This window comes from Saccoglossus kowalevskii, chromosome 5 (assembly GCF_978046115.1).
Source record: "Saccoglossus kowalevskii chromosome 5, keSacKowa6.1, whole genome shotgun sequence".
NCBI classification, from domain to species: domain Eukaryota; kingdom Metazoa; phylum Hemichordata; class Enteropneusta; family Harrimaniidae; genus Saccoglossus; species Saccoglossus kowalevskii.
In genome coordinates, this window is record NC_140645.1 from 40,136,824 (window position 1) to 40,425,181 (window position 288,358).

A 288,358-nucleotide genomic window follows, 5' to 3' on the forward strand; every position below is an offset into this window, starting at 1 on the left:
TAGTATACAACATTATATCTATAGTATACAACATTATATCTATAGTATACAACATTATATCTATAGTATACAACATTATATCTATAGTATACAACTTACCCTTTGAATAAGTAAGCAATATTTTGTTTCTCCTGTTCTGCGACTTGTACAAGAACCGCGATGCCGGAAGTAGCGTTCACAAGTTGTTGACAAGAGAAGGATTTCGGTTTATCACATATAAAAACAGTGCCGCCTAGTGAATTTTCATTTCCGTAAGTACATTTATCTGCCCACACTCCTTCACGAAGTAATGAACATGCAGTAGTCTCAGTTTTGACACCATCGCCATAATGACCCGTCCAGGGTACACGCTGTTCTTTTAGTCGTTCACTGTTGAAGTAAAGTATCAACTCTCTTGTGAACAATAAGTACACGGATATTTTTGCATCTCCAGACCATGCAGCATAGAAATAGATAGAATATGTACCATTTCCATAGTCATATACTCTCCCTGCTGTGCTTTTCTGTAGCTGTGTATTTGACATGACAGCTTGGAACATATCTCCACCTTTGTTTCGTCTGTTGTCATATTTATCATATGTTTCTACGACTACGTGTATATGATCGCCCTTCTTGAAGTGTTTTTGGTTTTCATAAAAGTATGCCCTGCAAAACAATGAATAAACAAATAACAACGACATAGTACAAAGATATATCTCGTTATCAATAAACATTGTCCAACTTCAAAATAGAACTGTAGTAATTATTCACACTTTGTTGATGTGTTTTATAGTCAAGTGCGATGTAGTATATAGTACATTATCCGTATATGTATTTTGTCTTATGTGTGGATACTGGCGAGGACACGACGTGCACAAATAATGTGTTTAATTTATCATATTATTTTCTGTTTCATAAATACTTGCTAGTGTTTCAACATTCGCTCTCATAATACTCACAATGATTCACATAGAAGTTGGATTTATTAAAATGTTTCTGTATGATAAATGTTACACTCAGTTTTCATCAATCTATAAAAAAAACTGTATAATACGACAACTCACCTACTTTTTTCCGTTGATGACATCCAAAAGTTCTCCTTACCAAGAATGAATGGCACACTGCTTTTTTTTTCTTCTGTTTTTAAATTACTATACACGTATTCGTATTCCTCCAAAATGCCCTTCCATTCAAGACCAAACCTTGTATATTTATCGTATGGGAACATCAACTCGTTGTTTTGAGAAATAGTATTTTTGTTCCCATTTTTCTCAGGTGACGGGACAGGACGGAAAGTTCTGTTGGTGGGGTTCACTGACTTTGCATCTTTCATGGTCTGCTTCTCATCATCTGAACTGATTGGGTTCTTAGTTTGCACAACATTTTCCTCATTCCTCATAACTGTTTCTATACTGTTTGGAACATTATCTGTGGCCACTTTTCTGATTCCCGGATGTTCTGGTGCACTATGGGACACGTTGACTCGTCTCATCACAAAGCTCGTCTCTGGCATATGACCAATCTATCGATCAATGGACAGAGTGATTAGTTCATTCTTTATTTCTGTCTGTCACTCATTCACTCACTTAATCACTCACTTAATCATTCGTTCGTTCATTCATTCATTCATTCACTCATTCACACTGCCGAACGATCCAACAAGCGGTTTACGTTTATTATACAGTAAGTCTTTTATAGCACTGTTTAAGAATACAACTTACGTGTGCTTGTAAAGGTGTAAATCTAAGTGTAAAGCATTTATAAAAGACAATACAATTTAATCACGTTACCAACTCTGTGAATAATCTGTCAGTACCAAATCCGATGATAAAACCTATGAAAAGTCGCACTGATATATACTTTGTGATGAACATCCTGTTAGGTGAGCTATGGAAAAAAGGAGAGATGTAATGTGAGTGTTGAGGGGGTCATCTGAGCAATAGACTCAGATAGGGTATTGTTTTAGGTACATTACGTGTGAGATGTAGCACAACTACCGAAGCGATAGCCATAATATGGACGGACGCCGAAGGTAGTCGTGCTATATCTAACATACAAACCGAGCAATGTGTTGCAGGGAAACACCCCTTATTGTATAATGAAATAACCCCAAATCAATTGTATTCTCATTTAAGGTCGATGTTAGAACAAATGGTTTCACCCTATTGTTCGCAATTTCCATAGAATCGATATATACATCTGGGACAAATAATTCTGATTTAAACCAATCAGATTGAAATATAACCCAGGTAATTCTAAAAGTGATGTGATTTGCCAAACACGCTATGGAGGGGTATAAATAGGGAGCCCAGGAAACATGTTCTCTCTTTTTGGCATTGTTGGGACAATGAGTTACCCTGTATTTTCAGACGTCAGTGAGGGCGCGTTGATCGAGCCTACCCGGGCTGCCGAGTATCTGAATGAATTCGGCTTGGAGAACGTTGATTTGCAAGAGTTGCATGTTACTAAGGTGTTATCGCGCTCATTGATTATAATCAATAATAACGAACTGAATGACATGTTATTTATTTATATTGTTTCAGGGACATCCACGTACACGTTTTGCTGACCCTGTGACCGATTTGACAGTACGAGCAGTTGCTAAAGATGCACTTCCTATGAATAGACAACGACGCAACATGTGGGCACTTCGTGCATTCAACGAATGGGCCATGGTCCGCAATAACACGCGTATGGAACTCAATTCTGACGAACACGTGAAAATCCTGCAAAGTCTAAATGCAATGGATATAAAAGATGTGGCTTATTGGTTGACTAAATTTATTTTAGAGGTTAGGGAAGTAAACGGAACGCAACGTATTAATTTCCTAACTGTCGAATGTCGAATTTGACGGTTTCCGGCAAGTGTTAAATTCCGAAAAAAGACTAATATCACGTACAGGACTGGGAACTAACATTAACAAGCGGAAACAATTTCGAGAGGGCAAATAGATGCCCTATGGAAAATTCGACTCGTGTACTACTACTAACTTTGTTTTGAGAAGTGGTATGGAACATCTTTCATTGCGTTTCAACAATCCTCAAATAACAAAGCGTATTTAAAGTATGTAGAAGATGTTTCTAAAACTTACCAAGGTGGGTTCAAACATTGCAGAGTTCGTCGTAAGGAAGTGAAGCATTACGCAAACGTTATTTATCTGGTGCACTGCCACATTAGGATTTATAAGAAGTACGTGTCGCTGTGCCCGGAAGAGGAAAATTAAGAGGGATTTTATTTGCAGTCCCTCCGAAAAGACAAAGTGTCCACAATCTGGTTCAGCAAACAACCACTAGGCCACAACTCGTTGATTGAAACTGGTTGTGCTGGAGTTATTTGAAGCAGTGGGTGTAGATGGGAAGTTTACCAACCAGTTCATGAGCTACAGCAGCTACTGGTCTCTATGAAAGTGGTATTGATGAACAGCTCATTATGGAACGTGCAGGACATCGTTCAGTTGAAGGTAAATACACTTGTATTACAAACAATATCATATTCTGCAAGACTTTCACGCACCGCCAGTTACATTCGTATTTAGAAAATGAAATGGTCAAATGTCTCGGCAACGATTCTATTTTGACGAGGTTTTGATGCTGACATGGATAGAATAAAAAAACAATTGAATTGTTGTGTAGTGAGGGGGCAGCATCTCAGTCTTGCACAAGAACTAACTTTGTCCTTTTTTTCTCAATAAGAGTTCTTAGCTATAAACAATCGTCCCAGAACTTGGAGTAGAAGGTCAGCAATATTTTAAATGGTGCCAGCTCGTCTTGTTCAGATCAAGACGTGTCAGTTTCCAAGAAGATGAAAACGGACACAAATGAAGTATCGAATATTTACATTTCTTTTTTCAATATTACTATAAAAATCAATTGATTTCATTATTAGTTTCAAATCTATGTAGTAATTGTGATCAACCATGATGTAATAAATAGTCATAACTTTCTTTTTTGCATGTTTTTCGGAGGTAGGTCGCGATATCATGCAAAAAATGTATAAATGCTATTTTCTAGTCGCATCGTCTCTATGAATAGCGCAACCATTTCATATAGAAGTTTTAAAAATATCTACATCTGTCTACCAGTAATAATACACTTCTCATCCACACTTGCGAAATAGTTGTATGAATGCAAAATGTAGAACAGAAACGTTCTGTATTTGTGGTTCAGTCATGCTTAGAACATAAATGTTAGTTATTATTTTTGCACCAGGCGACAGTTTTAGACGCTGACCGTGACTGTTCTTGAATTTTTCCTATTTGCAAATTTCTGGCATTAGAAATACATGTAGTACAATTTGCTGCTGTAAAACAATTTATAACTAAGTGTCATTTTAGCAAGTCTTACTCACATTAATAATTAGCGGAATCCTAATGTCATTGTGAGAGTATGCACTCTTTTAAATTTGGCAACATCTTAAATTAGTAAAATTAGCTAAAATAACATGCTAGTAGATAGTGTAATTATTACGCATCTGTCGCCGTAACGCCATAATTTACAGCGTGCCGTGATTTTTGCGGTATTTTACAGGGTATTTTCATCCTACCATATTAGGAAATGCGAATTCCAAGTATGGGATGCTTATGCACGTAAGCGACCTCTAATAAAAAAAATCAAACATGGCTGCCACCAGGGCTTGACCGGACTCCACACAAAGAAGTTCGCTGATTCTGATCAAAACTTTTTGGATGTCTGCATTCCCGTGATGTATCACTGGGTGATAAAGATGTACAAGATTATTACGAAGATACCGCAAAGTATGCACTCGGATGGTCAGACTGTCTTCGTGCATACTTTTCGGTATCTCAGAGTATCAGAGGTTTTAAGATTACATATATATGCTATCACTACGTCATCTAGGCGTAAAAACAGACTCGCATTTGGACCTTAATCAAGGTTCCCCCCAAGTCGCATTCACTCATAGATTGATGAAGCTCGGTCAGGGGCCTCCGACTGTTTGAAACCACAAAAATTGATTTCGTAAGAAAAGTCGAATAAAACGCACCTAAACTGAATACGGGCCCCTCAGTGTAAAAAAATATGATATCTATTGTGAAAATCATGGTGTCACGGAGAAGTCGCAGGTACAATGCGATATGTGCACCATGTGTTGGTTGAAGTCACAGTACGTGTTTAATCTGAGTATTCGTGAATTTGTATACGATTCAATTGTTGCAGTCCTTTCACGTTCTGTCATACATGCCACATGACATAGATCGTCATTTCCATACGAGGGTGGTCAGGCTAAAATTGGTGTGCATATGTGTTTTCAGATGATTTTTAAGGTACAAGATATTCTTGGTTTGGGTTTGATTTTTTCTATTCCGTTTAGCTCCCTTACATGTTTTAGAAACCAATGAGCATTAATGAGCATTATTATACATCTGTCACCCCAAAGCCACAAGATATGAATAGCATTATTATACATCTGTCACCCTAACGCCACAAGTTATGAATAGAACAATATGGAATGATTACGCTTGTAAGCGTCCTCTAATAATAAACACAAACATGGCTGCCATTGGGGTTTGGATGGAAATGTAACAAATCCTCTACATTTTTATTAAAAAGTAATTCACGCAGGTATACGCAGTTATATGTTAAATAAGATTTATATTGCAGCATTATCAATATTAGTTAATTTTATGACATCGTTGATGTATTCATTATTGAGAATCAAGGCTCCCGTACCATGGATATGAACACAATGTTATCGAAAACGAATAAAAGAGATGCTATTTAAAAAGAAGAAAAACTATGATGTAAAAATTATTTAATACTAAAGTCAGCATTATACAAATGGTCTATTGTCAGTAGCAACGGTTTCGAAATCGGACATTCTTTGAGGACATTGTCGTTTACTCGGTACGTTAAAGCGCGTTCGTTGCTAGATGCCTCTGTCGTGATGGATCGTGTCAGTATCTAAGCAAATGTGAACAAATTAAGTAGTAGTATGTCTACATAGCGCGACTGAAAAGTTTGTCGTGCGTTTTGTAGTGAGTAGCACGACATTATTTTTGAAACAAGGTCGACGAAACGCCTATGTAACTTGTATTTCTTTTTCGGCTACTTAACATGAAACTTCCTTTGTTTCTCGGGTGTTTTTTTTTTATTTACACGGTCCATTAAAATTGTTTGTTTTTTTTCTCCTACGTCTAACATTCAAGGCTTTACAGCCACTGATGTTCAATCGCACGCTGTGCCTCTCGTTTGTCTTCAAATTAATCGTACAATCACCGACATATCAGCCTCATGGAGCACTGAAAAATATTTATTACGATTACTTCAACACTTACCTTAAATGTTGTTGGCTAGAAACAGTAGATATCCTTGTAACTAATGCAATCGTTATGGAAATGAAATTAGGTGATGAAACGTGTACTTTTTCGTAGCCGATCCTAGGACGCGACCATTATGAAAAGGGGAGTTATTTTCACGACTAAAACCACCAAAATATTTGCTATGTTCACACGACAGCATTCTACCGAGCCAAACTACTGCTCCTCCCACCGATTAACAGGAGATTATCTCCAATGCGTTCACATGGTCGGGAGCCGATCGAGAGCCGAGATCTGCTAGAGTTCGATTCAGTTATAAAACAGAACTGAAAACTATATTGGTGTCGTGCTTGTGTTTTTTTACATGGCACGATGCTGTTGAGCTGAGAAAAAAAACGCTCGCGGTGTTATGATTTAGGTACTAGTATCTCGAATAAACAGGAAACATGGCAGCTAAAATGTGTCACAGCCTATTCGCTTAAGTTATGGCATGCAAAATTACCATTTTGTAATTATTCAACTGTGATATCTAAACTACTAGGAAGAGTCTAAACCTACTAGGAACGCGTCACCGTACCGTGATCGCTTCAACGATTTTTTATCTTTGGCGTCTTTAACAAGTTTCTTCAATTTCCATTGGATCTGTTCAGTCGTTCTTTCAAGTTTTTGTTGCATAATTTCGTACGCCATTTTCCCGTTGAGCTATCAATCTATCGCAGTAATTCCTTACTCTGCCAAATAGATATTAGAGCGCGTACCTCTTCGTGAAGCCGGTAAAAATGCTGTCTCCGCCATAATTGAAATAAGAGGTTACTTGGAGAAGACGAGTAAGGGCGTGATTTGGGCCCGATGCGTATACACGGGCGGAGCCATGTCGGGGCTCAACCCTATGGGAGTTCAACCACGATGTTTTATTGGAGCCGAACTTGGCTCGAGCTGAACGCGTATACACAGCCATTTTCTGCTGGCTTAGGGCTCCGGTAAAATGCTGTCGTGTGAACATAGCAATTATGTACCTATTTTGGCACACCCACAGACAGTAGACAACGTGTTGTTTTCTATTGTATGTTATTGTTTTGTGTATCATATAATGAATCAAATCTTTTATTAAAACCGCTATATATATATATATTCACCCTGATGACCCGAATAATCAATTAAATGTATGCTTTGTTGAATATGTTCTGTGTTCGCTGTATAAATACTAGCTATGTTGTAATAATAGTCTTTGTTGAAGTCGTATCCTAAAAATGGACATAGATCTAAGTACAATCAAGCATGGTTGTCATTCCATGTTATACTATACACTAGAAACGTTGAACTGTTCCGGCGATAACCGGATTGATGCGACTCGGGAACTGATCGGTAAGATGATGGCGATTCCTTGCAAAGAGAGACCCAATGAACTTAGACGTACAGATCGAGGAGCCTAAATCTACGGGAGTGACTGTAATTCTCTGGGAGCGGTGGCGTTTCCGACGACATTGTTGTGTCGTCGCTAATTGTACTTGCCTCGTTGATTTGAATGTACTGTTTTGACATATAATGTATATAATGCAGTGTGTATTAATCAATGACAATTGACGATGGCGGTAAAGCTATTTTGTTTTCGTTATTATTATTATGGATGGTGCGAGTCTATTTTTTCCTCGGTAATATGTGTTTTGGAGCGACAATAACCTCTATTGGGGGGGGGGGGTCTACAATTTCATTGCCGAAAACGTTGGTGTGAATTTCAGCACAGCTTTCGATAGTAGTACATTTTGGGTGCTTCCATTTTTTGAGAATAGCAACATAGACTCTACTCTCCTATTTTGCACATTTTCTGTGACGAACTGGTTTCCTCACTGTAGGGCCAGCTGTATGCGTATTAGATTGTTTAAACATGGCGTTGATTTGTTCATTTATGCATAAACACTCTGTTTTGTGCAGTTCGAAGCATATTGATGCGTTTCTAGAGATACACATTTCACAAAATCATCCAATCAATCTACACCTGCTCATTAAGCTGTATAAAATTAAAAAAAATGGCTTAACAGAAGTATTCCCTGTCCAAAGAGGCATCCGATAAGGTGATGGCCTAAGTCCATTACTATTTAATATATCTGTCAACGACATTAAAGAACATTTAGAAAATTCAAACACTGATTCTCCTTTTTTACTAAATAATAATCTCCCCTGCCTACTTTATGCAGACGATCTACTTCTGTTATCTAAATCAAACACAGGTCTTCAAAATGCTTTGAACTCTTTAAATATATATTGTGAAAAATGGCAACTGGACATCAACATATCATAAACCAAAGTTATTATATTCAATAAAACAGAAAAAAACTCACCAAGCATAAATTTCATGTTAATAATGTTGAACTTGAAAATGTTTCTAATTATTCCTACCTTGAAGTCAAATTTAGTAGTTCAGGCAAGCTCCATAAAGCACAAGATGATCTTATTAAATCAAAACAAAATAACCCAGCAGAAAAAATTCGCATTAAATTTTGCAAATTTCTCTTAAAAGTAAATTGCAAATCATCTAACATAGCATGCTTGATGGAGTTGGGTCACTACCCTCTCATTGTTACTAGTACAATTCAGATGGTAAAATATTGAATAAAAATATCACAGAAGCCAGAATATACTCTTCTAAATGAGGCATATAAGCTAGGTATCGAACTAGACAAAACTGGCACACCAAACTGGGTGTCAAGCATCAAACAAACTTTAAATTTGGCAAACAAGGGTGACATCTGGGAAAAAACACACTCCTGAAACTAATAACAATTATTACCACAGTCAAGGAGAACACAAAACAGGCATTCAGAGTCACTGTGATAAATCTCTATTCGATGACAAAGGGGAGGCAACCATAGAAACAAACTACGCACTTACAGATGCATTAAAGAGAAAATTGAATTCGAAAGTTATCTTGAAATAGTCAAAAATCCATTTCATAGGTCAGCATTGACAAAATTAAGGATAAGTGCACACACTCTACAAATTGAAAAAAGGCAGATACACAAACCACGCCTTACAAGATAGAAAATGTCAAATTTGCCAGAATGGAGAGATTGAGGATAAAAAATATTTCCTTCTAACGTGTTCACACTATGATGCATTAAGACAAGACAGCCTAAACAAATGTTTTGCAACACCGACCAATCAAAACAAAGAAGAAAAACTAGTAAATATACTTAAAACGAAAGACAAAAACATGTTAATTAATTTAGCCAAATTTGTATACCAAGGCTTATTAATGAGAGAAAACTACATTAAATCTAAATTACCTGCTGCCTCATAAAAATAACGTTTTTGCTTTTTGTATATTTTCCTATTTTTAACTTACAACATTTAACTTTATTGTATCACGAACAATATCTCAATTAAGGATACGTTTATAATAAAGATTATTATTATTACACTGTGTTCTTTCACTATTATTATTGTTCTTCTCATGATTGTAAATGTTTAAATCGAGAGACCCTGACCGGGTAATACACTGTATGTGGTAAGTTTAACCATTCCAATTTTGCCTATTTAGATTACTCTAGTACGTGGTGGATTACCAAGTTCAGTGGTGTATTATTCGCAATAGATTAATAATGTCGATGTGAATTACTTAGTTTGAGTTCAGTTTGGTCAAAATACTTACTGAAGGCACAACTATTTGATTGTAATTATTGTCTGTTGTAAACTTTTAACTGAGTGAGTGAAGCATCGGTGTGTGTCTTCTCCCTGTGATGTGGTACTATTCGTTGTATACTGACTAATCAGCACCAACGATTTAAATATAGTGTCAAGTGCGTCCTGGTGTTGAATTGAAGCGGGGAGTCGTCACCTGCGCATGCGTTAGATGGCCATAGCGTGTCATTGTTTACAAACAAGCGTCTACCCATGAACCTTTGCGTTTTTAGCGTGTGTTGGGACACAATTCCCGCGCGTTCGTAGGTGGCGACCCTCCCGCTTTAAAGAGTTTAATGCCAGTTGATAGGGCAGTGACTGGTGAAGACGAGACAGAGCTGTTAATTGTTGTTTTTAGTACAGCAGTGGCGCATTTGACTTTTATTGCTTAAAGTTAGTTTCTTGTTCTGAACAGGTGCAGTTTTTGTGAGTAGTATTGTATTTTATTATTGCATTTTACTGTTAATGATTCTCGTTTGGGTACATTTGTTAGAACAGGTGTGAGTGGCGGTGATCCCAGAGATTCGCCAGCAAGTTTGCGTATAGATGCCACAGGTAAAGGTTGTCGGAGGTAGAAGGTATCCCATAGTCTTCGTTGGCGATGATCAACGCAGATTGAGCGGCTACAGTGAGGTACCAGATGACAACAGAGGGAATACACATTAACAAGGAATATTGAGAGGTTCAATGATCCCCAGCAGCAAGAGAAAACTCCAAGCAGTGCACATGGTTTTACTCCACGGTTTTACTCCATGAGCAATGAATACCCAGCTTGGTGATGTACATAGAAATAATGGAGGCGCAAAAGATTGAGAGTGTGACGAGCATAACTCAAAATCCCACAATAATGGTAATAATGGACTAAATGGAAAATTTGGGATGCAAACAGAGGAGCCAATGATCACAGCAATAATTGACATGATGGGAGTAGATAGTCTTTGGATCGGTGCATATGGGTTTATAATGATGTTAGTGTTCACAGACACTAGCAACTTTCACAGTAAAACTCCAGAGGTATTATGAGGGCATCTAACATAAATATAATTTATTTTTTTCGCATATGCGGCTGCCATTTTGAACAGGATAGCGATGTGTGTCTGCAAATGCGAAAATCAGGATGCTCATTGTATTTATGAGCAATTTTGGCGCATCTCTACTCAACGCTATTGTACTTACCTCGTGGTCGGCAATTTTTCGAAACTTTAGAGGACGTTGTGAACCGGTTGGTGATTTTCGCATGAGATTGTTATAATTTATTACTCATTTGAACGAACAGTTTGAGATATAATTTTATCTATTAATTGTGAGAAATGTTGATAAGTTAGGTGGTTAAGCTATTTTGTCTTCCTTGTAAATTCTACATAATTACTGGTGGATGGTTTTGAAGTGACCCTCTATTCTGGTGGCGGTTTGGCTATAGTTTCAGTGTATAAAACGTCGCAGTTAATAAACACAGCTTATAGGTTAGCGCTACTATTTCTAGAGACTGGTGACGTAGCATAGACTCTACCCTCCTATGTTGCACATTTGCTGTTACGTACAGATGTCCACAATGTAGGGTAGGCAATATACAAATTATATTTCTTGAATTTGAAGAAATTGATGAGTTTTCTTTGATACATATTGTGCTCGGTTAATAGAGCTCATGTACAGTTCTGTGTAGTAGTCTGTATTTTGTATTATTGCAACTATTATTTCTTAGGATTTAAATTTGTCGGGAATTCATTCTTTTATTTACATTGTTTATATTAGAGTTTATATTAATCCTAAGCTCATGTCATCTTTATTCATGGCCACACACCTTAATCCTTGCAGCTGGCCACTCACTAATTAATATTTACCTTGTACCTTCTTTGTTGCGTAACTACTGTAGAATACTTTATTTTCGTTGAAATTCAGCGAATATACCTTTTTTCCTGTATTTTAAATTCAACTTGTCAAAAAACAGTGAAAATAAATTCCACACTAAACACCAAAAGTCTGTTCAGCGAAAATTTATTCCAGCTGAAATAAAGTATTTTACAGTATACCAATACATTATATAAACAAGTTTTAATTGTGAATAAAGTTCTTAATGAGCAGTCAACCGTTTACCTCGTGTCGCCTATGTATTTACCACTTATTCCTATAACCTTCCCGCCACTATACGATCTACCTATACAACCCACACATAATCGAGAGACCTTGACAGTGTATGTACATGTGTAAGACAGTACATGTGGTGAAAAGTAGGTACTTTTCATGTGAAAATATTGTATATTGTTACCATTGCATTTTCGTTTATGTAGATTACCTTAATAGGAGATAGCAATACACCACTGACCCTAAGTTAATAGGGTTGATGTGATTTAAGGATGAGACCCAGGTTCGTGGGCGCTTATATTCAAACTTTTATTTCACATTGAAGATGGCATTTGAACACCTATATGTTATATATTTTTAGTTAGCTGTGTGTGTGTGAATTGTGTGAAAATATATTTTTTTTCAAACTAGTGAAGTGTATGCGTGTTTCTCTCGAAAATAGGTTTTTTATGTTTTCTTTTTTCAATCAAAACAGACGTACGGAAAACTACAGTCCCTCTATCTGGGAAAACATAATGAAGTTACGGACATCCTGTATTGTTATAAACTGATCAGCAAACTGGAAAACGGACTGTGCCCGGACAGTGCAATGCGAGCTTTTGTTTTCTCGAAATGAGTCAAAAGTGAAAACTTTTCAATTTATGAATAAATTACCGTTTGTTTTTATTCTACTCAAGATTTCTGTCGTTTTTTATAAGTTCATCGAATAATGCGATACGTACAGTTATTGAAATACTAGATGAGAATTTTTTGTGAAAAAATGAACTGTTCCATTGATCCTCTGTCTGTCAGGCGTCTATTAAAGTATTGCGCGTAGTGCCAAAATGAAAGGGTCGAAAACGGCAAATCAGCATAAAAGTAATTTTTTGTTTTCCTACTCGACTGGAAACCTATTTGAAACGATAATATTTTTTCATGGTAATTTGCTTGGATAATACTCGTATGTTTGACGTCCCAATCTACGGAAATAATCATACAGCGACGAATATGTGTTGGTAAATGCAACGAAATTTCGGAAACCACTCGGTAAAATGGCGTAACTTGTTTACTGAGTAAACATGGGGGAACAACGATTTAATCTTATCACAAAATTAAACGCAAAGTGTAATGAATACGTGAGATTAAGTCATAAGCCATGTTAGTCTTGTTAGCATGATCACAGTCCCTCTGTGGTGTGATAAAAGAAATCATAGTTCGATCCGGAAGTTCTATCTAGTCTTCAGTTTTGTCGCGTCTGGTTGGTCGCTTCCGTTGAAAGTAAAAACAGTTGTTGTTGTTACCGCAGCACCATCCACGTGAGCTGTCTAAACTACGAATATATTACACAAAATGATTTACACTCAAAAAAACGTTGATTCGTGTAATATTAATTTTCTTGGACGGCATTGCTGCTTCGTCAAAACAAGCCTCTCAACAAAAAGGGATTATGGTCCAAAGCGTCATCGTGTCACTGATCAGCTCGAATCGTAGTCAGAACTCAATAAAGCACTTGGTCGTAATATCTGAACCAGTATCAGATAATTTTAGGTCGAACTGTTCCTCTGCATTCATGCGTTTTTTTTTTTTGTTTTTTTTTGTCGGACCAGGTTTTCTCTTTTTACGAGAAACTTTTAACGATATAAACGTGTTAGCACCGGCGGCAGCCATGTTGTTGATGTTATGACTGAGTGGAGCATGCGCATAACTTTCAACGAGAAGGAGGCAGTGACTTGCATAATCTATTTTATTTAGCCTCCTCGTTAAGTCCGTAGAAATACAATGACACGTGTATCTGTTTATCGTTGTATTTTTATTAATATTTAGCACTTTTCTAAGTACAAAATTAACTATTTTGTTTTACTAGTGTGAGGACAACCTTGCAACATTTGAAAATATGCAAAAAAAATGTCCACGAATCTGGGTCCCAGCCAGCAAGTACAACACATCAGCAAGGTCAAAACACTGTAAGCACAGCTATTAGGTCATAATTATCGATTGTATGTAGTTATTGATACGAAATGAAATACGAAATAAGTAAGGAATTTAATCAAACTGACAGTAATCCATCTGAAGTAAAATAACAGCATAATTGGGCTGGTGGTTTTCAAAAAGACGGCAGAAATTAACACAAATGAAAAAAAAAATCACTAAAATAAAGGAACTAAATAATCGCTATGAAAATCAACAAATCTGTGAAGTAGACCAAAGCACCTACATATAAATTATCAAGGCAACCAGGCAAGCCATTTTTAATAAAATTCAATTTTACTTGCTGTAATACACGCATCATAAAAAAACACATTTTTCGCACAAATAACAATGCATTTGTATGTCGTGATTTTGAGCATATGCAACTGATTATATGGCAATGCTCTTTGCATAAACTCTGTTTTTAAATGTTGAACAAATTACATGCATATGTGTAATGCTGCAGCTGTCCTGTAAGATACTAACTGTAAATCGACGCACGTTTCACATTGTGACGAGTACATATTTATTTTATTTATAGTGTACTCAGCGAATATGAAACATTCGTTGGTATTAATCTTTAAGCTGTATTTGTGTTGAGCCAGTTATTGACGGGTGATGTGTTCTACAAACAAAAATTGCTGTTTCTCCCTATTACGCTATAAAACCGTTATTTGCTTACATGTGTGGCTAAACAAGCAACTGCTCCATATAGTCCTCTGCCAGTAGAGTTTCTCCTAGTGAAGATCGCATATTTACTTTTTACAATTGTAGTTACTTATGGGACATACAAGCAAAGTTAAATATCATAGCCTTGTTTAATAAAACATATGGTCATTGTTACTTGAAATTAAGATGCAAAATGCGTCTCTTTAGGGGCAAACAAACATAGTCGCATTAACACTTAATAATTAGCAATTTACACTAAACGTCAATCTGATCTAAACAAAATTCTGATGTTTGTTTTTAAATATATATCTCCCTTGTTTATTTGTTTTATAACTGTTTTTGTCATTTTATTTGTTGTGTACATTCTTACGAACTCAAATGGCGAGTCTCGTGGAATAATACAATTTCAAGTAACTTACTCTGAAGCGATCGTGAAAATGTGATCTCCTATTTAAATCGGATAATTTCGAGTGGGTAACCGACGAAATTTAAATCAGAAAAGTTCATTTTGTAGTTCCTTATTACTGCTATGATATTATAAAGAAACAATGATGGTAACACTGACACCTACCCAATTTACACGCTTGAGTTTAAATAGTATAGCATTTGTTTTAATAGCTTGACATTCGGGTACACATGTTCAACTTTCATAAATCAAACCCAATCAGATAAAAGCTGTTTCAATGTATACGGCGTGAGATCAGTGTCAACATTATTATTTGCGTGTATTCATCTGTATATCATTAAGGTAGCGATAAGGTTTCGTGACGTTTTTAAATAAAACATTCTCTGTCTGTTGTCTCGTCCAGAACAGTAATTTAGGTTATATATATCAAAAGACTAAGTATAGAGGTGCAAGTTCGCACAAACTGGACAGACATTGTTTACATAATTATCACGTGACATCAAAAATGGCGAACCTTGTAAAAATGACTAAGTACGCGATTGCGAGAGCACACTGCGGAATTTCCTGGTGAAATTTAAGTTATGCATTGTCCGTAATCAAGTCCATTGAAATGCGTCTCCGATAATCAAAAGACCTATTATTCCGATTTCTATGCAGGTTTGTTTTTTTGTCCCCAAATTATTTCATACTTGGCACCTTTAACAGATTATTATTCTGTGACAAAGCATTTTCTTTAAAAACCCAGACATATTTCGCACCATCATTATCTTTTGAACGATAACTGCGAGTTTGAATGTCCTAGTCCGAACGCACTTGATTTGGCGGCGGTCCCAATGAGTCGTTCTCGATCAAAACTTCAACTCGAGAAAAACGCGAAAAACAGTTTTGGTTAATAAAACACTGTAGATTTGCTGCATTATTATAAATATACACTAAAAATGGCCAAACATATTACCCACTGATATCATAGAACTCATAAAGAGTGTCAGATAATGAATAATTTCAAGCTCGAGCGTGAAAAATGAAGAAAACTGCTGGCATTTGAGTCCGTACTCCTGGAACGTTCGGGTTTTCCATTGTTATGCAAACGAACAACGAGGGATAATCCTCTGACAAACATTACTGTCCCACTGTACACGCTGACAGTTTACAGACATGCTAATCCTTCAAGTGTCTCAGATAAGACATCTAATAAAACGGTTTTCATGGTGAAACAAAATGGCCGATGTTTGAAAAAAAAATTGCTGTGTCAGAGTGCGACACTGAGTGGCAGATTTTTCTTTGCCTCGTCTGTCAACGCTTTCTTTCTTTTCTTCGCCATTGCGTTAGAAAAAAAAATGTATTAGTAAAATAGAATATTGACTTGGAAAATAAAACGATTTAAAAGAAAGTTGTGCAAAGTTACAGTACTCCTTTCGCACAACCTCCCGCCCGCTTCCGCTTTCCAATCACCTTTTTCTCTCGCTTTTGCGACCGCTTGTTGAATTCAACCGGACAATTTCCGCTTTTTTTTCGACCGCGCAAACCCCGAAATATCACCGCCCACCTGCTCGCTCGCGCGCATTTAAAATTCGGACTAACAGAATAATTTCCGAGGTTCACATTGTCCTTTAATTGTCTTTCTGGTTTTTATAGATGTTGAGCAGCTGACAAAAGTTCAAATACTTTTTGTTTTAACTGTATATAATTATATGCACGCAATCTGACCCTTTGACCTCGATTTGGCGTGGACTGAATATTTTATTTTAAACAATATTCTGACGTGAAATACAAAATATATTTCAACACAAGTACGACATGGTTGTCTGGGGTTTCTTTCCTGATTGTTGAGTCTTCGCAATGTGTTTTGTATAATTATTGTTGTTTTCCCCCGATGCTGAAGGACCGTAAAGCTAAATGGCAGTTACATGCATGGGCTGAGTGAAAGAAAATATTTCTAAGCCTAAAATGAAACCTAATATTACACCTCTTTGTGTATTTGTTAATTTTACATATGTTTGTCATTACAGTATGTTTGTAAATATCTAGAAAAATCTCGTCTTTCGTTGATAATTTCGATTGTTTGTTTGGAATGTCGATCCCCATTGGTTTCTCCATACTGAGTTTAGGAAGGGCGTCGATCAACACCGTGACAATCAGCCGAGAGAAGACAAACATTGACCGTAATTCATGGAGATCATGTCCGTAATTTGTGGGCTGAAACCCCAAATAATTAATCAAGTATTATTATTTTAATATATATTTTATTTTACATCGCAAAACTAAACCATGCTCAAAACAGAGCTAGAGTTGTTCGCGGTGAAACAACCGCATTGAAGACGATGCAACTTCAACTAGCCATTTCTTACCTTGAAATAAAAAAAATAAAAATTCGAAGAGCATCGGGGAAAATATTAATAATCATCCTTATAAATCGCTTGCTTTATTTTATTCGAATCCATGAAATTCACGATTTTTTTTACATTTGTTGGCAACTTCCGCGCTAAAAACGATTGAAAATGTGGGTGTGGTTATTTTGCAAAGTCCTGTTGATAATACGGACAAATATGGTTCTGTGACCCAGTTCGTGCTCCGATCAGGTGACTCTCAGCCAATCAATGATGATGTAACAAAGCATATTTGACACTAATTGAAGGGTCGTCGTACAATCCAATCACTGGCGTCGATTCACATATATTTTGACAAACATATATTTTGACAAACTGATGGAATTTGACCTTATTTCAAAAAGAAAATACTAGGCTAAGATACATTAGAGCTCACGCGAATCAGTTTTCTCTGCAAGTTGTGAAATAAAGTAAACCAGAGTAGCGTCGATGATTTTCAGCCCTGAAGGACATTGAATTGTTCATCGACTGGCCACCAAATAGTTATGGCTATAACTAAATTTGACACGTTTTTCTTTTAAGCCCAATAAATTATTCATACATGTCAAGCTCTGTTCGATTTTTTCAGGGCATGTGGCCGTTTTTAGTCGAAAATATTTTGTGTGGGAACACTTTTGCGGTACGTATACAGTATAGACCGAGCTCATTCAATGATCGTGACTTAATTTTAAAAATTGAATGTCAAATTTTACCAGACGTGGACCGATGTGGATTCGATATCGTTATTTTTGGAATTAATCACTAACATTTCCTCGTTTCTCTGCTCTGTCAAAAGGAGTTACCTAGGCTTTTTTCACGTAACTGTCTCATTAAAATAAAAATATTACATCTAGAACAAGCACCCAAAACACGTAACAAGAGGTCCCAGTTCAGTTGCTTTCACGATACAAGTGTAATACAGCTATTAGATTTGAAGTGTCGTTCAGAATGTAATAATAGTTAATACTAGTTGTATGTTCACACTTCACTATCAAAACCACCATTTCGAACACCAATGTGCCAGTTTTCAGTGTTTGGGCGAGCGGTCAATGTTTTCAATAAGCGAGCGAGCGAAAAAAAAAACGCGATTAAAATGCGGTCGGTTTCCGGTCGGACAAGACCGCGTGGTCGGAAATTAAGTGACAAGCGGTCGATGTAAAAGCGGAAGGTTGGGCGAAATGAGTACTGTATGACCATGATTCTCCGACGAAGTCTCGACTGACAATAATGCTGACAATGGACGTTAGATAAACACGCATTATTTGCAACTGGAAGCTTATCACCCGTTATATCAGAATCGTCAACAACAGAGTATACAGATAAGATTTTATCATTTAATTCCTTCCAAAGATAAACACTATGCAAATATCCACGAAACGGCAGTTGTAGTCTTTTCTGCTAGTGTTTTAAAACACTAATTTGAGCAACGTTATTTCGCAATTTCGATCTTTTGTAAACCTGGGGTGATGTATCAAGTTCTAAAGTAACCGTTTTATCAATTTTTGAAAAATCAAGAAAAAAGTGAAAATTTCCCTTCTCGCTACCTTAAGGTGACATTTTTATATTGTGTTTGAATTAGGTCGACATTGTTTTGATATTCAATATTGTCTTTGCATTAGGTTGGTATTGTCTTGAATTTGCTATGATGTCTTTGAATTATGTTGGCATCGTCTTACCGTTTTTATATTGTCTTTGCATTAAGTTGGCGTTGTCTTGACATTTTTATATTGTCTCTGTATTAGGTTGGCATTAGTTTGACATTTTATATTGTTTTTGTATTAGGTTGGCATTGTCTTTACATGTTTGTATTGTCTTTGCATTAGGTTGGCGTTGTCTTGACATTTTTATATTGTCTCTGTATTAGGTTGGCATTAGTTTGACATTTTATATTGTATTTGTATTAGGTTGGCATTGTCTTTACATTTTTATATTGTCTTTACATTAGGTTGGCATTGTCTTGACATTTTTATATTGTCTTTGCATTAGGTTGGCATTGTCTTGCCATTTTTATATTGTCTTTACATTAGGTTGGCATTGTCTTGACATTTTTATATTGTCTTTGCATTAGGTTGGCATTGTCTTACAATTTGTATATTGTCTTTGCATTAGGTTGGCATTGTCTTGACATTTTTATATTGTCTTTGTATTAGGTTGGCATCGCCTTGACATTTTTATATTGTCTTTGCATTAGGTTGGCATTGTCTTGCCATTTTTGTTCTTTATTTGCATTAGGTAGGCATTGTCTTAGCATTGGTATATTGTCTTTGCATTAGGTTGGTATTGTCTTACCATTTTTATATTGTCTATGCATTAGGTTGGCATTGGATTGACGTTTTTCCATTTTCTTTGCATCAGGTTGGCATTGTTTTACCATTTTCATATTGTCTTTGCATTAGGTTGGCATTGTCTTACCATTTTTATATTGTCTTTACATTAGGTTGGCATTAGGTTGACATTTTTATATTGTCTTTGCATTAGGTTGGCATTGTCTTGACATTTGTATATTGTCTTTGCATTATGTTGGCATTATCTTATCATTTGTATATTGTCTTTGCATGGGTTGGCATTGTCGTACTATTTTTATATTGTCTTTGCATTAGGTTGGTATTTTTGTATTTTCTTTGCATTAGGTTGGCATTGTCTTACCATTTTTATATTTTCTTTGCATTAGGTTGGCATTGTCTCGACATTTTTATATTGTCTTTGCATTAGGTTGGCATTATCTTATCATTTGTATATTGTCTTTACATTAGGTTGGCATTTTTGTATTTTCTTTGCATTAGATTGGCATTGTCTTGACATTTTTATATTGTCTCTGTATTAGGTTGGCATTAGTTTGACATTTTATATTGTTTTTGTATTAGGTTGGCATTGTCTTTACATGTTTATATTGTCTTTCCATTAGGTTGGCGTTGTCTTGACATTTTTATATTGTCTCTGTATTAGGTTGGCATTAGTTTGACATTTTATATTGTATTTGTATTAGGTTGGCATTGTCTTTACATTTTTATATTGTCTTTACATTAGGTTGGCATTGTCTTGACATTTTTATATTGTCTTTGCATTAGGTTGGCATTGTCTTGCCATTTTTATATTGTCTTTACATTAGGTTGGCATTGTCTTGACATTTTTATATTGTCTTTGCATTAGGTTGGCATTGTCTTACAATTTGTATATTGTCTTTGCATTAGGTTGGCATTGTCTTGACATTTTTATATTGTCTTTGTATTAGGTTGGCATCGCCTTGACATTTTTATATTGTCTTTGCATTAGGTTGGTATTGTCTTGAATTTGCTATGATGTCTTTGAATTATGTTGGCATCGTCTTACCGTTTTTATATTGTCTTTGCATTAAGTTGGCGTTGTCTTGACATTTTTATATTGTCTCTGTATTAGGTTGGCATTAGTTTGACATTTTATATTGTTTTTGTATTAGGTTGGCATTGTCTTTACATGTTTGTATTGTCTTTGCATTAGGTTGGCGTTGTCTTGACATTTTTATATTGTCTCTGTATTAGGTTGGCATTAGTTTGACATTTTATATTGTATTTGTATTAGGTTGGCATTGTCTTTACATTTTTATATTGTCTTTACATTAGGTTGGCATTGTCTTGACATTTTTATATTGTCTTTGCATTAGGTTGGCATTGTCTTGCCATTTTTATATTGTCTTTACATTAGGTTGGCATTGTCTTGACATTTTTATATTGTCTTTGCATTAGGTTGGCATTGTCTTACAATTTGTATATTGTCTTTGCATTAGGTTGGCATTGTCTTGACATTTTTATATTGTCTTTGTATTAGGTTGGCATCGCCTTAACATTTTTATATTGTCTTTGCATTAGGTTGGCATTGTCTTGCCATTTTTGTTCTTTATTTGCATTAGGTAGGCATTGTCTTAGCATTGGTATATTGTCTTTGCATTAGGTTGGTATTGTCTTACCATTTTTATATTGTCTATGCATTAGGTTGGCATTGGATTGACGTTTTTCCATTTTCTTTGCATCAGGTTGGCATTGTTTTACCATTTTCATATTGTCTTTGCATTAGGTTGGCATTGTCTTACCATTTTTATATTGTCTTTACATTAGGTTGGCATTAGGTTGACATTTTTATATTGTCTTTGCATTAGGTTGGCATTGTCTTGACATTTGTATATTGTCTTTGCATTATGTTGGCATTATCTTATCATTTGTATATTGTCTTTGCATGGGTTGGCATTGTCGTACTATTTTTATATTGTCTTTGCATTAGGTTGGTATTTTTGTATTTTCTTTGCATTAGGTTGGCATTGTCTTACCATTTTTATATTTTCTTTGCATTAGGTTGGCATTTTTGTATTTTCTTTGCATTAGATTGGCATTGTCTTGACATTTTTATATTGTCTCTGTATTAGGTTGGCATTAGTTTGACATTTTATATTGTTTTTGTATTAGGTTGGCATTGTCTTTACATGTTTATATTGTCTTTCCATTAGGTTGGCGTTGTCTTGACATTTTTATATTGTCTCTGTATTAGGTTGGCATTAGTTTGACATTTTATATTGTATTTGTATTAGGTTGGCATTGTCTTTACATTTTTATATTGTCTTTACATTAGGTTGGCATTGTCTTGACATTTTTATATTGTCTTTGCATTAGGTTGGTATTTTTGTATTTTCTTTGCATTAGGTTGGCATTATCTTATCATTTGTATATTGTCTTTGCATTAGGTTGGCATTTTTGTATTTTCTTTGCATTAGATTGGCATTGTCTTGACATTTTTATATTGTCTCTGTATTAGGTTGGCATTAGTTTGACATTTTATATTGTTTTTGTATTAGGTTGGCATTGTCTTTACATGTTTATATTGTCTTTCCATTAGGTTGGCGTTGTCTTGACATTTTTATATTGTCTCTGTATTAGGTTGGCATTAGTTTGACATTTTATATTGTATTTGTATTAGGTTGGCATTGTCTTTACATTTTTATATTGTCTTTACATTAGGTTGGCATTGTCTTGACATTTTTATATTGTCTTTGCATTAGGTTGGCATTGTCTTGCCATTTTTATATTGTCTTTACATTAGGTTGGCATTGTCTTGACATTTTTATATTGTCTTTGCATTAGGTTGGCATTGTCTTACAATTTGTATATTGTCTTTGCATTAGGTTGGCATTGTCTTGACATTTTTATATTGTCTTTGTATTAGGTTGGCATCGCCTTGACATTTTTATATTGTCTTTGCATTAGGTTGGCATTGTCTTGTCATTTTTGTTCTTTATTTGCATTAGGTAGGCATTGTCTTACCATTGGTATATTGTCTTTGCATTAGGTTGGTATTGTCTTACCATTTTTATATTTCTATGCATTAGGTTGGCATTGGATTGACGTTTTTCCATTTTCTTTGCATCAGGTTGGCATTGTTTTACCATTTTCATATTGTCTTTGCATTAGGTTGGCATTGTCTTACCATTTTTATATTGTCTTTACATTAGGTTGGCATTAGGTTGACATTTTTATATTGTCTTTGCATTAGGTTGGCATTGTCTTGACATTTGTATATTGTCTTTGCATTATGTTGGCATTATCTTATCATTTGTATATTGTCTTTGCATAGGTTGGCATTGTCTTACTATTTTTATATTGTCTTTGCATTAGGTTGGTATTTTTGTATTTTCTTTGCATTAGGTTGGCATTGTCTTACCATTTTTATATTTTCTTTGCATTAGGTTGGCATTGTCTCGACATTTTTATATTGTCTTTGCATTAGGTTGGCATTATCTTATCATTTGTATATTGTCTTTGCATTAGGTTGGCATTTTTGTATTTTCTTTGCATTAGGTTGGCATTGTCTTACCATTTTTATATTGTCTTTGCATTAGGTTGGTGTTGTCTTGACATTTTTATATTGTCTCTGTATTAGGTTGGCATTAGTTTGACATTTTATATTGTTTTTGTATTAGGTTGGCATTGTCTTTACATGTTTATATTGTCTTTGCATAAGGTTGGCGTTGTTTTGAATTTTTGGCTCATCCGGCCTTAAGGCCTGATGAGCCTGTGCCATGGCGAGGCGTCTGTCGTCAAAAAATTACAAAATCCATGAATAAGGTTAGCTATTTGTGATATATCTGTATGTTTTCAAGAGAATAAAGTTCATTTAGGCAGTCAATGGGTGCATTCTTTCTTTCTTGATACCTTGATTTAAAACCTTCCCTACACTTGTTTTCGCATGGAATTACCCAGAATGCTTAGCGTAATCAACATCGCTCTACTTGTGCAAATGCGCAGTTTATATTTCTCCCACAATGCACTCGTTATCACTAAATTTTAAATGGTGGATCGGTCGAACATGTGGATCTTCTTTGCTATCCCCACAAAATTGGTGCCGAGAAACCAGGATTCTGCGAGTCGATTGATTTATCTAGCAGTCAACTTCCAGGGAAGATCCACGATTCATCCCAACTTTCAAGTTAATCATCGTTATGCCAAGAGCAACGCAACTAATTCAACGGAGGAACAAAGCAAGGGCACAACTACAAGCCGTCCTCACACCGATTGAAGAGCTAATCACGCTGTACCCCGATGCCAATGACAAAAACGCCGCGTACCGGGAAATACTCGCACGGAAATTAGCTGTCAACAACCGGCTATCAGCGCTAGTCAACGCGGACCAACAAGTCATCGATTATTACGATGAAGACCACGCCGAATTTACCGAGACTGAGTCATATGAAGTCGAAATGCTCGCCCGCTTCGCTCGACTTTCGATGTTTGTCGAAGAATTCCAGACTATTCGATTTCAACAACCAGTCATCCAACAAGCACCCCACGATCACAACATGACCGCCCTACAACTGGATCAACAAACTCACTACAAGTCAGTTCGTCACGGCGGTCTACTCACTTGGGCTGAATTCATTGATAATTTCAAAGCCGCTGTTAACAACGACCCTCATATATCCGATATCCAAAAGTTCACGTACCTCCCAACCACCACCGGATTACAATGCAACAAGTTTACGTGAATTTCATGACGCATTAGAAACAACAGTACGAGCTTTGAAATCCCGATGTTGTTGTCAAAACTCCCGCTTAATTTTCAACAACAACTGATACGTTCGAATGGTAACAAGGACTGGACATTAGCCACGCTAAGTAAATGCATGCTTCAAGAAATACGTGTTCTCAACGTCGGACATGAAAACAATATACTCAACCCAGACACGTACCCCTCATCAGTCGCCGCGTTCAACATGGGGACGCAGGCCATTCAAAACAACCGCCATGAAATATCCGCGTTTCACGGTTCGACTCAACACAGCCCTTCAAACCCACCAGCGACGACCGCCAACCATGGATCAAATTCACCACCTCCCACAACTCAACACTTACAGTAAATCTGCAACTCGATCAGCGAAATCACGATTTATTCCGCGACCCTGCAGCTGCTGTAAAAGCCGGCATTCGTCGAACGATTGCCAAACCGTAAGTACACGCGAATCCCGCTTATACATTGTCAGACGTAATAAACTCTGTTTTAATTGTTTAGGCAAGCACGGTGTAAAACAGTGCCGTTCACGCTTCACCTGTAGGAAATGTAAAGGTGATCATCATCCCTACATCCGATTCAATTCAATCTGTCACCTTTGCTGTTGCTCCACCATCTTGTTGTCTCTTGGTGTCCGAAATAAATCTATCGAATGACTAACTGATTCTCTCATTAAAAGGTGGTGTTGTTATCCATCGATATTATTGTCGGTTATATGAAATGCAATTTTAAATTCAGCGTTTACGATTTGTTTGAGATGTTTACGATGTCGAACGCAGAACATCATCATCAATAAAAGGCATGATGCAAACAAAAAAAGATTCCGGAATTTTGAAAATCCGGAGCTGCAGAAGAAAGCTCCCTGAAAAAAACAACTCAGCATGGCAGCATGTGTACTTCCTGTGACTTTTGTCCTCAGTATCCACCATACAGTTTGACAAAATAATTATTTTATTAGCAGTCAGTAGATTCTACTTTTTGAAACATGGTAATACATTGTATTTTTTTCATTTTTAGTTTGTCAACTATCACAGTATTTTAATACATATTTAAAACTCAACTGACTGAAAATACTCGACCTAAATTTTAGAATGTTGAATGTCAGACTAAAATTATAAAAACTCATTTCTCATAAAGATTACTGGTAGGTTGTAATTTACAGTTGATTAAAACAAAAACATTAGATTGAAAGTTTGTTTTTACATCGAAATGTTTTTGGTTTAATTTTTTTATTAAAGATAATTCCAAATATCCTATTGTATGACGTTGGTACAAAAATAAGTTTTTTGTTTGTTTTTCTAAGTAGTGCTATGCTAGTTAATCAGACTATTATTATGCAATGTTACAATAACCATGGAGGTAAAAAGAGAAGGAGTCGCAGCCAAAATAATCCTTCTAAACTTCTTTTGTTTTAGCCAAGTTTAATCCTATAATTCCTTTTGTCTTATCGTCCTTTCACCCCAGGATCGTCGCCGACGCGTCATTTACCATCAAGCGTTGCTGCGTACACTACACACTCCAAGGTCTTGTTTTACGATGTCACAGTAAATCGAAAAGGACATAAAGCATGCGCAGATATTTTATACGTAGAGGAATCGTGTTTGTGAGAACGGGAACGTTGTAAGTTTGAAAATTAGAGAATTTCTTGTTAATGTCATGAATTTGTTTTTGCGTATCTGTTGACCGACTTAATTAGTTGATTATTAGCCGAATTGCTGTGTTATGTCTGTCATCGTTCAGGCCTATTTGAAGTTTTGGACGAAACTTGGCTCAGTGATTTGGAACTAATTACCAGATAATCGCCGCTTTTTAGACTACTCATTCTGACAGTTTACATCCGTAGTTATTAATGTAGTGAACGATTAATCAAAAGATATGACGTATTCAGTACTTAGTGTGATTGGCTTTATGATTGAAGGTTACGCCCTAGAGTCTTTTACTGTTTTGTAATTGGTTAGAGTTTTGAAAATGAATAAAGAGAGTTTGAGTTGGTCTTGGGGAGCACAGCACGATAGACACAGTCGAGAGAGAATGCAGTCCTAGAGAGTCGAGAGTGCAGTCCAGGGGCGAGCCTTGAGGCAGTCCAGTCTTGGGCGAGTCTTGGTTCAGCCTTGTGAAAGTCTTGGGGACTTTTCCCCAGGGCGCTGTGTCTTATAGAGTGCTCGATTGACCGACTAAGACGAGAGCTGAAACGTATTTCTTTGTGTGCGTCTTATTTGACTGTAAAGTATAAGTGACATTCCCGATCCCGTACCTCAAGGGGACGAGATAGAGAGACGAGACGAGATTCCCCCCTGGCAAGTGTGGAGAACCCCGTGGAAAAGATTTTCCCCCTGATATTAAGTTTATGTAATTTTTCGTTTTTCAGAAAATTTTCTGTTGTATTATTGAATCTGCAATATGGTAATGTTTCGAAACCTTGCTAGTACTGTTTTTTAGTCCAAAATAAAGCTCGTTTAATGATCTTTGAAATGAAGCATGACATAGACCGCACCGCGTTGTACCAGGGACTGAATTTTAAGGTTCGAAATGACACTTTTTGAAGTTTATATCCCGTGTATGTCCTACTTCCTATGGCAGTGCATGGAGGTAAAAATTCGCTGCATTTTCTGTTTTCGAGCAATCTTTTTGTTTACAGCATATGCAAAACAATTCTTCGTCTGTAATATGCTCTTCGATTTCGTTTACGTCTTCTGAATTGAAGCATATAGCAGTTTCAGCATCGTAATCATACTCGTGCGCGTTATCGATCGTAGCGGCCATATTTGTTTATAAGAATTTGACTAGAATTGTCACGAAAATCACTGAATGCTGTTGAATGCGTCCGTAGTATGCTAATGCATCGTAATCCTCACTGCGCTAAGCGGAAACTGTCCTCCTTGGTCCGTTCGGCAAATAAACTCCCTGATCTATGTACAAACAGCGGCGACCATCCTGGTACCTTTGACCTAAGCTTGGCTGTGACGCCTTCTCTTTTTACCTCCATGCAATAACATAGTGAATACACTATGCACAGACTAGCTCGAATGCTTCAATATTTAGTATATACTTTGGGTGGACCTCTACTAGATTTGTTCATTTCATGACCATATCTTCAATTCTCTATTTTTGGCGCATATTTCGTCATTTTTGGTCAAAAATGTAATTTTCGATTTCTTCAAAACCGGTAGCCCGAATGCTTCGTAACTTAGATTTTTGTCTGATTTGTTCATTTTATGTTGCGTCATTTATGTTATTTTCGACTTTTTTTTGAAACACAATCACTTTGTTTGTATACCTTGCATAGATTTTGTTAGATTTGTTTATTTAGCTCTATTTACATGTATCCACTGTAAGAGTCATTCAATAACTTTTTCAATAATCATGATAGCATCACCAAGCTCTATGGAGACAGCAAAGCTATTGTGACCGTCAGGTCGCTTGTTTTAATAAGGGTTCATTTGATTTGACAACCTTTATTTCACCTACTTTCCCCCTAAATGGTCAAAGTTTCTGGGCACAACCTATATTCACACTTTACCTTAGAAGGTCTTCTTACTACACTTTAACTCGTACAGATGCTTACTACACATAATGATGACTCCATCTACGCAGCACCATTGGTTTTTCCTATGACAATATGTCAATTCAAGACTAACAGGAAAATAAAAAAACAAAAGCAGCTAAAAGTTTCTACTCTCATATCCAAATCCCGGATGAGCATCTACGTCATTGACGTTCTGGTTTATAGTGTCTTTGCATTAGGTTGTCATTGGCTTGGCATTTTTATATTGTCTTTGCATTAGGTTGGCATTGTCTTGACATTTTTATATTGTCTTTGCATTAGGTTGGCATTGGGTTGACATTTTTCCATTTTCTTTGCATCAGGTTGGCATTGTTTTATCATTTTCATATTGTCTTTGCATTAGGTTAGCATTGTCTTACCATTTTTATATTGTCTTTACATTAGGTTGGCATTGGGTTGATATTTTTATATTGTCTTTGCATTAGGTTGGCATTATCTTATCATTTGTATATTGTCTTTGCATAGGTTGGCATTGTCGTGACATTTTTATATTGCCTTTGAATTAGGTTGGCATTGTCTTGACATTTTTATATTGCCTTTGAGTTAGGTTGGCATTGTCGTGACATTTTTATATTGTCATGGTAATGTGTTGACATTTTTATATTGTCTTTGCATTAGCTTGGCATTGTCTTAACATTTTTATATTGTCTTTACATTAGGTTGGCATTGTCTTGACATTTTTATATTGTCTTTGAGTTAGGTTGGCATTGTCTTGACATTTTTATATTGTCATGGCATTAGGTTGGCACTATCTTGATATTTTTATATTGTCTTTACGTTGGGTTGGCATTGTTTTGACATTTTTATATTGCCTTTGAATTATGTTGGCATTAGTTTGACATTTTATATTGTTTTTGTATTAGGTTGACATTGTATTGGCACTTGTGTATTGTCTTTCCATTAGGTTGGTTTGTCATAACATTTCTATATTGTCTTTGCATTAGGTTGGCATTGTCTTTACATTTGTATATTGTCTCTGTATTAGGTTGGCATTAGTTTGACATTTTATATTGTCTTTGTATTAGGTTGGCATTGTCTTTACATTTTTATATTATCCTTGCATTAGGTTGGCATTGTCTTACCTCTTATATATCGTCTTTGTATTTGGTTGGCATTGTCTTTAATTTTTTATATTGTCTTTGCATTAGGTTGACATCAATAGGAACTAATAGGGCTGCTAAGAATGATATTTAAGGTCAAGCAAATCACTACCCCAAGCAAATCCATGAGTAGCCTGTAGCCATCGATATTCTCTGTCATAGTTCAAAATACGGTACCAGTCTTAATAGAGTGCTAATCTAATAAATTTAAAGGTGTAAGCAATAAATCCTTGTCACATAACTCGTACATTACATGTTTGTATACAAACACAGTGTATTTATAATTGTTTACTAATATCTCGCACATTACACATTAAATAATGTTCATTTACTTATAGCTTGTAATGTTTACATGTGGCTTTTTTACCGCTCACCGCACCGAAAAGTTTTTTCCCCGTCTGGAAATATGATTGTTTTCATCCACCAGTCGTAGTTCCATCACAACTGAATATGCATAGGCAATGATTGTCCTCTGATCTTTTACCTCGACATACACTATTCGAAATCTGATGGAAAGTAATCATGTATTACAATACAAACTATATGCATATAAACCTATATAAAAATACAACCTGTCTTTCGAAAACATTTTTGCAAATAGAACATTAATGATATCGTCCATCAAAATATTAATAAAATCGCCATAAAATGAATAGAAAATCACATTCATCTGGTGAGCTTCGAAGGTAGTTGATCAACTGACGATTCCGTGAGGTGACTGGCACTTACCCTTACTTACTTACTTACAGATCTGTAAGTTGTGTTTGCCTGTTTATCATTGTAAACATGAACATGTAAACAATTCACTGTCATAGTTACTCAATTCAATAATATTTAATGAATAGTGAAACGTATTATCAGTATATTCATAACACATAGGTGGATTTCTGACATGATCGATGGGATGTGGAAAACGAGGTTTAAAGAATGAGCATTAACATGGAACAATTCTACTGTTCATTCGACCCGTGTACCTTTCTAATAACATTGCTAACGCCACGAATTCATACACATACGTTTCTTTTTTTCTACCAACAAATGATAACTATTATGAAATATGATTATACAAATATCAAATAGAACAAAATGCCCGACCATCTTTCATTTTTTCAATGTTCATGTTCCATGATCATATTTATATACAATTTCTATTACATGTACTTTAATCACAGATAAACACTTAATTAATTAGATATTTCATTTCAGCTCAACCCAACGAAACAACCAATATAAAATACCAACTAAAACACCCATTTTTGTCTCGGCCAATCAAAATGCTCCATTGCAGAACTAAATATACACCAAATGACCTGTTTGTTCATTCAAGTTTAATATCTATGCTCTCAGAAATTATTAAGAACTTATATATATTAACCTAAAAAGAAGCCGAGTTCGAACTCTGACCCCACACACGGACGATGTAACAGGCAGACAGCCCATTGAGCTACTAAGAACACTATGGCGGTCATTGACCCAATGGGGCAATAGGTTCCGTGGTAAATTATGATTAAATAATCATGAACAAGATTTTGCGATGGAAATCATCTCCAAAATTGCAGTATGAACGAACAAATACAAATTCAGATTCACATATCTACACCATACTGAATGGCTCACACACAAAATTATGTGTTATTGAAATATGAAAACTCATTGATCACATAAAATTGCTGTTAAAATTGAATAAAAAATTAACAAATCAAATTTTATATTTTCTCCTATAATTTAATTCAAAAACCATAAACAATTACCAACAATAACCAATTATTATTATTATAGTTATTTTTATATATTAAATTAGTAATATAATTATTTATGCAAAACCAGAAATAAATATGTGAATTATTTACATCTAATTCAATGGCATATTTGACTTACTGCATAATAGCTGCCTAATTCGTAACACCCATTATGACGATGAACCACTGGTGAAGCCAGCAACTAATTTATATTTATCTCGTGTGCCCCTCTACGTGATTGTACCTTTGTGGACAAGCTAAACGATATGGACGAGTTGTTGGACTTTACGTATAAATACCCGTGGATGCATAAATCCACGACTGGGACATGTTAATTCTTTTTGTAGGCAGGTATACATGCGAGATGCATGAGGTCGGTTGGAACCACATTGTATTAGTGGCATCTCGCTTATCATACAGCTTAGTGTGTAAACCATTAGGTCGATATGTACGTGCTGTTAATAAAAGCCTTTAGGAAGCAACTTTTCTTCGACCTAACAAGATATTGTATAAGAATACGTTTGCCAGACGTGTTGCACAATTCGTGCTCACTGGAATGCCAAGCTTCTTACGAGAAAAATAAAATAATTTTGGATCAGTTACATGGTTTGCATTGCCACCATCTTTTTGTCGCCCAATAATGGTAAATATTTGGGGCATTTATTCCACAAGGGTGCTTCAACAAATCAACTGGATAGTTGGCGTGTAGCATGTATTTGCTAAATATTATTATGAGAAAATAAAGTAGTTTTCATCAGTCGTATGGTTTGCCCGCTATATTGGGTTTCGGGCAAAAATAACCACAATTTAGGGCATTTGTTTCTCATAAGTTTGACCGATCAAAATGACATTTTGCCTGTAGCAAGTATGGCAAGAGGGTTGGCAAGGAGTATTTTTAAACAATTGTTTTTATTTTTGTAATAATGTAATTTAAATAAATAAATAAATAAATAAAAAAACGTAAATCTGTAGACATGAGCAAGGTGTAAAATGTAATCAGCTATTTTATTCGTCCGTAATTTGTACAAAGATATTATTCTTTGTAAGCTTATAAAGCATTTTCCACATTAAATGTCGTAATTTATACGCAATTTACAATTTTGATTCTTAAACTCAAATTATCAACAATATTATAATTTGCTTTATCTGTAAAGTGTGAAAAAAAAAATTTTTACTGTAAAACTATTTTTTTACTCTAAAAACGTAAAACGCAGTTTTTATTTCCTGTAACCTGTACCAGCTATCTCCCTATTACAAACCACGTAATGTGTTCAAATACACATGTATGAACAATAAGCTTAATAAATATTTTACTTGGTAAAAAATACTGTATTTTTGCATAAAAACGAAAGAATTTCACAATGTCGAAAATGGAAAGTTTTTATCGCAGTGTTGACGTGCACATTTGGTCTCAGGGGATATAAGATAAAGAGTTCACTAGAGCAAGTTTATCTAACAAATACATATTGTAGCGGGAAATGTCAAATGTTACGTAAGTCAACATGGTTGAATAGAAAACAAAAAAATAAATGCACGTGTACTTAATAATCACATGTTTCATGGTTTCAAATTAATACTCAAGTTGTCCTGTTTGTTGTTATCCGTGTTTGCCCTAAACCTGACTGAATTCGACAAATGCATGGTATAGAAATATTTATTATTATCTACAGAATTGGAATATGATTTGAAACAAACCAAGTAGCGTCGATTTAAATAGAAGCAAATCAGTGTTTAGATACTACATTGAAAGGTGATAAGTTGAATTGCACCAACGTGGTGTGAGCTTAGCTGGCAGATATCATGGTAATTGTTGATGTTGCGCGCAGAGGTCGCAGTTAGATCTATTAGTGGAACAGTATGTCTCCAATTTACCAGCAGATTAGCCTTGATAAATACCCAATTTGACTGCCAGATGCTATACTTGTAATGCCCATATTATGCACATGCACAGGGATAGAATAAGTATTAATGTCGCTCATTTTCAAACTTTACAATGTCATAATGGCATTACACTATACACATGCGCTTACCTATTTTTAGATTAGCTAAAGTTTGCAAACAAAAGCGACATTTTACTGATTCCAATTGCGAATTAGATTACGCTGTAGTTGCTGAACCATACACTAAGATGTGACAAAACCAAACTCTGAACTGTTCTCATCACCCTCATATTTAGTACAATTACCCATTCCCAACAACACTTTGTATATTGATGGTGATTATTTCAAAGATTTACCTTCTATATCTAAAAGTACACAGACACAGTCCACCGTTTACTGGTCGCTAACAATTCCCATGATGAATAGCGCCCCCACACTACATTGACTTCAAATTCCATACTATGGTTTTGATATTTCGGCTAATTTAAATATTGACAGAGTTGACGTCATTCCACGTACCAGAAACATTGTACAATCACATTTTTTAACTGTGCTCTCATTGGTGAATATTTATATTTTTCCTTATCATTTGCATTCACTGCAACTTAACTACGTACCCTTCCCCATTAACAAATTGACGCATGACAGAAAAATACATGTAATCCACTACTGCATTTGACTACGGCAAAGAAGAGAATTTTACATATATTTATGCATCATATTAAAAAATATCAAATGATGTAAAGTGTTTTTGTTTGGGTGACTGCAGATGTTATTGTTTTGTCTTAATTGTTATATTGAATAATTCAGACATGTGTTATTTCCATTTTGTAATAACGACGGAAATAAAGCTACTTTATTGTGGACGGATGGCTTACGATTTCGTTCATGACGCAGCGTGCGTCATTTTGTGTGATTACCCTGAACACGTGACTTTCAAAGTTGCACAAAAACAATGAATTAAATAGTTAGGCTAGGAACGTAGATGATTGCAAATAGTGTGTTCATCTCTGGCGTATGCTGTCTACACGATCACTGAAAGTGCCTCACTGAATTCTCAGCTCAACCACGTACAGTGAATTGCACCATAGGAACACAAATGTCCAGCTCAAGCGACCTTCATCCAATCATCTACAACGCAATAATTGACGTTTTTTTAGTGACAATAATTACTTCTTTTTTTTATTGAATAATGTTTTTGTGCTCGGTGACAGTTCTGGTCACTGTTGTCTCTCCTGACTTCTTGTTGCATGTGTAAGTTGCAAGGACTCGTGCTGACACATGGTGCATTTTTGGCACAGAAGTCATATTCATGTTTGGTACTACATGAGAGGGTTGTGCGGCCATCTCTCTATCAAATGGCAATTTTAATGCGCTATCATGGCGTCAACCAGGCTCGGTCGAACACAAGCACCTGTGGACCTTAACCAAGGTCGCATTCATTAGTGAATGAATCTCGGCCAGTGGGATTGGCCTTCCCAGGGTAGAGACCGACCCCTTTTGGTGTTCGGCCTGAACTTGGGTCTACCGATCACGAGTCTGATGCAACAACCACTATGCTACCAGTGAATTATTCGATTACGTTATTAATTATAATTACTACAACCTATGTTAACGTTATTAGAAACACAATCGCAAGTGACGCTTCTATTAAGGATCCCAAGCAAAGTAAAAATACATACTTTTTATTCCAGCGTGCGCTGTGTGACGATGGTGTCGCACTAGTGTGAATATAAAATAAATATCAACAGCAACTAAGTCTTGTCAATAAAAAATACTTACTAGTAAACAAAAATATATTGTGTCGAAAGAGGGCGGCCTTCAAGGTCAGCTCTTGTGAAATTAAACTGGTTACCTGGATGTCCATCCCCAATGGTGCATTTTCGTCTCTTGCTGACAAATTGCCTGTCTGTTCCCTCTGAGGCTGGTAGGACATAAAACAACCTCGTTCCGGTAATTTGTAAATTAAACATTACCCCGCCGCTTTTTCGCTAAAATTCTGACTTTTGGGGCATTATTTTAGAGAAACATCAGAAAGTTACGCTGCCCTTTCGTTATATTTATGCGTCTCTGTATTTGTCATACTTCGCTAAGGTGGAACTTCCAAAACAACAAGGTCTCTCGCAAGTAAAAAAAAACGCTGAAAACCGCTGAGAAATAATGCTATACTCCAACGCCGTAAACCATACATATGTATATTGCCGTAAAATTTGATTTTCAGAAATAACTGAAAATGTTATTAGAATATGTTTGAATGGGTTAAAAAAATAATGCTGCGAACGTCAGTTGAAAATCGTTGATATAATATACGAGTAATGTAATATTGATTTGGCTAGTGGTGTGGACGGAAAGTGTAATCAGTGAAGATTTTTCAGGTTTTTCACAAGTGGCGTGAGCGCCGATCTTCCCGATTTAACTATAGACATACACTATATGGCATAACTATAGACATTAGACTATATGGTATAACTATAGACATTACACTATATGGTGTAACTATAGACAATACACTATATGGTGTGTAACTATAGACAATACACTATATGGTGAGTAACTATAGACAATACACTATATGGTGTGTAACTATAGACAATACACTATATGGTGTGTAACTATAGACAATACACTATATGGTGTGTAACTATAGACAATACACTATATGGTGTGTAACTATAGACAATACACTATATGGTGTGTAACTATAGACAATACACTATATGGTGTGTAACTATAGACAATACACTATATGGTGTGTAACTATAGACAATACACTATATGGTGTGTAACTATAGACAATACACTATATGGTGTGTAACTATAGACAATACACTATATGGTGTGTAACTATAGACAATACACTATATGGTGTAACTATAGACAATACACTATATGGCGTAACTATAGACAATACACTATATGGCGTAACTATAGACAATACACTATATGGTGTAACTATAGACAATACACTATATGGTGTAACTATAGACAATACACTATATGGTGTAACTATAGACAATACACTATATGGTGTAACTATAGACAATACACTATATGGTGTAACTATAGACAATACACTATATGGTGTAACTATAGACAATACACTATACGGTGTAACTATAGACAATACACTATACGGTGTAACTATAGACAATACACTATACGGTGTAACTATAGACAATACACTATACGGTGTAACTATAGACAATACACTATACGGTATAACTATAGACAATACACTATACGGTATAACTATAGACAATACACTATACGGTATAACTATAGACAATACACTATACGGTATAACTATAGACAATACACTATACGGTATAACTATAGACAATACACTATATGGTATAACTATAGACAATACACTATACGGTATAACTATAGACAATACACTATATGGTATAACTGTGTTATGGTTTGAAGTATGTAAATTTGTCATTGATATAGAAGCGTATGTTTTTCATTTACAGTCAACAATTGTCAACTATTGTACATGGTGGTTTCATTAAAATGTGTATAAATATGTTGTGTTATTTAATCGTTCCCTTTACGCTGCTGTTTTGGGACATGTTAACAAATCATCAGCAAGATACATCTACAAGTATATGAAAGTATTTCCATTAGTTAGATTGCTGCCATATTGTATTTTACTAAGTCGATGCGGGCGCACTCCATTTCGCATGATTACGCAATAGAGCGTAGTGATTTTGCGGTAACACAATATATCCCACAATGCAACTATAAGATGGGTTGATGAGACAGTTGACCGCCAGATTAACGACGGGGAGTTGGGTAAAAGACTAGGTGGGGGACAGGTCGAGTCAGTAAAACCACTAAGTGTTGATAGCAACGGCTCACCAATCTCTGTTGACGTACATACTGGGCCCTGGAACGTGCAACTCTGGGTCCAATATAAATGATGAAAATGACATGAAATACAACGACTTGTGTTATTATTATTGAGCAGCTAGAATATCACCTATGCTATTCGAAGAATGTGTTCTCAAAGCCAAGCAACATACCCCAAAGACAGTGACACTCATTCCCCTGACAACGATCAATCCACCAAACCCGCGACAGTATGAACAAACAGTTCTGAACCTATGACATTAGCGTGCAACAAGTTCGATTGGCCGATGTTACACTAATTCCAACCATTGCATTACTATATTTACTTTATTGCCTGGGTGAACGGGGTTCTCGTGATAACATATTGGGATTAGGTGCACGCAGTGTTCTTTCAAAGTCACTACTACAGTGTGTCTACTCGTCAATTCGCAACACGGTATGTCTACTATAGATACGTTCTGCATCAACTGAAAACGCGATGCCCATGAGATTAGAATGTGCCAGTGTCCGTTGTCCACAGCTTGCAGGCACTGGCAGTAGTCGGCAAACTATTATTGCGGTGCGGATTGCGATAAAGGCTTACCAATTTCACGGCTAGCTAACTGGAAAATGGACTGATTGAAAAGTTATTAGAATGTGCAAAAATAAAGTATCACTTAACTATTTAAGAAAGCAGAAATGGCAGTTTTGCCGACGGCCTATAATATCAGAACGTCATTGCCACCGCGTGTGTTAAGTTATTACAAGTGTAATTACGTGGTCTATGTTTGAAATACATTACATTCCTTTTTGATGAACTTCAAATAACCTTTACACAAACCCATGGAATGAAGCATTGTCTTCTGTTAATGCACATCGACCAACTTTTTTTGTTGTAATATTAATGTTTTGTTTGGCATTTCTGTTTTTCGTCAAATGCTGTGCAGTACGTCTTGATTTGTTGAAGGAAGACAGGTAGTTTCGGATCAAGTTTTAGTCGTTTAATATCATACGTATTTAAAATGACATCTACACATTCGTGTATGTACGATGTTGTGTTTTGCCCTCTTTCCTTTTTCTAGTGGTACATCACTCGATCCATTATCTCCCAAATGTAAATCTAGCATAAAAGTAAACGCACATATCCTACATTGTCTGTTGGCGCTTGCTAATGGCGACCCCTCAATCCAGTGTTAACATGATGAATGTTGTCGGCAAAACAGACGTAACTCGTTTATTTAAGAAAAAATCTTCTCAATGATCTACAGTGAATACTAATACTTTAGATATTTCTGTGAAGATCGTCGGCTACGTTAATAAATAAATGCTCGTTAAATAAATGCATGCCGGTAACATGAAGTAAAACAGTTTTTGCAGCAGAAAAACACAATGCGAAGTTAATAACATTACCCGTCTCTAAGCTTTGGCGAATACACCCGCTATGATATCGAATCCAAATCATCTACATTGACGTGTCAAAATCAACGGAAACAAGTTTGGTCGTTAACTAGTGTATGCCCATCATGTGACGTGTCAGTGGGCTGCAATCGGTGAAACGTGCCAAGGTTGAAATTGTATCTGACCACACCGTGGCTAGAACCCTTTGACACTGAGAATGTGATGATTCATTAAAAAGGATGTCCCCCTTAGTGTTAGTGTTTAGTAGTAATGCACCAATAAAATTTTAACTTTATTAATAAGGGCGCTAAACACTTTCTCAATTATCAATAATATTCCTAACCATAAACATTGTATCAATCTGCGGGGTGTACTCAACTTTGAGGCAATTCTTCAAGAATTCTTTGCTGAGAGTTATTTGTTTTAGTATTGACACCAGTGTGACCTTGATCCCAAAACATCTGTGCTGCGATTTTGTTATACGCAAACAATGATCCATACATGTACAGGTTACGTTTGAACCAGAACAGACCAGAACTGAATTTCGATATAAAACGGTATTTTGTGTTGGTTTCTTTGGTGAATTTAATTTGTAGTAGTGGTGTCGTTAAATAATTCATCAATTGCCAAACATAGGAACGAAACCAGGCGAGAAGTTTGTGGTTTGGAGTTCATTGCGTGCTGACACCTGCGGTGGATTCATAAATACGCACGTTCTCAAACAGCAAACATTCCGTCTCTCCTGGAAGCAAACACGTCTGCCTCAATTTATAGTATCAATCCGAGGACAGTAATTTTGACAACACTTTGTGACAGTGGAGTGAATACCTGAACGCCAGTTGTTTGTGTAAAAGAGGCAAAACTGGATAGGCAAACTAATTAACAACGTTGTTTTCCTATTAAACAGTGTATCATCAGGCCACCAAAGCCGCGCTCGATTGTGTCGGTCTGGAAATGATTGTTCATATATATGTGACGTCATGCATATCTCAATCTGATTAAAATAAGATCCTAGTTGGCTTAATTTTTTTTACGAAACCATTCTTGCTTAAATAATAATAATTATATATAAAAAAATAAGCCAACGAGGATCTTATTTTAATCAGATTGTACATATCTGTTCCCACTGAAGTACCAATTCGTTCTTCCAAGATCTAACCTTGTTACCAGAGACTAAATTCGACATATATCATGTGTAATCTGTCTTTTTCTGTATGTCTGCTTCCAAAACTGAAGTAAGTTTTTCCAAATATGGCCAAAGCGGTGACGGCTGTACTGAGGATTTAAAGATTTGCAAATTGTATTTCTTATAATGTTACAAGACCAAATAATATAGATGAATTTTAAAATGGTTCAAAGCACAATACGGCTATTTGAATAATACAATCGATGTAAACGTTTTTCTTCTAGTTTTGCTCTTTTACACCAACTGATAAATATAGAATATTCTAAATGCACCGTGCATGTATTTCACTGGCGAAATGCGAAAACACATATTCTCTGTACTATTTTCTATCTACGTTGTCATTCTTATTTTTATCACTCAGATCAACAGGTAAGATGACAAGCCTGGGTAAAATTTACTACTTTTTTTCGATGAGGATACATGTTTATTTTACGTTCACTGAGAAGAGAATCAGCACACGATGGCGATTCCTGATATTCCTGAACCTAAGTACCGCTTGTTTGATGATCGAAGCAGAATGTAGTAAATACTGTTGATAGAACAACCTCCACGTTGCGAAGCGAAGACGCTAACCAATGTTCTACGCTCAGGTATATGGCTGTTGGTGTGACCTCACACAAATCTGGTGTTATCCGCGTACCTTGATCCACGGAAGCATAATAATCAAAGATAACACTGCATCTTGCTGGGGGAGCTTGAAACTGAAAATTGTAAACTACCGCATCATATTTGCAATCAGTTGTACCATTACATTGTTCGTTCTACAAGGTATCATAGTTAATTTGCCCATCCAATAAATGGAAAAAAAACTTGCAATGTTCATGCGTTTTTCAGCAAATTTAGCTCAGACCAATCCACATTACCCCCTGGGATTATGAACACGTGTACTGTTTGTTATCGAAAGATTTGCTTATTCAACTATGACGTGTATTCATACAGCCAATCATGATCACACAAGCACACGTTATGCCGAGGTACGACATAGCACAGTCCCTCTGTGGTCAACAGTGGGCATTAAAATTGAACATCCGGTATATTTTGGATCAACTATTACTACAACTTCAGTAAATACACATGATATGTAAGGTTGCAAAGGATGAAATAATTCCGCGCAACTTGTAATTTGCATTTACATTTATTCTAACATTCTTTCCATCGCTAAATTGTACCTCGTCTGACTTTACTTGATTAATGGGCGTTGTGGGATTGTCGTGATTATATGTCGTTCCCTGGTCGTGCGACATGACACATAAGATCAAAGTACCGACAACACCGACAATATACGACAATTTATCTACAAATAGTGCCACGCGTCTTCTGGACAGCAATTCATTTGACTGGCTGTAACATTTCCGATTCGCAACAGACTTAGTACAAATTATTAAATTGTGATCATCCGATGATTACCGCACATGCGTACTTGAATTGACTTGAATTGACCAATGGGCGTTCAAGAATGTCCGTTCTTATTAACCGCAATGTGGTACATGAGATCAAAGAACCAGCAATTCAAAATATGTGCCACATTGTCTAATAATTAAAGCTACGCATATTCACAACAACAATTCGATTGGCCGAAAATTCCCAATTTTCGACAACCGATTGTTATAGCTTCCCAAAGATCACGTGACCATCGCTCAACTAGTGTGTAGTACGGTGGGGGTAAAATTGAACACTATGTGAGGCGTTATAAGAAGGATGATAACAAGTAATAACACTGGGACATTTATAATCTTTATATATTTTATATAAAATAAAACGTAGGCAAATACAAAAATTAAAGTGAAATATAAGTGATGTCATTATCATCATACAATTATAATACGTCACTGGTGCGGTTTCAGTGTATTATCGTACACGTATTTACAAAATGTTTAACTATAATTATATACATCGATTGGCCTTAGAAATTATTATAAAAATAGTTATTTTATAACGGCCATGTTTAATCATTCCTCGTTGTTGAGAGGGGTACTACTCTTGTATGCTAACACAAACTATTAACTTACAAACTAACACAGTGTGATATTATTTCCAATAGCACCAATCACAAAAATAAATTATTAAAAAATATGATTAGTTATCGTACTAAGTATCGTAACTTGTCATTGTCTTGTCAAAACAATTACCATGACGTCATTATTTCATTCATGGCCGGCTCACAGAGAATAGGACAACAGCGACTCACGTGAAGTGATTAATGTTTGTTGTTCTATACCGGTGCTGTTTTTATTTTCTTCGGTCGTCCCTTGGGCTTCGTAGGTGCTTCGTCGCTTCCCCCTTGAAGAACCTGCAAGCAAACAAAATTAAGATAAGTATATATTAAGTTCACTACTAAAACAATAACATAAAACTAAGATTAACAAAATCGTATACCATCCAAATCGCGAATCACTATCGCTGTGTATAACAGACCATCCTACACTGAACCATCAAATACCCCGGATGTTTTCATCTTATTATGTTGTTTATGCGAAGTGGAGATATGTAATTAAAGTGTTTGTATTGTGTTTAATATCGCACGCAATAATTAAGAGGTGAATCAACTCAGAGACGACGATATTGCAGGCGTCCCAGGTAGCCTTGCTTCACAGCTAGAAAAACATATACCATCGTGACAGCTATAAACAACGAGTATGGCTTCATAGGGAGACTGTGGCCTTGAGTGTCTGGGTTCATAAATGTCGTAATGCCGCCACTTTGTCTTCATCTGGGCACGTTTTATCTATTTTTATGGGGGTGGGGGTCAAATGGACACTAACAAATGTGACTGACCTGTTTTTTCCATTTCATTCTTCTATTTTGAAACCATGTCTTCACCTGCAACTGAGTCAACCCTAGCGACTCGGCTAAATCCATTCTGTCTGGCGTTGAGAGGTATTTCTGTTTGTCAAATCTTTTTTCTAAACCGACTAATTGCATTTCTGTGAATACTGTTCTGCTACGTCGGCATTTCTTGTGTTTGGAATTCAATTCTGGTGACGTGGACCCCTTGCCCCTTAGATAAACCGGTACTGGGATGGATAGGGCTGATGGTGAAGATGTGGACGATAGTGTGAGGAAACCTGCGAGTGAACGAATAAATAAATATATATGATGTCATTATAATCAGTGTTTTATTTGTATAATCCTGTATTTCTTGAAAAGCAGTGTGCTGTGAAGTGTGTATTCAGTGTGATTCATGCTTCTTAGTGCTCACACTACGTGACCAGTTTTAGGGCAGATGCAGCGGTCATTATGAAGCGTTTGGCCTTTATAGCATTACGCCCAGTATTAACAAATTAAGTTGCCTCTGCGTCTTTCTTTATCACCTTATCTACATTCTGACGTTAAGTGTATTATCAGTTCAGAACCATATAGAAATGTATATCTTTAATTGATGATTATTTGCCGTGTAGTTTGTGTTGGCCGCAGTAAAACACAATGTAAAGTTACTAACATTGCCAATTTCAACACAATGATCGGATAAACGACACGGAAATAGATGTTTCTAATGTCAATCTTTCAATTTAATAACTTACGATTACTTTAACTAATTAGCAATTGGTGATTCTTAGAACATTTTGAAACCTCGATTCTGACTACCTTGACTTTCACAAACTACACTATTATGGATTCAATAGACAAAATAAATAATATCACAATAAAGACAACCTGAACTTATCAGAGATTTCGAAATACCACTCAGCAAAACGCAGTTAGCGTACGAGACAAAATACAATGATGGACCGGAACAACGTGTAAACTCTGTCTCAGAGGACATGTGATAAAGAGTTTCCTAGACCAAGTTTGTCGAACAAAATTACAAATATATATATTGTAGCGGGAAATGTAAAATGGTACTTGTGTCACTATGGTTGAATAGAAAACAGAAAAAAATGCATGGTTCATGATTTTTCACGTTTTCAAATTCATAGTAAATTTGTTTTGTTTTTTATGTTTTTATCCACATTTGCTAAACCTGACAGAATTCAACACATTGCTTTGCATGGTATAGAAACAATTATTATTATCTTCGGCATTGAAATAAAATTTGAACCAAAAAAGTAGCGTCGATTCAAATATAATGAGCAAACTAAGTGTTCAGATATTCAATAAGGGGTTCTTGGTTGAGGTCCGCAAGGTGCATGTGCTCGACCAGGCCGGGTTGATGCCAGAATCGCGTTGCACAGTAAATGGTTATAATTCATATTCACACAATTATGTCTTGTAGTCTCAAACATGGAATATAATGTATTTTGCAAAATGCACTATATGTGCCGTCAGCATTCGCACATGTAATTTGCAAACAAACAAAGTCAGTATCATTTATTGTCGACAAAAGTTTTAAATAGTTCAGATGTTGGACAACCTTGGAAACACGAAATAATTGTTTTGTCTTTATTTTTGTTTGAGGGTGAAGCTTGGTTGTAAACAGCTCTAACATAATACTGTTAGATTTTTAATTATAGTAGTTGATATTTTACTATCGAAATGGTTTGCGTCTCACGATCTTATCCACGGACTATTAAATACAAATTTCGAAAAAGTTAGAATATCAAGAATCGACGATGTTAGAAATTGTAAGCACGTAATACAATAAATTAGATTGCCACATGTTCTCGAATATAGTAAAATTGTTGTAGTGCTAGCAACCGTCTTAAGAGTGCTGGTGCGCTTTTCTGACAATGAAAAGAACGTAAATTTCACCGGAAATGTTAAGGTTATTACTGGGAACGCTTAATCATAACTTTTCAATATTAGTCGGGCCAATAATGGACAAATGTATGAATATAGGTAGTCATTATGTCAATTGTAAAGAAGCATTTCATTTAAAATATTTGTGAATAATAACTATATTTTTCCCCAAAAAAAAGGATCATTCATGATGTATTATTTACCATATGCAAGTGAATGTTTATAGAAGTGAAGGCAAACGCAGGAAATTTTGCAAGTTACTACGTATAAGCGATTTTATCAAAGTGTTCGCTGAAATTACCAGTAGTACACTGGTTTCCCGCATAGCAGTTTGTTTGATGATTCAGGTTTTATTTATTGGCACTATGAGAAATGTATTCGATATATTTTCACTTCAGTCTATCTGATCTACTTTTCATGAATTGTTTTTATACTTTTTGACGCTACTGTACTAAGGGGAATGCACACAAACTGGCAGCTTTCGAATTTGACATTTTTAGTTGTATACGGATTCGGTATTATTCGCCATGAATTTGTTTGGAGGCTAAATTAAACTGGAATATGCGTTAACCATTTCTGTATAAACTTCACATAAACTACTTAATGTTTAGTGTAAATAAACAGCAGTAATTATGTAGTGATATTTTCAAAGAAATACGACTGTATCCTTAAGTATTGTATCCCATATTTTGATGGGCACAATTGATGAGCAGTCGCTAAATTCTAATTGGCTTCTAAAATCAGTGTCCAATCAAATAGGTTAAAACGTTTACTGTAATTTCATTTCGCGTGGAATAAGATACAGCAATGTGACAGCTCTAACTTGGTATTGAAGTAAAAAAATTATATGTTACAGTCATTTCACTGTTATTTGTTTTCAATAGTTTATGAAAATAACCTCAGCAGCCCATGATGTATCTAGATTGCATTTATGAAGAATGATATTTAAATTGACACATGTAAAATAACACTTAAATACCTCGATGCGGATCACCATAGTGCCCCGACACGTGTCTGAATAAATCGGATACGCCGTATCTCGACTCTACATCGCAAACATTACCGAATGCAGGAAGGCCATCTTCTGATCGTTTGGAGTCTGATTTTAAAATGTCATCAATGAAAAAAGTAGGTTTTCTGGAACGACAAGCCGGTATAAGACGCGGTGCGAAGACTGGCATTGCTGGCATTGGTCCCATAGTGAAGTTTTGTCCGCCGAGCGATGTGAAGATCGTCTGTGGCATTAATGGAACTGGACAATGCATGGTACCGATCACTGGATGCAAATGTGTAGGCGACAGAGTTATATTCTCTCATATGAACATAGAAACAACCGGTAATCAAGCCAATCAGGATGCACAAGTAGTCATCGTGAAGTAAATCTGTCTTCAGAGTAGTTTACAGGTAAACAAGAAGTTTATGAAACGCGGTGGTCTATATGAGTCATACTACTGTCTCTCATGGTGTTTATGTTTTCCCATGTCGGGGCCGTCTATTCTACCACAAAGGGGTGACGCCTACTGTATTTGCACGCGATTTTCTCGCGTAAATTGGCTCCGTGCTCGCCTCTTCATAAAACTTGAAATATGTTAGTGTATTTTTTAGAGGAATGATGAAAGACGAATTTCAGTTATTATTTAAAACCGCGTAATTCAATTAACTGCTAGTTAATCTAAGGATTTAAGAATAGATCATTCCCAATTGTCGTCACGTTCCTTGTTATCATTAACATATTTAAAACTAATTGCTTGTTTTACTCTCACTCCGCATCACGGTGTTTTACAATTCCACGTGATAGTCCTGGGTTGGAAGAGTGTAACTACAATTCTATTGATTCATTTCTTTGCAGCCACGCTCTTCGTGGTGACAGTTCTTTATATCAGATGTACTGTAAAACATGTCATTTTAGCTAGCACATTATTTTAGCTAATTTAGCTAACAGGACAACAGCTGACAGTACGAATTTTTTTTTCAAATCTATTATCAAAAATTAGTAGTGACACTAACTCACCAGCGATAGATTGACAGCATTGTTTATGCCAATTAATTAATTAATTGTGTGATTGACTAAATTTACGAAAATAAATGATGAATTAGTATTAATTTTTCTCGCGCCCTCTAAAACGTGTGGCAGTATGTGCTTTATTTTAAAGTTTGTCACATCTCGTGAAAATGAAATCAAGTTGTTAGCATCAAAGAACTAAAACACAAAAACGCATTCAAAGAATGAACACCAACTTTTTGACAAAGTTGGTGGAATAAGATGGTGTGAACTTGTATATTTCATAGACGCACATGAATCAGTCACGTGACGGACAAGCTGGTGTACATGTATACGGCGTCTGGGAGGTCCAAGTGATTGGCAAGCCAAAGTAATTAGCATCATAATAATTGTTATTAACGCAACATGAAAGTTTGTAGTAGCGTGCAAGTGTGGACATTGCCAATAAATAAACTATGATAGTTTCACATTGAAGGACGTGTAACATGGGAAGCTCGACAAACACCATTATTCCGTAGTACCTCCCTTCCATGCTCCGCCCTAGACTAATAACAAAGTTGTGAGATTGCTTGTACTTCGTGTAGCGGGAACACTACTATTGTGTCAACACATTCCTGTGCAATCGGATTTGATCTATTTCCATAAACCAACAATTTTAAAAACAAAATGAACATTATTTGTTTTGTTAAATTCCTTGATTACTTCCCACTTCTCTGCATATTTTTCTAGTACTAGTAGTTCGTTTATATTATTGTTAAACATAATATTTTCTTCATGTTTATATCTAAATCTTATAGATTACATTTTCCGTTATGTAAATACTAGTAGTAATTTTCCTTTCCTTTACTAGTACTTTGTCATTTTCTACTTCTGCAGTCTGTGCCATGGACCGGACTAGTCCATATAGACTATTTCCATGGTTCATACCAGAATTATTACCTTTGATTTTTTTAAGTTCTGTAAATATGGTCTTTTTAGTGAAATAAATAAATGAATAAAAATAAATAATAAACTATGTGTACGATTACGGTCTTTAGTGAATTTATTCGGGATTTATGTCGCGGATTTATGTAACGGGCACAGGCTATATTCGGCAAACTATGTTTGCTGGTATTCAAAACATCGCTTGTATGGATAACATTTTCACGATCTGCGGTTCGGGGAGGAAATCGTAAATTATATAAAATCAAACACTGTTATCTAAATAAAAAGTTTTTTTTTTTTTTTTTTTTTCAAAATCCGTGGACGTTATTAGAGATTCGTTACAGTCACTGACGGGGTACTTGCGTGTCCCTCGAATAGGCGAGCTTAGCAAGAATAGTGCTAAATTTAACATGAATACATTTTCAAATATTGATCTTATAAAAAAAAACTACAAACAGATTGATTCGATAGGGAAGGCAGGTTATCGTAATACTTTCCCCTTATGAATTTAATGCAGTTTGTAATGTTTACCTACACCACGCAAATTATAGGCTGTTCTATTCCATAATTGTTTAAAAAAATACATTTCACATATTTCACAAAAAATATTTAGCAACTTTTCAAAGGCATCATATGAATGTCAGCAATAACACTGTACGGGTCTAAAATTTAAGTAAGTGTAGAAAACAAATACAGATTCGTGACCGGAAGTACGTTCCTTCCCACGCTTGCTATACGACTCTATCGCGTGCATGGTATGAGTAGCAATCAGAAACTTACTAATATATTGCTAAAATTATTTCCAACAAGGTGAATTATGTAAACAACTACAATCGTTTGATCAAATAACGAGTTTTCGCCTTATATTTACGAATGTAAGCAAGTTCTAAAGGTCAATGTGATGAGTTAGACTGGCAGACCTCCGTGACTTTTTGTTTTACCGGAAGTTGTCACTGCATTATGTTATCCGCACGCGGGATGCCGAACCGAGGCTATAAAGACCGCAAACTTGATCGTGAATAGTTTGTATTTTACTCACATTTCTGAAGGTCAAATCGCTGCCTGTCAATCACCATGACGTGCTATGGTGTGAATTTTCCCTAATCGCAGCAGTAAATTGTTGAATAAGAACTACTGGAACTCTGAATTTGGAAAGAAACTACATAAAATTGCATGTGAAAAATGTTTTTTTAAGTGAATTAATCGTTTCGACCCAAGATGCTAAGGCTTACGAGCACGAGTATATGTTTTCGGAATATCCAATAATACTTTTTTACGTTAAAATGTTTGTGCAACATTCTACATTTTGTATGTGTTTTCTGTCGTTTTTATCCACCTAGACAAACTTTATTGGTCTTGAGAACATTTTGACAAAATTGGCTCTCATTTTCAATGGGTTAACCAGACTAAGATACAAAGAAGAACTAAAACGCCAAGGCATTGATATCAATCAATCAATATTTCGATTTTCTCTATTCAATAACTGCTACCTTCAATACAGAACATTTGAAGATAGGCGGCGATCTTAAAATAGAAAGTTTGCCTTGCACGTCTTGCAACGTGCATTGAGTATAAAATGGTCATTGCCCCTGCCGCCATGTAAGGTACACATTAAAACTAATTACGATTCAAACATTTAATAGCCCCCGACAACGATTACATTCTAACTCACGGGATTCCAAGGGCCAGGGAGATATTTTCCCACCCTTCGTAATTTTAAATGGTTTTTCACAGTGTGTCTTGTCTCGGTGCCAATAATGACGTATACCTTAGCTGTGACTTGTGTCAATCTTCCATTACCAGACGATGGGAACGCAGTTTTAACTCCTTAACTTAGCTGAGAAATGTCGTTCATACAGAGACTATTGTAAAACTAGCATATTCTTATTTGTGTTACTAATATAGTCAATTATTCTAAATGCAATTTATTTAATCAAAATATATTCATGCAGCAATGAGTATATTGGTATTTTAGCTAAAGGTGTAGCGTAATTCACGTGTTGCACGCCAAACTATCGGCCTCCACAAAACTACGTGTTATAAGTATAGTCGTTACCATGCTATACCAGGTACAATAACGATACTAGACGTCTGATACTAACCAGACAGCTAGGGGTGCTTAATATGTGGTAGGTCGTTTAACATCAGCTGGGCGTAACAGCGAAAAGTGAATTCACGTTGTGTTCAGAATGCTACAAATACTAACAATGTATTGAATATTGCGAACTCATTACTCGTTACTTAATACTTTAATTATGTTTCTCAAGCCTGAATAAACTTAACACCTCACAACAGGAGCTCTATACAAAGCTCTGCTTACTTTTGGATATTATAGCAATGTTCCAAAACACACACACACGGGAATCTGACACGTTAGGAATCCGCCGTATACGTCGGATTGTTCATTGGGTTGATTCTCTGCGTTGTTTACATCGGTTGTATCGCTGACGATACTAGGAATGACAATCAGATATTACTATTGACGCTGTCAGCACTTGCGCTGCGCTGGGCAGAAATTGTTATGCATAACATAATTTCAAATCTATGCTTCATTGCAGATATATATCTAATGTTGTTCTTGCAATGATTATATATATATATAGGTTAGACTGACGGGTCACATCAGCTTACTCTCACGTGGAGTGGTGTCAGGGGGCTCAGTCCTGGGTCTCGAAGCGACGCCCTTAGTTTAGTTTGAACCCAGACCTCTGATACAAAATGCCGAGTTCCGGGCTCACACTTCGATCTGCCTAGCTGTTGATATTGATATAAAATGCCGGGTTCCGGGCTCGCACTTCCATTTGCCTAGCTGTTGATGTTGATATTTACCATTGACTAATTCACACTTTATCACAGCGTGTCACGGGCAAAGTCTATTATTGTACAAACCCTGAGTATTCCGTTCACCTATCGTAATTGCGTTATTTGAATGTAAAGTATGAAATTAAAACATTCCCATTACAAATTTACTGTACACACAAAGGACAATATAAATAAGAATTGTTTTTTTCCAGAATGCGCGTTCATGCATGGAATCCAGAGGCAGAGCTCAAGCTGAAGAATACAATTCACGTGCCCTGGTGTAGAACTATAAGGAACTGCATTTTCGGTAGACTTCATGTGGCAGAAGCGCCAGAATTGGGTAACTATTTTGTCGCATGTTGATGTACACAATAGAATATGCTTTGTCGTTAATTGGCGATGTGTTTTTGTAACACAAACAATATTATTCATTTTTTTTGAAATAATGAACAGAAGCAATCAAACCGTGTTTTCATAAAAAAAACAGCTGAGTGCAAACACAAAGAAAAAATATCCGGCGACCACATTTTTTATTATTATTATTCATTTCTGTATCCTAACGTCACTAACCAATAATAATAATAATAATAATAATAATAATAATAATAATAATAATAATAATAATAATAATAATAATAATAATAAAAGTATGAAGTAAATTTGTGACAAAAAAACTGAGTAGGTTTTTACTTTAAAGTGCGCAAGAGTTTCGTCAATGCCTGGTGTGACGTCACGTTGGCACAAAATATCAAGATTGTCATAACGCCATTATGATATGAAGGTAATAAGTAAGTAGTAAAATGCACTGGATACACTGTAACTGACATAATTAAATTGTCACAGTTTGTATTGTTGCACACTTCTGCAATACAACTAATTACCCATATGTTCAGCGAACGAAAGAATTGCTCAAAGTGTGTACTAGGGATGATGGTAATGCTACCGCTAACGCCACAATTGTTATCCAGCACGTAGTAGGACCATTCTCATGCAGAATGTATTAAATTACTGCCCCTTGCTGATTCCGTTTGTTCTCAGTTACATAAGTCTCACCTATTAAATGTTATAAAGGCTAAGTTGTAAATCCCTGGGATTGTATAGAATTTAGAGTCATTATTTTCTGCCTTATTCACTCTTAGACTTGTATTCTATTATGTTCCTAATTTGGAATCGAATGTGTCATATTATGTGTGATAATAGTAAGAGGATTGCGATTGGCTATGTCATCGACCTATGTAATGACACCAGTAGTCATTGGCCAGTTTTAATCACGTGTCAGCTTCGCAGCATCATTATTTGGACCGTATTTCTCATCTCAGATTCCTTTTTTGGGCATTAAAACAAAAGATGACCGAGACCTGTAGCCGATGTAAAAATTATGTCTATTGCTTCAAAATTAACGAAAAATATAAAAATATATATTAATATATAATATGTTTAAAATGTTGGCAGGGACAATTTTCGGATCACATACGATATTAAGCAGTCAACAAAATCAATTTTTGAAGTAGATTGCTGGCATTCGACCTAATAAATAAAGGCAACAAATTTTCAAAAATATTGTTTCAAAAGAGTCCCATTATTATTAATTACTACAAAAGTCTCAATGTTTCGGGTTTTCATCACAATATGAACTATTTGAAAAACTAGTTTTGAAAAACAATCCAGTGGAAGCCATGTTCAAGAATTATTTCATAACAGAGTTTCCTGATAATTTGTGACAACGAAGTATTTATCTTGTAACTACTTACGGTTTGTTTTCACTATGTGTTGTAACCAAATACAATTTTGAGATATAGTGAGAACTGTTTACCATAGTAACAAACGGCAAATGGTTCAATAATCACCATTTAAAAAAAGTTTGATCTGGTTTTGTGTGAAGTAGTTTGGTGACTATATATTTTAATCTGGGTTTTGTGAACAACAATATAGAATAAATTTAAATGATAGCCAAGCATCTTAAGAAAGGTTCGAGCTAATAAAGTCAGTGTAAATGTATTGACCGGGAACATGGGATTGAGTGCATACAAAATGCCTGAGGTTATGCGCACAGAAGGAGATATACAGTGTGAATATTTATAAACATTTATACGCTCCATATACATAAAGTATCATGGTAAATCAAGTAACCCCATGGGCTGTATTTGTATTTTTCAAATTCAATTTCAGTCTCGATATGGCCCTGAATATGACACCATGATTAATGAAATGGAATACACGGTGAACATGTGCGAAACACGAGGAAAGGTTAATACATGTATCCACGACTTGCAAAAGAGATATTCAAGTTAATATACAATATAGCCCAATCTGGTGGAAATGTAGGCACAAAGGCTCCAATCAATTCTAATTAAGTAAAATGACCAGCCCGTGGAACTGGTTAGTATCAGTAAGATGTTACAAGATAATACAAACTTGCTTCGTTTTATTACAAAGTAATTCTGGTATAACGTCACTCTTATTCTACCTATCTAATACAAATAAAGGTCTCTGAGTGGTTCATTTATAGTTTTTGATTAAATTAAATTGTATTTTGTAAAATAAAATGACTGCTTCGTTTTATTAAAAAAAACGTGAAACAAGGATGGTTTGGTTTGTTCTCAGGGATGCGAGTAAACCATTTGACCTTTTTACCTCTCGTTGACTTCGTTGTAACGTTCTACTTATCGTAATGGCGTGGTAAGCGAGATGTTCAATGAGCTGCTCAGCATGTGTTTGTTTGTTTGTTGTTTCAAGCCAGAGGCTCTTCCCAGAAATGACCTCATGACGGAGACAGTATTTGTAGATGGCGGTGTTTAATATGGCGGTGTTTTGTTTTAAAGACTCACATGCATTTTTGAATAGCTAAGCATAGGGTCTGATAATATTAATGATTTAAGTGGATTCGTGAAGTCCTGTCATTTTACTTCTCCCCATTTTGTACTGTATTTTTTCAATTTCCGAGCAGCTCCGAATATCCTCGATTGTCCCCGAATGTCTCATCACGTGTTAAGTAAAGTATTTTACTCATCAGTTCTACGTCCGAGGTAGGTTCTCCACAGAAAGTTAAAAATTGGACCCTGAATAATCGTCTCGAAAATAGCATCACTTTATAAATACTTTATTTTTGTTTGGAATTTATTTTCGAGATTCAGTGAAATTAAAATCAAGCGAATATACCTTCTTACCCATATTTTACACTCAACTTGTCAAAAATCAATGAAAATACATTTCATACAAAACACCTAAAAGTCTTTTCAGCGAAAATTAATTCCAGCTAAAATAAAGTATTTTACAGTATTCAGTACCCATATACACTCGTACATAGATTGCCTGCCATGAGCAGATAACTTTATCTGCAATATTCGGGAGATTGATTGTCATTCATTTCAATTGCATTCTGGGAAAAGGAATCTCGAATGTGACTACGCTAAAACTATCAGCAAAATATGTACATTCCAAAAATAACGGTGTCGTCTGTGAAATTCATTGTTACTAACTTTAAATTAGTTATAAGTACCTTGGACCAGTGGTTACATTTGCAAAAAAACACTAAATAAACGGCAAGGTAAATATTACGTCAAATTATAGTAAACACGTACTGCGTGCGTGACTCGAACCGACGCTCGCGTACGTCACCAAATCGCCTAGCTTCACGTCACAACACGTCTTTGCCTCGGCCACGGCTGTGTGCTGGGCCAGCCTGAATGGGATGTTACCATTAATGCGCCCATGTCGTTGTAAACAGCAATGCTTTTAGGAAAGTAAAACTAAAAACACGGTGTCTGTACTATTTAAATTATAGACCAGTTGAATTCCACAAGTTTTTTCATTTTTTTTTTTTAGATTACCAGACTTAAATTGAATCGAAATAAATTAATTTCCGCTACATATTCTTTATCCCATCTATGCAACTGTAGAGGCGTATGATGTGTTTCGTCCCTCTAGGTGTGCCTCACAACTTCCCTGACATTAGTTAACGACACTGTGATCACACCATAACGGACGTTCTGCCGGATTCTAGGATGGGATATTGGCTATGTGCGGAAATGATATTAGCTAGTGTGCGGAGATGTACGTAGATAATCAAACGAACGAATGGATAGTGAGTGACATAGACTTGCATATAGAGCCTTGTTTATTTTTTGGTGTTTTTTTCCAATAAAATAAGATGTTATGGGAGTGTATTTATGGCAAAAGCCAAGTTACCGCGAAAATCGGGTATCGCGAAAAAAATACCTTGTTTTCCCGGCTATTGAAAAAAAATAAATAAATAAACAAGAGACTGTACGCAAGTCATAAATCGCAATGATTTTTAAATTAGTGGTTTTAACTTGAAACGTTACATCCTTTATTTTGGGGATGAATTACGGGTGTCTTGTCATATTATGACGACATGATTCTTCCGATTACTGCGAGATCTCGCAAAATGCGTGAAAATGATTTGATTTTGAACTTTAGTCTCCTTTTTTATAGTTGCATGTCGAAATAGCGAGTTTTCAGAGGGTATTGAGATAACCATATTTCAGCAAAAATGACTATCATCAAATGTGTATAGCACATTATTGAGCGCGGAAATTACCAAAAAAATACTTCCACATTTGTCGATTTCCACGCGATGGGGTTGAGGTCACTACGACGCTGATGACCTTTGTTTTTTTCTGTCTTTTATGTTCGATTTCACGCATAACGCGAGATCTCGCAGTGAACGAAAAAAATTCTATTTGTTGATATCGATCTCGCATATTCGTCACCACTTTATGTGGAAAATGTATATAATTTATTACAAAAAAATCAATACAGTAGTTTTGCTTATGGGCCTTAATTCATGCACTGAGTAACACAAAAGTTTTAAGTTCAACAATTTCACTAATTAAGATCTCTGTCTCTTCACTTGAATGCTTGATGCAAATTTCATCTAACTAGTAATTTTCAGCAGTCATCTCAGTCAATCGCGTTACGTATTTATAGCGATAGAGGGTGCTGTTCATATGAGTATGAACATTGTGTGATAAGACGGACGGATACTCACTGTCACGTCCCAAATCCTACCAGTACAAGACAATGCCTTACATTCACAGCTATGTGACGGAAAATTAATAATAAGTACCAAATTGGCCGAATAATTAACAATAAATTAATAGAAAGTGTGTCGGTTTACCTATCGGTATATCATATCTTCCGTAATACGTGTTTGCCGCTATGTAAATACATACCGGAAGTTGTACCAGTATGGTGCTTAAAGGGCGGCAGTCGTCGTGCCGCGTCCTCTTCGATATGGGACTCATAGCGACGTATACAACGCGTGTAAAATACATTGTTTATTTACATGAAATTCGAACACGTGCTGCGCGACGACCACCGCGCTTTAAGGCATTGTTACGCAAACGGCCCCAAAACTGAATATCGCAATGCAGAACACTGATTTCCTAGTCAATTACATTGCTTATCAGCTAATTATCTTGTAATGCAGTTGCCTGGGAATACCTGGTAATTCGTTGTAAACAACGGTCGTTTTGTTATTCAAATCACGTTTATTTTGGACCATGTCAGACCAGAAGGATTTGCTCCATCGGATGAAAATTTCGGCTTCTGAAATAAAATAAAATAAAATAAAGTTACACACATTTATACATTGGGTTGTCATGTAAACAGCTTGAATATATACATTATTAATTTGTAGTTTAAAATTATAAATTTTGCTTCAGTTGATATTCGAAATAAAATAAATTGTCGATAATTGCACGGAATGCACAAATACAATATCGAATACTTTCATTAAACACAAAACAGTATGACGTAGTATTAATGACGTACTTTCGGCTATTTCCTGTTCTACCAGTGATATGACGTAATTGTCATCCTTGTATTTGTGAAGGTCACTAGACAGCGCCATCACATCATTCACAGTGTAGAGATGCGGTACCATGTCTTTCAGTGACTTGATGATTTCCTGTAAAAATAAATCAATTATTTTGATGGAGTTACAAGATATAAACCTCGTAACGCGTTTGTTTTGAACATCGTTAAGAGAACTAGTAACTTCAAGTCATAATTACAGCAAATTATTTAACATAGATTTCCAGACTTGTGGTTAGATTGAATTTTAATTATATTATGCATTATGATGCTGAACTGGTGTGTTGCACAGAAATAAATAAATAAAACTTTTCCCCAGATTCGATCAATTTTTCGACTGCAAATTATTTCGTTGTTCAAATTACTAGAAAATGGATAAAAACTATCCATATTTACTGGTAAATCACGGAAGTTTTAGACGGAACATGATGAACGCACAGCCCGCTGACGCACGCGAGATAATAAAATCAATGCGATCTTTACTATATGGGGGCCGTTGTAAGGCTGTCGCTGATTGGCTGTGGTTTCAAATACCCCAGGAAAGTGTTCTATGTTCTTCGCGTAATTAGGTGTTCGTATTTAAGGGATTTTCCACACAAAAACGACGAATTCGGCCGAATTTTGTTATCGGTTGGCATAATATAACCCCAACGGACCGTAATTCTGTGACAGATTGGCAATTTAGTCCTGATTTGTAGGAATCTGAAAAACGCGTTTCACAACTTGTATCTTATTTAGTTTTATGTCGCATTCAAGATGGCGGCCCCCATATAGTAAATATCGTATTTATTTTATTATCACGCGTGCGCCAGCTGACTGTGGATGAACGTGCCCCAGAGAGCAAAATACTCCTAGTCAGAGAAAATTAGACAGCTTGTAATCAAGTCTGACCGATTCTGGAGTTTAGACACTAATAAATATATTATTTCAACCAACGTTAGTAGTATATTGTTAGTAGTTATAAACAAACAAACAAACAAATAAATAAATAATAAATAAATAAATAAATAAATAAATAAATAAATAAATAAATAAATAAATAAATAAATAAATAAATAAATAAATAAATAAATAAATAAATAAATAAATAAATAAATAAATAAATAAATAAATAAATAAATAAATAAAAATGTGTCTAAATTAAATGTCTATGATGTTTAGAAACTTACCTGTTCAAATCTTGGATGTGCAACGTATAAACACTTAATATTGTGTGAAGAAATAAAGTCACTAATCGCCATGGCAACTGTAGACATAATTCTTTTGTTTGTAAACAACTGATAATATGCCTGTTTCTCTGGTGTACATAGTGATTGTTTAGAATATGCGGAGTCATTGAGACAACTGAAAAATAAAGCAAAGTTAACATAATATTAGTTGGTCGTGTAATGTAGATGCTTCCTGTAACTGTGATCGCCACATTGTTAGGATGATATAAAGGGCTGACACGATACTATAATGAGTATATCAACATGTTATCAACTTGAACACGTGTCATAATGTGAGCAAAACTCGTAAATATGTACCGAGCATTAGCAGAAACTGAACTGCACTGAATTACGTAAACATCATTGAAATATCGCTTGTCGATAGTTTGGGCCAACCTCTAAATGTATTTCGGTTCTGAATGAATGTAACGATGTTTGGGCCAATTTTTAGATTTATTTTGGTTTTGATAGGATGAATGTCGCGATGTTTCTAATTTTAGTTTTTCAATCTACATTGTAGTAAGTTATTTGTTTGTTCCACAATTGATAATTTTGATGCAAAACCGATGACTACATATTATGCTTCTATTCATACGAATTAACTGTGCGAATTTAAAAAGTTCATAGCTAAAGTGGATAGCAAATTCTCTCAAAAATATAATCGGCTGTAGATCAAAACGATATTGTCACTAGAGGGCGTAATTTATAGAAAAGGTGTACAGGTTAAACGTCTCATTTTAAACAAACAAAATATTATTTAAACAGTATGTAATGCTAGATTTATTTGCCTACATTTCGCTGCTTCGGTTTCTCCAGTGCAACAAGACGTATTGTTGACCGTCACACAGATTATCTACAATTTCTTCAGCCATATCCCGTATATATGGCGCCCTCAGGAGGTGAGAATCAATGTTTCTGTCGCTGTCATCCGGGGCATTGAGACTTTTCAAATCCCATGGGTGGAACATGACAAGACACCTTGCACAGATCGCCTGGCGGTTGTGCGTCAGCGCTAGTTCGGCTGTTTTCGGTACTACGGTAAATGGTGGTAATATGATCGGCATCCTCGCATTCTGGATGTCCCTCGATCGCCGCTTGTTATAATTCCCTCTATAGTACGAATAAAAAAATCCTTTTAGAAAGGGATCTATTAGTAACTCAGTTTCATTGACGACTGAACCACAGTCTTTCACAAAATCTTCTTGCGTTGCTAGGGGCAACATCTTTCGCAGTATTTGGTAATCAAATGTTTCATTGAAGGACTTTTCTTCGAAGCTCTCTGTGTCCAGTTTATGCGTCATAAAAGTTGGCAGCACCAGTGTTCTTTTATGATGTACCGCAAATCGTGCAGTAACGAGGAAATTTTCGTAAAACCAGTTTGGCCCGCCACATTGAATGTAAGGAAATATGTACTTTGTTCCCTGTATGGGTGGACAGTCTTCGGCTAACAGATTCGTATTCTGGTACTGATGGACTGGTTCTGGCGAGGAAATACCTTCAGTCATAGAGCGATCACTGATGACGTCGCTTGTATTTTTCTGTTAAAAAATATTAATATTTAATTTTAGGTGTTGAACATTATTGCTGGGTATCTGAACGTGATTTTTTGCCAAATAAATTAAAGATGAAATATTGCGTTCGCTACCGGTAAGGAAGAAGTGGCGCTATGTTGATGGATTTTACACTGTGTTCCAATCACGGTGACGTGCTTATTATAATACTGAATATGGTAAAACATGTCAGTGTCGCGAAATCATACGAGCGAGCACGAAATACTGGTGTCAACAACAAAATCTCTGCGGTTGAGCTGCCATTGTTAAATGCTGCTAATCCGAAAGTAATTTAGAGCTTTCCCCATGGTAGCTTAAATTGGGATTAAAATAGATCACAATTACGCGTAAATGTGACGTATTTAGTATTGCAGTTAGACGTGTGAGATGACCCCGTGTACCAACACCTGTAAATGTGGACATATACATTAGTAGGCTGAGGTAATCCTCCAATCAGGTGAAAAAAGCGTGGCTATTTTAATTGTAAATACTTCAGGGCCAAAAATCGCATATATTCTAATATAATACTAATCCCCATAGTAGCATAGTGTGTAAACCTGATTTGTAGGTACGCCACGTATAATGATATACGTCGGCGAAAAAGTCATCAACAGTACTTTTGTTTTTAAAATATATACGAAATGTTGTGTTTTGATTATTTTGTGTTGTGTTTCTCTATACACACATTAACAACGTGGACAGCTGCGACAGCAGCGACCTCTGGGTTAAATCCGACCGACCTCGTATTAAACAAGTGTATGTGAAAGGCGATTACTGAATTTGTGTAGAAACGCCATTTTAGGTTGGAATAAAATCTACAGTGTTCAGAGTTACGAGGATGTAATATTCACATGGCTGCATTGAGTGTTTGTATTGGCAGCCATTATCTCTGCTCACAAAATTCGTATCATTGGGGTGCCATATGGTTACTTTGATTGCTTAATTTCCATATGAGTGATTTGAGCGCACAGTATTAAATGGTTATTATACGCCATGTTTTCTACAATGTATTGGGAAATATTATATTATATTTAAGGTTGAGTTCAATAACCACAACCGACCACGTCCTACTCACCTCGGTCGCTGCGTCAGCTCCGTATATCTGATCAACGCTGATGGCGTCTGTTATTGATTCTGACCTATTCCATGATCGATGTTTTGTTGAAATCACATGTGGGTGTCCCCTAATCACACTCCAGTATATTTGAATAATCAGTGCTGTATAGAAACCGAATAAAACAATCGCTGTCAAATGCGTACGATATTTCATATTTAATGGTGTAGCACGTACCATACCTGACTCATGTGCTCCACTACAAATGAGGTCATCAGTTGAGATGCATCAATCCACTGATATACATTTATTTTGTGGCCTGTCCATATTGACACACTTGACTGTATATGTGTATCCCGCAGCAGCAGGTCGTCTAGTAATGAGTAGGCAGAGTAATGTCGAAAATGAACATCGCCCTCTACAGTCGGGTTTGTAATCTAATTGGTGAACGCGCCGCCACAGTTATTGCTGATTTATACTGGTGATTGGTCATACGTGGAAGTACTGAACCCACTGATCGATTTTACGCAAAACAGGAAAAGATACTTTTGATAAAAAAAAGTTAAATAATGTGTTATTCATAGCGGGAACAATGACACAAATTACACAACGGTTTTAACGGATCAACAGACGCAAGGTTCTTTTAAAATTGAAAACACCATTTCTCGCTGCTATAAGTTTTGTGTGCTACGATTTTTGTTTTTAAAATCAATCTAACTACTTCTTACGCCAGATACAACATGAGATGCAAAAGCAATGTACATGGCAAGACGACAACATTGACTTTGTGAAATTGGGAATTCATAGCAATAATCGAATTGACAGATTCAGGACATTGTTATCTCTAAGTTCGTGCCATGTGATCACACGATTTACGTCTGACATAGTTCGTCATCATATGTTAAAGCAGTGGCGGCGGCACCGGGGGAGGGGTCCCGAAAATATGCGCGACCTTTGGCACGAGGGATTGGGAGTACATCTCTCCCCCATGCCAAATTTCGTGCTACCACCTCAGAGTCTGTAAAAGTGCGAGTATCGGGGTGATTGAAAATCGCTATAGTATAAGCGATTGAGAGAGTTTTTAGAAATATACCTAAGACGATGTTCCCTGAGATCTCATTTTGAGCGTGAGAGACGCGATGGTTTTTTGTTTACTTTCACTCCTTCAATCACCATGGTTACATAGGCCCGAGAAACAGTGAACGCGATGACGGGAGAAAATGGAACACAATTTTTGTTGGGGGGGAGGCAAAATGAAGTCTCGATACGCTCTCGTTTTTAACGAGTTCTCGGCGGCCATTTGCGATTAAGATATGTTCATGTTATTACGAGTATACTCATTATGTTTGAATAATTTCTGCATTGTTACGATTTGTTTGATCTTTCATTAGTTGCGCATTGTTGATTACACGCAATGTGTCTTTGAAACCAAACATCAACAAGATTCATTTCTGCTCACAGATATAAGATAGAGGCCGCTAGATACATTAATCTGAATAGTATGAGTCGTATAACCGTGTTAGAACAGAATTGTTACCTATTTGCACTAAACATTGTACAATAAATGCAGGTTCGAACCATAAGAACCAGCAGCTCGTTTATTTTAGTTTGCCACAAGATTTGTATTCACCTATAATATACAATAAAATATAATTATACATCATAATTGATGTAAATTAAATTAAAAATTAATATATAACAGAAAAGCACATTGAAATAGAGAAACATTTTTAGAAAATAATCAAAAAAGCCCCATTATTTCCAAATCCCAGTTTCTTTCATTTTCAACAACCCCAAAAAATTATCCTCTTTCATAGAAATTATACTAATATTGTTATCTGGGGTTTAATAATATAAATATTGATTATTGTCAAGCATATGGCTTAAAGATATTAACGACTCTGCTACCCGCACATGTATATATGTGTTCGAAGTCATAAACGTAGTTAAATAAAGAACACACTAATATTCAAACATGTGTGTTATCATTTATCGCCCAAAACCAATGGGTCCAATTGGCGAAGCGTGAAACATCCTCAACACGTACCTTTTTATTGTTTTAATGAATGACCCGAATTCTTTTATTACTCCGCTAGACGTCTTGGTGTATCTTACTAGGGAATAAAAATGACAGATGACTCCAACCATCAGTGCATAGTTTTGTGATTCAATTGTTATTAGAAGTGGTTTATGTTAAGTTTGACGCTCCGCGAGCTGAATAAAAGGGACCAGCGCGGCATATAGAAGATTACTGTTGATCAACTAGCCATAGAATGGCATATGCTAGCTTCATGATTTCACTATTTTGATATTTGAGCCTTTTTTTTAATTTCACGAATTTGGTAGAGAAACAATAAGTTCTATTGTTTTTTCACACGTTCACATGGTTTTAATTTAAAAAAAAAATTACTTGTGAAAATAGGGAAATTAAATCCCAGTGAATGATTAATGCCTATATAACGCTTAAAAAACGATATCCGACCGCCGAATAAGAACTAGACACCATGGCTCAGGAGAATCACAGGGAATGTGGGATAATTCACCGATTTCTCTATTTTGGAACCCATAAGTTGTTCCCGAGTAAATCTAATCATCCCGACCAAGTCATTCCTCATCCAATAGTCTGTCTATAGTAACTCTACAGATTTGTAGTGTTTGATTTCAGCGCCTTTGAACAAAACTCAGTTTTGGATACCGGCGCTATATAAGTTTTTTTAGATAGATAGATAGTAGTCTGAGCTTAAACGTACACATACGTACACCCAAAACCGCAATTCTCACTCCACCTCCAACTCCATCATTCTCACCTCATCCTCACCCGACCCCCACCAGCCTCAAGCAATCCTGACAATCCTGTAGTCGCAGAGATAGAGGACCTTATGTAGACTAAGAGCAACGTTTGAACACCCAGCGGAAGCTAAAACTCAATCGCCCCCACAGAAACCTAAAGTATCACTCAAGCCCAAAATAAACTGTAATAATACAGTACAAATTCACAGTCATTCTATCTCTAGAGGGACTGTGACAAAACGTACAATTTTGAATAGCCATATCCATAACCTGACATGTAGACGTGAACGGCATCATGGGTATGAAGCACCGCGGAGGGCGCAACTCACGCGACCTCGTCAAACGACCATAGCCAATGATAAATAAATACTACCTGACTCAGAACATGGAAGGTAGTAACGTTACTACCTTCCATGCTCAGAACAGGATTACCAAAGCTATATATAGCGCCCTCAGGAATTTGATCAGGACGATGCGGTTGCACTTGTAAAAATAATTTCTATTCACAGCTGGATGACATCATATCAACGATTGAAACTGAATGAAAGACGTCATGCCAATACTACACAATACAGTGCTACACATACAAACCTATTTGACACGTACAATATACCATATTATATAATTCATGGAAGATAATGCGAGAGAGTAATCACCCAGTGTACTATGACAAGAATGTTATTTTTTGGTGAACAAAACTATTTTATTGTACGTTAAAGGGTGGCAGTCGTCGCGCCGCGCCCTGTTCGATATGGGACTCATAGCGACGTATACAACGCGTGTAAAATACATTGTTTATTTACATGAAATTCGAACACGCGCTGCGCGACGACCATGAATCATTGTAGTTCTTTTAAGCTGCGTCACTACATTGCATTGTGAAAAAGGTAGCAATAATGCAAGTATGGGTTAAGACCGGGTCGGTCGTTTATTTCGAGGGGGGGTGTAAACCAGACAAAATACGTGTTTTTATATTTAGAACTTGACTTCTACGCCACGTATGTACTTTCCCCCACTGATAAAAATATGATTATATTTCGCCATTGTTCATTGTACTCCGCTACCCCATGAGTAGAGACATTTGCTAGGCTTGCTCAATCGTAATAGCTGCTGAACGAACAACGAGTTTGAATCATGACCTCAGATCACCGTTCGACACTGAGTAGAGAGGCCCTCAACACTGACTGGTCATATTGACGGAGTTGAGTTTGTAAGTCGGATAAAATCTAGTTCACTGCTATTTCACATTAATATCTGAACTCTTATAACGTTGTGAAATAACAGATATTATTATGCAAGTCGTAGATCAGATATACAGTATTTTGCATACTGTACTATCTGTATCTCTTCAATATGTACACCCACAGTCCCTCTGTAGATAGAGGGACTGTGCTACACTCTTACCGCATGGATTCCCGTAAGTACCTCTAGCCTACCAACCTGTGAAACTAATCTACGATTGCTTAGTTCCCTATACTCTGTAGAAACCTCGGCCACATTATTTCGTGAGTGCACAGGCGTCGCGGTTGGAAAACGATGACGTGACACCTGATGATTGAAATAACATACTGTAAAATGACTAATTTTCACTGGGTTTTAATTTCACTGATTCACCATTTCAGACATATTCAGTGGGTTTTAAATTCACAGTTTTATCATTTAGATAATGTGTTCTATGCCGCTAAATTTTACATATTCACTGGGTTTTTAATTAGCTAATTTTCCAGTCAGCGAAATAAGCAAAATTAAAACCCAATGAATAATTAACCTTTTAAATCGTTGAAACATTTCTTGGATTACTACGATATAAGAAAATATAAAATGGATGTAATTCATGTACTGCATCAAATTCAACAAATATAACAGGAGTTGTAAACAATCGACTCCCTTGACGCCTGTGCCATGGCAACGCAATATGCAGTACATATTATGCTCTGGATTATTACATTGTTGTTCTATTGTGTGTTTTGTTTGTTCCATATGTGAGCAGCGGGTCCTAACATATTCAATTGGTTTCTAAACCCGTAATATCTGACTAATGTAAGGCGCAATGCATGATGGTCTTTGGAACGTACGCTGTGTTGCTTTGTAATTGGTGTAATTATCACCACTTGTGTACGTTCTAGCATAACATATGGTTCATGTTGTTTCTCGGTAACGTCAAAGAGTGTGGTCACAGGCTATCATTTGCATAAAAACAGTAAGTGTGTTTTAATATTATTTTTCAGTTGTTTACGTTAGTGGGTGTGTACTACAACATGTGGCCATAATATCAACACCACTATAACTGAGCATGCGCAGTATAACCATACTGTATCAAACTCATTAGCAGATATGTTCCAACCACTCATACCCGTGCTTGTATTAGATAACTTTCCATGTTGGGGAATCATTATTTAACTTCCTTTTAATAATATTGTACTGTAGCATGAAGAAGAACGACTCAGTGGACATAAGGAGATTTGGACACACTGGTGAAGCGGCACCAATAAAGCGGACACTTGCCACGTAAACCACGACGGTGGATTTTCTCCTTAAAAAGGCGTTATGCCAGACATAAGTACTGAATGCGACAGGTTAGTTTACAGAATACTAGTATTTTATAGACATTCAAACAAGTATTGAGCAGACCCACTTTATGCGACACCCGCGGATGAGCCAGGTGTACGAATTGATGCAAACACTGAGTACACGATTAAATGCAAATCGATATTAACACCAAGTTGGATAATCCGTCACGATGTCTTACTAATCGCGACTAATTACAATGTCAAAGTCACATGTCCATGTCCGCCACGTGACACCATGACCCGTGGTAAAATATACAATGAATATTATCGATCATCGCATGGTCTACTAGTATACAACATCCGTGATGACAATATGACTGGTTTGCTGACTACATTGCAACTACTAGCATATGTTTTGTTTTATATGTGTACTGGTTAGTCGCTACGAACCAGTGTAATCATAATCACAATGAAAAACAGTTCGTATTGATATATAATACGTTGGCTGCAAATTGTTTTGAAATAAAACGATGTAACCTTGACCAAATTCAATATTATTATATTAACTGACAATATTGTTTTTTCTGTCTTCTTAAATAGTATACAATAATTTACGAATTGTAATGAGGTGCGTTGTCCTTTATGTTCGTAATGTATAATCCTTGTAATGATAGTCATGTGACACGGTGTAAAAATAATATTCGTGGCACCAGGTCACCTGGGAAATTAATACGCTAATATTTCACAAATAATTTGAAATTATGTTTTTGTTCTAATGAAATTAACACCCAGCTCTCTTGCTGCCGTTTCAAGCCCATGGCCCTCCAAGTGATGATTCCGTTGTTTTGAGGTAGCGAGAAATGATGATACAAATAATGGTGTTTTGATTAGTATACCAGTAGCGTTAAATATAATATAAAGAGTGTATTTGTCATACATGACATGAAAACAACTAAACCATTTCTACCATGGTATTGTAAGTATTATATTACCGTGAGTAATATATCCCAGTGAGTTCAGTTCGAAATGAGAGCACACCAGAGGTCAAAAATATTGGTACAATAAATACACAACAGTCTCTGACGACACAGTTATGTGCAAATAACGCTAAAACGTGGCTGAGTACAATTCATAGCAATGTGGGTGGAATAAAGGTTACTGCGGTGAAGGTGACGATAGCGTACAATCGCATCGTATCGGTATTCACGTATTAACTATTTGTTTATCTTGTTAAAGTCAAGGCCAATCAAGTCACGTTAGAAATACGTTAGCGAGAGCATCCTTCTGCACCTATCTGTCTGGCAAACCCTTGTAGAAACCATCGCTAAACCTCTACACATTAGTTTGCATTACGCTCCTATTACTATAATACTGTATGTCGTACCCTTGACCATGATCTGATGCAGACTACATTAGACTATTGTTGTATTATTGTCTTATTCAGGAATTACATCTTAAACAAATCTTGATAAAAGCTAAGACTAGTAATACAATTGTATTACTAGTCTGAGATAAAAGGTTTATTTTGTGTTTTATATTTTAACTTTCTGTCTGTTCAAACAGAGTCCCTCTATAGACTATATAGGGCTGTGGTTCAACCATGGTTCAACTGTTTTCAAAATTACTAGTTCTGTCAATCAGTATATTCCGTTACACCTCAGCAGACAACTAATAAACGTTTATTAGTTGTCTGAGGTTGACACTGCCATGGTCAAATTAACATTTTTGAATGGTGATGCACCTCCCTTTAACTCCGATTTTGACACCATCAACGTATCGAGGTGAAATTGATGTGACTCCAAAGCCAATCTGAGTTCATGAGAGTTTTAAAGTACGTTAGTCCCTTCCATGGTCTGTGCGATTGCTTATTGGAGGTGTGGTTGTGATCTTTGTTAATCATTTGCACAGTGTTTATTTACAGAACCTCTCGTAATTTATTTACAGGATGGATAACACTAATCCTCAGTACATAGGAGGGAGCAAGGGGGTAGCTGGTACAGTTTTACGGGAAATAAAAAAGGGCTTACTAGTATTACAATTTACAAGGGAAAAAAGACGTTTTTACAGTTTACAGTGAAAATTGAATTTTGCAGTGAATCTTGTGTCATTTAGTCGTTTTACAGTTTCGAAAACGTAATTTCTCTGCATTATTCATTACGACTTTTTTTATTTGGATGTAAATTCTTGTACGTACCGAGAAAAATGACACATTTTTACAGTGTACGAACAATAAATTTGATTGATTAAGTTGTACGTCTAGCCTGTGATTACAGAACTACGAAATTTATTTTGTCAATTTACGTTGTACGAACAAAAAATATTGCAATTACGTTGAACGAAAATAACCCTTGCCCCCCCCCCCTTACATAAGTAGCGTTCACGCACAGCTACTTACACGGGCTAAGAGATCGAACATATGGGATAATAAATCTCAGTAAATCTTAGACCGTACTTCGTGTAGCGTAAACACGTAATATTTGCTTTCTATTGTAAACATGGCTAGAAGTTGGCACACCGAAAAGTCAATTTGAGTCCACCGTCCGCTCCGTGAATTCGCGTCTACGATTGCATAATCCCTATGGCGTGATATCGGATGTAGAAAATAAATGTTTAGCTCAGAAAAAGTTCTTGCAAACATTTCTTGCAGTAACGTATTTTTTCTTTTAAATTAATGTGCCCAAGAGTTACCAAGGTATCCCACTGGGCCCGGGGTGTAGTAGGTCATACGATATGCTAAATGACATATATGTGGACGGAAGTATCTGACCCGTATGACCATGGTATGACGTAGTCGTAGCCTGACAAGGTCACGTGAATTGCACCCTCCGCGGTACCCCAAACCCGACACAGAGGTCTGATGTCGTTCGGCCGGTGAAGGCGTTACTTACGCCTACGTGTCAGGCTGGACGTAGTCGCAACTAATGCTGTATTTATCAACTATATCACATGTAATAACGCCACCACTCGTTGCATCGCTAAATATGTAACTTATTTCACGGTGTGTTGTAATTTCTAATTCATTTATTTAAAATTTCTTCCATAGTGTTATTCGTTTTCAGAGAATATGTCTGAGTTTTCCAAGTTGCTTCCGTGGGAATGAAGTTCGCGTTTGAATATCTCATCCCAGAAAGTATCTCTCAAAAACGACGAAACGCTATTTTGGCGATAATGGTGATACCTGGTCGGCCTTCAATGCAAATATTTTTTTTCGAGATATTGTTATCAATATTTTTTAGAAAGTGTTTTAGGAATCGTGCGTCTATTGATTCTTACGTCGTGGTGCCGAACGGGGCATGGGATGATTGTCAGTGTTATTCTGTTTACAAGACTGCATAGCATAATGTGTGTATACTTTCTTTCAGATGTGAATCCTACACAATGAGGCGTTATAACCCATTTCTACGACGTTGTATCGGGAAGATCCACTGGTCAGCACGTCTACTGTTAACTGTGTTTTCGATATATGTTATTTTACTAATATTTAAATGTGCTTCGCAAGGCGGCTGTCAATGCACTGACACACAAGGTGATAACAGTGAAACACTCCGTCAAAAAAGATTTACCACACTTCCACAGAATAACGAATTATTTGTGAATATTTCAAAAAATGAAGACACTCGGAGGAGGTATCTCGCTCCTATTCATGTTTACTTGGACGGTGGACCAAACCGAGCTTTCTGGACGTTCCGTAGAGAATTACGCCTGGCTTTGCTCCAAAATCGTACGATTGTGTCGACTCCTTTTCGCGTGTATGATAGGTTGGAGACTCAAATGTACAGCTCAGTATCCATGAGACGCGCCTTTGACGAGATTCTAATCAATCAAATCGTTCCCGTAGTTTCCATGAAAGAATTTTACGAAGAATGTAAGGACGAATTAATCCCGAAAATAAAATTGAAACCATTCGATGTGATACAGGATAAGGAAGTCTCAAATAGCCGGAGATATTTCAAAACTAGAGACGCCGTGGGAGAAATTGGTCGTGATTATCCCTTCCATGCAAGGGTCAGCTCTGGATCAACTCCAGAAGAAAACTCTAAATTCCTTGCAGCAACCCAAGGGGTTCGGTGTCTGTCAGTCTATTTTGATGAAGATGTACGGTTCTTCAGATCGCCCGCAGATGAAGAACTTTACCAGGAAGTAGACAATCATCTGTCTTGGTCGCCGTATGTAAGTGGCCTTGTTGACGGCGTATACGATGCTATCTGTGACGGAACGCCGTTCGCTGTCGTACATTGGAGAAATCGTACGGGGGAAAAGTAAGTTGTTTGTGTACAAGTACATTATTCACTATTTTATTTTATCAAAAAATAACGCTGTATTGGCACACAGCTACTATTATGTATGGCTTATTGAACAAGATATGAGACCCTCGGCACACGTGGCTAATTATGATACAGTGAATACATTTAATATCTCTTTAAAGAGATTCGAGTCGAATGAAAGTTTATATATATCACATTTCTCATTCTTTCAGTATTAGGATACCAAAAATTAATAAAGGGGCAATTTCTAAAATTTCACGGAAAAAATAAAATGCTGTATTGTTTTTTACGAAGAAATTATTTCTTCATATCTTCGAATTTTGATTGGTGACATGGATGGCAAAGGAATAAAAAATATTATTCTGATATTATTGAAAACATTTCCAAAAAATATATTCAATTTAGCGAGTTTCCAGTCTGATATTTTTTTATAATATAAACAACGGGATTTTCCTCCATTGCTTATATGAGCAGTAACATGCAAAGTAGTACACATTTGAACTCTGACCGTTAAAGTCTTAATTTGATATCATTCAACTAATAATACATTGGGCTGTGATTTCTCTAATACGCTTGTGTACTAGATATTTTGTTACGTACAATAAAATCACTGCACATGCGTAGTTTCAATTTTTCATTTCATAATACTGACAGTTTAGTTTTTGATAGATTGTTATTCGAATATATAGATACAGTGGACAGCGTATATATTATTTTAATTTCCCAAAAGATGGAGTCGATGATAATGTCTATGGTCTGTCTTAGTTATGAACTTATAACGTGATAAATGCATGTGATATATAAAGATGAAATATGGATAACGCCATATTTTTAACATCTCTTTTATTTATGTCGTATTGATTTTCCTAAAAGTCAGACGAAAAGCAAATAGCACTTTCTGTTGTCACAGCTTTGTACTACAATCTAACAGCCTAACCAGGCGTGAATTTTATTCCCTCGGACAAAATAAATCATACGTACCTCAGTGCACGACAGAACAGGGTTCTCCCGGGACATTGTAGAGTAGTGGTTCCCTCATCGACCAACATTTATCTATTTATATTATTGATTTGAGGGTATATTGTGGTGGAAATTATACCTGTACTCAGTTCACTCAAGAGTGAAGTACACAACGGATAAATTTGAGGTATGATGCACCTGAGAACAGTTTGTGATTAAAATCTTCTGTAAAAGTGAATAGTCATATTTATTCAAGAGATGATGGATCTAGGCTTGTTATCTTAATACTGCATTTTCAACTATTCCATGGCTAAGTATCATATCTGTAAACACATGTTGCCATAAGTGTGAAGTACGATAGGATAGGTACACTCAAAATAAAACTGATGTTAACATGGAACAACAAATCAATAGTCCAACTATAAATTGATTGTTCACGTGTACACTATAAACATTCTAATTGTAATATTTTCATTATAAATGCCCATGAAATGTGTTTGAATAGGTGATTTTCCGAACAATTGCGAGATCTTGCGAGATGCATGAAAGACGCGCGTCGAACGTCTGCCGCAAAAATCGAACGATTTGATTTTGAACTAGAATTTCTTTATTTCGCAGCTTACATTGACCGGCCGATCTTCGACAGAGGAATATTGCTTCCGAATACCCTTACTTAATCGAAATTGCCTATCATCAAATGTGGACAGCACATTATTAAGCATGGAAATGTCCCCGAAATACTTTCGCGTTTGTCGAATCCCACGCGATGTTTGACGCGACTATCATGATTTATATTTCAGTCAGTTTGACAGTGGTCGTCATGACATATACTGATAAAGGTTAATGACAAGACCAGATGGCGAGATGGTATCTTTGTGGAATGTTAGTGCGAGACTATTACCCCATCAATATTAGTTAGTGTTGACAATGTATAGAAATGTTTTCTCTAGACAGCTTGACGAGTAATTAATTGATTATGATGTGTAAAACTTTCATGTGATTGGTTGTTTGTTGGAAGGAAAGGCCTTGGAGTCTCTTATACTGATTGTAATTGGTTAAGGGGTGACAAGAAATAAAGATTGATTTAATGCTGTCTCGGGTGAAAACCAGGGACTTGGCAGAGAATCGTTTTGGGAACATGAACGAAGCTTGTGTGTGTCTTTTGTCAGCCTAGCGTGGAAACGACCGAATCCCGGTTACCTAAGTGAAAGGTTTTTAACCATCAAAAATACCTATCACACGACTACGACGCTATGACCTTTGTTTGTCCTGTTTTTACGTTCGATTTCACGCATAACGCGTGATTCTCGCAGTGTACGGAAAATGGTCTATTAGCATATGACGAAGGTAAACGTGCTTTAACATTGACGTCAATGTAGTGTAATATAAACATACATTAAAATAACTTGTTCATCGTTATATATTGAAATATTATGTCAATATGGAACGACAGCCATTCACAAACAAATGTACTATACACTGTATAAGTTCATTGCTATTCCAACTATGATGAATACATGTCATATTTTTGTTGATTATTTAAGGTACACTTATTAGGGTTGGATTTATCCTAAATCAAACACGTTGTTTTAATTAGAGGCACTTAAAACGGTAATCGTGAATTAAATAATGACTACGCAAGACTGGTGGCGCGTGAGTTTTGAAATATTCATACTACTTTTAATAAGTACATGCGCAAATGCACGCAACATCACGCACTGTAAAACATAGCATGTTATTTTAAGTAATTTACCTAATCCACAATTTCGCTAAATTAAGATGTCGCTAATTAGAATAATAGAGAACTAGTATATTCTCACTGTGAGATTATTTGCACTTTAGCTAAATTAAGATTCAGTTAATTCATGCATTGAGTCAAATTCGCTAAAATGATATGCAGCTATTTCAAAGTGTTTTACAGTACTTCTCTGAAACTAGGTGCGTCATATTTTCTTCACAGATGCCTGAATGGGTCATACTGGGCACCACATGTGTGCAAACCAACCGATTATTTTAAACTCAGCGTCATGTCGAAGACAATCGATGTATTGGTCAATAGTCTTATAGAGTACATCCAATCCAGAGGGCATACATGCGTCTACATTGCACATCCTCCGTATCAACAGGTGGGTGAAACAAATGAGTTAAAGCGGGGGGAGTCGTTACCTGCGCATGCGTCAAATGGCCATAGCGTGTCATTATTTACAAACAAGCGTCTACCCATGAGCATTTGCGTTTTCAGCGTGTGTTGTTATCGTCGTTTAGGACTCAATTCCCGCGCGTGCGCAGGTGACGACCTCCCGCTACAATACTGTCCATATATTGATTTCTTGGTTTTATTTCAAGATTCACATAATTATTCACCAGCTCTCAATGGGTCATTATTTTAAGTGCACGTGGATAAAACTGCAGTATCACATGCGTTTCTACAATAAAACGAAGCAATAAATAGAAAACAAACAAATGAACATGTGTGGGGAATAACTTGGGGTTCAAAGGTCAACCACAATAGTAGAGTAAGGTGCCGCTCGTGCGTAAATAATTTGCCACCAGCTGACGTGTGTTTTTTGTTCGTTTAGTGAGGTTTGATAGCACACCCTGTCCCCATGGATCACTCATTGTCGACGTGTATTATAATATGTATAATGCTCCACACAAATCTGTTAGAATCAAGATATTTGTCCAAAATTCATAATTTGTTTATGAAAGTTATTTCTTGATGACAAAATTAATGTTTATCAAAATATTGGGTCTCCAAAAAAACATTTTCATAATTATTGATGCTATTTCACGCGCGATACGAATTCACGATTTTTTGTTTTTCTTGAGTTTCTCTAAAACCCTTTTCGAGATACGTGTTGGTTCACCAGAGCATCCATGATAAGAGTAAGAAGTCAACACACGTATAATTAAACAGTTTTAAAGCTATACAAGTGACAAGAGGCTTGAATTCTTCGTTTAATTAGTATACTTTCAATTGGAAAATATTTAAATATGGTTAAATATATAATTTGTGTGGTTATTATAATAAATTGAAAGTTTTCAAAAAAGGTTTGAGTGCATAGAGGGCGTCCAGGCTCTTGTGGGCCACGCCTTCCAAAAAATCGCATAAGCAGCATGAGTGTACAGGCAGGGCGCTCAGTGCTATATGTACATAAAAGCCTCGAAGGACATATGTGTTTCTCATGTGATCTATACGATCAGGCTACATTTCCGGGGCAAAGGTCACATCAAGTGTTTCAGCAACACACGTTCCCCATGTGATTCTCAATACGTAATTTATTTTTATAACAACAGATTAAAAGTCAATGTCACATTATATATGTATGTTCGCAATAGAGTTTCAAGAAGAACGTGGCTACCGCAAAAGTGAGCTGCAAATGTTCCATCGAGTGTTGACTAGTTGATAATGAAATCTGGAAATAAATTGGAGACTTAAGTGTTATGTTTCCTAATCGATAACTCAGTTTCATTTTCACTTTGTATTATATGGATAATACCTTAAGCTGAATATTGCGATTGTCACACGCAACGTAATATTACCGTAATTGGTATAGTACAGGTGTGATGGTTCAAATACCAAAATGGCAACAGTAACAGAAAGACTTCCCTGGCGGCGATGATAAAATACGAACACGGAGCCAACAGATGAGGTTTCAACTGGTACTGGTATTATTATACTCTGCAAACATCAAGTACAATAACGCGGTAAAACTCCACTACTCCAATAACTAGATACTTAAACTCCAATACAATTCAACGAGATCTCCGATCTGAAATCAGTGCTGAACAACTCCCCTATATATACCCCCACTGTCTATAAATAGACCACTACATCAGCATACATAATGAGTCTGGAACTTACTACAAATTTCTAGAATGTTCCATTACCTTCTATTGCCTCCTACAGTGTTCTATTACCTATTCAACCACTGGCATTTTCTAAAAAATATAGAATATTCCACCCAGACACAGTACGGTTCTAGAACATTCTCAGTGACACGGAAGTGGTAAATAAGTCGTATGCGACAATGATAACCACACAAAATTGTCAAATATTAATGTTTAAACATATCATAAACCGTGAGAATCATGGACGCCGGCAAAGGGTGTACTGGTATCTCATGACAGCTATGGGTTGGTGTTAATCGGATCAGACGAGCTAACTTTCAAATTAATGTTAAATTTCATCCTACAGGAATTCGTGAATAGAATGAAGAAAGAGTTTCCGGGTGTTGTTTATACGCTGAAAAGACTCGTGCAAAAATCTCACAAGTTAATGAAACTGCAAAACAAAAATGACAACTTTGTTTTGTCATTAGTGGAACAGGAGATTGCAGTTAGTAAGTACCAGTATATATAATACGTGCGCCCCCAACGGTGACAACTTGCTCATAGCGATTGCTACAGATAGTCTGGTGATGTCATAATTTGAATGGTGCAATTTCCCATAGTGTAGGTCACCGAGTTGATGAGATATGGCTGACCGAATATCGCGAGAGGAAAATATGAAAACATTTCAGCTATAGACGACTTTTTAGGGATCCTCATTATATGTTACACCACAAAAAGATACGTAAATATGTTGACATCGCATGAATGATGGAGTTTTCGCGTCTCTCTCGTATAGTTTCCCCCCCCCCCATTTATTTGTGTCTTCAATTGTATGTATCATGACATAGCCTAGGAATAATATAATAACAGTAGTACATTACAGCCTCGACAAATACCATAATTCTGTTCCATCTTTTCAGGAGCCCATCTGTTCATAGGATGGCGTGAATCAAGCTGGACTAAGATGGTATCTGTGATGAGACGTAGTTTAGGCAAAGAAATAGTCCCGCTTCCGGTGGAGAGGATGTCGTCTTTACAGAAAATGATATGGTGCAACACTATGAAGTTCGATAACAGTTTTGACCCAACGGCGTGTGAATTTGAAGGCACTTATCGGGATTACTGAAACTAGGTCATTTTACGAGGTGGAGTTGTTGATTTAAAATGACCGCCGCGGCACTGATGTCTACTAATTTGATGTTAGTCACGAACGCCTGAGCACATTAGCTGACATTCCAGAATTGCACGTTAAAATAATTGTTGGCGTGCCAAGATTATTCCCGTAATTTCTATACTTAACCGGGGAGCACTTCTACGCACCGATTATATTATAAATGTTCTTCAGATTCTAATCTGCCTCATAACTTACATTTTGGTGTAAAACGCATATTCTGTTCCGAAATATTTTGTTTTTCAAAAACTAACTTATCTATATTAAGGATCACGTTTATGATATCATGGTATATCATCACCACTGAGATTATTTTTCGCCATTCCGTTCTACGTCGGTATGTTGTCGGCTAGTCGGTCACTTTTCAGGAATTTGAAATACTAGATTCGAGCGTCATGGGACAATCTGCGCAAACGCTGGACAAGTTACACCTTGCGCAATGCATCCATACGCGACAGCGCCCTCTATAAAAAGTTATGCCGGCTTTCACATCATTGCGAGCAGTATGTAGATGGGCATGATGTTATATACAAGGCAAACAGATATGAAAGATGACATAAACATTGAGTAGTTCACATTAAGAACAAATCTATTTATGAAAAAGTTCTGCCAACTGAAGTTGTGATACTAAACATGTGTTATTCAAGACTTTCTCTGTTATAATGTTATTCTTTGCTGCTAAGACTAGTGCTGTTTAAGAGGCTCAAGTCGCTCGCGTAAATGCACTTAAGAATGCGTGATTCCGCGCCACAACAATTCCAATACACATCGATGTTACTTTAAGTATCACTATTTATAAAGTTCAGATAGTCAAGTAATACTCAGTAACGAAGAATATTCAACTTTTTCGGAAAGCGCAAACAGACCATATGTGATTCCTTAGACTTGTTGAATTATCCATCTGCTCCAGTGTTAGTCAATAATTGCGTTTATTCGCGTGGTATCTTGTTACAAATTATTTAGAAAATATGTAGCTGAGTGGTACGTCCATACGCACCCGAATACATGATACCTTACATGATTCGAATGTTGTGATATCTCGTTAACGCCGGTCATAGAACGCGCTGATTATGATATGTAATGTTCATATTTATTTATTTATTTATTGTTTGCTTTTGTCTAAAATAAAATGATTACAAATATTACAAATATCTCATCGGATTGGATAGTATCTTATTCCATATTAAAATGCGTTAACGTAGAAGCCTAGTCATACCTTTTGACAAAATTGGTCATAAATCGCATGACAATGTTCATTAGTTTATTATGTACAATCATGAAGCTAATGTCCCATGGTACAATGAAATAGCATTATTGTGTGTGTTACAGTTAAGTTTTTTGAGAAATGTGTCCTAATATTTTTTTAAAAATTACTATTTTTAGAACAATTCCATAGAACACAATGTTAAAGACAAATTGCATTTTTTCACACTTTTAAAAACCCAGATTATGTAAATAGTTCAGCACAACAAAAAGTACTCCAGCACTAACAATATATGATTTTTTCAACCTATGTCACCAGGTTAGATTTTTAGATATTGCATAATATCTCTGCCATAGGAACCTGTGGTAAAAGTGTTATAATAGTGTCAAAATGGCGACTTTCCATTCAAATACAACCATCATTTTCTAGAAAAAAAAAAGGCTGGTGACCCCCAATTTTTTTTTGGTCAATATCCTTATATTGCCTTAGAGTACAGTTTATTACATTCCAAAATGAATAAATTCTGGGCATTTTACTTCATGAGTAGTCTTCTACTCTAAACGACTTTTATGAACCAGGTTGCACATTAGAGAGACACCTCTGTATGGCAGTGTCATAAAAGCAGGTCATATTTGTTCCGTGATGACTAACTAGTTAGTACGTGCTTATTATGTTATTATTCTTATATTGAAAAAAGTATTTGTCCTATGATAACGACCACATCAGTATACATACATCTGAAACACAGGTGGTAACAAAATAATAAAAGGTCTCTATCTCTCTAATGGGCGAGGGCAACGCGATTTCTAAAAATCACGTGATATCATGTTTATTTGATGTCATTTCGTAAACCTGTATATCATTGTAAGAAATGCAATTTCTGTATGGAAACAACGGGCTACAATATTATTGTATTCCATAAGGACACATGTGTAGTTTGCTGGCCGCATGGTAGGTTGATCATTTTCATTGTCATTTTATCTGAGAGTATCCGAGGCTTAGTTCCAATTCATTCTCATCATGGAATAATATCTTCCATGTTCTCATCGACATAGAGTCGATTATGTAGTTCTTTTCAAACGATTGCCGTTGAGGGCAGCATACATAAACTGCAAATCTCAGCTGGACAGCCAGCCAAGATGAGACACACGCTTTAAATCCAGTCTTTATATTTTCCAACTGCGACAAATTTAACATGTGTCTAATAAACATGCAGCCCGTTTTTTTTCCTGACTGCGTGGTATACCCATCCCCGGTACGACTGTATGTAGTATAAGTATACACTGCACATAAAATTGTGTTATTATGTGTTCAGTACTATTGTTGTGATAGAATTTATTAATTAATTAATTTATTTATTTCGGATTTAAAGACAACACTATAGAAAAGTATAAAACTCATGATGGCAGTTGACACCGACGTAATTATTCCTATATTTTGTCTTTTTAAAATTTTGTGTTTAAATATGTACTTGGTTATTTTTTGTGGCAGTTACAATAACCCAAAATAAGACGCATGTAATAAAACAAGATTATAACAAAAATATAGTAAAAATGAAATAATATATATAAAATTAAAAACATATATACTTCGTACAATATATCAGAATGCGATTAAATTTACATATATTGATGGGTGTCCAAACACTTAAACCAGCAATTCGCATCACATAAACGCTTCGGTGATTCTAATATATATTGTATATAATTATATTATACCAGTATATTGATGGTGTTAATCCATTGATTTGATTGGTCCAAACACAAAATTTGTATATGCAATCCATGGTATATTGGCTGATAATGCACGGCTAAACCAAGTGGCCCTGGAACATGAATTGACTACAGGTTTAATACGGAAATACATAAAACCGGTATTATTTGATTTTTAAATATAGTGGTTGAATTTTAGAAGAATATTGAAAAAAATACTGAATTAAAAACATCTGAAAAGTTATATAACTATAATATTGCTTTTTGTTAATGTTGGGATCCAAGTTGTGAGCGTCGGTCGTTGGGTGATTGTCGTTCGCCACACAAACCTAAACCACCGTCCCTTAACACCGTGAGGTGCCTACACGAACGCCAGAACGCTATGTTCTCAGTGTTGTTACTTTGAGATGGATTGCGAAATTCCAACAAAGAAAACACGATCTTAAAGTACAAGATATAATTGAGGGATTTAATGACATAAAAATGCAAAAAACTATGAGTCACAGGCAAAAATGTATGCCACCAATAACAACCGGTGTCCGGTAGCGGCAGCTGACAAAATTGCAGTGCACCCGGGTAATTGCCATCTGTTTCAAAAAACACGGGACAATGCAGGATTCGACGACGATATGTGGTATTGTAATTCTTCACTATGGGTAAATAAATTACAGGAGATGATGAAGGTAATTTCGAAAGCTACAGATTTGTGCCGAGTGTACAGATGTTGGAACTGAGGTCGCTGTGCCGGTCGCCGTACGGGTCATTTCAGTTTTTGTCCCCCCCCCCCCCCCCACGGATGGTTTAAATCCGAGGGGTCATATTTTTTACAAAAAGTATGGATGGTTCAATTCCGAGAGGTGTCATTTTTTGACTATTTTTTTCTATATCCACACCCCTACAGATGATTTAATTCCGAGGGGGGGGGGGGTCATATTTTGGATTTTTTTTTCATATTATCCACACTCCCTACAGATGATGTGAATCCATGCGGTCGTAATTTTTAAGCTTCCAAGGGGTAGGTTTGTAAAAAAAAAGTGTCAGCCAAGAGACCTGGGGGAGGGTGTACGCCCTTTTAAATTGCATGCAGTCATACGTGGCTGTACCCCTGCTCGCAAACTGTTTTAATCCAAGAAAATCTATTTATTATTCTACGACTGTGCCGATCAAGCCCACATAAACATATCAGTCGCAACTTAGAATAAAGAATAAACCATTGTGTTGGGGCAAATAATTCATGTGTATACTTGATACATTCATTTAAAAGACTCTGACTTACTTGTACATTTCAGTTGTTCTCAAATTTCATTGGCATCCATGAACTGGAATAGTTCACATTATAAATTAAAATAAACTCGACATGTGGCTATTACATCGGACATTACAACACTTGTATACATTTTATTTATAATATTTGAAATCTCTGTATTTTACTGGCTGGCATAATTAGAAAGCTTCGCCTTCATTTCCATTATTCCAACTCTATTTTATTCACACGCGTAAGTCTGGTTTGCGCGCAGGTTATCATTAGAATGCCATGCACAAGTCTGATTTGGCCGGCGTACGCGCAAGTGGCATATATACAAAACTGCATCTCATCTTTTCCATAGGCAACTGCCCTGTAGAGGCACCCTTACATATACATTTATTGTCAAGATCATGAATGAACACAAATGACTGGGAAAATAAATTTGGCTTAGTCAAAAGCTTGGAAACTAGTCTATAATAGTTGGCCGAAGAACATTTGTTTTATTTGCCTGAGCCTTGGAATGAAAGACGTACATAATATAAAATATGATTTTGTGAATATACATCATGCATGGTCTCAGATAATGTTTAGAAATTTTAATGTTCTACGTATAATCACGCAAAGTATAAATTCAAAGTGTTTTAATACATTGGTGAGAGGTCGCATTTTACGTGAACAAGAACATGCACTAAGAAGGAAAAGCCGAAGTCAAAATTTGGTACAACATACACCGCGACAACTGAGTGATCAGCGACATCATTTTGGGGCGCAATTGAATTCAAGTACTTCTTTGCGAAACTTGCTGCGCTGCGATGCTGACATCAAGTGTATGTTGACCGAAGTTTGGCACGTTACCTTAGCAACCCCTTTCGTTCTTGCCTCGTGTGTCGTTCTAGTAAAATTGTTATGATATCCGACGGTACTGTAATTATGCAACTTGTACACAACTCTGTACTGGCTTTTCTAATTACGCAATTTTGTTTACAATATTGTACCGGCTCTGAATATTTCAACATTGTAATTGCTTTCATAATAATTACGCAAACTCAAGTTATTTTTACAATTGTTAGGGCACTGACCCGGGGTATTGGGTCTGTGAGTATCTCAATATTACCGACTTGATAATGTTGCTTTCGTAATAATTACGCAAACTTACACATGTGCGCATTTAAATCATTGAAAAAGATAGTAGTCAGGTGTCTACCGAATGTCGGGAAAATATTTTAAATACTTCATCAATGTTCCTATTGTGAATTATTTTATTCGAAATGAAGTGAATATGCAATTTAAACCATACAATAACATACCATATCATGGCAATGTTTAAATTTTCTATAATAAAATAAACTCTGGGCATCGCACTTGGATTACATTATTCATGTACATTTCAACTGATAACCACATGTTTGAATTACATGCAACGATGGGCAATGATCTCCAGAGTTCATGCACTGACATTTAAAGAGGGAGAGTTGTCATCTACGCATGCGTCCATAGTGTGTCTACCCACGCCTACCCTTAGCTGAAGTTGACAATACATACATTATGTATTAATTGGTTAACTTGTGTCTTTTGTCATACCAAAATGGTGCAATATTTCAGGGCAAAAGTATTGAGGACTGTTCACAATTATAATTATCAAACTTTTGACATATCATATGAACATTTAGGTTTTAAAGTTGTATTATGTTTTATTTTTTGTTGAAAATTGATCATTTCCTCTTTTCAGAAATATGTTTTACTATACAGCATACATTATAAGGCCTGAAACCAGTTGGTTTGAGTTTTCAACAACTTAGGGAGTCTCAATTCAACATTGTAAATAAACTATTAAATTTTGTACTGCTGGCAGGTTCTACTGTTATCACAATACTTTTTCGCTAAGTTTCGCTTAGTTTACGCTTTTAATGTGCAGCCAGACTCAACAGGCCAATGTTGGTAAGTTACTCACTGTTGCATCATGGGATTTAAGTTGTTTTCCTAACTTAAATAACTTGGCCATTTTTCAGGCAAAACCCATAGATGTTGTCCTGGATTTTGTTTTTGGATTCAGTTAAGGGGTCAAATTAACCTATTTCAAGTTACAAAGGGCTTTCAACTAAATATAAAACATAATATATACAACTTTAAATTAATGTTTTTGTGACATTAAATCCAAAGCAGTAAACCTGTGTATTAAAGTTTTACCAATAGTCAATAGACCTTGCTTGCTTTTATGTATAAAGCAAATTGTGAGCAATAAAAAAATGTTATTATATAACACTACATGTATATATGCATTCTAGATGTATATTTTTGCATTTACACTGAGCGCCATATTGCTTCATACCACAGTCCCTCAACTTTGAGGGACTGTGTTCATACATATGATTTGTGAATCAGTCTGCAAATTACCTGACCATTCAGTGGAACGTACTTCTACATTGCAATCACAAAACTGGTTACGAACCAGTTGAGCAAGGCTAACCGAGTCGTGACCTCGATGTGGTTCGTAACCAGTCTTGGGATTGTTGTTGACAAATGCTGAACAGGCCACGCCTCCAACTGTGCCGTGCGTTCGGGCAAACCGTTAGGAATTTCTAAATGGAGTAAATTTGTGTAGTTTTCTTGATTTATTTTGCAGATATCGGTAAAATGTAGGTAGGGCTTTGGCGAAATTTGAAGAAGCAACTAATATTCTTCAACCTGGTATTTTTTTTAGATTTTATTTTTTATTGTTTTCGTCTGTTTTTTCGAGTTTAAAAAATGTGAGCTGGCTGGAGCCTTCATCCCTTGTCTATTTCTTACACTAGATACCAGCCGATACCCCCCCCCCCCCCCCGCTCATAGAGACTGCGTATTACAGTTGATTGTAGTTCCTGGGCTCCCTGTGGTACTGGTCGATTTATTTGGATTTTCAGACCGTCTGTTGAATCTTCGGACGTCTGCATATACGTTTCCTGATTAATAATAGAATATCAGTTCATCTCAGTTGAAAATGTATTCCCCCGAACTCTACTTTCGTATTTACCTCAGATCTGTAAATTTGTAAACACATCAGCGTCCGATTCCCGGGGATTTCCCTTAGCCTTGTTAATGTTCATATTTGTTATCATGTAAAGTATTGACTATTATCATGCAAATGAGTTCCACGAACTCAGCGTGAGCGAGCAATACTCGTTAACATACGTATTTTTTAAGCTATGCCATGTTTGTCATGCCAAAATAAGCCCACTTTTTTGTTAACATCCGTAGTAACATCTCATAAGAACGAAACTGAAGAGTATAACTACTAACGTGATGTCTGTTTTACCGTGTGACGATCTTGCTACAGACGGAGCTGTCGTCGATTTCATAGACGGGTCCGAGCAGATGAGTGTATTCACCGACGTCAAACCCAAAGGTAAGCGTTTCGAGTCAATTAGCAAGAACTGCACTAACTAACAATATATACATGATATTGGTGAATAAGCTACACTTATTGAATAATGTAATATAATTCATAATTCCAGCCTTTCTCGCCTGGGCGTCAGGTTCACAGTAGTTTTTCAGACACATCCTGGTTGACAATATGCGCCATTTTGAACTTTTTTGCTGTTCAAAGTTCTTATGTTCATATAGAGGGATTTCTTACCTCCATGTTTGTCTACATATTTTTGTGGTTTTCATGTAAGGTTGTTCAGAGGAAAGTTACATTGACATGTGAGTGGAGTTATTTGTTTCATTTGCCTTTGCTGTTTAACTTCAAGTTCATAACGAGTGGTATATGGCAAACCTCCCGGATATATACACTTGTAGTTTCATTGTAGGCACTGCTGTTCAAACTAGGGAACCAAGAAACGTAATAGCAACTATAAGGTGTTGACTTCAGAAGTTTATTTTGTGGCTCTGGGTAGTATGTTTCACACTTTACAACTTCATTGTCATTGATTAGTTTACCAATTAAATTTGAAACTGTGGCTAAAGTTGTTCGTGGCTAAAAATTACAAAAAATATAGTTAAATAATAACCAGTACACAACTAAAGGGACCAGGAATCTATATTTCCTGAAAAACAAAAACAAAACAAACAGGAACAACACTGATTTCCAAGTAACTCGCTAGCAACCCAAGTTTATTATCAAAAATGTGATCAAAACAGCGTAACAAACAACATGCTTTTTGTTAGCCACCAGTTTTTTTTCACCCGCACTCCATGTTTCAGACAAGTAAATCATTTGAACCTGAATATCAATGAACCTGCTTATATCCAAATATTTATATTAACAATAAATAATCACATGAAAACTAGATACCCAGTAACAACTTCTGGGACCCCCCCCATACTTTGTGGCAACATTGTTGTAGCTTACTTGTGTATTCCTGTTACAACTTTTCACAGTACAGTAGTAAGATCAAGATGACAAATGGTATAGATATGTTGTTTTCATAAAATATTTTTTTTTATTAACTATTCTTTAGTTCTGTAAAATGAATAAACTGCACCCACATTTTTTTTCAAAAGATGAAATTACAAATTTACATAAACTTTCCTGCTCATATCATATATATTCTGTTCTCTAATTGCAAATAAAAAATATTTCCTCACATGTGAATTCTTATTGGTGTAATATTGTTTTATCACATCCATTTTAACTCAATACTGATCGATGCAACTACTGGCTTGTTGTATGATAAATATATAATATTTTGAGATCAAGATAATAAATTATATAAATTGGGAAAAAATCCAGTGATTCCCAGAAATGACAATAGTGCAGAGCTATCAAATTATTCCCTCTCCTACCCTCAAATATCAAATGGTCTAATCCATGTTTAGTGATTCCCAGTACTGCATATGGTAGGAGCAATCAAAACTTGCTATCGTATAAAATGTTGTGAATATTTCTTCACTTGTAATTGTTATGTATTTGATTCATGGACAATTGGTCTCACAAGCAGACCATTATAGGAGTCTGTGACTTGGTCAATGCACTGAGAAATAAGTCTGGTAACATTCTGGCAGGTTGCATGCTTGGAAGCGATTATTCTGGCAAGCTATAGATAAAGTAGATGCTACCGAGGTGCTAAGAGAACAGACTTGGTTTGCTTTCTTTTGATAAATACACAATTTGTTCTCATTTTTGTATTTTATTATGCTTTCATTTTGTCTTGCCATTTTGAATGTATCTGAAACTTTATTGTATTTTAAAAATCTAGATTCTAAACAGGGTATGATTTCAATAAAGTTATTATTTGTGATATGAACAGAAAGCAGAAAAATATTTAGGTTATAAATTACTAATTTGTCAGGGTATGAATGTTTTCCCATAAAAACTGTAAGGAGGAAGTATAATTGAGCGAATGTGAATAGATGTAATATATTAGGCATCCATAACATGTGTAGTGAAACAGATGACTGTTCACTTTTGGTCATGAACAATTTTGCTTTCCGTATTTTTCCTCTTCATGCTGTTTATATGGTAGTACTTTTAGCAGAGAAGTGAAATGAAAGTGTGTCTGTTAGTTTTGGATTCGTATGATAAGACAGGATATGTTGTAGTTATCCTGAAAAGTATTCATGTCTGTCAACTTTCCTTTAGATAATAATTTGATGGTTTGCAGGGAATTTCATCGCCAATCTTTGGTATTTTGAAAGCTGATTAGCGTCCCAGGCCACAGAGTATTCAAATGTCTGCATTAATAATCATCATAAGCTGAGAGACAATAAACATGAACTGAAATAAATGAGAAAGTCATAAAAATTCATTTGAGGCTTGAAAACCCAAATAATTATTTACTATAATGTAGATCCAAGGATATGGGAGATACAATCTTACCAATTACTATTTCCTGACAAGTTTTTGCGATGTCTATGTGATGTCAGAATGCTAGAGTATTTGAAAAGCAAACATGTTTTTGTTTTACCCAGGGAATTCTGGGTAATATAACCTTTATATAGCCTTCTGATACAGAGGTCATATCACCCTCTATTGGTCAACAAAATATTACTTTCTTTTTTACAATTTTTACAATCTGACACAGACTGGCACGTCTCGGCGAGTGTATTTTCCTACTCCCAAATGAAATGTAATTAACCATTGAGTGCCAGTGCAATTGTTTTTTTTTATAAGACACTTTTTATTCCCTGTCGTTAACCATTATGTAAACAGTACATTGATGCATTGACTTTATTTGGTGTATAAAACTGTAAAATATTTAATTTTCGCTATTTTCGCAATAATTCAGTGAAAATAAAATCTAGCAAATATACCTTTATGAATTCCATACAAAAGACCCAAAGAGTCTTTTCAGCAAAAATAAATTCCAGCTAAAATAAAGTATTTTACAGTAATCTCAATTTTTGTTCATTGAAACACACATGTCAAACAGAGATGGTCATTCCCATGAATGGTTTGACATAATGGAGATTTCGTAATTATAGCTGATGTTTAAAAATTATAATTCTGTTGAGGAAGTTCATAAAAATTATTTAATTTTCTTCTTAATTTGTTTAAACATTGTTACAATAGTGAAGACAGTTGAGCAAATTGCTGTGAAATTGTTGTGCAATATGTCCAAATCTGTATGGTTGCAGGTCCTGTGAAACAAAATATAGAGTTTGTCAATTAAAAGTCATTGCAGTACTTTGTATTGGAACAAACTGGGAATGGATGGGGAACTCCCCCATAAATCAGAGCCACTGATTGGCCAATCTGAGACTTCCTCTTTAGTGGTAATTTCTATTTATACAAATATAACACGTCAGAGTTTCTCTTTTACAAAATTCCTCCCAAAAAAGCAGCAAGTGTTTCTTGAAATCAACATTGGGCATGGCTTGTCTAAAATTCTGGCCTTTATTTGTTTCCAATCCTGTGTAAAATTTCCAGACTTTCTGTAAAATTTCTTTCTAACATTTATTTTCCATTAGTTTAAAGTGGGAGGGTTGTCACCTGCGCACGCGTGGGAATTGAGTCCCAATCAACAATAACAACACATGCTAAAAATGCAAAGGCTCATGGGTAGATGCTTGTTTGTAAACAATGACATTAGGTTATTATTATTATTAGGTAACATCTTTTTCTTCCAAGATACATCATGGAAATGTCGAAATCCAAAAAGTTAAGAACAGAATCAGTGTACTTCCGGCCAAACCCTAGTGGCAGCCATGTTTGTTTTATTATTAGAGGACACTTACACATGTAATCATTCCATATTTGGAATTCGCATTTCCTAATATGGTAGGATGAAAATACCCTGTAAAATACAGCAAAAATACAGTACGTTGTAACTTATGGCGTTATGATGACAGATGTATAATAATAATAATAATGTTTATTGCATCTTTAGAAATATAGTATTTCAATCAGTACAGTAGCAATAAAAGTATAACAAAGTATAAAAAGAATGTAATATTAAAGAAAGAAAAAATATTATAATGTTAGGCTTCAAAGTAATGTGTTGAATATAAAACGCTATTTTAGCTGCAGTTTCCATAAACCCTAATGAAAACACATTTTCTTGTTAAAACTCGCTAAAAATATTGTCAATTTTTTAATACTTATAGTCATGAAAAAGTAACTTGTAACTTCAAACATCGCCACGTCACAGAAATAAATTAGTCAAGAATATTTAGTTTACACTTCAATGCCTACTTTGCAGATCCCTTCATTTGTTCAATGACCTGACAGCCATTTTGGAATTGTTGAACACTGATGGCGCTACTCACTTCGTGTTTCACAGTGTGAAATTTTCTCAGATATTATTAGACCAATGAAAAAAAAAATGAGTTAGGGTTAGGGTTTTGTTTCGTTTTGTTTCGTGGAACAGAGTAAGCCCTATAGACTCACACTTGTAAATTGATCATACTTTATTATTGTACCCATAGTATCTCATACATTCCTGAGTAAGTCATTTTCAAATGTCTTCACATGTACCAGTACTTATGCACATGCATTGTTTTTACAATCCAATTCAAGATTGGTGAATGGGAGCCATTGTAATATTACATTAAAATCAAACTTTTCTGCCATTCCATAAATACCAGTTCTGTTTTTGCATGTATAGTTGTTTCAACTTGATATACATACATAATAAGACCCTAAATACCTCAAATATTATATCAAGTGGTACATACAGTACATTGATTATATAAAAATATAATGATGTAGATGTCACTAAAAATATTGTCAATTTTTTAATACTTATAGTCATCAAAAGTAACTTGTAAGACACTACATGTATATATCTTTTTTTCAACATGCCATAGGAAACAATGGTAAAATGCTCTAAAATAGACAAAAGATGCTATTGCACTGAACTGAACTGAGTATGGTCACTCCATATTTTATTTTATTTCTTAATCCTTGTAACAAGGTATATCAAGTATGTATCAATAAAGAAAATGATGATATTTTTACTTCTCTGTAGTATTCTACCTAAAGTTTCACTTATATCTTCGAGATGGTTAATTTTTACCACCTTACCTAGTCCCATCTTCACAAAGAAAAATTATTAAGATTCCACAAAGTATGCACTTCAACAGGAAAATGCATGGCAGTTGTCATTCCATGCATGTGTGAGAACATGTGTTGACAAATAGTGATTTTCCCACAATCCATTGCACTCATTCTATGACAAGCATGAATGCAATATTTGATTTGATTGTGATATGCATTAAATAGTAATTTTGACTCCTTAGAGTCCTTTCATTGTTTCCCAATCATTTTAGGATTTGCTTACTTTAATAACTTTCCTCAGAGTCCCTGTCTTTGTTAATATAATACCTACCAGTACATCTCATGTATGCGATGTGACCACCTTCAAAGGCTATGCAAATGAAACACCTAAAATAAAATTAAATCATGTGTTTATTGTTTATGATCTCTTTCTCATTGTTTGTCTTTTACTTTTCCAGTAATTATAATTATTTTATTTTTACCTTGCCTGTATCATTAAATGAAGGAAAAAGTTATTAAGAGGGAAATGCCTTTCCTTCTTCCTTCTTCCTTCTTCTCATTGTTCTTAAGTTTGTTCGAAAGTCTTGTTTCTTGTGGTTGCAATAACTCAATTTAAGTGTGACTCATTTACAATTAGTGTAAAAATTTGGCTAAAATAGCTAAAATAATATTTATACATAAAAATAAGCACAGAAATGAAATCATTTAAACTGCTGATAAAAACCAGATGTAATTACTACCGGTATACTCTCTTCTAGATTTGTTACTTTGAGTCAACATATATGTTTATTTCCTTGTGTAGTGTACTGTCAATCATTTTTCACCAAAATTTTGTTTAGATATACCGTATTACTATACTATTTAAAAACTTTTATCCCATTCATGTAATATTTTATAACGAACCATAAGATTAATGTTATTATTCTTAAAGGGACTTGGGGATTAATACAGAACATGTACTACTGAAGGTATGAATTGTTATTATACAAGTATTAATACACCAGTATTTATTATTTACATCCTCATGGAGTCGGATATTCACTGATGTGATGAACAAATCAGTTAGTCTACATATAGTTTCCATTACATTGTATATAGTAGGTATTGCCAGCACACTTAGACAAGTATTTATCTCCCAAGTGTTTTCCTGCTGCAATTTCCTGTAATATATTTGCTGCACTATTTTTAAGTACTTTCATACGATTCATCTCATATTCTCTAAGGAACCATAAGATTAATACTGTACATTCAATTTTAACAGAGAAACAAGAATATTCATTAATTTCATAAATGATAATGACCTCATTGTTCTTCTATATATGCATAATACATCATGATATATGTATATACATTATAATAATAATAATAATAATAATAATACATTTATTTATTTACTTATTGACTCTTACACAATCACCGGAAAGAAAGGGAATGGTCACAAGGTACAAGAAAAAAAAAAGAGAAAACAATGTTAGATAACAAATACAATCACTAAATTACTAAATAATACAAAATCTCTAAAATACTAAATAATGTAAGATTATTAAAATATGGAAAAAATAGGTAAAGTTTGTCGTAACAGAAAAAAAGAGTAAAAGTTAATATTACTGACAGCAGGCATTAAAATGTCAAGTAAAATCCTGCTTCCTGACTTCAAAGCTGTTACTTATGAACTGTGCTACTGGTATAATAATGTTTTCATTCTGTAGCAATTCCATGAATTTTTTCTCTGCAGGTTTATTTTCAAATGCTGTGATCATATCCTTAGCTTTAATAAAAAAGATTGGTACAAATCTTGAGCAAAGTGATCAATTGTTTCATTAAAATCAAATGTTTTTTTTTGTTTATTTTTTACAGATTTGAATATGAAAGGGGGTTACAGTTTTAATGATTTGAGTAAAGAAAAGACAGTAAAACATCACCACTGCAGTCGTAGTGTTTGTTTATCAACGAAGAATGAAAAAAATGACAAGAAAAAGGGAAGAATAAAGGCCGAGAAAGGATACAAAAGAAATCCATCTGAAGAGATCAATGGGGTTAAGAAACTTGAAGGCTACATGAGAGATGTGAATGGGTATGGAGTGAACAACATCAAAAACAGTCAGTTCTATGAGACTGTGCCTGTTAAAATAACAGTACCTATGGAGAATATAGCAAATAAATTAAATACAACTGAAGCCACCATACAGAATAGAGAACCAGATACAGTTATTAAGGTCAAGGTTAATATGGTTATTATGGATGAGGATGGTCAGGAAGTGAGGAAGACCATTAGTGATGTTAAACGAAATGCAAAAGTAGACAAATATGGTATTGGCATAGTGGATGGTGTTGGCATAGTAACAAAGGTAAAGGAGAAAAGCAGTTCAGATTTTTGGAAAGACATCAAAGCTGCGGATGAAAGTATTGATGCAGTCACTGAGATGATGGAAAGAGCTGAGATAAATGATGAGGGACCAGCAATTAGGGAGCCAGTTGAAGACGATGAAGATGATGCAGCTTACCATGTGTATCAGAGACATGGTGAAGAGGAGTCGATTGTAACAATCACGCCAAAAATTGTCGCAGTTATGGAAACAACTGACAACGAACCCAACAGAGTAGATGATCCCATTGATTGTCTGAGTGAATCAATCAGTCAGGTGAATTTGAGTAAAAAATATGTACCCCTGGAAAAGCACTTAAAAAAAACTAGAAATAAATGTATTAAAGACAGAATTGGAGTTAATTTGAGATATCCTGACAACAAAGAGAATTTAATGCTGGCAATGCGTGGTGACAGTGATACAGTGACAACTTCGCCCAATGATGAAAAAGAGAGCAATGTCACCCCACGAGGTATAAACAATGACAGCGGACAACAGTGGGGCAACAACACTACCCATTTCTCGTTTACTGGAGCGTCACGAGCAACTATGTATCAGCAAAATCACTATGTTGGACCTTTCCCGAACTCAATGATGCCAGCTGATCATCAAACATACAATGTAGACACTCAATATCAATATATTCAAAGCCCAACACATCATGAGCCACTTCAGTCTTCACAAAACATCCAACAACATTTTAGTCCTGAAATGCAGTATAATGGAAACTTTGTCATTGATTCTCAGTATCTAACCCAACCACCACAACCACATCAGCCGCACAAGCGTGCACTGAACATAGACCCCCTAGAAGAAGATCGCTCTAAGCGGCTATTTGTTGAGGAACATTTGCCAGAATTACCGGTAAGTGACATTGATAAAGTCCTTCCAAATTCAGGAAATCTGTATGATGAAAACACATCATTAGAATCAAATACTAAAACAACTACCAGTTATACGGTAAGATCAAATGGCCTAGGTAGAGTCATCGAAGCACAAACTCCAACTACCATCAAACCGATACTAATCGAAAACATCATCGACTCAGATGAGAGTACAAGGTGCAGTGTATTGGGGAGCCCAAGTATGTTTACAACTCATGTAAATAACGGTTATGCTGCTTCCCAGGAAAGCTCTGTAGGAAGTCCTCATTCAGCTGTCTCTTCTCCAGTCAATAGTCCCTTCTCACCAACACCATCGACGAACTCTACACTGAGCATTGATACTCCAATGATGGTGTCACCAGGGTCTAGTATTATATCTTCAACCGGCCCTCCGTCAAACCTTTCATCTCACACTTCATTGGAAACCGGATATGAAACTGATGTGTTTCAACCAGTTGAGGAAGAAGAACCCTATACTCAAAGACATATTTCCCATCCTCAGATAACAGTGCACAATGGAGTTCAGAAAATTTTTTCAGAGGGAAAATGGTTTTGCTTAGTACCAGATCCATCTACGTCGTTCAACATGCCCCGTCAGCCGTCGCTGTCCGTTGTTGAAGACATGGAATATAGAAGGATAGAAGCCACTCATATAAATAAACTTACCGATAGTGATGAAGATGGTGACACGTAAGTACATTTTACCTTGGCTACACCTCTATTTTTAACCCTATTCCAATGAAAATAATGGCCTGTAGACTGGCTTAGGCTTTTCCACGAAACGAAACGTGAAAAAAAACGAAATGAAATTAAACCAAAATATGAAAGACTTCAAGCGTCGCCACATCACAGAAATAAATTAGTCAAGAATAGTTAGTTTACACTTCAATGCCTACTTTGCAGCTCCATTCATTTCTTCAATGACCTGACAGCCATTTTGGAATTGTTGAACACTGATGGCACTATTCACTTCGTGTTTCACAGTGTGAAATTTTCTCAGATATTATTAGACCAATGAATAAAATGCAAGTTAGGGTTAGGGTTAGGGTTTTGTTTCGTTTTGTTTCGTGGAACAGAGTAAGCCCTATAGACTCACACTTGTAAATTGATCATACTTTATTATTGTACCCATAGTATCTCAGACATTCCTGAGCAAGTCATTTTCAAACGTCTTCACATGTACCAGTACTTATGCACATGCATTGTTTTCACAATCCAATTCAAGATTGGTGAATGAGTTACGCTACATATGATGACTATATATAATATAGTTATGATAGTAATAATAAGTAGGGCTACTTATTATTAATTAGAATACATAATTGACATTTGAAACACACATGAGACAGAAATCCATATTTGGTGTTAAAAACTCATTCACACAATAAGTTACAAAAGATACTGAACATGTCCAACCTGTGCTTGTCAGTGGCAGAATTGTGCATTGAACTCAATTATGTTTGAATCATTTTAAATCTGGTAGCAAGAATTAAAATAAACAATTTTTTCAAGGTTTACCCAAATGATTTAAAACATTTTGTCTGCAGTGTGTCGTTACAATATATTATTTCAATTTTGTTTTCCAGAGCATTACACATTGCCACTGCACAGAGAAACACTCCATTATGCAAAGCTATGATATTTAAACTTGAGAGAGAAAGCAAAATTACCCTGGATGCACAAGACAATCTTGGTCAGGTACAACAAAATACAAATATTTTTCATCTTTCACATGACAGCTCATCTGATCATGTGACAGCTCATCTGATCATGTGACAGCTCAACTTATCATGTGACAGCTCATCTGATCATGTGACAGCTCAACTTATCATGTGACAGCTCATCTGATCATGTGACAGCTCAACTTATCGTGTGACAGCTCAACTTATCATGTGACAGCTCAACTTATCATGTGACAGCGCAACTTATCATGTGACAGATCAACTTATCATATGACAGCTCAACTTATGTGATAGCTCAACTTATCATATGACAGCTCAACTTATCATATGACAGCTCAACTTATCATGTGACAGCTCAACTTATCATGTGACAGCTCAACTTATCATATGACAGCTCAACTTATCATGTGACAGCTCAACTTATCATGTGACAGCTCAACTTATCATATGACAGCTCAACTTATCATATGACAGCTCAACTTATCATATGACAGCTCATCTGATCATGTGACAGCTCAACTTATCATATGACAGCTCAACTTATCATGTGATAGCTCAACTTATCATATGACAGCTCATCTGATCATGTGACAGCTCAACTTATCATGTGACAGCTCATCTGATCATGTGACAGCTCAACTTATCATGTGACAGCTCATCTGATCATGTGGCAGCTCAACGTATCATGTGATAGCTCATCTGATCATGTAACAGCTCAACTTATCATATGACAGCTCAACTTATCATATGACAGCTCAACTTATCATGTGACAGCTCAACTTATCATATGACAGCTCATCTGATCATGTGACAGCTCAACTTATCATGTGACAGCTCATCTGATCATGTGACAGCTCAACTTATCATGTGACAGCTCATCTGATCATGTGACAGCTCAACTTATCATGTGACAGCTCAACTTATCATGTGACAGCTCAACTTATCATATGACAGCTCAACTTATCATGTGACAGCTCAACTTATCATATGACAGCTCAACTTATCATGTGATAGCTCAACTTATCATATGACAGCTCATCTGATCATGTGACAGCTCAACTTATCATGTGACAGCTCATCTGATCATGTGACAGCTCAACTTATCATGTGACAGCTCATCTGATCATGTGGCAGCTCAACGTATCATGTGATAGCTCATCTGATCATGTAACAGCTCAACTTATCATGTGACAGCTCAACTTATCATGTGACAGCTCAACTTATCATCCGACAGCTCAACTTATGTGACAGCTCAACTTATCATGTGACAGCTCAACTTATCATATGACAGCTCAACTTATCATGTGACAGCTCAACTTGTCATATGACAGCTCAACTTATCATGTGACAGCTCAACTTATCATATGACAGCTCAACTTATCATGTGACAGCTCAACTTGTCATATGACAGCTCAACTTATCATGTGACAGCTCAACTTATCATGTGACAGCTCAACTTATCATGTGACAGCTCAACTTATCATATGACAGCTCAACTTATCATGTGACAGCTCAACTTGTCATATGACAGCTCAACTTATCATGTGACAGCTCAACTTATCATGTGACAGCTCAACTGATATGACAGCTCAACTTATCATATGACAGCTCAACTTATCATGTGACAGCTCATCTGATCATGTGACAGCTCAACTTATGTGACAGCTCAACTTATTATGTGACAGCTCATCTGATCATGTGACAGCTCAACTTATGTGACAGCTCAACTTATGTGACAGCTCAACTTATGTGACAGCTCAACTTATCATGTGACAGTTTAACTAAGCATGTGACAGTTTAACTGATAACTAATCATGTGACAACTCAACAGATCATGTGGCAACTAAACATTTCATGTGGCAACTCAACAGATCATGTGAAAAGTCAACAGATCATGTGACAGCTCATCTGATCATGTGACAGCTCAACTAAACAAATTCAAAGAACCACCATATCTCAATGAAACATTCATATAGATGATCTGAGATTATTCACAGACACAATTATTTTTTGGTTGAAATCCCTGCATACTAATTTCCTAATTTGCATAAATATGTCTCAACAACACTGCCACAAATTTTAATGAAACTTGGAGATAATTTAGAGACCTGGCTATTTCTTAATTGAATTTTTTGCATATTAAATATCCTATTTGCATAATATTTACTTAATAATATCTCAAGAAACATGACTAGACTTCAATGACACATGATACATATGTGTTCTGGGATACATTCCTCATACCTTTGTTGTAATAATATGAGGTTATAATGAGGATACCTCAAAGTATGCACGAAGACAGTACAGCGAGAGTATTGACCGACACACAGCAGAGGACGATGTGACAGCGTACTGTCTGAGTGCATACTTTGAGGTATCCTCGTTATGACCTTAAACATCTTTTCCTTACAAAGATACATCATGGGAATGCCGGAACTTATGGCGTTATAAGTTTTCTGTTATCATCTTTGAACATATGAATAAGATTGCGTTTTTAAGATTTTTCTTTAATAGTCTTATCCTAATTGTTCAGCATTTCTTTATCATGAATTCAGTCATTAGTCCCCGTTCGGACGTAGTATGTTTTGCCCTGTGTGCGTCCGTCCGTCCGTCCGTCCGTCCGTCCGTGATCACCTGTATCTCGAACATGCATGGACCGATTAAGTTCAAACTTCACTCATACATCACACATATGCACATGCATTTTTTCAAGATCCAATTAACGATAGCCGAATAGCGGCCATTTTCAGGCCGAAAATGCATCAAAATCGCACATTTTCACCATTCCGGACCCGGATCTCAGTTATTCATGGACGGATTTTGTTCAAATTTGGTACATACATTAAACATAATAGGACCTTGATGCACGTCATTTTTTTTTTCGGATCATGTTCGAAATGGCTGACTGGCGGCCATTTTGTTTTAAAGAATTCAGTTCTGGATCCGTATCTGAGACATGCCTGGATTAATCGAGTTCAAACTTCACACACACAAGGTACATCATGTCACAAATATGTATGTGCATTTGTTTCATGATCTCATTAACGATAGCCAAATGGCAGCCGCCTTAGGGCCGAAAATGCATTGAAATCGCACATTTTCACCATTCCGGACCCGGATCTCAGTTATGCATGGACGGATTTTGTTCAAATTTGGTACATACATTAAACATAATAGGACCTTGATGCACGTCATTTTTTGTTTCAGATCATGTTCGAAATGGCCGACTGGCAGCCATTTTGTTTTAAAGAATTCAGTTCTGGATCCGTATCAGAGACATGCATGTCTGGATTGATCAAGTTCAAACTTCACACACACATGGTACATCATGTCACAAATAGATATGTGCATTTGTTTCATGATTCGCTTAACAATAGCTGAATGATGGCCATTTTAAGGTCGAAAATGCATCAAAATCACGTATTTTCACAATTCCGGAACCGGATCTCAGTCATGCATGGATGGATTTTGTTCAGATTTAGTGCATATATTAAACATAATATAAGCTTGATGCATACCAATTTTTCTTCGGATCAAGTTCAAAATGGCCAACTGGCGGCCATTTTGTTTTAAAGAATTTAGTTTTCGATCCATATCTCGGACATGCCTGGACAGATCAAGTTCAAACTTCACATACACATCATACATTATATCATACATATGCCTGTGCATTTGGGCTAGTCCTTTTAAGGTCAAAAATTCACAAAAATTGCACATTTTCACCATACCGGAACTGAATCTATGTCATGCGTGGGCAAATTTAGTTTAAATTTTTTTTTTGGATTGTGTTGAAAATGGCTGACTGGTGGCTATTTTGTTTTACTGAATGCAGTTCAACATCTATATTGTTGCTGCTTTGAATGTATATGTCACTCAAATATGAACGGAACGGGGACGTGTCATTGACAATGTCTTGTTTCACACATGGGATATCTTTCTATGTTTTTTTTTTTTATTTTCTCTTCTATCAACAGACTCCACTCTCTCTGGCTATACTGACTGACTTACGAGAAATCATAGATTGTCTAATCACAGTCGGTGCCAGTATTTCAAAATCTACACATGATGGACAGACGATATTTCATTGTGCTGCAGAACGGGGATTCGTTGATGCTGTCCAGACTGTGTACACTGCAATTGTACGATACAACAATAGTTTACCACAATTTGAGGAAAAGGTTCGCCCTGACATGGATGCTAAGAACAATGAAGGTAATAAAAACAGTGTCCAAACTAGGTTTTGATAATCCATTGATGTTTGGGCAAATTCATTTATATTACATTAATTATATAGGGACATTTAATTAGTCGGTGTCCGAACAGAACTTATGGATTGAGCTCCAAGTGGGGGAGATAGGGTTCTCCCTACCAGAGTGTGGAGTTTTTGATAATTCTAGGTTAAAATGGAGCATTCTATGGCTTCCTTGGGGCCAAAATTACTATCAGACAGGTCACAGCTGAAGACTGTGGCCACATGTGATCCTTGGTCAATCAGAATTTGATGGTTGCCATAGGATCTGCTCCCCGGGGTAATGGGGCGCATGGCCATGGCATGAGGGCGCTGCGCCCCTGTTGCCTTGTTTAAAAAAATCTCTGGATCTCTGTGCATGTGTTCATTTCTCTGTGTGTCCAGACCTATATCATAGATATGCCTAGACCGATTACCTTCAAACTTCATAGATACATCGTACAAAATATTATACATATGCACATCAATTTGTTTCACGAATTGGTTCCAAATGGCGACAATTTTTGTACTGAAAAATCACCAAAATCAAGCATTTCTGGCATTCCTAAACTTTGCAAAATTCATGTAGAATTGTATAGAACCAAGTACTTACGTTGTTTTTCTGTCAAATTACTTTTTCTGAATTGCCTAGTGAATTTTTAGACAAAGTCGACACAGCGAAGCTGTTTATATAACTGATTGTCCGCCATCGCCGTCGTCAACTTTACAACTTCTTCTTCAAAACCGCAAGTCAGAATGTTTTTAAATTTGATATGCAAGTACTTTGGATTGGATGGATTCTTTCTCAGATTTGTTCATTTCATGTCAAAATCTCAAATTCTCTATTTTTGGTGAATATTTTTGTCATTCTTAGTAAAAAATTATATTTTCGACTTCTTGTTGAAAACCGCAAGTCCAATTGCTTTGATATTACATACATAGATGCTACATGTGGACCTTTCTCAGATTTGTTCATTTCGTGATGATATCTTCAATTCTCTAATTTTGGTGAATATTTTTGTCATTTTTGGTACAAAGTGATATTTTCGACTTCTTGTTAAAAACCAAAAATTCAATTGCTTTGATATTACATATATAGGTACTACATGTGGACCTCTCTCAGATTTGTTCATTATGTAATGATATCTTCAATTCTCTAATTTTGATGAATATTTTTGTAATTTTTGGTAAAAAGTGATATTTTCGACTTCTTGTTGAAAACTGTAAGTTCAATTGCTTTGATATTACATATATAGGTACTGCATCTGGACCTCTTTCAGATTTGTTCACTTCATGATGATATCTTCAATTCGCCAATTTTGGTGAATATTTTTGTCATTTTTGGTGAAAAGTGATATTTTTGAATTTTTTTTGAAAACAGCAAGTTCGATTGCGTTGATACTATACTTATTGTTTATTTTCTAATGATATCTTCAGTTCCTTAATTGAAATGTGCATTGCTAACAGCGGAGCTATCTCAGCCGACAGGCTGCTTGTCTAATGATATCTTCAGTTCCTTAATTGAAATGTGCATTGCTAACAGCGGAGCTATCTCAGACGACAGGCTGCTTGTCTTTATTTCTGTTGCATACATTATATTTGATTCACATCTTACAGTAAGTAAGTCGGGTCAGGATCAGCCAGTAATTACAACTTGTATAAAGCTACATGAACACAACTTGCACAGGGGGTTAGGCGGACATGACCATGATGACCAGTCATCTTTACATGAGATTTTATTTATATATTGCTGAATTATTGCTGGTGAATCATATTGCGACTCCTGAGACATCAGATCAGTTTATGTGCTCATTCTACTGTTCCATATTATTGTGTATTACATGTATGTACAAAATACACACTTTATGCAGTTATGAGCATTCAAACAGAATAAACAAAAACATTGCTCATGATAATATGAGGTTATTACGAGGATACTGCAACGTGTTCACGAAGACTGTACAGCGAGAGTATCAAATGACACGCAGTGGAGGTCAATGCGACTCTGTACTGTCTGAGTGCATACTTTGCGGTATCCTCATAATAACCTTATTATTTTACATCTTTTCCTCCCAATGATACATTAGAATGACGAAATCCAAAAAGTTTAGAACAGATTTAGCGAAGTTCTTTGTGTGGGGTCTGGTAAAACCCTGGTGGCAGCCATGTTTGTTATTTATTATTAGAGGACGCTTATGTGCGTAATCGTTCCATATTTGGAATTTGCGTTTCCTAATGTGGTAGGATGAAAATACCCAGTGCAATACTGCAAAATTACGACATGCTGTAACTTATGGCGGTGACTGGTGACAGATGTATAATAATAATAACTCAGATTTCATCATAAAAAAAACTAACTATAGCAAGAACATAATTTGACAATTGTTTGAATTTACAGTTTGTCTGTAAATATTTACAGTCTTTAATATATATAATTGTGTACTTCACTTCCAGGGCTAACAGCATTACATGTGGCTGTTCTTTCACATGGTACCAGAAAAAGAGTGTATGTCAGTGAGCGAGAATCTGATATCATCGTGGACAGTACAAAAATGATTGAATTACTGCTTAGCATGGGATCATCAACATTGTGTCAGGTAAGCTGTGATGTGATGTTTATAAACCAAAAAAAATATCTGTTTGATTTTGACATTATTTAAAACCAGAGAGTTATCACCTACGCACACGTAGCGTATCGTTGTTTACAAACAAGCATCTACCCATGAGCCTTTGCGTTTTAGCGTGTGTTGTTATCGTTGCTTGGGACTCGATTCCCGCACTTGCGCATGTGACGACCCTCCCGCTGGTATTTCGACCCTCCCGCTGGTAAAGTTGTACCTATGTTTCAAAAATCCAATTCTGAGCTTCCAGTAAAACAATCACAAATTTAAATTTTGCTACATATAGGTATTTCAATTAACTCCCTATGACTAACAATTATTTCGAAAAATGATGTATTCTGAAGAAATGAAAAGTATAAATTAATACTATTCACTACCATTATTAGTCCCTGTTCGGACGAAGTCCGAAAACAGGGACTTATAATTCGGTCTCTGTGCGTCCGTGTGTCCGTGCGTCTGTGTGTCCGTCCGGAGTCATATCTCAGACTCCCTTGGACCGATTCCGTTCATTCTTTGCATGTGCCTAGTACTTTATGTGGGACATATGCACATGCAGTGGTTTAGCGATTCGATTCAAAATGGCCGACTGGCAGCCATCTTGTTTTTTCAAAATGTTGTATTTTGGACATGCTTTGTCAGTTTTCATTCAAACTTGGTACATAGATTATACATGTTAGGATTCATGTCCATGATGATTTATTTCAAAATTGGATCAAAGATGGCCGACTGGCAGCCATCTTGTTTTTTGAAAATGTCGTATTTTGGACATGCTTTGTCAGTTTTGATTCAAATTTAGTACATAGATCATACATGTTAGGATACATGTCCCCGACCATCCGTGAGTTCCTGAGTCTGTCCGTCCGACCGTCCGTGTGTCCGTCTGTCTGTGCGTCAGTCTATTCAACGTCATATTTCAGAATCCCTTGGACCGATTCTGTTCATTCTTTGCATGTGCCTAGTACTTTATGTGGGACATATGCACATGCAGTGGTTTAGCGATTCGATTCAAAATGGCCGACTGCCAGCCATCTTGTTTTTTGAAAATGTTGTATTTTGGACATGCTTTGTCAGTTTTCATTCAAACTTGGTACATAGATTATACATGTTAGGATACATGTCCATGATGATTTATTTCACAATTGGATCAAAGATGGCCGACTGGCAGCCATCTTGTTTTTTGAAAATGTCGTATTTTGGACATGCTTTGTCAGTTTTGATTCAAATTTAGTACATAGATCATACATGTTAGGATACATGTCCCCGACCATCCGTGAGTTCCTGAGTCTGTCCGTCCGACCGTCCGTCTGTCCATGCGTCAGTCTATCCAACGTCATATTTCAGAATCCCTTGGACCGATTCTGTTCATTCTTTGCATGTGTCTAGTACTTTATGTGGGACATATGCACATGCAGTAGTTTAGCGATTCGATTCAAAATGGCCGACTGGCAGCCATCTTGTTTTTTGAAAATGTTGTATTTTGGACATGCTTTGTCAGTTTTCATTCAAATTTGGTACATAGATTATAAATGTTGGGATACATGTCCATGATGATTTATTTCACAATTGGATCAAAGATGGCCGACTGGCAGCCATCTTGTTTTTTGAAAATGTCGTATTTTGGACATGCTTTGTCAGTTTTCATTCAAATTTGGCACATGCATGTACTTTATATATGTTAGGATGCATGTCCATGACAATTTGTTTCAAAATCTGGTCAAGGATGGCCGATTGACAGCCATCTGACTTTTTGGCCTTACTACTATATTTCCACAATTTATGTACCATTTTCATTCATATTTGACACATACATCATACATATCAGTGTGTTTCATAATCAGATCAAAGATGGCTGAATAACGGCTGTTTTTATTTTAGCCATATTACTATGACACAAAACACGTGTTTTGATGTAAATAAACAATCTGTTGTATACGCCACTTGGAACTCAAATTTCAAGGACACGCTCGCGACAACCCCTCCGCTTTAATATGACGAGCACAAAGAGAACTTAACGGGGACTGTGTCATTTTCAATGACTTGTTAAAAATGCTACGTTTTCATTGGTTGATTGGTATTTCGTGTAGCACTGTTAATTCAGATGATAACTTGACAGTATTGGAGGTTCATGTACAAACATACAAACAATATAGTGTGTGAATCAGACATATCCAATCTTTCCACACATTTAATTAAAATATCCTCGTTATATTCATCCAAGACAATTACATTTGTAGTTTTAAATTATCGCACAATAATGTAAAGCTCATTCTAATGTAAAGCTCATTAAGTAATTCACTTGAAAAAAGCCCCTTAATTTTTTTAATTAAGATGGTGACGATTTATAACAACAATAATGAATCCCCCAGGATCATATTGGATTTGGAGAAGTGTTATGACGCAATATGTTTGCCTCACACATTATTAAGTCCATTATTGTCCATGGATTTCCATTATTGTGTCATCCTTTATTTTCTAAATATAAAGTACATATATACATTGCAGTAGTGTTTTTCAGTTTGCTACACGAGTTTTGACAAAATGCATGATTTTTTCATTTTCCTCTATTTGCGAAGTGGTCTATGTTGGAAATTACAATGTAGCATTGGTCATTATGGCTAAAACTGTTTTACAGCTAGTGGAATCCTAGCATGCAGATTAAAACACTGGTAATGCTAATTCACATCCACATTACATCTATATCTCTACCACACAGGATGGCAAATCTGGTAAAACAGCTTTACATTTTGCGGCGGAGCGAGGGCTTGGAGAGTTGATGACAATTCTACTCAGCTGGCAAGATGAACAGCGAGAGTTGGTGAACTATCCCATGTACAATGGAAACACTACATTACATTTAGTTGTCGGTAGTAACCGACCAGAGCATGAAATCCTAAAATTAGTAGAAATACTATATCGTCATGGTGCAGATCCAAGCATTGAGAATGCAGAGAAAGAGAAAGCCATCGCGTGCTCTAACAAAAAACACAAAAAGGTATGTTGTTTTAGGCTTGTATCATTGAATGGTGAGTCTTACATATAGTTGCATTAAGTTGTGTAGTGTAGTATAGAGAGTAGAGATTCATGTGTACCGGGTAGTGTAATTATAATGCAGTTATTATGATGTAGTGTTGTACTGTAATGCAGCATAGCATAGCATAGTGTAGTGTAGTGTAGTGTAGTGTAGTGTAGTGTAGTGTAGTGTAGTGTAGTGTAGTGTAGTGGAGTGGAGTGGAGTGGAGTGGAGTGTAGTGGAGTGGAGTGGAGTGGAGTGGAGTGGAGTGTAGTGGAGTGGAGTGGAGTGGAGTGGAGTGGAGTGGAGTGGAGTGGAGTGTAGTGGAGTGGAGTGGAGTGTAGTGGAGTGTAGTGTAGTGTAGTGTAGTGTAGTGGAGTGGAGTGGAGTGGAGTGGAGTGGAGTGTAGTGGAGTGGAGTGGAGTGGAGTGTAGTGTAGTGGAGTGGAGTGGAGTGGAGTGGAGTGTAATGTTGTCGAGAGGAAAGAAGATAGTAGTGTAGTGTAGTATAGTGTGTAGTGTAGTGTAGTGTAGTGTAGTGTAGTGTAGTGTAGTGTAGTGTAGTGTAGTGTAGTGTAGTGTAGTGGAGTGGAGTGGAGTGGAGTGTAGTGGAGTGTAGTGGAGTGGAGTGTAGTGTAGTGTAGTGTAGTGGAGTGGAGTGGAGTGTAGTGTAGTGTAGTGTAGTGTAGTGTAGTGGAGTGGAGTGGAGTGGAGTGTAATGTTGTCGAGAGGAAAGAAGATAGTGTAGTGTAGTATAGTGTGTAGTGTAGTGTAGTGTAGTGTAGTGTAGTGTAGTGTAGTGTAGTGTAGTGTAGTGTAGTGTAGTGTAGTGTAGTGTTGCGTCGCATCGTGTCATGTCGTGTAGTGTAGTAGAGAGTGGACTGGAGTACGTGTCACTAATGCAGGTACAGAAATATCATTATGTTCCTTCCAAATTAAATAAAAGTAAATGTCTGTTTAATATTACAGGTGAATAAGAAGTTGAAAAGTGGCCAGACACATTGAAGCTAATGGCAGATAGATTGTTCATAGTAATAGATGCACTTTGACACACTCATCTTGTTGAAGCTGACAATGCAAATATTTGTTATCTGTGCCTGAGGTGAAAATCCCTCATATCACAGATTTTCAGCATGTAACAAGGTAAACCAGGATTTTTAGACAACCATGCCAGAGTAGAGATGGCAGCAGTGTGCCCTCTATTTTGTAGAAATCCTGAGTCCCCAAAATCAAGTTGAGTCACCTAGTTAACTAAGGTTGGTCTTCAATGAAAAATATAATTTTATGTGTAGAGTGGAATTGCCGGAAACCTCGGAAAATATGGAAACCTGGTAAACATGAAAAGTTGAAATTGGCAGTGACTAAAATTGAAAAAATAAGTTAGGGGTTAGGGTTAGGGTTAACCCTAACTCTTTCCTCCAATGTCGTCCATGATTGCAATGCAATATACTGCCCTCAAACAAATGGTGCAAAACCCAGCCTCTTGGAGGTGCCAAATGGCATAGAAAGTTAAAATGGCCGCTGATTGGCTGATTTTATCACATGACCTTTGCTAAACTCAAGCGAGCATCCCGTATTTTCTCAATTTCGTTTGCGGAAAGGTCTTGAATCTTGTAATGATTTAAATTGATTGAATTTGAATTTGATTCGATAACTTTTTATGTTTCCGAGGTTTCCATACTTTCCGAGGTTTCCATGTTTCTGAGGTTTCTGGCAATTCCACTTTACGAATTTTATGTGACTTGAGGCACAAACAAAAATACTGTGGCCCCCAATTTCAGTCTTTTACTTATTTTGTTTATAAAATGTTAATTTCATTTTACCAAATGACAAATTCCATAACTATAGTAAGATCATTATCAGGATAGAATAGGATAGGATATTTTATTTGGAACGTACACAAAAACAAAGTTTGAGTAAAGTCCAATATAAGAAACATAAAATATCAGTTTATGATTCTCTGTTGTGTCAATGATGACCAGTGAATTAGTGCAACTCGTTGTGTCACAACAAATCCGTATGTATCAGTGGCATGCCATATCGGGTTAGAACTTCGCTGATAGCTCCCAACATGTTATGATGAATGACTTAATGAAATGACAGACTGGGGAATACAGTTTTATACAATATGCAATATACAAAATAATAATAATAACTTTATTACACTACTAAAAAACCTTCAGTCTTCTTGATACAGGTATATAAGTCAATACTCAAGTTGTAAGCCTTCTATTAAACTTTCTTCACACTGTCTACGTACAGTTAGCTCAAAAGATATTTCTCTCAAAAGATATTTCTAGTTTTATAACTGTTATCACAGTGAATTGTTTGTATGTCAAGTGTTTGTTTTTTTCATTTTCTTTGATATTTGTACACTTATTGAGAATATTTCAGCTGGAACTGTATCAGAAATGTTATCATGTTAAATGTACTTTACTGTAGAAAATTGAATACGCAAGTTTTATCTTGTCTTTTTCATTGTTAACAAAATATAAATTGTTTTTGCTTGATATTGGTGAACCTTCATGTGTAAAGTGTGAGAGTACATGTATATCTAGTCAAAAGTTTGTGTTTATTGATATAAAAAGTTAGAATTTTCAGTCAGTCTGTTGTAAACTTACCTGTGCAAAATATAGGTCAAAGTATTGTTTATTTAATATCTAATTTTCCTCTTGTCTCAACACATTGCCTGCTGACTCCTTTGCAGTCCCTGATCGGACATTGACCACATCTGTATCTCCGAAAATGCCCGGCCAATTTTATTCAAACTTCTCACACATATATAAGGACATGCATTTGCGGCTATTTTAGTGTTAAAAATTCATCAAAATCAACCCATTTCTGCATATCTGGAACTGGAGCTTGGTTGTGCATGTATATTAAATTCAAAATTGATATGTTTATTAATCAAATAGGATCCTTGATTCAAAATGGCCGACTGATTCAAAATGGCTGACTGATTCAAGATGGCTGATCGTGCTAGAAATGCAATATGAATGTCATGGGCAAAATAAAAGAAATAAACTGGTTCCACTTTGTACCATGTCTGTCACATGAGTGTAAATAATTATTTGGCACTAATGTTGACAGTCACCAAAAACATGGATTTAGACATGACAATAAATTGTCTCCAATTGATTTTGATATGTCTGCATGCCGAGGCTTTCAGCAGGCAATCTAGTATGTACATATATAAAAGAAATTATCAGTTCAAATTACTGAATGCACTTTAATTATTAGTAGTTGTTGTTAGCATGTGTTGTGTAATCAAATAAATTATGTGTATTTTATTGAAGGTTTACATTTATGTATTTTGCAGTTTACTTATAATCACTGAGGTTATTTTTTTCACCATATTTTCTATATAATTTAGAACACCCCCAAATAGAGCTGGAGACAATACTGCATATAACACCTTAAGATGATATGGTGGGAGTTGAATAGGAGTCAACATAAACTACTCTAAAATACTTTATTTTAGCTGGAATTAATTTTCGCTGAAAAGAATCTTTGGGTATTTTGTATGGAGTCTATTTTCACTGATTTTTGACGAGTTGAACGTAAAATATAACAAAAAAGGTATTTTCGCTACAAACAATGTATTTCACCAGCTTGCAATTTGAGGTATGTCATAATATGTGCCATAGGGACCTATGATAAAAGCATTATACCGGTAATATTGGCCGGTAACTTTTCCACTAAAAAACTTTTAGTCAATATCTTTATATTGCCTGAGCATACAATTTATTGAAAAATGAAAAAAATTCTGTGTATTTGCATTAATGAGTAGTCTTTACTTAGATTATAAGTAATATTACTTGTAGCCTCAGTAGGATCATTTGTGATAGTTTTGTTTTTTGACAAACACAGAATTTTATCCATTTGACAGTCTGTACTGCAAAGCTATTTGAATAATTTTTAAGATGTTTCTCATATTTAAATAAATAAATAGATTGGAAATTCAATTTTGTGTGTTTACTGTTGTATTGTGCATTCATCAATTGTTGCGTAACCAACATCATTTCTAGGGCTGAACCGTCTTGTCCATCAAGTCAATTTTTAGCCTCGCTGTCAGTTGATGTAAATTATTTATTTGGTGTTCTACTTGTCCATATCATCATCATATATGACCTTTTCCTGTGGGATTAAGTACTTTTCATCACTTTTTTTTCACTATTTTTCATTCTAACAAAATAAAAAAAATCATGAAAAAAAGTGGTGTAAGTCACTAATGATTTTATTAGTGAAATTTGTACATATTGTACTTATTTACTTTATTTAATAGGTCCACTGATACAGGTTAAGCCTGTGCTTATTAATTACTCACCTTATGTAGATACTGTGTTTTTACAAAGAAACCAGTGTTGGCCAACCATTATAATCTGTGTTGTGTCCAAAGTGGAAGCAAGGGAAACTCTTTAAATGTTTACATTTTTTTAACCCCAATTCTGTTTTTTTTGGCGGTGTTCAGTGATTTTTTTATGAATCAAAAAGAAGTTTAAAGCAAGGGAGTCAGTACCTGCGCATATGTCAGATGGCCATAGCGTGTCCTTGTTCACAAACAAGCATCCACCTCTTAAGCCTTTGTGCTTTTAGCGTGTGTTGTTATCGTCGCTTGGGACTCAATTCCCGTGCATGCACAGATGACGGCTCTCCCACTTTAATGCCTAACAAAAAGCCCTTGCAATATGATGTGTAAAAAGTCAATCACAATTTTAGTTTTTGTTCACTTTATTTACTGCATTACACAATACTTAGTAATGTAATTCATGTTTTAAGTAGAATGTTGACATAGTGAGACGTTGGTTATTTCTTCAGTAATGGTAAACAGGATATTGTCAATTTTGGAAACTATTCATCATTGGTTGTAATGATAACAATATCTCATATTTCTAAATTATGTCTATGAAAACAATAAAATGTTACGTTGTTTTTAAAACCTATTTCAAATACCAATTAAATGTTCAGTCAATATTCATTTGCATAATTTTTTGTCCAATTATCAAAATCAAATTATAAAATTTAATTACATTTAGCATATATAGCCCACTTTTATATAATTTAAAATTTACCGAGGATAAGATTTGGAAACATAATGTTTGCTTAATTTTCTTTGAAACATACATTTCATGCAACCACATGTGTTGTTTATGGACACTTGGTATTACAAAACTCGTTACTCAGCCATTATGGGCTTGCATTGAATATAGACAAAGTGACAGCAGAAGCCAATATTTAAAAAATAGACTTCAGGCTCCCTTTTGGGAAAGCATAATACACTTCCCCATTATTTTGTTGAGTACACTATGCAAGGTGTGAATGAATTATCCATTTCCAAAAACTTGACATGTATAGTGCATTTCCTGTTAAGTTCATATCATAATTTTAGCAGCCAAATGAGGGAGTGGATGAAATTCGTACATGTATAGGCACATGTGTGAACATTTTGATGTCTATATTAGTGTTTACATCTGAGCATTTACTATTAATTTACCCCTCAATCTTTTGTTAAATCCTCTACTTGCATGTGTCCCTAGAAAATAACAAGGATATACAGCCACATATGATGGTAGAGGGCATACACTACTATGAACGAATATTTAATTTTACGGGACGGTGAATATGTAGATTGTTCACCAGTTACTCTCAATCAAGAGTTTCCAGAAAACATTTTATGCATTTATTTAGCTAGTATTTATTGGGTTACCTTATGCATATTGCCCTATCATCATTTCCTGTCGACAGGCTCAGGACCAATTACATTGTTAAAACCATCTGTCACAATAAGGCAGAGTACAGCATTCGGTTACAGTGGCATGAGATGGAGCATACAACAAATACATCTAATCTGATATTTTTTACATTCCTAAATTGATCAAGAACACTGATCAAATATTACATTGAAGCTCTCAACAAATTTGACACTTGATTCAGGATGTTTCTTTTTTACAATGTTATTGCTATGATTCATTCAGTTATGGAACATGCATATACAAGTAACGGGTTAAGTAGTGTATGCGGTCCATCTAATCCACCAGAGATTGTGAATAGCTGAATTTCTGCTGACTTTCGGAACTAGGAAGTCCAGTTCATAATCAATGAAATTATGTGTTCACTTTTCTTTTCTGTGTACTTGTGTGTACTATGAGCAGCAACCATTAACATTCCATGTAATAAAAGCAACTGCGTGATTGTGTGTATTTGTTTAGGTCCACTGTGAGTGGGTTAAGAATACAAATGACTTGTATACTGAATACTGCTGAACAAAAATGATTGTGGAAATAAGGAATTCTGTAGTTCCGAAAATACTTGGACTATATTTATCTTTATAACAGGACTTGGACACATTGATATCATAGTACTTCTCTAATTTGGTCAACTGTAGTGTATTGTCAGGGGAATCCCCTACAACAGCAAGATACTTTCCCTTACCGTAATTGTAATGGAAAATATCTCCAAAACAAAACAATTCACAAGTTCAAGAGAAACATCCATAAAGAGGCATTTTTTGATAATTCAAAAACTCAATTTGTGAGATTAACATACTTATCAATACGTTTTCTTGTTTTGAGATAATCTTTATTACAAAAAAGTGCTTTACTGGCTGCAGTTTTAAACCATAGACACAGTATTTTTTAAAACAAATGTAATGCTGAAGGATTTATTACTAACTTTTTGGTTTCTATAGATGTTCTATGGATCTATTTAGTCGTTGTGAAGGATCTTTTTTTTTTAGTTAAAAGTTCATATTCATTCACTGCATTCGACCATGTAGTGTCAACTAAACGATTTTGTTTTCAAATAAAATATTCATAAGTTATATTTTAGAATAGACATTTAGATTGCACAAATCTTAACATTTTGAAATTTTATATTAAATCAATTATTGTACAAGTATGATACTTCCGGTATAAAGTGTTTAATTATTTGCTGGGTTTGATTTTTCGGTTATTTCGCGATAGCTAAATTAAAACCTACCGGTAGTGATTATTTCCCTATCTACTTATAGTCGTCTGTTTGTGTGTTTTAACATTGATAATTCAGATTTAACAAACAAACAAACCATGCTTCAAATTCACATGGAGATTCACTATCAATTCGTCTTAATTGGTCGGATAACAACTTTGATCCTTTGGAACAACGTTTTCACATTAATCACTCACTGTGTGAACTTCTCATCACAGTAAAAAAAAAACTTATCATCCTTGGCATGGCACCCACTTTAATTGTGAAGAAAACTAGGTATGAACATATTTACAAAGAATTTGTAAACAAATCGTTTCTAGTACAAATTCAAGAGAACATTCTGACACTAGGTATGAGAATGTCTTAAAGAAATAAAACATTCCTGTTTAGAAGTAATTTCTTCTTTCATATCATCAAGAGAGGGCGCTGTACTTGTCACTAAGTTGTTGACTATTGTTGTTTTGGTAGTTTCACAAATAATTTACAGTTTGGCCTTCATTTGAAATATGTGAACACTATACTATCAGTCATCCTAGAAGCGATTACATGACGTAGCAGTTGTCCTATGAAAATCTTTAAGGCAAACTGTATTGGTAGTCATTTCGTATTTTGGTTGTCTATTTGCAAGGTACTTCCGTTGAATATCTAATACTTTGTAGTACTGGATTACGTCCATACCATCAACACATGTAACAATTCGCGCTCGCAGAATGAAATGGTCATCGGAGTCATCCAGTTCTCCAAAAAACTGATAAAGGGAGGATGGGCGTAAGGAGACTGGCATAACTAACTTAGTGTCAACAGTGAGTTCTACAGTGCTGTCACGTTCCACGCTGGATAAGACAGCCAGACAATTGACATTATCTTGCATCTTCAATCTGTTAAAATAAAACCAAATAAATAAAAGAAATGCGATAAAAAGTAAAGTCAAGGATTTATAAGGATAGGCAACTTTAACGCAAAGTATCACAGCTCTATCAAAACTATACACAATTGGCCAGAAAAGGCATACTCCCTTTGGGAGATAGAGAATTAATACCGGTATGTACAGCAATGTGTGATGTAGATTGAAAACTTGGATTATAAGGTTGTTACAGTTCCTGTCATGAACTAATCAAAGCAGGCATGGAAGCAGTTTAGGTGAGAAGACACTCTATCGCACATGTATTAGTTCAGCGAAATATAAAAACACGAATACCATTTCAAAAAGGTCAGTGCCTCATTATTTTTATTTGTAGAAAATGTTTTTCTCTACCAACCCCCATAATTTCCCAAAAAGAGGCCAATGTTTTTTTTTATGTTTGAGCTTTACGTTTCACTTTATCCTCATCAACATCCCTCAATATCTACTCTGTCTGACTCAACAGCGTCAACAATTCAAATAATCTTCCGATCCTAAGATTTCCAAGCTGTCAAACTTTTATTAATAATTACGTTTGCACTCGATATAATGTCCATCCCAAATCCATTTCTGTCCATTTTGTTCAACGTGTCGAGGGACGATGTCCTCATGGACCATGTGTATTATAAAGTGTGCAATATATACATACGATTTTTTTCAAAAATGAGGTCTAGCACCCATGATTTTTACTGATGATAATAATAGTTACATTTCATGACACGAGCACTTACTAGTATTTCAATGCTTTTTTTTCTTAACTCGGCTTTAGAGAGCAGAGAAAGGTAGAAAGACTGTGCAAATAATTTGTTTCCTTCACTATAAAGGGGCCCTTGGTAATTAAACATGTGCACAGTAAACGTAATGACTTCGTTAAGCATTCCCCCTTCCCTAGTACCCCCGGTAAAATTTAAATTAATTAAACATTAACATATATATGTTAAATCCATCCCTAATGTTGGGTTCATATTAATTGGTCAATCATGCAGATTTACTGTTTACTGAACGTTTACAAATGATTTTTTCTGAAATATTTTTTTTTCCTGTTGGTTTTCTTTTTTTTACTTACTTCACCCCCCCCCCCCCTGTTTAGGACCCAGATCATTGGCTTTCATGCTGTTCAGCACCTCTTACAGAGGCCAAGATGGCCGTGCGTGATTACCTTCCTATAACTCTCACAGCTTTTCCATCGTAGCCTTTTTCTGCAACTTCTTCCAATTTCAAAATTTCAGCGCTCTTTCGAGGTTTCGCCATTTCGAAACATGTTCGTTTGTTCTTTACTCCAACCAATAACAAGGTCAAAAAGTCGTCGTTATTGACGCTGTTCAGTGTTTAGGTCATTAGGTTGTTATAGCGACAAATTATGCATCACGTGACCACATAATGGCGGCCATCTTGGTAAAAAACAGAAAATAAGACTTTTGATGGAAGCAGTGCTATTTAATCGTGATATGCTGTGATTACCGTATATGTGTTTCGGTTTTGGTGATTCTAATACGGGGTGAGTTACCGTAGTTCATATTTTGATAATAAGATGATAGAACACTGTATTTATAGGTACATTCGTAAAAAATATCTACTAGATGTCTGACTCGACGGCGTCAACAATTCAAATAATCTTCCGATCCCAGGATTGCAAATCTGTCAAACTTTTATCAATAATTACGTTTGCACTCGATATAATGTCCATCCCAAATCCATTTCTGTCATTTGTTCATATGCGTTTTTTTGTTTCTCGTAGAAGGAATTATCCGCAGTACTTAATTTGACACAAGTAATTTGTCGTCGACGTGAGTCACTGTGTCGTCTGGGAAGCCGAGTATTTTGTTCTTCAAATTCTCAAGGACAAGACAAGATATACGTTGTTGCTGGCGGGCAGTCGGTTCAAACGCGACTGCCAGTCTGGCATATGGTGTCAGTAATCCATAAACCGACATGAGCAGTTCTGTAGGTCACATGAGAGCATCTCCACCAAACTATGGGAGCCGTCATCCGGTACCAGCCCGGAGATCTTCCTTATCCCCAGCATACAACTCATCTATGATGCACAACAGTCGTAGAAGTTCCCGACTTCCTGCATCCACAGGTAGACCACTTCCAAATGGTCCTGGACCACTGAATTATGACGGCAGCAAACTCACAATCAAAAGAAATGACTCGCGTTCTAAGACTGATACCAACGGGCGAATGCCAATTAGAGCTGTCCATACAGAAAAACATCACCGATATAACCAAACTGATGTCAATGTATATGATTCTCCTTCCTCATCACATCGACATTATGGACTTACGCCTGTAAAAAGGTCTCAAAGTATGACCAACCTGTCACAAGACCTAAATAATGTACATCTAACTGACACTTCTTCTTACCTACACAGTATGAAGCAGAGAGGTAGTGTTTCAAATTTAACAGATGTAGGATCAAACATAAGATATGATATGCTTCAGAAATCAAACACTAATAATGAGAATGACAGGAAAGTTGAAGAGTTGTTTGAGTCATCGTCATCAACATATAACGATAAGTCACATTTGTCATCATACAAACACAGTACATCTCGAACTTCTCATCCATCGTCGTCAAGTTCAAAGGAATTAATAACGCCAACGTATCGTCCATCTCCTGCGAATAATAGATCACGCTTCCAAGAATACAACGAACCTCAAACAAAGGATAGAACGTCACGTTCAAGAATTGAAGACAGTTCATTTAATACTAACTATGTAAGTATTCATCTCAGAATTCTTGTCATGGTCCAATGTGATCCGATATACACTTTTTGTCATACATGATGTAATGGTATACACTATTTACATTTATACATCCAACAGTACTCAGCTAGTTAGTATTAAACAACCATGTTCATATTCATTATATCAATGCTGCCAACATAGTCTCATTAACTTAAATCTGCACAAGCCTGGGTTGGTAGGCAATTAATTTTTTGTTAAAAACTAAAAAACTTTCCTTTTTAATACATATTCTAACTTATTAATTTTGATCCTTGGAAAGTCTTGTGATTTTTCTTGTGATTTGACTAAAGTCTACAGTGATTCGGCTAAAGTCGTCAGTGATTTTGTTAAAGTCATCAGTGATTTGGTTAAAGTCATCAGTGATTTGGTTAAAGTCATCAGTGATTTGGTTAAAGTCATCAGTGATTTGGTTAAAATCATCAGTGATTTGGTTAAAATCATCAGTGATTTGGTTAAAGTCATCAGTGATTTGGTTAAAGTCATCAGTGATTTGGTTAAAGTCATCAGTGATTTGGTTAAAGTCGTCAGTGATTTGGTTAAAGTCGTCAGTGATTTGGTTAAAGTCGTCAGTGATTTGGTTAAAGTCATCAGTGATTTGGTTAAAGTCATCAGTGATTTGGTTAAAGTCATCAGTGATTTGGTTAAAGTCATCAGTGATTTGGTTAAAGTCGTCAGTGATTTGGTTAAAGTCGTCAGTGATTTGGTTAAAGTCGTCAGTGATTTGGTTAAAGTCGTCAGTGATTTGGTTAAAGTCGTCAGTGATTTGGTTAAAGTCATCAGTGATTTGGTTAAAGTCATCAGTGATTTGGTTAAAGTCGTCAGTGATTTGGTTAAAGTCGTCAGTGATTTGGTTAAAGTCGTCAGTGATTTGGTTAAAGTCATCAGTGATTTGGTTAAAGTCATCAGTGATTTGGTTAAAGTCATCAGTGATTTGGTTAAAGTCATCAGTGATTTGGTTAAAGTCATCAGTGATTTGGTTAAAGTCATCAGTGATTTGGTTAAAGTCATCAGTGATTTGGTTAAAGTCGTCAGTGATTTGGTTAAAGTCGTCAGTGATTTGGTTAAAGTCATCAGTGATTTGGTTAAAGTCATCAGTGATTTGGTTAAAGTCATCAGTGATTTGGTTAAAGTCATCAGTGATTTGGTTAAAGTCGTCAATGATTTGGTTAAAGTCGTCAGTGATTTGGTTAAAGTCGTCAATGATTTGGTTAAAGTCGTCAGTGATTTGGTTAAAGTCATCAGTGATTTGGTTAAAGTCATCAGTGATTTGGTTAAAGTCATCAGTGATTTGGTTAAAGTCATCAGTGATTTGGTTAAAGTCATCAGTGATTTGGTTAAAGTCATCAGTGATTTGGTTAAAGTTGTCAGTGATTTAGTTAAAGTTGACAACGAATTGCTTAAAATATTAGCAACTACATTTATCCATGTTGATAAAAATATTAATTTCATATTTTAAGTATGTAAATTTAAAAAAAAATCTGAAAGTCGTGAGAATACAGTACTGCAACTAAAGCAGTGTTTATTTTATACCGAGTGATGTTTCATAATCTTTTACCATAGTTGTAGTAATACCAAAAATTTGTTTTGTTTGCGGTTTTGTGATTGCTGTTTAGAAGTGCATCTCCAATAGAAGCACATATAAACCAAAAATTGCTTTTATAGTATACTGGATTATTAATATAAAATCTATTTTGACATACATTATTTACATGCATCACTAATAGAGCAAATATGGTGTACATGTGAACTAGTACACATGCATAAATATGGAAAATATTGGACATGGCAATATCGGGATACTACCAAACATTCTAAAAGTTTGATGTTGCAGTTTATGTTTTCTGCTGATTAGACATCAAATATACTAAGATCACATTCAGTACTTATGCTATATATAAATATAGTTCTTTAAATGCGTATAGAGGAAGCTACAAAGCAAAACATTCCATTCCTATTGTGTATTTGTTTTTTATTGATTCTATTGTCTGTTGTGCGACGGGGTTATAGCCAGAAAATTGAAAGTTCCTGTCTAAAAACTTTATCAAAGTTCTAGTCTTGTAGCCATATACTTACCGATATATTCTATTTTTCCGTTGATGGTTATTCAATGTACAGGGAATTGAACAGGTTTGTAAAGATTTTGCCTGTCAAATGAAATTTTTTATCTGTCTAAAATTCGGAATGCCTGTCTAAGATGGTAGGCAGGTGGGCGGCTGGCTTCAAGCCTGTTGTGTGGTCAACAGCATTCTGATGTTTGGAGTGCATGTGTACAAAGTTTTCTGGAGATAGGGATGCAAGAGGGGGAGGGGGTACTAATTTTGATAACGATCAAAGATCTACCATATCGTGAAATATCAACTTTTCCTTTGAACTTTTTATTTTGAAATTGGTTTGAATCACCACTTGTCAGAGCTTTTGAAATTCAAAATAGATTGTGGAACATTTTGAGATTTTCATAAAATACAACTATGTTTGATTATTTACTCCAAAAATATCTTTTGGCTTGTTATGCTTAGAATATTAAAATTCACTATTCAACATTTTGAAGGAGTCATACCTTACAATGTTAAGTTTCAAAGTTGGTTAAAAAGTATGCATAAATTGAGAAACCAAGAGTACCTGAGTCAGATACATTTGATAAAGTTCAGATTTGCTAGGTAAACTGAAAGGACATGAAAAAGTTATCCATTATCTATAGCCATTGTCAGTCTGTATTTCTATAGCTTTTTGAGCATCAATAAATATAAGTACGTCACTGACATCTATTGAATTGTAAATTTGAATATGAAAGAAATAGCAAGGCATGTGTACGTACAACCCCATTATTAATAATTATTGTATTAACCAGCTAATCAATATTTACTGGTCTGCTGCAATATTTGTTGTCAAATATTTAGAAGCAAATGCACTTGGTACTAATGGATCAGTCTGACATCATATCAGAACAATATTTATGGCTCACCTGCAATCAAGGGGAGATTTTCTTTAAATTGAGGAAATACTATACATAATGTCATAGACCCCAAACATTGCTAGCATCAGTCACAAACAAATTAAAGATCACATATGATAATGTTTTTTTTCAAACACCTAACTTTTCAACACCATAATTCAAGAAGAAAAGTTTGAGAATACTAATATACCCACTTGGCGCACACGCTCGACTATGTGACGCTCTCCTTACACTATTGGATGATTTATATTTTGTAGTCAAGTTTGATTAAGCTCTTCCGTAATTAAAAAAGATAATTTGAAAAAATAAATTTTCTGTTCAGGATCTAAAACTAAATTTAGTGTGGGAAATAGTGAATTATGATCTAATTTGTATTATAAGCCACATCTCTAATAGAACCTGCACACATTCTTTTTGAACAATTGAGAACCAAAATGCACTATTTCTCATGTTGTTAGATCCTCTCTGTTGCATTGTACCATTTTAATAGAAGCCACAGCTTCTAATACAGACTTATTAGTCAATTGAAGCATGGTGCTACACCCATAATGCATCTGTACTATATATTGATACATTGGTACACAAAATCCTGGTTCAATTCACTGACTTTCTAGGACCCCAGTGAAAGTCACTGTGACTTCCTAGGACCCCAGTGAAAATCACTGTGACTTCCTAGGACCCCAGTGAAAGTCACTGTGACTTCCTAGGACCCCAGTGAAAGTCAGTGTCTCCCTTGGAACCCAGTGAAAATCACTGTGACTTTCTAGAACCCAAGTGAAAATCACTGTGACTTCCTAGGACGCCAGTGAAAATCACTGTGACTTCCTAGGACCCCAGTAAAAGTCACTGTGACTCCCTTGGAACCCAGTGAAAATCACTGTGACTTCCTAGGATCCCAGTGAAAGTCCCTGTGACTTTCTAGAACCCCAGTGAAAATCACTGTGACTTCCTAGGACCCCAGTGAAAATCACTGTGACTTCCTTGGATCCCAGTGAAAGTCTCTGTGACTTCCTAAGACCCCAGTGAAAGTCTGTGTCTCCCTTGGAACCCAGTGAAAATCACTGTGACTTCCTAGAACCCCAGTGAAAATCACTGTGACTTCCTAGGATCCCAGTGAAAGTCTCTGTGACTTATTAGAACCCCAGCAAAGTTCACTGTTACTCCCTAGAACCCCAGTGAAGTCATTGTGACTTCCTAGGACCCCAGTGAAAGTCACTGTGACTTCCTAGGACGCCAGTGAAGGTCACTGTGACTTCCTAGGACCCCATTGAAAATCACTGTGACTTCCTAGGACCCTAGTGAAAGTCACTGTGACTCTCTTGGAACCCAGTGAAAGTCACTGTGACTTCCTTGGATCCCAGTGAAAGTCTCTGTGACTTCCTAAGACCCCAGTGAAAGTCTGTGTCTCCCTTGGAACCCAGTGAAAATCACTGTGACTTCCTAGAACCCCAGTGAAAATCACTGTGACTTCCTAGGATCCCAGTGAAAGTCTCTGTGACTTATTAGAACCCCAGCAAAGTTCACTGTTACTCCCTAGAACCCCAGTGAAGTCATTGTGACTTTCTAGGACCCCAGTGAAAGTCACTGTGTCCTAGGACCCCAGTGAAAATCACTGTGACTTCCTAGGACCCCAGTGAAAGTCACTGTGACTTCCTAGGACCCCAGTGAAAGTCTGTGTCTCCCTTGGAACCCAGTGAAAATCACTGTGACTTTCTAGAACCCAAGTGAAAATCACTGTGACTTCCTAGGACGCCAGTGAAAATCACTGTGACTTCCTAGGACCCCAGTAAAAGTCACTGTGACTCCCTTGGAACCCAGTGAAAATCACTGTGACTTCCTAGGATCCCAGTGAAAGTCCCTGTGACTTCCTAGAACCCCAGTGAAAATCACTGTGACTTCCTAGGACCCCAGTGAAAATCACTGTGACTTCCTTGGATCCCAGTGAAAGTCTCTGTGACTTCCTATGACCCCAGTGAAAGTCTGTGTCTCCCTTGGAACCCAGTGAAAGTCACTGTGACTTCCTAGAACCCCAGTGAAAATCACTGTGACTTCCTAGGATCCCAGTGAAAGTCTCTGTGACTTATTAGAACCCCAGCAAAGTTCACTGTTACTCCCTAGAACCCCAGTGAAGTCATTGTGACTTCCTAGGATCCCAGTGAAAGTCACTGTGACTTCCTAGGACGCCAGTGAAGGTCACTGTGACTTCCTAGGACCCCATTGAAAATCACTGTGACTTCCTAGGACCCCAGTGAAAGTCACTGTGACTCCCTTGGAACCCAGTGAAAGTCACTGTGACTTCCTAGAACCCCAATGAAAATCACTGTGACTTCCTAGGATCCCAGTGAAAGTCTCTGTGACTTATTAGAACCCTAGCAAAGTTCACTGTTACTCCCTAGAACCCCAGTGAAGTCATTGTGACTTTCTAGGACCCAAGTGAAAGTCACTGTGACTTCCTAGGACGCCAATGAAAATCACTGACTTCCTAGGACGCCAGTGAAAATCACTGTGACTTCCTAGGACCCCAGTAAAAGTCACTGTGACTCCCTTGGAACCCAGTGAAAATCACTGTGACTTCCTAGGATCCCAGTGAAAATCACTGTGACTTCCTAGAACCCAAGTGAAAATCACTGTGACTTCCTAGGACGCCAGTGAAAATCACTGTGACTTCCTAGGATCCCAGTAAAAGTCACTGTGACTCCCTTGGAACCCAGTGAAAATCACTGTGACTTCCTAGGATCCCAGTGAAAGTCCCTGTGACTTCCTAGAACCCCAGTGAAAGTCACTGTGACTTCCTAGGACGCCAGTGAAGGTCACTGTGACTTCCTAGGACCCCATTGAAAATCACTGTGACTTCCTAGGACCCCAGTGAAAGTCACTGTGACTCCCTTGGAACCCAGTGAAAGTCACTGTGACTTCCTAGAACCCCAGTGAAAATCACTGTGACTTCTTAGGACCCAAGTGAAAGTCACTGTGACTTCCTAGGATCCCAGTGAAAGTCTCTGTGACTTATTAGAACCCTAGCAAAGTTCACTGTTACTCCCTAGAACCCCAGTGAAATCATTGTGACTTCTTAGGACCCAAGTGAAAGTCACTGTGACTCCCTTGTAACCCAGTGAAAGTCACTGTGACTTCCTAGGATCCCAGTGAAAGTCTCTGTGAATTATTAGAACCCCAGCAAAGTTCACTGTTTCTCCCTAGAACCCCAGTGAAAGTCACTGTGACTTCCTAGGACCCAAGTGAAAGTCACTGTGATTTATTGTTTGAAATTACGACAGTGAAATGTTCTCTGCTACAATGTACAATGATTCACACTATTGTTCTGATTTGAAACATTCATAAAAATGTGCATTCTTTTGAAATTAATCATTTTATACTAGCTTATGTACATGTACTTTGTATACAACATTCTAACAGTGAGCTTTAAAAAAGAAATGCAAGTTCAAAGTTAAATCATTTAATATTTGGGCAGATGTTCAGTTCGCACATTTTACACAATATGCAAAATCTTGCAGTGAATGGAAAATCACCTATTACCGGTAGCTAAATGATAGTTCAGCTAAATTGGCTAAAAAAAACATGCTATTTAAAGAGACTTGTTTTGCAGTATCATCGTTCGCCTGCATAGTGTTGTTCCATTCAGACATTCCTCCCTCTACAGCCTCAGATAGTGGAGTGCCTCGCTGGAACATTCACCTTGAAAATTCAAGATGTGCAGTATAGGCAAGGTGCAACAGTGAACACGGGAGTTCATTTCTTGTTTTAATGCTTATCAACTTGTCCCAGGTAGTAGGATAGGTGAATATAGAAATTAGTCTTCCCCATGGACAGGTGAATAAAAATATCAAGAGTTTTTTAAATGAATGTCTGTTAATGAAATGGACATTAACAACAATTTTATTTCTAATTACATGTATGTGATAATTAATAATAGGATCATCAATTTGGACAGGCACTTTTATTCTCCAACTCCAGCTAACCTGCATCTTTGATTTTTAATGTCACTTTCCAACATAATTGAATTATTTGTCCTGTTTCTCTTTGATGATATTACAAATTGTACTCATTCATGTACAATATACATATACTGAAGCCATCTTTTTAAGTGACATTGCATTGACTTCCTCTATCAGAAAGCACATGCCATGAGATTATTGACAGGTGAATTTCCTGTTCTAAATATTTGCAGGTGAAAAGATTTATGATAGGAAACTATGTAGCCCTTCTAATTATAGCTGGAAAACAAGACATATCATTACAGCATGCAACAAAAATGTTCTACACATTATGAATTTGTTCAACTATTTGATTTCTTTCAGTATGTTGATGTATTTACTATTAGAATTTCTTCCATTTTGTAAATTTCTGTTACTTCTGTTTAATTCTGTAAACTGTTTTGGCTGCCAGAAATATTTGTGATTTTCAAAGGGTTAATCATTTTCGATCATATTTTCATGATATCTGCTCTGTTAGAATTACAGCCTACTCATGAATGAAAATACCTGAAATTTAATATTTTGACTTAAAAACATTTTTGGGCCACTTGCATTGTTTTTGACTCCCATGTGCGAAGCACAAAATGGGAGTCTTTGCAGTTAGTGTGTCTGTATGTGTGTATGTGTGTATGTGTGTCCGACTGTTCCACTGCTATCTCAAGAACCATACATTGGTTTTTGATGAAACTTGGTGCATAGATGCTCTGGGCCAATGCGCAGATTTGATTAGGTTTTGGTAAAAATCCATGCTCGTTAATTACCTAATTTGCATGATAATTAGCTAATTTTTAGCTGTTCTATGACTGTTCCACTGATATCTAAAGAACCACTCATTGGATTTTGATGAAACTTGGTACATAGATGCTCTGAACATATGCGCAGATTTGATTAATTTTTGGTAAAAATCCGTGCATATTAATTACCTAATTTGCATGATAATTAGCTATTTTTTAGTGGTTCCATGACTGTTCCACTGATATCTAAACAACCACTCATTGGATTTTGATGAAACTTGGTACATAGATGCTCTGAACATATGCGCAGATTTGATTAATTTTTGGTAAAAATCCGTGCATATTAATTACCTAATTTGCATGATAATTAGCTATTTTTTAGTGGTTCCATGACTGTTCCACTGATATCTAAACAACCACTCATTGGATTTTGATGAAACTTGGTACATAGATGCTCTGAACTAATGCTAGGTTTTGATTAGTTTTTGGTAATAATCCGTGGATACTAATTACCTAATTTGCATAATGATTAGTCAATTTTCGGTTTTTCCACTGATATCTCAAGTACTAATCATCACATTTCAATGAAACTTGGTACATAGATGTCATACGACACTGCACAGACCTGATAGTTTTTATGGTAATATCAGTACATATTAATTACCTAATTTGCATAATTAATTAATTTTCAGCATTTGATATAAGTAGTTAGCATTACATTTCAATGAAACTTGGTATTTACATACTCAAGGACTATGCAGAGATTGATTGTTTTCGATAAATATTTGTGCATATTAATCACCTAATTTGCATAATTAGTTAATTTTCAGCTTTTCCACGGGTATCTCAAGTACTAATCATCGCATTTCAATGAAACTTGGTACATAGATCCTTTAGGACTATGCAGAGACCTGATTAGTTTTAGGGTAAATAATTGTGCATATTAATTACCTAATTTGCATAATTAATTTTCAGCTTTTCTACTGATATCTAAAGTACTAATCATCATATTTCAATGAATCTAGAATTATGCAGACCCAATAAGTTTCCGGTAAATATTTGTGCATATTAATCACCTAATTTGCATAATTAACCAACTTTCACACTGATATCTCAGGTACTATACATCACATATCAATGAATGTACATGGATGCTGTAGGACAATAGACAGACCTGAATAATTGTGGGTTAAAATCTGTACATATTAATTACCTAATTTGCATAATTAACCAATTTTAATCTTTCACACTGATATCTAAAGTACCGTAAAAACTCCAAAATTTCGACTGGTTTTAAATAATTTGTGTTAGAAATGTGACGTGTTTTTAGAGTCAAAATTAAGGTGCATTTTCGGACGGTCGAATTTTTCAGAATAGAAATCAGCAAAAAAAAATGGGGATGATAGACAGTGTGCTTCATTAGTTTTTAAAAAATGCAATGTCCGTCAATTGACGTAAACTTCCTCATGTTTCACGGTAAAAGCAAAGGTCGTGGCCGAGTTGTAACTCAAAATCTAAACAAAGTCATCAATCAGTGAGTATTATGACAAGCAAAACAAAACATCAAGACGCGGAGAAGAGGTCAGCACAAAACTAATAGGTCAAAAGACAAAGCTGTCTCGCACTACCTAGGAAAACTTGTGAATGTTCGAAGTACAGGTACCCATTGGACAAAAGATACATGGAAGTTTAGCAAACGATCTCCCCGACCCAGTGCAATGTATCCGGTTAGAATCAAAGCTCACGTGTCCCTTATTTGAGCACCGTACCGGTGATTTGAGGGACCAAATTCTGCCGTAAATTCGCCCTTGGATTAAAAAATATAATGGGATTTAAGAAAATAAAATGGGACTTTTAAGGTGTATTTTGGCGTCATTTTTCGGACATTTCAATCAATCCTGCCGGCTAAAATAGAGTCTAAGTTTTACCGTAGTCATTGACGTCTGTCTATTCAAGAGTACACGTGTATGATTTTTATCGTGACTAGCGTGAGCGGGTAAGCTTCCTTTCGAGAATGAGCTGTTATCACTGTGAACAATGTTAAATTATTCTTCAGATGACCAGTTTATTTTTTAAAAACAACTAATTTTTTTATTTAAAAAAAATCATGCCGTTTTCGCATCATCCAGCTTTTTGATTGGTTAATTAGCGATTTGACCTATTTGACCTAAGAGAACATGGCGGATATCCTACAGCATCAAACGTTTATACGAGACCGGAATCATTCGCTTACGATGAAACTAAGTTGACTTTTATTTGTATTTCATAACCATTCAACAAATTTATTTTGTGTACATTATTATAATCACTACTGAGTACAGTAATAATCAACAATTCAGAAACGCAGCATGCCGAGATTTTTGTGTTCGTTTTTATTTGAAGCTTCGTTTATTTAGAATATATTTTCGTTACCAATAAAATAAAAATCTCTCAGTCAATCAGAAACCCGGATTCATGCCTTTGAGGAAGGTCCCGTTTGAACGCTCACATCGGTTTTTTTTTCGTTTGGGGGAAAACTAAAACTGGTCGCAATTTTCGAATAAGAATGAGTCGGCAATTTTTAGTGGAGTCGAAAATTTGGAGGTAAATAAAACACCGAAACCCGGCAAATAAATAGGCGGTCAAATTTTTAGAGGGGTCGAAATTTTGGAGTTTTCGCGGTGTTAATTATTCCATTTCAATGAAACTTAGTACAAAGATGCTCTAGGACAATGTACAAACCTAATTAGTTTGGGGTAAAAATCTGTTCATATTAATTCCCTAATAAGCATAATAATTCATAATTTTTTGGTTCTGTTACATTGCGCAGACCTCATTAGTTTTACACTCAAATCTGGTCATATTAATTTTCTGATTTGCATAATTAGTTTTCAGCTAAGTAATTTCGAATTATATTTAATGTGTCTCCAATACTCTCAGCACATGGGAGTTCTTTCTAAGCTTTCTTTGATTGAGAAAATTATTTAGTTTAGTGGATGGGGGCCAATTTATCAGTATTGGAATGGTGGAAATATTATAATATCTAAATGTAGGCATTTGACATAAGGTGAAAAAATTAAATATCTTGAAATTGTTTGACAGATTATATTTTTGAATAATATTTGGCCAATTTTTTCAATATATGGTACTGTAATGCCCAGCAGAATACTGTTTTCAGGTTACCATGAAACTATATTATTATGATTGTTGGAATTGTGCTATAAGCAATAAACCAATACCAAACTAGAAAACAAGGAGTAATACCCTGTTATATCAGTTCATTTGGCCTTCATACCAAGTATAATATTAACATAGCTGGAATAGAAGAAATACAAACAGCAGAAGCCTAATTTGAAGGTCAGAACTAATGACACTAATTAATCATATATGTAGGAATTGCCATTGATGCCAATGTCAAAGTATGAAGTGATTAAACATGATTAAAAAAAGGGTATCCATGTTCTTGATTCCATAAAAAAATCCATACTAATTTGCATAAAATTTGCCTATCAGTTGTATGATTATTTCAAACAGAAATTGTACTAATTAAAACACTCAAACCACATGCACACGTTATATAGAAATGAAATCTCTGTGGCAGTCAGAATATTGACTGTGGTGGTATCAGACTAGTGTGGTAGTAAAACAAAACACTGTGGTGGTAACACTACACTGTTTGTATCCTGTGGAGAGCACTCAACATTGGTTTTTATGTTATAATTGATCTTGGGATTATTTGATATCTTGCTCTCAGAGTTTGAATGCAAGCCTAAACATTCTTAAGATTCTCAGGGGACGTGATGCCTACCTGACAAAACACTGGTTTAAAATAGCTACCTGTGTATATACACGTATAACCTTATTTCTATCAGTCCAATGCATATTTAGGCATTTGGATGCCCATGCTGACAGCCATTTTGAATAGACAAATTTGTCTAATCAGGGTTGTTTTTTTAATAATCAGGATAAATGAAATTGAATACTACTGATTTCTGATTGTTCACAACAGATTGTTACATGTAGAAATGTTCAAAACATCTGGGAAGCACTCATCCACACTATAACTCTTGATGTCACGCTGTAAAACTGTCTATAACTGAAAATAATCTAGAGTGTTTGGACCCTGGATGACCCACTTACATTCTTATAATTGTTTTCTGGTATTCATCAGACCACACATACATACTACAATGACAGGGAAAATTTTTAGTAAAGCTGGTGTACATGTAGCATTTATAGAATGAGGTTAACATGTAAGTATTTTTAAAATAACATGATATATATATATATATCATTTCTTGAACTCGTGTCATCATGCCGACACAGATCAAAAGCTCTAATATGTAACAATTAAACTTTCTATTTAATTTTAATTAATATGTTAATTTGTGAAGCTTATAATGTATGCTCTTTGGTGCAGTGAATTATTAAACATAAAGCTCCTGATGAGTGAGGTACTTGTACCTTACGAAACAGTGCTGTCGAGTTTCAATATTCATGTATTCACTCGCTCTACATATACTTTGTATTGAGCACTTTTGTTTTTAAATAATCGACTTCCGTATCTACACTATATATATATATACACATGTCTTGAAATAAAAGATACCATATTTGTTCTATTAGTAGTGCATGCGTGAATGACAGAAGTATGCAATACAATATACATATACAATATAACATCTGTTTACATGCTGTCCTGTTTGACACTGTGCTTCTAATGGAGCAAATATTGTAATTATAATGTAAAGAGATGCTATCTTCACAGTCACAGAGAAGGAAGTGAAACAAAATGTTTATTAGCATAATTATACAGCTTTGTAATGGGGCTGCATGTAGTCTTTAGAGCTCAGCACACTGCTAGCTGTGATATTTGCATGTGAATCAGAGTATGGCTTATTGTTATATACATGTATGTAATGTTAAATCATTTCTCATTTCCTATAATTAGGATTCTGAGACAGGGAGTGATTGTAATGATACTGGTAGTCAGAATCAGGGAAAGTTCAGAAAACCAGAATGGATGAGTAATTTGGTAAGCAGTCAGAAGATCAGTGAGTCTGTCAGATGGTCAGATCGGCAAGCAATCAGTCAGGCAAACAGTTTGTCATTAGTTGAGATGCTGAATTGAGTTACGGTCACCGAGTTACAAGCATTTAGTTAAGAAAAAGCCTGCAAATCGAAGTCCTGTTAACTGTTAATTGAACATAGTTACAATTTGGGTGTGGTTTTGTAAAATATGGGCGTGGTGATTTTTGTAACTCAATGTTTTTATAACTTGATGCTCGTAACAATTGAACTTGAACATTTCAGCATTTCTCAGTTAGTTAGTCAGCCAGCCAGTCTGTCAGTTAGTCGCTTCATCAGTTGGTTGGTCAGTCAGTCAAACAGGCAGGCGGGAAGGCAGTCTTTCAGACAAGTTAGTTGGGCAGGCAGGAATGAAGTAATCAGGCATTCATGCAGGCTTTCAGGCTGAGGCATCAACAATAGATCAATTTGTCTTTGATTTGTTTTATTTCTCAATGTTAACATGGTACTAGGTAGGATGTGGATTGTCTACTTAATATGCAGTAATGGAACAAATATTCTTTACACGTTCTTGTCATGAAATGTTTTATTTTTTTTTATTCATTCCTTTCAAAGAATGTTTGGGGGCGATAAAATCTGATAAACTTCACGGTATCCCCAAATATGGTATGTGGTGTATCAGTACCATTCAAATAAACAATAAGTAAAATTTGTTATGCCGGGAGAGAGATGTATGGGTGTACCATTAATCATAATGTTTCTAAGGTCTATGCATGTACATTTTGAGGATAACTTTACATATATCAAATCTTTCTTCTAAAATCACTATATTTTGCAGAGTAATCTACCTTAAATATATTAAGTTACATATTTAGTATTAAAGAATGCAAAAAAATAAGTTTATATTTTGAAGAGAAAGCAAAGCCAACTCAAGAGTTATGCTGGGACTGTACCATTCATTATATTGTATTTGTACTTGACCATATGTACATGCTGCACATATCTGATAAATTGATGAAATGCTTTCTTTAACAGTTTTCTCCCATTGTTGCTTTATGAGCAGTGTTATTTTTAGAATCTTGAATGTGAATATTTTATCTTGGTTAAGGTTTTGTACATTGCATTATGGGTAAAGACAGACAATAAACTTACATTAGCGAAAACACAGAATGGCAGACATGAATCAGCTTTCATTATGACTGTTGATTATCTTCCTTGTATTTTGCATATTATAGAATACCAAATATGTTGACAAAAGTTGTGCTCACGTTACACGAAGTACAGGCTAAGATTTAAGCTGATTTAGGCTTATCTAGCATATTTGCATTTTGGCTAGACCCAATTGCGTCCACGCACAGGGAGGGCCAGTCGTTAGCACAGGCTAAGGGGTGCCATTAGTCGGTGACCTTTGGTAAGCCGCTATTTACGAACGAAAAATGGATGACACGCGCGAGGTTCTATTTCTGCTGCTGGCATGTTTCGTTCTAAATTTGAAGCGACGTGCACAGGAACGCGAGAGAAGACGGACCACTTATTTGGATGCACATAAACAGTATACAACGGGCGTAACAGAATACAGAGTTTTATTAATGCATGTCGTAGACAGCGAACCAAATTTATTTTGTCTACGATTGGAGCTGCTGTATGCTCTACTACTACAGTGGCCCGATTAGTGTGGAAGTGAGCGCGGAGTAATGACTGGTGGAATAGTGTCGTTAAACGAACATGGGACAATTTTCACACCCAAAGGTCGCCGCAGAGGGCGCTTAGCCCTGGGCTAAGCGTTAGCGCATACTTCGTTAGCCCGTGCTAAGTCTAGACCGCGTCTTAAATTCGGATCAGATTTAACCCGTACTTGGCATTCCTTAGCCCGTGCTAAGCGTTCACGCACGTTTTCTTAGCACGGGCTAAGGAATTTGACCTCTTAGCCCGTGCTAAGAAGATGTGCGTGAACGCAACTAAAGTTTGGCAATCTCTGCTGAATTAAACAGACCCGCTTTATTTGGCTTTATAATTCCATGATGAAAATTAATTATTAATCTTGTGCTATTTTTTATTTAAGACAACAAAGCGACGGTCTTCAACCTCCTCATATACAAGTCTTTCAAATGATGGTCTAGTTGGGCTTAGAAACCTTGGAAACACGGTAAGTTCAGTTATTAAATAAATATTACATAAACACATTTTACATAACAAACCTGTTATGCAAAGAAAAAATATTGTTTCTGATAACACTGTACCCATATTTTTGATAAAACTTTTATTTATGCAAATTAGTCTAATTTTAATTTATTTTCATGCTCTAACTATCCATGTTTCAACCACAAAAATGAATTTGCTCATTTTCTTTCTTTATGTAGAAATGACGGATGATGGAAGAAAATCCATTATTTGCCTTGCTGTGTATTTAGTGTTATTTCCTCACTGTTATGACTATATGAGATTAGATGCATGATTGTGATAATAAAACCTGTTAAAAAGGAATCCACCGTGAAAAAGTAAAACGATTTGATTGTACCTGCCTACATAGGATTTTTGGAAACACATTTTTTGTTTTCGCTGGCCTAATAATATGTAAACGTCCATGTTTCGTCGCATTGAAAATTTGCATCTTGTCATTGTAATTAAAAGCTGGTTATAATAATTTTGTATTATGCACATAAATGTAGCATTGACCTCAGTATATGTCGCCCTCTGTGTCAAAGTCATGGCTAGGAATTTCTCCACTTAATCTTTGTCACAGCACCTGCTTCTGATTTCAGTATTCACAATATGTACCTGAGGTAATTTAGTAATCCTCTAGCGATTAAAATTTTATTTTCATGCTCCGCTCACCATAATATACAAGAAGCTTGGGCAGTGTTGCAGTGAGAGTGGTATATAGTACGGTATAGTACAGTATGGTACGGACCGCTACACAGCTGATGGATTTAAAATTCTGTAAAACTGCATTCACACGTACAAGTAATATAACTCTGACACAAGCCAAAATTCTAGAAAGTTTGAACCATTCAGGGGTCACTTTTTTTGTAAGAATCTTTGTGCTATGTGTTAGCCTGCTGGGGTTCTACATTGTGCTATGTTTTGCAATCAATCACAGGGTACCATTATTCATTCAATCAACTGCTTTATTTGTAAACTGCCTAATTACCCTTGCTAAGAATTTTAACGATTTTATGAAAGAAAGAAAAACTTTTGTTAAAATCATACATGACCCTGGGGGAAATTTATACATTAATATCACATGGGACCCAATTTAATTATGGGATGGTGCAAAAAAATTACATGTTAATTGTTCATTACAGGGTTTTTTCTAGAAAAAAAATGCAAGAGGGAGCACTGCAATTCAGCGATGCCACCAAGTGGGGGAGATAGGGTTCTTCCTACCAGGGTGTAGAGTTTTTGATAATTCTAAGTTAAAATAGAGCTTCCTTGGGGACATCAGACAGGTCACAGTTGAAGACTGTGGCCACATGTGATCCCTTGTCAATCAGAATTTTATGGTTGCCAGAGGATCTGCTACCCAGGCTAAGGGGGCGTATGGCCATGGCATGAGGGCGCTGTGCCCCTGTTCCCTTGTCATTACTTTTATGACTTGAAAACTTCCTCTACTGATGTGCTTTCTTTTCCTTTCAGTGTTTTATGAATTCTATTTTACAATGTTTAAGCAATACACGACTTTTAAAGGATTACTGTAGTAAAGAAGACTATATTGATGATTTAAATAAATCTAGTAGTATGAAGGGTCAGCTAATGACAGGTGAGTTTTTTTTCTTTTATTACATGAGCGGTATCTTTATTTTTATGTTTTTTTAATTTTATACAGAGCCAAAATGTGGTACATGTACCAAAAGAGTAGTTTGCCATGTATATATTTTGAACAATAGCATGCCAGTGTGCCCTTAAAGCATGGTGGTCAGTGCGCAGCGCGTGTTCGAATTTTATGTAAATAAACAATGTATTTTACACGCGTTGTATACAAAGCTATGAGTCCCATATCGAACAGGACACAGCACGACGACTGCCGCCCTTTAAGGTGATATGAAATGCAAGTGATGTACAAATATTTGCTGTGATACAACTAGTTGTGCTCATTCATTGGCACATCATCGATACAACAAAAAATCATACATAGATATAGTAATCTTGAAAAATATTTTACTGTAGTAGAAGAATGTGTAATTTGGTAAAATGAAATTCACATTTCATAAACTAAGTAAATGTAAATACAGATGAAATCTGGAGCCAAATAATTTTCAATCAAGCCTCAATTCACCTGTATAGTTGCATACAACTTTATTTTTTTTCTTGAAGACCAACCACCTGGCTGTGAAAAAACTCACCTTGATTTTGAGGATTTCATTTTGACTCCAGCTTCCTCCAAAATTACTGTAGAATACTATATTTCAGCTGGAATTAATTTTTGCTGAAAAGATGTTTTGGGTGTTTTGTATGGAATTTCTTTTCACTGATTTTTGATGAGTTGAATGTAAAATATAGAAAAAAAGCTACCGGGTATATTCACTGGATTTTATTTTCACTGAATCATTCCTTCAGTGAAAATAGCGGAAATTAATTCCAAGCGAAAATAAAGTATTTTACAGTAGTTATGTTACAGGGCACATTGTTAGGTGGATAGAATGGACATTTAACATTGTACCACACGTCTTATATTATGATTGACTTTGATACTGTGTACATGTGTAGGAATAGTTTTCACAGCTGATGCAATTCTGTGCTTAGTTTTACTGTGATCATCTTTACATGTGATCATGTTTGCATACTCCTTGATCACAGTGTATATAAATCAGGCAGCACCTCGCGATCACATTGTGGATGAATTTTATTTTCAGCATTTGCAGAGTTAATTCAGTCACTGTGGATGAAGAACGCGGATACGGTCAATCCATCTGCTTTCAAACACCAAATACAGAAGTTTGCACCAAGATTTGTGGGTTACAGGTTAGTGTGATTTTATCTCAGCTGTGATTGGAGGGGTTATGCACAAAACCCTTATGTTATCTTAGCTGTGATTGGAGGGGTTATGAAGCAAACCCTTATGTTATCTTAGCTGTGATTGGAGGGGTTATAAACCAAACCCTTATGTTATCTTTGCTGTGATTGGAGGGGTTATGAACTAAACCCTTATGTTATCTTAGCTGTGATTGGAGGGGTTATAAACCAAACCCTTATGTTATCTTTGCTGTGATTGGAGGGGTTATGAACCAAACCCTTAACGTAGTATACTGAAGTTAGACCCTAAATCAGTAGTTCCTCCATTCAGTAGTTATGCATGCTGGAACCATACTGAGCCAAAATGGCCTTTGTGGTAAAATGCATAGTTTGTTATATAACATGGTATATATTTGGGATATTATAATTCAAATGCATGTAGGTGGAAGATCATATTCCAGCTTTCTAGTTGAATCATTCTTGTTTTGATTAATTATGAAGGCCATGTATTAAATTGGCTCTTGGTGAGCTTGCTGAAAACTTAATCGTATCCGCATCTACATGAATACATAATGTTTGGTGGTTTGCAAACAACTTCTGTTCTGGATTGCTTATGACTAAGATAATAGTTACAATTGGTATACATGTACATGTATGGCATATAGTACTTCATACATAATGAACAGTTTGGTAATATTCATTTGAAATTGCTTTGAAGATGTTACATATAAAACATTGAATAGTTATTTAACTGACATGATTCATTTCCTGTTTCCTGCATGTGCCAACTAACAGAGTAGCTTTGTTATGTAGACCTTCCTTCCGCATGCTACACCATGTCTATGGAAAACTGCTACTGTTACATCAAGAACCCATGCTTGAAAGGTTAAAAACTTACAAAAAAAGTTGCCTCCATGGTTGGTTTCATACTCAAATTCTGAATGAAGAAATATATAGAGGGCTAGATTGCTTTGCAAATATTCTTAATTTTGAGGGCTGAAATGAAATTCTGTTCATTTATGGCAGTGGTTCTGGTCGCCATTACAGAGTGTTGTTTTAACCCAACCTTGTTCACACATGTTTCATCTCAGGACTAAACACAGTAATCTTGGTCAAATTAAACTCAGCTAAGGTACTTGGAGTCGATCCTGGTCATTCTGTTGAAACATGTTACTGTTTTTCAATGGGGAAGGGGGGGGGGGGGTCAAATAAACTCCAGGTCAAACCCCTCTTATGGAGATTTGTCTGTGGCTATTACTGTTCATGAAATACCATCTGACTGTGAATTAATGTTGTCTCTACATGATGAAACAACGCAGAGTGATAAGAAACTGTTGAATAAGTATATTCACTGAAATCATTGTTTTAGTTAATGTCATATAAAGCATTAATAATTGTCACATTTCAAATTGAATAACTTCTGTTTTCTTTCAATAGCCAACAAGACTCTCAGGAATTTCTACGATTTTTATTAGAAGGTCTCCATGACGATATCAACAAAGTATTAAGAAAACCTCGTTATAATGAAGAAATCAGTGATGATTTAACGTAAGAAATTAACATATTTATATTAGTTGACCTGTCTCCTTTCAAAATATAAACCTACATGTATCTCTTTCATTAAAAATGAAAGTTGTGTTAATTTATTGTTCAGCTCATTAGAGACTATCGTGATAGTCTTTGTGCCATAATTTTTGCACAGCAAATTTGAACCTCGTGCCCAGAACAAGTGAAAAACATAAATATGTATCTATTGTTTACAAATCTAACTTAATTTATTTTGCAAATCTTTTTACCATAATTTAGTCAATAAAATGAACATTAATTAAGTTGTTGTCTAATAGTAATTGTGTTTTTTTTCAGTGATATGGAGAAAGCAAGAGAAGCATGGAATCGTTACACATCACGAGAGAACAGTCGAATTGTTGATATATTTGTAGGACAACTGAAAAGTACCTTGCAATGTACAGTTTGTAGGCACTGTTCAGTGACCTTTGACCCATTCTGGGATTTGTCGCTTCCAATCCCTAAGGTAAATTAATCGCATTTTGTAATTTGGATATGATTGTAGAATCACAAGTGTTTTATTTTGTGATGTGACAGGAAATGCAGTCAAAGTATCTATACAAAGCAGAATACAAGTTGAAAATACCTGTTGACAAATAAGCTGCAATCTGATTGGTTTAACTGTTAGGTATTAGCGCTGGGTAGCCAATCAGGTACAATCTTGTAGCTTTGCATTGACTCAGATTTTACAGATAGTATAACATTGTGCAGTTTAATGTCAGACTAATCACAATCAAAACTAAGAATGAGACATCTGAAAAATGAATTCCAGCTTTAATATGCTTATCATGCTTGTACAGCTCAACGAAGGAAATGAATGAGAACCCAACCATGTTTTTAATTTGGTTATTTGGTTTTTGCTAGTTGTGAAATTGAAAATATTTCAATATCTAATGGTTCTACAAAATATCCTGAGCACTCTTGCAATGGGTTTTACTTCACATCTGCAATCACATCAGTTAAAGTGGAGGAGTTGTCACCTGCGCATGCGTCAGATAGCCATAGCGTGTCATTGTTTACAAACAAGCATCTACCCATGAGCCTTTCAGTTTTAGCGCGTGTTATCGTCGGTTGGGACTCAATTCCCCTGTGTGCGAAGGTGACGACCCTCCCGATTTAAATTAACATAAATGTGATTGTAGATACATTTATCACTCTGTGGTGGTGGTAATATACAAACAAAAAAATCGTTACATTTTGCCGCTTGATGGCGCTATTGAAATGTTTCTTTCATCTGCCATAGTTTGCGTAAGTGATATTTTTTTTTCTTTGTTTAGGCATCAAAGAATTCAACCTACAATTATAGTTACTCCTCTTCTTATGATGATGAAATCTCATTAAAGGATTGTTTCAAATTATTTACAAAAGATGAGATTCTTGATGGCGTTGAAAAACCGGTATGTAGATATTAATTTTTATTATTCATAGCAGCATATACTGGCCAATTGTAGTATACATTTAACATATCAAACCCAGTTAGAATATATGGTTAATGAAGACAGAAACTTGAGTATAAAATAACTGTCTTACTCATAAATTAAAATACCCAGAATTTATTCATTTTGCAATAAACTTCACTCCAAGGCAATATAAAGATTTTGACGAAAAAAAAAATTGGGGATCACTAGCCTTTATTTTGAGAAATTGATGGTTGTATTTTAGTGGAAAGTCGCCATTTTGACACAATTATAACCTGTTATACCACAGGTTCCTATGGTAAAAATATTAAGGAATATCTCAAAATTTAGCCTGGTGACATAGGCTGAAAAAATCATATATTGTTAATGATGGAGTACTTTTTGTTGTTCTGAATTATTAAAAAAATCTGGGTTTTAAAAAGTGTCAAAAAATGCAACATTTAACATTTTCAAGAAATATCAAGAAATTTTTCTCAAAAAGTTTTACATAACACACAAAATAATGCTATTTTATTGTGCCATTGTACATAATAAACTAATGAACATTGTCATGTGATTTATGACCAATTTTGTTAAAAATTATGACTAGGCTTCTATCTTAAGTAGTTTGGGTGGATTCCAAATCTTGCCCTGCAGAGCTTGTTACTGCACATACATGCAATGCATTATGGGATAGAACTTAATATTGTATACTATGGAAAACTGTTATCACACTGGACACTCATTAAATTAAATGTAAACTTTTTGAAATGTTTTAACAATATTAGGATTTTTATCCATTATAATTTTCCATTAAGTACTTTATTTTTACTTTATTTTATTATTATTATTATTGTATTTTCTGTTTTCACTTATGGGTTGAAAATATTATTTTTACTTTCAACTCATCAAAAATCAGTGAAAATAAGGTAGTCAAAATGTATTTTGAAATAAATTCCAGCTAGTTTTTTATAGTGTACAGCTTTTTCATCCTTTATCACTGAACATAATTTCACCATAGAAAAAAGTGCAAAAATGCAAATCTTGGTATAACACAATTTCACCATTATTGTTTTGATGATGAGCAGTGTTCTTCCCAGAAATTGTCCATAGAGTCACGATTAATTTGCATAATAATTAGCATATAATTTGCATAAATTAACATATTTTTGTCATACAAGAATAGGGAAATTAAAAAAAAACAATTTTTGACTTTTTTAGCTCCGCTGTCGACTTTGTCGAGCGGAGCTTATCATATGAGTGATTGTCCGTCGTCGTCCGTCTTCGTCGTTCGTGTCAATGTTTTACTTTTTCGACTTCTTCTTGAAAACTACAAGCCTGAATGCTTTGATACTTGGTGTATATGTACCTTGGGTAGACCTCTCTTAGGTTTGTTCATTTCATGTTGATATCTTCAATTCTCTAATTTTGGTGAATATTTTTGTCATTTTTGGTAAAAACTGATATTTTCGACTTCTTGTTAAAAACCGCAAGTGCAATTGCTTTGATATTACATATATAGGTACTACATGTGGACCTCTCTCAGATTTGTTCATTTTGTAATGATATCTTTAATTCTCTAATTTTGGTGAATATTTTTGTCATTTTTGGTAAAAAGTGATATTTTTGACTTCTTGTTAAAAACCGCAAGTCCAATTGCTTTGATACTACATATATAGGTACTACATGTGGACCTCTCTCAGATTTGTTCATTTCGTGATGATATCTTCAATTCTCTAATTTTGGTGAATATTTTTGTAATTTTTGGTAAAAAGTGATATTTTCGACTTCTTGTTGAAAACCGCAAGTCCGATTGCTTTGATATTACATATATAGGTACTACATGTGGACCTCTCTCAGATTTGTTCATTTTGTGATGATGTCTTCAATTCTCTAATTTTGGTGAATATTTTTGTTATTTTTGGTAAAAAGTGATATTTTCAACTTCTTGTTAAAAACCGCAAGTCCAATTGCTTTGATATTACATATATAGGTACTACATGTGGACCTCTCTCAGATTTGTTCATTTTGTAATGATATCTTTAATTCTCTAATTTTGGTGAATATTTTTGTCATTTTTGGTAAAAAGTGATATTTTCGACTTCTTGTTGAAAACCGCAAGTCCGATTGCATTGATATTACATATATAGGTACTACATGTGGACCTCTCTCAGATTTGTTCATTTTGTGATGATGTCTTCAATTCTCTAATTTTGGTGAATATTTTTGTAATTTTTGGTAAAAAGTGATATTTTCGACTTCTTGTTAAAAACCAATAGTTCAATTGCTTTGATATTACATTTATAGATACTACATGTAGACCTTTCTCAGATTTGTTCATTTCGTGATGATATCTTCGATTCTTTAATTTTGGTGAATATTTTTGTCATCTTTGGTAAAAAGTGATATTTTCGACTTCTTGTTAAAAACTGTAAGTCCGATTGCTTTGATATTACATATATAGGTACTACATGTGGACCTCTCTCAGATTTGTTCATTTTGTGATGATATCTTCAATTCTCTAATTTTGGTGAATATTTTTGTAATTTTTGGTAAAAAGTGATATTTTCGACTTCTTGTTAAAAACCAAAAGTTCAAATGCTTTGATATTACATATATAGATACTACATGTAGACCTTTCTCAGATTTGTTCATTTCGTGATGATATCTTCAATTCTCTAATTTTGGTGAATATTTTTGTAATTTTTGGTAGAAAGTGATATTTTCGACTTGTTAAAAACTGCAAGTCCGATTGCTTTGATACTATACATATTGTTTATTTTCTAATGATATCTTCAGTTCCTTAATTGAAATGTGCATTGCTAACAGAGGAGCTATCTCAGCCGATAGGCTGCTTGTTTTAAATATTTATTTTAGGCACAATCTATCACTCTTTTGTATACAATAAAAGTGCACTGCATGTTTAGCATTGCAAATGTCTCACAGAAATACTGAGTTTTCTGTTTCTTTGCTTTGCCCATAAATCAGCAACTTTTATAAAACCCTGATCAGTATGGTAAATTAAACATTGGTTGATGATTCTCATTGCTTGTGTTCCATTTCTGTTGTTTTCCGGTTAACAACAACACCAACTGTTAACAGTCACGATACTTACGCTGTTTGAGCAATAATAGTTTTTCTGGCTGAAATTATCCATCTTTATGTCATTTTTTTTATTCATCGATGTCTGTTCAACACAATTGTGAGCAAGTCGAGACAACAGAGGTCTGAATACGAATCATCGCCATTGTTATACCACGAAAAAATTGAGGCTTTTCCTCAACTCAAGTGTCACTGTAATTTCAACAGATTTCTTGATTAGAATTCCTGGTTTCTTGATAAATATATTATTTTCCATTGTGCCTCACTTAGTTCATCAGGATCTGAGCACTGTATACGATCCGAGTGAGAAGTTCAAACTCGCTGGATTTTATGTGGGTGACGCCATCTTGGATTCACGATCACAAGGTTAAAATTGTTTACATCATAAATATATATTTTTTCACATTTTGATTAAAAAAAACAATACAATATCAAAAATCAAAACCTAAAATAATAGTACCACTACATTTCTAAAAATAATACCGGTAACGAAAATACGTTTCGTACACACCGGAAACATGTAGCTTTTGACCCCAAGTGTGACTATATTATTTGCATATGAATATACGTTTGGCAAAGAGTGTTTGACAACGTGGCTCACGGCTTTGTTATTCTAGAACTGCTTTGTTTTGTAAAACGATATCCAACCAATGAGAAACAACAGGGGATTATCCCGGGAAATTGGTGTTAATACCATGCATTTGTAGATTTAACTAGTTAGCCAGGAAACTTTACAGTCTGTGGGAGACTGAAGAAATCAGATCACGGGATAAGTAATATCATCGCGGGGAGGAAACACTCAGCGCCGCGGGCAAATCCTATAGCGTCACATCCCGCAACACTATTTTGGTCTGGGGAGAACACGGATGAGGGACAGTTGAATATAATATAAATATACATATCCATATATAAAAATATGTGAGTCTTATGTCATATGTTGGACATGTCCACCATATATTTTACCCTAATTCATAGGTACATGTAACTTGTAATACCAGGGGTACTTGTAAACCTCTACAGTAATCTTTCAAATATTTAATTGTCTGTTAACACATCATCTGCTGATGTAGATACAGAGAGATTAATGTTAACTCAGAGTAGCTGCTGAGTGCTGACATAGAAAGTAAATACCACCTGCCTATAGTTACTAGTTTGAGGCAGTCTCAAGGCACAATGTATGAGCAACCACTGTAGAAAGACTACCTCTCTTATGTGACCACATATTATACTAAATAATAAGTATTCCATTTATTAAACAATTTTTTAATTTTTTAAATCAAACTTATTTGATTTTGTCAAATCAAAGTAAACATGTATTGCTTGCGTGACTCATAATAGAATAATAATATACATATCCGTAAATGCAAATGAATGAAAATAAAAAAAAGCTGCTGATATTGTTTTTCCCCCATTGAGGCTTTCAGTGGGTGGTGTATTTTTATAAAATTATACTTGCTGGTTATTCACTATACAGGATTAAATAAAACATACTGTTATGTCATGCTCACCTGAAATCATTTTTACCGTATACTTTTTTAGCCCCTGTTCGGACGCAGTCCGAAAACGGGGACTTATGTTTTGACCTCCGTGTGTTTGTGCGTGCGTGCGTCCGGACCTTATCTTAGAAATGCCTGGACCAATCACAATCAAACTTCATACATACATCATACATGATATTATACATATGCACGTCAATTTGTTTCACAATCTGATTCAAGATGGTCGAATGGCAGCCATTTTTGTGCTAAAAATCATCCAAATCAAGCATTTCTTGGTTGTTTACAGATGGATTTTGTTCAGAATTAGTATATGCATTAGACATTATAAGACCTTGATGCACGTCATTTTATTTTTCAGATTGGATTCAAAATGGCTGACTGGCGGCCATTTTGTTTTAATGATTGGGCTTCTAGAGCCATATCTCTTAAATGCTTTGACTGATTATATTCAAATTTTATATATACGTATACATCATGTTTTATATATACATGTATTCAAAATGGCTGATTTTGAATGCTGTTCCAGAGCAATATCTCTCAATATGGACAAGTACTTGTTTGACGATCAGATGTCAATCATTTTAATGTTAAAAAAATCATATTCCTGACATGGTTATATTCCAGCTATATTACTATAAACAAAACTATATATCTTAAATTTGATAACTAACAGGAACTGTGCCATGCATGGCTTGTTTATCCTAGTATGTTCTAACTGTTTTTTCTTTTTCAGACCTGTTCCCAGTGTCAGGAGAAACGCAAGTGTACTAAGAAACTCACTATTCAGAAATTTCCTAAAATATTGGTGCTACGTATCCTTTTTTATAAATATATGTGTGTTCTATAGTATTAGTATGCAAGTGACACCTTTGTTGAACCTTTGGTTCAAGATGAAAAACCGTAAGGTGGAAGAAATTTTAAAAATCTAAAAAAAGCACAATTTTGAGATCTGTTGAAATTTTTGAAGCCAATAAATTATTTTGAATCTCTTGTTTTAATCATCTTTTAATTTTCTTTCAAAGATATCATTTCAGATTAATACAAACTGTTTTTATCCTTAACCATTTGTTATCAGATCTAAAACGATTTTCAGCTCATGGTTATCGTTCTAAACTGTCTACTTTAGTGGATTATCCTCGAAGCAATCTAAGATTAGATGATTTCAGTGCAACAGGTGAGAGTTGTTTCCATGCTACTGAACGCTGATTAAATGTTCTGTTTGTGGTCAAGTAATAAGGTTTTAATATATAGGGGAAAACATGTCTGTCATCATAGTTAATAAATTTTGTATGTCTCAAGCAGATTTGATATAAACTTTCTGAGCATTTTTTTCTGCATCTGCATCTGAAAAATCGAACAGTACCTCACAAATCAGATGGTATGTTTTTAGATCCATGCATTTGTAAAATCCAAACTTGCCAATTTTACAGGATCTCATCAATATAAACAAGCACTATGTTCATAACACATCTGCCTGTCTTATCACTAATAATAGTGAAATGTTTGAAAACATCACACCTATTCTACACAACATTCACTGGCTACTCATACCCATATTGACTTCAAACTTCTTTTAATCACCTACAAGGCAGTTTATGACCACCCTCCACCTTATTTATCAGTTCTTCTAAAGCCATAGATACTCATTTGTGATCTTCGTTCTAAAACACATCTACTAAGAACATTTTGTACAATCATCATGTGGAAAAATGGGTCCTTCTGAATCTTGCTTCTAAACTCTGAAACAATCTGCCACTTTGTGTGAAAAAGTGTGATTCATTATCTTTATTTAAGTAAAAAAATTAGGACTCGTATATTTCAACAAACCTATAAATACTGTGAACATTACATGTACTTTATTTTTCAACCAACGACTGAACGACAAACCGTTCTATTTTTTGAAGTTTCATATGTACATTTGTGTAAAATGAAGCAATAAAATCAAATTTTGTTTTGTCTTTTAGGTTGTGCTCCACCTTATGATCTCTATGGTGTATCTAACCATTCTGGTAGTACATATGGTGGTCATTATACTGCATATTGTAAACATGCAGCCTCGGATAGGTGGTATACATATGACGATACAAGGTAGGTTTATTATCTTACACCTTTGTGTTGTGAAATTTAATTATCAATAAACTGTGTTGTTTTACATCAAAACGATTTCTCAAGATGACAGCCTTGTTATTGTGCTATTGAATATTTTTATAACCGTTGATGTTTGTCACTAGTGTGGAGAGTAATGTATATCAACTGAGATACATGCAATAATGTTACAGCCCCTATCGGTCATTTGGTTTTCCCAATGTTTGAAAAATGAATTCCTGTCATCACAACACCCACATTTGGTCAGTAATGTATAATACCATATTTGCCCTATTAGTACCACATGCTGTGATATTTCTATGGTCAAAATAATTTGTATCTTAAAAATGTATTATACCGGTACTAAAATAATTATAGTAGTACCAATAAGCCATTTGCCAAATATCAGTAGTCTAGCAAAAATATACTGACAAAATCAATGGAAGTGGAACATCACAAACCCCCACAAGGGAGTCAGACCAGGTGTGCGTGAAGGGTAAGCATCTGCTGCTGGCATGTCACACCCTTAGAGACACTTCTAATAGAACAAATACAGTACTTGCATCATAACTAATTCCCTTACTAATGAGTTGATATTGTTGCACAGAATATAGTTAATAATCTTTGTATGCATTGCCATAGTCACAGTGTACACACAATAATCTTTGTATGCATTGCCATAGTCACAGTGTACACACAATAATCTTTGTATGCATTGCCATAGTCACAGTGTACACACAATAATCTTTGTATGCATTGCCATAGTCACAGTGTACACACAATAATCTTTGTATGCATTGCCATAGTCAGTGTACACACAATAATCTTTGTATGCATTGCCATAGTCACAGTGTACACACAATAATCTTTGCATTGCCATAGTCACAGTGCACACACAATAATCTTTGTATGCATTGCCATAGTCACAATGTACATACAATAATCTTTGTATGCATTGCCATAGTCACATTGTACACACAATAATCTTTGTATGCATTGCCATAGTCACAGTGTACACACAATAATCTTTGTATGCATTGCCATAGTCACAGTGTACACACAATAATCTTTGTATGCATTGCCATAGTCACAGTGTACACACAATAATCTTTGTATGCATTGCCATAGTCACAGTGTACACACAATAATCTTTGTATGCATTGCCATAGTCAGTGTACACACAATAATCTTTGTATGCATTGCCATAGTCACAGTGTACACACAATAATCTTTGCATTGCCATAGTCACAGTGTACACACAATAATCTTTGTATGCATTGCCATAGTCACAATGTACATACAATAATCTTTGTATGCATTGCCATAGTCACATTGTACACACAATAATCTTTGTATGCATTGCCATAGTCACAGTGTACACACAATAATCTTTGCATTGCCATAGTCACAGTGTACACACAATAATCTTTGTATGCATTGCCATAGTCACAGTGTACATACAATAATCTTTGTATGCATTGCCATAGTCACAGTGTACACACAATAATCTTTGTATGCATTGCCATAGTCACAGTGTACACACAATAATCTTTGTATGCATTGCCATAGTCACAGTGTACACACAATAATCTTTGTATGCATTGCCATAGTCACAGTGTACACACAATAATCTTTGTATGCATTGCCATAGTCACAGTGTACACACAATAATCTTTGCATTGCCATAGTCACAGTGCACACACAATAATCTTTGTATGCATTGCCGTAGTCACAGTGTACACACAATAATCTTTGTATGCATTGCCATAGTCACAGTGTACATACAATAATCTTTGTATGCATTGCCATAGTCACAGTGTACACACAATAATCTTTGTATGCATTGCCATAGTCACAGTGTACACACAATAATCTTTGTATGCATTGCCATAGTCACAGTGTACACACAATAATCTTTGTATGCATTGCCATAGTCACAGTGTACACACAATAATCTTTGTATGCATTGCCATAGTCACAGTGTACATACAATAATCTTTGTATGCATTGCCATAGTCACAGTGTACACACAATAATCTTTGTATGCATTGCCATAGTCACAGTGTACACACAATAATCTTTGTATGCATTGCCATAGTCACAGTGTACACACAATAATCTTTGTATGCATTGCCATAGTCACAGTGTACACACAATAATCTTTGTATGCATTGCCATAGTCACAGTGTACACACAATAATCTTTGTATGCATTGCCATAGTCACAGTGTACACACAATAATCTTTGTATGCATTGCCATAGTCACAGTGTACACACAATAATCTTTGTATGCATTGCCATAGTCACAGTGTACACACAATAATCTTTGTATGCATTGCCATAGTCACAGTGTACACACAATAATCTTTGTATGCATTGCCATAGTCACAGTGTACACACAATAATCACACTTTTTCATTTTATAATGAATGTGGTGACTAAGTTTTACACTTGTTATATCTTTCTCTCATCAGGGTGAGTGAGATGTCATCTAACCGTGTCAAGTCGTCTCAGGGATATGTACTCTTCTATGAAACTGGTAAATCAGCCTAAGACCACACTGACATGGATGAAGACTGCCCTCAAAGTTTATTTCACAAAGAACCCCTGTTTTTATCCAGACTTTTGTAATTTTGCCTGAAATAGTTATGTTGTTCCAATAGTTTGATGTGCATTTTGGGAAATACAAAAGAGATGTGTACTTATAATTATGCAAGCATGTTTCATTTACATTGATTTCTATGCTTACTTGTATCAAGGAAAGTATTAAATTACCATTTTTGATATGGCTACTTAATATACATCATCACCATGGCAATATTTAATGAATAATGTCATCTTCACAAATACTTTAATTTCATCTATTAAGGAACAGTTACAAAACCTCAAATGCTGAAACTATGAGACGTAATGATCAACATGAAGTGAAAATTTTACACCTTTGACTTAGATTCAAATAGAAGTAATATTGATGGTAGAAACAATATTGCCTTTATCCACACATTATGATGGAGCTTGTTTCATAAATTTGACCAATTTTCTGATAACCTTGGCTCTACAGACTGTAAAATGTTACATGTGGTTGAGTCAATAACGTAACTTAAGTCACTCAAATTGTTACTTGCATTTAACATCTTTGAATGTGTGTGCATCTTAGACGAGTCAACAACCTGTCTCGTCCACGAGTCAACAACCTGTCTCGTCCATGAGTCAACAAGTCTAGACACATATCATAATAACCCCATAGTCAAATCTAAACACTTGTATTTACTTGATTTTATTTAAAAAAAATATACATTTCTTATTTATGTAAATTTTATTTAACCAGATTTTACTGAATTTTATTTCCTGTTTATCATAGTTATTTTTAAGTCAATTTAACTTACAGCATGCTCCCTCATGCATCAGGGTGATGTTGTTGTTACTTGGCGATGAAATTGAGAAATTCTGGTCACTGAACTTAAACCTGATATTTACAATCTTAGAATAATATAAAATACTTATAAATATGATACTTTTATTGAAAAAATGAAATGACTCGATATAGTCAATGAATAAATCAGTATTTAATTAATGATACTTAGAGTAAATTCACCAACAATAATGGTTTCAATTTGTTCATATGCTGTGAAAAAGCAAATAAATAACACAAGATATACAGCAGGTAAATATTATATTAATAAAAGTGAATATGTGCTTTGTGTGTGTGTCAGACCTATGCTTGCCATACACATACAAACAGTTTACTTTAACATGTTTTGTCATGTCATGTGTTGGGCTTTATTTACTTGCTTTACTTACTATGTTAGCAGCTACTATGCGTTACTATTGATATTAAGAATGGATGAATGGAGCAAACACCAATCAATATATATGCTGTGTGATGTTATTTAGAACAATTACAATTCCACTCAAAATGTTGTATGCTGTTTACATATTTACTTAAAATAGTTATAATTCATTGTAAAATACATCTGCTGATGTAGTTCATTAGATTTATGTGAGTGATAAAGATACTCTTAGCATTAATTAATTATTAAGTAACAGGCACTTAATTTATGAAAAATTACTTCACAGTAAATGCTTGGTTTCTTATTCTGCAAGGATCTTTAGATTATTTTAGCAATTTCAGTATGCTTCAGTGCTTTTTACTTAATAATCATAAATCTATCTGGACATTTCTAGTCCAATGATAAATGGACTGTTATTAAATACGTTCTTTGAGATTGTTTTGAATGTAGTAATTATTTTGCTCATGTTGAGTGAATTTTTACAGACTTTTACTGTATATTTTTAATTTTTCTAATCATAGAGTACAGAATGAGTGAAATTGATTTCAGAAATAGAATTGGTTATGAAATGCTAATCTGTGTTAACCATTATTTCAACTACAATATAGCTAAATGCTTTGATATATCGTATTCATTGTGAGACTGGTACTTCACATCAGTGTTTACTCTATGCACTTAATTATATCAAGTAATTTTGAGATGAAGCTTTTAGAATGTGTTTCAGATTAGGGTTACATGCTATTAAATGTAAGGCATACTAGACTGTTGTACATAATGTAGTACATTTAGATAAATTAGAGAATTTATATACAATCAGGGCAGGGTGTGGTAGATTATATTCCCCTATGCTAATACATGCAATGTTTGTAGTATTTTTAATGGCATTTTGATTTGTGATAACCTGTTTCTGTGTGTACTTGTTTTTACTGAGAGGCTTATCATTTTTCCTTTATTATTTTTAGTACCCCTGTCCTGTGTTAAATGTATCAGAGTATTCAGTAGTTTATCCTAGAATTATTTCTGTATATGTTCATAACAGACAAACCATGACATTGTAAATAAATTGTATTTTTAAATTGAAAAAAAAAGTTTGTAAATACAGAGTTAAATTTTAGTTATTTTTTGCATAATATTAAATTTCATTACTAATACTGTATGTTGTTTTGTTGCTTAATAGTTTTGTTATCAAAATGTTGGTGTTGACTTATGTACCGTGTTCATAAAAGCTCCTTTCTCTGCAATGAAATCCATTGGAGTAGAAGTTGTACTACTGCTTTTCACCACCAAAACACAGATTTTAATCTCGCTTATCGTTATGGTGGTTGTTAAAAGCTAAGAATTTCTTAAGTGTGTGTTCTGTGTTTTGAACATGTTTTTTTTGGTCGTGTATACACTAGGCTTGAGTAGGTGTGCGGGTGACTATACATAAAACCTATTTCATCAACAATTTGTTTGTAGTGTCTCCAGACACCGGGTGGTGTTCACTATTTACAACATTCTACCCGCCCATGCAGCTGCCAGTGTGGTAATTTTAGTTATTTTAATGTTAATTCCTTTCTCAGTTCTCATTTGGACGAATGCTTTAGTCTCTATGCATGTGTCCGGAGCTGTATCTCAGACACACCTTGCATCTCAAATCTTCCATATGCAGTGATTTTGTGATTCGATCGCAGATGAAAAACTAGCGATATTTTCATTGTAAAAATACACTACAATCAGGTATTTTGATGTTCTCGAAACCAGATCTCAGGCTTGTGTTGATATACTTCAAACATGGGGGAGGATTAACTATTGTGGATAGCGGATGCACATCACTTTGCTTTGGAAATTTGGCTCAATGTGGCTGACCTGTTTGCCACACCCCGGAATGCCAAGCTCCTGACGTGCGTAATACTCCTGCTGACACCAGGGGCCTGGGCCATGGACGCCTTGTTGATCCAATGGACCCACATGGATGCGTACGCCTTTCCTCCCTTCCCGCTAATTCACCAGGTACTGGAGAAACTTTGACGGGAGCCCACCTGCATATTGACTCTGGTGGCGCCTAATTGGCCAACCAAAGCCTGGTTTGCGATTCTGTTGGAAATGCTAGTCGAAACACCAGTAGTGCTTTCGAACCTACCGGACCTGCTGTCCCAATCAGACAGCGCACTACCAACGATTCCAGCAATGTACCACTTACACGCATGGAGGCTCTTAGTAGACTCGCACAGACAAAAGGTTTATCTGAGCGGGCTACCAACATCCTGGCCAGGATGAACAGTGATTCCACCAAAGCTGCCTACAACTCGAAGTGGCGAGCATATACTGATTGGTGTAGTGGAAGGGAGATTGATCCTTGCCATCCCTCTATTGGCTAGGTAGTAGACTTCTTCGTCCACCTGTTTGACAAAGTAGGTTTGTCCTATGCAGCGATCGTTGGCTACAGGTCAGTTTTATCCCCCGCCATTGAGAACGCATTTGGGTCAAGTCTAGCCGATTAGCCTATTATTAGGAGACTGTTTACTGCTTTCCATAATCAGAGGTCGAGACCCCAAACAAAGGAACCGCCCAATTGGGATTTGTCAGTTGTGTTGTCCGCTCTAAGCAGACCGCCCTTTGAGCTTCTCCGATCAGCACCACGCAAGTTTTTGACATGGAAAACAGTCCTCCTACTGGCCCTCGCCTCAGGTAGGCGCTGTCCTTCTCGAACGGGTGCGGACAATCAAGTTGTGCTAAAGACACGAATCAGGTTTCTCGCGAAGAACCAAATCCCAGGACAAGATCCTCAGTCAATCGTCATCCCCCGGCTGTCAATTATTGTCGGCCAAGATAATCAGGAGGAATTGCTTCTCTGCCCGGTTCGAGCACTGAGTTGCTATGACAACCATACTCAGGATTCGAGATGGGGAGCCAAGCACATGTTTTTGTGTTACGGCCCTGGCAGGCAGGATAGACCGGCCTCCCCGACTTCCATCGCCATGTGGATTACTACGACTGTATTAGAGGTCTATAATACTTTAATTTCCTCAACACAGAACTTGCAGAGTCACCAAGTACAAACGCATGAGGTCCGGGTGATCGCTAACTCACTAGCACTAGCGTCAAGCACCCCCTTGAACATATACTAAGGGCAGGCTTCTTGAGAATGCAAAATGTCTTTATCAACTACTACCTAAGAGACACCCACTCCATTGAGGAGTGCCTTTTTCCGTAGCATTGGTCTAAGTCCTCGATGTGGAGAAAGGAACCAGAGTGATTGTACAGCCGTCTATGGCGCTGCCATATGGGCTAGGTCATGTGGTTCGTGACGTAAGGCAAAAAGAATCTTGGGGTCATTGGGCTTCCCCTTACCTAGATTCTATCTCTCCGTCATCGGCAGAATTTCTGATCAATGCCTACAGTTCAAAATTTTGACTGACCGAAGTCTATGGTGGGTATGAACTATGTGAATAGGCGGGTTCGGAGAACCCTCTGCCTAAGTTCGAGCAACTGCTACACTGTGATCTATTGAAAGTAAGACTCCAAGACCTGTTGGATTTGTTTTTATGTTGAAAAATCGATAGGTTAGTAGCTGTTAAATTTCCCCTGGAGTCCTACAACAAAGAGTGTTTGTGATTGTTACAGTCCTGATATCAAGACAATTTCTAGCAGTGAAAATTTAGCGATTGACAATACATGGTAGCGTTATTGTACAGTTAAAAGTTTTTCTCAAAGTACCAACACATAGAATTGATAATTGTTTTGTTTTTATTATATACACAACTTATGGTCTTTCACATTCAATACACGACTTATGGTCTTTCACATTCAATACACGACTTATGGTCTTTCACATTCAATACACAACTTATGGTCTTTCACATCCAATACACAACTTATGGTCTTTCAGATTCAATACATAACTAATGGCCTTTCACATTCAATACACAACTTATGGTCTTGCACATTCAATACACAACTTATGGTCATCACATTCAATACATAACTTATGGTCTTTCACATTCAATACATAACTTATGATCTTTCACATTCAATACACAACTTATGGTCTTTCACATTCAATACACAACTTCAATACACAACTAATGGTCTTTCAGATTCAATACACAACTTATGGTCTCTTACATTCAATACACAACTTTATGGACTTGCACATTCAATACACAACTTATGGTCTCTCACATTCAATACACAACTTATGGTCTTTCACATTCAATACACAGCTTACGGTCTTTCACATTCAATACACTACTTATAGAATTTCACATTCAATACACAACTTATGATTTTTCACATTTACCACACTACTTATGGTCTCTCACATTCAATACGAAACTTATGGTCTTTCACATTCAATACACAACTTATGGTCTTTCACATTCAATACACAACTTATGGACTTTCACATTCAATACACAACTTATGGTCTTTCACATTCAATACACAACTTATGGTCTTCCACATTCAATACTCAACTTATGGTCTTTCACATTCAATACACAACTTATGGTCGCTCACATTCAATACACAACTTATGGTCTTTCACATTCAATGCACAACTGGTAGTCTCACATTCAATACACAATTCATGGTCGCTCACATTCAATACACAACTTATGGTCTTGCACATTCAATACACAACTTATGGTCTTTCACATTCAATACACAACTTATGGTCTCTCACATTCAATACACAACTTATGGTCTTTCACATTCAATACACAACTTATAGTCTTTCACATTCAATACACAACTTATGGTCTTCCACATTCAATACACAACTTATGGTCTTTCACATTCAATACACAAATTATGATCTTTTGCATTCAATACACAAATTATGTTCTTTCACATTCAATACACAACTTATGGTCTTTCACATTCAATACACAACTTATGATCGTTCGCATTCAATACACAACTTATGGTCTTTCACATTCAATACACAACTGATAGTCTTTCACATTCAATACACAACTTATGGTCGCTCACATTCAATACACAACTTATGGTCTCTCTCATTCAATACGCAACTTATGGTCTTTCACATTCAATACATAACTTATGGTCTCCCTCATTCAATACACAACTTATGGTCTTTCACATTCAATACACAACTTATGGTCTTTCACATTCAATACACGACATATAAACTTTCACATTAAATTCACAGCTTATGGTCTTTCGCATTTAATACACTACTTATGGAATTTTACATTCAATACACAACTTATGGTCTCTCACATTTAGTACACTAATTATGATCTTTCATATTTAATACACTACTTATGGAATTTCACGTTTAATACACTACTTATGGAATTTCACATACAATACACAACTTATGGTCTCTCTCATTCAATACGCAACTTATGGTCTTGCACATTCAATACATAACTTATGGTCTCTCACATTCAATACACAATTTATGGTCTTTCACATTCAATACACGACATATAGTCTTTCACATTAAATTCACAGCTCATGGTATTTTACATTCAATACACTACTTATGATCTTTCACATTCAATAAATAACTTATGGTCTCTGACATTCAATACACAACTTATGGTCTTTCACATTCAATACCCGACATATGGTCTTTCACATTAAATTCACAGCTTATGGAATTTCACATTCAATACAGTACTTATGGTCTTTCACATTCAACACACAACTTATGGTCTTTCACATTTAATGCAGTACTTATGGAATTTCACATTCAATACACAACGTATGGTCTCTCACATTTAACACACTACTTATGGTCTTTCGCATTCAATACACAACTTATGGTCTCTCTCATTCAATACGCAACTTATGGTCTTTCACATTCAATACACGACATATGGTCTTTCACATTAAATTCACAGCTTATGGTCTTTCACATTCAATACACTACTTATAGAATTTCACATTCAATACACAAGTGATGGTCTTTCAGATTCAATACACAACTAATGGTCTTTCATATTCAATACACAACTTATGGTTTTTCACATTCAATACACAACTTATGGTCTTTCACATTCAATACACAACTTATGGTCTGTCACATTCAATACACAACTTATGGTCTTTCACATTCAATACACAACTTATGGTCTTGCACATTCAATACACAACTTATGGTCTCACATTCAATACACAACTTATTGTCTTTCACATTCAATACTCGACATATGGTCTTTCACATTAAGTTCACAGCTTATGGTCTCTCACATTCAATACACTACTTATGGAATTTCACATTCAATACACAACTTATGGTCTTTCACATTCAATACACAACTTATGGTCTTTCACATTCAATACCCGACATATGGTCTTTCACATTAAATTCACAGCTTATGGAATTTCACATTCAATACAGTACTTACGGTTTTTCACATTCAACACACAACTTATGGTCTTTCACATTTAATGCAGTACTTATGGAATTTCACATTCAATACACAACGTATGGTCTCTCACATTTAATACACTACTTATGGTCTTTCGCATTCAATACACAACTTATGGTCTCTCTCATTCAATACGCAACTTATGGTCTTTCACATTCAATACACGACATATGGTCTTTCACATTAAATTCACAGCTTATGGTCTTTCACATTCAATACACTACTTATAGAATTTCACATTCAATACACAAGTTATGGTCTTTCACATTCAATACACAACTTATGGTCTGTCACATTCAATACACAACTTATGGTCTTTCACATTCAATACACAACTTATGGTCTTGCACATTCAATACAAAACTTATGGTCTCACATTCAATACACAACTTATTGTCTTTCACATTCAATACTCGACATATGGTCTTTCACATTAAGTTCACAGCTTATGGTCTCTCACATTCAATACACTACTTATGGAATTTCACATTCAATACACAACTTATGGTCTTTCACATTCAATACACAACTTATGGTCTTTCATATTCAATACACGACATATGGTCTTTCACATTTAATACACAACTTATGATCTTTCACATTCAATACACAACTTATGGTCTTTCGCATTCAATACACAACTTATGGTCTCTCTCATTCAATACGCAACTTATGGTCTTTCACATTCAATACACGACTTATGGTCTTTCACATTCAATACACGACATATGGTCTTTCACATTCAATTCACAGATTATGGTCTTTCACATTCAATACACTACTTATGGTCTTTCACATTCAATACACAACTTATGATCTTTCACACTCAATACACTACTTATGGTCTTTCACATGCAATATATAACTTATGGTCTCTTACATTCAATACACAGCTTATGGTCTTTCACATTAAATTCACAGATTATGGTCTTTCACATTCAATACACAGCAAAATTATTTAGCATCAATGCCCGAAGTTAGTTTCCTATGTGAGTGTCGGAGTTTGTACCTAAAAATGTACCTCAAATGTTTTAATCGGCCTGGCTTGATTCTTTTTTATGAAATTACCGCCCGCATATCCCAGCTCCTCCCCTTCGGCGGTCTGGATTGGCTCGTGCATTATCACGCGTATACATATAAACACAGTCACTCACCAATTTGACCTATGACGTCAGTCGTACCTATCCATTTTAGGAATTACCGATTGCTGTGTCATACCAGCTCCCTGGACGTACGTAAACACTAGCAGACGTGTAAACAAGTATACATTTGGCTGTACTCACAAAAACCGACCAAGGGAACTCTCCACTGTTATTGCTGGTGTGTATTTGTGGCTTCAGACAGACTGGTAAGCGTTGTTTTGAGGGACTGTGAATCAACTATATCATGGGTGAAGCAAGAAGTAGTAAGGCGGACTTAATTGGCGAGAATTATCTGACTTGTTGTGTTTGTTTTGAACGATACCAGAATCCTAAAATTCTACCATGTCACCATTCATTCTGTGAGTTATGTTTAACACAGTGGGTGGAAGAACATGGTGGACACTCGTGTCCACTTTGCAGAAAAACGTTTCAGGACATTGCTTTACAAGAACTGCCACCAAGTATTGTTATCAGTGGCGTCATCGAAATACTTGAGGGTACGAACCCGGAAAAAAATGGCCCGATAACATGCAATGGTTGCCAAGGAAGTCGAGATTTAACACAGCGGTGTATGGACTGTGCTGTTTACCTGTGCAAGCGTTGCGTTACAGCCCATGGGCGAAATCACAATATCGTGACAATTCAAAGAGAAAGGTTAAACGTTGCACATTGCAGTACTCATAAAGGCAAGGTGTTAGATTTATTCTGTGAAACGTGCGTAGAAGCTGTTTGTAGTTTGTGTGTACCGGAAAAACACAACACGCATGCTTTTTCAAAAGTGGAAACCGCCGCTGCCAATTTTCTGTATTGGTTGGATCCTCAAATTCGGGATTTAAGTGCAAAAATAAAGGAGGCACATAATACTATAGATCAGTTAACTACACGTGGACGGCATGTTAAAAAAAAAAAGGAGGAAGCCGAATTACAAATAAAAGAGCAAACAGAACATTCAATACAGAATGCATTATCAGTAATAAGAAAGCAAGAAGAACGATTGCTGAAAAACTTAGAACGTGAATTTACCGAAGTCGAAACAAAAATAAAAAAGGACACAGAAAGACTTCGATCAAGCGTAGATTTACTCAAAGCGTCTCATGAATACATTGATAAAGTGAAACAATATAGCAGCGCTGTGGAGGTTATGAAATCGCGTAGCCAGGTAAAAACCACAATGGAAACGATGCTGTCATTAGACACAAAATTAAAGAACACGCAAATTCCGAAGTTTGTGCCAACTGAGCTAGAGAGTGAAATAAAGGTATTGTTTCAAAATTTAAAATCACGTCGGTCATAATGATTTGTCAGAATGGAAAGTTCGAATGTTTTTTTTTATTCCCCAAAAGACCAATTCGAAAAGAAATCTCAAATAGCAAATCAATAACTAATAAAATTATTTGTGGACTTGTGAGCTTCTTATTGCAGACAAAACATTAATAATAAAGATTAAAATATGTCTTATTATTCAGAATACAAAAGTACATAGATTTGAAAAAAAAATTAAATAAAGTTAAAAGGGTCTGTTATCTCAATTACCAATGTTTTCATGTTATTAAGTGTTAGACAGCTTCAGGACAAACTATGAACATGGTAAACCGATTTTCATTCCTTACTAATGAAAGTACTGGAGGATTTTTTTGCAGACTAGGACCCCTAGAGGGAGTTGAAGGGCTCGAAGAACGTTTTCCTTGATATACATTCTGACCCAATATAAACATTTTATCTAATAAAGTACATTAAACTAAGTTTACATATACATAGTGTATATGTTACGCTAAGTATAATTTTTACTAGGTTATTCAACATTACATTCTCTCATTCGCAGGAAGCTTCAGAAAACATAGTTGGAACAAGTAGAGCATCTCCACCAAATTATAGGACCCGTCATCCGGTACCAGCCCGGAGATCTTCCTTATCCCCAGCATACAACTCGTCTATGATGCATAGCAGTCGTAGAAATTCCCGACTTCCCTCATCCACAGGTGGACCACTTTCAAATGGTCCTGGACCACTGAATTATGAACGCATCAAACGCACAATCAAAAGAAATCACTCGCGTTCTAAAACTGATACCTACGAATGAACACAAATCACCCTTACCAAAATTCATTAGACAAAATTCTGAATAAATTTGTACATTTTATGTATAATTTTTGTATACAGGAAGTACCCTATATTTGGAACAGATTTGTATACAAAAATTGTACAAAGCTCAATTCATAAATAGGGCATTTATTTAACAAAATGAAATTCAACTTCTTTGTGCATTTCATTTGCCCATCTTGAATTTTCAAGGTGAATGTTCCGGCGTGCAGGCAGACGATGCATTTGCCAAGTGTATGGTCTTATTACACAACAGCATGTATTTGTATTTGTATTTACCTATACTTACATTTAGAATTCAATTTATCAATTGTTTATGCTTACCTGACTGACTATATAGTACATTCATTTACATCCTATATTGTATCTGTTTGACATATATGTGAGCCAAGGATGTACAACAAACTGATTGTGGTGAGAATAATACTGATTTATTTCATTGTATTTTCCTCAACTGAAAATGCCAAAACTAGATATATAATGGAAAATTAAATTTTAATTTAGTTAAATTGATCAAAAAAAAGTTCATAAAAATTGGCAATAAGTCATGTTAGGATCCAAAACAGGATCATTTTTAATATATGCAAATTAGGCAAACAACTTTCGTGGGAAATGTGTTATACACTCTCCTTATAATGACTGAATTCTTTCAGTAAACTGTAGTAAAAATATAATTTTACTGATATCCAAATATATAGTTTAGTATTCCTGTAATTAATCTATTAAAAATGTTTTTATACTCTCTTATGTATTTAATTGAATATTAAATTCCATATTTTTGTACAGTTTATGTATACATATATTGTATTATTGGGCCTAGTTAAGTTTATTCAGATTCTAAGTTCCATTTTTGTACATTCTATACATAAATAATACTAATATTTGTCAAGATGCCAAGTCAATAATTTGTACAATTAATGTATACATAAATTATACTTCATTCTGACATGATTCTAACATAAATTTGTTTGGTTACTCTTTATTTCTTAGTCATGGTATTGTACATTTTATGTGTATGTAAATTATACAATATTTAGGCATTGAATCCTATGCAAAAAGTCTGTACATTTCTAGTATACAACAAATATACATTAATGAATTTTTATAAAGTGTGTATACAAATAATGTACTGCTGTTTTCTTGTATGTATGAATTTTGTATACAAATAATGTACACAATTAATATACTATTGGGACGGACAATTTGGTAAGGGCAGGGCTGTTCATACGAAAAAACATCACAGATATAACCAAACAGATGCTGATGTATATGATTCTCCTTCCTCATCACATCGACATTTTCGACTTATGTCTGTGAAAAGTATGACCAACCTGTCACAAGACCTTAATAATGTACATCTAACTGACAGTTCTTCTTACCTACACAGTATGAAGCAGAGAGGTAGTGTTTCAAATTTAACAGATGTAGGATCAAACATAAGATATGATATGCTTCAGAAATCAAACACTAATAATGAGAATGACAGGAAAGTTGAAGAGTTGTTTGAGTCATCCTCATCAACATATAACGATAAGTCACATTTGTCATCATACAAACACAGTACATCTCGAACTTCTCATCCATCGTCGTCAAGTTCAAAGGAATTAATAACGCCAACGTATCGTCCATCTCCTGCGAATAATAGATCACGCTTCCAAGAATACAACGAACCTCAAACAAAGGATAGAACGTCACGTTCAAGAATTGAAGACAGTTCATTTAATACTAACTATGTAAGTATTCATCTCAGAATTCTTGTCATGGTCCAATGTGATCCGATATACACTTTTTGTCATACATGATGTAATGGTATACACTATTTACATTTATACATCCAACAGTACTCAGCTAGTTAGTATTAAACAACCATGTTCATATTCATTATATCAATGCTGCCAACGTGGTCTCATCAGTGATTTGGTTAAAGTCGTCAGTGATTTGGTTAAAGTCGTCAGTGATTTGGTTAAAGTCGTCAGTGATTTGGTTAAAGTCGTCAGTGATTTGGTTAAAGTCGTCAGTGATTTGGTTAAAGTCGTCAATGATTTGGTTAAAGTCGTCAGTGATTTGGTTAAAGTCGTCAGTGATTTGGTTAAAGTCGTCAATGATTTGGTTAAAGATGTCAGTGATTTAGTTAAAGTTGACAACGAATTGCCTAAAATATTAGCAACTACATTTATCCATGTTGATAAAAATATTAATTTCATATTTTAAGTATGTAAATTTAAAAAAAAATCTGAAAGTCGTGAGAATACAGTACTGCAACTAAAGCAGTGTTTATTTTATACCGAGTGATGTTTCATAATCTTTTACCATAGTTGTAGTAATACCAAAAATTTGTTTTGTTTGCGGTTTTGTGATTGCTGTTTAGAAGTGCATCTCCAATAGAAGCACCAAAAATTGCTTTTATAGTTTACTGGATTATTAATATAAAATCTATTTTGACATACATTATTTACATGCATCACTAATAGAGCAAATATGGTGTACATGTGAACTAGTACACATGCATAAATATGGAAAATATTGGACATGGCAATATCGGGATACTACCAAACATTCTAAAAGTTTGATGTTGCAGTTTATGTTTTCTGCTGATTAGACATCAAATATACTAAGATCACATTCAGTACTTATGCTATATATAAATATAGTTCTTTAAATGCGTATAGAGGAAGCTACAAAGCAAAACATTCCATTCCTATTGTGTATTTGTTTTTTATTGATTCTATTGTCTGTTGTGCGACAGGGTTATAGCCAGAAAATTGAAAGTTCCTGTCTAAAAACTTTATCGAACTTTCTAGTCTTGTAGCCATATACTTACCGATATATTCTATTTTTCCGTTGATGGTTATTCAATATACAGGGAATTGAACAGGTTTGTAAAGATTTTGCCTGTCAAATGAAATTTGTTATCTGTCTAAAATTCGGAATGCCTGTCTAAGATGGTAGGCAGGTGGGCGACTGGCTTAAAGCCTGTTGTGTGGTCAACAGCATTCTGATGTTTGGAGTGCATGTGTACAAAGTTTTCTGGAGATAGGGATGCAAGAGGGGGAGGGGGTACTAATTTTGATAACGATCAAAAATCTACCATATTGTGAAATACCAACTCTTTTGAACTTTTTATTTTGAAATTTGTTTGAATCAGCACTTGTCAGAGTTTTTGAAATTGATTGATTGATTGATTAATTGTGGAACATTGTAAGATTTTCATAAAATACAGCCATGTTTGATTATTTACTCCAAAAATATCTTTTGCTTTGTTATGAGAAAGGTGCTTAGAATATTAAAATTGATTCAAATTTAATATTCAACATTTTGAAGGAATCATACCTTACTGTGTTATGTTTCAAAGTTGGTTAAAAAGTTTGCATAAATTGAGAAAACCAAGAGTACCTGAGTCCGATACATTTGATAAAGTTCAGATTTGCTAGGTAAACTGAAAGGACATGAAAAAGTTATCCATTATCTATAGCCATTGTCAGTCTGTATTTCTAAAGCTTTTTGAGCATCAATATAAGTACGTCACTGACATCTATTGAATTATAAATTTGAATATGAAAGAAATAGCAAGGCATGTGTACGTACAACCCCATTATTAATATTTATTGTATTAACCAGCTAATCAATATTTACTGGTCTGCTGCAATATTTGTTGTCAAATATTTAGAAGCAAATGCACTTGGTACTAATGATCAGTCTGACATCATATCAGAACAATATTTATGGCTCACCTGCAATCAAGGGGAGATTTTCTTTAAATTGAGGAAATACTATACATGATATATTGAAAGTCTAATGTCAAAGACCCCAAACATTGCTAGCATCAGTCACAAACAAGTTAAAGATCGCATATGATAATGTTTTTTTCAAACACCTAACTTTTCAACACCATAATTCAAGAAGAAAAGTTTGGGAATACTAATATACCCACTTGGCGCACACGCTCGACTCTGTGACGCTCTCCTTACACTATTGGATGATTTATATTTTGTAGTCAAGTTTGATTAAGCTCTTCCGTAATTCAAAAGATAATTTGAAAAAATAAATTTTCTGTTCAGGATCTAAAACTAAATTTAGTGTGGGAAATAGTGAATTATGATCTAATTTGTATTATAAGCCACATCTTTAATAGAACCTGCACACATTCTTTTTGAATAATTGAGAACCAAAATTCACTATTTCTCATGTTTTTAGATCCTCTCTGTTGCATTGTACCATTTTAATAGAAGCCACAGCTTCTAATACAGACTTATTAGTCAATTGAAGCATGGTGCTACACCCATAATGCATCTGTACTATATATTGGTACATTGGTACACAAAATCCTGGTTCAATTCACTGACTTTCTAGGACCCCAGTGAAAGTCACTGTGACTTCCTAGGACCCCAGTGAAAATCACTGTGACTTCCTAGGACCCCAGTAAAAGTCACTGTGACTTCCTAGGACCCCAGTGAAAGTCAGTGTCTCCCTTGGAACCCAGTGAAAATCACTGTGACTTTCTAGAACCCAAGTGAAAATCACTGTGACTTCCTAGGACGCCAGTGAAAATCACTGTGACTTCCTAGGATCCCAGTGAAAGTCCCTGTGACTTTCTAGAACCCCAGTGAAAATCACTGTGACTTCCTAGGACCCCAGTGAAAATCACTGTGACTTCCTTGGATCCCAGTGAAAGTCTCTGTGACTTCCTAAGACCCCAGTGAAAGTCTGTGTCTCCCTTGGAACCCAGTGAAAATCACTGTGACTTCCTAGAACCCCAGTGAAAATCACTGTGACTTCCTAGGATCCCAGTGAAAGTCTCTGTGACTTATTAGAACCCCAGCAAAGTTCACTGTTACTCCCTAGAACCCCAGTGAAGTCATTGTGACTTCCTAGGGCCTCAGTGAAAGTCACTGTGACTTCCTAGGACGCCAGTGAAGGTCACTGTGACTTCCTGGGACCCCATTGAAAATCACTGTGACTTCCTAGGACCCTAGTGAAAGTCACTGTGACTCCCTTGGAACCCAGTGAAAGTCACTGTGACTTCCTAGAACCCCAGTGAAAATCACTGTGACTTCCTAGAACCCCAGTGAAAATCACTGTGACTTCCTAGGACCCCAGTGAAAATCACTGTGACTTCCTTGGATCCCAGTGAAAGTCTCTGTGACTTCCTATGACCCCAGTGAAAGTCTGTGTCTCCCTTGGAACCCAGTGAAAGTCACTGTGACTTCCTAGAACCCCAGTGAAAATCACTGTGACTTCCTAGGATCCCAGTGAAAGTCTCTGTGACTTATAAGAACCCCAGCAAAGTTCACTGTTACTCCCTAGAACCCCAGTGAAGTCATTGTGACTTCCTAGGACCCCAGTGAAAGTCACTGTGACTTCCTAGGACGCCAGTGAAGATCACTGTGACTTCCTAGGACCCCATTGAAAATCACTGTGACTTCCTAGGACCCCAGTGAAAGTCACTGTGACTCCCTTGGAACCCAGTGAAAGTCACTGTGACTTCCTAGGATCCCAGTGAAAGTCACTGTGACTTCCTAGAACCCCAGTGAAAATCACTGTGACTTCCTAGGATCCCAGTGAAAGTCTCTGTGACTTATTAGAACCCTAGCAAAGTTCACTGTTACTCCCTAGAACCCCAGTGAAGTCATTGTGACTTATTAGGACCCAAGTGAAAGTCACTGTGACTCCCTTGTAACCCAGTGAAAGTCACTGTGACTTCCTAGGATCCCAGTGAAAGTCTCTGTGAATTATTAGAACCCCAGCAAAGTTCACTGTTTCTCCCTAGAACCCCAGTGAAGTCACTGTGACTTCCTAGGACCCCAGTGAAAGTCACTGTGACTTCCTAGGACCCAAGTGAAAGTCACTGTGATTTATTGTTTGAAATTACGACAGTGAAATGTTCTCTGCTACAATGTACAATGATTCACACTATTGTTCTGATTTGAAACATTCATAAAAATGTGCATTCTTTTGAAATTAATCATTTTATACTAGCTTATGTACATGTACTTTGTATACAACATTCTAACAGTGAGCTTTAAAAAAGAAATGCAAGTTCAAAGTCAAATCATTTAATATTTGGGCAGATGTTTAGTTCACACATTTTACACAATATGCAAAATCTTGCAGTGAATGGAAAATCACCTATTACCGGTAGCGAAATAATAGTTCAGCTAAATTGGCTAAAAAAACATGCTATTTAAAGAGACTTGTTGTGCAGTATCATCGTTCACCTGCATAGTGTTGTTCCATTCAGACATTCCTCCCTCTACAGCCTCAGATAGTGGAGTGCCTCGCTGGAACATTCACCTTGAAAATTCAAGATGTGCAGTATAGGCAAGGTGCAACATGGGAGTTCATTTCTTGTTTTAATGCTTATCAACTTGTCCCAGGTAGTAGGACAGGTGAATATAGAAATTAGTCTTCCCCATGGACAGGTGAATAAAAATATCAGGAGTTTTTTAAATGAATGTCTGTTAATGAAATGGACATTAACAACAATTTTATTTCTAATTACATGTATGTGATAATTAATAATAGGATCATCAATTTGGACAGGCACTTTTATTCTCCAACTCCAGCTAACCTGCATCTTTGATTTTTAATGTCACTTTCCGACATAATTGAATTATTTGTCCTGTATCTCTTTGATGATATTACAAAGTGTACTCATTCATGTACAATATACATCAACTGAAGCCATCTTTTTAAGTGACATTGCATTGACTTCCTCTATCAGAAAGCACATGCCATGAGATTATTGACAGGTGAATTTCCTGTTCTAAATATTTGCAGGTGAAAGGATTTATGATAGGAAACTATGTAGCCCTTCTAATTATAGCTGGAAAACAAGACATATCATTACAGCATGCAACAAAAATGTTCTACACATTATGAATTTGTTCAACTATTTAATTTTTTCAGTATGTTGATGTATTTGTTATTAGAATTTCTTCCATTTCGTAAATTTCTGTTACTTCTGTTTAATTCTGTAAACTGTTTTGGCTGCCAGAAATATTTGTGATTTTCAAAGGGTTAATCATTTTCGATCATATTTTCATGATATCTGCTCTGTTGGAATTACAGCCTACTCATGAATGAAAATACCTGAAATTTAATATTTTGACTTAAAAACATTTTTGGGCCACTTGCATTGTTTTTGAGAAAATTATTTAATTTAGTGGATGGTGGCCATTTTATCAGTATTGGAATGGTGGAGATATTATAATATCTAAATGTAGGCATTTGACATAAGGTGAACAAATTAAATATCGTGATTTTTTTATGATACAGAATTATTTTGAAAATCTGCACTTTGAAAAATGATAAAACATGCCATTTTGTTTTTAAAACATTGTTTTTTGTGAAATTGTTTTACAGATTATATTTTTGAATAATATTTGGCCAATTTTTTCAATATATGGTACTGTAATGCCCAACAGAATACTGTTTTCAGGTTACCATGAAACTATATTATGATTGTTGGAATTGTGCTATAAGCAATAAACCAATACCAAACTAGAAAACAAGGAGTAATACCCTGTTATATCAGTTCATTTGGCCTTCATACCAAGTATAATATTAACATAGCTGGAATAGAAGAAATACAAACAGCAGAAGCCTAATTTGAAGGTCAGAACTAATGACACTAATTAATCATAAATGTAGGAATTGCCATTGATGCCAATGTCAAAGTATAAAGTGATTAAACATGATTAAAAAAAGGGTATCCATCATTTTTTCTTCAGAAACAATCAGTGTTCTTGATTCCATAAAAAAATCCATACTAATTTGCATAAAATTTGCCTATTAGTTGTATGATTATTTCAAACAGAAATTGTACTAATTAAAACACTCAAACCACATGCACACGTTATATAGAAATGAAATCTCTGTGGCAGTCAGAATATTGACTGTGGCAGTATCAGACTAGTGTGGTAGTAAAACAAAACACTGTGGTGGTAACACTACACTGTTTGTATCCTGTGGAGAGCACTCAACATTGGTTTTTATGTTATAATTGATCTTGGCATTATTTGATATCTTGCTCTCAGAGTTTGAATGCAAGCCTAAACATTCTTAAGATTCTCAGGGGACGTGATGCCTACCTGACTAACACTGGTTTAAAAAAATAGCTATATACATGTATAACCTTATTTCTATCAGTCCAATGCATATTTAGGCATTTGGATGCCCATGCTGACAGCCATTTTGAATAGACAAATTTGTCTAATCAGGGTTGTTTTTTTAATAATCAGGATAAATGAAATTGAATACTACTGATTTCTGATTGTTCACAACAGATTGTTACATGTAGAAATGTTCAAAACATCTGGGAAGCACTCATCCACACTATAACTCTTGATGTCACGCTGTAAAACTGTCTATAACTGAAAATAATCTAGAGTGTTTGGACCCTGGATGACCCACTTACATTCTTATAATTGTTTTCTGGTATTCATCAGACCACACATACATACTACAATGACAGGGAAAATTTTTAGTAAAGCTGGTGTACATGTAGCATTTATAGAATGAGGTTAACATGTAAGTATTTTTAAAATAACATGATATATATATATATCATTTCTTGAACTCGTGTCATCATGCCGACACAGATCAAAAGCTCTAATATGTAACAATTAAACTTTCTATTTAATTTTAATTAATATGTTAATTTGTGAAGCTTATAATGTATGCTCTTTGGTGCAGTGAATTATTAAACATAAAGCTCCTGATGAGTGAGGTACTTGTACCTTACGAAACAGTGCTGTCGAGTTTCAATATTCATGTATTCACTCACTCTACATATACTTTGTATTGAGCACTTTTGTTTTTAAATAATCGACTTCCGTATCTACACTATATATATACACATGTCTTGAAATAAAAGATACCATATTTGTTCTATTAGTAGTGCATGCGTGAATGACAGAAGTATGCAATACAATATACATATACAATATAACATCTGTTTACATGCTGTCCTGTTTGACACTGTGCTTCTAATGGAGCAAATATTGTAATTATAATGTAAAGAGATGCTATCTTCACAGTCACAGAGAAGGAAGTGAAACAAAATGTTTATTCGCATAATTATACAGCTTTGTAAATGGGGCTGCATGTAGTCTTTAGAGCTCAGCACACTGCTAGCTGTGATATTTGCATGTGAATCAGAGTATGGCTTATTGTTATATACATGTATGTAATGTTGAATCATTTCTCATTTCCTATAATTAGGATTCTGAGACAGGGAGTGATTGTAATGATACTGGTAGTCAGAATCAGGGAAAGTTCAGAAAACCAGAATGGATGAGTAATTTGGTAAGCAGTCAGAAGATCAGTGAGTCTGTCAGATGGTCAGATCAGCAAGCAATCAGTCAGGCAAACAGTTTGTCATTAGTTGAGATGCTGAATTGAGTTACGGTCACAGAGTTACAAGCATTTAGTTAAGAAAAAGCCTGCAAATCGAAGTCCTGTTAACTGTTAATTGAACATAGTTACAATTTGGGTGTGGTTTTGTAAAATATGGGCGTGGTGATTTTTGTAACTCAATGTTTTTATAACTTGATGCTCGTAACAATTGAACTTGAACATTTCAGCATTTCTCAGTTAGTCAGTCAGCCAGCCAGTCTGTCAGTTAGTCGCTTCATCAGTTGGTTGGTCAGTCAGTCAAACAGGCAGGCGGGAAGGCAGTCTTTCAGACAAGTTAGTTGGGCAGGCAGGAATGAAGTAATCAGGCATTCATGCAGGCTTTCAGGCTGAGGCATCAACAATAGATCAATTTGTCTTTGATTTGTTTTATTTCTCAATGTTAACATGGTAGGATATGGATTGTCTACTTAATATGCAGTAATGGAACAAATATTCTTTACACGTTCTTGTCATGAAATGTTTTATTTTTAGCTCCGCTGTCGACTTTGTCAAGCGGAGCTTATCATATGAGTGATTGTCCGTCGTCGTCCGTGTCAATGTTTTACTTTTTCGACTTCTTCTTGAAAACTACAAGCCTAAATGCTTTGATACTTGGTGTATATGTACCTTGGGTAGACCTCTCTTAGGTTTGTTCATTTCATGTTGATATCTTTAATTCTCTAATTTTGGTGAATATTTTTGTCATTTTTGGTAAAAACTGATATTTTCGACTTCTTGTTAAAAACCGCAAGTGCAATTGCTTTGATATTACATATATAGGTACTACATGTGGACCTCTCTCAGATTTGTTCATTTCGTGATGATATCTTCAATTCTCTAATTTTGGTGAATATTTTTGTCATTTTTGGTAAAAACTGATATTTTCGACTTCTTGTTAAAAACCACAAGTGCAATTGCTTTGATATTACATATATAGGTACTACATGTGGACCTCTCTCAGATTTGTTCATTTTGTAATGATATCTTTAATTCTCTAATTTTGGTGAATATTTTTGTCATTTTTGGTAAAAACTGATATTTTCGACTTCTTGTAAAAAACCGCAAGTGCAAATGCTTTGATATTACATATATAGGTACTACATGTGGACCTCTCTCAGATTTGTTCATTTTGTAATGATATCTTTAATTCTCTATTTTTGGTAAATATTTTTGTCATTTTTTGGTGAAAAGTGATATTTTCGACTTCTTGTTAAAAACCGCACGTCCGATTGCTTTGATATTACATATATAGGTACTACATGTGGACCTCTCTCAGATTTGTTCATTTTGTGATGATATCTTCAATTCTCTAATTTTGGTGAATATTTTTGTCATTTTTGGTAAAAAGTGATATTTTCGACTTCTTGTTGAAAACTGTAAGTCCGATTGCTTTGATATTACATATATAGGTACTACATGTGGACCTCTCTCAGATTTGTTCGTTTTGTGATGATGTCTTCAATTCTCTAATTAATTTATTTTGGTGAATATTTTTGTAATTTTTGGTAAAAAGTGATATTTTCGACTTCTTGTTAAAAACTGTAAGTCCGATTGCTTTGATACTATTCATATTGTTCATTTTCTAATGATGTCTTCAGTTCTTTAATTGAAATGTGCATTGCTAACAGCGGAGCTATCTCAGCCGATAGGCTGCTTGTTTTTTATTCATTCCTTTCAAAGAATGTTTGGGGGAGATAAAATCTGATAAACTTCACGGTATCCCCAAATATGGTATGTGGTGTATCAGTACCATTCAAATAAACAATAAGTAAAATTTGTTATGCCGGGAGAGAGATGTATGGGTGTACCATTAATCATAATGTTTCTAAGGTCTATGCATGTACATTTTGAGGATAACTTTACATATATCAAATCTTTCTTCTAAAATCACTATATTTTGTAGAGTAATCTACCTTAAATATATTAAGTTACATATTTAGTATTAAAGAATGCAAAAAAATAAGTTTATATTTTGAAGAGAAAGCAAAGCCAACTCAAGAGTTATGCTGGGACTGTACCATTCATTATATTGTATTTGTACTTGACCATATGTACATGCTGCACATATCTGATAAATTAATGAAATGCTTTCTTTAACAGTTTTCTCCCATTGTTGCTTTATGAGCAGTGTTATTTTTAGAATCTTGAATGTGAATATTTTGTCTTGGTTAAGGTTTTGTACATTGCATTATGGGTAAAGACAGACAATAAACTTACATTAGCGAAAACACAGAATGGCAGACATGAATCAGCTTTCATTATAACTGTTGATTATCTTCCTTGTATTTTGCATATTATAGAATACCAAATATGTTGACAAAAGTTGTGTTCACGTTACACGAAGTACAGGCTAAGATTTAAGCTGATTTAGGCTTATCTAGCATATTTGCATTTTGGCTAGACCCAATTGCGTCCACGCACCGGGAGGGCCAGTCGTTAGCACGGGCTAAGGGGTGCCATTAGTCGGTGACCTTTGGTAAGCCGCTATTTACGAACAAAAAATGGATGACACGCGCAAGGTTCTATTTCTGCTGCTGGCATGTTTCGTTCTAAATTTGAAGCGACGTGCACAGGAACGCGAGAGAAGATGAACCACTTATTTGGATGCACATAAACAGTATACAACGGGCGTAACAGAATACAGAGTTTTATTAATGCATGTCGTAGACAGCGAACCAAATTTATTTTGTCTACGATTGGAGCTGCTGTACGCTCTACTACTACAGTGGCCCGATTAGTGTGGAAGTGAGCGCGGAGTAATGACTGGTGGAATAGTGTCGTTAAACGAACATGGGACAATTTTCACACCCAAAGGTCGCCGCAGAGGGCGCTTAGCCCTGGGCTAAGCGTTCGCGCATACTTCATTAGCCCGTGATAAGTCTAGACCGCGTCTTAAATTCGGATCAGATTTAACCCGTACATGGCATTCCTTAGCCCGTGCTAAGCGTTCACGCACGTTTTCTTAGCACGGGCTAAGGAATTTGACCTCTTAGCCCGTGCTAAGAAGCTGTGCGTGAACGCAACTAAAGTTTGGCAATCTCTGCTGAATTAAACAGACCCGCTTTATTTGGCTTTATAATTCCATGATGAAAATTAATTATTAATCTTGTGCTATTTTTTATTTAAGACAACAAAGCGACGGTCTTCAACCTCCTCATATACAAGTCTTTCAAATGATGGTCTAGTTGGGCTTAGAAACCTTGGAAACACGGTAAGTTCAGTTATTAAATAAATATTACATACAAACATTTTACATAACAAACCTGTTATGCAAAGAAAAAATATTGTTTCTGATAACACTGTACCCATATTTTTGATAAAACTTTTATTTATGCAAATTAGTCTAATTTTAATTTATTTTCATGCTCTAACTATCCATGTTTCAACCACAAAAATGAATTTGCTCATTTTCTTTCTTTATGTAGAAATGACGGATGATGGAAGAAAATCCATTATTTGCCTTGCTGTGTATTTAGTGTTATTTCCTCACTGTTATGACTATATGAGATTAGATGCATGATTGTGATAATAAAACCTGTTAAAAAGGAATCCACTGTGAAAAAGTAAAACGATTTGATTGTACCTGCCTACATAGGATTTTTGGAAACACATTTTTTGTTTTCGCTGGCCTAATAATATGTAAACGTCCATGTTTCGTCGCATTGAAAATTTGCATCTTGTCATTGTAATTAAAAGCTGGTTATAATAATTTTGTATTATGCACATACATGTAGCATTGACCTCAGTGTATGTCGCCCTCTGTGTCAAAGTCATGGCTAGGAATTTCTCCACTTAATCTTTGCCACAGCACCTGCTTCTGATTTCAGTATTCACAATATGTACCTGAGGTAATTTAGTAATCCTCTAGCGATTACAATTTTATTTTCATGCTCCACTCACCATAATATACAAGAAGCTTGGGCAGTGTTGCAGTGAGAGTGGTATATAGTACGGTATAGTACAGTATGGTACGGACCGCTACACAGCTGATGGATTTAAAATTCTGTAAAACTGCATTCACACGTACAAGTAATATAACTCTGACACAAGCCAAAATTCTAGAAAGTTTGAACCATTCAGGGGTCACTTGTTAACTTTTTTTGTAAGAATCTTTGTGCTATGTGTTAGCCTGCTGGGGTTCTACATTGTGCTATGTTTTGCAATCAATCACAGGGTACCATTATTCATTCAATCAACTGCTTTATTTGTAAACTGCCTAATTACCCTTGCTAGAAATTTTAACGATTTTATGAAAGAAAGAAAAACTTTTGCTAAAATCATACATAACCCTGGGGGAAATTTATACATTAATATCACATGGGACCCAATTTAATTATGGGATGGTGCAAAAAAATTACATTTTAATTGTTCATTACAGGTTTTTTTCTAGAAAAAAAATGCAAGAGGGAGCACTGCAATTCAGCGATGCCACCAAGTGGGGGAGATAGGGTTCTTCCTAACAGGGTGTAGAGTTTTTGATAATTCTAAGTGAAAATGGAGCTTCCTTGAGGACATCAGACAGGTCACAGTTGAAGACTGTGGCCACATGTGATCCCTTGTCAATCAGAATTTTATGGTTGCCAGAGGATCTGCTACCCAGGCTAAGGGGGCGTATGGCCATGGCATGAGGGCGCTGTGCCCCTGTTCCCTTGTTTAAAAAAATCCCCGTCATTACTTTTATGACTTGAAAACTTCCTCTACTGATGTGCTTTCTTTTCCTTTCAGTGTTTTATGAATTCTATTTTACAATGTTTAAGCAATACACGACTTTTAAAGGATTACTGTAGTAAAGAAGACTATATTGATGATTTAAATAAATCTAGTAGTATGAAGGGTCAGCTAATGACAGGTGAGTTTTTTTTCTTTTATTACATGAGCAGTATCTTTATTTTTATGTTTTTTTAATTTTATACAGAGCCAAAATGTGGTACATGTACCAAAAGAGTAGTTTGCCATGTATATATTTTGAACAATAGCATGCCAGTGTGCCCTTAAAGCATGGTGGTCAGTGCGCAGCGCGTGTTCGAATTTTATGTAAATAAACAATGTATTTTACACGCGTTGTATACAAAGCTATGAGTCCCATATCGAACAGGACACAGCACGACGACTGCCGCCCTTTAAGGTGATATGAAATGCAAGTGATGTACAAATATTTGCTGTGATACAACTAGTTGTGCTCATTCATTGGCACATCATCGATACAACAAAAAATCATACATAGATATAGTAATCTTGAAAAATATTTTACTGTAGTAGAAGAATGTGTAATTTGGTAAAATGAAATTCACATTTCATAAACTAAGTAAATGTAAATACAGATGAAATCTGGAGCCAAATAATTTTCAATCAAGCCTCAATTCATCTGTATAGTTGCATACAACTTTATTTTTTTTCTTGAAGACCAACCACCTGGCTGTGAAAAAGCTCACCTTGATTTTGAGGATTTCATTTTGACTCCAGCTTCCTCCAAAATTACTGTAAAATACTATATTTCAGCTGGAATTAATTTTTGCTGAAAAGATGTTTGGGTGTTTTGTATGGAATTTCTTTTCACTGATTTTTGATGAGTTGAATGTAAAATATAGAAAAAAAGGTATATTCACTGGATTTTATTTTCACTGAATCATTCCTTCAGTGAAAATAGCGGAAATTAATTCCAAGCGAAAATAAAGTATTTTACAGTAGTTATGTTACAGGGCACATTGTTAGGTGAATAGAATGGACATTTAACATTGTACCACACGTCTTATATTATGATTGACTTTGATACTGTGTACATGTGTAGGAATAGTTTTCACAGCTGATGCAATTCTGTGCTTAGTTTTACTGTGATCATCTTTACATGTGTTCATGTTTGCATACTCCTTGATCACAGTGTATATAAATCAGGCAGCACCTCGCGATCACATTGTGGATGAATTTTATTTTCAGCATTTGCAGAGTTAATTCAGTCACTGTGGATGAAGAACGCGGATACGGTCAATCCATCTGCTTTCAAACACCAAATACAGAAGTTTGCACCAAGATTTGTGGGTTACAGGTTAGTGTGATTTTATCTCAGCTGTGATTGGAGGGGTTATGCACAAAACCCTTATGTTATCTTAGCTGTGATTGGAGGGGTTATGAAGCAAACCCTTATGTTATCTTAGCTGTGATTGGAGGGGTTATAAACCAAACCCTCATGTTATCTTTGCTGTGATTGGAGGGGTTATGAAGCAAACCCTCATGTTATCTTAGCTGTGATTGGAGGGGTTATAAACCAAACCATCATGTTATCTTTGCTGTGATTGGAGGGGTTATGAAGCAAACCCTTATGTTATCTTAGCTGTGATTGGAGGGGTTATAAACCAAACCCTCATGTTATCTTTGCTGTGATTGGAGGGATTATGAAACAAACCCTTATGTTATCTTAGCTGTGATTGAAGGGGTTATGAACCAAACCCTTAATAATAATAATGATAACTTTATTGCATCCTTAGAAATACAATGTTTCTATCAGTTAATAGCAATAAAGATTAGTTGTGATAACTACTACTACAAAAAGAAAGTTAGTTGTTGAAAAAAAAAAAAAAAAAAAAAAAAAAGTTTATGTTATCTTTGCTGTGATTGGAGGGGTTATGAACCAAACCCTTAACATAGTATACTGAAGTTAGACCCTAAATCAGTAGTTCTTCCATTCAGTAGTTATGCATGCTGGAACCATACTGAGCCAAAATGGCCTTTGTGGTAAAATGCATAGTTTGTTATATAACATGGTATATATTTGGGATATTATAATTCAAATGCATGTAGATGGAAGATCATATTCCAGCTTTCTAGTTGAATCATTCTTGTTTTGATTAATTATGGAGGCCATGTATTAAATTGGCTCTTGGTGAGCTTGCTGAAAACTTAATCGTATCTGCATCTACATGAATACATAATGTTTGGTGGTTTGCAAACAACTTCTGTTCTGGATTGCTTATGACTACGATAATAGTTACAATTGGTATACATGTACATGTATGGCATATAGTACTTCATACATAATGAACAGTTTGGTAATATTCATTTGAAATTGCTTTGAAGATGTTACATTGAATAGTTATTTAACTGACATGATTCATTTCCTGTTTCCTGCATGTGCCAACTAACAGAGTAGCTTTGTTATGTAGACCTTCCTTCCGCATGCTACACCATGTCTATGGAAAACTGCTACTGTTACATCAAGAACCCATGCTTGAAAGGTTAAAAACTTACAAAAAAAGTTGCCTCCATGGTTGGTTTCATACTCAAATTCTGAATGTAGAAATATATAGAGGGCTAGATTGCTTTGCAAATATTCTTAATTTTGAGGGCTGAAATGAAATTCTGTTCATTTATGGCAGTGGTTCTGGTCGCCATTACAGAGTGTTGTTTTAACCCAACCTTGTTCACACATGTTTCATCTCAGGACTAAACACAGTAATCTTGGTCAAATTAAACTCAGCTAAGGTACTTGGAGTCGATCCTGGTCATTCTGTTGAAACATGTTACTGTTTTTCAATGGGGAAGGGGGGGGGTCAAATAAACTCCAGGTCAAACCCCTCTTATGGAGATTTGTCTGTGGCTATTACTGTTCATGAAATACCATCTGACTGTGAATTAATGTTGTCTCTACATGATGAAACAACGCAGAGTGATAAGAAACTGTTGAATAAGTATATTCACTGAAATCATTGTTTTAGTTAATGTCATATAAAGCATTAATAATTGTCACATTTCAAATTGAATAACTTCTGTTTTCTTTCAATAGCCAACAAGACTCTCAGGAATTTCTACGATTTTTATTAGAAGGTCTCCATGACGATATCAACAAAGTATTAAGAAAACCTCGTTATAATGAAGAAATCAGTGATGATTTAACGTAAGAAATTAACATATTTATATTAGTAGACCTGTCTCCTTTCAAAATGTAAACCTACATGTATCTCTTTCATTAAAAATGAAAGTTGTGTTAATTTATTGTTCAGTTCATTAGAGACTATCGTGATAGTCTTTGTGCCATAATTTTTGCACAGCAAATTTGAACCTCGTGCCCAGAACAAGTGAAAAACATAAATATGTATCTATTGTTTACAAATCTAACTTAATTTATTTTGCAGATACCGGTAGTTTTAGTTAGGGGGATGCGAAAATCTTTTTACCATAATTTAGTCAATAAAATGAACATTAATTAAGTTGTTGTCTAATAGTAATTGTGTTTTTTTTCAGTGATATGGAGAAAGCAAGAGAAGCATGGAATCGTTACACATCACGAGAGAACAGTCGAATTGTTGATTTATTTGTAGGACAACTGAAAAGTACCTTGCAATGTACAGTTTGTAGGCACTGTTCAGTGACCTTTGACCCATTCTGGGATTTGTCGCTTCCAATCCCTAAGGTAAATTAATCGCATTTTGTAATTTGGATATGATTGTAGAATCACAAGTGTTTTATTTTGTGATGTGACAGGAAATGCAGTCAAAGTATCTATACAAAGCAGAATACAAGTTGAAAATACCTGTTGACAAATAAGCTGCAATCTGATTGGTTTAACTGTTAGGTATTAGCGCTGGGTAGCCAATCAGGTACAATCTTGTAGCTTTGCATTGACTCAGATTTTACAGATAGTATAACATTGTGCAGTTTAATGTCAGACTAATCACAATCAAAACTAAGAATGAGACATCTAAAAATGAATTCCAGCTTTAATATGCTTATCATGCTTGTACAGCTCAACGAAGGAAATGAATGAGAACCCAACCATGTTTTTAATTTGTTATTTGGTTTTTGCTAGTTGTGAAATTGAAAATATTTCAATATCTAATGGTTCTACAAAATATCCTGAGCACTCTTGCAATGGGTTTTACTTCACATCTGCAATCACATCAGTTAAAGTGGAGGAGTTGTCACCTGCGCATGCGTCAGATGGCCATAGCGTGTCATTGTTTACAAACAAGCATCTACCCATGAGCCTTTCAGTTTTAGCGCGTGTTATCGTCGGTTGGGACTCAATTCCCCCGTGTGCGCAGGTGACGACCCTCCCGATTTAAATTAACATAAATGTGATTGTAGATACATTTTTCACTCTGTGGTGGTGGTAATATACAAACAAAAAAATCGTTACATTTTGCCGCTTGAGGGAGCTATTGAAATGTTTCTTTCATCTGCCATAGTTTGCGTAAGTGATATTTTTTTTTTCTTTGTTTAGGCATCAAAGAATTCAACCTACAATTATAGTTACTCCTCTTCTTATGATGATGAAATCTCATTAAAGGATTGTTTCAAATTATTTACAAAAGATGAGATTCTTGATGGCGTTGAAAAACCGGTATGTAGATATTAATTTGTTATTCATAGCAGCATATACTGGCCAATTGTAGTATACATTTAACATATCAAACCCAGTTAGAATATATGGTTAATGAAGACAGAAACTTGAGTATAAAATAACTGACTTATTCATAAATTAAAATACCCAGAATTTATTCATTTTGCAATAAACTTCACTCCAAGGCAATATAAAGATTTTGACGAAAAAAAAAATTGGGGATCACTTATTTTGAGAAATTGATGGTTGTATTTTAGTGGAAAGTCGCCATTTTGACACAATTATAACCTGTTATACGACAGGTTCCTATGGTAAAAATATTATGGAATATCTCAAAATTTAGCCTGGTGACATAGGCTGAAAAAATCATATATTGTTAAGTACTTTTTGTTGTTCTGAATTATTAAAAAAATCTGGGTTTTAAAAAGTGTCAAAAAATGCAACATTTAACATTTTCAAGAAATATCAGGAAATTTTTCTCAAAAAGTTTTACATAACACACAAAATAATGCTATTTTATTGTGCCATTGTACATAATAAACTAATGAACATTGTCATGTGATTTATGACCAATTTTGTCAAAAATTATGACTAGGGTTCTATCTTAAGGTAGCGAGACTATTATTTGTGTTGAAAATTACAATTTTCACATTTATTTATTAATTGATGAAATGCACTATAAACTTTCATGTGATAAAGTCAACATAATATAGAATGTCATGTAAGTTGGTTAAAATGTAGATTTTCTGAAGGGAAGCAAGGCAGCCTCAGTAGTGTTTTCCAAAATCAGCAACACAGGTTTAATCTGTGTGCCTATAAGTTTCAAAGATAAACTCAAGACAAAGCAATGTTAGGATGTGTTATCAGTAGTTATCTGACACACAATGAGTGTTTCCAAACATTTGAGTGGTTTGTCTCCGCCCCTGTTTGTTTCACAGATTAGTCATTTGCATATGAATGCGTTAGACACAAGGTCACACAGCCACTGAAAAAAAATCATTGATTTTGGTGTTTTCATATGCCGAATTTATCCAATTATAGCTATCCCATTCCTTTATTTTTTTGGTTTCCAATAGCCTTACACATTTGGATGTCCCTACACATGTTAAAACAGACCTTGATGGGAAAACAAATTGATTGTGCCGATAAACAAGCTTGAAAATCTTTGCTGTTACTTCATGGACGTTTTCTAGGAGTTTATGTTTTTCAAAATACAAGGTCTTTAACAAAAAATAACGTATACTTATTGTCGTCGGATTAACACCAAATTTTCACAGCTTTAAGGTGACAGTGAGAGGAACTTGAATGTGTCCAGACAAACTATTTCATCGATTATTTACCAACGAGTTGTGGTTTGAGTTGGGGGCAATGCGACTAAAACAGTAATTGAAATTCAGCACACTATTTTTTAAAACGCGTTGCTTGAATAAAACTGACCAGACACATTCACATTACCTGACTATTGAACAACTAGGAAAAGTGAAAAAAATACTTCTTATCGCCAGAATAAATGCGTAATTATTTTTTTTACAGAAAAAGTAATTTTTCACCTTTGATTGAGTAACGCGTCGTAGAATGCAGATACGGGCATGCAAAATACACTTGTGAAAAGCTTGAAGTCTGGCGATTCTAAAAATATATACTTTCCTGGGTCTATTTGTAGTCATTTAGTCACAACTGGAAGATGAAAACAAGTATGCAAATAATAGTCCCGCTACCTTAAGTAGTTTGGGAAGATTCCAAATCTTGCCTTGCCCTGCAGAGCTTGTTACTGCACATACATGCAATGCATTATGGGATAGAACTTAATATTGTATACTATGGAAAACTGTTATCACACTGGACACTCATTAAATTAAATGTAAACTTTTTGAAATGTTTTTTAACAATATTAGGATTTTTATCCATTATAATTTTCCATTAAGTACTTTATTTTTACTTTATTTTATTATTATTGTATTTTCTGTTTTCACTTATGGGTTGAAAATATTATTTTTACTTTCAACTCATCAAAAATCAGTGAAAATAAGGTAGTCAAAATGTATTTTGAAATAAATTCCAGCTAGTTTTTTATAGTGTACAGCTTTTTCATCCTTTATCACTGAACATAATTTCACCATAGAAAAAAGTGCAAAAATGCAAATCTTGGTATAACACAATTTCACCAACCTTTATTGTTTTGATGATGAGCAGTGTTCTTCCCAGAAATTGTCCATAGAGTCACAATTAATTTGCATAATAATTAGCATATAATTTGCATAGATTAACATATTTTTGTCATACAAGAATAGGGAAATTAAACAAAACCAATTTTTGACTTTTTTTTTTAATATTTATTTTAGGCACAATCTATCACTCTTTTGTATACAATAAAAGTGCACTGCATGTTTAGCATTGCAAATGTCTCACAGAAATACAGAGTTTTCTGTTTCTTTGCTTTGCCCATAAATCAGCAACTTTTATAAAACCCTGTTCAGTATGGTAAATTAAACATTGGTTGATGATTTTCATTGCTTGTCTTCCGTTTCTGTTGTTTTCCGGTTAACAACAACAACAACAACTGTTACGAGTCACGATACTTACGCTGTTTGAGCAATAATAGTTTTTCTGGCTGAAATTATCCATCTTTATATCATTTTTTTTATTCATCGATGTCTGTTCAACACAATTGTGAGCAAGTCGAGACAACAGAGGTCTGAATACGAATCGTCGCCATTGTTATACCACGAAAAAATTGAGGCTTTTCCTCTAAGAAATAACACAAGTGTCACTCCAATTTCAACAGATTTCTTGATTAGAATTCCTGGTTTCTTGATAAATATATTATTTTCCATTGTGCCTCACTTAATTCATCAGGATCTGAGCACTGTATACGATCCGAGTGAGAAGTTCAAACTCGCTGGATTTTATGTGGGTGACGCCATCTTGGATTCACGATCACAAGGTTAAAATTGTTTACATCATAAATATATATTTTTAGCTCCACTGTCGACTTTGTCGAGCGGAGCTTATCATATGAGTGATTGTCCGTCGTCGTCCGTCGTCGTCGTCGTCCGTGTCAATGTTTTACTTTTTCGACTTCTTCTTGAAAACTACAAGCCTAAATGCTTTGATACTTGGTGTATATGTACCTTGGGTAGACCTCTCTTAGGTTTGTTCATTTCATGTTGATATCTTTAATTCTCTAATTTTGGTGAATATTTTTGTCATTTTTGGTAAAAACTGATATTTTCGACTTCTTGTTAAAAACCGCAAGTGCAAATGCTTTGATATTACATATATAGGTACTACATGTGGACCTCTCTCAGATTTGTTCATTTTGTAATGATATCTTTAATTCTCTAATTTTGGTGAATATTTTTGTCATTTTTTGGTGAAAAGTGATATTTTCGACTTCTTGTTAAAAACCGCAAGTCCAATTGCTTTGATACTACATATATAGGTACTACATGTGGACCTCTCTCAGATTTGTTTATTTCGTGATGATATCTTCAATTCTCTAATTTTGGTGAATATTTTTGTAATTTTTGGTAAAAAGTGATATTTTCGACTTCTTGTTAAAAACCGCAAGTGCGATTGCTTTGATATCACATATATAGGTACTACATGTGGACCTCTCTCAGATTTGTTCATTTTGTGATGGTGTCTTCAATTCTCTAATTTTGGTGAATATTTTTGGTAAAAAGTGATATTTTCAACTTCTTGTTAAAAAACGCAAGTCCAATTGCTTTGATATATTACATATATAGGTACTACATGTGGACCTCTCTCAGTTTTGTTCATTTTGTAATGATATCTTTAATTCTCTAATTTTGGTGAATATTTTTGTCATTTTTGGTAAAAACTGATATTTTCGACTTCTTGTTAAAAACCGCAAGTGCAATTGCTTTGATATTACATATATAGGTACTACATGTGGACCTCTCTCAGATTTGTTCATTTTGTAATGATATCTTTAATTCTCTAATTTTGGTGAATATTTTTGTCATTTTTGGTAAAAACTGATATTTTCGACTTCTTGTTAAAAACCGCAAGTGCAAATGCTTTGATATTACATATATAGGTACTACATGTGGACCTCTCTCAGATTTGTTCATTTTGTAATGATATCTTTAATTCTCTAATTTTGGTGAATATTTTTGTCATTTTTTGGTGAAAAGTGATATTTTCGACTTCTTGTTAAAAACCGCAAGTCCAATTGCTTTGATACTACATATATAGGTACTACATGTGGACCTCTCTCAGATTTGTTTATTTCGTGATGATATCTTCAATTCTCTAATTTTGGTGAATATTTTTGTAATTTTTGGTAAAAAGTGATATTTTCGACTTCTTGTTAAAAACCGCAAGTGCGATTGCTTTGATATCACATATATAGGTACTACATGTGGACCTCTCTCAGATTTGTTCATTTTGTGATGGTGTCTTCAATTCTCTAATTTTGGTGAATATTTTTGGTAAAAAGTGATATTTTCAACTTCTTGTTAAAAAACGCAAGTCCAATTGCTTTGATATATTACATATATAGGTACTACATGTGGACCTCTCTCAGTTTTGTTCATTTTGTAATGATATCTTTAATTCTCTAATTTTGGTGAATATTTTTGTCATTTTTGGTAAAAACTGATATTTTCGACTTCTTGTTAAAAACCGCAAGTGCAATTGCTTTGATATTACATATATAGGTACTACATGTGGACCTCTCTCAGATTTGTTCATTTTGTAATGATATCTTTAATTCTCTAATTTTGGTGAATATTTTTGTCATTTTTGGTAAAAACTGATATTTTCGACTTCTTGTTAAAAACCGCAAGTGCAAATGCTTTGATATTACATATATAGGTACTACATGTGGACCTCTCTCAGATTTGTTCATTTTGTAATGATATCTTTAATTCTCTAATTTTGGTGAATATTTTTGTCATTTTTTGGTGAAAAGTGATATTTTCGACTTCTTGTTAAAAACCGCAAGTCCAATTGCTTTGATACTACATATATAGGTACTACATGTGGACCTCTCTCAGATTTGTTTATTTCGTGATGATATCTTCAATTCTCTAATTTTGGTGAATATTTTTGTCATTTTTGGTAAAAAGTGATATTTTTGACTTCTTGTTAAAAACCGCAAGTCCAATTGCTTTGATATTACATATATAGGTACTACATGTGGACCTCTCTCAGATTTGTTCGTTTTGTGATGATATCTTCAATTCTCTAATTAATTTATTTTGGTGAATATTTTTGTAATTTTTGGTAAAAAGTGATATTTTCGACTTCTTGTTAAAAACTGTAAGTCCGATTGCTTTGATACTATTCATATTGTTCATTTTCTAATGATGTCTTCAGTTCTTTAATTGAAATGTGCATTGCTAACAGCGGAGCTATCTCAGCCGATAGGCTGCTTGTTTCACATTTTGATTAAAAAAACAATACAATATCAAAAATCAAAACCTAAAATAATAGTACAACTACATTTCTAAAAATAATACCGGTAACGAAAATACGTTTCGTACACACCGGAAACATGTAGCTTTTGACCCCAAGTGTGACTATATTATTTGCATATGAATATACGTTTGGCAAAGAGCGTTTGACAACGTGGCTCACGGCTTTGTTATTCTAGAACTGCTTTGTTTTGTAAAACGATATCCAACCAATGAGAAACAACAGGGGATTATCCCGGGAAATTGGTATTAATACCATGCATTTGTAGATTTAACTAGTTAGCCACGAAACTTTACAGTCTGTGGGAGACTGAAGAAATCAGATCACGGGATAAGTAATATCATCGCGGGGAGAAAACACTCAGCGCCGCGAGCAAATCCTATAGCGTCACGTCCCGCAACGCTATTTTGGTCTGGGGAGAACACGGATGAGGGACAGTTGAATACAATATAAATATACATATCCATATATAAAAATATGTGAGTCTTATGTCATATGTTGGACGTGTCCACCATATATTTTACCCTAATTCATAGGTACATGTAACTTGTAATACCAGGGGTACTTGTAAACCTCTACAGTAATCTTTCAAATATTTAATTGTCTGTTAACACATCATCTGCTGATGTAGATACAGAGAAATTAATGTTAACTCAGAGTAGCTGCTGAGTGCTGTCATAGAAAGTAAATACCACCTGCCTATAGTTACTAGTTTGATGCAGTCTCAAGGCACAATGTATGAGCAACCACTGTAGAAAGACTACCTCTCTTATGTGACCACATATTATACTAAATAATCATAAGTATTCCATTTATTAAACAATTTTTTAATTTTCTAAATCAAACTTATTTAATTTTGTCAAGTCAAAGTAAACATGTATTGCTTGCGTGACTCATAATAGAATAATAATATACATATCCGTAAATGCAAATTAATGAAAATAAAAAAAGCTGCTGATATTGTTTTTCCCACATTGAGGTTTTCAGTGGGTGGTGTATTAACTGGTTAGGTTATTCACTATACAGGATTAAATAAAACATACTGTTATGTCATGCTCACCTGAAATCATTTTTACCGTATACTTTTTTAGCCCCTGTTCGGACGCAGTCCGAAACGGGGACTTATGTTTTGACCTCCGTGTGTTTGTGCGTGTGTGCATGCGTCCGGACCTTATCTTAGAAATGCCTGGACCAATCACAATCAAACTTCACACATACATCATACATGATATTATACATATGCACGTCAATTTGTTTCATAATCTGATTCAAGATGGTCGAATGGCAGCCATTTTTGTGCTAAAAATCATCCAAATCAAGCATTTCTTGGCTGTTTACAGATGGATTTTGTTCAGAATTAGTATATGCATTAGACATTATAAGACCTTGATGCACGTCATTTTATTTTTCAGATTGGATTCAAAATGGCTGACTGGCGGCCATTTTGTTTTAATGATTGGGCTTCTAGAGCCATATCTCTTAAATGCTTTGACTGATTATATTCAAATTTTATATATACGTATACATCATGTTTTATATATACATGTATTCAAAATGGCTGATTTTGAATGCTGTTCCAGAGCAATATCTCTCAATATGGACAAGTACTTGTTTGACGATCAGATGTCAATCATTTTAATGTTAAAAAAATCATATTCCTGACATGGTTATATTCCAGCTATATTACTATAAACAAAACTATATATCTTAAATTTGATAACTAACAGGAACTGTGCCATGCATGGCTTGTTTATTCTAGTATGTTCTAACTGTTTTTTCTTTTTCAGACCTGTTCCCAGTGTCAGGAGAAACGCAAGTGTACTAAGAAACTCACTATTCAGAAATTTCCTAAAATATTGGTGCTACGTATCCTTTTTTATAAATATATGTGTGTTTTATAGTATTAGTATGGAAATCACACCTTTGTTGAACCTTTGGTTCAAGATGAAAAACCGTAAGGTGGAAGAAATTTTAAAAATCTAAAAAAAGCACAATTTTGAGATCTGTTGAAATTTTTGAAGCCAATAAATTATTTTGAATCTCTTGTTTTAATCATCTTTTAATTTTCTTTCAAAGATATCATTTCAGATTAATACAAACTGTTTTTGTCCTTAACCATTTGTTATCAGATCTAAAACGATTTTCAGCTCATGGTTATCGTTCTAAACTGTCTACTTTAGTGGATTATCCTCGAAGCAATCTAAGATTAGATGATTTCAGTGCAACAGGTGAGAGTTGTTTCCATGCTACTGAACGCTGATTAAATGTTCTGTTTGTGGTCAAGTAATAAGGTTTTAATATATAGGGGAAAACATGTCTGTCATCATAGTTAATAAATTTTGTATGTCTCAAGCAGATTTGATATAAACATTTTGAGCATTTTTTTCTGCATCTGCATCTGCATCTGCATCTGAAAAATCGAACAGTACCTCACAAATCAGATGGTATGTTTTTAGATCCATGCATTTGTAAAATCCAAACTTGCCAATTTTACAGGATCTCATCAATATAAACAAGCACTATGTTCAGAACACATCTGCCTGTCTTATCACTAATACTGAAATGTTGAAAACATCACACCTATTCTATACAACATTCACTGGCTACTCATACCCAAGCATATTGACTTCAAACTTCTTCTATTCACCTACAAGGCATTTTATGACCACCCTCCACCTTATTTATCAGTTCTTCTAAAGCCATAGATACTCATTTGTGATCTTCGTTCTAAAACACATCTACTAAGAACATTTTGTACAATCATCATGTGGAAAAATGGGTCCTTCTGAAACTTGCTTCTAAACTCTGAAACAATCTGCCACTTTGTGTGAAAAAGTGTGATTCATTATCTTTATTTAAGTAAAAAAATTAGGACTCGTATATTTCAACAAACCTATAAATACTGTGAACATTACATGTATTTTATTTTTCAACCAACGACTGAACGACAAACCGTTCTATTTTTAGCCCTGCTGTCGACTTTGTCGAGCGGAGCTTATCATATGAGTGATTGTCCGTCGTCGTCCGTGTCAATGTTTTATTTTTTCGACTTCTTCTTGAAAACTACAAGCCTGAATGCTTTGATACTTGGTGTATATGTACCTTGGGTAGACCTCTCTCAGATTTGTTCATTTCATGATGATATCTTCAATTCTCTAATTTTGGTGAATATTTTTGTCATTTTTAGTAAAAAGTGATATTTTCGACTTCTTGTTGAAAACCGCAAGTGCAATTGCTTTGATATTACATATATATGTACTACATGTGGACCTCTCTCAGATTTGTTCATTTTGTAATGATATCTTTAATTCTCTAATTTTGGTGAATATTTTTGTCATTTTTGGTGAAAAGTGATATTTTCGACTTCTTGTTGAAAACCGCAAGTCCAATTGCTTTGATATTACATATATAAGTACTACATGTCGACCTCTCTCAGATTTGTTCATTTTGTAATGATATCTTCAATTCTCTAATTTTGGTGAATATTTTTGTAATTTTTGGTAAAAAGTGATATTTTCGACTTCTTGTTGAAAACCGCAAGTCCAATTGCTTTGACATTACATATATAGGTACTACATGTGGACCTCTCTCAGATTTGTTCATTTTGTAATGATATCTTTAATTCTCTAATTTTGGTGAATATTTTTGTAATTTTTGGTAAGAAGTGATATTTTCGACTTCTTGTTGAAAACCGCAAGTCCAATTGCTTTGATATTACATATATAGGTACTACATGTGGACCTCTCTCAGATTTGTTCATTTTCTAATGATATCTTTAATTCTCTAATTTCGGTGAATATTTTTGTAATTTTTGGTAAAAAGTGATATTTTCGACTTCTTGTTGAAAACCGCAAGTCCAATTGCTTTGATATTACATATATAGGTACTACATGTGGACCTCTCTCAGATTTGTTCATTTCATAATGATATCTTTAATTCTCTAATTTTGATGAATATTTTTGTAATTTTTGGTAAAAAGTGATATTTTCGACTTCTTGTTGAAAACCGCAAGTCCAATTGCTTTGATATATCATACATATAGGTACTACATGTGGACCTCTCTCAGATTTGTTCATTTTCTAATGATATCTTCTGTTCTTTAATTGCCATGTGCATTGCTAACAGCGGAGCTATCTCAGCCGACAGGCTGCTTGTTTGAAGTTTCATATGTACATTTGTGTAAAATGAAGCAATAAAATCAAATTTTGTTTTATCTTTTAGGTTCTGCTCCACCTTATGATCTCTATGGTGTATCTAACCATTCTGGTAGTACATATGGTGGTCATTATACTGCATATTGTAAACATGCAGCCTCGGATAGGTGGTATACATATGACGATACAAGGTAGGTTTATTATCTTACACCTTTGTGTTGTGAAATTTAATTATCAATAAACTGTGTTGTTTTACATCAAAACGATTTCTCAAGATGACAGTCTTGTTATTGTGCTATTGAATATTTTTATAACCGTTGATGTTTGTCACTAGTGTGGAGAGTAATGTATATCAACTGAGATACATGCAATAATGTTACAGCCCCTGTCGGTCATTTGGTTTTCCCAATGTTTGAAAAATGAATTCCTGTCATCACAACACCCACATTTGGTCAGTAATGTATAATACCATATTTGCCCTATTAGTACCACATGCTGTGATATTTCTATGGTCAAAATAATTTGTATCTTAAAAATGTATTATACCGGTACTAAAATAATTATAGTAGTACCAATAAGCCATTTGCCAAATATCAGTAGTCTAGCAAAAATATGCTGACAAAATCAATGGAAGTGGAACATCACAAACCCCCACAAGGGAGTCAGACCAGGTGCGCGTGAAGGGTAAGCATCTGCTGCTGGCATGCCACACCCTTAGAGACACTTCTAATAGAACAAATACAGTACTTGCATCATAACTAATTCCCTTACTAATGAGTTGATATTGTTGCACAGAATATAGTTAATAATCTTTGTATGCATTGCCATAGTCACAGTGTACACACAATAATCTTTGTATGCATTGCCATAGTCACAGTGTACACACAATAATCTTTGTATGCATTGCCATAGTCACAGTGTACACACAATAATCTTTGTATGCATTGCCATAGTCACAGTGTACACACAATAATCTTTGTATGCATTGCCATAGTCACAGTGTACACACAATAATCTTTGTATGCATTGCCATAGTCACAGTGTACACACAATAATCTTTGTATGCATTGCCATAGTCACAGTGTACACACAATAATCTTTGTATGCATTGCCATAGTCACAGTGTACACACAATAATCTTTGTATGCATTGCCATAGTCACAGTGTACACACAATAATCTTTGTATGCATTGCCATAGTCACAGTGTACACACAATAATCTTTGTATGCATTGCCATAGTCACAGTGTACACACAATAATCTTTGTATGCATTGCCATAGTCACAGTGTACACACAATAATCTTTGTATGCATTGCCATAGTCACAGTGTACACACAATAATCTTTGTATGCATTGCCATAGTCACAGTGTACACACAATAATCTTTGTATGCATTGCCATAGTCACAGTGTACACACAATAATCTTTGTATGCATTGCCATAGTCACAGTGTACACACAATAATCTTTGTATGCATTGCCATAGTCACAGTGTACACACAATAATCTTTGTATGCTTTGCCATAGTCACAGTGTACACACAATAATCTTTGTATGCATTGCCATAGTCACAGTGTACACACAATAATCTTTGTATGCATTGCCATAGTCACAGTGTACACACAATAATCTTTGTATGCATTGTATCCATAGTCACAGTGTACACACAATAATCTTTGTATGCATTGCCATAGTCACAGTGTACACACAATAATCTTTGTATGCATTGCCATAGTCACAGTGTACACACAATAATCTTTGTATGCATTGCCATAGTCACAGTGTACACACAATAATATTTGTATGCATTGCCATAGTCACAGTGTACACACAATAATCTTTGTATGCATTGCCATAGTCACAGTGTACACACAATAATCTTTGTATGCATTGCCATAGTCACAGTGTACACACAATAATCTTTGTATGCATTGCCATAGTCACAGTGTACACACAATAATCTTTGTATGCATTGCCATAGTCACAGTGTACACACAATAATCTTTGTATGCATTGCCATAGTCACAGTGTACACACAATAATCTTTGTATGCATTGCCATAGTCACAGTGTACACACAATAATCTTTGTATGCATTGCCATAGTCACAGTGTACACACAATAATCTTTGTATGCATTACCATAGTCACAGTGTACACACAATAATCTTTGTATGCATTGTATCCATAGTCACAGTGTACACACAATAATCTTTGTATGCATTGCCATAGTCACAGTGTACACACAATAATCTTTGTATGCATTGCCATAGTCACAGTGTACACACAATAATCTTTGTATGCATTGTATCCATAGTCACAGTGTACACACAATAATCTTTGTATGCTTTGCCATAGTCACAGTGTACACACAATAATCTTTGTATGCATTGCCATAGTCACAGTGTACACACAATAATCTTTGTATGCTTTGCCATAGTCACAGTGTACACACAATAATCTTTGTATGCATTGCCATAGTCACAGTGTACACACAATAATCTTTGTATGCATTGCCATAGTCACAGTGTACACACAATAATCTTTGTATGCATTGCCATAGTCACAGTGTACACACAATAATCTTTGTATGCTTTGCCATAGTCACAGTGTACACACAATAATCTTTGTATGCATTGCCATAGTCACAGTGTACACACAATAATCTTTGTATGCTTTGCCATAGTCACAGTGTACACACAATAATCTTTGTATGCATTGCCATAGTCACAGTGTACACACAATAATCTTTGTATGCATTGCCATAGTCACAGTGTACACACAATAATCTTTGTATGCATTGCCATAGTCACAGTGTACACACAATAATCTTTGTATGCATTGCCATAGTCACAGTGTACACACAATAATCTTTGTATGCATTGCCATAGTCACAGTGTACACACAATAATCTTTGTATGCTTTGCCATAGTCACAGTGTACACACAATAATCTTTGTATGCATTGCCATAGTCACAGTGTACACACAATAATCTTTGTATGCATTGCCATAGTCACAGTGTACACACAAAAATCTTTGTATGCATTGCCATAGTCACAGTGTACACACAATAATCTTTGTATGCATTGCCATAGTCACAGTGTACACACAATAATCTTTGTATGCATTGCCATAGTCACAGTGTACACACAATAATCTTTGTATGCATTACCATAGTCACAGTGTACACACAATAATCTTTGTATGCATTGTATCCATAGTCACAGTGTACACACAATAATCTTTGTATGCATTGCCATAGTCACAGTGTACACACAATAATCTTTGTATGCATTGCCATAGTCACAGTGTACACACAATAATCTTTGTATGCATTGCCATAGTCACAGTGTACACACAATAATCTTTGTATGCATTACCATAGTCACAGTGTACACACAATAATCTTTGTATGCATTGCCATAGTCACAGTGTACACACAATAATCTTTGTATGCATTGTATCCATAGTCACAGTGTACACACAATAATCTTTGTATGCATTGCCATAGTCACAGTGTACACACAATAATCTTTGTATGCATTGCCATAGTCACAGTGTACACACAATAATCTTTGTATGCATTGCCATAGTCACAGTGTACACACAATAATCTTTGTATGCATTGCCATAGTCACAGTGTACACACAATAATCTTTGTATGCATTGCCATAGTCACAGTGTACACACAATAATCTTTGTATGCATTGTATCCATAGTCACAGTGTACACACAATAATCTTTGTATGCATTGCCATAGTCACAGTGTACACACAATAATCTTCGTATGCATTGCCATAGTCACAGTGTACACACAATAATCTTTGTATGCATTGCCATAGCCACAGTGTAAACACAATAATCTTTGTATGCATTGCCATAGTCACAGTGTACGCACAATAATCTTTGTATGCATTGTATCCATAGTCACTGTGTACACACAATAATATTTGTATGCATTGCCATAGTCACAGTGTACACACAATAATCTTTGTATGCATTGTATCCATAGTCACAGTGTACACACAATAATCTTTGTATGCATTGCCATAGTCACAGTGTACACACAATAATCTTTGTATGCATTGCCATAGTCACAGTGTACACACAATAATCTTTGTATGCATTGCCATAGTCACAGTGTACACACAATAATCTTTGTATGCATTGCCATAGCCACAGTGTACACACAATAATCTTTGTATGCATTGCCATAGTCACAGTGTACGCACAATAATCTTTGTATGCATTGTATCCATAGTCACTGTGTACACACAATAATATTTGTATGCTTTGCCATAGTCACAATGTACACACAATAATCTTTGTATGCATTGCCATAGTCACAGTGTACACACAATAATCTTTGTATGCATTGCCATAGTCACAGTGTACACACAATAATCTTTGTATGCATTGCCATAGTCACAGTGTACACACAATAATCTTTGTATGCATTGCCATAGTCACAGTGTACACACAATAATCTTTGTATGCATTGCCATAGTCACAGTGTACACACAATAATCTTTGTATGCATTGCCATAGTCACAGTGTACACACAATAATCTTTGTATGCATTGCCATAGTCACAGTGCACACACAATAATCTTTGTATGCATTGCCATAGTCACAGTGTACACACAATAATCTTTGTATGCATTGCCATAGTCACAGTGTACACACAATAATCTTTGTATGCATTGCCATAGTCACAGTGTACACACAATAATCTTTGTATGCATTGCCATAGTCACAGTGTACACACAATAATCTTTGTATGCATTGCCATAGTCACAGTGTACACACAATAATCTTTGTATGCATTGCCATAGTCACAGTGCACACACAATAATCTTTGTATGCATTGCCATAGTCACAGTGTACACACAATAATCTTTGTATGCATTGCCATAGTCACAGTGCACACACAATAATCTTTGTATGCATTGCCATAGTCACAGTGTACACACAATAATCTTTGTATGCATTGCCATAGTCACAGTGTACACACAATAATCTTTGTATGCATTGCCATAGTCACAGTGTACACACAATAATCTTTGTATGCATTGCCATAGTCACAGTGTACACACAATAATCTTTGTATGCATTGCCATAGTCACAGTGTACACACAATAATCTTTGTATGCATTGCCATAGTCACAGTGCACACACAATAATCTTTGTATGCATTGCCATAGTCAGTGTACACACAATAATCTTTGTATGCATTGCCATAGTCACAGTGTACACACAATAATCTTTGTATGCATTGCCATAGTCACAGTGTACACACAATAATCTTTGTATGCATTGCCATAGTCACAGTGTACACACAATAATCTTTGTATGCATTGCCATAGTCAGTGTACACACAATAATCTTTGTATGCATTGCCATAGTCACAGTGTACACACAATAATCTTTGTATGCATTGCCATAGTCACAGTGTACACACAATAATCTTTGTATGCTTTGCCATAGTCACAGTGTACACACAATAATCTTTGTATGCATTGCCATAGTCACAGTGTACACACAATAATCTTTGTATGCATTGCCATAGTCATAGTGTACACACAATAATCTTTGTATGCATTGCCATAGTCACAGTGTACACACAATAATCACACTTTTTCATTTTATAATGAATGTGGTGACTAAGTTTTACACTTGTTATATCTTTCTCTCATCAGGGTGAGTGAGATGTCATCTAACCGTGTCAAGTCGTCTCAGGGATATGTACTCTTCTATGAAACTGGTAAATCAGCCTAAGACCACACTGACATGGGTGAAGACTGCCCTCAAAGTTTATTTCACAAAGAACCCCTGTTTTTATCCAGACTTTTGTAATTTTGCCTGAAATAGTTATGTTGTTCTAATAGTTTGATGTGCATTTTGGGAAATACAAAAGAGATGTGTACTTATAATTATGCAAGCATGTTTCATTTACATTGATTTCTATGCTTACTTGTATCAAGGAAAGTATTAAATTACCATTTTTGATATGGCTACTTAATATTCATCATCACCATGGCAATATTTAATGAATAATGTCATCTTCACAAATACTTTAATTTCATCTATTAAGGAACAGTTACAAAACCTCAAATGCTGAAACTATGAGACGTAATGATCAACATGAAGTGAGAATTTTACACCTTTGACTTAGATTCAAATAGAAATAATATTGATGGTAGAAACAATATTGCCTTTATCCACACATTATGATGGAGCTTGTTTCATACATTTGACCAATTTTCTGATAACCTTGGCTCTACAGACTGTAAAATGTTACATGTGGTTGAATCAATAACATAACTTAAGTCACTCAAATTGTTACTTGCATTTAACATCTTTGAATGTGTGTGCATTTTAGACGAGTCAACAACCTGTCTTGTCCACGAGTCAACAACAAGTCCATACACATATCATAATAAACCCATAGTCAAATCTAAACACTTGTATTTACTTGATTTTATTTAAAAAAATATACATTTCCTATTTATGTAAATTTTATTTAACCAGATTTTACTGAATTTTATTTCCTGTTTATCATAGTTATTTTTAAGTCAATTGTATTTACAGCATGCTCCCTCATGCATCAGGGTGATGTTGTTGTTACTTGGCGATGAAATTGAGAAATTCTGGTCACTGAACTTAAACCTGATATTTACAATCTTAGAATAATATAAAATACTTATAAATATGATACTTTTATTGAAAAAATGAAATGACTCGATATAGTCAATGAATAAATCAGTATTTAATTAATGATACTTAGAGTAAATTCACCAACAATAATGGTTTCAATTTGTTCATATGCTGTGAAAAAGCAAATAAATAACACAAGATATACAGCAGGTAAGTATTATATTAATAAAAGTGAATATGTGCTTTGTGTGTGTGTCAAACCTATGCTTGCCATACACATACAAACAGTTTACTTTAACATGTTTTGTCATGTCATGTGTTGGGCTTTATTTACTTGCTTTACTTACTATGTTAGCAGCTACTATGTGTTACTATTGATATTAAGAATGGATGAATGGAGTAAACACCAATCAATATATATGCTGTGTGATGTTACTTGGAACAATTAAAATTCCACTCAAAATGTCGTATGCTGTTTACATATTTACTTAAAATAGTTATAATTCATTGTAAAATACATCTGCTGATGTAGTTCATTAGATTTATGTGAGTGATAAAGATACTCTTAGCATTAATTAATTATTAAGTAACAGGCACTTAATTTATGAAAAATTACTTCACAGTAAATGCTTGGTTTCTTATTCTGCAAGGGTCTTTAGATTATTTTAGCAATTTCAGTATGCTTCAGTGCTTTTTACTTTACTTAATAATTATAAATCTATCTGGACATTTCTAGTTCAATGATAAATGGACTGTTATTAAATACGTTCTTTGAGATTGTTTTGAATGTAGTAATTATTTTGCTCATGTTGAGTGAATTTTTACAGACTTTTACTGTATATTTTTAATTTTTCTAATCATAGAGTACAGAATGAGTGAAATTGATTTCAGAAATAGAATTGGTTATGAAATGCTAATCTGTGTTAACCATTATTTCAACTACAATATAGCTAAATGCTTTGATATATCGTATTCATTGTGAGACTGGTACTTCACATCAGTGTTTACTCTATGCACTTAATTATATCAAGTAATTTTGAGATGAAGCTTTTAGAATGTGTTTCAGATTAGGGTTACATGCTATTAAATGTAAGGCATACTAGACTGTTGTACATAATGTAGTACATTTAGATAAATTAGAGAATTTATATACAATCAGGGCAGGGTGTGGTAGATTATATTCCCCTATGCTAATACATGCAATGTTTGTAGTATTTTTAATGGCATTTTGATTTGTGATAACCTGTTTCTGTGTGTACTTGTTTTTACTGAGAGGCTTATCATTTTTCCTTTATTATTTTTAGTACCCCTGTCCTGTGTTAAATGTATCAGAGTATTCAGTAGTTTATCCTAGAATTATTTCTGTATATGTTCATAACAAACAAACCATGACCTTGTAAATAAATTGTATTTTTAAATTGAAAAAAAAAGTTTGTAAATACAGAGTTAAATTTTAGTTATTTTTTGCATAATATTAAATTTCACTACTAATACTGTATGTTGTTTTGTTGTCTAATAGTTTTCTTATAAAAATGTTGGTATTGACTTATGTACCGTGTTCATAAAAGTCCCTTGCTCTGCAATAAAATCCGTTGGAGTAGAAGTTGTACTACTGCTTTTCACCACCAAAACTCGGATTTGCATACAAATGCACCTGCAATATTTGGAGTCTGAGGTCACTATTACAGCATGGTGTGTCATTGTACAATTAAAACTATACCTTGAGACAGGGAATCCCTAGGTGGATAGACGAACAAAACATATATTGCATTCATTGTCGAACCTATCACACCTATATATATATGTATATATCAATATATATATGATGAGTGAACATGACACGTGACCTGACTAAATGTCCATGTTGGTGAAGGCTCAAATTAAATGCTGTCGTCAATGTGGCACGCAAACTGAACTAACTTCTGTATTAATTAACCATTGACTTGCATTTTTCTCACCGATTGAGTTAATTCAGTACGTTCAATTACCCACCATAGACTCTGGTCAGTCAAAATGACTTTTTTGAACTTTTGAGGCATTAATCAGCGATTCTGCAAATGATGAGATAAAATTCCCTTATGACATGAACCACGTGACCGAGGTAATGTGGTGATGCCGCCTTACCTTAACCGTCACTCTTTCTTTATCTCGGCACAGACGGGGATGAAGTCTGGTGGCTCTGCATGGAAGGCCTGCTTTTTCCTGTCCGTATTTCCGGCTTGGATTGCTACCGTGGCCGTGGTAGCTGACACTGTGGCTGGTAGGATAAGTTTTTTCTTATTATTTTTACTTCGTGTCGATTTCCCCTTTGTGTGTATAATTTTTCACAACAAAGAAAATAAAACCAAGCGACACAATTTAACCACATTGTTGTTCTTTGTGTCACCTTTTCCAACTGTATTTTGCTTCCCTCATGCATGTCGTGTTCATTTTTATTTTTTACCTATGCATTTAGAAATGGATAGATGTAATGACAGCACCAGAGGCTCGCTGCCGTTTTTGTCTCCTTAGGCTTCGAGGCGACTGTGCAGTGGTTGTAGTCAGAATTTACCAGCATGGAACCCGCATTCAAAATATTATTCATGTCTTGACTGCATGCAGGGTTCGGGTTGGGTAATCACTAGAGTTCTGAGGCCTGGGATCCTTTCCAGCGCCACGTGAAAATCGCTGAGACTGGCCGCGTCGCTCATTTTTGCAGCAAAGGTCGCACATCCAGTATAATCGGTCAAAGTGAGTTGTGTGTTGGCATGAGTGGAAAGTCCTCACGCTCGGCAACCCGTACTTTGTGTACTGAGACGTCGAGTAGGAGGCCCGACGATGGAGGTACCTATACTTTTCGCCACCCCCCCGCGCTGATCGGAGGGCATCCTCACAGTCTGTTGTTTCAAGTTAGGTTTACCGGATTTTACCGGCAACGGTGAGGCTGTGCCCCTGGAGGTCTTGGGTTTGCCTCTGAGATGAATGCTTTCGTCCAAAAACTGTCAGGGAAAATTGTGTCCCTGGCAGGCCGGGTAGATCAGATGCAGTCGGAGTGAGCTGTCTCAATGGCGGCCCCTCGGTCTGCAAGCAGGAAGAAGCATAAAAACCATCGCCTGCCATATCAACTGCCTCGAGCTGAAAGCAGTGCACTTAGCTCTACTACGCTTTCTACCCATACTTCGAGTCCTGCTCCACACAAACACAGCGGTGGGCTCCTACATCAACAAGGAGGGGAGATGGTTCCCAATCGTTATCAAATTCTCCTTTGGTGCCTTGATTACAAAGTGGAACTAACCACACACTACCTTCCAGAGGTGAGGAACAGTCTGGCAGACGCCCTTTCGAGGCGGCTCCGTCACCAGATCATGGAGTGGCATATACCCCAGTGGGTAGCTTGCAGGCTGTTTCGGCTGTGGGACGGTCCAAAGATAGACCTGTTTGCCACACCCCAGAATGCCAAGCTCCCGACGTATGTAATACTCCTGCTGACACCAGGGGCCTGGGCCATGGACGCCTTGTCCATGCAATGGACCCACATGGATGCGTACGCCTTTCCTCCCTTCCCGCTAATTCACTGGGTACTAGAGAAACTTTGACGGGAGCCCACCTGCATATTGACTCTGGTGGCGCCCAATTGGCCAACCAAAGCTTGGTTTGAGATTCTGTTGGAAATGCTAGTCGAAACACCAGTAGTGCTTTCGGACCTACCGGATATGCTGTCCCAACCGGACAGCACACTACCAACGAGCCCAGCAGTGTACCACTTACACGCATGGAGGCTCTCAGTAGACTCGCACAGACAAAAGGTCTATCTGAGCGGGCTACCAACATCCTGGCCAGGGTGAACAGGGATTCCACCAACGCTGCCTACATCTCGAAGTGGCGAGCATATACTGATTTGTGTAGTGGAAGGGAGATTGATCCATGCCATCCCTCTATTGGCTAGGTAGTAGACTTCTTCGTCCACCTGTTTGGCAAAGTAGGTTTGTCCTACGCAGCGATCGTTGGCTACAGGTCAGTCTTGTCCCTTGCCATTGAGAACGCATTTGGGTCAAGTCTAGCCGATTGTCCTATTATTAGATGACTGTTTACTGCTTTCCATAATCAGAGGTCGAGACCCCGAACAAAGGAACCGCCCAATTGGGATTTGTCAGTTGTGTTGTCCGCTCTAAGCAGACCGCCCTTTGAGCTTCTCCGATCAGCACCACTCATGTTTTTGACATGAATAGCAGTCCTCCTACTGGCCCTCGCCTCAGGTAGGCATAGGTCAGAACTAGGGGCATTGTCCTTCTCGAACGGATGCGGATGATCAAGTTGTGCTAAAGACACGAATCAGGTTTCTCGCCAAGAACCAAATCCCAGGACACGATCCTCAGTCGATTGTCATCCCCCGGCTGGCAAATATTGTCGGCCCAGAGGATCAGGAGGATTTGTTTCTCTGCCTGGTCTGAGCGCTGAGTTGCTACGAGAACCATACTAAGGATTCGAGACGGGGAGCCAAGGACATGTTTTTGTGTTATGGCTCTGGCAGGCAGCATAGGGTGGCCTCCCCGACTTCCATCGCCAGGTGGATTACTACGACTGTATTAGAGGTCTATAATACTTTAATTTCCTCAACACAGAACTTGCAGAGTCACCAAGTACAAGCGCATGAGGTCCGGGTGAATGTTAACTCACTAGCACTAGTGTCAGGCGCCCACTTGAACATATACTGAGGGCAGGCTTCTTGAGAATGCAAAACGTCTTTATCAACTACTACCTAAGAGACACCCAATCCATTGAGGAGGGCTGGATCCCTTCGTAGTGCGTCAGACTCTGGTTGCTGACCCAGCCCAAATGACCACAAGGGTTCCTGCGCATAGGCCATAAGTCGGTCTCAGCATTTTTACGGACAGATTTCTCTACCGTCAGCACTCCTTGGAAGTTTCCAGGTCTCGCTTTTTGGCCTATGTTCTCATGCAGAACTGTTTCGGTCTTTACTTCAAAAGCATGCTACCCCCTGAATTGGGTTTTGGGTCTAGCTTTCTCTGGCACACCGAACCCTGTCACTGTAGCAGCATTTTGGGCTTTTGCTTTGGGAACAGCACAGACAAGGTCTTAACTAGTTGATGAGTGGTAGTTGTAGAGTGTATCATCCCGGACTGGAAAAAAAACCTTCATCATTTTCTGTTTGCTTGGAAAACCCGCCACCTATCATCGTCTGACTCTGCCTACAGTTCAGAATAGTTATTTTGACTGACCGGAGTCTATGGTGGGTAATTGAACGCAGTCAATTTAGGCAGAGGGTTCTTCCAACATAATTCATACCCACCATAGACTACAGGTCCCCCGTCCACCCCACTCTTTCCGTAGCGTTGGTCTAGTCCTTGGTGCGAAGAGAGAGAGGAACCAGAGTGAAGGTCAAGGTAAGGTGTCGTTGCCACATTACCTCGGTCACGTGGTTTGTGACGTAAGGGGAAAAAATATTGGGGTCATTTTATCTCTCCGTCATTGCCAGAATCGCTGATAAATGCCTACAGTTCAAAATAGTCTTTTTGACTGACTGGAGTCTATGGTGGGTAATTGAAGTAGTGAATTTAGGCAGAGGGTTCTCCAAACCCGCCTATTCACATAGTTCATACTCACCATAGACTCCGGTCCCCCCAACCATCCCACTCTTTGCGTAGCATTGGTCTAAGTCCTCGATGTGGAGAAAGGAACCAGAGTGATTGTACAGCCGTCTATGGCGCTGCCATATGGGCTAGGTCATGTGGTTTGTGACGTAAGGCAAAAAGAATCTTGGGGTCATTGGGCTTCCCCTGACTTAGATTCTATCTCTCCGTCATCGGCAGAATCTCTGATCAATGCCTACAGTTCAAAATTTTGACTGACCGAAGTCTATGGTGGGTATGAACTATGTGAATAGGCGGTTTCGGAGAACCCTCTACCTAAGTTCGAGCAGCTGCTACACTGTGATCTATTGAAAGTAAGACTCCAAGACCTGTTGGATTTGTTTTTATGTTGAAAAATCGATAGGTTAGTAGCTGTTAAATTTCCTAGAGTCCTACAACAAAGCGTGTTTGTGATTGTTACAGTCCTGATATTGTGAAAATTTAGCGATTGACAATACACGGTGGTGTTATTGTACAGTTAACAGTCTTTCTCAAAGTACCAACACGTAGAATTGATTATTGTTTTGTTTTTATTATATACACAACTTATGGTCTCTCGCATTCAATACACGACTTATGGTCGTTCACATTCAATACGCAACTTATGGTCTTTCACATTCAATACACAACTTATGGTCTTTCACATTCAATAAACAACTTATGGTCTTTCGCATTCAATACACAACTTATGGTCTTTTACATTCATTACACAACGGGAAGTATGCATTTCAAAATGCTTGTCATTTAAATCAAGACAAAATTATATTCAAAAACACCAAACCCCCAATTGCATTTTGAAACCAAGGTTAATGAAGTTGAAAAGTGAAAACTGGGACCTCCTGTTTTAGGCTCAGCCAGTAAGCATAACTTAACCATTGAATAAAAAATGCACTATTAGTAAACAGCTCTATCAATTGTGTGAAATTCAGATCGAAGGCAGAATTCATTTCGACCGTTCAAACATAATACAAATTGCAGCTATACTAAATGAAATTAGACTTTTAAATAAAGCTTTTGAGTAATCAACTGCATATTGATACAGAGCTGTCGAGAACTGACCTCAGGAGTGGAGTCAACTCTATATATATAGTCACTGAACTGTCGAGAACTAACCTCAGGAGTGGGGTCAACTCTATATTGTCACTGACCGTCAAGAACTGACCTCAGGAGTGGGGTCAACTCTATATTGTCACTGACCGTCAAGAACTGACCTCAGGAGTGGGGTCAACTCTATATTGTCACTGACTGTCAAGAACTGACCTCAGTAGTGGGGTCAACTCTATATTGTCACTGACTGTCAAGAACTGACCTCAGGAGTGGGGTCAACTCTATATTGTCACTGACTGTCAAGAACTGACCTCAGTAGTGGGGTCAACTCTATATTGTCACTGACTGTCAAGAACTGACCTCAGTAGTGGGGTCAACTCTATATTGTCACTGACTGTCAAGAACTGACCTCAGTAGTGGGGTCAACTCTATATTGTCACTGACCGTCAGGAACTAACCTCAGGAGTGGGGTCAACTCTATATTGTCACTGACCGTCAGGAACTGACCTTAAGAGTGGGGTCAACTTTATATAGTCACTGAACTGTCGAGAACTAACCTCAGGAGTGGGGTCAACTCTATATTGTCACTGACCGCCAGGAACTGACCTCAGTAGTGGGGTCAACTCTATATTGTGAATAAACTGTCAAGAACTGACCTCAGTAGTAGGGTAAACACCATATTTTCACTTAACTGTTGTGTACTGACCTCAGGACTGTGGTCAGTCATAAAATGTACATGAACATGTCAATGACCTGTTATTATACTATTTCAAGAATACATTCATTCATCCAACACACTTAAACATGATACAGACATCAATACCTGGGAAGGAAAAGTATGTACCTTTAAATCATGCAATATATAGTGTAAAATGAAGGAAGCTTTCAACCCGCTCTTCACAATAAATAGACGACACATGGTACCTCTCAAGCTGGCCAGTATGTGATCACCATATAGAGCACTTTACAAGTATACTTGATAAAACACATAAACAAAGCATAAGGATCGACCTTATGCTTTCTTTATGTGTTTTATCTTCTTCTTCGCATTATAGTGTACATAGGCGCAACTATTTTTAAAAAAATTCAGTCGATTGAGACGCTGTTATATATTTCAACATACATATTTTTATTCGTTGAATTTAGTTCCCGTCGTTTCAAACGAATTTCAAAGCACAGCATCAGCAAACACCATGTTGCCATTTACTCATCACTCAACACCAATACATTCACGTAAACTTGTAATTTTGTGATTAGAAACCTCGTATAAATAATCCAGAAGGAAAATTGACGTCATCTGACTGTCTGGAAAATCAGAATCCAAACTCAGTATTCCCCCACTATGCACGAGTGCTTCGTGAATGATCCTTAGAGCTTTCGGTGTTCGTTTCACATCCTCATATTTGAAATACGTCTCAAACGTCAGGCTGCCTATAACATATAAATTAAAATGAAAAATAACAATTTGTGACACAATGACGATGGAGTAGCATTTACATTTGTGTTAGTAGTTCTTATTCGAGGCACATCAATTTCATATATATAACATTTTAATTATTCTATGTAGACTCAGTTAAATAACATCGTTACTCAGAGTACTGATGATGACGACGATGATGAGCTTATAAACAGGATTTGTCACTACAGTACGTCAAGGTTCAATTAAATATATAAATACAATAATTTTTTTAATAATTCAACTATAATTCAATAAATAATTATGATGAAAATATTTGAGAATGCGAGTTTCTTACTAAAACATGGTAGTGATAATAGCAATAATGTAGTACTTTATTTAACGTAGATATAGAGTTCTAAATTATTGACCCGATAGTAAATATAATATTATGTTACACGTCAAGATAATCAAACTCAATGCTAATCCTGCTGTGGATGAGCCAAACAAGCAGATGGGTGGCATCGCAGTTCCCAGTGTCACACTGAAAGCTTGTTTGCAAGTGTTTCTGTACTGTGAGGCCCAAATATCAGCCACAAAAAATAGATTCTTTTTTTTTTGATCAGTTAAAAGTTGAATTATATCACAAAATAACAAGAAAAACCGGTGCAGACAAGTTAATTAGGTAAATATGGTATATGAAATAGTGTTTCCCATCTGCCACAAACTGGAATTTGAAAATTGGTACGCACGCACGCCTCCCCCTCACCCAAACATACCGACTTGAAGACCAAACAGTGTGCAGCTTTAATAAATGATGCAGATACATAATTCGGACATATGCCTCAGACTGTTGAGTGAATTGCCTCAGTACATTATGTGTAGCTTTGTCTCGGCGCATTTGTTCATTCTAAAGCACCTCATACCATACGCCACTTCGCATTTCACGAAGGGCTTCAACTAATACATTTAACAATTAGAAACTACTGGCTGCAATGGCATACATTTCTCATTAGCTGTCTGCAAGTAGCTCTTTAAGAACATATTTATTCATTCATTTGATCGAAAATAATCCAAATCCGTGTTTTTTTCTCTCTTTCTGACGTTCACTATCACACTAATGAGACGGTTCCTTTTATATACTTACCACTTCTTGGTGGCAGTGTCACAGTCGAATTAATCATTCGCAGATTTCTCTCACTTGCAACGAGTGCGACAGTCTCCCCAAATTCAGGTGGAAATATATACGCTGCTGTTAGTCCCAATTTGCTTAATTTCATCTCAGCACTGACAACGGACAGTCGCTGAATTCCATAGTTTTGTAACGCCCACAGGTTCCTTGGTAGCGGACTGCTTCCTCTGATGCCGATCTCGTACTCTTTGCTCCACTCTGTGATTAGTTCAGGATACAATTCCACAAAGTCACCGTAAACGAATAATGTCAGAGGAACGTGTTTCTCATAGGCATGAATTGTTTCAATTAAAACTCTGGCAGTTTTTGCGTTCATGCCTACCTCGATAATAATGCTGACCCGAGATTCTCCTTCCTTCTTCACACATTGGTGGTTCATCGTGCGAAGTTGACCTGGCGTATTACTAGGTATCTGAAATTAATAGAAAGTAATTGAATGAATGAAATTTGGGTTGGCTTCCTCTGTTAATCGCCCTCCAAGGAACTCAATCTACTCATTCAAGCTATACACTATCTATCGCATTTAAAGTTAGCCATGGATAAAATAAATAAGTAAACAAATTTATATATACAATTTTACTACAATAAATAACGTCTATTTCATGTAATAAATGGCAAGGTCAGCAAATTCAGTTAAAACAACTAAAATACACATTGGCGTCCATCAATAACTCACCAAGAACCAATGCGATGTCTGAATGCAATCAATTCGAACCAGTCTGGGAAATGGTTGATGACCGTTGTGTTGGTGTTTAGGGAACAATATGCCTATGAATCGGTCAACTATTTGCAATAATGTTTTTGACACCCACATACAATAAGGAGGTACAACTGGCGAAGAGAAAATCCGAATATAAAAGTATGTTAATTTATCAACCTGTTACCAACATTTTAAAACTTTATGTATGTAAAACATAAATCCAATGCCGTGCGTTCTACAAATCCTTATATAGGGTTAGGTATCACCAAAAACATCCGTGAATCAAAGAAAGCTTAGAAAGAACTCCCATGTGCTGAGAGTATTGGAGACACATTAAATATAATTTGAAATTACTTAGCTGAAAACTAATTATGCAAATCAGAAAATTAACATGAACAGATTTGATTGTAAAACTAATGAGGTCTGCGCAATGTAACAAAAACTCTATGTACCAAGTTTAATTGAAATGTGATTAGAACCAAAAAATCATGAATTATTATGCTAATTAGGGAAATAATATGAACAGAGTTTTACCCCAAACTAATTAGGTTTGTACATTGTCCTAGACCATCTTTGTACTAAGTTTCATTAAAATGGAAATTAGTACTTTAGATATCAGTGTGAAAGCTTAAAATTGGTTAATTATGCAAATTGGGTAATTAATATGTACAGATTTTAACCAACAATTATCCAGGTCTGTCTATTGTCCTACAGCATCCATGTATAAACATTCATTGATATGTGATGATTAGTACCTGAGATATCAGTGTGAAAGTTGAAAATTTGTTAATTATGCAAATTAGGTGATTAATATGCACAAATATTTACCAAAAACTAATTGGGTCTCTGCATAATTCTAGATTCATTGAAATGTGATGATTAGTACTTTAGATATCAGTCGAAAAGCTGAAAATTAATTATGCAAATTAGGTAATTAATATGCACAATTATTTAATCTGAAACTAATCAGGTCTCTGCATAGTCCTAAAGGATCTATGTACCAAGTTTCATTAAAATGCGATGATTAGTACTTGAGATACCGGTGGAAAAGCTGAAAATTAACTAATTATGCAAATTAGGTGATTAATATGCACAAATATTTATCCGAAACAATCAATCTCTGCATAGTCCTTGAGTATGTAAGTACCAAGTTTCATTGAAATGTAATGCTCACTACTTATATCAAAAGCTGAAAATTAATTAATTATGCAAATTAGGTAATTATATGTACTGATATTACCATAAAAACTATCAGGTCTGTGCAGTGTCATATGACATCTATGTACCAAGTTTCATTGAAATGTGATGATTAGTACTTGAGATATCAGTGTAAAAACCGAAAATTGACTAATCATTATGCAAATTAGGTAATTAGTATCCACGGATTATTACCAAAAACTAATCAAAACCTAGCATTATTTCAGAGCATCTATGTACCAAGTTTCATCAAAATCCAATGAGTGGTTGTTTAAATATCAGTGGAACAGTCATAGAACCACTAAAAAATAGCTAATTATCATACAAATTAGGTAATTAATATGCACGGATTTTCACCAAAAACTAATCAAATCTGCGCATTGGCCCAGAGCATCTATGTACCAAGTTTCATCAAAATCCAATGAGTGGTTCTTGAGATAGCAGTGGAACAGTCGGACACACATACACACACACACACACACACACCCACACACCCACACCCACACCCACACACACACACACACACCCACACACACACACACCCATACAGACACACTAACTGCAAAGACTCCCATTTTGTGCTTTGCACATGGGAGTCAAAAACGGACGTTAGTCTTGTACTGGTGTCTATAAATTGCGATTTCATTATAGTAAATGACATAAACGCAATAGCATACACTTGTGTCCTCAAACCCTTTGTTTTTCATTGACGTGTAAAACTAGTTTTTATTATCCAGTTGTGTTATGCTATAGTATTTTATCTAATATGACAGTCCGCTCCTTATTGACCAAAACATGAAAGTATCACTATGCTCATTCAGAAATTATATGCTTTATTTATGATTTAAAAATAAATAAATGACACATTCCTAAATATGCCTGATAATCATGCTAATTGTCATAACTATCATGCTAATTATCATGAAGCATAGTTACAAGATAATTATTTTTAATATATGCACTAGGGAGACAATTCTGCGATATCAGATATCATTTATCCATGAACAGAAAATAAATATTGCTCAAAGAATAAATATAACCATGAACACATATGAATAATGTATTATGTCATCCAAACATTCTCAGAATACATAACTATTTTGAATGAATTACGTACATTAAGCTTGAGAAATTAATTCGTAGTTGAGTGTAAAACAAGTGTAATCTTGCACGTTCGTTTATAAATGTTCACAATCGATGATTTTAAATATAGTATTACATTGCTGAAATGCACGTTTTCGTGAGTAAAGTACATTTCAGCTTAATCAAATTCCTCTTCCAAATACAAAGACGATATTTAATAGTTTTATACCAGCTTACTAGATTGTCCGATTACTACTTTCTTACAAACATATATAAATCAACAAGTGATAGCACAATAATTTAAAAGTAGCAAATCGCACACATACCCACAAGAATATTTCATAACCCAATCTAAGCTAGCATGAATAAAACCGAAAAATAGTACGGTGTCATTTGGTTGCATTCTTAAATGGCATGGGATAAAAACTGGTAGTAAGCTTGAACGCAATTCTCCTATTTTGCCGCCAGTTCGCTGTAACAGTAACGTACATTTTTCATTCACATATATTGGCCAACACAATGCGTAGCGGTATTGTTCTTCTGCAGATTTGTATTCATGTTCTCTCTTTGTAAATCTGAATACATGCCTTATGCATTTGCTATGTGTAAACGTTATAAGTATGAGGTAATATACATTTCACCACACACATTACGTACCCTAGATAATAACCAAATTGTGATAACCAAATTATGACTTTATAGAACATTTCAACAATATAATATGTCAACAGACCGTGTATTGTAATGTGCATTGCACTAAACCCTAAAACATCATATTTTGCAGTATTATAGTAAATTAGAAGTTTGATTATTCGTGATTATATAAAAATGGCGTATTTAGCATTCTTTAGTATTTGAAATGCATTTTTATAACAAAGTATTCCCTGATTCCTGCACTGGCTAATTTAATGGAATATGAGATTGATACAACTTTCGTTTTTTTATAGCCCTGTTTGTACTCTAATGTGAGATACATCGTATAAGGGAATTCCCCTTTCGAGAGAACGACCTTGGGATACCATTTGTACTTCCTTCCTTATTTTGGGTGTGAGGTTTCTGTGAATTTTACATCGTTTGAAGGATATTCAAAATGAGTGTACACTTTTTGTTTTCAACTTTTCCTTCCTGCTCTAATATTTTCAAACAAAAATCCGATGAACAATAATTGCTTTGCTTGGCCTTACCCGAATTTCGTGAAGGACACCAAAATCTTCATAGTGTTTTGTTTCCCCTTCCCATAAAATTTGATGTACTCCTTGGGCAGCTACAGAGTTTTTTATTCTTGTCCTCTCGGTCTTTGCAACACCAACTGCTGCATAACTATGGAATTCGCCATAAAACCTAATAATAAATAACACACAGAACAATTATATCATTATAAATTTATCCACAATGTAACATAGTGTAGGACGAACGAATCCAGACAGAAAGACTATGGTACGTGTCTTTGTGATTTAGTCAACAGTGAAACAGATGACATAGGTGGGTGCTTTTCAGTTAACCTGAGCATATTGTTAATATTGTGTCTCATGTACATCAAAACAAGTATCAGAACATTAACAAGAAATATATATACATATCAAAGAATGGTCCAACATGTACTTACTTATCAATCCACTCAAACGTGTTATCGGCCAACATCTTGTCAGCAATGCCATACTCAGAACCTTGCACATCAAGTTTCAAAATAACATAATCTTCCTTTTTTGTGTTTGTTTGAATCCACTTTGATAGGTCAATAATCGGTGCTGTAATTTGACGGGAAAGTTTTCTTGAACCTTTTTTAAACTTTTTTTGCTTTTCTTCATCAGTTGCCAAAAGAGTTCCTCCGCCCCACTGTTGATCCTTGCCAGCAAACCCCGTTTTTCCTGGATACCAAACACTTTCAAGGTAAGCTGTTAGAAATCCTGTGAAGATAGCACAAACTGTTGAAGTTTTCATTCCATCAAGTAAACTGACAAGTAAGGTATGTAGGCATATAAATTCATCGCCAATATAAGACCAGATACCGTTTTTTTTATAAATTTTTTGACCTTATTGAGAATGTTTTAATCCAAGAGCTTGCCCATAAAGTTGAACATAGCAATATAAACTCACTAAAATTACTACAAAAATCTACTGCTCTATCCCCAAAGCTTTGCATAATACGTAAGTATTCTTTTTGAAAGGTGATGACGCAGACTATATTATGCATAACATTTTTCCAAAATGATTATTCGGGATTTTTGTGCACAATAGCTATTGTAGTAATTTGGATTTCTGGGTTTGATGTGCAAAGCTATTGTAAAATTAACAAATAACTAACGTATAATATCATCTGTAACATATGTATATAATTGGGGAATGTTTTGGTGAAAATTTGTGTGAATTTTGCCAGCAAAAAACCCTTATCCTGGTATGGTTGTCCTACAGTTTAATTTTAAATCTAGTATCTAGTATTATCTAGTATTGGCAAGTAGAATTGTGTGAATTACTAGGGATATGGAAACTAATATATTGAATATACACAACAATACCATTTAGTATGGAGAGGGGAAAAATACAGCTACTAGTATCTAATATGCAACACTCAAATGTATATAATCTGCATAATTGTGAAAAGTATATGATGAAAACATTTGTAAGTCATAATATAACCACGAAACACGTACTAAAAAGTGCTTATTACCTCAAGACTGTTAAACATGCTTTTATTAAACAATATTTTGTGTTTATTATTTGTTTAAGTGTTTTCAATAGAAACATGTATTGAACAATCATCATTGTCAAAATAGTTTTAAAGTGATTTTACTCGACAAAGTTACCAATTGCTTGAACACAGTCGTTTTTAAAAAGTATCTCACAAAAGAAGTAGAAACCTACATTATTGTTCAATATTATTTAAAAATTGTTTTTATGAAATTTCAAAATAATAGTGAGATTTTTATTTTAGAGACGTGGGGGGGGGGGGGGCTCGTTTGAATTATACGCAAATTCGCAAAGGTAATCAACAATAGATGGCATCCTGCCAATATAATAATAGAAATTGAATATATTGATTAGATATGTTTTATTATAAACATAGCTTCTCTTGCACCATAGTTTCTTTGAAATAGATGACATAGTTTAATAATAATATTGTTAATAATACTATTGGCCGATTTTGAACAAATAACATGGTCAATCCAATGGTGTGCTAAACCCGAGTCACTAAGATAAGTAAAAGTACTGGAAAGGAAGGAGTTCCATAACAAAATCATTATCTTTTACAAACTGTTCTAAATACTCACATTGCTCTTTCCCAGAGTCAGCATTGAAATCACCCGCTATTAGACAACAACATGTATCTGAATCATTAATAGTGGCATGCAACATGCCAAGGATTCGTTGAAATTCGTCAATATCATAACCAGCTGGTGGCATGTAAACATTAAAATTTACAATATCAGGTTGGTGAGCTAACTTAACACGTATCCCGATAGCTCTTTTCTCTCCCTCAATGAGAATTGGCGTAACTCCATCAAGAAGTTTACGCCAAATAATCCCTGCACCCCCATAAGGCCTGCCCTTAAGTACCCAATGTGAGCTATCCATAGCACTTACACCAACTGAAATAATTTCACTGTTTAAAGAACTAAGATTAGACAAACTGTCCTTGTTAAGCTAATGTTTCTGTACTAACAAGATGTCACAGGATTTAAGGATGTAGTAGAGGTTATAGCTATTTTCAAATAATATAAAATAAATATTCCAACAAAAAAATGGTACATTGTAATCACGTGATCACTGTGCAAATAGAGAGGAGTTATTTTCGAAGAAACCGAAATAAGGCCACAGAAATGATGTTCGCGTAATTTAGAGATACTATAAAAGGTTTGAATTTAATTTCCCAGTTCGTCTACTGTTGCATGACCTAGATGTTTACCTCATAAAGCTTTTTAAAAACATCGTCAACGTTGTTTTGAAATATGGTATCCTGTTTCAGAGTTCCCATAGGGGAGAGTTGTGTCGTATTTTCTAAAGTCAAAGGGGTAGACACTATCTTTGCCAGATTCAATTAGCAGCTATCAGAGAATAACTATGGCAAAAATCACTATCGTGGAGCAGCTGGGAGTCGAGATCTACTCTCTAGACTAACCCCAAATACCGATGTTTACTTAAGTGTGAAAAATCACAAAAAAATATAAAACACACGGTAACTCAGATTTATTATTATTTATTAATGCCTATCGTCCCTCCTGGGACATAGGTCACCAACAAGATTTCTCCAACCAGGCTGGTCCTGTGCCAGACGCTCCACTTCCCTCCAGGTATAGCCCAACCTCCGGACATCAGCCTCAAGGTCCCGCCACCTGGTATTTTTGGACGGCCCCGTTTCCTTTTGCCCTGTGGGTTCCAGGTGAGCGCCGACCTTGTGATGTCTTAGGTTTGTTTTTGATGGGTGTGTCCTAGCCATCGCCAGCGTCTCTGTAGTATTTCCTGTTCTATGGGCTGCTAAATTGTTCTTTCCCATAACACCTGGTTTGTGATCACATCTGGATACCATATTCTTAATATTTTACGTAAGCAAGAATTTATAAATGTCTGGATCCTCCAGGTGATGATTTCGGTGGTTCTCCATGTTTCCGCCTCATACAGAAGTACTGGTTTAATGATTGTGTTGAAGACCCTAATCTTTGTTCTGAAAGATATGGTTGATGAATGCCATATGTTCTTTAGCTGGTTGAAGGCTGCCCTCGCTTTGCCAATTCTGACTCATACATCAGTGTCTACCCCTCCTGATTTATCTACATTACTTCCCAGGTAGGTGAAGCTCTCCACTTCTTCTTAATATTCACCTCTCAATATGACTTGGTTTGTGTTAGTTGCATTTATTCTAAGTTCCTTTGTCTTTGTTGGGTGTATGTTAAGGCCAATTCTGGTAGAGTTGTAGCTGACTGTATCTGTCTTGTCTTGCATCTGTTGTTGTGTATGGGAGAGCAGAGCAAGGTCATCCGCAAAATCCAGGTCATCCAGTTGTCCCCAGAGAGACCACTGGATACCATTTCTCCTGCCCTTGGTTGATGTTCTCATTATCCAGTCAATGATAAGAAGAAACAGGAAAGGTGACAGCAAACAGCCTTGTCTGACACCAGTCCTAATCTGGAAGACATCAGTCAGCTGTCCTCCATGGACAACACGGCAGGTCATACCCTGGTATGAGTTCTTGATGATATTTGTGATTGTATCTGGTATGCCATAGTGCCTCGTGAGATTCCAAAGAGTGCTATCAAAGGCCTTCATGTAATCTACAAAATTGATGTACAACGAGGAGTTCCAGTTGAGTGATTGTTCTATAAGTTGTTATATGGTCTATGCAGCCCCTTCCTGTCCTAAAACCAGCCTGTTCGTCACGTAAGAGTGCATCCACCGCGTCCTTCATTCTATTGAGGAGAATGCGGTTAAAAACATTATCCGGTATTGAGAACAGTGTGACCCCCCTGTAGTTTTCACATTGACTAAGGTCACCCTTCTTTGGTAGCTTTACAAGATAGCCCTCCTTCCACTCTATCGACGTGTTTTCTTCCTTCCAAATGCTCTGGATAAGTGGGTAGAGGATTCCACATTTACTGCAACATTTGCCTTTAGAACCTCAGCTGGAATACCATCTGGTCAGGCAGATTTACCCGTCTTCAGCTGTGTGATGGATCTACGTATTTTTCTTTTGTTGGTAGACTGCAGTCAATAGGTAGGATGTTATCGGCTGGTGGAATATCTGGTGTGTTATGCGGGCCTGGCCTGTTCAGCAGCTCTTCAAAATGCTTCTCTTCTGATCTTCATCATCCGTGATAGCATTTCCCTCCTTATCTTTCACTGGTCTTTCCAGTTTGCTGAACTTGCCCGATAGACTCCTTATGATTGAATACAATTCTCTCATATTCCCTTTGTGAGATGCTTCCTCTGCTTCATCTGCAACTGTCTCCATATAGTCTTGTTTGTCTTTCTTTATCCCCTGTTTGACAGATTTGTTTATCTTTGTGTATTCCTGTTGAGCTTTTGACTTCTGAGACCTTGTTCGACTGTTGTTGATGGCTGCCTTCTTCTCCCTTCGTTCTTCAACCTTCTTCAAGGTTTGTTGAGACATCCACTCCTTGTGTTTGCGTCTCACTGGGCCAAGTACTTCTTTACATGTTTCAGTAACGGAATCCTTTATTCATTCCCACCTTCCTTCCACTGACTCATCCTCTATCATTAGATCATTAAGTACTTGTGGATCCTTTTATGTTAGAAAACACTCCCGCCTATCACTAACTGTCCTGAAGCGCAAACATCCAAAAATCTTTCTTCATTTTCATTTCTCTCTCCAACACATTCTCTTCCCATCACTGTTTCAAGCCCTTTGTTGTCACTGCCGATCTTGGCATTGAAGTCACCCATAACCATGATGATATTTCTTGGTGGTAGTTTCTGGATAATTGCCTGAAGCTTCTGATAGAATTTCTCCTTTGCTTCATCCTCGTCATTGTTTGTTGGAGCATAACATTGTACAATATCCTACGATTTGTTGTCCTGAATGTGGCAGTGATGATCCGTGGACCATGACCCTCCCAGCCAATAAGAGCTTCAGAATGTCCGGAATATAGAAGTAATTCCCCCATAGGCAGTTTGGTTTGTCCAACTACCGTCCAGTGTGTCTTATTAATGCCTAATATAATCAGTTTATATTGCTTTATCTCTACTGAAATTTGTTTAGTTTTTCCTGCTTCAAACATAGTTATTACATTCCAAGCACCTATACTAGTTGTGGTCCTAGAAGATACGATGGTTATCGGCCGAGTGGGCTCCGGAAGCCGACTTTCCCAATCCGGCGCCACAAGCTCTCCAGCTGGAGAACCTTCCTCTCCCAGGTCCGAATTGATTGGTATTCTTGTTGACGTAGCTTCTGTAGCTAGTGCTTTTTTTACAGGGTGGGGCTACTAACCCTGCGCCCAACCATTCTTCTTTTTCCAAGCTTGGGACCGGCACTGTCTATCTCAGATTTATTCAAAATGTATTACTCTCCTAAACCATCCCTACAATTGTTTTTTCTAGTTAAATGCATGCTTCATATATTCGTATAAGAGAATATGGAAAAAAAGTAAATTTGATATTTTTAAAGAAAAAACCCAACCTCTACTACATTCTTAAGCAAATTGCAACAGTAGACGATTTAAATTCTCTCACATTATAACTACCAATGTTAATCATATTCATAAAGGTTAATCAGTAGTGGACACACAACCTATGTCTCTATTAGCGATCACCTCAGACTTCATCACGTTCATCTACTCTAACAGATGAGTACGTTTTAGGCTTAATATCACCTAGAAACACATTTGGAGCACAATACATATTTCTCAAGTTGCTCAACCGACGTATCTAGTGAAAATACTGCTTACTCTCGGCTGTTTTACGGCCACAGAAAAATGACATGACGTGTTCCCAGAGCCATAAATAATTGGTTTTGGTTTCCGACGATTGACAACATCAGCTTTTTTTGTTTTGTTTACTAACTACAAATGACCAGGTAGAGTTATCCTTGACCCGAGACATATCTTGTATTTCATTAATGTTAGCCTGTGTTGGCAAAGCGCAAATGAGTGACTGAATCAATGTTCTCAGCTACAACTGGTTTGTTAGCAGTGGTACGTATATGATTTTCATGACAACTTCGTTCGCCTCAAGTTTGGAGCTTACGGTATCCAATTTCTCCAGCATATCTCTGACCAACTTCAATAAGCTGATATAATCGACATAGTCAATATCAATTGGAGGGAGATGTAACGTCTGTATTGATAAATCAACTCTGCTTGGATAGACGTATATTTATTGACTGATGTCGGCCATGTCGTTCAAGTATCCCATAATGCTACACAGTCATCACTATAGTAACATATCGAGTGATGTCGTAGGTCATGCATAAATAATGATATAGGACATTACATCCCCTTCCTTGCGGATACTAAAAATCTCAATTTTGATCTGATAACATTTGTTGTATACGAACTATCATTTTGTAAACGAATAAATCGAACATTGTATAGATCTTATCGAGTAACGAATAATAACAAGAATCATGATGAATTTCATGAGTTCAAAAGTCTGAGATATACTTTAAATGTTCTGAATCGACTAAGCGAATGTCAGTATAGGAACGAGTTTTGTAGAACTATCGCTGTTAGTCAATTTGTGTTCTTGACTTGAACTTTTAACTTTTACGTTTTCACCGTTGTTAAGATTACTTGTCTTTGGCATATTTATTTGCAATGGTGGTGAATATATGGAGCTAGACTTGTTGAGGATATACCGGATCGGATTGGTGTCATAATCAGTGATGAGGGATCATGACTATCAAAGTCGGAGTTGTTTTGAAGTAATGATCTATTTAACTTTTTATACAATGATGAGTTTCTTGTGACCGTGTGTTCATCATTATCATCAGTAATCATAGAGCCTTTCTGTCGCACTACTGTCATTGGGGTAGGCTCATACACTGTGGAACCTTTGGTTTTGTTGTATGGTCGTTTTACCATACCCTATCGTCTGTCTTTATATTATGGTTTCACATTTGATTTGTTGTCAGCACGAATCTTGATTTTGTGCTTCTGCAGTGAATCAAATTTACGTACGATTTCCGATACTGGATCGATATCATTTATTTGAGGAAGCTTGTTGTATATGATGCGTCTCAGAAACAAAGTTGCAGGTGATATGCTGGTTGTAGCATGAGGGGTTGTGCAGTAGTTTTGTGGAAATATTTGCATTTCCTTTCTCCAATTCTTTCCTTCTGTTTTTGATTCTTTGATCGACTTCTTCAACGTTTTGACAAATTGTTCTACTTCTCCATTGGCTCTAGGCCAAAGTGGGGTTACTTTGCAAATTTCTCACATTCCTCACTGTTGAATGGTGGCCCATTATCAGATTTGAGAATTCTGGGAATGTCAAACATCCCGAATACGTAGTTGAGCTTTGGTATGACACAACGTGCAGCAGTTGGCGATATTGGTTCTACAAATGGATATCGTGAATAGTCGTCAATGAGCAGAAGTAGCGTTTCGCCTTCTGCTATACAAAATCTATGCTAACTTCGTCAAGGGATTGTCTGGTAGGATGGACATTTGTAATGGTTCTCTCGTGTGAATATGTTGATGCGGCTTGCAGCTTTTGTATTTCAAGCCTTAAAGTTAAGTAGCGAAATTACGAATTGTTGTAATATTAATATGATGATTGTAAATGTATGTACATATATATTATTATTTTGTTTTCAAATAAGCAACCTATACAACTTTTTTGGGTCTATGGCCTTGAATAAGTGAATAAAGACTCACTATATAGAACATTACAGGAGACGATGAAGTTGAAGTGGCAACCATGTCAGCTATGCAATCAATAACATAACATCACGGATGGGGAGTGTTACTTTACGGCAAGATGGCACACGATCACCCGACAGTTCAAAAACCACAGATTTAGTTTGGTCGATTTCCAACTTAGTGTAAAAGTATTTAATAACTTTTTTCATCGCGGCTCGAGTCATTCCCGGGCTCAACTTATTCACAACAAAACATGCCAGTTCACAAATAACAATGTCATTAACACAGATGGCTGCCATATTCAATGCTAACGTACATACAGACAGTCAGTATCAAAATTGTTGGACAAACAATCCTTACACGCAATAATTATCTAAGAAACGACTTCCCAAGCAGCAGACAACATTCATGAGCACAGCAACAGAGTTAATCGATAAAAATGAACTTCAGCAGCGCTCAAAATACAGGCATAGAAAAACAAACAGAAAAATGTATACCGGGCCGCCATTTTAAAATTATATTAAACGCTGGATTCTACAGAAAGCCATATGTATTAACATGTATTAGTGCTCTCTGTTGTTGAATAACTGTTATTAATGTTGTTGAATAAATGTCGATTTTATTTTTTGTAAAAAGATAGGAACACCGTAATACAGGTAGCGGATCAATCCAATAACATAATTGTTTCTCTGTACATAAATAACTCAAGTGCGATTCTGTATACGGATCCCTTTAAAATTTTTGACCCCAAAATGTATGTTGGTAGACGGGCGTCTTGTAAATTGCTTGCATTCATAGTTGATTATATTACGTGTGTTACAAATATGTTTTTCAACGGTTGATAAAACGTCCAGGTACTGTATATTGACATTATACTCACCGTCTTTGTCTGAAACCCCACATGGTACATGGGCAGTAACTGACCCTTGCAATTCATAAGGTTTGAAATATGGACGAAGTTTTGGGTCAAGCTCGAAGGAATGTATTTCATATTCATTTGCATCTGGGTAAGTCTCCTTGAATAATTGGACAGATGATGCAACATTTCCCCCACAGTCCAAAAATATTTTTCTTGGTTTCGATGATATATCTTCTTTCTTACTGATAAATAGAAAATGACTTTGTAAAAGTACGAGAATTGTGTCATGCAAGTATCATGAAATGCCTAAATATCATTTTCCACAGTTACCCACACATTGGTAAATTATGTCTTACATTCCGAATTGTGTTTCTGTACCACTGATAATTCTCATTATTTTGAAGTCCAAACATTACCCCTAAATGCTTAACTGATGCATGATTGTAAAAATTAGTAAATCTACAATTCACTCTCAATTTGCATGTTAAAAACATGGGATTGTGTTGTTAATCGCAGCTGTTATCAAACTGGAATTTGAACATATGAAATTCATGATTATATATTACTGTCACAAGGTTCGTGATGGTATACATGTCGGGTTAAATTTAGGGTTTGGCCAAAAGGTATATTTTAATACAGCCAGAGGTAGGATTATTTCACAGCCGAGCTAGTAGACTTTGAAACACTTACACACCCCAAAACTCCGTTCATAAAGAGACGCGTGCCATACGTGTGCCGGCTATTGATTACAAACACCGGTTAAGTGACTACCAAGAATGATAGCACCAGTGTATTGTGTAAGCAGATTCCAACTATGTTCAGTTGCCATGACAATGATTCCAGGTGGGGGACGTTATAAAAGGTCAAGGTAGACGCAGCCGCGAGAGAGAACATTAAGAACTGAGGCAGCGACAGCAAGCAGAGCCAGCCTTGTGTTGTGAGTGAACAGGGAGAGTTAGTTCATCCCCACGAGGTGTGCAAGCTACTCGCCTAGTCGACGGACGTTGTGTAGAGACAGTGGATGACTGGAATCCTTTTCTACGTGCTGTTCCATGGAACTTTTATGTTCGACACGAATCCTACAAGGTATCCTACGAGAAACCAGGCCTGAGTATCGAACTGAATCTACATGTAGCAACGTTTCTACTATAACCCGACAGAAGCTGGTAATTATCACGCTCATTACACGCACATTAGGCTAGGGACCATTGGCTGTGTTTCGAATGTATTTTGGTAACTATTTGGCTAATTTAGTGGTTAAATTATTGTATTCTTATTTGAAATTGTAACAGTATTAGTTTAATTGTATTTTCTGACAGCCAGTTTCCTGCTTCAACGTTTCGCGCGCCCGTCGGCGCAGTTAAGTAGCGGCGTCGTTCCATACGTAAAAGGTGCATTGCCTATTGTGAATCAACCCGGTTTCGGGTTGAGGAAACTGGTTATTCACGGGACGCCACTGCTTTATCCTGCCCTGACATGCGTGTTAATATTTCCTTTTGTACAGCGACTTGTATCTTTGTTACGTTGATTCATATCAGCGAATTTTGTGTATCATAACCGGTTGTACAATTAAACCATCCTTTACGATATTACTGTGCATTTCATTGTGTGCGAGTGGGTCTGGTACTATAATAAGTTGTACAGGGGACAATCCAGGCATCAGCTGGCTTATTTTCGATATTTCAATCAGTAGGGTGTCAAAGAACCCACAACACGTGGTGAAGGCGTGCCTCTTATCACTTTGTGGTCGGATGCTAGCCTACCCCGTGACAATTACATATTTGTGTTGAATGTGTCATCAACAGAGCCAGAATTAAAATGAATTTCTGCCGCAGACCTGTCAATTTTGTGACGACTGATGATTTTATGTCTAGACACCAAAATTTACCCAGTCATAAAGCTGCGTTGACCTTCAACCTTTTAACGACCTTGACTTCTTTCATTGGAAATAATAGTTACATCAACATAGTATCTCATCACTAGTAGAAATAGCAGTACTGACACTATGCTTCCAGTGTTATTACTTAAGGTAGCGGGACTATTATTTGCATACTTTTTTTCATCTTCTAATTGGGACCAAACGACTACAGACCCAGGAAAGTATATATTTTTGGAATCGCCAGACTTCAAGCTTTTTAAAGGTGTATTTGTCATGCCCGTATCTGCATTCTACGGTGCGTTACTTAATCAAAAGTGAAAAATTACTTTTCTTGTAAAAAAAATAATTACGCATTTATGCTGGTGATAATAAGTTTTGTTTTCATATTTCCTAGTTGTTCAATAGTCTGGTAAATTGAATGTGTCTGATCAGTTTTATTCAAGCAACGCGTTTTGAAAAATAGTGTCCTGAATTTTAATTTCTGTTTTAGTCGCATTGACCCCAACTCAAACCACAACATATTGGTAAATAATCCATGAAATAGTTTGTCTGGACACATTCAAGTTCCCCTCATTGTCACCTTAAAGCTGTGAAATTTTGGTGTTAACCCAACGACAATAAGTATACGTTATTTTTTGTTAAAGACCTTGTATTTTGAAAAACATAAACTCCTAGAAAACGTCCATGAAGTCACAGCAAAGATTTTCTACCTTGTTTATCTGCACAAGCGATTTGTTTTCCCATCAAGGTCTGTTTTAACATGTGTAGGGGCATCCAAATGTGTAAGGCTATTGGAAACCCAAAAAAATTAAAGGAATGGGATAGCTATAGTTCGATAAAACGGCAGATGAAAACACTAAAATCAATGATTTTTTTTCAGTGGCTGTGTGACCTTGTGTCTGACACATTCATATGCAAATGACTAATCTGTGAAATAAACAGGGGCGGAGACAAACCACTCAAATGTTTGGAAACACTCATTGTGTGTCAGATAGCTACTGATAACACATCCTAACATTGCTTTGTCTTGATTTAATCTTTGAAACTTATAGGCACACAAATTAAACCTGTGTTGTTGATTTTAGAAAACACTACTGAAGCTGCCTTGCTTCCCTTCAGAAAATCTACATTTTAACCAACTTACATGACGTTCTAGGTTACGTTGACTTTGTCAGATGAAAGTTTATAGTGCATTTCATCAATTAATAAATAAATGTGAAAATCGGAATTTTCAACACAAATAATAGTCTCGCTACCTTAAGATGTTTTAAAATTACAAACGAAGTGTTCTTAATGTCAACAGAATCAATGTTGATGTATATTAATATATTTCTATTGAAACAAACAAAATATAAAAATATAAACAAATATTGTCAAAAATTCATTAGTAGCTGTGAATGCACTAATGAGGCCAATAATAGTACAGAACAGTTGTGGAATCTGTCACTGGCAACACAACACTTCAGATAATAAGTCATACCTGACTATGGAATTAGAATTAGTCAGCCATTTATAGTACCACGGAAACAACCACGCGACGAATATCAACAACGTAAGTAAATACAACTTTTTATACATATTCCAGTTCTTCAATCTATAGAATCAGAATACATCTATATTAGTTTATTACGATTGAGTGAAGAGACATAATAGAGAAGGGAGTGAAAAAACGGAGGTTTGGTCAGATAGGGATTGGTTCCTATAATCTCGAGGGCAACAGCAGAATTCTGAAACCAAAATCTTAGGGAAATATATTTTACAAAATGGGAATAAATTATGGCAAACCGCAAATTCATCATGGAAACAACTTGTTAGCACACAACTGAGAGAAGTTGAACAATGTTTTGCACATTATTTTCTGCCATCGCTCCACCAAAGGTCACCCCTTATTAGAACTTGTATTCGCATCAATGTCATTTTGTTAGTTATCAAATATAGTACAACAGTTAATAGCAGAATTTCAGACTACGGTAAAATCGCTATGGAGGCATGCTGGCATGCTTTCGTTAAATCAGCGGAGGACACGTTGTCAGCATATGATTGTGTGCGGGTGGTTGAGATGATCACATTAGCCTTCAATAACGTCATGAATAGTCTCTGTGCACTTACCGTGTAGTTCAGAAATGGATTAAATACAAGAAACTACAAAGTAAACTATTTAGGGCACTTGGTGCATTTGTCGAAGCAGGTGGACACTTTGGAATTTCATTTACCCAGAGTTATCTTGATAACATACATTGATAACATGTGGATGGATTTCAAAGGTCGTTAGCAGAAACAGGTCGACCTTAGTTTTGACATGGTGTCACAGTGTAAGGCCTGCTTATCGCAATTGAGAGGGCCACCCGCAGAACTCACACTGGACAGGGGGTTCTTTCACTGCTAGTATGGGGTAAACAAGACAGTAGTACTGGAAATGAAATACACATACACCAAAATATCAAGTTAAAGCTCCTGGCTTTAATACCTCACAAAATAATTACAAGAAATAAAGCACAGAAAATGCAATGAATAAAGTCACTAGAATAAGGGATTGTTTTTTTTCGTGTGTAAACATGAAATGACCCATACGGGGCCTAGCTGTTGAATTATACGAATAAGATTTACATCATCCAGTTGACGACGTATGCGAGTTGTAGAAAAACGTAGAAAGAACACTCACAGTAATAACATAGATTCATCTCCACGTGGTGTGCATGTTACTCGCCTACTCGACGGGCGTTGAGAAACAATTGTAAACTTGCCTATACAATGGGTAAAAATAATATGGTTTTTGACAATTAGTGTCACCAGGCAGAGTAGTTAAATGTTACAGATTTTACATCTAAAGTTGGTCTCATCGAGAATTAATGCTGTACCAATATTTTTTTGTTTGTATCATGATAATCGACCGTCCGCCGTATTTCCTGCTATGACATATTTTCATGTGTTCAAAATAATGTCCGCCATTTTGTCGTGCTTGGTCGTAATTGGTTATTAAAAAACAATAAAAACAATCGTCCATGTGAACTTTCGATACACAGATGCACAAACTACAAACGAGCAAGCAGTAATACTGACATAATTAAACGACTTTACACGTATGCTTAAACCCACACAAAATGCCTGACCAGACCAGAAATATTTTGCGAGGCCTTACATGTAAATCTTCCAATTCCTAGAATGAAATCATGAAATAAATACCACATTAATATAATACCTCTCAACATTATCACAATGGTTGTGTCAATCACTACTAGAATAAGAAAGCAAAGAATCAATGGTAGTGGAAGAAAATGCATCAATTACGACATGTCAAATACAATTGTGCATGCATTCTTTGAAAGTTAACACCATACTTGGTACATTGAGATGGACAGTAAATATATAAAGACAAACAGGTCACATACAGTACATTTCGAAGTTCTAATGCTAAGAATCTAATTCACTGACAGTACATCTCGAAGTTCTAATGCTAAGAATCTAATTCACTGACATTACATCTCGAAGCTCTAATGCTAAGAATCTAATTTACTGACAGTACATCTCGAAGTTCTAATGCTAAAAATCTAATTCACTGACAGTACATCTCGAAGTTCTAATGCTAAGAATCTAATTCACTCGCAGTAAATCTCGAAGTTATCATGTTAAAAATCTAAGTCACTCACTTTTAACCTCACAGCTTAATGCTAAGAATCTAATTCACTCGCAGTACATCTCGAAGCCTTAATGCTAGGAATCTAATTCGCTCACAGTAAATCTTAAAGCCTAAATGCAAAGAATCAAATTCACTCACTGTTAACCTCAGAGCTTAATGCTAAGCATCTTATTCACTCGCAGTACATCTCAAAGCTCTAATGCTAGGAATCCAATTCACTTGTAGTACATCTCAAAGCTCTGATGCTAGGAATCTTATTCACTCACTGTTAACCTCACAGCTTAATGCGAAGAAACTAATTCACTCACTGTACATCTCAAAGTCTTAATGCTAAGAAACTAAAATCACTGGCTGTTAACTTCACAGCTTAATGCTAAGAATCTAATTCACTCGCAGTACATCTCAAAGCCTTAATGCTAGGAATCTAATTCGCTCACAGTACATCTCAAAGCTATAATGCTAAGAATCAAATCCACTCACAGTACTTTTCAAAGTTCTAATGCTAAGAATCTAATTTACTACGAATCTAATTCAGTTGCAGTACATTTCGAAGGTATAACGCTGACAATCACATTTACTCAATCTCATTTACTCAAAGCGGTAATGCTAAGAATCTAATTCACTCGCAGTATATCTCAAAGCTCTAATGCTGAGAATCTAATTCACTATCTGTACATCTCGAAGCTATAACACTAACAATCTAATTCACCTGTAGTACATCTAGAAGCTTTAATGCTAAGAATCTGATTCACTCACTGTTAACCATAAACATTAATGCTAAAAATCTAATTCGCTCACAGTAAATCTTAAAGCCTAAATGCAAAGAATCAAATTCACTCACTGTTAACCTCACAGCTTAATGCGAAGAAACTAATTCACTCACTGTACATCTCAAAACTATAATGCTAAGAAACTAAAATCACTCGCTGTTAACTTCACAGCTTAATGCTACGAATCATATTCACTCGCAGTACATCTTGAAGTTCTAATGCTAAGAATCTAATTCACTGACAGTACATCTCGAAGTTCTAATGCTAAGAATCTAATTCACTGTCAGTACATCTCGAAGTTCTAATGCTAAGAATCTAATTCACTGACAGTACATCTCGAAGTTCTAATCCTAAGAATCTAATTCACTGACAGTACATCTCGAAGCTCTAATCCTAAGAATCTAATTCACTGACAGTGCATCTCGAAGTTCTAATGCTAAGAATCTAATTCACTGACAGCACATCTCGAAGTCCTAATGCTAAGAATCTAATTCACTGACAGTACATCTCGAAGTTCTATGCTAAGAATCTAATTTACTACGAATCTAATTCAGTTGCAGTACATTTCGAAGGTATAACGCTGACAATCACATTTACTCAATCTCATTTACTCAAAGCCGTAATGCTAAGAATCTAATTCACTCGCAGTATATCTCAAAGCTCTAATGCTGAGAATCTAATTCACTCACTGTCAACCATAAACATAATGCTAAAAATCTAATTCGCTCGCAGTAAATCTTAAAGCCTAAATGCAAAGAATCAAATTCACTCACTGTTAACCTCAGAGCTTAATGCTAAGCATCTTATTCACTCGCAGTACATCTCAAAGCTCTAATGCTAGGAATCCAATTCACTTGTAGTACATCTCAAAGCTCTGATGCTAGGAATCTTATTCACTCACTGTTAACCTCACAGCTTAATGCGAAGAAACTAATTCACTCACAGTACATCTCAAAGTCTTAATGCTAAGAAACTAAAATCACTGGCTGTTAACTTCACAGCTTAATGCTAAGAATCTTATTCACTCGCAGTACATCTCAAAGCTCTAATGCTAGGAATCCAATTCACTCACTGTTAACCTCACAGCTTAATGCGAAGAAACTAATTCACTCACAGTACATCTCAAAGTCTTAATGCTAAGAATCTAATTCACTCACTGTTAACAAACAGATTAATGTTAAAAATCTTATTCACTCGCAGTACATCTCAAAGCTCTAATGCTAAGAATCTAATTCACTCACTGTTAACAAACAGATTAATGTTAAAAATCTTATTCACTCGCAGTACATGTCAAAACTGTAATACTAAGAATCTAATTCACTCACTGTTAACAAACAGATTAATGTTAAAAATCTTATTCACTCGCAGTACATCTCAAAGCTCTAATGCTAAGAATCTAATTCACTCACTGTTAACAAACAGATTAATGCTAAGAATCTTATTCACTTGTAGTACATCTCAAAGCTCTAATACTAAGAATCTAATTCACTCACTGTTAACAAACAGATTTATGTTAAAAATCTTATTCACTCGCAGTACATCTCAAAACTGTAATGCTAAGAATCTAATTTATTCACTTTTAACCTCACAACTTAATGCTAAGAATATAAGTCATCCATTGTTATCCTCACAGCTAACTGCTAAGATTTTAATTAACTCACAGTACATCTCTAAGCTCTAATGCTAAGAATGTAATTCACTCGCAGTACATCTCTAAGCTCTAATGCTAAGAATCTGATTCACTCACTGTTAACCATACATATTAATGCTAAAAATCGAATTCACTCGCAGTAAATCGTAACAGTTAAGTTAGCCTACTGAAGTAGATCAAATATTTTATTAAGGCACACCATTTGGTCCTGCCACGAGTTGTTAAATATAACAATATCATCAATATACGTTTTCACGTTTTCCAAATCTCTCAAATGTCCATCTTTTAAATGTGGCCGCACTATTCTTCACGCTGAATCTTTATTATATTGGTATAAATTATCCGATGTTACAAATACAGAATTTTTTTTTACTCTTTCGTTTAAAAGAACATCCCAATAACATTTCAAGATATCACGTTTGATTAATGTCAATCCTGTCATCCACTTTAGGTATGGGGTATAAATCAGTTTTTAGCAAGAGAATTCACATTCCGAAAACCACACAAAACAACACACACAAGAAGAAGACCAGTTACTATCACATGGAGCAATGAAGTTGATCACAAGCACATACTTTTGTTTGTTTGTTTACACATGATCTCTAATTTCATAGGGTTATCACAGTAAGGATACTGTTTGATAAGAAAAGCATTTCTCACACATACATCATAAGCATTTACATTGGTTTTACTAAGAACGTCTGAAATAATTAGCAATACCATTTCAAGTGATAAATAACCCACTTTCGTCTAAAGATTTACTTAAATTTAAAAACGTTATTTTGTTTAATTCCTAATGTATCGACTAACATTTTATCAGCATTCTGGACTTCACCTCCGACCTCACACTCCATTATCATACATTCTTTACGTTTGCCTATTGCATTAACGCTTCAGCATATTAATGTGACAGACTTGGATCGATTTTCTCTGATCATGAGTTTGTACTACATAATCAACGTCATTATCCTTTTTAAGAACTGTATGTGGTCCATGTTACCTAAGTAAAACCCATAACTGCTATTAATACCAATGCCAAACTAAATGAACGCTCTATTGCTTCCTATCAAACAATAATTTCATCTTTCTATTGAGTGGATTTCATATTTTTCCTAGCTACATCACATGCCTCACTCAGTCTCTTTCCAAACCTTGTCACATAATCAAGCACATTTGTCCTTGCCCCTCTACTAACCAATTTTCTTTCACCAATTTCAAGGGATCCGTTACCACATGATCAAAGACCAATTCGAACGGACTGAACCCTGACGACTCCTGGACGGAATCCCTAATAGTAAATAGAAAATTAACCCGTTCACTCCAATTTCTTTCATTCTCCAGACAGTAAAATCCCACTCAAATATTACGTTCCTGAGTGACAATACAGACTCAATCCAAGAAACATATGGTACAAGCCTCCATTCTGATAATAGAAGAATGATACACAATAAGTACTAGTATTACAAGTAATAACAAACAGTAATAACAATCAATTTGATGCTGATGAAGTCATTGAGATTAGATTGAAATCATTAATAGGAGATGGATTTGTAAACAATTACGATTCAGTGCTTTTACACGAGAATTGAACATTGGGCAGTCATATTGAATCTAATTACAAAAATAATGTTCATGTTGATGTATCTATTGGTATACTGTCTTTGTACAAATTTTAAACAGAAATGTTCATTGCATCCATGGGAAAGTAGGCATGGGTATCATGAAAAACAAAATGGCCACCAGTCAGCCATATTAGTTTGAATCAAAGAAAAAATATGACATGCAACTATAACCCAATATGTATGATCACCATACCAACTTTGATCCAAATTGGCCTAGTCATCTCTGAGAAACAGCTCCGGACATGTAAAAATGACGATTTATAGTGCTTTTACATAAAAATTGGACGTCAGCCAGCCATATTGAATTGAATCACAAAAATTGTGTTGGTGTAGATGTATCTCTTGGCATACTACATTCCTACAAAATATAAACAGAAACTTTCCCTTCCATTCACGAGAAAGTAGCATAGGTACCATGAAAAGCGAAATGGCCGTCAGTCAGCCATATTTGTTCGAATCACGGAAAAAATATGACATGCACCTAAAACCAAATATGTATGATCATCATAACAAGTTGTATCCAAATCGGCCTAATCATCTCTAAGAAACAGCTCCGACATGTAAAAATGACATATTGAATTGAATCACAAAAATCATGTTGGTGCAGATGTATATCTTGGTATACTATCTTTGTACAAAATTTAAACAGAAACGTTCATTGCATTCAAGATAAAGTAGCACGGGTACCATGAAAACAAGAAATCCGTCAGTGGGTGTCCGAGATATAGCTCCGGACGTACGTACGGAACGAACCCAAATTAATAGTCCCTGTTTTCGGACTTCGTCAGCAAAATTCGCCCCTCAAAATGCTGGAAATAGCATTTCAGAGATTTCAGACCTCGCCGTAAACTGTGAAATATAAAATAATAAGGTACCAAGTGTACGCATATGCACCTAACATGTTCAAAATGTGAAAACTAGAAAGCAAAATATGTTTATCACACACAGAAATAGCGGCAAATAGCCGTCGCTACGACAACAATAATTATGAACGCAAACGTCGTAAAGAAGGGTCAAATAACACAGCGGGAACATTTACAGTTCGATTTTATGATACTGAGTGAGACCGATACATAAAATGCATATTTACCACGCTGGGACCATTAAATATGACTTCGTACAGCGACCAGTTGTTTCTTTCTGAGCCTTATGATGCCTGTTAACCAAAGCGGATTGGTACATAACAAACATAATCATAAAGATACTTCTGACTACGGCCTCTAGAACCCGCCAATAGGAGCTAAGTTCAATTTACCAAATCCAAATACCAGGAAAATAGGAATTTATAGCTGTTGTGAATAACCAAACAGCGGTACTAAATTAACGCGTCATAATACACGCATGCAAACAGGTCAATGCGATAATCTCACGTGAAAATACAAAAACGAAAAGTCCATGAATGTTCAACACAGAGGGCGGACACAATACCTGTTATACACTGGCAAAGTCGGGACTTCTTTTTTGTTTTACAAAAAATATAATTAATTGTCAATTTAGCCTTTTTAACGTGATCGCAAAAACTAGCGTGACTGCGAAAGAAATCCCGACTGGACGCATCTGCAGGCGACCCCCTGCGTTGGAGTGAAAACCGGAGCGAAATCACGGTGATTATGCTAATTAAAATCAAAGTGCAGATTCGCGACCGTTTATCGCCTATCCTGCAATAATAAAGTACCGGGAAGATGGACAACTAAAAATATTTAAAGAATAAAACATTTCATAACTTTATCTGTGTAGCGAGAAAACTATTTGCGTATTTCATATCCAGCTGTACGCTGTTCTTTTCAGCACTTACTCATGCAGGTGACAACAATGGAGTTCAGCAGTTGACCAACATGCTTTGTGAACTTGATAAAGGTTGATCGGGTACAACTGGTAGTTGGAAGATTGAGATTAATATCCTTTTTCTCATTGAGTAATATTAAGTATACATATACATATATTATTTAACCGACTTTATGTTACTTTTTAGTTACACGCCTTTTCTGTTTTATTGCATACGTATTATGCCATATTTGTACAACAAAATAGCATAGCTGCTGGGTGTAATATTACACGGAATCACGTGATACAGTTAATTGTATGTCATTGTTCTATGCTTTAAAAAAAATGTGTTATCAGGGGAAATATTAATACTGCAAAACGTGAATTATGCAATTTAAAATGCTTTAGTTTGGAAAGCAGCTTTGGCTGCAAAAGAAAAGAAAAAGATTCGCAATGCGTTCCAAAATCTGTTTAAACTTTTCAGAGTAAAACTTCTCGTGAACTTGGCGAATCAAACATTTTAGTCGCAGGTTTATATTAGATTAAGTTTTCATAGTGAGACTAGCAACAACAAAACAACTTGATACTGCTCTTATTTAGATTAGAGCCTTTTTTCAACCAGCGGTGCGTTTTTGTTCTTGTTTTTTTATTTTCATCTGCCTTTTTGGTGGAGGGGGATAGTTTTCCCCCTTTCTTTTCTTTCTTTGTTCAATTTTACTTTTTGTTTCTTTGTGGTTTTTTTTTTTTTTGTAAGTGGATGGCTTTAAGTTTTAGTGTGGGGTTATGTTATAGGAAAATACCATATGTAAAATTATAATGAGTGATTTGAAAGTATTGTCGTTAAACGTTCAGGAGTGCTCTACTCCAGAAAAACGAAGGGATGTTTTCTGTTGGTTAAAAAACAAAGATTTTAATATTTATTGTTTGCAAGATATACACTGCAAAATCGGGGATGAGGATATATGGGAATTGGAATGGGGGCAGAAGTGTTTTTTTAGTGCGTATCGAAGTAATTCCCGAGGTGTGGGAATTTTTTTTAACAAAGTTGATGAATATACGATACATAAGTGTAGAGGCGACGCTGGTGGTAATTTTCTATTTCTCGATTTAACTTTTCATTCACAACGGTTCACATTGGGTACCATTTATGGCCCCAATGAGGACAATCCAACTTTTTACCAAAAAATACAGAATATCCTGGATGACTTCGGGAATTTGAGTATAATTATTTGTGGGGACTGGAATGTCTCACCCAATTTTAATTTGGACTGTAGTGGGTATGTATCTTATAATAACCCAAAAGCAAGCCTGGAAATTGACAATCTAAAGAAAGCTTTTGATTTGATTGATATTTGGAGAGTCACCCACCCAGATTCTAGAAGATTCACTTGGCACAAAAAAAAGCATCTAAAGCAAAGTCGTCTGGATTATTTCTTGGTCTCCCCAGACATTTCCTCTTTTGTTAAAAATTCAGATATTTCGTACGGGTACCGTTCGGATCACAGTACGACTACAATTATTTGTGATTTTTACTTACAAAAAAGAGGGAGAGGTTTCTGGAAATTTAATACTTCACTATTGCATGACAATGTTTATACACAAAAGGTTAAAACGTCAATCGAAGAGGTTGTTGAGCAATACAAAATTGGGGAGGGTGACACCGTAGTGTCAGACAATGACTGGAATTTCTCTATTAACCCCCAACTATTTTTTGAAATGTTAAAACTTAAAGTACGGGGTACGACGATTGCTTACAGTACTTATAGGAAAAAGGAAAATGTGAACAATTTTCAAAAAATTGAGAATGAAATTAACGCCTTGGAACAAGAATTAAATATACAAAACTCAAATGATTTGGTTATTAAATTAGAGAATAAGAAGCAAGAGTTGGAAAATATGCAGACAATTAAAACCCAGGGTGCAATAATGAGGTCGAAAGTTCAATGGGTTGAGCATGGTGAGCGTAATACTAAATTTTTTCTAAACTTAGAAAAAAGTAATTATATTGATAAAACCATAACACATTTGAAAGTGGATGATGACCGGTCAATTTCAGACCCTAAGGAAATTTTGTACACTGAAAAATTGTTTTATGAAAACCTTTATACCTCGAAACCTACTGTACCGATTTTTAATTATTTTTCAGTCCTATCCCCCAGTTTGTCTGAAATTCAAAAAGAACAGTGCAATGGTGAGATCACTTATACAGAAATTCTATCAGTTTTGAAAAAAATGGAAAATAATAAGACACCAGGTAATGATGGATTTCCTTGTGAATTTTATAAGTTTTTCTGGAACGATATTCATTATTTCCTAGTAAAGTCTATTAATTATTCATTGTCTCTTGGTTACATGTCGATTACACAAAAACAAGGTGTTATCACTTTAATTCCTAAGAAAGATAAGGACAAATCCATTCTAAAAAATTGGCGTCCGATCTCATTATTGAATACAGATTACAAGCTGGCTTCAGGCTGTATAGCCGAGAGACTTAAAACGATTCTTCCAGATATTATTAGTGATTCTCAAACTGGATATATTAAAGATAGGTTCATTGGTGAAAATACTCGTTACTTGTATGACGTGTTGCAGTACACTGAGCTTAACAAAATTCCTGGTCTGTTGTTATTGTTGGATTTCGAAAAAGCTTTTGACTCTATTGAATGGAGCTACATTGATGAGGTTCTCTTAAAATTTAATTTTGGTGCTTCTTTGAGGAGTTGGGTTAAATGTCTTTACAAGGATTCTGTCTCATGTGTTATAAATAACGGACATGCAAGTGAAATGTTTAAAGTATTCCGGGGTGTTAGGCAAGGAGACCCCTTGTCTCCATACATTTTTATTATTGCAGTCGAATTTCTGGCCCAGGCTTTGAAAAACAATCGTGATATTAAAGGAATAAAGATTGATAATAAAACATTATTATTAAGTCAGTATGCAGATGACACATTTTTAACATTAGATGGTTCAGAATCCTCTCTACGTACTGTCTTCCAGGTACTGAAGAATTTTGCTTTAGTTTCAGGCTTGAAATTGAATGTAGGCAAGACAAAGGCTGTTTGGTTTGGGTCAAAAAAGGGATGCAGTGACAGAATATGCCCCACATTTAATTTAATATGGTTAGAAAATAATTTTGAATTATTGGGACTGATCTTCGACCTTAATTTAGAAAACATGGTGGTCTTAAATTATGAAGATAAATTGAGAAAAATTTCTTCCTTGTTTGCTTCATGGGGCTGTAGACCACTATCTCTTTTGGGTAAAGTTACAATTGTTAAAAATCTTGCAATCTCACAACTAATCCATTTATTTTCCTCCTTGCCATCCCCTCCTAGTGCACTTATGAATCGTCTTAATGCAATTATTAATCAATTTATTTGGAGTGGTAGGCGAGCTAAAATATCCAGGGCTACTCTTAGTCGTGGTGTTGAATATGGTGGTTTAAATTTACCTAATTTAACACTATTTTCCAAGGCGTTAAAATTAACTTGGATTAAAAAGTCCCAAGAAAAAAGTGCTCACCCGTGGAAAATACTTTATTTTAATATTTTTAGGAAAATTGGACATTATAAGATTTGGGAAGCAGATGCAAATTTTATTAAAAAGTATATTACTTCAATTAAAAATAACTTTTGGTCGGAAATAATGGACATTTGGCATTCTTGTATAAATCATCAAAAATTTAATTATCAAAGTCAGGTTTTGTGGCATAATTCAAATATTGCTATAAAAGATGATTATGTCAACAGGAGGTTGTGGCAGGAAAAGAATATTTGGTATGTAAATGATTTATTAGGAGATGATGGTCATTTTTTAAGTTATGAAAATTTCAAGTGTAAATACGACTGCAATGTTAATTTTTTGGAATTTCAATCTGTGTTAAAAGCTATTCCCAGGTCATGGAAAAAGGAGTTGCAGGAGAATCCTAAGAAATTAAATTCAATTGACAATTATTTTGTCCTTAATGTTAGAGACAAACCTAAACCTCACAAAAAAATGTATTCGGATTTGGTTAGGAAAAATGTACCTCCTTTGGGCTGTCAAAATAAATGGGAAAAACGGCTTGAAATTCGAATTCCGGACGAAGATTGGAAACCCATTTTTAAACTACCATTTCTCTGTACATTTGATTCCAGGCTGCAGGCATTTCATTATAAATTTTTACATAGGGCAATTTACACAAATTACACTTTGTGCTTATGGAAATTAGTTGATAGTACATTGTGCACTTTTTGTAACGCTGATATTGAAACTCTTGAGCATCTTTTTATTACATGTACTATTACTAGAAGATTTTGGGGGAAATGTCAGCAACTCTGGAAAAAATGGACAAACGTTGATATTTTATTGTCTGACAGGGATATTTGTTTTGGAATACATGGCAGTTTTTATTGTAATCTTCTCAACCTTTTTATTTTAATCTGTAAACAGCACCTCTATTCTGAATCGAAAAGAGGTTCTGTCCCAAAGGTGGAAGTCGTGGAGAGTATAATGTTAAACACTCGCATTGTAGAGCGACAAATAGCTATCAATAATGGTTCAATGTCTAAATTTAATGAAAAATGGAATAATTTTAATTATGAGTAATTCACTTATTAGCCAGATTTGTCAGCTTATCAATAATGTTCCCCCACTTCCACTTCTTTTAAGCCATCCACTTTTCTTTTCTTTTTTTTGTAATTTTTTTCTTTCTTTTTTTTGTAAATGTATTTATTTAAAGTAATAAAAAAATAGATAAAAAAAAAAAAAAAATCAAAGTGCAGCTGTATACGCCATCTCGTATCTATGTTAATGTACGTGACCTTTCACTTCTGAGGTCCCGGAGATTTTGAAAGACCACTTATATACATTGGACATTTAAATCAACTTGTTTTCAGTAAACATGGATGAAAGTATCACCGTGTGCTTAAAAAAAGTTAAAGTAACCATCTCTGCGATCGAATCGAATCAATCTTTAAAACGTCACCTTTACTTTCACACACCCACTCATGGATAAAAAATGACATCATGAATAATTAATATCAGTCAAATGTCCGCAGAAGTGTCCAGTCGGGATTTATTTAGCGGTCAGCTTATAGTTTTCGCGCTCACGCTAAAAGGAATAAAACAATTAATTATTTCTTTTTGTAAAACAAAAAAGAAGTCCCGACTTTGCCAGTATATTCCTGCTAGTCTGCTACGGCATCTAATGAATTACATACATTGATAATACACTCATAATTACATAGCATGCTTGACACAGCAGCGAAATAACCTCAGATAGAAAACAATATACCAAACAAATATTGTAATTTAGCGTGAATATGTTCATACTACGCCCGAAGGTATAGATAATTTAATATTCATTTTTAATATTTGAACAGAGAAATCGCATACATTATGTATGACAACAAATGACGTAGAACACGCCCACTTGCTTGTACATAATTATTCATTTAAATACCACGGCTTACCATCAGCATTTCTGCCTACGGCTCGAAAAAGAGTGGATTCAATAATGGTTTTAATTAATTTTTAACAACCAACAACAATGCATCCACACAGAGCACGACCATCTTATTTGTAAATCTGAAGAACGTTGCACAAGCACAATGATGCATGGACATGGATATATCATTCAGTGTCCACATTCCTTGAAAAATAATAGAATATATGAAAAAAATATGAATGATATTATTTTAACAAAAAAAAAGCTCAAACTAGGATCTTATTTTAATAAGGTTGGGTAAATACAATCTTCGTCATTACAACCATTAAATCTTCATGTCATAAAATCGGTAATTCAGTTGCTCAATGAGTTACGCATTTATTTATTTTAAATTTTCTCGCATTTTATGTAGTTGATCTGACAAAAAATATCCAGGAGTCAAAGCACATGAAGCCCTTTAGTAGTATGTGAAAGTTTCACAAGTACAAACTGAGCAATTCAATGTATAATATTTCCTACAAACTGAAAGACACAAGTTTGCATATTCAATGACATTCAATTATTCTGAGCACATTCCGACAACTTTATAATCAATATATAACTAAACTTCAGTTTCCTTGTAAAAAAACTATTTATAGGTTTCAAAATATGGAGAATTCGTTGTGAATATTGTATGTGTGGGACACTTGTTTCGGTGATTACAGATTTCCGGTTATCTATAATTAGCGAAACGAATCATTAAATATTGTTATTTTCGCAAATGTTTTATGTCGTTATATACACTACTGAAAGGTGAATATGCTGGTCAAGTTTTGTCCGACAATTGCAAATATTGTACGTGTAAGATTTTTGATTATTTGTAATAAGCGAAACGAACCATTTACTGATTAAATATTGTTATTTTCGGCAAATGTTTTATGTCGTTATATGTATATGACTGAAAGGTGAATATACTGGTCAAGTATCGTCCAACAATTGTGAATATTGTACGTGTAAGACCCTTGTTTCGCTGATTACAGATTTTTGATTATCTGCAATTAGCAAAATGAGCCATATACGTATTATTATTTTCGGCAAATATTTTGTTAATAGTGTGCGTATAAAACCCAATTTCACTGATTACATTTTCATTTTCATTATGTGTGTTATCCCGTTCCGTTTCGTTTCTTCGATTACAACAAGCCCCCAACGCCATATTGTCGCTGAACTGTCAAGACTGATCTCAGTAGTGGGTCAACTCCATATTGTCACTGATCTGTCCAGTTTTGACCTCAGGTATGGGTTAACCAGTATATTTTCACGGACTGCTAAACACTGGTCTCAGGAGTGTTGTCAACTCTACGTTTCCACTGAACTGACAAGAACCGACCCCAAGAGTGGGCTCAACTTCATATTCCACTGAACTGTCAAGAACAGACCCCGGGAGTGGGCTCAACTCCATCTTCTCACTGAACTTTCAAGAACAGACGCCAGGAGTGGGCCCAACTTCATCTTCTCACTGAACTTTCAAGAACAGACGCCAGGAGTGGGCCCAACTCCATCTTCTCACTGAACTTTCAAGAACAGACCCCGGGAGTGGGCTCAACTCCATCTTCTCACTGAACTTTCAAGAACCGACCCCAAGAGTGGGCTCAACTTCATATTCTCACTGAACTTTCAAGAACTGACGCCAGGAGTGGGCTCAACTTCATATTCTCACTGAACTTTCAAGAACAGACGCCAGGAGTGGGCCCAACTCCATCTTCTCACTGAACTTTCAAGAACAGACCCCGGGAGTGGGCTCAACTTCATCTTCTCACTGAACTTTCAAGAACAGACCTCAGGAGTGAGCTCAGCCTCATATTCCCAATGAACTTTCAAAAACAGACCCCAGGAGTGGGCTCAACTTCATATTCTGAACAAGACTATTGAAATCATCTACGGGGATGGGCTATAGTATCTGGGTAGCTTCAGTCGCATACACACAGGCAACACACATGCGAAAGCTCTAATCAATGTGTAGAACGCAACAACATATTTAATTCAGTACAATAAATTCGTACTTATCACAACAATCGGTCTAATAGTTTCAAAAATTACACTCTGTGCAATATCAGTAAGATATGAGGTCGATACAGCCGATAATGCGCTAAACTCAAATTGGCCTAAAGAGGGCGCTAGATTTCGATGTGACTCTCTAGGCCAAAACTCGCTGCCAAATTTTAAGCACGATGGTCCGCGAACATTTGGTGTATCACAGCTTAATCTATCAACAACTTAACTACATCAGGGCTATATAAGGCGTTATTTTCCTCAAACAGATCGTGAACAAACCTGTTGACCGTTAATGACACACCCATAATAATATAGTAAGTACTCAGGGTGGGACGATCCAAACACGAATGGTGTGTCAAACTACAACAAGGATGTTAAAACAATTTCAAAAATATGGGCAAAGTTTAATCATGTGTCTCTAGCAACACAAATGAATTTCTAATTTGATATACGATCATTAAAACAATTATTCCAAAATCAGGACTGATCATATAAATAATAACAGTGTGTTTTCAATGCAAATGCAACAATAGCTTCAATTATGGTAGTAATGGCAACCAAAAATTGTCATTCTGTGCAACAAGATATAAAAGATCACTCAGCACAGATTAAAAGCCATACAAAATTAATTGAATAAAGCTTAAAATGATTTGAGCATCAATCATTCAGCATTTAACGATTATATCTGCCATTAATCAGCGCTCACATCAAAAGTCTAGTAGACTGTACATTGTCCGACTATTCTGTGAACGGAGAATATTTATATTTAGTGAATGTTCACCTCTGAGAAATACAGATTTCAGTCACCCTTCGAAGTCAAATATTACTCCTTTGTGGTTAAACGGTAATACAGTCACGCTGATGTTATTGCTCAATCAAATTACAAATGCTATAATAATTAACTAAATAATACTTCAGAAAATAAACAACTATGGTTATATAGGAAACAACGAAAATTACCCTTATCGCCACTAGGTGGCGCAATGACTAAAAGACGTCTGCAATAGAAGTGAATAGAAGTGTGAACAGTTTACAATTAGCATAAAGACAAATATTTACGTGTTTATTTACCAAAAAATAAAGCAACGCCTATGCAACTACGCATCACATGACCAAAAGCGATGTAAATTGTGTTATGGCTACGTCACAGACGTTCCACGCTCCGCTAGACAAAGTCGACAGCGGAGCTAAAAATGGCATTTTTACCTTATCCGTTACCATGTCTGTTGCTGTTGTTATTGTCGTCATATGAAAATTTATCCATACAACTCTTCGAAGGAAAATTAAGATGATAACACGATCTAAATTCCAGTTTAAGCCAATAAACTTTCCTTTGTGTCTCTGGTTTTCAGAGAGAGAACAGGCAATACTCTTTTACGAGGAAAATGTGAAAACTTGATTTCCGTTATTACATGAAACATTAGGTTTTCAGGACTGGCGAGTCCAAAAAAATACACTAAATGAACCAAAAGTATTCCCTTGTGACACATAATAATGCTTAATTTGATTTGCAACTACTTAATATATTTTTAACACCTTGGCTACTCTATTTACGTTGGCCGTCTATCTTATAGATTTAGCTATTGGGCTAACTGATACACTATTTGACGTAGATGTTGAGTTCCATATCACTGCTTACTGATAGTGAATATACTACGCCGCTACACGTCCATATAATCTCAAAGGCTTCAAGTTTGTGTATAATTTCATATTCAAATCCAATGCTGATCCTGCTGTGGGTGTGCCGACGAAACATGTCTGTGGCATTACTGTTCTTATCAGAGAACTTGAATTTCCATTTCTAATTTTGTAGTGAATTATGTGTATATTATGCTATGCTGATGTAAGTTGTTAACCAGTCAGCCTAACAAAATGTTTGCAAAGTGTTTCTGTGCAGCGAGACCCAAATATCAGCCATGAAGTGACATTTTTTGATCTGTTAATAGTTAAATTATATCACAAACCAACAAGAAAAGCTGGTGCAGACGAGAACATTCAGTAAATATATAAACCAGTGTTGCCACAAAATTGGCATTTTCAGATGAATAGCTGCGATGCGTAATTCACCAAGAAAGATTATCAATCATTTTGGAGGACCATGGAAATGAAATATACTAACAGAGTGTTAACACTTTTTAGAATTTGTCAAAAATATCCGTCTTTAATTTGTCTTTGTAACGTTAATGCATAATTACTTACTAAAATGCTAGCTTGGTGAAAAAAAACTAAATAGTTGAATAACTGTAGTTGATAGTTTCAATTGTATCAAGGGATTTGGCCAACTCTTTGCCTTCAATCCACGTTTTGTTTTGCAAATCGCTTTGAATACTGACTGTGGCAGAATAATCAGTCCTATACCCCCATCTTCCTGTGACACAAAAATTAGTACTTCAAGAGTACCGTTTTTATTCGGACAGTGACTCAGATTAGACGTCTTTATTATTTTTTTATATAGATAGTGACACGCGTTCTACACTGGCAAGCCAGTGGCGGATCCAGCAAAATGTATTGGGGGGGGGGAGCTTCGCTTAAGATATACGGAGCGTAAATCGCAGAGAAGCTATGCGTAATCCGGATGATATGAATCGTCATGCGTTGGGTGGGGGCATGACCACCCTGCCCCCCTCTGGATCCGCCACCTTGGCACGCGTTGCTCGGGCGTAACACAGTCTTGGAACATAATATTTTATTTTATTTATTACTTGTTTAATAAAACATGGTTCCATACAATCATGAATGTATCTTGTCTAATATTGTGGTCACATAACATACCGTGGAATGCTTTATTTGCACTGTCATTTTATTTTCCCTGTTTTACTTGAAATCAATTTTCTGCAAAATAAATTCCAGTGAAAATGCAGCTTTCTCTATATGTTGCATTGATTCTTGATACAACAGGGTGAAAATTAGATCCATACTATGTTCCTGTTTTAGTTTGTAAAATGTATTTAAACTAAAACTGCTAAATTGTCAGAGATGTTGCATGCAATACTGTATTTGCTCTATTAGTAGCGCATGCTCTTATGTAAATAACGGAGGTGTTTCTATGGTCAAAATACATCATATTTTGATAAATCAGTATACAATCAATAAAATTGTTGCCGTACATGTGCTTCTATTAGAGATGCTCTTCTAATAGAGCATATCTGGTATACAGTCTAAATGCAACCAGAGTGAAATTGTTTTCGAAATTAATATTGAAATGAAGATATTAATTTTCCCTCTGCTATTAATTAATCCACAAACCAGAATCATTGACACCCATTTATATATGACCTAGTTTCTTTTTGTACTCCGTGCTCCCTTATCGTGGCAGGAAGAATTGGCATATTCTTATGATGCAGTAATTCAAGTGAATCTACTGTGTTCAGAGATGACCTCCCCCCCCCTCAAAAATCAAATGGTCCAACCCTTACTCAAACTCTTGTATGTTCTAGTATTATGCGTGAACACTCAATATTCACTGTTCCGGCCCCAACCTCCAGTGAGACCTGTGACATTCCAGTGACAGACATACCATCTATTTGTTGGCCCAGTGACGGCCAAGCCAAAGAAAAACTGAGAAACAAGCTCTGAATGTGAACCAGAACCTGAACCAGAAGGATGAATGCACGCATATGCACTGATGGAATTGTTTTGGAAAGATAAGCTCATTTATAACAAGTAACCTGTAGAATGCTGTGTGGGTGATATTTTTATATTGATTTTTGTTGCATTTGCAGCAAATAGTTACCAAACAATGAGAAATCTATAAGATTGGATATACCTCTCAGCTGGCTTCACATGCATAGTTCAAGACTGCCTAACCGATGCTTACACCAGGTTTTATCTAGATGGTTTGTGGTTACAGCCTCATTTTCCGATTAATCGCAAGAAATTGACATTACAATAGAAAATATAAGACTGGCACTCCCATGCAATCAATATGGGATTGAAACAGACTTTCAAGTCACTGACGTAGGCATTGAATAACTTCAAGTTGACATAAAGACGAGGTAGTTTATTTAATCAGTGCTGACCTAGAGGTTGAAATTATAATTAAGTTCGTTGTCATATAATTTGTTTATTTCAAATTCTCCTGAAGTCAAATAGAATACACTGGTGAAAGGAGGTTTTTGGGGTGTAGTTTACACTGTGTATGGAGTGGTAGGGTTGGGTTTCATATAATTTGTTCATTTCCAACTCCCATGAAGTCGCATAGAATTTCATCTAAAAGTTTTCAAGCATCCAATTTTCACAAGTCTCAATAGAGTGTGAGAGAATTTTTCACTGGAATTTATTTTAGCAGAAACATGTATTCCACATTATTATATATGTACTGCAGTTTATTTTGATTTGTCCCTGGAATTAAAATCGGTATTACCACACCCAATATGCAAATGAGGTCTGGGAGCAAACAAAGTAGTCCTTTCAAGAGTAGCGTTTTCGAAACATAGCAGAAATAAACAATATTTAGAAGTACGATATTTTACCTTTGCGTACATGAATTAACTTGCCGATTGAAATGAAATTTGGACAACATTAATGGAACTTCTAGGCAGTCACTTATTTTGACTAAAACAAATTTGCATATCATCAATGCAATAATGTTTTTGGTATTTTCACGGTCAATATGCAAATGAACATGGTATTGGCGATCCGCTCCAACACCCTTAAAATCACTTTTGTGTGTCTGCATGTGATTTCCAGTGTTTTCGCGTATAGATTCTTCTGTGTTTGTTTTTTTGGCTTGGCCGATTTTGCTCAAACTTAGCAGGTAGGTCACACCTTCATCCCAGTTATTAGGAAAAATGTGGGAACAAATTTGCCCACCGTTGCCATAGCAACAGTAAAAAAAATGATTTTAGGATTGCTTCGCGCTAAATGTATCTCCTGCTACAAACGTAGGATACGACACCTCAGACATAGCTCATTCTATTCAGCTTGAGTATGGGCACAAAGTTACTATTTGTAAAATCTGAAAACAAATTCTGACCACCGTTCCCATGGCAACATCCAAAAACTGATTTGTTTAAATACCTTTACGCCAAATGTATCACACCCTACATTTCTATGATTAAAAAGCACGGACATAGCTCAATCTACTCAGCTTGAGTGTGGGTACAAAGTTACTATTTGTAAAATCTGAACGGCAGAATACGTCCTACTACTAGCAATAAAATAAAGTGACTTCTAAAGACTGAATGTTTTTTTTTTTTGCGAACTTCGTGTACGATGCCCGGTTTTAATTATAAACAGACGTTAGCTTCACGTTAATGTCCTACATTTGCAACAGCCGATAACATATATCTTGTTTTTTGAGTGGAGCGGATCGCCAACCAGCCTACCGGTTTGTTTTCATTGGCAACCAAACTATTTTTATTTTTGTCTGCAAATTTTTGTCTGCTAATTTTACCCAGTGCAAATCGTTCAGCAACATTTTTGGCATGTCAGGTGTACATCACATGGAATACTACGATTGAGAGAACTTGGTGTATGTTGACTGAGTTTTATAAACCCTGAAGGGCTATTGGAAGATCAACCCGCAGTAAAATTAGCGATTACCATTGAGGCACGACCATCAACATCAAAGTATCAGGAGGTTTCTGCTGGCGACGTTGCGGCGTTACCCAGTTCCAAATAAAGATTACCAACGCCAAATGAGCAACATTTTAACCGGTAATCAAGATTCATTTAATCCACGGCTAACAAGCAACATCACAAGCGAAGTTGTAGCATGCATAACTAGTCATCCCGTCAGTGGAGTACCGCTGTAGCACGGCATGTCTGCCTTCAGCATTGTATTTCTCAGTGGGAGTGAAACTATTCGACTCTGCCATTAACAAATAGGGGTGTTTTGAGCAAAAAACGAATAACCCATGAGTGAACACAACATACTGAATTTCGGAACAAATCGTGCATTATTTACAGCAGCAGAATACCACAGAAATATCAGACGAAACATGGAACACTATATATATGTATTTCAGACTGAACCCTCTATATTGCAATTCAAGGAATTACCCCCATATGTGCATTCATTTTCCACCTTGGTATCACCCACCCCTGAAAACAAACTCTTAATACCCAAGTACCCTATTGCGATAACATATTGGTTTTGCGAATGGAAACCTCGTTTTGTCTGTACTGTCGACCCAACTCTTCACAAATTCTATTCTAGAGGCTTGCAACCATGACTAACAATGAGATATATTGTTCCGATTCAGCCACCTTTTGACCCACAGTCTTAAACCTTTTGTATCACTGAAAGCTTTTCTATAGAATGACAGCCAATATTACATGACTGGGGGGGGGGTACTCACATTGACGTGCTGCTATATGTATATGTGCCGCCAAAAGGGGTCTCAAATTCACCACTTCTGTCTGAACAGGAATATATTATTTTACCCTGTCTGTCTGTAAAGGGGTATAGTTTTTTTCAGTATTTCTGTCTGAAAAGGGGTCTATATTTTTCAAAGACTGCCTCTGGAGCTTGAATGATCCAACAATCAGGACAATGAAAACTCTTCCCGAACATTCGCAAGTTTAGTTGCAAATTATTATTGTGCCCCTGAAAAAACGCCACTGTCAGTTAACTCACAAGCCAAAGAAACTGCATGTACAGTACATAAGTTTTACATTTGACTGAGAAATCAGAGACAAACTTAAAATTATACCAGTATATTTATTTCATTATTTTAACAATTTGCAATGGTGGAAGTTGATCAAAGAGTTCTTTACACCTTAATAAGTCTTGAATATTTGTCGAGACATTAATTCTCTCAACTTAACTTGTAATAGTGGAAAATAATCAAACGAGAGTTCTTTAAACTAAAATAAGTCTCAAATATTTGTTGAGACATTTGTTCTCTCAATTTATCAATTTGTAATGGTGGAAATTAATTAAACAAAATATATTTATAATACAGTGACCCCTCGCTAAGTCGTGCCTCGGTAAGTCGCGATTCGGCCAAGTCGCGGGTACTTGGATGGCTCCCAAAATTTCTATTGTTTTTTGACAGCAGTTTTGAAGTACAAAGACTAATGTTTCGCGGCATAGTATTTTTAACTAACCGTTAAAGAGACAACTTAACGCCTACTGTCCGTCAATTGCTGAGATTCAATGGGTGACGGCGGCCTTACTCAAGGTGTCAACAGCGGTGTCGAGTTGTGACCGTACGTGCTTCCCGGCCGGTCCCATTTTGGTATAACTCTATGAAACAGGCTACAATGAGTTGAATTCCGTATCTGAAATCTATTTCTCAACTGAGCAGCATGTCTAAGCGATTGAACAGAAAAACGTGCGAAATTGTCCGACAATGATGACATCGATAAAGTTGTTACATTTCTTCAGGAATGGTCTGCCGGAACTCCACTCTCTGGTTCCATCATCCAATGCAAAGCACGCAACTCAGATACGACGACTTTGAATTTGAGGCCAGTTCAGGGTGGTTCTTGCGATGGCAAAGAAGACAGGCTATACACGCAGTCTCAATCCAAGGCGAAGCTCGATCTGCGAACATGGACGCTCTCAGAACTTTTCCCAAAAATCTGAGAGAAATTATCTATGAAGGTGGTTATTTTGGCGAACAAGTTTATAATTGTGATGAAACTGGTTCATTTTGGAAACTGTTACCGTCGAAGTCGCAAGCAACAGCAAACGACCCATTGGTTAATCAGCGACCTGACCTATCTGGTCAATAAGAGTTTCAGATCGCTCGCTCGCCATGCATGACGATAATGTATCGCATCAAGCATTTACATGTGACCCGTGTTTAAAAAGATGATGGGATGTATAACAGATTTTTGGCATCTCCCAAATACATTATTAGTCCCCGTTTTGACCTTGACCATGCTGTATCTTAGACATGCCTGAACCAATCACAATCAAACTTCACACATACATATCATACATATTATTGTACATACGGACATCAATTTGTTTCAAGATCTGATTCAAGATGGCCGAATTATGGCAATTTTTGTGCTAAAAATTCTATGGATGGATTTTGTTTAAACTTTGTACATACATTGGACATTATGGGACCTTGATGCACATCAGTTCTATTGCCATGCTTTAACTGATTATGATCAAATTTTATATATTCATTATATATCATTACATAGATATATATTGGTTTGACTCAAAATGACCGAATGGCAGCCATTTTTGTTTTAAATAATCAAAAATCAAGCATTTCTGGCATTCTAAACCTGGATTAGCATTTATATTTGAATTTTGTTCAAACTTGGTACATACGTTTGACACTTTATTTTTTAGATCGAATTTAAAATGGCCGACTGACAGCCATTTTGTTTTAATGAATGCAGTTCTAGTGCTGTATCTCTGCCTTGTTTTGACTGATTATGGTCAAATTTTATATATTCATTATACATCATGACATGGATATATTGGTTTGACTATCTGATTCAAAATGGCCAAATGGCAGCCATTTTTGTGCTGAAAAATTATTAAAAATCAAGCATTTCTGGCATTCCAGAACGGGATCTTGGCGTTTATGGATGGATTTTGTTCAAACTTAGTACATACTTAAGAGAATATGGGTTCCTGGTGCACCTCATTTTATTTTTCAGATCGTATTCATAATGGCTGACTGGTGGCCATTTTGTTCATATGCATGCACTTCTAGAGTCATATCTCTGATATGCTTTGACTGATTATGTTCAAATTTTATATATTCGTTTTACATCATATTATAGATGTATTTAAAATGGCCGACTGGTGCCATTTTGTTTTAATTAATGCTGTTCCAGCGCAATAAGTCGCAATATGAACAAGTACTCTTTTGACAATCAGATACAGGATGTAAATCATTTAAATGTTAAAAAATCATCATAATCAAGCATCATCTTCTGGATCCATACTTCTGACATGTTTATGTTCCAACTATATTACTATAAACAAAACTATTTATCTTAAATTTGATAACTAACGGGGACTGTGCCATGCATGGCTTGGTTTTAACAGGTGTACAGTACTGTGTTCGCAAACATAACATCAAATGCATTATATTCAGAAATAAATTGCATTCCATTGTCTATATTGATTATGTATTGTCCATTGATTGGTAGTATTATAAAAATTGGGGTATATGTAATAGCAATCTAGTGGGATTACTAGTTTATCTCATACTACAACTAGAACATTCCTTTTGTAATAGCCTAACGCCATGTAGTTTATTTAAGTATGGTATTTCCTATGGTGTATCTAGCTGTAGTGTACAATGTTTATTTTAGGTGTACAATAGTAATCTAATGTAATTAGTAGTTCGTAACATACTACATCTAAAATATTGCTCTTGCAATAGCCTAGCTAATTATTAGTCAGTAACAGTAACTAGATTAAATAATTTTGTAATATCTAAATGTCAAAGGTGTTAAAGTCATAGGGTTTGTTGGTATGTTCGTATTACATTACAATCAGTGAAAGTATTAAAAAAAATAACATTATGCAAATTATCTTATTAAAGTATGGTTATAATTTCATTACTTAGTCGGGCATGCATGTTACACCAATGTTCACTTTTGCAAAATTGTGGTCCACATTTATAATATAAAACCTATTTAGAGAAGAAAATTATGCAAGTTAAGTAACTTACAATACAATTTGTTCAAAAAATAATACGATGTGCATACTGCAACACGGTATGTGCTGACTAAATTTGATACAAATCTACAAAATATCCTAAAATTAACTTGAATTTTAGTAAATACAGGAAGATAATTAGCTAATTAATACGTGCAACTATTTTGAAATCGTCAAGTGGTTCTTGGGATTTCGGCAACAAAAAGACCCCACCCCACACACACTAAGACAGACATACTAAATCCAACTGCTTCCTAGATTGTTTCGCACATGAAATATTAAACAATAAAAATGTAACTTGAATATTCATACCTCATATTCATAATTCTGTTATAACTAGCTTATATAACTGTTTCTTGTATTCTGTTATGATTCATGCTAATGTATCTGATTATGTACTGCTAAGATGTAATAAAATAAAGCTCAGAAAGAACTCTTGTGTGCGAAAAGTTCATTACTTATATTAACAAAATTAATTAGCCTTGGTAACTAATATCTGTCTGCTTATTTAAGATTAAAATGTCATCCATATTACTGTTACAGCAATTTATAATCCCCAAACTAAATACATTGTTGCATTGTCTCAAAGTATGTATGAACCAATTAGATTCATTAAAATAATACATTGGAAGTACATGGGATATTTATGCAGAAACTGAAAACTATATATTATACAAGTCAGGTAATTAATGTGATGTATTAACTTATGTAGAAGTAGCAAGGTCTGTGCAATGTATCATACCGTCAATGTATCGATGAAAAAAAAAACATTATTATGCAAATTAGGTAATTAATACACACAGATTTAAACCAGGTCTGTGTAATGTCTTATGACATCTATGTACAAGTTTTATTGAAATGTGATGATTGGTACTTGAAAAAGCAATTAACTAATAATTATGAAAATCAGGTGATTAATATGCACTGCATAGGATAGACGCTCTGGGCTCTCCGGAAATCTCACAATCACTAATTACTCGTCCATGATCGGATTCTGACTCCTACAATTGAACTGAACGTGCTTTAATCTGTTCATTATTTTCTAATAACTGGACGTGCCTGAAGAAAGTGTGTAGTATTTTCGTCTTCTTCGTTTGTACTAAGCAAACCATACCTTAAAATTAACTTAGTGATATATCTATGCACAAAAAATATTCAAACATGCTCAGAATACAATCCACTATGTTGAATGAATTACGCACAATCAAAGATTGTGAAATCAATTGATAGTTGAGTGTAAAACCAGTGTGAATAAATATAAAACGAGTGTGAATTCTTACACATTCGTGCAAAAATGTTCAAAATGGATGATATTGAATGCAGTATTACGTTGCTGAAATTTCTTGAATAACATGTATTTCAGCTCAATCAACGATATATATGCTTTTTACCAACTTTTACCAAACCACTTACAAAAAACGCTTATGAATCTTCCACGTGCATTGCACCCATTAGGCAACATCACGTTTAGCGGTACTGTTCTTTTGTAGATTTGTACTCGTGTTCTCCCTTTATAAATGTAAATATATGCGTTATGCATTTTCTATTTGTACACAGAATATTTGTAAGGCATTTATCATATGCGAAACAATGTTGGAAAACCAAATTATGAATTGGGATGATAGTAATATTTTTGAGAGTATAACGTATTTCAAGAACAGAACGTTTAAGTGTGTGATAACGTGCATTTCACTGAACCCTGAGAAACCACCAGTTATATCAATGAAACACAATATTTTGCAGTATTAATTATATATTTAACTTCTCTTACCGAAATGGGACTAATGTCATCCATGTTTGAGACACGTCTGAAACATGTCTGGTTACTGTACAGGAGACGTTTTTAGATGTTCCCCAAACAAGTTTCAGACACTTTATTTACTAGTATAATGTCGACGGACGATGATGACACTTTTGGAAAATGAATGTGTTCGCTACAAAAACACACAGTTAAGGCATGTTTGAGATCTGTGTGGAGCTAGACTGAAACATTTTATGTAAACATATCTGAAACCTGTTTCAAACTTCAGAAATATAAACATGTTCCAGACACACTTCAATACAATTAGTGGTCACAATGAACAAGGACACTCTAATATCAGGTTCAGCATTTATTCCAAACAAAATTTCCCAAATAAATCATGAGACAAAGCAAACGAATTAATGAAACCCATATTAATACATTATAAATTGCATTCATCAAATAAATCTGATAATTAGAACATCAATGTGAGCAGCATTCCTAATTGTGTTTGTATTCATTCTTAGGTTGAAAAGCACAATGGCCAACAACAGAACTCATCCCATGCCTGTCATTGTGATTTCAATGAAAATTATGTGACTCAAACTGTCTAATAAATAGCTGCAGCTTTTTAAATCAAGTTCTAGATGACTTCAGGCATTGGTTGCTGACAATTTAGTGAACGTCAGTTTAGTGGTAAGATGTCCAAAAACATAAACGGACATGTTTCTGACCAACCATGTTTTAATGACCACAATTTGGCAGGGTTCAATATAGATTATTGATATTATTATTTTATTAGTTTGATTTAAAATTCTATTTAGTTATTGTCGTTTCAAATTAATTTCAAAGCTCCACGGCATCAAACAACGACTTGTCATTTACCACCAAAACATTCACGTAAACTTGTAATTTTGTGATTCGAAACATCGTATAAATAATCCAGAAGAAAAATTGACGTCATCTGACAGTCTGGAAAATCAGAATCCAAACTCAGTATTCCCCCACTATGCACGAGTTCTTCGTGAATGATCCTTAGAGCTTTCGGTGTTCGTTTCACATCCTCATATTTGAAATACGTCTCTAACATCAGACTGCCTGTAACAGATAAATAAAATTAAACAATAAGAATTTGTGACACAATAACGCGAGTAGCATTTACAGATCCAAATTACAATCTAATAAATAATTATAATAACAATATTCGACAATGTGAGTTTCTTGAAAGCGGTAACAGCAATATTTCGTACATTACATAAGTTCTAAATCATTTTCTACTGATATTGAAGATAATACGCGTCCAAGTTCAAGTGTGAGGATAATTTCATTTATTCAAACTCAATTCTGATTTTGCTGCGGATGTGCCGACGAAACGTATGGATGGCATCACTGTTCCAAGTTCCAGATGGATAGGCATCATGCGCGATTCGCCAAGACTGATCACCAATCATTTTGGTGACTGGATAACGTCGGGAGTGTTCGTACCTAATGGTTATTTTGATACACACGGTCACTTTGTTCCAAATTACCAACTACCAAAGTCACTTCTTTCCCACACGATCACTTCGTGCACGTTTAAATGATTACTAATATCAACTATTAATAACAACTACTGCCTATAATTCCATAAATTACTCATTAGCTGTCTGCAAGTAGGTCTTTAAGAACATGTAAACTAGTCTAATTTAATGACCGAAAATAATCCAAATCCGTGTTTCTTTCTTACTACTGACCACAAGTTGTATATGTTTCCTGATTTGTCCGCCAGGGACCCGGTTTGTTACGTTGATTTTAGTAATTATTGTTATCATTTGTTACTATTATTGAATTGAACAATAGATGCATAATGGATGTCAATTTTAATTATGTACAACGGTCAAATGTACAAGAAGTAATAGTAAACTACTGTGCCATACACAATAATAGCATGTCGTGGTGATACTATTGTCGGTAAATAAAATCAAATTTGAAAGAAAAAATAATTGCACGAAGCAACTTGGAATGAAGCCGAGTTTGTGATATGATGTAACCTAAGGCGAAGTGACTTGGAAAGATTTGGTTTTGCTACAAAGTGACGGTCTCTTTTGCATACTTACCACTTCTTGGCGGGAGTGTCACAGTCGAGTTAATCATTCGCAGACTTCTCTCTTTTGCAATGAGGGTGACAGTCTCTCCAAATTCAGGTGGAAATATATATGCTGTTGTTATTCCCAATTTGCTCAATTTCATCTCGGCACTGACAACGGACAGTCGCTGAATTCCATAGTTTTGTAACGCCCACAGGTTCCTTGGTAGGGGACTGCTTCCTCTGATGCCAATCTCGTACACTTTGCTCCACTCTATGATTAGTTCAGGATACAATTCCACAAAGTCACCGTAAACGAATAATGTCAGAGGAACGTGTTTCTCATAGGCATGAATTGTTTCAATTAAAAGTCTGGCAGTTTTTGCATTCATGCCAACCTCGATAATAATGCTGACTTGAGATTGTTCTTCCTTCTTTACACATTGGTTGTTCAACGTGTGAATTTGACCGGGTGCGTTACTAGGTATCTGAAAATAATAGAGAGTATATAGGAGAAACTATAAGAAACGAAATGAAAATCGTTGTTGGCTTCTTCTGATAATCGCCGTCCAAGAATCTCGATTTTACTCATTCAAGCGACACTGGGAGAATCTAAAATTTAATCATAAATTTAAAATAAATAAATAAGTTAGCAATTAAAACAAGTAAGAAATATAATTATACTACTATTGGATTTAACACTCAGACGGATCACACAAATTGATAACGTGTACATGCACTGACATGCACTGAGTTTAATTAAGTGGCCAGACAATGCATAACGCTTGTTTGACATGCCTGTGTCTTTTTTTATTTGACACAAAAACAAACCTAGCTGTTTGGGTTGATGCGAGATTATTGGAGAATGCGAAACTTCAGGCCAACAGTGATTTTAAAATCGTTTAAAGTGTCATTAAAAAAAGGGAGGGGCAAACAAAATATTGATTTCCTCCCCATAGTTTCACAAACAAATTCGATGACCAATATTTGCTTTTATTTGATCTTACCCGAATTTCATGAAGGCTATCAAAATCGGCATAGTGTTTTGTTTCTCCTTCCCATAATACTTGATGTATTCCCCGGGCAGCTACGGAGTCTTTTATTCTTGTCCTCTCCTCCACAGCAACGCCAACTGCTGCATAACTATGGAATTCGCCATAAAATCTAATAATAACAAACAGAACAATTATACGATTATAGATTGATGTACAATGATAACATAGCATAGGAAGAATGAAACCAGACAAAAAGTCTGTGACACACGTATTTGTCATTTAGTCATCAGTGATAAACCCATAGCTAGCTGCTTTTCATATAATTTTAGCCCATTATTAGTATTGTTGCAATGTATTTTTTGTCGTCGAGTTTGTTTAGCTCTCATGCTCTTTGAAAGAAAATGTGAGAACATAATAATCTATCGCTAATGTACTAGTATATAAAAGAATAACCCAACATGTACTTACTTATCAATCCACTCAAACGTGTTATCGGCCAACATCTTGTCAACAATGGCATACTCAGAACCTTGCACATCAAGTTTCAGAATAACATAATCTTCCTTTTTTGTGTTTGTTTGAATCCATTTTGATAGATCAATAATAGGTACTGTAATTTGACGGGAAAGCTTTCTTGAACCTTTTTTAATATTGTTTTGCTTTTCGTCGTCAGTTGCCAAAAGACTTCCTCCGCCCCATTGTTGATCCCTCTCAGCAAACCCCGTTTTTCCTGGATACCAAACACTTTCAAGGTAAGCTGTTAGGAATCCTGTGGAGATGAAACACTTTTTGATCATCATATAAACGAATAATTAACATATATATGTAAGTTCATGTCCACTATAAGCCCAAATTTTGACATCATCGAGACAATCCCAGAGCTTGCTCATACAGTGAAACTGTTCATTTTTCAAAGTTCTGCATAATAATATAATACAGACTATATCAAATAAATATGAATAACATTTCTCAAAACATGTGGATAACACTAATAATAAAAATATTATTCGTTTTTTTTTATATAATAGTTAATTTCACAGCAGGATATTTACAGTATATGTGTTTAAGACCTAAAATGTGGCATTGAGTGTTGATATACATATTGAACAAATCTAGCGCAAGTTGCCACAGCGGAAAAGACAGTCATTCAAATCCAATAGGAAACAGTCAGCCTGAGACTGCTGGAGGGAAAGTGACAGATCCATTGCCCAATTTTCAGTATGTAAATATGAATGAAATTGACACAAATACAGTGCGTAAATGCAAATTTCACGGTGAATGAGCACAAAATACATCATATGAAATTCTATTGAGCTTGGATAACGTAATTAAGTTCATAGTTAAAAAGACATAATCGACGATAGCCATTCTATGTACTATTGAATATTATCAAAACGACAAATTTAAAAATGGGTCACATCAGCCTGCATTAGCTGAACAGATGAGCCATCGAAGAACGATGAGTTTTTGATGAACCAGCATTATGTCATCAAGTAAACATCAACAACAGTTCTTAGTACATGAATAACTCTATTTTGTTACCATTGTGCTGTGCAGTGATATTGTTAGTTTATACTCACCATCTTTGTCTGAAACGCCGCATGGCACATGGGCAGTAACTGACCCTTGTAATTCATAAGGTTTAAAATATGGACGAAGCTTTGGGTCAAGCTCGAAGGAATGTATTTCATATTCATTTGCATCTGGGTAACTCTCCTTGAATAATTGGACAGACGATGCAACATTTCCCCCACAGTCCAAAAATATTTTTCGTTGTTTTGATGAAATATCTTCTTTCTCTCTGAGAAATAGAAAAATGACTTCATGCAAGTACGTGATCTGTGTCATGCATGTACAATGATATTTATCAAACGTCATTTTTGACAGATATTATTGTGTCTTGTCAACAGAAATTGGAAAATTGTGTCTTATATTCATATTTCTCCACTGTCATAATTATGAGATCAGTTCAAATCCGTAATCCCTGACGATTCTCAAGTCCAAACATTACACCCCCAAATGATTTACTAGTTACATTAACAGTGTCTGCTTATAATGAGCATAATCTACATCACTGGTAGAAACATTAGAGATGACACTATGCTTCCTGGGTTATAACTTAAGATGTTTTAAAATTACAAGCGAAGTGTTCTTAAAGGCAACAGTATCAATGTTGATGTATATTAATTTATTGGTATTGAAACACAACCAAAATATAAAGCCTATTATATAAACACATATATTTTAGTTCTGCTTTCATTGAATATGACAGATTTGAGCTATTTGCATAATATATACTGATTGTCCATCGTCGCCCGCCATAGTTTGTCTATTCTATTCAAATATTTATTTTTTTTATTTCAACTAGACCTCTATTGTAGTGGTGACTTTGGCTTTATATGTTGTCATTAAATATTAAATTTAGTTGTATGTCTTTAGTGAACAATCCAATGGTTTCGTTCAAGTTTGTTCATTATATTACAATAAATCAATTTTCAAAGTTTAGTGAATATCTGTCTTGTGAATCTGGGAACTGAATTATATGATAATTAGTTTAAAATGATGGTTCAATATTCATTTGCATGTCGATATGCGAATCTACACACCAGTTGAAAATTGCGCTATATGTACCAGTAATGTCAGCAATATTACAGAACAGTTTATAAGATTGTGAAATTTTCCTCTGGCCACACAGAGTAAAACATGGCATGTTTCTTGTATTTTTCATCGCCACTACAGGTTTAAATATATTCAGTTTTGCTTGCGAAACAATATTCTAGTAAGCCGTACCTGTCTATGAACCCGGAGCTTGTCAGCCATTTGTAGTACCATGGCAACCACATGACGACTATCAGTGCAATAAGTAATGACAGCTTTGTTAAGAATCTCATACTATAGTTCTTCTATCTATGCAATCTGTAAAATAAATCCTGCAAACTTAAATCTTAGAAAAAAAATATATTTCTGCACAACACTTGGTGAAGGTAGGAGTCACTCCACGCAGAGCTTCTAAATAATGATCTTTATTCGCATTCTCAGAAATGTCCCTTTCTTTAAATAATTGCCGTTACATCAACATTACGTTATTATTATTATTATTATTATATATTGATATGTAAAACAATAATGCCAGCTTCCAATAGAACACATCTGAGCTAAATTTACTCCTTAAAATATTATCACATTCTTTTGTTGTAGGGTTGGATGGGTGGTGTTGATACAAATCGGAAAATGTCAGGACCAGGTTACTAGATTATAGTTATCAAAACATTGATATCATCAATTATTTGAGTTAAGGTATAGATGCAGGTTCATGTGCACTTGGGGTGAATTTTTTATTTTTTTTGCTTTTTATTATCCAAACAGTCTTCCCTATAGACTGTTAAATTGTGAATAGTGGAACATACTCAAAAGACGATTTTCAAATATAGAAAACATGTACAAACATTTTCGTTTTTGAATGCTTAACAAGATTTAGCAAGGCTGTACATAAATAATCAAAAAGAAAAATGGTTAAACACTATATTTAACTTTTTACAAAACGATAATAGTTTTAAATTTGGGACTGTTACAGCCATTTTAAATATGAGCATTAGCAAAATTTTCACTTAGTGAATGGTTATGCAAATTATCCATTATCTCCACTTGTGTTTTTCAGTTTACAAGGGAAGTTAAAATCTAAAGCTCTCACAATTGTTGTTATTTCAAGTGAAATTTTCACACTACGTTTATCAGTTGTTTATTAACAAATCGGCGTCCAGGCGTATATATAGTTCAAAAAGTTGTCAAGCAGGATATATGCCGTATATCTAATTCTGGTCAATATTTCACACTTCGAATGTCATTGTCCGAGAATGCAAAGCTTTTCATTTTGTTCACAGAGACGTCGTCGAAATAGTATGAAAATCTCAAGACAAACTGACAAAAACTGTGGAAGCTAATTATTTTTTGGATCGTCAGATAACAATTTTTTTTACAATTATAGGGAAACGGACGTAAAATCGTCCGCGAAGTCAAAACCTTCCACGAAAACTGTCGTTGCGCCGTGTTATTATTCCACTGAGGGAGGTGCGCTATGGATTACGTAAAGCCGATGAGATATTCATACAGTTGTATAAAAATAGCTATCGCCAATGGGTGTGTTGAGTCTAAATTCACCTTTCCTCAAACCTTTAAAAAAAATACTTCGTATGACACAGTTGTTCGCTACACAACGGCAATTCGCAGTTTTACTCCGCTCAAACGCCGGTGAGACAAATTCGAAATGAAGTCGCATTTGAAGGGAAACTATTGTAAATCAGACGAGACGGGTCGTTAAAAATTAAACAAACCCTGACCTCTGGAAACACCTCATTCATAGAGTGGCTTAGTACAAGAGGTCGCAGAGCACGGCCGTACAATGCACTTTGAGACATCGCTGCAGATACTCGACATCTCAATCCAAAAAATTTCAACCCGCTTTTAATTGAACAACTCGACCCAATGTCAACGAAGCCCTAATAAATTGACATCAGAATTCGGGTCTAAAACATTATCGCAGATTGAATTCACACGATTTCATTAACGCGTTTGATTCCTCGTAATATGTTTCATTCAGTATATTGTCCACGACGTCGTAAATAGTATTTATTATTATATTTATTATTAACTCTCAAGATGCATTTTGATGACAGCGTTTAGGATAAACGGTTAGCATGCTGCACCAAAAAGTACCGACTTAAAGCGATGCGTCTTGAACTGACCTTCGGGGTTGGACGATTCTGGTCGCCACTTAAATTTCGTTAAGTCACGGTCATTACATTTAGACCTACATTCAAAAACGCTTTCTCTATAAACAGTCCCTCCCACGCACTGTTTCAGATTTGGGTCCGATTCACACCTTTGAACAATAGCCGTTTCCAAACCGGTCTTAGAGGGACCGTGCTATGTATCACTTATCAGAGCGTATCGATGTGACCGAAATCTGAGACGCATACTGGTCCTGTTTTGGCAGACTATCTGCAGCTACAATTATAAACAACGCGGATGGGTATGGTGATAGTCCTTGACAGAAAGATGAGGCAAATAATGTCTACGTGTTGTGTCATCATTGCGCACTTCTTCTATAAAATCACGAGGTTCATGGTCGTTTATTATGCGTTTTTCACTAATAAAGTAATTCGTGGGAAGCGGCGAATGAATGTTTTTCATCTTCCATGCATATACTGGTATCGCGGTACAATTCGTTATTTCCCGTTTCACGTGTGTCGTCGTTGATTCCAATTGTTTCTAAATTCCAGTTCTGTAACTTATCAGTTTCTTCATTGCAGGTGGTCGCGGCTATGTGTAACATTGTAGTATTCGAGTTCGATTTCTCCTTTCTACCGGCAGGACCTGATAGGATATACTCAAATTTTGACATTACAGCTTTCGGACCTGGCCCACCACGGATAATGTGATTTTTTCACAATACTGCAATAATAATAAGCTTCTATCAGTACGATTATCTCGAAGGAATCTACATTAGATACCGGATGTGCCTGCTGTAAACCTCGTAAATGTCGGGGGGGGGGGCTTAAGAGTGCTTGATCAAATTATTCATAGGAGTCGACGTCTTTGGTACAATGAAAGCGGCAACCCTGTGGGACCCATCTAATGTTTCTAACTTGAAGGTTGCTTTGTCATAATATCGGACCTATAATTAAAATCATCATCTCCGAATGTGAAAAGCTGTATCATCTCAGTACCATTAGAATCTAGGTTCAGTTTTCATTAAATGATCGCGTAGCCCCTTCGTCAAATAACAAAGTTAACAGTACGAGTGTCTGTAAAAATAGATGTTACTGCCGTTTTCAATAAATCAGTTGATCGTCATAATCACGTGGTGCGTCGGCCGCTCTTGCCAAATTTACGTATGTATGGGTACAGGGTTCACTTCGGCGAGTAGATTCGTGTGTCAATGTGCTAAGTTTATCAACGTTACAGAAAGATGTATGATGTTTTCTTTGGCATTGCAAACATTTATTTCTTGACAACACGCCATGTTTTCCCAAACAATTAAGGTATAGATGCATTTTTTGTTTGTTTTTTTCTTACCCAGACAGTCTTCGCTAGATAGTATTGAAATGTCAGACACGACGTAGACGCTTCCGGCATGCAAGGGGAATAACAAAATACACACAGTTGTAAATGATAAGTAAACTTGTTCACCTTTATCTCACAACATGTCGACAACTTCTAGCTTGGCAGCGTCCAGTGGTATACTGTTAAATAATTTATTTCTTTATTTATTTTCACGCATTTTTTTTCTCCAAAGGCATTTATCACTGAAGCAAACATTTTTCGCTGTAACGATCAACGTGCTGATAGAAATTAGCATTGCGATGCAATGGATAAGCACCATTGCTGTGCTGTCATCGATAACTTTTCAGTGTCAAAATACACAAACGTAAAATGCTCGGTTAATTAAAAATAAAAAAAAAAATACCCTGGAAATTACAGAAAAATCGGCAAGGAGATGATGCTTTTAAATACCGCGATATATTCAAGCTTTCTGCGAATGCCATCTTGGTTACCTGAATCGGAACCCCCCTTGTTAGCTAGCATGCTTCTGTAGCGATGAATTCTAGACATCTCGACCCAAAAATTTTCTTGACCCAAGACACTCCGACCCAAATTGAGTATCTCGACCCTATCTTAATGTGTCGACGCGAACATCTAGCTAGTTCAACGTTGCGTGCTGTGAAATGAACAACTAAAGTAGAAAAAGATAATAATTCAGTAAAACAAACACTGTAGTATGCAAGCAATAAAAAAATAACGACATTATTGAGATAGGGTCGAGACGGCGGGTCGTCTAAAATAAGTGGATCGAGATGTCGAAAGGTACTGGGTCGAGTTGTCCAATGAAAAGCGAGTTGAGATTTGTTTGGGTCGAGATGTCCAGTACCCAATGCGTCCACGTTAGCGGTTTTGTTCAACAATAATGTTTTCATGAAAACAATGTTGATCCTAGCTTGAGCGCGTATAGAGATTTAACAAAGACGAACTATTTTCTTTTCACGTTGTCCTTTTCAGTGAGCAAGCAAGTTTATTGTATATAATGAATGTAGGTTGTTGCAGGGCGGTTGGCTCCTGTTCAACAGGGTTATGCACGTTAACATAATACATAGTCCGTAAACAACATCGATGTATTTCAGGCCGTGATCGGTGCGCTATTGGCGAGCACCGCTTTGTCAGATTGAGGCCTTCCAACTCCTTAGGTTCCTGGGTTGGCAATGTCGACAATGCTGGCAAAATTTTTAGCATTAATGAGGCATTTCTCGAGTTTCATGGCGTGTCACCACAAACCACGCCGCCGCCATGTTGGCCTAGTAGTCTCAAGCAGCACACATAGAGGTCTATACCCGAGATTCAATGTCAACAAACGCGCATAAAGTATAAAGGTAATGATATGATAATCCCATTTAAGTATCATGGCTAAATAATCTCAGTGAACTCACCGTGAAGTACAATCCAAAATGATTGGGTAATAACAGGTACAAACAAGTAAAACAGTCGAACGTTGCTACAAGACAATTATAGTATATAAACAGGCGTGGTCTGTTATTCACCCCCCCCCCCCGAATGTGAAAACTATGGAAACATGGGAAGTAAAAATATAGTAATAGAAATAAACAATTCATAATAACTATTAAGTTTTGTTTCTATCTCCACTATTTAATCAATTTTTATTTAAAACAAGCAGGAATAGATTTTTCTAGTAGATCAGACTGCGAGAGAGGTTAGGGCCTCCGGTAGCCGGTCACCAACCAAGTTTCGTCGCAAGAGGGTGCACTAGCGAGTCTTTTCATGTTTTAATCGGGAGAGAAGAAAAATGGCAGACGAAGTTGACACGAAAGTTAACAGCGGCTTCCAGAAAGCATTTCTGAGCGTTTTTACTGGAATTTCGAATGAGCAGTGTGATAATATGTATCCTTCTGAAAGTGACATGATTCATGAAGTTTGATTTATATCGTGTCCGAATTAAAACTGTAGGGAAAGTAATAATAAGAAAATTAACCTTTATTATATGCAAATTAGTCCATTATTATTTAATTGTTATCTAAATCCGTCATGTTCTACGTCCAAAAACACCTTTCTTCATTTATTTCTATTAATTTTCTCAAGTAACCCTTATTTTTGTCAAAAGCCATGTACATCGATTCAAGTGCCTTCGCCTCAAAGCCATTTGTTTGACGATCTAGAGGTTGGAATGAGTATGGGTTAACCAGTAGAAACTTATTATATGTGAACAGGACTGTGAAAATGTTTGTCTTCCTTCCCGCAGTTCCGCATTAGATTTGTCTTCATGTGGTTGCTTTATTTTTTGCTTTTATCTATACAAGTTTTTTTTTTTTTTGGATTTTTTAATCAATATATTTTGTTTCTGTATAGGCCTGTATATTTCTAATTGTTATTCCCAGAGTTTCTAATCATCAACATATATTTTTGGATTTCAGAAATGTAGAGAGTGACTGGGAGTGCAAAGGATCGAGTGAACTTGTCTGTATTAACCAACCAAGAGCACAGTGAGTTCCGACAAAGCGGGGCAGATTGTGGGGGGTACCAAGGCGAAAGCATAAATCTAATGCATGCAAAGTCATGTTGCATGACAGGGGAGTCATGATAAACACATTTCAAATGGCAGAATGGTCACCAGATGATCCCTTTGAATTCACTTTTTGCAAGGCTTGATAAAAAATGTTTTGGTTGTAAGACAGATTTGTTTGTTAAAACATAAGTCCCCTCCTTTAGACCTTATTGTGCAGCATTATTCAGACCTTATGTTGACTAAGTTACGGGAGAGACTAAAACACAAAACATTATGCTTATTACCATCTTAAATTATGCAAAACAGCTACTTATCCACGAAGAGGTACGCGGCAAGCTGCTACCGGGTCGTTGATAAGGCCTATTTTGACGAAGTCCAAAAAAAGGAACTTAATGTTCTGGGTTTTGTCCGTCTGTCCAACAGCATTTGTGAGATCCTTGATTCGGTTGGAATGTTGGTACTTAATAAACATGTTCCTCGTTGTCATGTTACTTAGCAACGAACACCCTCAAGTGGTCTTTTCTTTCTGTGGTCATTCACTCATGACGTGCAAGGCATTGAAACCGAGAGTCCTTAACCCAGAACTCATCTATTGTCCTAATTACAATATTTATATAAATGCTGATCTGCTTTTTTAGCTCTCGTTGCGCAAAAAGGGATCTTATGTCATAGCGCTGTCCGTGTGACTGTCTGTCTGTGAGTAAAACTTGTTCCGATATCTCAAGTCATCATATTCAAATGAAACTCCTACATTTTTCAGTTCTGAATAGGTTTGTAGCCAAATCGATTTACGTTAAATATGTTGTTTAGCTAATTTGCATATTTATTGGGATAACCTCATGAACAGTTCACAGATTTGTAATATACATTGATGTAATCTGCATGCTATATTACTATTGTAGATGATATTACTTGATGACAATCGATTCTCTGTTCAACCATTGTTCCCAAATACACATGAGCCTTTTTTAAGCTTTCTTTGATTTTAAATATTGTTGTTTTATTCTTTTAATAAAGAATCAAAGTGAAAACAAAAACTAAAAAATGTTCTAATTATTTTTACTTAAACCCTGTTGTCATTTGTGCACATTTCTGTGTTTAGTTTTGGATACAAATCATATTAAATTACACATAGAAATATAAACAATCTGATCATAATTGATTCAGTTATAGTTGTTCTATCCACAAAAGCAATATATCGCCTCCCACCATACAGTCACAGTAGTTCCCATTTTGAATAAAAATATTGGAGACACTTGTTTGCAGTCTCTTCAATTTTTAGCTCCAGTGTCCAAAGCCTATTATGAATTTGGTGTTTCTGTGTATACGCAAAGATTCCATCAACATCATCATATTTTTCATTTTGTAAAATTATTTTATTTGTAATGAATATTTTTGGTAAATCTTTGAAATGGCTTGCCTGCCTGTTGGTTCGTTTAATATTTTATATGTATTTTGCTATGTCGTGTGTTAAACATGTTCAGTCAAATCAACAACAAAATGATAGACAAACAAATATGAGCTACACATTGAAATTTAATTTACTAATTTATATCATCCATTCATATATATTGATGCATGCCAAATAGCAAAGCTAGCAAAATGGTTTGACCTGAAATTATAAATGATCTTGAGATACACCATTAGCAAACCAGTCACAATGTGACTTAGCAATGTTGCTGTTTTGGGTGCATAACAATATGGCAGTGACAGTAATACGTGGGTGGAGCTCAAATGTACCAGCAAAAAGAGGTGGACAAGGTTTATAGTCTGCTTATTGGTGTTATGTTAAATAAATAGTTCGCCGGACTGACTTCACATCTGTGGCCGTACCTGGCATGAAACTTACTTCATGTAAGTGTGTGTTGTACATTGTCGAATGTGGGGAGTCGAGAAAAGACTTCTATTGTGCAGCGGATGGGACTTCTATCCTACCGTAGGTGGCGTCTTGCAGAAACGTACATTACAAACAGCTGGTTTGTAATTCAATAGGCCAGGAGCACAACTTCAAATGTCGCCGGACTGACTTCACATCTGTGGACGCACCTGGCATGAAGCTTACCTTATGTAAGTGTGTGTTGCACATTGTCTAATGTGGGGAGTCTAGAAAAGACCTCTATTGTGCGGCGGATGGGACTTCTATCCTACCATAGGCGGCGAGTAGTTTTAGTCGCTCTATAGGTACGACCATGAGGGCGCTGTTCACATTTGGATGCGATGACGTCATACAGGGTAGGACGACGTCACAATGGGGGACCAAGCATAAATGAGCATAATTAATGACGTCACAATGGGATCCGTGCATAAATTAGCATAAATGGTCGTACATGGTCGTGAAGGGGGTCATTTGATTGAGGATGACGTCACAATGGAATACTGTGAATACATTGGCATATATAATATAAATTTGAATTTGCATAGATTACCATAATTTTAAAATTTGTTTTTTTAATTATTTTTAATTGGACGAGCATTGCCGTCACGAAAGATTTGTCAAAACGTATCGTAGAGGGCTCTCTCTCTCTCTCTCACACACAACACACACTAATAATTACACGGCATTTTGAAAACTAACGGTGTTTATTGCACAAAAGAAGTAAACAAGAATGAAATATTTACAAGGAGTATATATTTATGGCGTGGTTTAATATTTTTTTTAACGCCACGGAAAAACCATACGATGTGAGTAAGGAAATACTTGCGTAGCGTGCAAATGTAAAGCGTGATTAAATATTCCTTTGTTAACTCCTTAAAAAATACGTACATACATGTAAATGTATGGCGTGGTTAAATTTATTTTCAACGCCATGAAAAATACGAGTAGAGAAACGATTCGAATAAAAACACAGAAAAGAGAAAAGTGAATAATAATAAACAGTGATAAATAATAAAAAATAATTAATTCTATATATAAATATTTTGTTCATTTTTTATATTTCTTACTTCCTTCCAATGAGTCAAGCAATCATAATCGCTCATCTGTCGTAGAAGAAGAAAAAGAGAGAGAATAACATTAAAAACCAATAGCTATATAAAGAGAGTATAAGTTATAGGTTGGAAATTTATAAGTATGAGTCTTGAGTAAAACTGTGGAGATGGATAGAATCCGGTAAAATTTGAAGTATGCAAAGTATGCAAAGTGTGGTTGGTCGACGTACGTTTTTTTAAATGGTGAACTACGGTATGATGAGTTAAAATATTAAATGCTATATATTTACCTAATCGTTTCACAGAATAACGTTGACATAAATAATCATCACACAGAATGAGTTTACGTAGCGATTTTCGTTTTTTTCCAGATTCAATAACGCCAGACCTCCTGCCAAAATAAAATGACGCGTTCTCTGTGCTAATATTACAATGATACTCGAAATTTACTCTATGGGGGATAAACACTGGGTCAACTTGATTAAGTCATCATGAAACTGACCCAGATAGTATATGGTTCCTGTCCATCACCAATTACTTGTCTGAAAAGGCACACCCCCAGAGCATATGACAGTCTACAGTGACCATTGAAGTGCTAACATTGTTTTACTTATTACAGTAGCGTTATGAAATGGTCCTGTGATACGATGGATTTATAGGAAGAGAGTAAATTTTGTACCCGTTATTTTGGATTAGCGCTTCCTTCTAATCACTTTTAATGACCCATGAACAGTGACGTCTTGTGTGGCTATATAGTATATTTACATACGCGGTTAAGGTTTCTGACTTGACACCATTCCGCCACTCTGATCGTGTCTGTATCATCGGTAATTCAGTGTACCACTCGAACGCAATGCATCAATTAATAAATTATTTTTGAAGGTTTATTTTACAACGACTTGAAAACCGACCGAAAATCGCGAAATTTTAGGGCTCAATCTTTACTCAGCCAACCATCAAGACAATTCAGTTCATTTTCCTCTCACTATTGAAATGGCAGTACTCAGCAAATTATCATTCATCGTTTTTTTTAAACATGATTTCGAATATCCACGATTTTGAAATTCTAAAAGAGGCAGGCACGAACGTTACATTTGAATGGTCAAATGACAAGGGGCTGACCCCTGCTTGAATGTGCAACAGAATATAAATGTATTAAGTACAATCATATTCAATATTTCGCTTTTTTAGTTTTGACCTATTTGAACGAAAGAGCCAACCTCGAAACACCGAAAGCCATAGCCGATGCTTCAAAAAACTTCTTTTTCAATGGCTCAAAACCAAATTAGATGAAGCACTATGATTCTTCACAAATTACGCTGACATCCTTCGTAGCCTGGCAATAGAAATCACTCAACTAACCTCACCACCAGATTCGAATTTCCATGATCAACGACAAAAACTAAACACCTTAGGTGATATCCTTTCGGAGGTAACGGGTTTGGCTACAGAGAGACAATTGAAGTTACTAGCTCGCCAAATTGAACACTTTGAAACGGACATCTAGCCGATCATCATCAAGACATCGACTCACAGACAGTACGCCTCAGCAAAACAACCGATTGACGAATTCATGGACTCGCACGTCAAATTCCAACAAGAACAATCCTGACATAATACCTAAACTGCGCTCCTTGGTTCTTTGGATTTTGGCATCAAAAAGACACACTAAGACAAGCATACTAAATCCATCTGCTTCCTGGATTGTTTCGCACATGGAATATTAAACAATAAAAATGTACCTTGAATATTCATACCTCATATACATAATTCTGTTATAACTAGCTTATATAACTGTTTCTTGTATTCTGTTATGATTCCTACTAATGTATCTGATTATGAACTGCTAAGATGTAATAAAATAAAGCTCAGAAAGAACTCCTGTGTGTGAAAAGTATATTACTTATATTACAAATTAATTAGCCTTGGTAACTAAGCTGAAAACTGACTAATTATTATACAAGTCAGGTAATTAATGTAATGTTGTAACTTATGTAGAAGTAGCAAGGTCTGTGCAATGTACATACGGTCAATACACCAAGTTGCATTAAATTGTGATTAGAACTTGAGATATCGATGAAAAAAACAAAACATTATTATGAAAATTAGGTAATTAATACACACAGATTTAAACCAGGTTTGTGTAATGTCCTATGACATCTATGTGCAAGTTGTATTGAAATTTAATGATTAGCGCTTGGAATATCAGGGGGAAAGCCAAAAATGTATTAATTATGAAAATTAGGTAATTAACACAAATGGATATTTATCCCAAAATAATTAGGTCCATGCATTGTTCTATGACATCCATGTAGCAAGTTTAATTGTAATGTGATGACAAGTACTTGATATATCAGTGGAAAAGTCGAAATATGTTTGAGGTATCCTCGTAATAACCTCATATTATCATGAAGCATAGTTACAATGCAAGACAATTATTTTTAATATATCAATCAAAAGAGCAATTTTGCAATGGCTAATGCTATTTCCTGTATTTGTTAAGTAATTTGCACTTTGACGAACGTAAGTGTATAAAGACTGGAGTGCATAGAATAGACGCTCCCTGGAAATCTCACAATCACTAATTGCTCGTCCAGGATCGGATTCTGACTCCTACAATTGAACTGAACGTGCTTTAATCTGTTCATTCTTTTCGAATGACTGGACGTGCCTGAAGAAAGTGTGTAGTATTTTCGTCTTCTTCGTTTGTACTAAGCAAACCATACCTTAACATTAGCTTAGTGATATATCCATGCACACAAAATAATGATTTCTTAGAGCAGAATAAATAAAAACAATGAGAACGCATGAATAATAAGTCATTCAAACATGCTCAGAATACAATCCACTATGTTGAATGAATTACGTACAATCAAAGATTGTGAAATCAATTGATAGTTGAGTGTGAAACGACTGTGAATAAGTGTAAAACGAGTGTGAATAAGTGTAAAACAAGTGTGAATAAGTGTAAAACGAATGTGAATAAGTGTAAAACGAATGTGAATAAGTGTAAAACGAATGTGAATAAGTGTAAAACGAATGTGAATAAGTGTAAAACAAGTGTGAATAAGTGTAAAACGAGTGTGAATAAGTGTAAAACGAATGTGAATAAGTGTAAAACGAATGTGAATAAGTGTAAAACGAGTGTGAATAAGTGTAAAACGAATGTGAATAAGTGTAAAACGACTGTGAATAAGTGTAAAACGACTGTGAATAAGTGTAAAACGAATGTGAATAAGTGTAAAACGAATGTGAATAAGTGTAAAACGAATGTGAATAAGTGTAAAACGAATGTGAATAAGTGTAAAACGAATGTGAATAAGTGTAAAACGAATGTGAATAAGTGTAAAACGAATGTGAATAAGTGTAAAACGAGTGTGAATAAGTGTAAAACGAGTGTGAATAAGTGTAAAACGAATGTGAATAAGTGTAAAACGAGTGTGAATAAGTGTAAAACGAGTGTGAATAAGTGTAAAACAAGTATGAATAAGTGTAAAACGAATGTGAATAAGTGTAAAACAAGTGTGAATAAGTGTAAAACGAATGTGAATAAGTGTAAAACAAGTGTGAATAAGTGTAAAACAAGTGTGAATAAGTGTAAAACGAATGTGAATAAGTGTAAAACGAATGTGAATAAGTGTAAAACGAATGTGAATAAGTGTAAAACGAATGTGAATAAGTGTAAAACGAATGTGAATAAGTGTAAAACGAATGTGAATAAGTAAAACGAATGTGAATAAGTGTAAAACGAATGTGAATAAGTGTAAAACAAGTGTGAATAAGTGTAAAACGAAAGTAAATAAGTGTAAAACGACTGTGAATAAGTGTAAAACGAGTGTGAATAAGTGTAAAACGAATGTGAATAAGTGTAAAACGAATGTGAATAAGTGTAAAACGAATGTGAATAAGTGTAAAACGAATGTGAATAAGTAAAACGAATGTGAAAAAGTGTAAAACGAATGTGAATAAGTGTAAAACAAGTGTGAATAAGTGTAAAACAAAAGTAAATAAGTGTAAAACGACTGTGAATAAGTGTAAAACTAGTGTGAATAAGTGTAAAACAAGTATGAATAAGTGTAAAACGAGTGTGAATAAGTGTAAAACGAATGTGAATAAGTGTAAAACGAATGTGAATAAGTGTAAAACAAGTGTGAATAAGTGTAAAACAAGTGTGAATAAGTGTAAAACGAATGTGAATGAGTGTAAAACGAATGTGAATAAGTGTAACACAAGTGTGAATAAGTGTAAAACAAGTCTGAATAAGTGTAAAACGAAAGTGAATAAGTGTAAAACGACTGTGAATAAGTGTAAAACGAGTGTGAATAAGTGTAAAACAAGTGTGAATAAGTGTAAAACGAGTGTGAATAAGTGTAAAACAAGTTTGAATAAGTGTAAAACGAATGTGAATAAGTGTAAAACGAATGTGAATATGTGTAAAACGAATGTGAATAAGTGTAAAACAAGTGTGAATAAGTGTAAAACAAGTGTGAATAAGTGTAAAACAAGTGTGAATAAGTGTAAAACGAATGTGAATAAGTGTAAAACGAATGTGAATAAGTGTAAAACGAGTGTGAATAAGTGTAAAACAAGTGTGAATAAGTGTAAAACAAGTGTGAATAAGTGTAAAACGAGTGTGAATAAGTGTAAAACGAGTGTGAATTCTTACACGTTCGTGCACAAATTTTCACAATGGATGATATTGAATGCAGTATTACGTTGCTGAAATTTCTTGAGTAACATGTATTTCAGCTCAATCAACGTGCATACACGATATATATGCTTTTTTACCAACTTTCACCAAATCACTTACAAACAAGGCTTATGATTCATCCACATGTATTGCACCCATTAGGCAACATCACGTTTAGCGGTACTGTTCTTTTGTAGATATGTATTCGTGTTCTTCCTTTATCAATGTAAATATATGAGTTATGCATTTTCTATTTGTACACAATATATTTGTAAGGTAAAGAAAATTTCACTACAAAAATTACGCACCCAATCGGATCACTTTATACGACGTTAGTTCCTGAAGCAAGCATTTATCATATGCGAAACAATGTTGGAAAACCAAATTATGAATTGGGATGTTAGTAATATTTTTGAGAGAATCTTTAAGTGTATGATAACGTGCATTTCACTAAACTTCGTGAAAGCAACAGTTATATCAATGAAACACAATATTTTGCTGTATTAATGACATATTTAACTTCTTTTACCGAAATGAGACTAATGTCATCCATGTTTAAGACACGTCTGAAACATGTCTGGTTACTGTACAGGAGACATTTTTAGATGTTCCCCAAACATGTTTCAGACACTTTATTTACTAGTGTGAAACTAGTATAATGTCGGACGATGATAACACTTTTGGGACATGCATGTATTCGCTACAAAAACACACAGTTAAGGCATGTTTAAGACATGTGTGGAGCTAGACTGAAACATTTTATGTAAACATATCTGAAACATGTTTCAAACTTCAGAAATATAAACATGTTCCAGACACACTTCAATACGATTAGTGGTCACAATGAACAAGGACACTCTAATATCAGGTTCAGCATTTATTCCAAACAAAATTTCCCAAATAAATCATGTGACAAAACAAACGAATTAATGAAACCCATATTAATACATTATAAATTGCATTCATCAAATACATCTGATAATTAGAACATCAATGTAAGCAGCATTCCCAAATGTGTGTTCCTATGTTGAAAAGCACAATGGTCAACAACAGAACTCATCCCATGTCTGTTATTGTGATTTCAATGAAAATTACTTGACTCAAACTGTCTAATAAATAGCTGCAGCTTTTTAAATCAAGTTGCAGATGACTTCAGGCATTGGTTGCTGACAATTTAGTGAATGGCAGTTTAGTGGTAGAATTTTACTATTTCTGAACTTCGGCGTGCCAATGCTACCACATGTCCATATCCAATTTTGTAGTTTGAAAACAATTTAATAAACATCAAGGTTTGAAAATTTACTGAGGATAACTGGGACGTTTTCAGAACTAGTCTGTAACATGCCTGCATCAAACAAACTATTCTGGAACTAGTTTTGGAATAATGATTTAATAGAAAACTTGTCAGTCATGCTACAAACATATCTCAGTTGGAGTGCACAATGTGCCAGACATGTTTTGGACATGTCTAAAAACATAAACGGGTCATGTTTCTGACCAATATGGGACATGTTTTAATAACCGCATTTGGCAAGGGTTCAAAATAGATTATTGATATTATTATTTTATAAGTTTGATTTAAAATTCTATTTAGTTATTGTCGTTTCAAATTAATTTCAAAGCTCCACGGCATCAAACAACGACTTGTCATTTACCACCAAAACATTCACGTAAACTTGTAATTTTGTGATTCGAAACATCGTATAAATAATCCAGAAGAAAAATTGACGTCATCTGACAGTCTGGAAAATCAGAATCCAAACTCAGTATTCCCCCACTATGCACGAGTTCTTCGTGAATGATCCTTAGAGCTTTCGGTGTTCGTTTCACATCCTCATATTTGAAATACGTCTCAAACGTCAGGCTGCCTATAACATATAAATAAAATTAAATAATAACAATTTGTGGCACAATGACGCGAGTAGCATTTACAGATCCAAATTACAGTCTAATAAATAATTATGATAACAATATTCGACAATGCGAGTTTCTTGAAATTGGCAAGAGTATTATTAGTACATTACATAAGTTCTAAATCATTTTCTACTGATATTGAACATAATACTCCGCTACACGTCCAAGTTCAAGTGTGAGAATAATTTCATATATTCAAACTCAATTCTGATTTTGCTGCAGATGTGTCGACGAAACATATGGGTGGCATCACTGTTCCAAGTTCCAGATGGATAGGCATCATGCGCGATTCGCCAAGACAAAAAAAAACAATCATTATGGAGACTGGATAACGATGGGAGTGGTTGTTTTGATACACACGGTCACTTTGTTCCAAGTTACCTACTACCAACGTCACTTCTTCCCCACACGATCACTTCATGCACGTTTAAGGTAGCGAGAAGGGAAATTTTCACTTTTTTCTTGATTTTTTAAAAATTGATAAAACGGTTACTTTAGACCTTGATACATCACCCCAGGTTTACAAAAGATCGAAATTGCGAAATAACGTTGCTCAAATTAGTGTTTTAAAACACTAGCAGAAAAGACTACAACTGGCGTTTCGTGGATATTTGCATAATGTTTATCTTTGAAAGGGTTTAAATGATAACATCTTATCTGTATACTCTGTTGTTGACGATTCTGATATAACGGGTGATAAGCTTCCAGTTGCAAACAATGCGTGTTTATCTAACGTCTATTGTCAGCATTATTGTCAGTCGAGACTTCGTCGGAGAAACATGGTCATACAGTACTCATTTCGCCCAACCTTCCGCTTTTACATTGACCGCTTATCGCTTAATTTCCGACCACGCGGTCTTGTCCGACCGGAAACCGACCGCATTTTAATCGCGTTTTTTTTTCGCTCGCTCGCTCATTGAAAACATTGACCGCTCGCCCAAACACTGATCACTAGCACATGGGTGGTCGAAATGGTGGTTTTGATAGTAAAGTGTGAACATACAACTAGTATTAACTATTATTACATTCTGAACGACACTTCAAATCTTAGACTAATAGTTGTATTACACTTGTATCGTGAAAGCAACTGAACTGGGACCTCTTGTTACGTGTTTTGGGTGCTTGTTCTAGTTGTAATATTTTTTTTTTATTTTAATGAGACAGTTACGTGAAAAAAGCCTGGGTAATTCCTTTTGACAGAGCAGAGAAACAAGGAAATGTTAGTGATTAATTCCAAAAATAACGATACCGAATCCACATCGATCCACGTCTGGTAAAATTTGATATTCAATTTTTAAAATTAAGTCACGATCATTGATTGAGTTCGGTCTGTACCGTATACGTACCGTAAAAGTGTTCCCACGAAAAATATTTTCGACTAAAAACGGCCATATGCCCTGAAAAAATCGACCAGACCTTGACATGTATGAATAATTTATTGGGCTTAAAAGAAACACGTGTCAAATTTAGTTATAGCCATAACTATTTGGTGGCCAGTCGATGAACAATTCGAAACTCAGGATTCACACGGAAGTCCTTCAAGGCTGAAAATCGTCGACCCTACTCTGGTTTACTTTATTTCACAACTTGCAGAGAAAACTGATTCGCGTGAAGTCTAATGTATTTTAGCCTAGTATTTTCTTTTTGAACTAAGGTCAAATTCCATCAGTTTGTCAAAATATATGTTTTTCAGCGAATAATTTTGAAGCCTGTCACAGCATAAAAAAACTACGTGAATCGACGCCGGAGATTGGATGGTACGACGACCCATCAATTAGCGTCAAATATGCTTTATTACAACATCATTGATTGGCTGAGAGTCACCTGATCGGAACACGACCTGGGTCACAGAAGCATATTTGTCCGTATTATCAACAGGACTTCGCAAGATAACCACACCCACATTTTCAATTTTTTTTAGCGCGGAAGTTGCCAACAAATGTACAAAAATCGTGAATTTCATGGATTCGAATAAAATAAAGCAAGCGATTGATAAGGATGATTATTAATATTTTCCCTGATGCTCTTCGAATTTTTATTTTTTTTTTTATTTCAAGGTAAGAAATGGCTAGTTGAAGTTGCATCGTCTTCAATGCGGTTGTTTCACCGCGAACAACTCTAGCTCTGTTTTGGGCATAGTTTAGTTTTGCGGTGTAAAATAAAATATATATTAAAATAATAATACTTGTTTTATTATTTGGGGTTTCAGCCCACAAATTACGGACATGATCCCCATGAATTACGGTCAATGCCCTACCTGAACTCAGTATGGAGAAACCAACGGGGATCGACATTCCAAACAAACCATCGAAATTATCAACGAAAGACCAGATTTTTCTAGATATTTACAAACATACTGTCATGACAAACATAAAACGTAAAATTAACAAATACACAAAGAGGTGTAATATTAGGTTTTATTTTAGGCTTAGAAATATTTTCTTTCACTCAGCCCATGCATGTAACTGCCATTTAGCTTTACGGTCCTTCAGCATCGGGGGAAAACAACAATAATTATACAAAACACATTGCGAAGACTCAACAATCAGGAAAGAACCATGTAGTACTTGTGTTGAAATACATTTTGTATTTCACGTCAGAATATTGTTTAAAATAAAATATTCAGTCCAAGCCAAATCGAGATCAAAGAGTCAGGTTGCGTGCATATAATTATAGATAGTTAAAACAAAAAGTATTTGAACTTTTGTCAGCTGTTCGACATCTATAAAAACCAGAAAGTCAATTATAAGACTATGTGAACCTCGGAAATTATTCTGTTAGTCCGAATTTTAAATGCGCGCGAGCGAGCAGGTGGGCGGTGATATTTCGCGGTTTGCGCGGTCAAAAATAAAGCGGAAATTGTCCGGTCGAGTTCAACAAGCGGTCGCAAAGGCGAGAGAAAAAGGTGATTGGAAAGCGGAAGCGGGCAGGAGGTTGTGCGAAAGGAGTACTGTAACTTTGCACAACTTTCTTTTAAATCGTTTTATTTTCCAAGTCAATATTCTATTTTACTAATACAATTTTTTTCTAACGCAATGGCGAAGAAAAGAAAGAAAGCGTTGACAGACGAGGCAAAGAAAAATCTGCCACTCAGTGTCGCACTCTGACACAGCAATTTTTTTTTCAAACATCGGCCATTTTGTTTCACCATGAAAACCGTTTTATTAGTTGTCTTATCAGAGACACTTGAAGGATTAGCTTGTTGCTCGAGCCTGAAAATATTCATTATCTGACACTCTTTATGAGTTCTATGATATCAGTGATTAATATGTTTGGCCATTTTTAGTGTATATTTATAATAATGCAGCAAATCTATAGTGTTTTATTAACCAAAACTGTTTTTCGCGTTTTTCTCGAGTTGAAGTTTTGATCGAGTACGACTCATTGGGACCGCCGCCAAATCAAGTGCGTTCGGACTAGGACATTCAAACTCGCAGTTATCGTTCAAAAGATAATGATGGTGCGAAATATGTCTGGGTTTTTAAAGAAAATGCTTTGTCACAGAATAATAATCTGTTAAAGGTGCTAAGTATGAAATAATTTGGGGACAAAAAACAAACCTGCATAGAAATCGGAATAATAGGTATTTTGATTATCGGAGACGCATTTCAATGGACATGATTATGGACAATGTATGACGTAAATTTCACCAGGAAATTCCGCAGTGTGCTCTCGCAATCGCGGACTTAGTCATTTTTACAAGGTTCGCCATTTTTGATGTCACGTGATAATTATGTAAACAATGACTGTCCAGTTTGTGCGAACTTGCACCTCTATACTTAGTCTTTTGATATATATAACCTAAATTATTGTTCTGAACGAGACCACAGACAGAGAATGTTTTATTTAAAAACGTCACAAAACCCTTCTCGCTACCTTAAATGATTACTAATATCAACTATTAATAACAACTACTGCCTATAATTCCATAAATTACTCATTAGCTGTCTGCAAGTAGGTCTTTAAGAACATGTAAACTAGACCTAATTTAATGACCGAAAATAATCAAACTCCGTGTTTTTTTCTCACTACTGACCACAAGTTGTATATGTTTCCTGATTTGTCCGCCAGGGACCCGGTTTGTTACGTTGATTTTATTAATTATTGTTATCATTTGTTACTATTATTGAATTGAACATTTAGTGAGTTTATTCTCCAAATGACGTATTTGCCATAACAGATGCATAATGGATGTCAACTTTAATTATGTACAGCTGTCAAATGTACAAGAAGTAATAGTAAACTACTGTGCCATACACAATAATAGCATGTCGTGGTGATACTATTGTCGGTAAATAAAATCAAATTTGAAAAAAGGTTTTAAAAATAATTGCACGAAGCAACTTGGAATGAAGTGTATCTATGATACGAATTAACCGTGCGGTGCGAGCCGAGTTTGTAATATGATGTAACCTAGGGCGAAGTGACTTGGAAAGATTTGGTTTTGCTACAAAGTGACGGTCTCTTTTATATACTTACCACTTCTTGGCGGGAGTGTCACAGTCGAGTTAATCATTCGCAGACTTCTCTCTTTTGCAATGAGGGTGACAGTCTCTCCAAATTCAGGTGGAAATATATATGCTGTTGTTATTCCCAATTTTCTCAATTTCATCTCGGCACTGACAACGGACAATCGCTGAATTCCATAGTTTTGTAACGCCCACAGGTTCCTTGGTAGGGGACTGCTTCCTCTGATTCCAATCTCGTACACTTTGCTCCACTCTATGATTAGTTCAGGGTACAATTCCACGAAGTCACCGAAAACGAATAATGTCAGAGGAACGTGTTTCTCATAGGCATGAATTGTTTCAATTAAAAGTCTGGCAGTTTTTGCATTCATGCCAACCTCGATAATAATGCTGACTTGAGATTGTTCTTCCTTCTTTACACATTGGTTGTTCAACGTGTGAATTTGACCGGGTGCGTTACTAGGTATCTGAAAATAATAGAGAGTATATAGGAGAAACTATAAGAAACGAAATGAAAATCGTTGTTGGCTTCTTCTGATAATCGCCGTCCAAGAATCTCGATTTTACTCATTCAAGCGACACTGGGAGAATCTAAAATTTAATCATAAATTTAAAATAAATAAATAAGTTAGCAATTAAAACAAGTAAGAAATATAATTATACTACTATTGGATTTAACACTCAGACGGATCACACAAATTGATAACGTGTACATGCACTGACATGCACTGAGTTTAATTAAGTGGCCAGACAATGCATAACGCTTGTTTGACATGCCTGAGTCTTTTTTATTTGACACATAAACAATCCTGGTTATGTGGTTGATGCAAGCTAATTGCAACTTGCGAAACTTCAGGTCAACAGTGATTTTAAAATTGTTTAAAGTGTCATTCAAAAAAGCTTTGCTTTCATTTGGAGGGGGCAAACAAAATATCGATTTCCACCTCTATGTTTTTCAGACAAATTCGATGACCAATATTTGCTTTTATTTGATCTTACCCGAATTTCATGAAGGCTATCAAAATCGGCATAGTGTTTTGTTTCTCCTTCCCATAATACTTGATGTATTCCCCGGGCAGCTACGGAGTCTTTTATTCTTGTCCTCTCCTCCACAGCAACGCCAACTGCTGCATAACTATGGAATTCGCCATAAAATCTAATAATAACAAACAGAACAATTATATCATTATAGATTTATCTACAATGGTAACATAGCATAGAGAGAATGAAACCAGACAAGAAGTCTGTGACACATGTAATTGTGATTTAGTCACCAGTGATAAACCCATAGCTAGCTGCTTTTCATATAATTTTAGCCCATTATTAGTATTGTTGCAATGTATTTTTTGTCGTCGAGTTTGTTTAGCTCTCGTGCTCTTTGAAAAAAAATATGAGAACATAATAATCTATCGCTAATGTACTAGTATATAAAAGAATAACCCAACATGTACTTACTTATCAATCCACTCAAACGTGTTATCGGCCAACATCTTGTCAACAATGCCATACTCAGAACCTTCAGCATCAAGTTTGAAAATAACATAATCTTCCTTTTTTGTGTTTGTTTGAATCCACTTTGATAGGTCAATAATAGGTACTGTAATTTGACGAGAAAGCTTTCTTGAACCTTTTTTAAAATTGTTTTGCTTTTCGTCGTCAGTTGCCAAAAGAGTTCCTCCGCCCCATTGTTGATCCCTCTCAGCAAACCCCATTTTTCCTGGATACCAAACACTTTCAAGGTAAGCTGTTAGGAATCCTGTGAAGATAAAACAATTATTGATCATCATATAAACGAATAATTAAGATTTATATGTAAGTTCATGTCCACTATAAGCCCAAATTTTGACATTATCGAGTCAATCCCGGAACTCGCTCATACAGTAAAACTGTTCATTTTCACATATGGGTAACACAAAAATATTATTTTTTTTTTATAAATATTGAACAAATCTAGCGCAAGTTGCCACCAGCGAAAAGACAGTCATCGAAATCCAATAGGAGACTGCTGGAGGGAAAGTGACAGATCCATTGCCCAATTTTCAGGATGTAAATATGAATGAAATTGACACAAATACAGCGCATAAATGCAAATTTCACGGTGAATGAGTACAATACAAATTTCTATTGAGCTTGGATAACGATAAGTTCAAAGTTAAAAAGACATAATCTACGATCGCCATTCTATGTACTATTAAATATTATCAAAACGACACATTTTTAAAATGGATCACATCAGCCTGTATTAGCTGAACGAATAAGTCACATTGCATCAGAATATAAATGAGCCATCGAAGAATGATGAGTTGTTGACGAACGAACAATATGTCTTCAAATAAATAACAACAATAGTTCTCAGTACATGAATAACTCATTTTTTTACCAATTGCTTTAAATTGTTGACGCCAAACTTATGTCCACTGAAAGTTGGTTGGTTTTAATAACGCTTGCATCTCTAATTTGTTGGATTTTTTGAAGTATGTTGTCCAACCATTGATACCATGTTCAGGTACTGTGCAGTGATATTGTGAATTTATACTCACCATCTTTGTCTGAAACCCCACATGGCACATGGGCAGTAACTGACCCTTGTAATTCATAAGGTTTAAAATATGGACGAAGCTTTGGGTCAAGCTCGAAGGAATGTATTTCATATTCATTTGCATCTGGGTAACTCTCCTTGAATAATTGGACAGATGATGCAACATTTCCTCCACAGTCCAAAAATATTTTTCGTTGTTTTGATGAAATATCTTCTTTCTTTCTGAGAAATAGAAAAATGACTTCATGCAAGTACGTGAATTGTGTCATGCATGTCCAATAATATTTATCAAACGTCATTTTTGACAGTTATTATCGTGTCTTGTCAACGGAAATTGGAAAATTGTATCTTATATTCATATTTCTCTACTGTCATAATTATAAGATCAGTTCAAATCCGTGATCCTTAACAATTCTCATCATTTTGAAGTTCAAACATTACACCCCAAATGATTTACTTATGCCAACTGGACCTAACATTGTAAATATAAGTTAAGTCGTTATCATACTTGAGTTTAAACATTGTGTGTTGTACAGATGATATGTAATCAATTGGAACCTCGCATTCCACTTCGAATTCGTGAGAATTTCAAAGATGTTATTTCAAAATTTGCTCACATGAAAGTCATCAACAGAGCAAGAATTAAAATGAATTTTGTAATTTCTGCAGTTGACCCGAAAATTTTGTGACGACTGGTGATTTTATGTCTTGACACCAAAATACACTCAGTCAAAAATCTGAGCCGACCTATGACCTCTTCCGCTGGAAATAATGGTTACACATTAACAGTGTCTGCTTATAATGAGCATAATCTACATCACTGGTAGAAACATTAAAGATGACACTATGCTTCCTGGGTTATAACTTAAGATGTTTTAAATTACAAGCGAAGTGTTCTTAAAGGCAACAGTATCAATGTTGATGTATATTAATTTATTGGTATTGAAACACAACCAAAATATAAAGCCTAAACACATATTTTAGTTCTGCTTTCATTGAATATGACAGATTTGAGCTATTTGCATAATATATACTGATTGTCCATCGTCGCCCGCCATAGTTTGTCTATTCTACTCAAATATTATTTTTTTTATTTCAACTAGACCTCTATTGTAGTGGTGACTTTGGCTTTATATGTTGTCATTAAATATTAAATTTAGTTGTATGTCTTTAGTGAACAATCCAATGGTTTCGTTCAAGTTTGTTCATTATATTACAATAAATCAATTTTCAAAGTTTAATGATTATCTGCCTTGTGAATCTGGGAACTGAATTATATGATAATTAGTTTAAAGTGATGGTTCAATATTCATTTGCATGTCGATATGCGAATCTATACACCAGTTGAAAATTGCACTATATGTACCAGTAATGTCAGCAATATTACAGAACAGTTTTTAATATTGTGAAATTTTCCTCTGAACACACAGAGTAAAACATGGCATGTTTCTTGTATTTTTCATCGCCACTACAGGTTTAAATATATTCAGTTTTGCTTGCGAAACAATTTTCTAGTAAGCCGTACCTGTCTATGAACCCGGAGCTCGTCAGCCATTTGTAGTACCATGGCAACCACATGACGACTATCAGTGCAATAAGTAATGACAGCTTTGTAAAGAATCTCATACTACAGTTCTTCTATCTATGAAATCTGAAAAGAAAATCCTACAAACTTAAATCTTAGAAAAAAATATATTTCTGCACAAAACTTAGTGAAGGAAGGAGTCGCTCCACGCTGAGTATCTAAATGAAGATCTATATTCGCATTCTCTGAAATGTCCCTTTCTTTAAATAATTGCCGTTACATCAACATTACGTTATTATTATATTGATATGTAAAATAATAAATTTCGGGTGCTTAATATCTCCTTATTTCACAACTTTATTTTCTAAGTAAAGTTGACTGTTTCCTTGAGTAGTGTTTATAGAGGTAAATTCCAACTATTAAACTGGTTTTAAAAGTGCATTTGTTGTTTTAATGTCACTTTCTCATTTCATTATATTTTCCCTTTTTTGACCTTTGTCCTGCTCTTTGACATTTCCCACGTGATTACTAATAACCAATGATTCACTACATTCGCCATTGCCGGAGTATGTGTAGTGTTTGTACAGTTTGTGACTGAATCGCTTGGTAACGGTAAGTATGTGAGTAAATTGTCCCTAATAAGAGGCTCCTGTGCATCTAATAAGGGCAACAATGTACAACATGGACACACGATTCCCAGCAAGTGTTCTCATATTCCTGTCAAAAGAGTCCTGGCCGAGAAACGGCGTCGAAACGAATCTCAGATTAATTTTAGGTGTAGATGCAGGTTCGTGGGCACTTGGGAGTGAAATTTTTGTTTTTTGCTTTTTATTATTCAAACAGTCTTTGCTATAGACTGTTACAATTTTGCAGCATTGTTAATAGTGGAATATACTCAAAAGACGATTTTAAAATATAGAAAACAGGTACAAACATTCTCTCTTTTGAATGCTTATCAAGGCTTAGCAAGGCTGTATATAAATATTCAAAAGAAACACGCTGAAAAAAAGTATATTTAACTTTTCACAAAACGATAATATATTTAAATTTGTAGCTCTTACAGTCATTTTAATTATGAACATTAGCAAACTTCTTACTGAGTGAATGGTTATGCAAATTAGCCATTATCTCCACTTGTGTTTTTCCGTTTACCAGGAAAGTTCAGATCTCACAATTCTTGTTTATTTCAAGTGAAACTGTCACACAACGTTAATCATTTTTTTTATTAACAAATGGGTGTCCAGGTGTACAGTATGTTTTTTTTTTCATATTACAAATTTGTCAAGCAGGATGTGTGCCGTATATTCAATCCTGGTCAGTATATCACACTTCAAATGACCGAGAATGCAAAGCTTTACAAATAAGCCCAGACATTGGGCTTATGAACCAATCAACATAGTTATTAATCTTGTATGTATTTAAAATACATAACTATAATTTGTTGGGGGATTCGCCATCTCAGATGGCTTCCTTGTTCTATTGCTTATCCTAACAATTGAACCTTTATTAGTCTGTGAAACGGTGTATTATTTGTGTGTGCATTTTTATACGCATATGAATGATTTTTTGCACTAAAGCTCTCAAACTAGGACCCAAGTCTATAAAACAGAATAGATTTTATGTTATAAAGTCACACAACTGTTCTCTCCATCCATGCATATCTTTCCCCAATACACAAGTAATTATTGTCAATGGCATGCATGTAATCCCTGTCTATTTGCAGTGAATATGTACTATAAAGCAGAATATTCATAAAAAATATTCAGATACAATGATTAAACAAGATTTGAGCCAAGGTCACAAATAGTTCGAAGTGTCTATAAAACACGCCAAAAATGGAGGTGAAAATAAAAAATTCAAAAGTGATTGTAAAATCAATATTGAAATGGATTTGAAAATGAAAATGGATTTTAAAACAAAAATGAATATGAAATGAAAATTGATTTTGAAACGAAAATGAATTTGAAAATGAAAATGAATTCGAAAATGAAAATGGATTTTGAGATGAAAATGGCTTTTGAAATGAAAAATGATTTTAAAACGAAAATGGGCATTAAAATGAAAATGGATTTGAAAACGAAAATGAATTCAAAAATGAAAATGGATTAAAAATGAAAATGGATTTGAATACGAAAACGGATTCTAAAATGAAAATTGATTTTAAAACGAAAATGAATTTGAAAATGAAAATGGATTTGAAAATGAATTTGAAAAATGAAAATGGATTTGATAACGAAAATGATTTTCAAAATAACTTTTAAAACGAAAATCAAAAACGAAATCGATTGTTTTTTCTTTTAACAGTCATGACGTGAGCCACCTCGGTTGCCGTACAATGCGTCCACGTTTGCGGTTCAACAACAATGTTTTCATGAATGTTGATCCTTGCTTGAGCGCGTATAGACATTTAAAGGGGAACCGATACTATAAATAAGGGCCACGATGGCCACCGTATTAGTATGCTAATCCGAACCAAGCTGCTAACATCGTGGCGGGAGCTCCGTGAAATATGCCATTTATGATGTTTAGAGATCAAGCTGTGGTTCCAAATACATATCCACGGAGGCATGAATATGTACGCTAGCGATTATACTCATCTGGTTGGTCTTTTGATGTATAAATGTTATTTTCGGTCGAAACGTGCCGCGACCAGTGAAAATCACGAGTTTAAAATGGTGGCTAATGTATGCAAAATTCCTGTCAATCACAGTTTGAGAAAACGAAAATGTAAATTCCCTAGATGTTTATTCAATCTACAAAGCTTGTTGGTTTACAAACAGCATTATCGTTACGTAGTTTGTCTATGTCTAACCACCTCCATGGTCTAACCATCGGTAACACTGGGACATGACGACGTAAGACAGTAAACAATGTCAATAACATTAGGTTACGGGCTTTCGGATATCCATTGCAATACATTAAATGAAGAAGTAGAAATCATTCGCGTGGTTTAAATTTCGCGATGAGTCCAAAAGCGCGAAAATAAAACCACGCAAAAATTTCCTGTTGGAATGTAAAACCATGGATGTAACTTCTTAGTACATCCATGGTAAAACACAATACCCAAGTCAAAACAACACTCACTCCTGACCCACAATCTTACGAATTTTACCGTAGTCAATATTGACGCCGCAAGAGTACGACGTTTATTGTGGTTAGCGTGAATGGGTATAGCTTCGATTCGACAATGAGCTGTTATCATCGTAGTCTTCAAATGGCCAGTCTATCATCGAAAACAACTAATGTTTTGATTTCAAAAAAAAAAAACGTGCCGTCTTCCTATCAAAACCAGAGGTAGAAGATCGAGCTGGAACATCGGCAAATCTCCTTTGTTTTGGTAATTTGAACACGTTGGCATCACCGAGTATTTTGATTAGCGATTTGATCTACTAGTATAAGGTGTCGAGCATTTTCATGCGACCGGAATCGATGAAACTAAAATGAAATTTACTTGCATTTCAGAACAATTCAACGAGTTTACTTTTTGTACTTTATTAATAATCACTACCAAGTAATAATAATAATTGTGAAACGTAGCATGGTCGGATTGCGCTACCGTGATTATTTGCTACTAAAGCAATGCAGTGTTTTTTTAGGAACGCCAGAACGATGTTGGTTACTACTATGTGAACATTTTTCTTTTGATCGTACGGCAAAGACTTGTGTTTCTTAAGGGATGACACTTTTTGCATAACTTTCTAGACAGTCTGGAAAAAGGAAGGGGTACAGTGAATAAGTGTCAGACTGCAATGAGCTGCAAATGGTAGTTGTGTAATACTGGTAGGCGTGCAGGAAATAACCGTTCTGTTAGAGCATGGAGGTTAGAGGTTCCAAGTTTCGGATATCAACAAGACATTGGCTTGACTGCTTCGTATGGTGTTACCCTTTGTTTTATTTTTCGCGAAATACTTCGACAGCTCAAAACCGCGAAATCAGATGTTTCCACAGCACACACCACAGAGTACAAGAAGTAAATACGCCATGCTTGAAATGCATGAACAACCAGGTCTTGGCATAAGAAAATAAATCAGTTTGTTTCTGTATTTGACTGTAGGACGAAACGGCGCCCAGACAACACGTCACAGGCAGTTCCAATTCATATCTTTTACAATAGATCGTTTTCGTTCATGCGTCGCATATATGTCCAGAAAATTTAATCGAGTGTATGTGTGTATTTATATTCTATTTTTGATTTCTTATTTATAATAAATACAACGCTGCAGATTGGTCGTTAAAATTGAGTCTACGGTAAAATTGTTTTGACAGAACGCGCTTCTCCCCCTCACACGAGATACAAGCCGGTACCACCCGTGTACATACGGGATAGGCTTCACGGAAGACAAGGCTGTACATTTTGATTTTCCACACGAGTGTCGTAAACAAGATAAGGTTACAAGATAAGCCCGTGATGTCGCGGCGACTTTTCTTTACTAATTATTTTGATATTTTATCACGGGAATTTCCGTGTAATAACCTGTACTTATAATATACAGTAAACTTTTTTATTGTCGCCTCTACCAATTAGTCAATATTACATGGAAATTTGAGGGCAATAGTAAATACACGTTCTGTTTACCGATTTGTGACGGAAATATGAAAACCGAAGTCATTGACTTCGTGTTTTCACACTTGTTAGATTAGCAGTAGATTGGCGCAGTCGGGGCGATTAATTTGTTTTTGTAGTTTAAATAAAATAAAAAAATTCGCGAAATGGAGGTGTAACTGCGAAATCACCCCGACTGGTTTATTCTGCATGGCCCCCTATCGACACTGTAGGAACCCGTCGATTTTTCAATGGGTAATTATGTTAATGAGTGTTCTAATGACAATCATCTAAGCCAATCACAACGTCTCTTCAACTGACCTCTGACCGGGAAGACGTCGGCTGATTGTAGCAGCCGATTTTTTTTAAATTCTACACTAGTACGAGTTTCTTTTTTTACACATTGTGATGAATTAGAAACGACGACTACGACAAACTCGAATTTGAACGTGCCGCCATGTTGGGTCTGCAGTGTGACCTTTACCATGTTGACCTCATTATGTACGTATTTCCGCGCCCACCTAATTATAATATGTGCATTCATGAATATTTAATAGCAATGATTTTCCTGCAGAATAAACCAGTCGGGATGATTTCGCGCTAACACACCTTCATTTCACGATTTTTTTATATTTTATTTAAACTACAAAAACAAATTATTCGCCCCGACTGTGCCAGTCTAGATTAGCAGTCTAGAGTAGTATGTATACAGAATGTGCATAGGAAGTTTCGTTCTCAGGTTTACTGTATACGAGATCAGTACCGACGCAACGGAAACAATAAACTTGAGTCGGCGTATTTTCTTCGCGACCGTTTAGCAACACTCTGGCCGTGTGTATCCGGTGGACTACCGCCTTTTCTTGTTGGCCATCATCAACTTGAATTAGTTCCGCGTCATATTTTTCCGACGATGTATAAATTACCGAGCGCGCGATGTTTCAAATCATGGCACATGAAGACTGCTCTGTATTTGTTTGAAATTCAATTGCTATGTTATATTTAAGGTAGAGATGCAGTTTATTTGGCTTGCTTTTTAATTGAGTAATTAGACAATGAAGATGGTATTATATATCCAACATGTTATATATTTTCTGAAAGCTTATTATACAAACTTTGTAAAACTTGTCTTTATTTTAAATATCCAGAATGCGTTTTTGATTTTGGGTCAAAAATATGCTTTTTTGGACAAAAGTGGTTTAAAAAAAATTAGCTTAAAACCTTCAAGTCCATTTGTGGGTAAAATTACATCACTGGATACCTTGGTATACTACTAATTCAAATGCGTCCACTCATCTCTCTAACGACTTTCAAAGTCGCACAGCATGACCTCAAAGTTTACTCTTTTCTATTTTTGCATAATTTATATATCCATGTTAATTGCGAACTTGTTATTTTTGTTCCACTCGCCGTAATAAACTGTCCGGACGCATTTTGAAGGGGGAACACCTTGTCAATAATGTGTGAAAATTTCGAGGCAAATGGCCAAAGCGTCTATCAGCTATTTTAATTTAAAACCCAAGAATTCACCAAAAATAGAAGACGAGAAAAAGGCTAATTTGCATATTTGTGCGTTAAACCGGGATTTACTGCTTTGTCATACTTTGTCATACTTTCTAGACTATTGAAATTGAAAGTTGACGTATAGACATAGACATTTTATGTAAAATCGTTGGACCAGAACAACTGCTCTTGAATATATAAATCAGAAACACGTCATTCATACCAGTGTTTTGATGGGGTCGGTAAAAACACGTGGCAATGCCCAGTAAATATAACGTCATCTCATGAATTATTAAACAGGGGGCGGTCCTAGGAAGGTGACCTTTTATCACGATCAAAACATGGCTTTTCTTCGATATATTTTCAATAAAAAATCTACGAGTATTTCAGAGCCTATGGTTTACCGTGAAGAGTACAAAGTGGGATATTAAATTATTTATCCTTGATGATTTTTATGTAGTATTGAGAACCAACTCCAGGAAGCGAACGCACAATAATGAATAATCGCGTAATCCTAGAATCGAAACGCGAGGCACAGAAGTTTTGTTCATCGTTTCCAATCCCATTTTTCCCACTGCAACATATTTGTTAAAAGAAATATTTGAATTATGTTCGTTTTTTAAGGAGGCATTTTTTTTATTTTCCGATTTTGGCAACGCCTTATTCAGGGATTTTCTAAGACAGCCGCAGATAATCAGCGCACGGATGTACGTACAAAACATGCTGTTGTACTACCGGCGACGGTCGCCTGCAAGAAGAGAGCTCCAGCTCCTAACGTAAAAGTTTTAAAATTTCGACCGGTTTTAAATAATTAGTGTTGGAAATCTGACATGTTTTAAGAGTGCAAAATTAAGGTGCATTTTCGAGCGGTCGAATTTTTCTGAATAGATATCGGCAAATGAAAAAAACAGGAGTGCTAAACAGTGTGCTTCGGTAGTTTAAAAAAATGGAATGTCCGTCAAATTTACGTAAACTTCCCCATTTTTCACGGAAAAAGCAAAGGTCGTGGCCGTGTTGCAGGCTAAAAAACTCAAAAATCAAAACAAAATCATCAATCAGTAAGTATTATGACAAGGAAAGCAAAACATCAGACGCGGAGAAGCGGTCAGCGCGTCGAAAGAGTTGTTACCGTAATGTATCAAGTTACCTCTCCCTGTGATTTATTTTTCATTGAAATTATTTGGTTGTTTTCAATTAATTTTAGCGTACCTTTGCAATTTATTTTAGCATTGTCAGTTGTTTTCTTCATTGAATTAAACGGAGTTCGTCCGGTTGCAAACAAAGCTGTCTCGCACCACCGAGCAAAACTTGCGAATGATCGACGTACAGGTACCCATTGGACAACTTGAAAGATACACAAAAGTTTGTATCTCCCCGACCCAGTGCAATATATCCGGTTAGAATCAAAGCTCACGTGTCCCTTATTTGAGGGACCAGATTCTGCCGTAAATTCGGGATGGGATTTAGAAAAAAAATAAAATGGGACTTTTAAGGTGTATTTTGGCGTCATTTCAATCATTCCTAATGCCTAAAATAGAGTCTAAGTTTTACCGTAGTCATTGACGCCTATTCAAGAGTATGATGTTTATTGTGACTAGCGTGAATGGGTAAGCTTCGTTTCGACTATGAGCAGTTATCACTGTAAACAATGTTAAATTATTCTTCACATGCTCAGTTTATTTTTTGAGAACAATTATTTAAAAATAAAATCTCTCAGTCAATCAGAAACTCGGATTCATGCCTTCAGGGAAAGTCATGTTTGGACGCTCACATCGATTTGTTTTTCGTTCGGTGGGCTGATGCCTTCGGTGTAGCTTTTGCATCTTCCGACATAGAAATCATCTGAATCTTCTTTCTACCTTTCTTTCTTTTCACACCACGCATAATGTAATGATAAAAATTAAGAAAAAACGCTGAGGAAATATAATGTTTGGTATGCTAGCGAGCGAGAACTGATTTGAGAATAATTGCACATGCGCGTGAATTGAATGAACTATGACCCGTACAATCTCGATTTGCATATTGTCAATCAAAGGTCTTGTTATTTGGTTACTCATGCAAATTAGGCAATTGGACATAAACATTGCCACGCGTGAGTGTTTTTTATTTTTAACCAGAAAATAAACAGCAATGTTAACGGTGTTCCAATAAGAATTCATTGGTCAAATTTTCACAGAATGTTCTTTAGATAAAAATCTATATAAAAAACGAAAAAAACTATTTTTGATTGAAATTCACAAATAAAGTGCATCTCTACCTTAAACAAGCACATTGTAATCCGTTCTTAGAATGTTTATATCAGTTGTTGTTTTGTGGGATTAGCGGTACAGGGGGAAAGATAAGCATTCATTTACTCAGTGGACAGAGGCGGAGTTAATTACCCATGAGCACTTAGTGCAATCCAAGGGATTGAGCGGTTCCCCTTTAGCAAATACGAACCATTTTTCATTTTACGTTGACCATTTTTCAGTGAGGTGCTGGCTGACCAAATGACTAAGTAGGTAAACACGTCTATTATTTACATTGTGTATACGGGTACTGTCCGACATTTACGACCCATGGGCTGGGCGGAGCTTAGTATTCTAATTTGATTGATTATTCAACGACAGCAACTGTCAATCGTTCATTAAATCATAGACCTTAGAAAGTCCTAATATTTTGTCTATATGTATAGTTACTGATCTGAGCTGTGTAAAGTGAAATGAACAATTCATTTCTGGTGACGAGACAGCTTGTTGGAATCCGAATTCAAGTCGGGTATACTAGTATGCACAGTTAATTTTAAAGTGACACGGTCCATGCTGCAATGTTCAATAAATATATTCACAGACTTATTTTACGTTACGTAGAATAAATCTCTGGTCTCTGAGCGATTGCTTTTTATCTCAGACAACTAATAGAACTGTAATAATTGTCTGAGATTACATGTATCTTCAAATAATATTTATGTTGATTGTCCTTGCATCATCTCAGATCCAAGTGAAACGAAACACATTCGTTCATGGATTTGACCTACATGTATTATCTTACATGTCCTCACAGGCAATAGCGGCTTTGATCGATCACCGTGTCGTAATATTTACGGGAGATGGTCAGTTTCGCGTCACATATTCACGTGTTGATGCCATTGCAAGTGATCATGTTTTTTTCTTCTTTTTCTTTTGGCTACGCTGCGCAACGACGAAAGAACATCAGCGGCGACATTTTTACATTAAAAGTGGAACTTGCTACAAAGTATCAACTAGGTTCCTAGCAATTTTGAATTTGAACTGAGGTCGTTCACAGACATCGGGCAGAGAAACTAAGAATTGTGAAACTGCTCAAAATTTCTTTCGCAGCCACAGGTTATCGTTTATTGTTTTGACAAACTCAAAAGAATTCCAAACTATACCGGTCTAGTCAAACACAAGAATGCGTAAATGTGCATTTTTATCGGATATATATCAATTTGACACGAAACGAAGTCACGGCAAAACTTGGACCACAGTGGAGGGACTGTGCTTGGACGAGCAATATCACGACAAAATGTACTCTGTCCGTACTCATTTCGCATACGAGATTGTACGTGAACGTCATGTTGTGGTGGTTCGTGCCAAATTAGATCGTAGATCACTATAAAAATAATCATCCTCGCTACGAGCCAAAAATAAAAACATATTACCAACCAGCATGGCGACAGTGAATCCCTTTCGCTAATTTTTTCAGAATTATGTTATTTAGAAAAACGCTGAACACTACGTCTACGTCCACGCCCTCGATACCAGTCACGTGGAAAGCGTCAGCAATTCGTTGAATGTTTTTCATGACATGCGCATCGCATTTCATTCCAAGCGATTCTACATTGAACACGGTTACTAGTAACCGTGATTGGAATGAGATTGTCGATCGACCACACACCAGCGTGTGGACTTTTCCTGAAGAGCGCAGTGGGCAAAGGTTGATGAATAGAAGACATATCGAGTGTATATATATCATAACTACAGGCAAAATTGTGAGGAACGGCTTATGAATGCTGTTTATCGTTGACAAGTTTATTTCAACCACCGTCTGTGTTTTCAGACAGACACTTCATATTCTGTCTGGTTTTGACAACCTCATGCCCCACGTTGCAAATAAGCTCGTGCATGTATGTTTGTTCTTTCCTGTAATTCACTCCATTGTATTCTCTAACTTAAACAACACACTCATGGCGTTTATTTCACCTCACATGCAAAGTAGGCATTTTGAAAACTATGTGGACGGAGCTTGCAGTGCCGGCAAATTCGAAACTCGACGGTTTTGAAACCCATTTTTCCGGCAAAAGTAAATGGTCTAGCTGTCAAATTCACTACTATTTTTATTTATGGCTTCCCTGAACATTCGATTTCTATACGATCCGGCCCTGGTCGGTTGCGGCCCTGGTATAAATTATAATCGATACATGTTATTAAATACACGAATGTTTGACTATCTCGATTTAACACCGTGTTTGACAGTGTAACAGATGTATGTTCATGTATTCGCCGCCTGTGCACGTGAACCGCATACATTAGAATGCACATCTAATACAATCTTAGTCAGGGTTCGAATGCACATTCGTGGTTTGTCGCGTAATGAACGTTAATACATTAAATGCACAACGAATGTATGACTATCTATCACAACTTATTTTTCGTCTTTTGTAGGAGTTCATGGAAAGAATACAGCCAATTAACAATTACATTTTAGCACAATGCAAGGGCCATACACACTTTCCGTTCGGGCATGGTGTCAAAGTACACACAATCATTGAAATTGTAATGACGAGTGTAGCAAACTTGACTTGACTCCAGCGACAAGGTGTCAAAGCTCACACGAATATTTAAATAGTAACAAGTGTAGTGAACCAGTTTCCTAATCAACATGATTAATATGCAGCAAACGCAAGGTAGAATCAAATCTGCTGTTTTCAATTGAAATCATTTGTAACATTCTGTTAATAATTTATTCACGCAATTCCCAATGGAAACACATTCAAACGAACCACAAAAATGCGGACCCTGAGCGGAACTGAAATTCTCACAGTCGGGGCTGCGTCACGATCCCCCAAACGTTGCCAGGACCAATCACAAACAGGAAAAGACAATGCATTTCCGGATTAACACCTCTGTTTTTCCCCCACGCTAACGAAAATATCTTTTGTTTTCCACTGACTTCCTGTTCCGGTTCGTCTGTCAGAATTCATTGCTCAACAACCAGAAGCACAACGTGCAAAGAAACAGTTTATTTGTTTATTTACTGACAGACCAATAAAACTATTTTGTCTGTCTACATAAACTGCTACATTATTTTCCTCTGTCGATTATCGTTCTTAATTCATTACGCGACAAACCACAAATGTGCATTCGAACACTGACTGAAACAGTGTCAATCACTCGAGCCATACGGTGTTTAGTACAAAGGCGGCTGCGAGTAAATGAACAAACATCTGTTGCTTTGTGTAAAATATATTGTTAAACCGTAAAAATGCCCTGCAAAAGACGAAAAATAAGTTGTTAAACAAGATAGTCAATCATTCGTTGTGCATTTAATATAGTAACATTAGATATGAACACGTATCGAATATAATTTATACCAGGGCCGGATCGACCAAACTGTTTTGGGGCCGGAACGTCTTTTTTTACCAGGGCCGCAACCGACCAGGGCGTAAACAAGACTCCGCATGCGCAGAACCTACTGTTTTTTGTTGTGATTACTAGTACGTGCGCTCTCTAGCACCTAAAACGTAGACCATGTCTTTCTTTGTAATACTTTTTAGAACGAGCCCACATATTTGTACGAAAGGGCATTTTGGCCAGCATCTGTGTAAACACATAGTGATAGGGCCTCATTAATACGCAATTTTTAGTTTCAATTAGTAAAACGCTTTCCAATTTGAGCGGCAAAAACCAAAAAATAATATCGCGAAACACGCTATAACGCAACAATTGTTTGACTCAATGTAACCAGAATATTTTCCAAAATGCAAACAAATACTGATATAGTATCGGACGAAACATAAAAACAGTTACAAAAATACCATGACTCTGGCGAAACAGTCTACGACAGTCAATACATCGACGCCATTTTATTTTACTCACTATACATATCATCGTTCAAAATAGAAAGAGCTTTACTACTACAACTTAAAAAAAACAATTCTATAAAAACTAAATGAAGTATACAACATTTGTTGTATATTTTTTGGGGAAAATCGGGGAAAAACAACCATCAAACAAAACACCGTTTTCACACAAGTCAGTTTTGAACTTAGCGCCATTTTGTAATTCACGTCAAAACGAGACTGCCAAAAAAAACCCTGTTTTTCCGCCAATCAAGACCCAGGGTTCTCCCCACGGTGGACGGCGCCGTCCGGCATTCAGAATTAGCGACCAGCACACATGGTCTTAGACCTGTACTATTTCAATCTGTACACTTTAATATAACCAGAGAAAATAGACGATAAGCCAACATATACATCTTGCTAGAAGGTTACAAAATCGTGACTATTCAGTGGGTATCTCCGACAGCTCAAGACTGAAAGATGTCAACAATAACACGTAAAATCATCGGTCGATTTTATTAGTCACTCTTCTCTTAAACGAAATGAAATTACTCACCTTGCCTTCAGATGTATAATAGAAGTGTTCGTGCTCAGATCGCAGACAAGTCGTGACGATGACAACGTAGAGTTGAAAGTGTACCGTGACGCCGATGACGTCACTGTTAGTCGATTTGAGCGAAACGTGCATCGCCTAGTTGATTGAGGGCTTAACACCTGGAGACAATAGCGTTGGTGCTGAGGGATGGTGGTTACATCTAGAAAAACGTGCAAGTGTGTACTAAAGTAAATATTTGGTTTGATTTGGTGATCCCGTTCTGAGCCTCTATATAGCATGGAAGGTACTTCTTCAATCGATGTTATATCTGCCAATTTTTCATTAAAGTTCGCCAAAATCTCCGGAAACAACAGCATTCAAACTAGACGCCATTTTGAGTATTGTACATGCGAGGTTCGACTATCGTTTCCGAACATGCTCCGAATATTACCGAATGCTCGAGATTAGCATAACCCATTGTACAAAGGTGCTAAAAGCTAACAAGAACAATGTTTGTGAACAAACGATCATGGGGTAAAGCTAAAACAAAAGCGTTGTGGCTCCTTCCGTTAGTACCTTCCATGACATGAGCTACGTATACATCCCGTAACGACAAAACTAATAACGCAATAAATAAGGGACGTGTTATGAAGTGATGTGGCATTGATTCCAACGATGCCACGGCGATGACCACGATGTAAGTACGCTTAGAGTGATGTCAACTGCGGTCAACGATAAAAAATATATTCGCTGCACGGCACTCACACTTTCACTCTCATAAATGCTGCTACTGATACATGGTAATAGTAAAGATAAAATAAATTTGAGAAAAATGTGTAAAACATGGCGACACATCGAAACGTTAAGTTGAGTTCATCGTCTGTTATGTGAATTCGCGTCTGCGATTGAACAACCACTTGATGCGTTGGTGAGATTCCAAGCTAACTTGATACGTTGCATAGTTTTATTTTTTCTATGGATTATTGTTTGCATATGGGTTCGAAATCGATCATTTTCGATGAGAAAATATTGAGGCACCCCGGTAACGGCGAGTAAAATGGAAAGAGACATTTATAGCGACGAGGACACGTGGACATCAGTAAATATAAACCTAGCAGTAGTGTTCAGTTGTACGTGAAATAGCGAAAATATTGTTAAGTACAGACATTTATTAAAGCCTGTATTTTTGGTAAATACAGGTAGATACAGGGTGATACACATGAAAACAGGAAACGGAAATACATTTCCTGTATTCATACCTTTATTCACCTGTAATTGCACTCTTGTAAATACATGGCGATTACATTGTGAATACAGGTAAATACTTACTATAAATACATTGTTTATTTCTGATGTATTTACCATTTATTTCTACGGTGTGTATTTACTTGTATTAGCCAAATACAAGTAAATACATATGCATCTAATTAAATATACTGATACATACTGGCACATAATTCTACTGGTGAGGGGATTTGATTTGATTTGACAGACCGGTGGGTTTACACGGGGGGGGGGTGCAGATACATCGTCGACATATGGAATTGATCTTAACGAGGCTATCTGTTTCTGTACATGCTGAGAAATTTGAAGACATGTTTTGAACTATACTGAAAAACTATAAGTACACATCTCACCTCGGGTATTTATATGTTGTTACCGGTATGACCCCTTGGGTATACCAAGAAATAACAATTTCCTTATTCAAAACGACACAACACCCCCAATTCAAACTCGCCCATGCAATGCATTATTGCTTGATAACAAAGTACAAATTTGACAGGTTATTATTTACTCCTGGGCAATTCCTAATTTTCGAGTTGTTAGTTTTCTACGGAATTCCGCTAGAGGGCGCATCCAAAATACCCGGATGACGAGCCTGAGTTGGGTTGTTTTTATTGAAGTTCTGTATTCTTACATGCGTAAATCAATAGATTGGAAAAGCAAAAAAGTTCCAGAACTCCGCAAATTTCTTCGGGATCGTGGTATAACTTGCAGCAATATTAATGTTCGTAAAGCTAAACTTTTTGAACTTGTTGAGTTAGCAAACGAGTTAAATGTTCGCCAAAAGTAAAAAAAATCGTCGTCGTACTGTAAAACACAGCGAGTCGACGATAACTCTGGTAGATCGTGTAACGTAAAAACTTGGCAAAAAAACCTTCATACTTTGCCTTTGTTTGAAATAGCTGATATGTTCGCATATTTGTTGCTGCAGCATCGAAGTGACTGGACAACAGCCAGACTGAAAGAATGTCGACTTGATAATGGTCATTTACTTCATAATGTCCGTAAAGCTTCATCATGTGCAGAATACAGAATTTATTTTCATTATGACAGAGTGTATTCGGCAATGATCCATGAAGGAATATCCTTACAAGCCATGGTTTATTATTAAATCAAACTCTAAAATAGTTTCTGGTGTTTGTAAATGTGTAGTGTAAGTTTAAATTAATATGATTCACCAGGCGATCAGCAGATGCAGTTATCATAAATGTTTTTGTTTGCGCTCGTCTCGGGAAGCTGACAGTCTTCGTTTTTCAATCGATGTATAACTGCGGTTGAAAGACGGCTGTCTCTAATTATTGAACTAAAAAAATACTGGCGCAGGATGGAAAATGCCCTGAACAAACCTGGGAATATAGTTTGGCGTCCACTCAGGTTCCCGACGACGCATTCGAATGCACTGGCGTTGAAGTGTTGATTTCTTGGACGAAAGAAGTGTATGAAAAGTTACGCCTTTCATCTCAGGATATTTCGCTGTTTTTTTCTTTTTAATCGAACCCCAGGAATAGCCTATGGCACTACAATACCAGTTAACCATTTTAACCAATTCTTGCAAAACGTTTGTAAAAAAATAAGACTTCGGCAACAGTAACTACTAGTATATTGCTTACAGCAGACGCCGCTCAAATTCAACCCCACCACGAACGTTGAACGGACTGTCATCTGGGTACTTTGAGAACGCCCTCTATAGAATTTCGTGAGAAAAATAGTAACTCTGAAATTAGGAATTAGTTTCGCTGTATATGTAGTCCAAACCTTGTTTTGCTTTCCTGCAAGTTTTGCCATACTTGATTGGGAATTGGACATTAAATCATTTATGGTAACTATAATTGTGCAAGACTAGTATGTATACTGACAGCCATGTTTAGGGGATGTAACATTGCTTTGTTATTAGACTGGCACAGTCTGGGCGAAATGGAGGCGTTACCGCAAAATCCCCTTTAACCGCGAAATTTTGCAAAATTATTTTTTCCAATTTTTTTTTTTTATTGTCATTTAAATGAAAAAAAGTCATCACAGCTGGGCCAGTCTACTTTGTCATGAATGCTTCTAACAAACATTGCATTGTAAGATACTTTCATGAATGGAATGGGGGGGGGGGCATTGTGCAGCAGAAAACATTTTAATTTCAAGTTAAAATGAACCAAATCAAGTTTTTTGGCACAAACTCAATGGTTGGTAGAACCTTTTGTGTTGAAGTTCAAGATGCATATTGACCAGTGCTGTATACGTGTACAATGCAAACACTTAAAATCAACACAAATTCACAAAATTTTCATTTAAAAAAATTATTTTTAAACACAGAATACATCATAATTATTTAAAAAGTTACATCTCACATATAGTAACTTTTCTTTTGTGACACAAAACATCTGCAATTTTTACTTTTAAAATATCCTTCATTGAAAATGTCTTTCCACGCTTTTCCCGTCATAGATGTCATTCAAAATGTTTTCTCCTGGTTGTCTTGCTCTCCACTTGTTGCATGCAGTTGTAAATCCGGGTCTTCTAACAAACGTTTCCAGGGATGTAACTAGACTTATATAACAATAAACTTTCTTGGGATACAACAAGTACTGTACTCTCGACCATTTTGTCCTTTTACCTTTTTGAGTAACACTTCACCACATTGCTTTTAACGTGACCGATGTTGATGTTGTAGAAAGGCAACATGCTGGCACTTTAATAAAACTTTCTTTCCGTTAAACTTGGTTTTAAAACAATCCTCAAATAAATAAACACTATGGCATTTAGCACATACCACATATTGCTTGAATGCGTCTCTGTCAAGTCCCAGAAATTTCCTAATAGTGAACAATCAATCTGATTAAAATCTGATGTAGTGTACGGGCTTTAATTATTTTGGCTATAAACTTATTTTAATTTTATTTTTTATTACTTTTGTTATTAATGCCTTTTTATTTTATTATTTTACTTTGATTTTGATTTTTTTTAATTCCGCCCTACATACATCTGATCCGACGCCTACGTAAGTCCTGTTCAAATCTCGCGTAAGTAACAGCCAATCACAGGCCCCCTTTTATACAGGCTGTCGGTTGCTTACTTTTCAGTGTAGCGATACTCTACGGGCAATCTTTCTGTACATTATATTTTGCCCACTTGAATAAACCATTAATAGAAAATTGCTAGTATATTTTTATTTACGAAAGAAATTCTACAGCATTTTACAATTTTTGTCATTACATTGAATATTTTGTTCACTTCCAACAAATGTGTACACTTCCTGATACATCTTCGCCAGCCAAGGTTCGTTTATTCAGTCCTCGCTTCAATTTTACATCAAACACTGAGCATAATTATCTAGAATGGAAGCAAAAAAATAAGTAAATCGTAATGATTAGAACACTGTAAACAGCTATAGTAAACAATGCAAATTTTAAATTGTATAACGGTCACCGGCCCACCGCATCGACGCAGAAAATTGGAGCAAAAAAATATTTCCTGATCAATTGCGATGTGTTCCAAAAAAAAATATTTTATTCCAGTCCAAATCAGCTCAATTACTTTAATAAAGAGTTATTGTATAATGTACAAAATGTTGATACATTTTGATGATTATTTACAGCTACGGCTTCAATACCGTAGACGGTTTTGACCCGATCGTCAACAAAACATCACCCGTCTCCAGGGCAAGCGACTGGAAAAAGACACCGGTGTTCGGTCGAACCGGTGGAAACAAAATCGTCACTCCCAGAATAACTACGCAAAATAACGATCTAAACTCGAACCATTCGAGCCACAATATAAACATAAAAAAATGACTTTCGTTGCATTTGACAATGATAAACTTACCG

At 35.6% G+C, this 288,358-nt stretch overlaps 12 protein-coding genes and 2 long non-coding RNA genes across 17 annotated transcripts in view; 6 read left to right on the forward strand and 8 right to left on the reverse strand.

Moving 5' to 3' along the window:
* Positions 1-6,381, reverse strand: part of LOC100372116 (NXPE family member 3-like) — a 9,318-nt gene extending 2,937 nt beyond the window's left edge. The window contains exons 1-4 of the mRNA XM_002733762.3: positions 6,273-6,381; positions 1,770-1,866; positions 1,044-1,501; positions 100-645 (exon numbers count right to left, since the gene is read on the reverse strand). Of these exons, the coding sequence (XP_002733808.1) occupies positions 100-645; positions 1,044-1,501; positions 1,770-1,853 (1,088 nt within the window). The 5' untranslated portion in view covers positions 1,854-1,866; positions 6,273-6,381. The remainder of the gene's footprint in view (positions 1-99; positions 646-1,043; positions 1,502-1,769; positions 1,867-6,272) is intronic.
* Positions 3,126-3,982, forward strand: LOC144350025 (uncharacterized). The gene is made up of 2 exons (XR_013420135.1): positions 3,126-3,440; positions 3,673-3,982. It is a non-coding gene; the product is annotated as an uncharacterized LOC144350025 (long non-coding RNA).
* A 34,796-nt stretch (positions 6,382-41,177) lies between the features above and the next one.
* LOC144350024 (brain-specific homeobox protein homolog) lies at positions 41,178-45,238 on the reverse strand. The gene is made up of 3 exons (XM_078008397.2): positions 44,790-45,238; positions 41,909-42,198; positions 41,178-41,423 (listed from the first exon to the last, which is right to left on the reverse strand). Exons 1-3 carry the CDS (start codon positions 45,073-45,075, stop codon positions 41,346-41,348), a joined length of 654 nt encoding a protein of 217 aa, XP_077864523.1. The 5' UTR covers positions 45,076-45,238; the 3' UTR covers positions 41,178-41,345.
* Positions 45,239-54,267: 9,029 nt separating this feature from the next.
* On the reverse strand, positions 54,268-59,556 carry LOC102806520 (uncharacterized). The gene is made up of 5 exons (XM_006815239.3): positions 59,210-59,556; positions 57,377-58,122; positions 56,546-56,720; positions 55,335-55,470; positions 54,268-55,109 (listed from the first exon to the last, which is right to left on the reverse strand). Exons 1-5 carry the CDS (start codon positions 59,426-59,428, stop codon positions 54,967-54,969), a joined length of 1,419 nt encoding a protein of 472 aa, XP_006815302.3. The 5' UTR covers positions 59,429-59,556; the 3' UTR covers positions 54,268-54,966.
* Positions 59,557-64,317: 4,761 nt separating this feature from the next.
* LOC102806403 (uncharacterized) lies at positions 64,318-75,869 on the forward strand. The gene is made up of 5 exons (XM_006815238.3): positions 64,318-64,554; positions 67,851-68,747; positions 71,674-71,839; positions 73,912-74,056; positions 74,468-75,869. The coding sequence occupies exons 1-5, from the start codon at positions 64,526-64,528 to the stop codon at positions 74,671-74,673; spliced, it is 1,443 nt and encodes a 480-aa protein (XP_006815301.3). The 5' UTR covers positions 64,318-64,525; the 3' UTR covers positions 74,674-75,869.
* Positions 75,870-81,416: 5,547 nt separating this feature from the next.
* Positions 81,417-106,051, forward strand: LOC102806282 (uncharacterized). Of its 2 annotated transcripts, none has more exons than XM_085499411.1 (8): positions 81,417-81,516; positions 82,115-82,262; positions 89,154-91,236; positions 92,133-92,244; positions 96,203-96,440; positions 98,911-99,053; positions 101,791-102,069; positions 103,056-106,051. In XM_085499411.1, exons 2-8 carry the CDS (start codon positions 82,160-82,162, stop codon positions 103,089-103,091), a joined length of 2,994 nt encoding a protein of 997 aa, XP_085355537.1. In that variant the 5' UTR covers positions 81,417-81,516; positions 82,115-82,159; the 3' UTR covers positions 103,092-106,051. The 2 variants fall into 2 exon arrangements, with proteins under 2 accessions (XP_085355537.1, XP_085355538.1); XM_085499412.1 differs by lacking the exon at positions 81,417-81,516 and having other exon boundaries at positions 81,983-82,262; positions 89,154-90,526; positions 91,049-91,236.
* Positions 106,052-109,288: 3,237 nt separating this feature from the next.
* LOC102806158 (CST complex subunit TEN1-like) lies at positions 109,289-111,272 on the reverse strand. Its single transcript, XM_006815236.3, has 2 exons — positions 111,113-111,272; positions 109,289-109,930 (listed from the first exon to the last, which is right to left on the reverse strand). Exons 1-2 carry the CDS (start codon positions 111,202-111,204, stop codon positions 109,585-109,587), a joined length of 438 nt encoding a protein of 145 aa, XP_006815299.1. The 5' UTR covers positions 111,205-111,272; the 3' UTR covers positions 109,289-109,584.
* A 39-nt stretch (positions 111,273-111,311) lies between these two features.
* On the forward strand, positions 111,312-145,029 carry LOC102806042 (ubiquitin carboxyl-terminal hydrolase 2-like). Of its 2 annotated transcripts, XM_085499413.1 has the most exons (12): positions 111,312-111,451; positions 111,692-112,674; positions 127,453-127,536; positions 129,027-129,150; positions 130,244-130,352; positions 131,781-131,891; positions 132,207-132,375; positions 133,187-133,306; positions 138,641-138,719; positions 138,983-139,081; positions 139,872-139,995; positions 142,467-145,029. In XM_085499413.1, exons 2-12 carry the CDS (start codon positions 111,886-111,888, stop codon positions 142,543-142,545), a joined length of 1,887 nt encoding a protein of 628 aa, XP_085355539.1. In that variant the 5' UTR covers positions 111,312-111,451; positions 111,692-111,885; the 3' UTR covers positions 142,546-145,029. The 2 variants fall into 2 exon arrangements, with proteins under 2 accessions (XP_085355539.1, XP_085355540.1); XM_085499414.1 differs by lacking the exons at positions 111,312-111,451; positions 111,692-112,674 and adding an exon at positions 125,338-125,397.
* A 6,345-nt stretch (positions 145,030-151,374) lies between these two features.
* Positions 151,375-154,536, forward strand: LOC102804582 (E3 ubiquitin-protein ligase TRIM33-like). Its single transcript, XM_085499417.1, has 2 exons — positions 151,375-152,569; positions 153,134-154,536. The coding sequence occupies exons 1-2, from the start codon at positions 151,556-151,558 to the stop codon at positions 153,389-153,391; spliced, it is 1,272 nt and encodes a 423-aa protein (XP_085355543.1). The 5' UTR covers positions 151,375-151,555; the 3' UTR covers positions 153,392-154,536.
* A 123-nt stretch (positions 154,537-154,659) lies between these two features.
* On the forward strand, positions 154,660-189,894 carry LOC146746135 (ubiquitin carboxyl-terminal hydrolase 2-like). 2 transcript variants are annotated; one of them, XM_085499415.1, is made up of 11 exons: positions 154,660-155,144; positions 165,935-166,018; positions 167,533-167,656; positions 168,742-168,850; positions 170,585-170,695; positions 171,043-171,211; positions 172,022-172,141; positions 179,374-179,452; positions 179,716-179,814; positions 181,808-181,931; positions 187,439-189,894. In XM_085499415.1, the coding sequence occupies exons 1-11, from the start codon at positions 154,719-154,721 to the stop codon at positions 187,515-187,517; spliced, it is 1,524 nt and encodes a 507-aa protein (XP_085355541.1). In that variant the 5' UTR covers positions 154,660-154,718; the 3' UTR covers positions 187,518-189,894. The 2 variants fall into 2 exon arrangements, with proteins under 2 accessions (XP_085355541.1, XP_085355542.1); XM_085499416.1 differs by lacking the exon at positions 154,660-155,144 and adding an exon at positions 162,658-162,717.
* Positions 189,895-196,178: 6,284 nt separating this feature from the next.
* LOC100373196 (uncharacterized) lies at positions 196,179-221,529 on the reverse strand. The gene is made up of 7 exons (XM_085499710.1): positions 221,461-221,529; positions 214,171-214,284; positions 210,833-211,053; positions 202,248-202,548; positions 201,826-201,982; positions 197,617-198,073; positions 196,179-196,504 (listed from the first exon to the last, which is right to left on the reverse strand). The coding sequence occupies exons 2-7, from the start codon at positions 214,266-214,268 to the stop codon at positions 196,284-196,286; spliced, it is 1,455 nt and encodes a 484-aa protein (XP_085355836.1). The 5' UTR covers positions 214,269-214,284; positions 221,461-221,529; the 3' UTR covers positions 196,179-196,283.
* Positions 221,530-241,280: 19,751 nt separating this feature from the next.
* Positions 241,281-251,560, reverse strand: LOC100373048 (uncharacterized). Its single transcript, XM_085499711.1, has 7 exons — positions 251,465-251,560; positions 246,774-246,899; positions 245,564-245,784; positions 244,452-244,752; positions 243,996-244,152; positions 243,020-243,476; positions 241,281-242,021 (listed from the first exon to the last, which is right to left on the reverse strand). The coding sequence occupies exons 2-7, from the start codon at positions 246,872-246,874 to the stop codon at positions 241,801-241,803; spliced, it is 1,458 nt and encodes a 485-aa protein (XP_085355837.1). The 5' UTR covers positions 246,875-246,899; positions 251,465-251,560; the 3' UTR covers positions 241,281-241,800.
* A 10,185-nt stretch (positions 251,561-261,745) lies between these two features.
* Positions 261,746-283,662, reverse strand: LOC100372900 (uncharacterized). The gene is made up of 8 exons (XM_085499418.1): positions 283,447-283,662; positions 283,281-283,415; positions 270,621-270,746; positions 269,097-269,317; positions 268,012-268,312; positions 267,556-267,712; positions 266,567-267,023; positions 261,746-262,041 (listed from the first exon to the last, which is right to left on the reverse strand). Exons 3-8 carry the CDS (start codon positions 270,719-270,721, stop codon positions 261,821-261,823), a joined length of 1,458 nt encoding a protein of 485 aa, XP_085355544.1. The 5' UTR covers positions 270,722-270,746; positions 283,281-283,415; positions 283,447-283,662; the 3' UTR covers positions 261,746-261,820.
* Positions 283,663-286,815: 3,153 nt separating this feature from the next.
* LOC146746136 (uncharacterized) overlaps positions 286,816-288,358 on the reverse strand; it is a 5,701-nt gene continuing 4,158 nt past the window's right edge. The window contains exons 4-5 of the long non-coding RNA XR_014929453.1: positions 288,357-288,358; positions 286,816-287,864 (exon numbers count right to left, since the gene is read on the reverse strand). The exon at positions 288,357-288,358 is cut by the window's right edge and continues 671 nt beyond it. This is a non-coding gene — a long non-coding RNA (uncharacterized LOC146746136). The remainder of the gene's footprint in view (positions 287,865-288,356) is intronic.

What these genes read in the sequence shown, in the direction of transcription:
- LOC102806520 (XM_006815239.3), bottom strand. Translation starts at nt 59,428, where the DNA reads ATGGTACGTGCTACACCATTAAATATGAAATATCGTACGCATTTGACA. An exon ending in GAGCTGACGCAGCGACCGAG is followed by an intron (nt 58,123 to 59,209) that starts GTGAGTAGGACG and finishes ATTTTTTAACAG; the next exon opens with AAAAATACAAGCGACGTCAT. An exon ending in CACATCCAAGATTTGAACAG is followed by an intron (nt 55,471 to 56,545) that starts GTAAGTTTCTAA and finishes TTATTTTTACAG; the next exon opens with GAAATCATCAAGTCACTGAA.
- LOC100373196 (XM_085499710.1), bottom strand. Translation starts at nt 214,268, where the DNA reads ATGTATAAAAAGTTGTATTTACTTACGTTGTTGATATTCGTCGCGTGG. An exon ending in TGGGGTTTCAGACAAAGACG is followed by an intron (nt 202,549 to 210,832) that starts GTGAGTATAATG and finishes CTATCTTCACAG; the next exon opens with GATTTCTAACAGCTTACCTT. An exon ending in GTGTCCTTCACGAAATTCGG is followed by an intron (nt 198,074 to 201,825) that starts GTAAGGCCAAGC and finishes TATTAATTTCAG; the next exon opens with ATACCTAGTAATACGCCAGG.
- LOC100372900 (XM_085499418.1), bottom strand. Translation starts at nt 270,721, where the DNA reads ATGAGATTCTTTACAAAGCTGTCATTACTTATTGCACTGATAGTCGTC. An exon ending in ACGTTTGAGTGGATTGATAA is followed by an intron (nt 267,713 to 268,011) that starts GTAAGTACATGT and finishes TGTTATTATTAG; the next exon opens with ATTTTATGGCGAATTCCATA. An exon ending in GACACTCCCGCCAAGAAGTG is followed by an intron (nt 262,042 to 266,566) that starts GTAAGTATATAA and finishes TATATGTTATAG; the next exon opens with GCAGCCTGACGTTTGAGACG.
- LOC146746135 (XM_085499415.1), top strand. Translation starts at nt 154,719, where the DNA reads ATGTCTGTGAAAAGTATGACCAACCTGTCACAAGACCTTAATAATGTA. An exon ending in GAAGGGTCAGCTAATGACAG is followed by an intron (nt 167,657 to 168,741) that starts GTGAGTTTTTTT and finishes TTTTATTTTCAG; the next exon opens with CATTTGCAGAGTTAATTCAG. An exon ending in TATACATATGACGATACAAG is followed by an intron (nt 181,932 to 187,438) that starts GTAGGTTTATTA and finishes TTCTCTCATCAG; the next exon opens with GGTGAGTGAGATGTCATCTA.
- LOC102806042 (XM_085499413.1), top strand. Translation starts at nt 111,886, where the DNA reads ATGAGCAGTTCTGTAGGTCACATGAGAGCATCTCCACCAAACTATGGG. An exon ending in GAAGGGTCAGCTAATGACAG is followed by an intron (nt 129,151 to 130,243) that starts GTGAGTTTTTTT and finishes TTTTATTTTCAG; the next exon opens with CATTTGCAGAGTTAATTCAG. An exon ending in CCAAGATTTGTGGGTTACAG is followed by an intron (nt 130,353 to 131,780) that starts GTTAGTGTGATT and finishes TTCTTTCAATAG; the next exon opens with CCAACAAGACTCTCAGGAAT.
- LOC102806282 (XM_085499411.1), top strand. Translation starts at nt 82,160, where the DNA reads ATGTCTGTTTTACCGTGTGACGATCTTGCTACAGACGGAGCTGTCGTC. An exon ending in CACAAGACAATCTTGGTCAG is followed by an intron (nt 92,245 to 96,202) that starts GTACAACAAAAT and finishes TTCTATCAACAG; the next exon opens with ACTCCACTCTCTCTGGCTAT. An exon ending in GGATGCTAAGAACAATGAAG is followed by an intron (nt 96,441 to 98,910) that starts GTAATAAAAACA and finishes CTTCACTTCCAG; the next exon opens with GGCTAACAGCATTACATGTG.
- LOC100373048 (XM_085499711.1), bottom strand. Translation starts at nt 246,874, where the DNA reads ATGAGATTCTTAACAAAGCTGTCATTACTTATTGCACTGATAGTCGTC. An exon ending in CGGCGTTTCAGACAAAGATG is followed by an intron (nt 244,753 to 245,563) that starts GTGAGTATAAAC and finishes TCATCTCCACAG; the next exon opens with GATTCCTAACAGCTTACCTT. An exon ending in ACGTTTGAGTGGATTGATAA is followed by an intron (nt 244,153 to 244,451) that starts GTAAGTACATGT and finishes TGTTATTATTAG; the next exon opens with ATTTTATGGCGAATTCCATA.
- LOC102806403 (XM_006815238.3), top strand. Translation starts at nt 64,526, where the DNA reads ATGCCAGACATAAGTACTGAATGCGACAG. An exon ending in ATAAGTACTGAATGCGACAG is followed by an intron (nt 64,555 to 67,850) that starts GTTAGTTTACAG and finishes ACTTTCTTTCAG; the next exon opens with ATGTGAATCCTACACAATGA. An exon ending in GGAACAGGAGATTGCAGTTA is followed by an intron (nt 74,057 to 74,467) that starts GTAAGTACCAGT and finishes CCATCTTTTCAG; the next exon opens with GAGCCCATCTGTTCATAGGA.
- LOC102806158 (XM_006815236.3), bottom strand. Translation starts at nt 111,204, where the DNA reads ATGGCGAAACCTCGAAAGAGCGCTGAAATTTTGAAATTGGAAGAAGTT. An exon ending in GCTGTGAGAGTTATAGGAAG is followed by an intron (nt 109,931 to 111,112) that starts GTAATCACGCAC and finishes TTATTTTAACAG; the next exon opens with ATTGAAGATGCAAGATAATG.
- LOC102804582 (XM_085499417.1), top strand. Translation starts at nt 151,556, where the DNA reads ATGGGTGAAGCAAGAAGTAGTAAGGCGGACTTAATTGGCGAGAATTAT. An exon ending in AGCTAGAGAGTGAAATAAAG is followed by an intron (nt 152,570 to 153,133) that starts GTATTGTTTCAA and finishes TCTCATTCGCAG; the next exon opens with GAAGCTTCAGAAAACATAGT.
- LOC144350024 (XM_078008397.2), bottom strand. Translation starts at nt 45,075, where the DNA reads ATGCATTGTCCAGTTCCATTAATGCCACAGACGATCTTCACATCGCTC. An exon ending in CTATGGTGATCCGCATCGAG is followed by an intron (nt 42,199 to 44,789) that starts GTATTTAAGTGT and finishes GTTCACTCGCAG; the next exon opens with GTTTCCTCACACTATCGTCC. An exon ending in GAATGAAATGGAAAAAACAG is followed by an intron (nt 41,424 to 41,908) that starts GTCAGTCACATT and finishes GTTTGCTTGCAG; the next exon opens with GTTCTTCAAGGGGGAAGCGA.